At 40.6% G+C, this 240,382-nt stretch overlaps 10 protein-coding genes and 2 long non-coding RNA genes across 24 annotated transcripts; 4 read left to right on the plus strand and 8 right to left on the minus strand.

Moving 5' to 3' along the window:
* Positions 1 to 19,661: 19,661 nt before the first annotated feature.
* Positions 19,662 to 27,349, minus strand: LOC136692012 (membrane-spanning 4-domains subfamily A member 4D-like). Of its 4 annotated transcripts, XM_066665043.1 has the most exons (9): positions 26,611 to 27,233; positions 25,565 to 25,709; positions 25,228 to 25,408; positions 24,743 to 24,856; positions 24,592 to 24,648; positions 22,933 to 23,061; positions 22,588 to 22,701; positions 21,441 to 21,527; positions 19,662 to 20,389 (listed from the first exon to the last, which is right to left on the minus strand). In XM_066665043.1, the coding sequence occupies exons 3-9, from the start codon at positions 25,381 to 25,383 to the stop codon at positions 20,276 to 20,278; spliced, it is 771 nt and encodes a 256-aa protein (XP_066521140.1). In that variant the 5' UTR covers positions 25,384 to 25,408; positions 25,565 to 25,709; positions 26,611 to 27,233; the 3' UTR covers positions 19,662 to 20,275. The 4 variants fall into 4 exon arrangements, with proteins under 4 accessions (XP_066521140.1, XP_066521141.1, XP_066521139.1 ...); XM_066665044.1 differs by lacking the exons at positions 25,565 to 25,709; positions 26,611 to 27,233 and adding an exon at positions 27,261 to 27,349; XM_066665042.1 differs by lacking the exon at positions 25,565 to 25,709 and having other exon boundaries at positions 19,663 to 20,389; positions 26,611 to 27,232.
* A 14,324-nt stretch (positions 27,350 to 41,673) lies between these two features.
* LOC136692011 (membrane-spanning 4-domains subfamily A member 4A-like) lies at positions 41,674 to 48,580 on the minus strand. Its single transcript, XM_066665041.1, has 8 exons — positions 48,496 to 48,580; positions 47,350 to 47,533; positions 46,661 to 46,774; positions 46,512 to 46,568; positions 45,247 to 45,375; positions 44,897 to 45,010; positions 43,574 to 43,660; positions 41,674 to 42,279 (listed from the first exon to the last, which is right to left on the minus strand). The coding sequence occupies exons 2-8, from the start codon at positions 47,506 to 47,508 to the stop codon at positions 42,166 to 42,168; spliced, it is 774 nt and encodes a 257-aa protein (XP_066521138.1). The 5' UTR covers positions 47,509 to 47,533; positions 48,496 to 48,580; the 3' UTR covers positions 41,674 to 42,165.
* Positions 48,581 to 67,485: 18,905 nt separating this feature from the next.
* On the minus strand, positions 67,486 to 101,024 carry LOC136691517 (uncharacterized). The gene is made up of 23 exons (XM_066664077.1): positions 100,991 to 101,024; positions 100,719 to 100,841; positions 97,688 to 97,874; positions 95,647 to 95,757; positions 95,499 to 95,555; positions 94,815 to 94,952; positions 94,461 to 94,574; positions 92,791 to 92,859; positions 91,960 to 92,046; positions 90,809 to 90,895; positions 89,703 to 89,789; positions 88,820 to 88,906; positions 87,930 to 88,020; positions 78,744 to 78,925; positions 77,103 to 77,213; positions 76,955 to 77,011; positions 76,291 to 76,404; positions 75,950 to 76,063; positions 72,066 to 72,134; positions 71,194 to 71,280; positions 70,151 to 70,237; positions 69,324 to 69,410; positions 67,486 to 68,329 (listed from the first exon to the last, which is right to left on the minus strand). The coding sequence occupies exons 3-23, from the start codon at positions 97,847 to 97,849 to the stop codon at positions 68,222 to 68,224; spliced, it is 2,106 nt and encodes a 701-aa protein (XP_066520174.1). The 5' UTR covers positions 97,850 to 97,874; positions 100,719 to 100,841; positions 100,991 to 101,024; the 3' UTR covers positions 67,486 to 68,221.
* Positions 101,025 to 101,300: 276 nt separating this feature from the next.
* Positions 101,301 to 111,929, plus strand: LOC136691518 (membrane-spanning 4-domains subfamily A member 4A-like). The gene is made up of 6 exons (XM_066664078.1): positions 101,301 to 101,632; positions 102,442 to 102,579; positions 103,558 to 103,665; positions 110,073 to 110,129; positions 110,623 to 110,751; positions 111,924 to 111,929. The coding sequence occupies exons 2-6, from the start codon at positions 102,451 to 102,453 to the stop codon at positions 111,927 to 111,929; spliced, it is 429 nt and encodes a 142-aa protein (XP_066520175.1). The 5' UTR covers positions 101,301 to 101,632; positions 102,442 to 102,450.
* A 271-nt stretch (positions 111,930 to 112,200) lies between these two features.
* On the plus strand, positions 112,201 to 113,181 carry LOC136691169 (uncharacterized). Its single transcript, XR_010801848.1, has 3 exons — positions 112,201 to 112,314; positions 112,654 to 112,712; positions 112,988 to 113,181. It is a non-coding gene; the product is annotated as an uncharacterized lncRNA (long non-coding RNA).
* Positions 113,182 to 114,268: 1,087 nt separating this feature from the next.
* Positions 114,269 to 208,949, minus strand: LOC136691168 (membrane-spanning 4-domains subfamily A member 4A-like). Of its 6 annotated transcripts, none has more exons than XM_066663542.1 (8): positions 123,294 to 123,485; positions 120,874 to 121,066; positions 119,413 to 119,526; positions 119,270 to 119,326; positions 118,535 to 118,696; positions 117,397 to 117,510; positions 115,557 to 115,643; positions 114,269 to 114,992 (listed from the first exon to the last, which is right to left on the minus strand). In XM_066663542.1, exons 2-8 carry the CDS (start codon positions 121,030 to 121,032, stop codon positions 114,870 to 114,872), a joined length of 816 nt encoding a protein of 271 aa, XP_066519639.1. In that variant the 5' UTR covers positions 121,033 to 121,066; positions 123,294 to 123,485; the 3' UTR covers positions 114,269 to 114,869. The 6 variants fall into 6 exon arrangements, with proteins under 6 accessions (XP_066519639.1, XP_066519641.1, XP_066519644.1 ...); XM_066663544.1 differs by lacking the exon at positions 123,294 to 123,485 and adding an exon at positions 121,843 to 121,905; XM_066663545.1 differs by lacking the exons at positions 115,557 to 115,643; positions 117,397 to 117,510; positions 118,535 to 118,696; ... (2 more) ...; positions 120,874 to 121,066; positions 123,294 to 123,485 and adding exons at positions 198,297 to 198,383; positions 201,741 to 201,851; positions 203,396 to 203,545; ... (2 more) ...; positions 207,108 to 207,300; positions 208,788 to 208,949 and having other exon boundaries at positions 114,723 to 114,992.
* Positions 133,735 to 135,861, minus strand: LOC136691114 (uncharacterized). The gene is made up of 3 exons (XR_010801832.1): positions 135,661 to 135,861; positions 133,887 to 134,009; positions 133,735 to 133,793 (listed from the first exon to the last, which is right to left on the minus strand). It is a non-coding gene; the product is annotated as an uncharacterized lncRNA (long non-coding RNA).
* Positions 158,713 to 171,047, minus strand: LOC136692076 (membrane-spanning 4-domains subfamily A member 5-like). Of its 4 annotated transcripts, none has more exons than XM_066665161.1 (8): positions 170,897 to 171,047; positions 164,961 to 165,153; positions 163,451 to 163,564; positions 163,308 to 163,364; positions 162,573 to 162,734; positions 161,431 to 161,544; positions 159,572 to 159,658; positions 158,714 to 159,043 (listed from the first exon to the last, which is right to left on the minus strand). In XM_066665161.1, the coding sequence occupies exons 2-8, from the start codon at positions 165,117 to 165,119 to the stop codon at positions 158,921 to 158,923; spliced, it is 816 nt and encodes a 271-aa protein (XP_066521258.1). In that variant the 5' UTR covers positions 165,120 to 165,153; positions 170,897 to 171,047; the 3' UTR covers positions 158,714 to 158,920. The 4 variants fall into 4 exon arrangements, with proteins under 4 accessions (XP_066521260.1, XP_066521258.1, XP_066521257.1 ...); XM_066665160.1 differs by lacking the exon at positions 170,897 to 171,047 and adding an exon at positions 170,167 to 170,305; XM_066665159.1 differs by lacking the exon at positions 170,897 to 171,047 and adding an exon at positions 165,928 to 166,290 and having other exon boundaries at positions 158,717 to 159,043.
* LOC136690733 (uncharacterized) lies at positions 176,942 to 188,402 on the plus strand. 2 transcript variants are annotated; one of them, XM_066662692.1, is made up of 3 exons: positions 176,967 to 177,056; positions 181,412 to 186,713; positions 187,897 to 188,402. In XM_066662692.1, exon 2 carries the CDS (start codon positions 181,528 to 181,530, stop codon positions 182,464 to 182,466), a length of 939 nt encoding a protein of 312 aa, XP_066518789.1. In that variant the 5' UTR covers positions 176,967 to 177,056; positions 181,412 to 181,527; the 3' UTR covers positions 182,467 to 186,713; positions 187,897 to 188,402. The 2 variants fall into 2 exon arrangements, 1 of the variants encoding a protein (XP_066518789.1); XR_010801772.1 differs by lacking the exons at positions 181,412 to 186,713; positions 187,897 to 188,402 and adding an exon at positions 178,121 to 178,561 and having other exon boundaries at positions 176,942 to 177,056.
* Positions 208,950 to 211,406: 2,457 nt separating the features above from the next.
* Positions 211,407 to 215,699, minus strand: LOC136691519 (membrane-spanning 4-domains subfamily A member 4A-like). The gene is made up of 8 exons (XM_066664079.1): positions 215,600 to 215,699; positions 215,370 to 215,485; positions 213,961 to 214,071; positions 213,694 to 213,750; positions 213,282 to 213,440; positions 212,857 to 212,970; positions 212,504 to 212,584; positions 211,407 to 211,502 (listed from the first exon to the last, which is right to left on the minus strand). The coding sequence occupies exons 1-8, from the start codon at positions 215,697 to 215,699 to the stop codon at positions 211,407 to 211,409; spliced, it is 834 nt and encodes a 277-aa protein (XP_066520176.1).
* Positions 215,700 to 218,882: 3,183 nt separating this feature from the next.
* Positions 218,883 to 224,593, minus strand: LOC136691521 (membrane-spanning 4-domains subfamily A member 4A-like). Its single transcript, XM_066664080.1, has 7 exons — positions 224,336 to 224,593; positions 223,718 to 223,828; positions 223,450 to 223,506; positions 222,736 to 222,879; positions 222,060 to 222,173; positions 221,510 to 221,566; positions 218,883 to 219,018 (listed from the first exon to the last, which is right to left on the minus strand). Exons 1-7 carry the CDS (start codon positions 224,591 to 224,593, stop codon positions 218,926 to 218,928), a joined length of 834 nt encoding a protein of 277 aa, XP_066520177.1. The 3' UTR covers positions 218,883 to 218,925.
* A 7,603-nt stretch (positions 224,594 to 232,196) lies between these two features.
* On the plus strand, positions 232,197 to 233,589 carry LOC136690996 (membrane-spanning 4-domains subfamily A member 8-like). The gene is made up of 5 exons (XM_066663184.1): positions 232,197 to 232,303; positions 232,472 to 232,528; positions 232,651 to 232,758; positions 233,037 to 233,181; positions 233,352 to 233,589. The coding sequence occupies exons 1-4, from the start codon at positions 232,205 to 232,207 to the stop codon at positions 233,163 to 233,165; spliced, it is 393 nt and encodes a 130-aa protein (XP_066519281.1). The 5' UTR covers positions 232,197 to 232,204; the 3' UTR covers positions 233,166 to 233,181; positions 233,352 to 233,589.
* Positions 233,590 to 240,382: the final 6,793 nt, after the last annotated feature.

Genomic DNA, 240,382 nt, shown 5'->3' on the forward strand with positions numbered 1-240,382 from the left:
TTAGCTCCCTCTCCGAATTCATCCAAATTGCGATCAACGTAGACAACCTGAAACGCACGCATCAACCAAGCGGTAGGAACCAAGAACCTCGGCCACTGCCTCTAACTACAACCACCTCAGTTCAGGGTTTCTCGGAGGACACTACCGAACCCATGCAGCTGGGTTGATTCCCCCTGTCCGTGCAGGAATGTGCCAGACGCCTGTCAGAGGGACTATGCCTGTATTGTGGGGGAAAGGATCACTTTTGGGATCAATCTCCTCTACGTCCCAACCAATTAAGAAACCACCCTCATCGCGTTACTCAAGTAAGGTTATCCTTCCTATTAAATCTCATAAATCAACAGCTTAATTTACCTGTACTTTTTGCGTTGGCCAGTGTCTCAGCCAGGGTGTCTCTGTCTGCTCTTATAGATTCAGGAGTAGCAGATAATTTCTTAGACATCAATTTAGCCCATCAATTAGAGCTCCCTAACATTCCTGTTCGTATTGTACTGTTGGTTCCCTAGTCATTTCGTGTCTTTTGCTATGTACCGAGTCTTGTTGTTTTCCTCTGTCCAAGTTAAAGTCTAGTCGAGTCATGTCATTTTGTTCAGTTTCCCAGTCGTATTGTTTCACCTTTGTTTGTTCCTGTTCATGTCCTGTTGTTTCTCTCCAGTCCAAGTCCTGTCGTTTAGTTTAAATTTCTAGTATTGTTGTTTCCTCTGTTGTCTGTCTTGGTTTTGGTATATCGTTTGTTAAATTAAATGTCACCGTGTTTTAGCAAATGTGTCCGCCTCTGTCAGTCCGCCCCGTGATCCGTGACAGGTAGGTTTAGTTCATCAGGAAAAAATACAGTTCCTCTTACTACCTATCCCTCATGATCCTATCATATTAGGCTTCCCCTGGCTCTTGAAAAATAACCCCCACATCTGCTGGGCTACCCGGGAATTAACCTCATGGAGTTCTTTCTGTGTTCAACACTGCATCAAGTTACCCCTCTGGTCTACTTCCATTGAAAGTCCTGAGAATCAAGTTTTAGAAGCTATCCCACATCCCTACCAGGCATACAATGATGTGTTTAGCAAATCCAAGGCAACTCACCTACCACCCCATCGGTCATGGGATTGTGCTATTAAACTTCTACCAAGGGCGCCTTTACCCTGACATGCTAAAGCCTACCCCTTATCCCGTCCTGAAGACAGTGCTATGGAGAAATACGTGGAAGAAGCATTACACCATGGTTTCATACGGCCTTCTAATTCTCCTGTAGCAGCAGGTTGTTTTTTTTTTTTGTTGAAAAAAAGAATGGCGGTCTCTGACCATGTATTGACTACAGGGCCTTAAATGACATCACAGTGAATTTCGCCTACCCACTTCCTCTCATGTCTGTCTTTCATGAAGAGTTTAAAAGGAGCAACTATTTTTACTAAACTTGATTTAAGAAGTGCATACAATCTCATTCGGATTCGAGCTGGAGATGAATGGAAAACTGCCTTTATCACCTCCAGGGGGCACTATGAGTACTTGGTTATCCCCTATGGTTTAACTAATAGTCCTTCTGTTTTTCAGGCCTTCATGGATGAGATCTTTCGTGACATGATTGGGAGGAGCGTCCTGGCTTACATTGATGATATTTTAATCTATTCTCATTCCGTCCCAGAACATATCGAACATGTGAAAGCAGTTCTCTCCCAGTTACGCGAACACCACCTGTATGTTAAGGCAGAAAAATGTGCGTTTCACAAAAATATCATAACCTTCCTGGGATACACCATAACTCCAGGTTATATAGCTATGAACACTGACAAGGTATCCACTATTACCTCCTGGCCTATACCTACCACTAAGAAGGAGTGTGGACAAATCCGTCCTGCGCATTCTTTGATGCAAATAATTGGAACAGAAGAGATTGACACAGAGATTGAATGAACAATCAAAACAGTTTTATTAAACAGAATTCTGGAGAGCACAGTACATAAAATACAACCTAGCCTAATACCTCTTGTGCTCCGAAGATCTCGCTTTCTGACTCCTCTTCTTATACTATGTTCTGTCTGACTCTTAAGCAAGGTGTCTATTTGTGATTGGACCTCAATTTGTGCACAGCACCATGGCTAGGCGGTTGCTGTGCGTTTAACTGTTAATCTGTCTGGATATGTAAGTGTTATTGAACATTCTGTTTTGCTTCAGCTGATCCATCTGATAAGGAGTGCGTTAATGTTTGTTGCTGCTTTTCTTACTCATATTGCCTAAGCTTTGCAAGATTGCTCAAGATTAACTGTCTGCATATGCAGATCATATTGATTGCTATGAACCCCTGACCTTCCTGTTTTGACTACTGTCCTTGCAGGGTTATTTTAAGGTCAAGTCCATACCTTGCCAAGCATAGTAATTATTAATAATATTTTCCACAGGGGTTACAATGATTTTTGGGCTTCGCTAATTTCTTTAGGCGGTTTATTCATAACTTTGGGTCCTTAGCTGCTCCCCTCTCAGATCTACTCAAGCAACATTCCAAACAAACTTACCTGGACATCTAGCGCTGACATGGCATTTGAGCATCTGAAGAAGGCATTCTCCTCTGCCCCTGTTCTCCACCAACCCGATCCCGACCTACCATTCATGCTGGAAGTGGATGCTTCTGAGGTGGGCACAGGAGCCATCCGCTTACAACGGTCAGGTAACCCCCATAAGTTACATCCCTTTGCTTTCTTTTCTAAGAAACTACTGCCTGCAGAGATAAACTATGATGTTGGTGACCGAGAACTCCTAGCCATAAAATTGGCTTTGGAACAATGGAGACATTGGCTAGAGGGAGCCCAACATCCATTCGTTTTTTACACAGACCATAAGAATCTGGAGTATCTGAAAGCGGCAAAAAGGTTGAAACCCCGACAAGTCTCAGTATCTTTTCATCCAGGCTCTAAGAATCTGAAGGCTGACACCCTTTCCCGCATTTATGACAAGGGAGTTCCCAACCCTGAACCGGCTCCCATCTTACCAGCCAGGTGTTTCTTAGCCCCCATTAGATGGGGTTTTCAAGAGGAGATCGAGGAGGCTCTACAAGAAGACCCCAGCCCTCCAGACTGTCCTCAAGGTAAACAATATCTTCCTGCCATGCTACGGGGAAATGTGATACAATGGGCACATACAGCTTTGGGCACAGGTCACCCAGGGGTTACTCGGACCACACAACTTATCACTAGGAAGTTTTGGTGTAAGTTCATGAGAGATGATATTCGGGAATACGTTTTAGCCTGCCCTGTTTGCGCCCAATCTCACACCCCCCGATCGCTACCGGTAGGAGAGCTTTACCCGTTACCAATTCCTGGTTGACCCTGGACACATCTCGCTATGGACTTCATCACAGATCTTGCCGAGTCTGAAGGTAATACCACTATCATGGTAGTCACTGACCATTTCTCAAAAATGTGCTGTCTAATCCCTTTCCCTCATCTACCCACAGCTACAGAAACAGCTGAGGCCATATTTTCCTTAGTTTTCAGAATCTTTGGTCTGCCTTCTTTTGTCTTATTGGAATTTATGATTTTACTCTGGCTTTTAATGTAATTTCCTTTTCTGTAAAGCACTTTGAATTGCTTCTGTATGAAAGGTGCTCTATAAATAAACTTGCCTTGCCTTGCCTGAAGAAATAATATCTTGAGTGTGGCAACAGTTTTGTAAGGAATTAGGGATAACAATCTGTTGTCCTCAGGAAATCACCCACAATCTAATGGAGAAGTTGAGCACATGAACCAAGAAGTAAGCCGCTTTCTCCGCCAATATTGCACTTCCCAGAGTGACTGGAGTAAATACCTCCCATGGGCTGAATATGCTAGAAATTCACTCACTCACACAGCAACTAACCTTACTCCTTTCCAGTGTGTATATGGTTACCAACCAGCCTTGTCCCCATGGGATAATACACCCACGGACATCCCAGCACTGGATGCGTGGTTTCGCAATAGTGGCATGATGAGTGGATGAGTGGTTTCGCAATAGTGGCAATGAGTGGTTTCACCTTCTCCCATGTCCACCTAAGATGAGCATTCCAAACTCGGCAGGACTATGCCAACCATCGCCGTATTCCACCCTGGTCAGCGGGTCTGTTTATCCACACGCCACATGAATCTCAGACTACCTTGTAAGAAACTCTGTACATTGGCCCTTTCAAGGTACTTCGACGGGTCAACCCGGTGTCTTACTGGCTACAACTACCACCCCGATATAAAATGAATCCTACCTTCCATGTCTCCTTATTGAAACCTGTTTTCTACTGTCCTGTTTCTGCAGCTGGAACCTGTCTCCGCATACATAGTACGGACATTACTGGACTCCCTCAGACGAAGTGGACACCTCCAATACCTCATGGACTGGGAGGGTTATGGCCCAGAGGAGCAATGCTGGGTACCTGCTGGGGATATCCTGGACCCTGCACTCATCGACAACTTTCATGCAGATCACCCAGACCGTCCAGCTCCTAGAAGGCGAGGTAAACCAATTAGGGGAGGGCATTCCAGGGCGTTTGGAGCCGCCCATCAGGAGGAGGGTACTGTTATGAACCACTCGCGCTCCAACTCTCCTGAGTATTAATTAGTTACACCTGCACCTCATCAACCACACCCCGTTTGCAGCCTTTAAGTTTCCTCTCTCCTCTCTCTTCCTTGCGAAGTATTGCCCCTATCATGAGATTAACTAACCTGTCAATTTGTCTTCTCTGCCTTCTGGTGTTTCGACCTCTGTTTTTCCCCTCAGGACCCGTCTCTCGCCTAGCCCCTCGGATAATCTCTGGACTCTGCCTCCCCGGTGTGACCCATGCTTTTCCTGACTACGTTTACTGGAATAAACCCCGTCTGGACCATTCACATCTCTACGATTCACTTAGTTCTAAGCTTAAATAAAACTCCTGTAATTGGATTCTTGAGTTTCTCTGTGTTTTTTGGGACGTTACAGTGTTTTATGAATTAAGTAGATTTTATTATATTCTATTTGATATTTTAGTTTATATCAAGTTGTATTACTGACAATTATGATGTAAATTATGATAATTTTCATTTGATGAATGTTACCAAATAATAATTGTCCGTATCATATCACAAAACACAATCACAATGACGTGGGAAAGTCTGAAAACAAGTATTTAATGGTTCATTCAATAATGTTTCTGATCCAATTAACCATCTACATTCATTCATTGTCTGTCATCACTTATCTAGTTCACGGTGGCAGTGAGTCCAGAGCTTAACCGGAATCATTGGGTGCAAGGCGGGAACACGTCCTGGAGGGGGCGCCAGTCCTTCACAGAATGACACACATTCACTCAAAACTTTTCTGAGTCACAAATCCTCCTACCAATGTGTGTTTTTGGACTGTGGGAGGAAACCGGAGCACCCAGAAGAAACCCATGCAGACACAGGGAGAACACACCAACACAGACAGTCACCAATTCAACCATTTTAATCAAGGAATTTCCTGTTTCCTTCAAGGTTCAAGGGCAGAAGGTGGTGGGACGGGAGCCCAAAAAATAAATAAATAAAATTAATTTAAAATGATTCAGTTGACAAATTAATAGCAGCAAGACTGGCATTAACCAACAAAACATGCATACCCTCTCTAATATAGATCCTAATTCTTCTGTTATTTTTACTCTTAACAAAAGAAAACCATATGAGTGAAGGTCCTCAAGTGCTTGCAGCTCTGTAAAACAATGGCCACCATGAAGTTAAACTATTAATATCACTGCAGTATACAAGGCTAGCTATATTTTAGACTTTTAGCATCATTAACAATCAATGTCTCTTAAATAAATCATCAAATCTATGTCTGTATCTCACCCACCCACTTCCATCCCTATGCAATGTTCTTGTCCCAAAATACTATACTGTATCAAAGGTCAAATGTCTTTGTTAGTAAATAATTTTGTGTCAATATTATCTCACTCAAAGACAAATCTACAGCATCACATATGAAATGGTGCCTTTCAAATAGTCAGTTAAAACCTTACATTCCTCAGACAATATCCAAGAGTCTTTTGAAGAGGCAAAACTGAGGACAGCAAGTCTGTGTCTGCACAATGGCATCTGAAGGTTCATCCAAAGAGTGGAAGTTCATTAAAAGAGAATCCAACCAAACAATGTTTGCACAAGTGGTTGTGTAATTTTAAATAATTTTGACGTGTTTTTTAATGTATTTTTTGAGAAATCCTCTAAAATTAATCTCTATTTTCATATATATAAATATGAAAATATTGCTTATAGCTGCACTTTAATAACATTAACCCTAATGTACTCTTTGTTTGGGTTACTTTATGACAGACTACAAAATTCATATTCAGGCTGCCTTATAAATGTTAAGATGAATTAATTGTGTTTTATGGAGCTGTCATGACAGGATCTCCATTTGTATTAGAATTTTGAATTCATTACAATAGATATTTTGGGGAGTCGACTCCACTTCCCTAACGTCATTTACTTATTTCTCACGTTTCACTGTGTAGTGGCGCCGCTCGGTGGGCTCTTTTCTTTAAAATAGGTGATAAATTGCAAAATTAGCTCAGTTATTTTATTGAATTATATTTTTTACCGAATAAACCCGTAAACAATAGAAAATTATGTCGGCAAGCAGTTCTGTGTAGTGATTGGACAAACTCGTCATTACCTGGACTGAGTCACAGTCTGTTCAGCCAATGAATGCCCGAAAATCACTTGTTTGAATCTGAGCGCCAGCTCCACCTGGAAACATCACGTTCATTTACTCACAGTTCAGCCAATGAATACCCAAAAATCATTTGTTTGAATCTGAAACACAGGATACTGCACAGAAGTTTGCTCAGAGACGCTGCTCATGCCATGTTTTAATGCTCAGCATCAACTAAAAGTAATGTTCTACTTTTATTTCTTTCTAGATAACTGCTGTTTTGCTGGGAGTAAAACACTAGGGGTTGGACATAATTAAAGTTTATAAATTATTAAAAGAAAAAAAAAACTGGCCCACTCAGCCTCAGACAAAAGTAACTCTTAAATAACTTCACCAAAAAAGAAACAGATACTGAAGGCAATAATTTATTGTTTTTAGCATTCAATATTGCCTCATGACAGCTTTAAAAGCTTCTTAGAAAACAGGATAAAGCTTCAGGGGGACCACAGGCCAAAATAACAAACAATGACTAAAAATAAACCAATTCCACTAACTAAACTTACAGAAAAGAAAATACAAATAGCTGCCCTGTCTACTTTCACCAAAAACAAAGCATAAACAAAATGGCAGGTCTCCCTTACATATCCTGTTTAAAATACAACAACCACAGAATACAACATCAAAAGAACTTTGGTCTGACACTGTTGGGCAGCCAACTGAAGCAAAGGATTGGCTTGGACAGAAGAAAAGGAGCAGCTCCCCAACTCCAGAACAATGGTCCTTTTTAAATCTCCCGCCATCAGAGCCAGCCAATGAGAAGTGAAGCATGTGGGTGGAGCAACAGGCAGCAAATCAGCCCCAAGAGCATTCACCTAAAATGTCCAACAAAGAGAAAGAAAAACAAACACTCCAAAATAACACGGGACGTAACACCCCCACCACCAAATTTTAACATACCATGTTATTTTAAAATTTTAAACACGAGAAAGAGCATCAGCTAATACATTCTCTGACCCTTTTTTATAACAAATCTCCAGATTGAATTCCTGAACAATAAGTGCCCACCTCATAACTCGTTGATTTGAGTTTTTCATTCGAGAGAGAAAAATCAACGGATTATGATCAGTGTACACAACAAGTGGCCATGAATTAGATCCAACATAGACCTCAAAATTTTGTAACACCAACAACAATGCCAATGCCTCCTTTTCTATAGTGCTGTAGATAAGCTGATATTTTAAAAACCTTTTGGAATAATAGCACACTGGATGGTCGATACCACTTAAATCCTCTTGCAGAAGAACAGCACCAGCACAGGTTACACTAGCATCCACATCCAGCTTGAATGGTCGTGTAAAATCTGGAGCAGAGAGCACAGGAGCATTACATAGCAATGTTTTCACAGATTCAAAAGCATGTTGGCAGACATTAGACCAAACGAATTCACAAGAGAAAATTAGTTAGAGGTAAAACAACATCAGAAAAGTTCCTGCAGAAACCATTTCTTATAATCAGTGCAAAAACGCACCGTGCCTAAAATAATGCAGGATATGATTGGATGAATGCAACAATATCTCTCTGAAAATCTTCAGGTAGATGAGACAAAAATGAACCCATCTGACAAATATGACAAGATCTACAATATTGTGCCACATCAGATTTTAATCCTGGCCAAAAAAATGACGCAAAATACAGTTGTAAGTTTTTGTTATCCCTAAATGACCAGCACAATTGTGATCATGAGCCAGAGTTATAACATGCTTGCGGAATTTATGAGGAACAAGTAACTGGTAAACTGATCCCCATTCCGAATTACTCAAAACTGTTGGGATCCATTTACGCATTAACAACTCACAATCCCAAAAGTAGGCTTCTGATTTTTTTAGACAAACCTTCCTTTATTGCTGCAGTTCTGCAGCGAGCAAGGGAGGAATCATTTTGCTGTTCTATAAAAAACTGCTCTCTCATATTCCGGCGGCGGGCACACAGATGCAGCGGCTCACGGCTCTCCTTACTCGTGTACTATTTTGTGCATTTTTGTGTGTTGTTTCAGTATGTTGTACGTCGTCTACAAACTCTTACAAACATTACAACTGTGGGGACTTACTGAACATCAGTTTTCAATAGGAAATGACCATCTGTAGCGATTTTCATCACACTCACAACATCCCAGACGAGATAGCGAGACCAGCAGGGTCTCCGTGGATTGTTATCGGGTCTGGAAAGCGATGCAGACGGTGATGCAAGAGGAAACAAAAACGGGGCTGCAGGGCTGGACGGCTGTTTAAGCTAAGGAAACAGCCACTCAAACAACCGCTACCAAGCCTCTATCTCTCAAATGCCAGATCCATGATACACAAAATGGACGATTTAGAATTACAACTAGATGGAAATCGCCTTGTTCGAGACTGTTGCGTGATTATCATTACAGAGTCATGGCTACATGCTCAGATCCCCGATGCTTCAGTGCAGCTAGCAGGCCGCAAACTACACAGATGGGACAGGAACAGCAACGCTGGAAAGAACAGAGGCGGGGGGCTCTGCATCTATGTGCACGAAGGTTGGTGCAACAGTAGGACTGTACTGGTCAGACACTGTTCTCCTGACTTAGAGTTCATGTCGGTGAGATGCAGACCATTTTACCTGCCCAGGGAGCTAACTGTAGTTATCATTACTGCAGTCTACATTCCACTGGATGCTAACACAAAAATAGCTCTTAATCTGCTGCTAAATGCCATTAATAACCATTCGCGTGCCTATCCAAATGGCATTCACATCATTGCGGGGGACTTTAACAAGGCAAATCTCAAAACTGTGCTGGCAAAATTCTCCCAACATGTGAAATGCCCAACAAGAGGGGCAAAAACTCTGGACCATGTATATTCCAACATCAAGAGTGCTTACAGAGCCATACCCCTCCCCCACTTGGGCCAGTCAGACCACCTCTCTCTGTTTCTTATCCCCGCATACACCACCCACATCTGACAAACAAAGCCCAAATAGATCACCATTAACACCTGGCCTGACAATTCCCTAGCCACACTACAGGACTGCTTTGAGCAAATACAGTGGGAAGTCTTCCACCATGAAGACCTGGCGACATTCACAGACACTGTGCTGTCTTACATCAGACACTGCATGGATAAGGTCACTGTGGAAAATCAATCCAGGTACATCCAAACCAAAAACCATGGATGACTAACCAAGTCCGCATGCTCCTCCAAGCCCGTGACGCGGCCTTCAGATCGGGCGACAGAGCACTATATAGTACCACTCGTGCTAACCTGAGGAGAGGCATCAGAATCGCCAAAGCAGAGCACAAGAGGACAACAGAGGAGCAGCTAAACAACCCTCGTCAGGTTTGGCAGAGCATCCAGTCCATCACCAATTACAAAGGCTGTGCTACGGCATCCGGTGACTCAGATGTGGCACTGGCGGAGGAACTGAAGTGCTTCTATGCCCGCTTTGAGACCCAGGCACAGCTTTTAACTACAACACCACCCACCCTCCCACTACAACCCCTTCTCTCTCTGGCTCCCCCCACTCATTATTGCAGCTGAGGATGTGAGGCGGGCACTTCGTGCTGTGAAACCCAGGATGGCTACAGGCCCGGATGGTGTACCAGGGAAGGTGCTTAAGGCATGTGCTGACCAGCTAGCACAGGTCTTCACTAATATCTTCAACCTGTCACTGAAGCAAGCCGTCATCCCAGCCTGCTTGAAATCAGCCACCATTATCCCAGTCCCCAAAAAATCACCCACGACCAGTCTCAATGACTTTCGCTCGGTAGCACTCACCCCAGTCATCACCAAGTGCTTTGAGAAACTGGTTCTAAAACACATCAGAGCATGTCTCTCCCCTACTGTAGACCCATGTCAGTTTGCATACCAGACTAAAAGATCTACAGAAGACGCAAAAGCTTTTTGATCCTCAAGTTAGTCAATCTGGGGCTCCCACCATTAACCTGCTACTGGATCAAAGACTTTCTGACCAACCGACCCTAGCAGGTGAAACTGGGATGTCACTTCTCTTCCGTCCGTACCATCAGCACCGGCTCCCCCCAAGGATGTGTTTTAAGCCCACTTCTCTATTCACTCTACACATCCGACTGCAGTCCTGCCCACCCAGAGAACATGAAATTTGCTGATGACACAACGGTGGTGGGACTGATAATAGGGGGAGATGAGACAACCTACAGAGATGAGGCCCTGAAACTTGGTGAGAGGAGTGCAGCTAACAACCTGGCACTGAACATCACTAAGACTAAAGAACTCATCCTGGACTTCCGGTGGAACAGGACTGCTCCTGCCCCCTTACACATGAATGGTGAATGTGTGGAGCAAGTGGAATCTTTCAAATCCCTTGAAGTTCACATCTCCGCAGACCTGTCTTGGACAGTCAACACCTCTGCACTGGTTAAGAAGGCCCAGCAGCGGCTTCATTTCCTGAGGGTGCTCAGGAAGGAGCCACTACACACGTGCCTGCTGGTGACCTTCTACCGCTCCACCATAGAGAGCCTACTGACCTATGCTGTGTCAGTGTGGCACTCCAGCTGCACAGAGGCTGACAGAAAGAGGCTGCAGAGGGTGACCGATACTGCAGGAAAAATCATTGGCTGTTCTCTGCCTTCCATAAACTCCATCTACAATTCTCACTGTCTCAGTAGGGCCAGGAACATTCTGAAAGGTAACACCCATCCTGGCTTCCACCTCCTTAACCTGTTGCCTTCTGGTAGGTGCTACAGGTCCATATCGGCCAAAACAAACAGACTCAGGGACAGCTTCTTTCCCAAAGCCATCACGCTGCTAAATGGGAATCTGCACTAACTGACATTTACAGTGTGTCATCTGGTTTGTCTGTCCTGCTTGTCTATAGGGTACTTATATGTTTCTATAGTTTTTATTAGATAGTTCTAACATTTCTATTTAAATATTGCACTGTGGGCACTTTTTTTAAGGAGCGGCTTCCAGTTTCGTTGTACTATGTATACTGTGTATTCTGTGTATAATGACAATAAAAGCTTTCTATTTCTATTTCTATTTCAACTGATAGTGACAGATCAGATTCAGCACTACTAAAAGCAGAGCGCATTGGATCCATGTTAGTACTATGGGCAGTATGCAACTGAGGCTTAACCACAGACGCATGGAGTTCTCCTGAAGAAACACAAGCAGAGTTATTGTTTGCAAGTAATCTCTCATTAAAATTATCAACAGGGGAAATAAGAGGTCATCAGAGAGGTCAATCACATCCCCAAACTTACGAGATTGGGCCCGTGTTACGACACAAGCTGAAAAAACAGATGGAAATTCCGGAGCTAAATCAGAGTTTTGTTTTTCAGCCAAGGGCACCAATACAGGGTCATCAATAACCTCAGGAAAAGGCAACACTTTTTCACCAGCCAAATCATTACCAAGTATAAAGTCAACCCCCTTCACAGGCAGCTGAGAACGAACAGCGACTTTAACAAATCGCGTCATCAACTTTGATTGCACATGTATATTATGTAATGGAGCCCTCACAACACCTAGTTCAATACCTTGAACCAACACATCTGAGCCACAAGGAGTAACATTAGATGGGGGAAAAATATTCTCAAGAACAAAGGATTGAGCTGCACCTGTATGCCTTAAAATGCTTACTTGGTATTGGTCTTCCTCCTGACCAGTAAGTGAAACAGTTCCCTTCAAAACAAAAGGTTCATATACAGAGTCAATATCTGGTCTGTCCACAGCTGGAACACTAGTAACCTGAGCAAAACCTACTGACTTTGAATACTGTTCCTTAGAAACCCGACTTTTCTTTTTCAAAGCTGGACAAGTGGCAATGAGGTGCCCAAACTGATGACAATAAAAACATTCACCATTTTCATACCGAGGCAACGAGTTAGAACTTTTAACACTAGGTACATTTCGCTCTGGACTAAAACGAGATTTTTCTCCATGAAGAGACGAAACAAAAGTGCTCTTATGTGTTAAAACAAATTCATCACTACACACTGCAGCTTGAGCTACAGTTGAGACCTTCTGTTCATTTAAATGAACCATGACTTTATCTGGTAATGAATTCTTAAAATCCTCCAACAACACAAGTTCACGGAGCTGCTCATATTTTGTCACCTTGCTGGCTTGAAGCCATTTATCAAAAAGGTTAGCTTTCTCACGAGCAAACTCTAAAAATGTCTGATTGGCAGTTTTTAAGTGTGCACGAAATTTCTGACAATAAGCCTCAGGCACTAATTCATGTGCTCTCAAAACAGTTGCCTTTAACATATCATAATCAGGACTATCCTCAAGGGATAATGAAGAACAGACTTCTTGAGCTTTCCCAAGCAGTTTACACTGCAGCAAAAGCGGCCATACTTCCTTTGGCCAACGCAGGGCAGCAGCAATGCGCTCAAATGTGCCAAAATACGAGTTTACTTCTGTTTCTCTAAAAGTAGGAACCAAACGAATCTGCTTACTAATATCAAAGTCACTAGGGCTGGCTATGGAATGTACAGTGGGAGAAGAGACCGAATCTTGGGGCGAAGACACAGAGCTCTGCATCGGTGGTGATAATGAAACCTGTGACACAGGAGGAACTACTCTCGCACCACGAGCATCTTCACTCTCCCGTTCATACTGCCTAATGTGCAAGAGCTGTGTTTCATGCTCTTGGTGTTTAATTTGAAGATCCAGCTCTTTTAACCTAATAGCTAAATTCAGTTCTTCCTTACTTAAGCCAATGAGTGAGTGCAAGTCAGGAACCTCCTCAGATTCTAAACTAGGTTCCAAATTACTTCTTTCATCAGAGACAACCCCAGCTGAAATTAATCCCTTCTGCAAAACATCCCTTAATACCTGCATAGTAGCTGATTTAGGGACAGGAATATCATGAAAAATCTGCAATTATAAACAAATCAGACTTGTGGCAAGTAACAAAACCTGCATAGAAGAGTTTTGCCAAAATGCCTCACTACTAAAGTCCATGATACCAAACTAACGACAGCCAAACACTCCCCCACCACAAAAAAACTGCCAACCAGAATAAAACAGATAATTTACCAGCAAGGGACAGAACCAAAAACAAAAGCGCAAAAGCGGACAAGCCTCCAATTTATTACGTCCACTAGGGGTTGGACATAATAAAAGTTTATAAATTATTAAAAAAAAAAAATGTCCCACTCAGCCTCAGACCAAAGTAACTCTTAAATAACTTCACCAAAAAAGAAACAGATACTGAAGGCAATAATTTATTGTTTTTAGGGTTCAATATTGCCTCATGACAGCTTTCAAAGCTTCTTAGAAAACAGGTTAAAGCTTCAGGGGGACCACAGGCCAAAATAACAAACAATGACTAAAAATAAACCAATTCCACTAACTAAACTTACAGAAAAGAAAATACAAATAGCTGCCCTGTCTACTCTCACCAAAAACAGGGCCCAAAAGCATAAACAAAATGGCAGGTCTCCCTTACAAATCCTGTTTAAAATTCAACAACCACAGAATACAACATCAAAAGAACTTATGTCTGACACTGTTGGGCAGTCAGCTGAAGCAAAGGATCGGCTTGGACAGAAGAAAAGGAGCGGCTCCCCAACTCCAGAAAAATGGTCCTTTTTAAATCTCCCGCCATCAGAGCCAGCCAATGAGAAGTGAAGCATGTGGGTGGAGCAACAGGCAGCAAATCAGCCCCAAGAGCATTCACCTAAAATCTCCAACAAAGAGAAAGAAAAACAAACACTCCAAAATAACACGAGACGTAACAGTTGTATGCAGTTAGTAGCATTCTGACATCAAGCTAATGTATGAGACATTGCTTTACAATAGTTTTGGCCTAAATTTATTTTTATATTAATTGAAAAATGTATTTAATATCAGACCACTTCAGTGGCTTAACATTACTTTATACCACTACAATGTAACTATGCAAAATTAAAAATCAGTCGAAATTCCCTTTAATGTAATTCTGCATGTTTTATGTTTAGTGTTGGCAGACAATATCAAACCTTAAATAGTTTGAAGTTTTGAGATGATTTATTGTGTAACGTTAACAAAATGATTTAGCAGTAAACAGTAAAAGTGGAATATGGTAACAATGTAACAGGGATATCCTTGTGAAATGTGTATAGCTTTTTGACATCTTTTGGGGAACCATACTTAAATACATTTTTAACACCACCCCTCCCTCCTGTCATTTCTGTCCCTGGTTTGTAAGGAAAAACCCTGTTTAACCCAGTCATCAGGAATGAACTTCGCTTGGTTCCCACGCTTTCTAAATATTCTTACAAGCAAGGGGATGTCATCAAGATATGTTGGTTTTTGGTTGTGTTCACACACATAAGAATATGGATTATGGCTTAGGAATGTGATATAGCAGTGTTTTAAGCGTGATCTGCCAATGTAGTAGGATTCAGTCTAACCTGGTCTGAAATAATTGAAAAACAAAATTATCTACCTGATTTTCTTGATTTTTGGCTAACCTGCAGCTTAAGGTTTTACTAGATATTTGCAGAGCTGATTAGCATATGGGTCTACATGACTACCAGGTCACATAGCAAATAGAAATCAAGAAAAAGGGGTCAGAAAGAAAGGTTTAAACAGCTATTCAGATAAAGCTCAGTAAAAACAGTAAGACTTAGCTGTATTTCATACATGGCCCACACACTGTAAAGTGAGCATATATTTAAAAGTTAGGGAATTAATGTGGATAAATTAACATGTATAAATTTTTGTCAAGCAAATTTGTGTTACAAGACAACCAGAATAAAGCTGAAAGCAGGTGGTGCCATCAATACAAGGTAGAAGGAGAAAGATAAAGAGAGAGAGAGAGAGAGAGAGAAAAGCCAAACTGAGTAAAGGGAAGTGTGAATCTATTTTCACACATATACACATACACAGGATTAGTTTGATTACACTACGAACACATAGTTTAAGTTGAAGTAGTGAAGTTAAAAATGGGGAATAAGTTAATGAAAACCAAAAAAGATGAGATTAAACCATTTTTTCTGATGTTGTCTGAAGGGGTAGGAACGAAGGCAGAATTGTCAGAATGCATGAAGCAGTGGAATAAAAAAAAATAAAAATAGCTAAAAAAGAAAAGTAATGGCCGCTTAGAGGTTCATTTGATGTTGAATTATGTCGGGAGGTGTGAGTTTGATGTTGAATTATGTCGGGAGGTGTGAGAGATGGTGGAAAGAAAAATTACTAGAACTAATGCCCAGGTAGGGAGAAAAATTATTGAAGGTGCCCAGGAGACCTAAGGCGGGAGTATCTAAATTTGGTTGCCTCAACAGTGGCAAATGAAGAACCAGTAGTGCCAATTAGTATAAATGGTCAACACTTTGTGAAGAAAGTGATTCAGAAAATCTCACAAGCACTGAGAATCAAACACAGACTAGGGTGTGTTTATCATCCTCAGTCACAAGGCAGAGTAAAAAGGCAAAATGGAATAATTTGTGCAAAGATTGCAAAGATTATGGCAGATAGAAAACAGAGAAAAATCTTTAGCATTGATGAGCATGAGAATGCCAACCAACAGAGTCACTCACCTAACGCCTCATGAAATGTTAACTGGTCGACCAATGCCAGTAACATACTTGAAGGGACCCACCTGTGGCCCCAACCTTGAACAGTTGCAAAAAAAAAACTACAAGAATAAGTCAAATGTCTGATAGAGAGATTTTCACTCAGGTGAAAGGAGCCACCGGAGAGAGGACCTCGACTATTGCTGATGAAGGACTGAAGGAAGTGCTCCCCGTGGACTACGTCTACGTCAAAACGTTCAAGAGAGGCTGGACTGAGCTCAGATGGGAAGGACCATTTGAAGTGATTTTATCTACTCCAACAGCTGTAAAGGTAAAAGAACGAAAAGTCTGGATTCACCTTAATCATTGTTCCAGAGCTCCATATCTGTTACAACCACTCCCATCTGCTACACCCACTGCGCAACAACAAAGCACAGACACAGGAGCAGAAACAAGTGACCAGACAACGCCAGCACTAGACGTCATCAAGCCAGGTCCGAGTGGAGCACAAAGACCAGTAACTAGGAGCGTCACTAGAGCTACACCACCATCAGCTGACGACTCTGACTGATTGTTGTTTTGAGTCTAGGCAACAGCTAGCAAACAGTCATCCAGACTCATTTTTTATTTTTATTTATTAATTTTTTTAGCTCAGTTTGAGGAGTGAGCCAAGCGGTATTTTGTTGCTGCAGTAACAAAATAACAGGACACCTAATTAACTCTGACTGAATAAATTGACATTATGCCTGGTTGGCATCCATTTAGACATCCTGGACTTTGTGGACTGAGGGGGACCACTTGTGTATTGTTTATGTTGTCCAGTATCATTGTGATAATCATTCTGTCTGCAGGTAATTCTTACACAAGTTATGACCCACAAGGTAACTTGAATGATTAATGGTTGAATGATCACACAATTAAACACATCCACACAGGTTAGAATAAATGACACAGGTCTAGTTCTAATTTCACTCAAACATGAGAAGCAAGCAGTAGCCTTATCTATAGAATATTCTGCAGTACGGCAAACTTGGAATACATCAAAAGGATTAGTTTGTGAACGCTACTGTCCAATAAATAGTCAGCAGGTATGCATGGGGACATTAAGTCTTTCACCAGAAGAATACAATGTGCTTAATGAATGGACATTGGTGGGAGGAAATAAGAAGTACACGAGGTCAATGACATGCTTACATAAGCCAGGTATATCAAATTGTACTCAAATCTCAAATTGTGTTAATCCAGCTTCAACAAAACCAAGATAACAGTTTCATAAGATACGTTGTGCCTTGGCACTAATAATGATACATCTCCTAAATCAGTCCAAGAGATAGCAAGATTATTTTGTGAAATATCAGAATTTAGGAGCTAATGATACAATTACAGACATAAAGGGTAAGTTCCACTCAACTGGAACTCAAAAAAATTCACAATGTTCAAGCCGTGGGATTTTCACTGTTAGTGCACATTGTGACTAGCTGATGTGCTATGAAAGTATACACCTTAATTATTCACACAGAATAGTCATACACAAATGGGAAGCCCTAGAATGGTACGTGCTAATGGGAACTATTGATTCAGAGACTAAAAACGGCCAAGAGAATAAAGGTGAGGTAGTTACAATGTACGCCACTCAGAACATGTTGTATAAATATTTGCAATTCACAGCTCATACTAATATTGATAATGGCATAGCGTGTTACTCTAAAAAATGGGTCCCAACAATTGTTCCATTGCCCTGTGAAGGACTGGCGTCCCCTCCAGGGTGTATTCCCGCCTTGCGCCCGATGATTCCAGGTAGGCTCTGGACCCCTGCGACCCTAAGTTGGATAAGCGGTTACAGATAATGGATGGATGGAATTGTTCCATTGGGAGGTTTAGCTGAATGTGTAAATAAGTCTACAGTATGCCAATTAATCTGCTTATTGTGGAGCATGGATGTTAACTACAATCCTGAATGGGCTCACAGTTGTACAGACCATTCACTCATCCTCCACCTATGGTGCGGGATGATGGATGGCCATATCCATATTGTTTTTGTCAACATTCAGTCCCAATTGAGAGGGGAATAGTTCATAGATGCAGAAGAAAGCTAAATAGTACAGGTTGGGATTTGGACAGTAACACAAAGTTATTGAACATAGACTTGGCTGAGGGTACAGTACCAGTGGCTGATATATTTTGGGTTTGTGATTTTGGTAAACAAATAGCTCAATCTTTAGCTCCTACCTGGAAAGGATGTTGTGCTCCAGTTACTACATATCAGGTCAGGTTGCACTATTACCTGTGCACCTACCAACAGTTCGGAACAAGCGAGATGTATAATTTTGGCTTGCAGGCAAAGACACTATATTTTCGAAACCTACTTTAACGTATTCTGGAGTGCCAACGGGCGTACCAGCTGAACACATGGTAATGTCTCAATCTAGTATTGACAATTGGGTAGCCTTTTATCCATGGCATCAGACTTATAAGAACGCCCATTGGATTAATTACATTTGGTACAACCAGCAATGATTTATGAATATCACTATAGGTGCTCTGGTTTCTTTGGGCCAGCAGATACATGCAACTTCTAAAATGGTGGTACAAAATAGGTTTGCTATTGAGAGCTCCAGATGATGGTGTTTGTGTTCTGTTTGGAGAAGAGTGTTGTAGTTATATTACTATGAACACTGCTGAAGATGGTAACTTCACTAAATTTATGACATGAATTGAACCCTATATAAAAGTCTGTTGTTAGGGTGTTAACAGATCCAAAATAAATGAGAAAGCTAATTTATTTTTACTTTTTATTTAAAAATGTCTTCTGTTCAAGGCTCATTTCCATTACAAATAAACAAAGCCCTCAAATTTTTTTGAGGTTCATGAAATTATTTACTAACCGTCCTTGAACGAAGCTCATAAATTTAGCCATTAAAAATTACTTTCCCTATTAATTTCTAAATCTCTCATTCTTTATCACATTTCCCCACTTTCTCTAAACACTTTCTTCACTCTTTCTGACACTCGTTCTCTCTGACACTCTCTGGGCAGAGGTGTCCTTTCCCTATTTTCTCTAAACCCAACACCATTTTTTCTACAGAGTTCAGGCCTGAGTTCTCAAGTATCCCTTTAACCATTTTAATATTTTTGCCATAAAACTCATTTGTTTAAAATAATTCTCATGTCTCTATATTATTTGTTTATTACAGTCATATGTCTCTATATTCTTACCTCTGGGGAAATGTCCCATACATGATCTATGAATAAACGGATTCATATATTTTTCAAGGAACTTTTAGAGTGTGCTGGTGTGTTTGGGGAAGTTTAAACGAGTACTAGACCATATAGAAACATCGGTATATGTTCATTTTCTCTTTTGGAGAAGAACACTCACAGGTTTACCTCACTTTACCAGCTTTTTTTGTATATTATATATACTAATTTAATGCAATTATATGGACACAGTTGGTCATGCCGTTCAGTTTAAGAAATGCGGACAATCACAAGATAGAATTTGGGGTAAATTAGACCAATTCATTATCAGTGAACAAACAGTTTTTTTATTTATTTTATGACTTAAATACATTAAACTTTAATAGAGTACGCAGATTGTACAAATAACTGAAAATATGGAGGTGGGTAATAAAAACCTTAATATGATACATTTATTCATTTAGAAAAATATATTGCATCAGAAAAGTCAGCAAAATCACCACAGCCATTAAAGCTTTATATACATTTTGGAATTTAAAAAAGTAAGATCTTAAATTTAATGAAACATTGATGTCACACACATCATGATAAAACATCCGCTGCAAGATCAGAGAAAACAAAAACCACTGAAAAACAAAAGAAGAACAGAGTCTTAAATTAAATGTATACAGTGCTATGGTGTGATAGAGCTACATCACACCACATTAACCCAACAGACCCTGGGTCAGTTAGTGCTTTGGTGTTTGGGTATTGGGCAACATTTGTCTTATGATTACACAGTATTTACATCAGATGTGTAAATATCTATAAAATCTATAAAGAAATACATTTACGTTTCTCACTTGAACACTGAGTTGAATTAAAATTTTAAAAAGTGTCTGGAATTCCCTTCAAATTCTTAATCTAATGTAGCCTTATTAACAGTGATCTACAGTAAAGTGGTACTGATTTATTTTACTCGCTGTTTCCCTGTTGGCCTTTGACCTCACTGTACTCTGGAGGACTGTACATCGGAGGATTCTCCATTGGAGGACTGCTGGAGGAGACACCACTCGCTGTGTACATCCACTGCAAAACACACACACACACAAACATTAGGAAATCTGTGTAAGCTACTTGCAGCTCAGTTGGTGGAAATGTCTTTAAATATACTGTGAGACACTTTAATGTAATTTTACAGTTTTTAATCGGTAGTAACTCAGTATATATAAATTAATACTCTGAAATCAAAGTAGATTACTAGATAAAGTAGATAAAGCCGTGTCATTCTGTATCCGCAGTGGTTCACAAACTAATTATCTCATCAACCACCATGGAATATTGACACGGGAGATATTACACAAATATTTCATGCGTATTACAAATTACAACAAAGAGAGAGGCACCCGGTGTTCTGTCAGGTTGTGCTATTTCTGGATTTGCTCTTTGGGTTTGTTTTCTTTCTCTATTCTCCTGATTTGACCTTGTTGTATTTACTGACCCTGAATTGTTTTTACCATTTTTTCCCTTATAATAAACACTGATCCACGGCTTTTAATCTGTATCTGTATCTGTGTCTCATTTATTTCTCTTAGTTGGCAGCAGTGTCTTAAAATGATTTTGTATCCACAGTGACCCCTGTAGGGGACACTTGCTTTGACTTAATGGGTTTGTTATAAGACAAGAATGCACTAGTAGAGTTAGTACACGGGCTTCAACAGATGGTAATTGTCGTATTGTGTTGTGCAAAAAAAAAAAAAAAAAACCTTTGTTGGACAATCAGTTCAAAAGGAGAAACACTTTGGAACTGTTTACCAATTGAGATGAAAACACAGTCCAATTGAACTGTTTTTAGTAGAAGTATTAAATTATGGTTTAAAAAAAATTATTGCTCTCAAATATAATTGTTGTTTCTCCCTTTCTTCCCTTTCTTTCCCCTTCCTTCTCCATCCCTCCCTTTTTAATCAAACAAGGCCAAACAAACAAACAAACAAAACATTTATATGGACAAAGGTTGTAAATTAGATTAGATTTATCTGGTTTTCGTGAATAATTGTATGTTACAGTTCCAATGTTGCTGTACAGTCAATGTCAAATAAATAAATATATAAATAAATATATAAAAATAGGTTTCTCTGACCTGTTGGTTGTTGGGGGCAGGTTGTTGGAGTAAAGGATTGACCACTGAGTTGTATCCTCCAGGGTTTGCAACCACAGTCACATTCACCTACAAACAAACAGAGAATGTGATGAATACTGCAGCAGAAACCAAACACATGTGAAACGTCTTTATGAACAATACAGGGTTCTGCTCAAAGACATCATTATATCAGGTGTAAAACATGTAATACACACATCTGCCAACCTGGAGCAATATCTCATTTTTGCACCTCTAAAGTGGGAAATACACATACTGCTACTATCACCATGATGTAGTGATAAATGTAAATGTATTGTGTTAAATATGTAGTGTGAGAGTTACAGTACATGTCAAATGTTTGGACACGCCTCTCAGGGAGGGTTTCCTTTGTTTTGAGCCATTTCCCACATGTTGTGAATGTACAGTACCAATCAAAGGTTTGAACACATTCTCTTTCAGTGTTTTTTCTTTGGTTTTTATTATTATTTTCTATATTGTAAATGAATGTGGAAGACATTTAAACTATGAAGTAACACATATGGAATTATGTAGTAAACAACAAAGTGTTAAACACACCAGAACTGCTCACTTCTTAATGTGTTTGAGACAATAACTTGGGTTGTGCAGAGGTAGGGGCTGGTACATAGTTTTATACGGTGACTAGCTCTACTCCACCAATTACTAATGAGATGTGTCCAAACTTTTGACTGGTACTGTATATTGATGTAAAGATTAGAGTTGAAGGAAGTGTGATGCAAAGTGTAAAGTGTTCCTGGTCTGATTCTTAGTGTTGAATGAGGGCTGGGGTTTAGGCTTTGTGTTGTGGTTAGTTTTATTGTAGTGAAGAATATGTTCCACATTTCAGTGGCACAAAACATTAACACTGACATGGTGCTACACTGTCATGTGTATTACAGGCTTTGCCCTGACAATGAGATGCATGGACAAACGGAACCTGGTGTTGTGATGTCATACATTGTTGCCAAGCATTACAAGGCACCATGTACACAATATAATACAATGTAACTGCACAGTGAATCAAAGATGAATGTGATGTATTACAAGAAACCTGTGCAGCTAATGTCCATGGAGTGTTTGTATGGTACTGGATTTAATAACATCTGTGTGTGTGTGTGTGTGTTATTACCACTGGTTCGTTTCTACAGCTGGATTTACAGGCAAATGCAGAGATGCGGATGCACACGATGAACTGAACCATAGTGGAAACCAACAGAACTCCTTTGATCCCTTCAGCCAGTCCCTGAAAGACATCATTGTTTCATCATTCAACCTCTTACAGGAACAAGCACTCACATGCTACCAGCAAAAAACTGTCTTTATAAAAGTGATCATTTATTACTTCTACATTGTTACCATGAAGTGTAGCTCAGACAAGATTAAGAATCAAACTGCTTTGAAGTTCCTCACTGAACTAGTTTATTCACCATAAGGTGATGCTCATACAAATAGGACAACAATAAAAGAGAGTCACCTCACTCCTGCAGCTATAGTCGTATCTGCATACCTGACTCCGAAAAAGAGCTAAATCCAAAGACAGCAGGACGATGGCTATTCCTGCTGCGACAGTGCTAAGCACATTCATCACCAGAGAGCCCGTCACCTGGACAGAAAACAGGAAGAACCCTCAATAAACAGCCAGTATAAGCCACAGTCAGTCAGCATTGTTCTCAGTGAAGTTTTGTACTTTGCCAAATGTTTCATTAGTTCAGAAATGAGCAAAAACAAGCTCTGAAGCTCAGAAGGTCTAAATCCAGAGGCACAAATAAAGAGAATCAAAGTGAGAATTATGTACATGTGAAGACAAAATAGAAGAAAACAATCAGCTGAAAGAAAAACAGTGTGGTCAATCTTCTCATCATTAGAGTCCTAAAATACAGTATAAGTGTAGACACGTCGTGCCTCTTTGACCTACTGACACAAGCGCAGAGAGCTGCTGCCATGCTGTTTTCACCTTTAGACTATTAAAGCACTACACAGCCTTTAATATGGAAGAAAAAGAATCAAACGTAGCTGTATAATCTCCAGCTTGCAGCTTTGTGTCTCCTTAAATGTGGCAGTAGTTTTGTTCAGGCGTCTGTAACTGCTTCACTGCTTAAGGTGTTTAACTAAAACATCAAATATGCTGGTGATTGTGTGAATATCACGCATTTAACGTGAAACTGAAACGTCACACTTGGAAGAAAGTACGTCATGTTTAAGGTGGTGTGTGGTGACGTTTAAACGAGTACTAGACAGTATAAAAACATCGGTTTATGTTTATTTAATTCTTTCTGTGCAGTCCATGTCACCTCTAAATATATTCCCATGTCTATACCCGTAGATTATTATTTTATAATAATAAAACATGGAGAAGAACAGTCCCAGGTTTACTTCACTGCTGTTCTCGCAGCTCAGTCTTATTGAGACTTTTTTCCCTCCTTTCATTTCCTGAACAATATTTTCTCTTCATCTTCTGATGATACAATACCTCTCCTTAACTTGAGGTCAGGGGGAGACAAGGGGGCCATTATTAAGTTGTGGAGCCCTATGCAGTGTACGTAGTGAGTGTATAGGTTGGTCCAGCTCAGATTATGCATCAAATTTTAAGTAAAGCAAGCACGATTTCAACAAGACTTTATGCCCTCACCTTTCCCCCGGAACAGAGGAAGAACCAGTGGGGCATATATTCTGTGATTAGACACATTGGTGGTGTTTGGAGGTTGAGAACCACTGAGTGTAAGACAATGATAAAATAAAAAAGTGTTACACTTTAGTCTTGTAAGTCTTGTCCCCTATCATCAGCAGATCACTGACTGAGTACTTGGTGTTCGCCTCAGACATCCAAGACTGGGATGAGGATATTGTAAGACCAAGAGAGCAAGAGAGTGTTTTCTTGGCCTCTCCTGGCCATAGATTCCCCCACGTCTCCTCCTCACCTCTCAAGAACAGTGAGAACCAGTGCTGGTGTGTGTTGGCTGATGAAGTAGATCCTAACCTGCTGAGCTGTCCAGTTATATTTATATTTATAGAGGTGATCCCTGGCTTGTCTTGGAGTGTAGGTGGCGCTGTGTGTGATTGGGGGAGTTCTATCTAGTGTTCTGGGGGAATACCCAGAAAGAAAACAATAATAGCACTTGTGTGTATTACGTACCAGTCCCTTCTTAAAATTATTGCTTGCTGAAACAGATAGAGCACCGGCGGTGACATACTGAGGAAGAGAAGAAACATGAGTGGACTGTAATGAAAAAACTGTAAAATATGTATAGGTAGGTCTCTGTTTGGATGTAATGTAAAAGTCTCACCAGCAAAGAAGCCCATACGAACATCCCAGATATGACTGTTAAAGAGAACGAAGAGTGGATTGATAGCACGATTCCTAATAAGAGTATGATCAAACCAGTCACTATTTGGAAAGTCTGTGGAGAAAACAGGTAGAGATTAGATTTGATTCAGTACAGGTAAATATATGTTTTGCAGAAATTGCTTAATGTAAGCATGAATAGCTGAAAATATGAAAAGTCGCTGTGTTGTGAAACTGTATGGTTTTTCTCTGTGTTTCTACTTTTTAACAATGCACTCAAGGCCAATTAGATCAGTTGCTTTACCCCTCTGCTGTGTGATGGGGCAGCTGGGTTATTTATAGCTTAAAATATTTCCAAGATTGACATAATATGAGATATGAGGTTCTATTTACAGAGTCAAGACCAAAGACCAAACCACTGCTTTAAGCTTAATATTTATTTAAAAAGTATGGTCAATTACAAACAGGTGAAGTTGCCCCACTTACCCCTAAAGCTTTGGGTTCTCCTTTGAGGAACCACTGCAGGGGGCTGTTACTGGGGTTGTTCTGTCCGGGTTGAGTTGTTGTTTCTGGCGGAAATACATGGGTCACGATGGTGTAGCCAGGCCCAGTGTTGTTGAGGGGTAGAGCAGGGGCGGACATCTTTAACTCCAGTTGATTTACTCACCTGAGAAACCATGCAAATCACTGTCAGTACAAGGGAATGCACCTGGCAGCTAAAACATTACAGCATTTATTTTTAAAACTCCAGCAGTAGCACATAACCACCACATGAGTGTCACTTCAGCGCTGAGGATGATCCAACAATTAAATAACACTCCACCTGTTCTGAGGGCGCCCTCCATCCATCCATCCATTATCTGTAACTGCTTATCCAATTTAGGGTCGCGGGGGGTCCAGAGCCTACCTGGAATCATCGGGCGCAAGGCGGGAATACACCCTGGAGGGGACGCCAGTCCTGACTATTTCTATAATGAAATACTACAAACATGTATCTCTCCCTCTGGAGAAGAGAATGCAATGCACCTTTAAGGAACAAGACTTTTAAACACTTGTACCTTCAGTGACCAAAAATGCACCTTTTATTTGAGAGTATAAGTTAATAATAAAGCAGTAATTTCACCATGAACCTGATTCTAACCTTTTCTGAGTGAAGGGAGGGAATACTATAGTGGTGGGGGAGAGTTGTGTGTGTGTGGTGGGGGGTGCGGTGTATAGAAATAACTTATTAAACCGATAATGAGGGCCGAGTCTGGCACTAATGGCGTGCTTCTGGCTCAAACTCGGCCGTGGTCCGGTTATCATGATTTAGTTATGGTTTGCCGGACTAGGGCCAAGTCATGTGAGCCGCGCCTCAGCCACAACATTCCGATGAGTCTGGGCGAGAGTTTCCCAGACTCGGGCCAGAGCTATCGGCCCACAATGACGACTCCGCTTACCGATACAATTTTACTAGTCGGGACACTTATGTTCCTTACCTAAAGTTACTGAATATATACCCTTGAGGGCACCAGCAGAGAGATATTTTTTTTGACCATGAGGAAAAGAGAGATCATCATATAAATAAACAGACTGTTACCAGCACTGTGGTGATCACATAGGAATGTCTCTGGATTAAAACAACACTCAAAATCATCTCAAATAAAAAAGAGAAGGACTAAACCCTGTTAAAACTGAAGGGTAGTTAAAGACACAGGGTTCAGTTTTCAGGAAATTCTGAACGTTCCTATCGGTCCATTTCTGGTGAAAAACTGAGAGAGGGTAAAGAACAGCTGCTGCTCTGAAATGACGGGACAGTGGATATACATCTGTGTTCAAATAAGAACGATGTGTAAAAGAGAGGAAGAGAAAAGTAGGCTCTGGATTTACCTGAAATGAAGCGCTGTTGTTGTGTTGTTGTCTAAAGGACTCCTGTAAAACCTCTGCTGTCTGTTATGAAGAGTGGGTTTCAGAGGGAGGAGGGGTTACACTCGCTATTGTTCCCTCTGTGTTTCAATCCTCGATTAATGATGTCCTCCAAGACCTTAAGCAGGTTTTTCACAGCTTACATTGATCTACACCCAGTTTTCAAACTCATGTACAACTCATCCGTCAGGTTTTGGCACCTTTTCAGAAGGTGTACAGTTCATCCCGTTTTTCCAGTTATGAACTGCACTTCTAATGGCTGAGGCCCTATTCCAGCATGTGTATCATATTCTTCACTTGTATTAGAATTTTGAATTCATTACAATAGATATTTTGGGGAGTCGACTCCTCTTCCCTAACGCCATTTACTGTGGTTTTATTTCTCCCGTTTCACTGTGCAGTGACGCCGCTCGGTGGAAGAGATTTTTAATCACGCTCTGAAACTAACTTAGAATAATTCCCTATATCTGCCCCATGTTGCATGACTAAGTCATTGAACCCAAATTCCGCATTTTGGGGGGTAAGAAGCACAACTTATATAATTAGCTTTATAATTCTTGAATGTCTGAATGCATCTGTGAGCTCTGTATACCGTTTGTAAGCGCAGATCCTACCTTTTCTAAAAATAGCACTCTCATCCCAGTGCTGTGAAGCCTCTGGGAGTATTCCAATGTGAAAAATCACCTAAAAATCAAGGCGCTCCCTCAAAATCTATGTGTTATGTCCTTCTCATGAAGGATTCTGATCATATTCACTATAATCATAAATGCAAAGGGACAAGAATAACGGTGCTTACTTTCAGTTTCGTTTTGACTCATATGACGTCAACCCACGCTGTCTCTGGGCAGAAAAATATGAGTCATCAGCAAAAACATATTCCTATTATTGATTTATAGTTTTTCAAGGTTCTTGTAGGTTTCACATCAAATAACACTGCATTAGATCAACAAATTTAAACTAAAAAGCTTAAATGATTATTTATTGTGTATTCTAAATAAACAAGTATTATTGCATCATATTTTATAAGATAATAATAGTAATAATAATAATAATAATAATTGTTATTATTATCAGCATATGAGAAAACTGCCAAAGTACCAAAATGTTTTTTATTTGTTGGGAAATTGTCCATATTTGCCCTGAACTAAATTCCTGAAAGTCTTGGCCTGCTGTGACTGTCAGAACTTTATCAGTCATACATCCCAGAGCTTAGAATATCAAGAAAAATATGTCCGTCTGATGCTACACATTTATTTTGTCACAGTAATATGACATATAATAAATTAGCATCAAAAATGCTTATGTTTTCAAATAACAGACACCTCACACTAACAACCTGTGTCTGAGATAAAAGATATCTGATGTGGGAGTATGATTTAAAGGCTGTACATTGAGAAATATGAAAGAAAAAAAAAGCAGGCGTTAGGTAAAATTTTGGTCAAACCATGACAAATTTATAGAAAAATTGATTTATCAGTCAGCATGAAAACCTCAAGTAATTGCTATTTGAGTAGCAAAGGGTCGTTAGAAAATAAATCAACATATTGGATATGGCTATGTTATTTAATTACTGTTTAAATGCAACTGAAAGAGGCACTGACAAATAAACGGAATAGCAAAATAGCTATATATATAGGGTCCATCGAGTTAAAGTTTAATTAAGTAACTCACTGAAGCAAGCTGCTTGAGATTAGCGTTAATCATCGCCAGATAACTTAATGTAAACTGATATGGATGACTTTTCTCTTATGAAAATGGCTAACACTTTGAGCAATAACTCAAGCTACCAAAACGCACACAGACCAGTATATTTTCACAAATATAAAAAAAACGGGCAATAAGTTACATTATTCTGGTGACAGGTCGGCCAAGCTGCTCCTCCACAACAGCTCCAAAAGTCTCCTCGCTGCCTCATACTTTGCTAAAAATGTCTCCTCGCTGCCTCCTTCTTTGCTCCTAATGTGTCCGTTAAAAACGGTGGGTATCGTGTCTTGTATCATGCCAAAAGTGCATGCGCAAATTCGAACTCGCTATACTTCAGTAAAATCAGCTTTGTTTATTATTATTATTATGTTTATTATTATAAATGGGCTGTTTGGAAACAGGCGGCACGGTGGCGCAGCAGGTAGTGTCGCAGTCACAGCTCCAGGGGCCTGGAGGTTGTGGGTTCGATTCCCGCTCCGGGTGACTGTCTGTGAGGAGTTGGTGTGTTCTCCCCGTGTCCGCGTGGGTTTCCTACGGGTGCTCCGGTTTCCTCCCACAGTCCAAAAACACACGTTGCAGGTGGATTGGCGACTCGAAAGTGTCCGTGTGTGTGAGTGTGTGTGTTACCTTGTGAAGGACTGGCGTCCCCTCCAGGGTGTATTCCCGCCTTGCGCCCAATGATTCCAGGTAGGCTCTGGACCCCCCGCGACCCTAAATTGGATAAGCGGTTACAGATGATGGATGGATGATGTTTGGAAACAGCCAATGTTAAGTTCCATATCAAATATATGGCATTAATTTCCTCTCTCAAATACAATACAAATTAATACATCTCTTACCAAACCAGCTGTAAAATATGTTAAATAAAATACACAACTACTCACTCACTCATTAAAACAGAGCTTTGTTTCACTATAAATTCCCCCTAAACAAAGAGCTATATAAATTACACAAAGATTCACTGACATTTTTGTATATTTATATGTAGTAAGTATTTTGATAGTACACTTAATTAAAAATATAGTGAGAAAAAAAAAAACAACAAAAGTATAAATACAGAAGCAGAACAATTATATTTATTCTTCAGTGTGACTAAATTGTAACTTTTTATGGTCAGTTGATTAGGTTTAATGCCTTTTTTTTTGTCAACAAGTGCCCCTCAGAAATGTGTAAATCCCTTCAGTGTGAGGCATTTATGGGGCTAAATCCCCTATTTAGTAAATGAATTACTTTGGTCTTATAGGACAGTAGTGATAAAAAGTTCCTTTACCCAATAAGAGTATGCCCACGGTGACATCTGTCACAAACTGAAATAAAGCAAAATGGTTAACATGTCACATCAGGATTTGAACCTGAAAATAGCTTCAGAATATACTATGTGACCCCTTTGACACAATAAAAAAGGTCCTAATGAACAACTTATTCGTTCTGTTTTATACTCCTTTTTGTCCTTTAATGTAAACAGGGACAGGGCTGTCAACAAGTCAACAAGTCTAACAAGTCACCCACCATCTTTACTTCATCAGCTGCCCAAAGAAAGAATGCTCCACAACTTCAAGATGTTAATCTAACAATCCAAAAGGGACAGGATTTTAATATCTATGTTGAACATAACATTTTTATTTATTATTTATTTTATAGCAGTGCGCTGGATGTTTATATGCACACAAAGAAATACCCACTGGGAATACAATAATAACAAAATAACCCTAGCATATATTCATTCAAATGTCTAGGTTTAGAGAAATCATATAATTTAATAATGTCAAACTGTTGAGTAATTTGTTACTCTTTTCTTTAAAATAGGTGGTAAATTGCAAAATTAGCTCAGTTATTTTATTGAATTATATTTTTTTACTGAATAAACTCATAAACAATAGAAAATTATGTCGTCAAGCAGTTCTGTGTAGTGATTGGACAAACTCGTGGTTGCCTGGACTGAGTCACAGACAGTTCAGCCAATGAATGCCCGAGAATCACTTGAATTTGAGCGCCAGCTCCACCTGGAATGGTCACGTTCATTTACTCACAGTTCAGCCAATGAATGCCCGAGAATCATTTGTTTGAATTTGAGCGCCAACTCTACCTGGAAACCTCAGTTTCAGTTACTGAAACATAAGATACTGCACAGACGTTTGCTCAGAGATGCTGCTCATGCCATGTTTTAATGCTCAGCATCAACTAAAGGTAGTGTTCTACATTTATTTCTTTCCAGATAACTGCTGTTTTGCTGGGAGTAAACTGATATATCTTGTATGGAGTTAGTAGCATTCTGACATCAAGCTAATGTATGAGACATTGCTTTACAATAGTTTTGGCCTAAATTTATTTTTATATTAATTGAAAAAATGTATTTAATAGCAGACCACTTCAGTGGCTTAACATTACTTTATATCACTACAATGTAATTATGCAAAAATAAAAATCAGTGGAAATCCCTTTAATGTAATTCTGCATGTTTTATGTTTAGTGTTGGCAGACAATATCAAACCTTAATTAGTTTGTAGTTTTGAGATGATTTATTGTGTAACGTTAAAAAAATGAGTTAGCAGTAAACAGTAAAAGTGAAATATGGTAACAATGTAACAGTGATATCCTTGTGAAATTTGTATAGCTTTTTGACATCTTTTGGGGAACCATACTTAAATACATTTTTAACACCACCCCTCCCTCCTGTCATTTCTGTCCCTGGTTTGTAAGGAAAAACCTTTTTTAACCCAATCATCAGGAATGCACTTCGCCTTGTTCCCACACTTTCGAAATATTCTTACAAGCAAGGGGATGTCATCAAGGTATTTTGGTTTTTGGTTGTGTTCACACAAATAAGAATATGGATTATGGCTTAGGAATGTGATATAGCAGTGTTTTAAGGGTGATCTGCCAATGTAGTAGGATTCAGTCTAACCTGGTCTGAAATAATTGAAAAACAATATTATCTACCTGCTTTTCTTGATTTTTGGCTAACCTGCAGCTTAAGGTTTTACTAGATATATTTGCAGAGCTGATTAGCATATGGGTCTACATGACTACCAGGTCACATAGCAAATAGAAATCAAGAAAAAAAGGTCAGAAAGAAAGGTTTAAACAGCTATTCAGATAAAATCAGTTAAAATCAATTTATCTGTAAAATCAGTTGAATCAGTAAGACTTAGCTGTATTTCATAAATGGCCCACGCACTGTAAAGTGAGTTTATATTTAACATTTATGGTTCAGATCTAGCTCATACAGTTGTGGCCAAACTTATTGGCACATTTTAATAGTTTAGTATTTAAAAAAAACAACATTATATTCAGAAATACGCGAATATGTACCAAATTTGTCATGAGTGTTTTAGTAGCATGCCCACATACAATAAACAAAAAATGTTGACTTGTCATCATACATGCAGTCATCTCAAAAAAGAAATAAAGATGAAGCATAGTAGTTTATAGTATATGACGTGGATAGGATTAAAGACCTTCCCTAAAAGGTGCCCTGGACTTTCCCTAAAAAACACTGACAAGGTGGAAACAGGTGATGCATTTCAAATTACAGTGGTGAATGTGTACTTCTTTAACTGAACAAACATTCATGCCAGAATTGGCCCACATGTCTAAAGAACAATCAGCATTTGTAAGCCAGAATCTTCCTAAAACTGTATTTGGGGTTATCATGGTTTCAGATTTTTGGATTTAATATTATTATGATATGCATGCTAAACAGATTCAAATGAAGGAAATCCACTAAAGTGTGCAGGGCAGGGTGCCTCCAGGACCAAGGCTGAGAATCACTGTGTAAAAGAACTGTATGGAGGCCCTTTTTAAGAACAAGACAAAGAACGAGAACCAGAAACAACATGACTAGGAATACTAACAAATGGAGCACTTGAAACAACACGAGAATAACATGGGCTGAAAACGTACCAAACGATACAAAGAACACGAAGAACAATGAACGACACCAGGAAGTGAGGGAAGGGGACTTAAATACACCAACAAATGAGAAACACCTGAAACGGATAACGAGAGTGACGAACAAGAAGGCGGAACAAAGGCGGGGCGTGAACGACAACAAAACAAAGCCATGTGCTGAGAACAGGAAAACAGACGAGACGAGACAAGGACATGACACATTAACCAACATTTAACGGTTATGCTCTGTACATTTATAGGATAAGGACATTTATTGACCGGTAAAGTTCTGTTAATAAAATTTGTAATAAGATTTAAAAGACAGTAATGTTTGTTCTTTTATTTTAAAAAGCATGTCATTTTACAGATTCTTGCTGTAGATTGACTGAATGTTACGCTGCGCTGTGTATGTGTGTGTTTTCTCTCTCTCTCTCTCACTATCTCTGTAAATTTATAGGTTCTGCAATCTGTTCCAGTCCATGTTTGTTCACCCGTCTAGAGTTCATTCCAGTTTCCAGTTTGTGTATTTGTGCGTCGTCCTGAGTCCGGTCCACCATCCAGTCCATGTGTTGTCTGTCACTATTTCGTCTTCGTCATCTCGGCGGGAATCATAAATACGTCTCTGTGTACGCTGTTAGAAAGCTTTGTTTTGTGCTCTGTGATTTGTGTAGTGTATATTGAATTCTGTTTACCTGGTTTTGATTTTGTTATATTCCCACTTGGACTACGAGTTTGTTTTTGCCCTTTTTGATTACTGACGCTAGATCTATCTTTTGTAAAATATTGTAAACACTGTATATATATTTTTTTCACCAGAGAAGGGTTGGCTGCCGTTTGTTTTGGGAGTGGGTTTTGTGTGTGTGTTTGTGTATAGACAGGGAGTAAGGTAAGGTGTTGTCTTTTGTTTCCTTTTGTTTTCACTTAGGTAAGTTAGAGTTGTTTGTGGGTCAGTTAGGAGGGGTGTTTGTTTGTTGTTTTTGTCGACTTAAGGCCATCCTGAAGTTCACTGGTGTTTGGTTTCATTGTAAATTTCCCATCTACAATATATACATTCTATTCATTATCCATTCTGTGTTTCCATTTGTGTCCTTTTGTTTCACCATTTACATCTCTGTTACAGTTATTCCCTTCACATATATTAATTCCAACACACACCTCTGCTACGGCTCAACCCTAGACTGGGTCGTAACAGAATTTGGGGGCTCGTCCTGTCTTCATTTTCAGGTTGTTTTTTGTTGTTTTTCTGGCTGGTGGTTTTCTTTTTTGTGGGGGGGGTGAAGATGACTAGTTTTGATTTGTCCGCGTTTGCTCTTTGCCCCACTTTGGAGGTGTTTGATACATGTCGTGTTGTTGATCTGCTTTTGATAGCGGATTTCTTTTCTTTAAGCGTCCCTCACTCTGCTCCAAAACGGGAGATTAAGGAGGTCTTGGAGGCCCAGTTAGTTAGAAGGGGAATTTTGCCTGAGAGGAGGGGTTCTCCGGGTGTTGCTTTAAGTCCAGCTCGGAGTACGGACGCGGGGGAGGCCGTGAACGACTCTGAGTTTTCGCTGATCCCGGTGTTTCCCTGTCTCCTGGGTTAGATCCGCGCTTGGCCATTCGGCTTAAAGAGCTAGAGCTGGAAATAAAGATTCAGGAGCATGAGGCAGAAATACTCTGCTTTAAGGCAGTGCAAGTCAAAGCTGAGACGGAGCTTGCATTAAAAAGAATGAGTCTGGGGGATTATAAGCCTGTCCCTCTCCCTCGCAGTGTGGCCTCTCCCACGGCGCACTCTCCTGCTCCTGATAGCATTCAGGCACCAGCCACGCCACCAGTTCCCAAGCCCCGCTCTCCAGCTCGCTCATCGGCCGATAGTACAGCGCGGGATTTTGATGTGAGTCAGCAGATCGGTCTGGTTCCTGCTTTCAGGGAAAATGAGCTGGACGCTTATTTTCCAATTTTTGAGCGGATCGCTACCACTCTTAGTTGGCCTAAAGGCTTGTGGTCTCTGCTGCTTCAGTGTAAGTTAGTGGGCAAGGCTCAGGAGGTTTGTTCCTCTCTGTCGCTGGAGCAGAGCTTGGATTATGACGTCGTGAAAAGTACAATTCTGCGGGCGTATGAGTTAGTTCCAGAAGCCTACAGGCAGAATTTCAGACATCTTACAAAAACCCCCAGCCAGACATATGTAGAATTTGCCAGAGAAAAGTCTCTCTTGTTTGATAGATGGTGTGCGGCTAGTAATGTCACGACATTCGAGCAGCTTAAGGAGTTGGTGCTCCTGGAAGATTTTAAAAACAATCTTCCGGATAAAATTGTAGTATATATAAATGAACAAAAAGTCACTAATCTGTCTGTTGCAGCTACTTTATCTGATGAATTCGTTCTCACACATAAAACAAACTTTGTCCCGAGTTCTCAGCGTGACATGTCTCGCCGCACCCCCACTTCACAACCTGCCGTTAGCTCCTCTCAGTCTAATGTTTCTGAAAATAGAGAATGTTTCTATTGCCATCTGTTGGTCATTTAATTGCTGCTTGTCCCGTTTTAAAACGTAAAGAAGCCCGCACTGTAGCTCCAAAGAAAGTTAACGCTGTTGGTTCGTTACGTAAAACCCCTGATAGTGACGCCTCGATTGATCAGCCCTCGGTAGAAGCACTGTTTAAACCATTTACATTTTCTGGATTTGTTTCTCTGGGCGATACGGGAGATAAACAGTCTATTCGGATTTTAAGAGACACTGGTGCTGCACAGTCTCTTATTTTAGACAGCATTTTACCTTTTTCTGGCTCTAGTTATTGTAGTAGTGACGTTTTAATTCAAGGGATTGAGTTAGGAGTTGTCCGTGTGCCGCTCCATAGAGTTTATTTGGTAGTTTATTCGCCTGAGTTTTCAGGTGTCATTAAAGTTGCAGTTCGTTCACAACTTCCAGTAAACGGAGTATCGTTTATTTTAGGTAATGACCTGGCTGGTGATAAATTGTTTACTCTACCTGACGTGGTTTCTGAACCCCTCTCTGCTGTAGAGAAGTCAAATATTTTTCCATCCTGTGTTCTCACTCAGGCTCAAAAGAGAAAGTTTGAGGATGTAGTAGGGTTATCAGACTCCTTTTTAAGTAAAGATGACCCATTTTGTGATGCTTCTGTTCCTATTAATGGTGATAAAGGGACAGATATTTGTAACATTAATTACACAGATACGCGAATTACTCGTACAGAGTTTGCCGCTGCTCAGAAGTCAGATCCCACAATAAAACGCTGTTTTGATTCTGCACTTGATGTTTGTCCTGATAAACCCTTTAGTCCCTATTATGTTGACAATGATGTCTTAATGAGAAAATGGTCTCCCCCTTCTTCGTTGGATGGTTGTGCTGATGTGTATCAAATAGTTGTTCCCCAGCCCATTTGATCTCAAGTTTTGTCTCTAGCTCATGACCATCCCTGTTCTGGACATCTCTGTATTTGTAAAACGTATCAGCGTGTTCTTAGGTAATTCTTTTGGCCCACAGTAAAATCAGATGTTGCCCAGTTCTGTTGCACCTGCCATACATGTCAGCTTGTGGGGAAACCTAACCAGATTATTCAGCCTGCTCCACTTCACCCCATACAGATAACATGTGAACCATTTGAATGTCTGCTGATTGACTGTGTGGGCCCTTTGCCAAAATCTTGCTCAGGGAACAGTTATTTACTTACTTTAATGTGTGCTGCTACTAAATTACCAGAGGCTGTTCCCATCCGATCTTTACATTCAAAAGTTATTGTTAAGGCTTTGATTAAGTTTTGTACTACATTTGGTTTACCTAAGGTGATACAGTCTGACCAGGGTTCCAATTTTATGTCTCGGCTATTTTCTCAGGTAATGAAAGAGCTTAACATTAAACATAAGGTGTCTAGTGCATATCACCCAGAGTCACAGGGCACACTTGAACGTTTCCACCAAACTCTTAAAAACATGTTAAGGACTTTCTGTCTTGAGGTTGGTAAGGATTGGGATGAGGGGGTTCCACTCCTTTTATATGCAATTAGAGACGCTGTGCAGGAGTCAACTGGGTTTAGTCCTGCTGAGCTAGTGTTTGGCCATGTGATAAGAGGTCCATTAAAGGCCTTGCAAGAGCAGTGGTTGTTTCCCAGTTCGTATACACATGCCAAGCCTATCCTAGAGTATGTTCGTTCCCTTAGAAAGCGCATGAGGTTATCTCAAGATGTTGCCAGACGTGCTTTAGAGTCCTCCCAAAATAAAATGAAAGAGCGCTATGACAGAGATGCAGTGCACCATTCTTTTCAGGTGGGTGACCAGGTTTTAGTTTTGCTGCCTGTGGTAGGCTCCTCCCTTCACTCTACACTAGTCTCTGTGTACGCTGTTAGAAAGCTTTGTTTTGTGCTCTGTGATTTGTGTAGTGTATATTGAATTCTGTTTACCTGGTTTTGACTTTGTTACATTCCCACTTCGACTACGAGTTTGTTTTTGTCCTTTTTGAATACTGACGCTAGATCTATCTTTTGTAAAATATTGTAAAAACTGTATTTTTTTTTCACCAGAGTAGGGTTGGCTGCCGTTTGTTTTGGGAGAGGGTTTTGTGTGTTTTTGTGTATAGACAGGGAGTAAGGTAAGGTGTTGTCTTTTGTTTCCTTTTGTTTTCACTTAGGTAAGGTAGAGTTGTTTGTGGGTCAGTTAGGAGGGGTGTTTGTTTGTTGTTTTTGTCGGCTTAAGGCCATTCTGAAGTTCACTAGTGTTTGGTTTCATTGTAAATATCCCATCTACAATATATTCATTATATTCATTATCCATTCTGTGTTTCCATTTGTGTCTTTTTGTTTCATCATTTACATCTCTGTTACAGTTATTCCAGAGATTGTACATAGACAGAAAAAGAGAGAGAAAAACACACACATACACAGTGCAGCGTAATACTGAATGATTCTTTGAAATAACATAGCTAACCCTTTTATTTAAAGATGGCAACTTTCAAATTACAGACCATAAATGTATTTTTGCAGTATTTCTTTAATTTTATTACATTTTATTAATGTATTTTAAGGATGAAATCTCAATTTTACTACAATTTGGCTGTAAAATTACAAAGAATATATACAGCGAAAGAGTGTGATTTTACAGTAGTAATTGTTAAATTACATATAGTATTTCATTGTAATTTTACAGGAGTTGTTTGGCAACTTTTGCTGCCAGACATTTGACTGTTTTTTAATGTTGTTTTTTTTACAGTGTGGATAAGCGGTTTCAGATAATGAATTAATTAAATAATGTTCAGTTTAGGGCATGTTATTTGTATTCTCTCTATGATTTTTAGTAAAATATTTAGTATAATTATATGTGGAGCTGGTCCAGACTTTCCTGGTGCCCTAAGCTCAATTTTGATAAGAGGACTGTCACGCCTTCGTCCTGTCAGTCTGTTGTCCCCGCCATGTGCTTTATTTGCACATGGCTCTGTTTTGTTTATGTTCTAGTCTCCGCCTTTGTCCCGCCTCCTTGTCTGTCATCTGTTAACCCGTCCTTCTCGTTATCTGTCTCAGGTGCGTCTCGTCAGTGTCTTGTATTTAAGTCCCCTTCCTACACTTCCTGTTTGTTGGTCATTGTTCTATAGTTCTCATGTTCTCTCGTTCTTTGTCATGTCAGTCGTGTTATCCGGTCTGTCTCTGTAAGTTTCCACGTTGTCGTTTCATTTCCTGTCGTCTCGTTCTTTAGTCTGTCTGTCCCGTTTGCCCTGATTTGCTCCTCGTGTCCCGTTTAACCTGTTTGGCTCCCTGTTTGTTTTCGTTATGTTAAAGTCTCTTTGTTTTGTTATTATTCTTCTTTATTAAATATACTGTGCTTTAGCGAATGCGTCCGCCTCAGTCAGTCCGCTCCGTGATTCCTGACAGAATGACCAACCGCAAGGACGCAGCTAGCGCGGATTATTATCTCAAAGGGTGTGCCGTTCGCCGGACTCCATTCCGCACAGGCCCCAAAGATCCTGTGGGGGAGGCTTTGAAAGCGGCCTCGGAATGGAGTCGCCGGCTCCAGCTCCTGCCTGGCGCTGTTCCGGATCCTATAGCGGAGGAGTCGACTTGGGAATCGAGTAGTTGCGCCAGCGGGAGTCGAAAGAGTCGGCGGAAGAACCGTGCTGGAGTTCCCCCCTCGCTGGAGGATTACCCCCTCAGGTCCGGGGAAATTTTTGGGGGGGCGTTAAGGGTAGGGGCTGTTAGCCTCACCTCCGTACCTCTGAGGTCTGAGGCTAACAGGGGCGCACCTCGAGGTGATCTAATGGGTGCGCCTGTGAAACCCCCTAAACCCTTTACAGCTCCAGCGCGAGCCCGGCGAGCAGGACAAACCCCTGTCCTCGAGAGCGCGGCGCGCGGCTCTCCTGTCTCCTTGGACGACGTCGCAGGTTCCCCTGCCCCCGTGGAAGACGTCGCAGGTTCCCCTGCCCCCGTGGACGACGTCGCAGGTTCCCCTGCCCCCGTGGACGACGTCGCAGGTTCCCCTGCCCCCGTGGACATTGCTGCGGGGCTTCCTGTGTCAGTGATGGCGGCACCCGCCGCTCCAGTGTCGGTGATGGCGGCACCCGCCGCTCCAGTGTCGGTGATGGCGGCACCCGCCGCTCCAGTGTCGGTGATGGCGGCACCCGCCGCTCCTGTCCCCGTGACTATGGCGGCACCCGCCGCTCCTGTCCCCGTGACTATGGCGGCACCCGCCGCTCCTGTCCCCGTGACTATGGCGGCACCCGCCGCTCCTGTCCCCGTGACTATGGCGGCACCCGCCGCTCCTGTCCCCGTGACTATGGCGGCACCCGCCGCTCCTGTCCCCGTGACTGTGGCTACGGCCTCTCCTGTCCATGTCCGTAGGTCGGCCCGAAGGACTTCAGGGCCGATCCCCAGAACTGTGCCCAGGCTGGTTCCTCAGACTGCCCCACAGACATTAGCCAGTCCTGGGCACCCCCCTGTTATTTTGGTTCCCTTGTCTGTCCCTGTCCTGGTTCCCGTCTCTGTCCTTGTCCCAGTACCCGTGTCAGCTTTTGTCTCTGTCCCAGTCCCGGTCACTGTGTTTGTGTCAGTCCCCGTAAATGTTCTTGTACCTGTTCCCCTGCCAAGTCCAGTCCCCTGTCAGCCCTGTCCAGTCCCCGTTCCAACCCTCGGTCCTGTCTCAAGTCCCGTCTCCTGTCCAGTCCCCTGTCAGTCCTGTCCAGTCCCTGTTTCAACCCTCTGTCTTGTCTCACGTCCAGTTCCCGTATCCGTCCAATGTCCAGTCACCTGTCTTGTCTCCGGTCCAGTTTCCCTTTCAATCCCCTGTCCCGTCTCCGTTTCAGTCTAGTGTCATGTCACCTGTCCTGCCTTCGGTCCAGTCACATACCCCTGTCCAGTCTAACGTTCCTATCCTGTCCAGTGTCTTGTCACCAGTCTCTGCTCCCGTCCAGTCCCAGCACCAAGTCCTGTCACCTGTCCCGTCTTCTGTCCAGTCCCTGTTTCCATCCAGTGTCATGTCCAATGTCAAAAACCCTGTCAAGTCCCATGTGTCCACTCCTGTCCAGTCCGTTCTCGTCTCTTGTGGCTCCCCTTTGTCAGTCTCCTGTCATGTCCCATGTCCCGTCTCGTATATTCGGTCCTGTCGTGTCCCCAGCTCCTGTGTCTGTTCCCGTCCTGTCCTGAGTCCTGTCTCACTTGGTTCCTTGTCTTGTCTTAGTCTGTCTTGTTTTCCGTGCCCTCTCCTGTGCCAGCTCCTGGGGGGTTTAGGAGTACGCGCCCGGGAGTTGCGCGTTCTTGGGGGGGGCATCTGTCACGCCTTCGTCCTGTCAGTCTGTTGTCCCCGCCATGTGCTTTATTTGCACATGGCTCTGTTTTGTTTATGTTCTAGTCTCCGCCTTTGTCCCGCCTCCTCGTCTGTCATCTGTTAACCCGTCCTTCTCGTTATCTGTCTCAGGTGCGTCTCGTCAGTGTCTTGTATTTAAGTCCCCTTCCTACACTTCCTGTTTGTTGGTCATTGTTCTATAGTTCTCATGTTCTCTCGTTCTTTGTCATGTCAGTCGTGTTATCCGGTCTGTCTCTGTAAGTTTCCACGTTGTCGTTTCATTTCCTGTCGTCTCGTTCTTTAGTCTGTCTGTCCCGTTTGCCCTGATTTGCTCCTCGTGTCCCGTTTAACCTGTTTGGCTCCCTGTTTGTTTTCGTTATGTTAAAGTCTCTTTGTTTTGTTATTCTTCTTCTTTATTAAATATACTGTGCTTTAGCGAATGCGTCCGCCTCAGTCAGTCCGCTCCGTGATTCCTGACAAGGACCTCCTACTTGAGCTCTCTGAGAAAAATGTTACCATTTTTTGGCAGTTGCACTTGACCCTACACTAGAATTTTCTTCCTCCTATTTTGGCTTAATAATAATAATGCTAAACAATAGTACATTATTTGACCATAGACAAAACAAAATGAGGTGTAAACAAACAATATATATATATATATATATATATATATATATATATATATATATATATATATATATATTGAAGAAAATGAAGAAATATGCAAACATAGCTGTTTATGATTCTCCTTTCACCTTAAATGTTGCAGTAGTTTTGTTCAGGCGTCTGGTTCGCACTCTGCTGGTGATAGTGTGATTGTGTGAATATTGCAGCAGCAGTTAAGGTGGAATTGAAACTTTGAAGAAGTCACCTTCTCAATTGGAAACAGCTACGTCATGAATAGTAAGAAACTTTTAGAGCGTTGCTGGTGTGTTTGGGGAAGTTTAAACGAGTACTAGACCATATAAAAACATCGGTATATGTTAATTTTCACTTTTCTGCTTCAGTTTGGTTTAAGATACTGTGGCGCTGCAAGGTTTTTAAGGTTGTGGAGAGCAGCTTCACAGATCATGCCACCTCTAAATACATTCCCACTGGTATGTCTGTAGATTATTAATGTTTTAGTAATACAACCTGAAGAAGAACAGTCACAGGTTTCCCTCACTTTACCAGCTTTTTTTTATATTATATATACAAATTTAATGCAATTATAGGGACACAGTTGGTCATGCCGTTCGGTTTGAGAAATGCCCCTTCAGTGTTTCAAACACTGATTAATGATATCCTGATAATGAGATGTTAGGCAAGTTTTTCATAACTTACACTGATAATCTCTTGACTTACACACCCAACTTTCAAACTCACATTCATCACATTCGTCAAGTTTTGGTTCTATTGCTGAAGAATTAATTGCATGTAAAAATTGTAAATTTCACATTTCCTCCACTTTGTTTTGAGTTGCTTTCTTTGAGTTCTGAAGTGTTAGTCACGGACGATCAGAAGATCGAAGTTGGGGTAAATTAGCCCAATTCATCATCAGTGATCAAACAGTTTTTTTTTTTTTTCTTATTTTATGACTTAAATACATTAAACTTTAATAGAGTACGCAAATTGTACAAATGACTGAAAATATGGAAATGGGTAAAAACCTTAATATGATACATTTATTTATTTAGAAAAATATATTGCATGAGAAAAGTCAGCAAAATCACCACAGCCGTTAAAATTTTATATAAATTTTGGAATTTAAAAAAATAAGATCTTAAATTTAATGAAACAGTGATGTCACACACAGCACGATAAAACATCTGCTGGAAGATCAAAGAAAACGAAAACCACTGAAAAACAAAAGAAGAGCAGAGTCTTAAATAAAATGTTTACAGAGCTATGGTGTTATAGAGGTACATCACACCACATTAACCCAACAGACCCTGGGTCAGTTAGTGCTTTGGTGTTTGGGTATTAGGCAACATTTGTCTTATGATTACACAGTATTTACATCAGATGTGTAAATATCTATAAAATCTATAAAGAAATATGCTTAAGTTTCTCACTTGAACACTGAGTTGAACTAAAATTGTAAAAAGTGTCTGGAATTCCCTTCAGATTCTTAATCTAATGTAGCCTTATTAACAGTGATCTACAGTAAAATGGTGCTGATTTATTTTACTCGCAGTTTCCATGTTGGCCTTTGACCTCACTGTACTCTGGGGGACTGTACATCGGCGGATTCTCCATTGGAGGACTGCTGGAGGAGACACCACTCGCTGTGTACATCCACTGCAAAACACACACACACACAAAAAAACACACACACATACATTAGGAAATCTCTGTAAGCTACTTGCGGATCAGTTGGTGGAAATGTCACTTTAATGTAATTTTACAGCTTTTAATCGGTAGTAACTCAGTATATCTAAATTAATACTCTGAAATCAAAGTAGATTCATCAAAAGTTCAACATATCCAAGGATCAAGGGAGGGTTTTTTAAGAAGAGAAAAAGAGAGAGAGTGATGGATCCCACTTTAACTCATGCTGTTTGTGGGTATTATAAATGATGTGCACAGGTACAGTTGAACAAATTTGTCCACAATGACTGAATATTAAAGCACGCTGTAAAAATAAGGTAGATCTCCAAGACCATGCAAGTCGATCACAATAAATCATGGCTGCTTCAGTTATGGTGATTAAGTTACTAAAGCTGTGTCATTCTGTATCCGCAGTGGTTCACAAACTAATTAGCTCGTCAACCACCATGGAATATTGACACGGAATATATTACACAAATATTTCATGCGTATTACAAATTACAACAAAGAGAGAGGCACTATAACCCGGTGTTCTGTCAGGTTGTGCTATTTCTGGATTAGCTCTTTTGGTTTGTTTTCTCTCTCTATCTCCTAATTTGACCTTGTTGTATTTACCGACCCTGAATTGTTTTTAGCGTTTTTTCCCTTAAAATAAACACTGCTCCACTGCTATTAATCTGTATCTGTGTCATTTATTTCTCTTAGTTGGCAGCAGTGTCTTAAAATGATTTTATATCCACAGTGACCCCTGTAGGGGACACTTGCTTTTGCTTAATGAGTTTGTTATAGAACAAGAGTGCACTGGTAGAGTGAGTACATGGGCTTCAACAGATGGTAATTGTCGTATTGTGTTGTGCAAAACCTTTGTTGGACAAACAGTTCAAAAGGAGAAACTCTTTGGAACTGTTTACCCAATGAGATGAAAATGCAGTCCAATTTTACAGTTTTTTAGTAGAAGTATTAAATTATGGTTTAAAAAAATGATTGCTCTCATATATAATTGTTTTCTCTCCCTTTCTTCCTCTTCTTTGCCCTTTCTTCTCCATCCCTTCCTTTTTAATCAAAAAAGGCCAAACAAATAAACAAACAAACAAAACATTTATATGGACAAAGGTTTTAAATTAGATTTCTGCTACAAACACTGTATACAGAGCACCTGTTTTTCATGAATAACTTTATGTTACAGTTACAATGTTGCTGTACAGTCAATGTCAAATAAATAAATATATAAATAAATAAATAAATAAAAATAAGTTTCTCTGACCTGTTGGTTGCTGGGGGCAGGTTGTTGGGACAAAGGATTGACCACTGAGTTGTATCCTCCAGGGTTTGCAACCACAGTCACATTCACCTACAAACAAACAGAATGTGATGAATACTGCAGCAGAAAACAAACACATGTGAACCGTTTTCATGAACAATACAGGGCTCTGCTCAAAGACATCGTTATTTCAGGTGTAAAACATGTAATACACACATCTGCCAACCTGGAGCAATGTCTCATTTTTGCACCTCTAAAGTGGGGAATACACATACTGCTACTATCACCATTGTGTAGGGTTAAGTTTGTGTAAACGCATTGTGTTAAATATGTAGTGTGAGAGTTACAGTACCTGTCAAATGTTTGGACACGCCTCTCAGGGAGGGTTTCCTTTGTTTTGAGCCATTTCCCACATGTTGTGAATGTACAGTACCAATCAAAGGTTTGAACACATTCTCTTTCAGTGTTTATACTTTGTTTTTTACTATTTTTTTCTATATTGTAAATGAATGTGGAAGACATTTGAACTATGAAGTAACACGTATGGAATTATGTAGTAAACAACGAAGTGTTAAACACACCAGAATATGTTTTATACTTTAGATTCTTCACAGTAGCCCCCTGTTGCTTTGATTACAGCTTTGCACACTCTCGCTGTTCTCTCAGTCAGCTTCATGAGGTCGTCACCCGGAATGGTTTTCAGTGAACAGCCGTCGCCTCGTTGAGAGTTAATCTGTAGAACTGTTCCCTTCTTAATGTGTTTGAGACTGTAACTGGGGTTGTGCAGAGGTAGGGAGTGGTACAGAGTTATATACAGTGACTAGTCCAACTCCACCAATCACTAATGAGATGTGTCCAAACTTTTGACTGATACTGTATATTGATGTAAATGTTAGAGTTGAAGGAACTGTGATGCAAAGTGTAAAGTGTTCCTGGTCTGATTCTTAGTGTTGAATGAGGGCTGGGGTTTAGGCTTTGTGTTGTGGTTAGTTTTATTGTAGTGAAGAATATGTTCCACACTTTAGTGGCACAAAACATTAACACTGACACGGTGCTACAATGTCATGTGTATTACAGGCTTGGCCCTGACAATGAGCTGCATGGACAGATGGAACCTGTTGTTGTGATGTCATACACTGTTGCCAACCATTATAAGGCACTATGTACACAATATAACACATGGTAACTGCACATGTACTGCACAGTGAATCCAAGATGAATGGGATATATTAACAGAAACCCGTGCAGCTAATGTCCATGGAGTATTTGTATGGTACTGGATCTAATAACGTCTGTGTGTGTGTGTTTGTGTGTGTCTGTTATTACCACTGGTTCATTTCTACAGCTGGATTTACAGGCAAACACAGAGATGCGGATGGACACGATGAACTGAACGATAGTGAAAACAAACAGAACTCCTTTGATCCCCTCAGCCAGACCCTGAAAGACATCATTGTTTCATTATTTAACCTCTCTTACAGGAACAAGCACTCACATTCTACCAGCAAAAACAAACAGTCTTTATAAAAGTGATCATTTTTTACTTCTACATTGTTTCTATGGAGTGTAGCTCCAACAAGATTAAGAATCAAACTGCTTTGAAGTTCCTGACTGAACCAGTTTATTCACCATAAGGTGATGCTCATACAAATAGGACAGCAATAAAAGAGAGTCACCTCATTCCTGCAGCTATAGCTGTATCTGCACCTAGGACCCGAAAAAAGAGCTAAATCCAAACATAGCAGAATGATGGCTATTCCTGCTGCGATGGCGCTGAGCACATTCATCACCAGAGAGCCAGTCACCTTGACAGAAAACAGGAAAAAATCTCAAAAACAGCCTGTATATTCCACAGTCAGTCAGCATTGTTCTCAGTGAAGTTTTGTTCTTTGCCAAATGTTTCATTAGTTCTGAAATAAGGTAAATCAAGGTCTGGAGCTCAGAATGTCTAAACCCAGATGCAAAAATAAAGAGAACCAAAGTGAGAATTATGTACATGTGGAGACAAAATAGAAGAAAAAAAACAATGTGGTCAATCTTCTCATCATTAGAGTCCTACAACACAGCTTAAGTGTAGACACGTTGTGCCTCTTTGACCTACTGACACAAGCGATGAGAGCCGCTGCTGTGCTGTTTTCACCTTTAGACTATTAAAGCACTACACAGCCCTTGAGGTGGAAGAAAAAGAACCAAACGTAGCTGTATAATCTCCAGCTTGCAGCTTTGTGTCACCTTAAATGTTGCAGTAGTTCAGGCGTCTGTCATTGCTTCACTGTTTAAGGAGTAACCAATTCGTCAAATATGCTGATGGTTGTGTGATTTTGTGAATATCGTGACAGCATTTAATGTGGAACTTGGAAGTAACTACATAATGTTTAAGGTGGTGTGTGGTGAAGTTAAACGAGAACTTGACAGTATAAAAACATCAGTTTATGTTCATTTTCATTTTTCTGCGCAGTTCATGTCACCTCTAAATATATTCCCATGGCTACGCCCATAGATTATTATTTATTAATAATACAACATGGAGAAGATCAGTCCCAGGTTACCTCTGTTCTTGCAGCTTAGTCTCGTGGAGTCTTTTTTTCCCTCCTTTAATTTCCTGAAGGATATTTTCTCTTCATCTTCTGATGATACACTACCTCTCCTTAACTTGACATGAGGAGGAGACAAGGGGGCCTTTTTAAAGTTGTGAAGCCCTATGCAGTGCGCGTAGTGAGTGTATAGGGGGGTCAGGCTGATAAGTAAAGCATGCAAGATTTTCAACAAGACTTCTTGCCCTGCCCTTATATTGCTGGCTCAGCACTGGGTGTTTATAGAGGTGATCCCTGGCTTGTCTTGGAGGGTAAATGGCGCTGTGTGGGATTGGGGGAGTTCTATCTAGTGTTCTGGGGGAATACCCAGAAAGAAAACAATAATAGCACTTGTGTGTATTACGTACCAGTCCCTTCTTAAAATTCTTGCTTGCTGAAACAGACACAGCACCAGCGGTGATATACTGAGGAAGAGAAGAAACATGAGCAGACTGTAACTAACACTGGAAAATATGTATAAGTAGGTCTCTGTTTGGATGGAATGTAAAAGCCTCACCAGCAAAGAAGCCCAGACGAACATCCCAGTTATGACTGTAAAAGAGGTCCAAGCGTGGGTTGATAGTACGATTCCTAATAAGAATAAAATCAAACCATTCACTATTTGGAAGGTCTGTGGAGAAAACAGGTAAAGATTAGATTTGATTCAGTACGGGTGAATATATGTTTGGTAAAATTGCTTAATGTAAGCATGAATAGCTGAAAACATGAAAAGTTGCTGTGTTGTGAAACTGCATGGTTTTTCTCTGACGTTACTGCTGTACTTCCTTTAAAAACAGAGAGGACACGTTGAAGCTCGTTCCCTCAGCTCCTGCTCTGTGTTTCTGGCAGTGACTTCTCCCTGGAGGTCATTTCTGGGAATGTCCTGGCCCTCCTCCAGGCTTTTCAACCAATCCCATCTTTGCTTTTACTTTCTCACATTGTTTTTCCCACAGTGTTTCTACTTTTTAACAATGCACTCAAAGCCAATTAATTCAGCTGCTTTTCCCCTCTGGTGTGTGATGGCAGGGACAGCTGGGGCTTTTATAGTTCAAAATATTTCTAAGCATGACATAATATGAATAAGATATAAGGTTCTGTTTAAAGAGTCAAGACCAAAGACCAAACCACTGCAGTAAGCTTAATATTTATTTTAAAGTATGGCCTGTTAATCAGAAAATAACAAACAGTTTAAGTTGCCACTCTTACCCCTAAAGCTTTAGGTTCTCCTTTGAGGAACCGCTGCAGGGGGCTGTTACTGGGGTTGTTCTGTGCAGGATGAGTTGTTGTTGTTTCTGGTGGAAATACATGGGTCACGATGGTGTAGCCAGGCCCAGTGTTGGTGAGGGGTACAGCAGGGTTGGACATCTTTAACTCCAGCTGATTTACGCACCTGAAGAAAACATACATTTAAAACACTGTCAGTATAAGGGAAATGCACCTGTCAGCTAAAACATTAACTTGTAAAACTCCAGCAGTAGCACCACGTGAGTGTCACTTCAGTGCTGAGGATGATCCAACAAATAAATAACACTCCACCTGCTCTGAGAAGGCCCTGATAATTGTAGATCATGGATAAAAGGGACTAAAAATGTAAAGAGAGAAACAGATGGACTACAGTTTTTAATATTAGAACAGTAAAGTGATTCTGTGTGGTCAGTGGAGCTGAAAGAACGGATGGTGAATGCAGAAACAAAAAGATGTTCATCAAATAAATCAGATCTTATTTTCTCATTCAAGGTTCTCACACAATCTCAGAAAAAGGTATAATTGAGATACGTTATTGTGACTAAAGGTACAAACAATGTAAATGTATCTTTATAGGTACAGCAGTGGTGTTATGACCAGTTGGGTTCCCTAAATATTCATTACATTCTCTTCTCCAGAAGAAGAGGGGGGTATTTGTAAGATTTCACTACAAATTAAAATTATAATAGAATAAGGCACAGTTATGTTACCTACCTAAAGTAACAGAACATGTTCCTTTGAGGGCACCACTAGAGTGACAAATCTTTCTGACCGTGAGGAAATGAGAGATCATCATATAAATAAACACAGACTGTTATCAGCACTGTAGTGATCAAGTAGGAACATGTCTCTGCTTTGAAACAACACTCAAAATCATCTCAAAGAAAGCAGCTTCAGAAGAGAAGGAATAAACCCTGTTAAAACTGAAAGGTAGTTAAAGACACTGAGTAAATTCAGAGAGTTCCTTTCGGTCCATTTCTGGTGAAAGACTGAGAGAGTGTAAACAACAGCTGCTGCTCTGAAATGATGGGAAAGTGTTGATTTTTCTGTGTTCAAATAAAAACAAAGTGTAAAAGAGAGGAAGAGAAAAACAGGCTCTGGATTTACCTGAAATGAAGTGCTGTTGGTGTGTTGTTGTCTGAAGAACTAGTGTTCTGTAAAACCTTTGCTGTCTGGAGCTGTCTGTTATGAAGAATGGGTTTCAGAGGGAGGAGGGGTTACACTTGCAATTGTTTATGAAATGTAGAATCTGGGAAACAGGAAGTGTGTGTGCATGTGCATGAGGAGGGACTTCCAAAGAATAATGAATAGGCAGGTCCTGAAAAAGCCTCAGCTTGGACCTTTTTTTCCCAAATTAAGGTTAAAATCATGTTGTAAAAGTCACTTTCTTAATTTCTTAAATATTCTTAATATTTAGCTTTAATTTCTAAATATTATATTTTGAATATTTTCCAAACATCTGATGGTGAAATTTCAAACCTGTCATTACCATCATCAAATGTCTTTACCAGCTTTTCTTTTTGTTACATTATTTGTTGATGCAGTTATAGGGCTCTACAAGGAGTTGGTCATGCCATTTGGTTTAATGAATGTCCCTTCAGTGTTTCGATCCTCGATTAATGATGTCCTCCAAGACGTTAAGCAAGTTTTTCACAGCTTACATTGATCTACAACAAGTTTTCAAACTCATGTACAACTCATCCGTCAGGTTTTGGCACCTTTTCAGTAGGTGTACAGTTCATCCCATTTTTCCAGTTCTGAACTGCACTTCTAATGGCTGAGGCCCTATTCCAGCATGTGTATCGTATTTTTGGTTTCCCTGAATATATTGTATCTTTGTTAGTATGAACACCACACCCATGAAAATTAGAACGGGGAGGCAATCTTGTGAAAAGAGAAGAGTGTGTGTGTGTGGGGGGGGGGGGGGGGTGTCAGGAAACACGGAGCGGACTGACTGAGATGGACGCACATGCTAAAACAGTTACTTTTATTTAGAAAAAGGATAACAAACCAAACACAAACTAGGACTACAAAACAAAGGAAACGACGACATGAAACGAAACCAGGAATAGCAGAGACAAGGGAGAGCTAAACAGACAAACCTAGACAGGGAGAGCTAAACAGACAAACCTAGACATGGAAAGCTAAACAATACTAAACAGAGACCTAGATGAGGAGAGCTAAATAAATACCTGTGCAAGGAGAACTAAACAAACAAACCTAGACAGAAAGCTAAAACAGACAAACTTAATGGGAACACAAAGCACACAAGAGAAACAGATAGACCAGACAGATACACAGGGAGGTGAACCGAATCAAAGAACCGATAAGACAGACAGGCAAACATGGAATGCCCAGCAGAAGGAAGAGAAACAAGGGAACTTAAATACACCACACAAGGGACAAGGGACACCTGAAACAGATAAAGAGGGGGCAGGGTTACAAGTGAGACATGGACGACGACGAGGAACAAAGGCGGGACTAGGGTGGAGACATGAACAATAATAAACAGAGCCATGTGCTAAGTGAGCACATGGCAGGGACAACAGACAAGACAGAACAAGGGCGTGACAGGGAGGGGCTGAGTTGGGAGCGACTTGTATGTCATGGATATAGGTATAAAGGCCTGGGGGGGAGGAGTTTTGGGCATGATCCAAATCCTAAAATTCAGTTATTATATTGATTGAATGTCTTTAGTGTCATTGTACCAGTACAACAAAACTGATAAAAAGTGCAATGCTTTCTTCAAGTGGAAATATTAACATAGACACTGGACATTTAACACGAAACAATTATATAACACTAAACAAATAAAAAAAAAACATTTATAAATCAGTGCACTGCTCATCCTCATTCAGCAATTGTGCATTGTTAAGTGCAATAATGGCTCTAGCATAAAAACTGTTATTTAGTCTGCTTGTTCTGGCCCTTAATGCCCTGTAACGTATGCTGGAGGGTAGCAGCTCAAAAAGGCAGTGTCCAGGATGGGATGGGTCCCTGAGTATATTTTGTGCCTTCCTGATGCAACAAGTAATTTAGTAATAAGTCCTCCAGAGAAGGGAGGGGGCAGTCAATGATCTTCTGAACTATGATGATGAACCTCTAGAGCATTTTCCTCTCTGCTGTTGTTGGACAGTAAGGAAAGCTGGAAAATCACACACACACATACAGTAGGTCAGAATGCTCTCAATAGAGCAGTGGTCGAAGGATACCAGGGGTTTCTGTGTTAATTGGTTGTTATTGAGCACTTTCAGAAAATACAGTCTCTGCTGTGCCTTCTTTACAGCTGCTGTTGTATTAATGCTCCATGTCAGATCATCCTTGATGTTAATGCACAGGAAGCGAAAGTTGGACACCCTCCATGACTCCAACAATTCAGGTTTACAGTTGACATCATATTTCTGGGTATCTTTTATAGAACTTATCTGTATTTCTGTAAATTAACATCCAGTTATCATCCTCAGTCAAGTGAACAATGTGAAAGAGCAAAACAAAGACCTTCACATATTTTACAGACTTTATTTCCAGAACAAACAACATGACTGATTTTACTCTGTATTTACTCTGTGCAGAGGTAGCACTGAACTCTCTCATCAGTTCCACCACTCAACTCACATCAGTACAATGTATTTTCAGCTATCAACCCTACTATTGCGGATGTGTAAGTTAAACTATCCATAGGTAGAGTGTGTGAATGACTGGGTGAGTGACTCTGGCTTGGATTCTGACTAGGTGAGTGACTCTGGCTTGGATTCTGACCCTTTGTGAAGCTGAACAGCATGAAGCAATTATGGAAGACGAATGAATGAATGAATAAACAAACCCACGAAGAAGGTTCAGCACTGTACAAATGACCTCATGTGAAATCAAGGATCAAGGAATTATTTACTGTTAATTGACTATATGTCCAGGACACAGAAGAATTGAGAGAATATAAACAGAAAAAAATTAAAAAGAAAATTATGAATATAGTCTTGTGGCCAATGATTCCGGGTAGGCTCCGGACCCACCATGACTCTGTATTGGAAAAGTGGTTTCAGATAATGAATGAATGATCATTGTCTGTAACCCTTATCCAGTTCAGGGTTGCGGTGGGTCCAGAGCCTACCTGGAATCATTGGGCGCAAGGCAGGAATACACCCTGGAGGGGCGCCAGTCCTTCACAGGGCAACACAGACACACACACATATTCACTCACACACCCACCCTTTCGGACAATTTTGAGTCGCCAATTCGCCTACCAACATGTGTTTTTGGACTGTGGGAGGAAACCTGTGGGAGGAAACCAGAGCACCCAGAGGAAACCCACCAACTCCTCACAGACTGTCACCCAAGGGAATTGAACCCACAACCTCCAGCTGTGTGACTGTGACACTACCTGCTGCGCCACCGTGCAGTCAGCTTCTTTATTGGAAGTAACTATATCATGAAAAGTAAAGACATTTTAGAGTATGCTGGTGTGTTTGGGGAAGTTTAAACAAGTACTAGACCATATAGAAACATATATTTAATTTTAACTTTTCTGCTTTGGTTTGGTACATGGTACTGTGGAGCTGCGAGGCTTTTAAGGTTGTGGAGAGCAGCTGCAGAGTTCATGCCAACCCTAAATAAATTCCCATGGCTATGCATGTAGATTATTATTTTTTAATAATACAACCTGGAGAAGAACAGTCACAGGTGTGTTTTTGGACTGTGGGAGGAAACCCACAGGGAGAACACACCACACTCCTCACAGACAGTCACCCGGAGGAAACCCACGCAGACACAGGGAGAACACACCACACTCCTCACAGACAGTCAGCCAGAGCGGGAATCAAACCCACAACCTCCAGGCCCCTGAAGCTGTGTGACTACGACACTACCTTCTGTGCCACCATGTCACCTTGATACATTTATTTATTTAGAAAATTATATTGCATCAGAAAAGTCAGCAAAATCACCACAGCCATTAAAGCGTTTTTATTAAACTTTGGAATAAAAAAAAAATAAGATCTTAAATTTAATAAAACAGTGATGACACACACATCACGATAAACCATCTGCTGGAAGATCAGAGGAAACAAAAACCACTGAAAAAAAAAAGAAGAACAGAGTCTTAAATTAAATGTATACAGTGCTATAGTGTGATAGAGCTACATCACACCACCTTAACCCAACAGACCCTGGGTCACTTAGTGCTTTGGTGTAAGTGCTTTTGGGCAACATTTGTGTTATGATTTAAGGAGTATTTACATCAGATGTGTAAATATCTATAAAATCTATAAATAAATGTTTGTATGTTTCTCACTAGAACACTGAGTTGAAATCCTTAATATTTAAATGTAGCCTTATAAACAGTGATCTACATTAAAGTGGTGCTGATTTATTTTACTCGCAGTTCCCTTGTTGGCCTTTGACCTCACTGTACTCTGGAGGACTGTACATCAGAAGATTTTCCATTGGAGGACTGCTCAAAGAGACACCACTCGCTCAAAGAGACATCCACTTCAAAACACACACACACACACATATAAGGAAATCTGTAAGCTACTTGCAGCTCAGTTGGTGGAAATGTCTTTAAATATACTGTGAGACACTGTAATGTAATTTTATAGCTTTTAATCGGTAGTAACTCAGTATATTTAAATTAATACTCTGAAATCAAAGTAGACTCATCAAAGGATCAATATATGCAGGGTTCAAGGGAGGGTTGTTTAAGAAGAGAAAGAGAGAGAGAGATGGATCCCACTTTAATTCATGCTTTTTGTGGGGATTATAAACTATGTACACATGCACAGTTGAACAACTTTGTCCATAATGACTGAATCTTAAAGTAGTGCACTGTAAAAATAATTGATGTAACTTTACAGGAAAGTTTTCCAGTAAAGTAGAATTTCATTTAAGTACATTGCTAATTTATTTTTGCTCAAAATATGGTCATCACTTGTTCACAAAGAGGTCATTAGCTTATTAGAGAAATGATAGATGCTCTGATGTTCTTTTTCTTATATTATTATTTTTTATTTGTGCTGTGTGGTGAAGGGTGGAAACCAACCCCAATTAAAGCATTTGTAAAAGACCACTTCTAGTTTCTATTAAACACTATATTTAATTTGAGACATTGTCATAACCTATGTAACCTATGTAACACAAATAACCTATGTAAGAATATATTATGTAATTATTACAAGTTTGCAAGGCAGGAACACACCTTGGAGGGGGCTCCAGTCCTTCACAGTGAAACACACACACACCTTCACTCACACACACATACGGACACTTTTGAGTCACCCATCCACCTACCAACGTGTGTTTTTGGAGCGTGAGAGGAACCCACGCAGACACATGGAGAACACACCACACTCCTCACAGACAATCACCTGGAGGAAACCCACGCAGACACAGAGAGAACACACCACACTCCTCACAGACAGTCACCCGGAGGAAACCCACACAGACACAGGGAGAACACACCACACTCCTCACAGACAGTCACCCGGAGCAGGACTCGAACCCACAACCTCCAGGTCCCTAGAGCTGTGTGACTGCAATACTAAATCAAATCAAATCAAATTTATTTATATAGCGCTTTTCACAACTGATGTTGTCACAAAGCAGTTTCACAGCACTACCTGCTGCACCACCGTGCCGCCATAAACAATATTCTGTTGTTAAATTAATAGTTAACTGCATTCATTCATTCATTCATGATATCTAACCCTTAACCTTTAGAGGGGGCGACACACACTCACACGTACTGGTCAAAATGCTGCTAGCTAATAACTAATTTTACAGTTTTGTTTTCCTTCTTTCTTTTTAACAGTGGGATTCAAGGAGTTATCATGCCGTCCACTGAAGCAACAGATTCGGTCTTCTCTGAATCAAACCCCAACTCCCAAAATTCTTTGGGCAAAAGTATGACACTAACAGACAAATCCACATCCAGTTAGAGAGAGTTTAAACACAGGCTGTTAGTGACATTTGTTAGTGACATTTGTTAGTGACATTTGACTGATGTTTACATCTGTGTTTGGAACTATTCATGTCTCTCACTGCCTTGTATTGCCTTGTGATGTTCGTGCATGTCACGCCCTCATCCTGTCATGTCTGTTTTCTCGGCCATGTGCTCGCTCTCAGCATATGGCTCTGTTTGTTGTTGCCCTAGTCCAGCCTTTGTTCCGCATCCTCGTCTGTGTCTCATTTGTTACCCTGCCCTCTCGTTATCTGTCCAGGTGTATCTTGTCTGTGTCTTGTATTTAAGTTCCCTTGTGTCTCTCCTGTTTGTCGGACATTTCACCTTTGTTTGTTCCTAAGTCATGCCGTGTTGTTTCTTTCCATTCCAAGTCATGTCGTTTTGTTTAAATTCCTAGTCTTGTTGTTTCCACTGTTGCCTGTCTTTGTTTTGTTATATATTTTGTTAATTTAAACTCACTGTGTTTTAGCAAGTGCGTCCGCCTCCGTCAGTCCGCCCCGTGCTTTGTGACAGTGCGCATACATTATAATAGCCACTGCTCCACTGCTATCAATTTGTATCTGGCTCATGTATTTCTCTTAGTCGACAGCAGTGTCTTAAAATGACTTTGTGTCCACATTGACCCTTTAGGTTTCTCTGACCTGTTGGTTGCTGGGGGCAGGTTGATGGGGGAAAGGATTGACCACTGAGTTGTATTCTTCAGGGTTTGCAACCACAGTCACATTCACCTACAAACAAACAGAGAATGGGATGAATACTGCCGCTGAAACCAAACACATGTGAATTGTCTTCATGATTAATACAGGGCTGTATTCAAAGACAACATTATATCAAATGTAAAACGTGTAATACACACATCTGCCAACATGGAGCAAAGAGGCAGGGTCATGCTTTTGCACCACTGAAGTGGGAAATACACATATTGCTACTATCACTAACTCTATGATATGATGTGTATTGTAGAGACAAATACATTTCAAACTTTAGTGGCACAAAAACTTAATTGTGCAGCACTGTTTCGAGTTATGTTTTTGTGCCTCTAAAGTGGGAAACGTATTTGTCTCAACAATAAAACTAACCACAAAACAAAGCCTAGACCCCAACCCTCACTTCAACACTAAGAATCAGACCAGGAAACAATATAAAATAAGGTTCCGTCTGTCTATGCACAGCGAATCCAAGATGAATGGGATGTGTAAACAGAAACCCGTGCATGTTCTTTGGGTGTGTGTATGGTACTGGATCTAAAGATGCAGCAGAAACTGACTGTGTGTGTGTGTTATTACCACTGGTTTGTTGCAACAGCTGGATTTACAGGCAAATACAGAGATTCAGATGGACACAATGAACTGAACGATAGTGAAAACCAACAGAACCCCTTCAATCCCTCTGATCAGGTCCTCAAAAACAACATTGTTTCATTATCCAACCTTTTACAGGAGTAAGCACTCACATTCTACCAGCAAAAACAAACAGTATTTTGTGAAGTGTGGGCCACGCCTGATGTAAGCAAGGAAGAGGAACTTGGGCTGGAGTTCTGGGCAGCTTCTGCTATTGCAGATTGAAGCTGGACCCCCACTTGCAAGGCAAAGTCATTGAAATAAAAAGCAGGAGTAGAGGTGGTGGAGGGATGCAAATTTCGAGAAGGTCAGGGGATTGGTTGAGACTGGGCATCGTCCTTCTCCCAAACTCCATTCATTAAAGTGATCATTATTCTACATTGTTACCATGAAGTGTAGCTCAGCCAAGATTAAGAATCAAGCTGCTTTGAAGTTCCTGACTGAACCAGTTTATTCACCATAAGGTGATGCTCATACAAACAGGACAACAATAAAAGAGAGTCACTTCATTTCTGCCGTCATAGCCGGTGCCGCACCTAGAATGCCAAAAAACAACTACAGTAAAAGACAGCAGAATGATGGCTATTCCTGCTGCAACGGTGCTGAGCACATTCATCACCAGAGAGCCTATCACCTGGACAGAAAACAGGAAACAACTTCAATAAACAGCCAGTATAAGCCAGAGTCTGTCAACATTGTTCTCAGTACTGTTTCGTGCTTTAATACATGCTTCATTAGTGCTGCGCAGTAAATTTGCCCTAACTCAGAATTGAGGAATGGACTAGTGATGAGTAATTATGTGTAATGTGTAATTGCAATGTAAAATAATGTAAGACAGTGCCACCGGTAGTACGTGAATCAGGAAGAGGTGGTACCCCAGATTACCTTGACATATGTACTACTTAATGATTTTATTAATAACTGATAATCTAAAGTTTTCATTTGTAAATTATGTAATGCTTCACAGTTTTCATAATTATGATTTAATGAGATTCAGTTGTTTTCAAAAGATGACAAAATAGGCCAAAGGAGAGGGGTAGTGCAGCAGTCCCCACAGACCCCACTTTCCAGGGAGGAATAATAATCCCACAGTATTTTGCTATGTTCATGTAAAGAAAGCCCAGTTTAGGTTGCTTACTGGACGTAAGCCAAGGCTAGAGATAGTTTGGACTTTATTGCCACAAGGGAAATGTGGAAACGAGAAAAACAATCTGAGACCAAGCCTGAGAAATCCTCACACATGCACACATGAAGACAGAATAGAAGAAATTACTCATCTGAAAGAAAAACATAACTAATCTTCTCATCATTAGAGTAGAGGTGTCATGCTTCTTTGACCTACTGACACAAGTGCAGAAGGCCACTGTGAGCATCTGATACAACCGCTGTGCTGTTTTCACCTTTAGACTATTAAAGCACTACACTGATATTAAACTGACCTTGTGTTTGTTTCTTTCAAAACACTTCTTTTACATAATTTCTCATAAATGTATAATCATGATTATAATATTGACTTTAGGCCGAGTTAGTTAATTGCATTCTCTCTATAATTTTAGCAAATGTTTATGCAGAGTCGGTCCAAACTTTCCTAGGGCCTTAGGCAACATTTTGATAAGGGGTCCTCTCACCTGAACTGTGTGAGCCAAATTGTAATCATACGTGTCAAGCATGAAAATTGTAAGTAAAGCAAGCAAGATTTTCAGCAAGACCTTATACCCTCCACTTTCCCCCAGAACAGAGGAAGAACCAGTGGGACACATGTTCTGTGATAAGACTAACTGATAGGGCTTGGAGGTTTGGTTTGATAATATGTGGTACTTGGTCTAAAAAGTTCAAGTACCCCTGATGTAAGACAATGATCAAATTAAAAAGTGTTAGAGTTTAGTCTTATAAGTCTTATCCCCTATCATCAGCAGATCACTGGCTCAGCACTGGGTGTTTATAGAGGTGATCCCTGGCTTGTCTTGGAGGGTAGGTGGTGCTGTGTGTGATTGAGGGAGTCCTATCTAGTGTTCTGGGGGAATACTCAGAAAGAAAACAATAATAGCACTTGTGTGTATTACGTACCATTCTCTTTCTAAAATTCTTGCTTGCTGAAATAGACACAGCACCAGTGGTGACATACTGAGGAAGAGAAGAAACATGAGTGGGCAATAACTGGCACTGGTAAAAATGTATGAGTATGTCTCTGTTTGGATGGAATGTAAAAGACTCACTAGCACAGAAGCCCAGACGAACATCCCAGTTATGACTGTTGGAGGGGTCCAAGGGTGGGTTGATAGTACGATTCCTAATAAGAATATGATCAAACCAGTCACTATTTGGAAAGTCTGTGGAGAAAACAGGTAGAGATTCGATTTGCTTCAGTACGGGTTTTGCAAAAATAGCTTAAAAGCATGAATAGCTGAAAACATGAAATGTCACTGTGTTGTGAAACTGTGGTTTCTCTCTGACGTTACTGCTGTACTTCCTTTATAAACAGAGAGAACATCTTGAAGCTCATACCCTCAGCTCCTTCTCTGTGTTTCTGGCAGTGACTTCTTTCTGGAAGTAATTTCTGGGAAGGTCCTGGCCCTCCTCCAGAGTTTTCAGTCAATCCCAACTTTGCTTTAACTTTCTCACATTGTTTTTGTGTTTCTACTTTTTAACAGCCCTGCGAAGGACTGGCGCCCCCTCCAGGGTGTATTCCCGCCTTGTGCCCAATGATTCCAGGTAGGCTCTGGACCCACCACGACCCTGAACTGGATAAGCGGTTACAGATAATGAATGAATGAACGAATACTTTTTAACAATGTACTCAAAGCCAATTAATTCAGCTGCTTTTCCCCTCTGGTGTGTGATGGCAGGGACAGCTGGGGTTTTGATAGCTCAAAATATTTCCAAGCATGACATAATATGAATGAGAAACAAGGTTTCATTTAGAGAGTCAAGACCAAAGACCAAACCACTGCAGTAAGCTTAATATTTATTTAAAAAGTATGGTCTGTTAATCAGAAAATAACATACAGGTGAAGTTGCCCCTCTTACCCCTAAAGCTTTGGGTTCTCCTTTGAGGAACCACTGCAGGGGGCTGTTACTGGGGGTGTTCTGGCCGGTTTGAGCTGTTGTTGTTGTTTCCGATGGAAATGCATGGGTCACGATGGTGTAGCCAGACCCGGTGTTGGTGAGAGGTACAGCAGGGGCGGACATCTTTACCTCCAGCTGAACACTGTCAGTACAAGGGAATGCACCTGTCAGCTAAGACATTAAAGCATTTATTTTTAAAACTCCAGCAGTAGCACATAACCACCACGTGAATGACACTTCAGCGCTGAGGATGATCCAACAATTAAATAACACTCCATCTGCTCTGAGGGGGCCCTGAAAATTGCAGATCAGGGAGAAAGGGGGCTAAATATGTAAACAGGACTACAGTCTATAATATTAGAACAGCAAGTGCTTCCATGTGAAAGGATGGATAGTAAATGTAGAAGCAACAAGCTGTTCATCAAGTAAATCAGACCTTCTAAAACATGAAGTAAAAGCCTTATTTTTGTGACTAAAGTTACAAACAATGTAAATCAATGTAAATCAATAAAGGTACAGCAGTGGTGTTAAAGTCCAGTTGTGTTCCCTAAAGGTTCACTGCATTCTGTACTCCAGAAGGAGAGGGGGGTATTTATAAGATTTCATTATAGAACTGTAATAAAAACAAATAAAAAATTAAATCAACACAACTATAAAATCAGGGCAGCACGGTGGAGCAGCAGGTAGTGTCTCTGTCACAACTCCAGGGTCCTGGAGGTTGTGGATTCGAGACCCACTCCGGGTGACTGTGAGGAGTGTGGTGTGTTCTCCCTGTGTCTGTTTGGGTTTCCTCTAGGTGACTGTCTATGAGGAGTGTGGTGTGTTCTCCCTGTGTCTGTGTGGGTTTCCTCTAGGTGACTGTCTATGAGGAGTGTGGTGTGTTCTCGCTGTGTCTGTGTGGGTTTCCTCTGGGTGACTGTCTGTGAGGAGTGTGGTGTGTTCTCCCTGTGTCTGTGTGGGTTTCCTCTAGGTGACTGTCTATGAGGAGTGTGGTGTGTTCTCCCTGTGTCTGTGTGGGTTTCCTCTGGGTGACTGTCTGTGAGGAGTGTGGTATGTTCTCCCTGTGTCTGTGTGGGTTTCCTCCAGGTGACTGTCTGTGAGGAGTGTGGTGTGTTCTCCCTGTGTCTGCGCAGGTTTCCTCCGGGTGCTCCGGTTTCCTCCCACGCTCCAAAAATACATGTTGGTAGGTGGACTGGAGACTCAAAAGAGTCCGTAGGTGTGAATTTGTTATTGAATGTGTGAGCGTGTGTGGCCCTGTGAAGTACTGGTGCCCCCTCCAGGGTGTGTTCCCACCTTGCACCCAATGATTCCAGGTAGGCTCTGGACCCACCATGACCCTGAACTGGATAAGGGTTACAGACAATGAATTAAATAATTAACTATAAAATCACAGTTATAATGGAATAAGGCACATTTATGAACATGTTCCCTTGAGGACACCAGCAGAGTAACGATTTTTCTGAATAGGCAGGTCCTGGAAAAGCCTCAGCTTGGACCATTTTTTTCCAAATTAAGGTAAAAATCATGTTGTAAAAATCACTTTCTTAAATTCTTAAATATTCATAACATTTAGCTTTAATTTCTAAATTTCATAATTTGAATATGTTCCAAAAATCTGATGGTGAAATTTCAAACCTGTCATTACCATCATCAAATGTCTTTACCAGCTTTTCTTTTTGTTGCATTATTTATTGAAGTCGTTCGGTTTAATGAATGTCCCCTCTGTGTTTCAACCCTTGATTAATGATCTCCTTCAAGACGTTAAGCAGGTTTTTCACAGCTTACATTAATCTACACCCAGTTTTCAAACTCATGTACAACTCATCGTCAGGTTTTGGCACCTTTTCAAAAGGTGTACAGTTCATTTCATTTTTCCAGTTATGAACTGCACTTCCAATGGCTGAGGCCATATTCCAGCATGTGTATCATATTTTTGGTTTCCCTGAATATAGTGTATATTTATTAGTATGAACGCCACACCCATGAAAGTTGGAATGGGGAGGCAAACTCAGAAGAAATTTGGGCTGGAGTTCTGGGCTGTTTGAGCATAGATGGAACAGAGCCCCCGTTAGATATGTGAAAATCAAAGAGGGTTTAAGGTGGGAGTGACTTGTATGTTATGGAGATGACGTGAGGTTGAAGGCTATATAAAGGCCTGGGGGGAGGAGTTTTAAGTATGATCCAAATCACAAATGTCAGTTATTATATCACTCCAATAATAAAGGTTTACAGTTTAAAGCACATTTCTGGACAGCCTTTATAGAACTTCTCTGTATTTTTGTCAGTTAAAATTAATTTATCATCCTCAGTCACGTGCAAAATGTGAAAGAGCAAAACAAAGACATTCGCATATTTCATAGACTTTATTTCCAATAAAAACTGGCTGATCACAGTATTTACTCTGTGCAGAGGTAGCACCGAACTCTCTCATCAGTTCCACCACTCAACTCATATCAATACAATGTATAATCAGTTATCAACTGTACCATTGTGAATGTGTGAGTGACTGGGTGAGTGTTTGAAACTGTCCATAGATAGAGTGTGTGAATGACTGGGTGAGTTCATGCTGCTCTGTGATACAAATTACCTGATGTGAAATCAGGGATTGAGGATTTATTTACTATGTCCAGGACAATGTATATAAACATATATGTACACAACATATGTATACAAAGTCATGCTAATTAAAAATGAATACAAATACACTTCAATAAAAAGAAGTTCAGCTATTCAGAGCATCTCAACGTTATGACTGGCATTTAATTTACAGTCAGTAAGTTAACGCCCATCCATTGGTGGCACTGTTTTGTTAAATCCACTCCAATTCTATGTTTCTCCAGGACCAAGGTGTCGAATAAAACAACTCACACAGAACTAAAGTGCAGAACTAAAATGGGACAAGTAACAACAATGCAGGGTGAATAAGGAACAGTCATTCATACATATAGAGCATTTAATGAACACTGAGGTAAACATACATATTACTCTATAAAGGTCCCTCACTGTTAAAGCTGAGTATACAGATGTGTTTACAGATGTGTTATAGTCGTAGTCATGTCAGTGATCATACGGGTATGTAGGAATAATGTACTCTTACAAACAAACACTCAGAGTAAAGTGGTACTGATTCATTTCATTTCATTTTCAGTCTGCATTTCGCCTCTGTGTACTCTGGAGGGTGTTCAATCAGAGGACTGCTTGCTGTGTACATTGGCTGTAAAACACAACACATACACAAATAAAGAAACTACAGACTGGAAAGCATACATTCACTTTATAATTAGTATGTAGTATAATTAGAGTATGACACTGGACTGATATCTTTTGTCCGAATGGACTAAGTAAGGTCATTTTACTTCATGTGCAGTGACTGCAGTCATTATTACCAGGTGTCACGCCTTCGTCCTGTCAAGTCTGTTGTCCCCGGTCATGTGCTCTTTTTAGCACATGGCTATGTTTTGTTTATGTCCTTGTCTCCGCCCTCGTCCCACCTTTGTTCCGCCTCCTCGTCCGTGTCATGTGTTAACCCGTCCTCGTTATCTGTCCAGGTGTGTCTCGTTTGTGTCAGTATTTAAGCCTTCTTGTCTCACGTCCTGTTTGTCGTACATTTCACATTTCTCCTTTGTCTAGTTGGTCGTGTTATATAGTCTGTCCGTTTGTCTCCACAGTTTCCCCGTCTCTTTTCCTTTGTCGTTGTTTTCGCTTTTTGTCCGTCTGTCACACTTACCCTGTCTAGTTACCCGTGTTTAATTTAGCCTGCTTGGCTCCCTGTTTGTTTTCATTCTGTTAAAGTCTCTTTGTCTCTTTGTTTTATTCCGTTATTAAATATCCTGTGTTTTAGCGAGTGCGTCCACCTCCGTCAGTCCGCCCCTCGTTCCTGACAGAATGTACGACCATTACATGGACGCAGCTAGCACGGACTATTACCTCAAGGGGTGTGCCGTTCGCCGGACTCCATTCCGCACAGGCCCCAAAGATCCTGTGGGGGAGGCTTTGAAAGCGGCCTCGGAATGGAGTCGCCGGCTCCAGCTCCTGCCTGGCGCTGTTCCGATTCCTATACCGGAGGAGTCGACTCATGAATCGAGTAGTTGCGCCAGCGGGAGTCGAAAGAGTCGGCGGAAGAAGCGTGATGGAGTCCCCCCCTCGCTGGAGGATTATCCCCTCAGGTCCGGGGAAATTTTTGGGGGTGTTTAAGGGTAGGGGCTGTTAGCCTCCATCCTCAGGACGACGGAGGTGGGGCTAACAGGGGCGCACCTCTGAGGGTTCTAATGGGTGCGCCTGTGAAACCCCCTAAACCCTCTACAGCTCCAGCGCGAGCCCGGCGAGTAGCACAAACCCCTGTCTTCATGAACGCGGCGTCTCCAGCCGCGCCTGTCCTCGAGAGCGCGGCTTTGTGAACGCAGCGCCTCCAGCCGCGCCTATCTTTGTGAACGCAGCGCCTCCAGCCGCGCCTATCTTTGTGAACGCGGCACCTCCTGCCGCGCCTGTCTTCGTGAGCGCGGTGCGCGCCTCTCCTGTCTTCGTGAGCGCGGTGCGCGCCTCTCCTGTCTTCGTGAGCGCGGTGCGCGCCTCTCCTGTCTTCGTGAGCGCGGTGCGCGCCTCTCCTGTCTTCGTGAGCGTGGCGTGCGCCTGTCCTGTCTTCGCGAGCGCGACGCGCGCCTCTCCTGCCTCCGTGGAAGTCGTCGCAGTTTCTCCTGCCTCCGTGGACGTCGTCGCAGTTTCTCCTGTCTCCGTGGACGTCGTCGCAGTTTCTCCTGTCTCCGTGGACGACGTCGCAGATTCCTCTGTCTCCGTGGACGACGTCGCAGGTTCCCCTGCTTCCGTGGACGTCGTCGCAGGTTCCCCTGCCTCAGTGGACGTCGTCGCAGGTTCCCCTGCCTCCGTGGACGTCGTCGCAGGTTCCCCTGCCTCCGTGGATGTAGTCGCAGGGCTCCCTGTCTCCGTGGACGTCGCTGCAGGGCCTCCTGTCTCCGTAATGGCGGCACCCGCCGCTTCTGTCTTCGTGAAGGCGGCTCCCTCAGCTGCTCCTGTCTCTGTGATGGCGGCACCCGCCGCACCTGTCTCCGTGATGGCGGCACCCGCCACTCCTGTCCCCGTGACTGTGGCTACGGCCGCTCCTGTCCCCGTGACTGTGGCTACGGCCGCTCCTGTCCCCGTGACTGTGGCTACGGCCGCTCCTGTCCCTGTGACTGTGGCTATGGCCGCTTCTGCCCCTGTGATTGTGGCTACGGCCGTTCCGGCACCCGTGACGGTGGCTCCGGCAGCTCCTGGTCGTGTCCGTGGGACGGCCCCAAGGACTTCGGGGCCGATCCCCAGAACTGTGCCCAGGCTGGTTCCTCAGACTGCCCCACAGACATTAGCCAGTCCTGGGCACCCCCCTGTTATATTGGTTCCTCTATCTGTCCCTGTCTTGGTTCCTGTCTCCGTCCTTGTCCCTGTGCCCGTGTCTGCCTTTGTCTCTGTCCCAGTCCCAGTCACTGTGTTTGTGTCAGTCCCTGTGAATGTCTTGGTCCCTGTTCCCCTGTCAAGTCCAGCCCAGTCTCCTGTGAGTCCTGTCCAGTTCCCGTTTCAACCCTCTGTCTTGTCTCATGTCCAGTCCCCTGTTAGTCCTGTCTAGTCCCCGTTTCAACCCTCTGTCTTGTCTCATGTCCAGTCCCCTGTTAGTCCTGTCCAGTCCCCGTTTCAACCCTCTGTCTTGTCTCATGTCCAGTCCCCGTATCCGTCCAATGTTCAGTCACATGTCTTGTCCCCACTCCAGTCCCATGTCCTGTCACATGTCCATGTCCAGTCTTCTGTCCCCAAACCTGTTCAGTCCCCTGTCTTGTCACAGTTTCTGTCCAATGTGCAACCCCAGTGTCCTGTCAAGTCTTATTTGTCCACTCCCGTCCTGTCCAGTCCGTTCCAGTCTCTTGTTGCCCCCCTTTGTCAGTCACCTGTCATGTCCCATGTCCCGTCTCGTATATTCGGTCCTGTTGTGTCCCCAGCTCCAGTGTCTGTTCCCGTATTGTCCTGAGTCCTGTCACCCGTTGGTTTGTTGTCCTGTCTTGTTTTCCTTGCCCTCTCCTGTGCCAGCTCCTGGGGGGTTTAGGAGTACGCGCCCTGGGAGTTGCGCGTTCATGGGGGGGGCATCTGTCACGCCTTCGTCCTGTCAAGTCTGTTGTCCCCGGTCATGTGCTCTTTTTAGCACATGGCTATGTTTTGTTTATGTCCTTGTCTCCGCCCTCGTCCCGCCTTTGTTCCGCCTCCTCGTCCGTGTCATGTGTTTACCCGTCCTCGTTATCTGTCCAGGTGTGTCTCGTTTGTGTCAGTATTTAAGCCCTCTTGTCTCACGTCCTGTTTGTCGTACATTTCACATTTCTCCTTTGTCTAGTTGGTCGTGTTATATAGTCTGTCCGTCTGTCTCCACAGTTTCCCCGTCTCTTTTCCTTTGTCGTTGTTTTCGCTTTTTGTCCGTTTGTCATGCTTACCCTGTCTAGTTACCCGTGTTTAATTTAGCCTGCTTTGTTTGCTTGTGTTTTAGCGAGTGCGTCCACCTCCGTCAGTCCGCCCCTCGTTCCTGACACCAGGGCATACACACTATAAGAGTTTTGGCAAACAGCAGCTGGCTGCTATGGAGCCCCCAGTGAATTAATTAATTACACGTGCACACAAAATAGAGAAATCATGAGCATGAAATAGCAGTTTGTTCAGTCAAATTAACAAAAATGAGAGCATGAATTGTAAATCTTTCACTCTTTTTCACTCAAATTTTTTTTTAACCCACGGCCCCTCCCGGGCTTCGTACAAATAAAAACATGATTACATTCTTAATAAATGAATCCCTTATTTTCATTCATTTTAGACAAATGTAGCAAATACTGCTGTTAAAAATGTTTTAATGGAAATCATAATGATTTATATTTCTTTTAACACCTGACATATTTATAATAAAATATTTCTAATATGAATTTTAGTATGCAATAACATCAAATATATTTACACCAAAACATTTATAATATTATTAGTTTTACGTGTATACATGTATCTATATTATTTTCCTATGGCTCACAGCAGAAACAAGAAGCTGATAATTATACTCTGATATAACTGTGTAGATCAGACCTTGTAAAGATAAGTTAACCCGATTTTTCTGAGTCATCATTGTTACAGAAATAACAGACAATCTCATTATATGTAAACAACCACAGATCATTATCAGCACTGTGGTTGTGTGGTAGGAACATGTCTCTGCTGTGGGAACAACACTCGAAAACATCTGCAAGAAATCAGCTTCAGAAGAGAAGGACTAAACCCGGTTAAAACTGAAGGGTAGTTAAAGACACAGGGCTTAGTTTTCAGTAAATTCTGAGCGTTCCTATCGGTCCATTTCTGGTGAAAGACTGAGAGAGTGAAAACAACAGCTGCTGCTCTGAAATGACGAGACAGTGGAGATACATCTGTGTTCAAATAAGAACAAAGTGTAAAAGAGAAGAAGAGACAAGCAGGCTCAGGATATACCTGAAATGAAGCGCTGTTGCTGTAATGTTGTCTGAAGGACTTCTATAAAACCTCTGCTGTCTGGCGCTGTCTTTAAAGAAGGGTGGGTTTAAGAGGGGGGCTACACTCACTCTCTCTCATCTGGGAATGCAGGAGGTGTGTGTGTGTGTGTGTGTGTTAATGTATGAAACGAGAGCAGTGTTCTGTTCTGCTTGCGTATCTCCTCATGAGGAGGAGCTACAATAGAAAAAGGGGGAGGGCAGGACTTCTTTCCTTTGCATGTAATGTACAAATTAACCCATCACAAGGTTGTTGCTTCATGTGAAATCACGTGGGTTATGATGTTGTACCAGGCCCAGTGTTGGTGAGGGGTACAACAGAGTGGGACATTATTAACTACAGCTGATTTACTCACCTAAGAAAACCATACATTTAAAACACTGTCTGTACAAGGGAAACTGGGCTGTAACCGGAATGTTGTTGGTTCGATCCCCAGAGCCAGCAGGTCATGACCGTAGTGTCCTTGACCAAAGCACCTAAACCCCAACTGCTCTCCATGTGCCATAGCTAGCACTGCTTATTGCCCCCTTGTGTTCACTACGGTGTGTGTAGATGTGTGTTTCACTGCACGGATTGGGTTAAATGCAGAGAACAAATTCCTCTGTGTGTGAGTGTTTACATTGATGACATATAGCAGATGCTATTTTCCAGAACGACTTACTAAATTGCTTTGTGTTCGGTTGGAGGTGGTATAAAGTAGAAATACGTTAGAGTATACAACTCCCTTGACCTCAGACACTGTCAGAACAGGAGCCAGTGCTGATTGACACAGTTAATGTGTAGTAACACACAATACCTATGTGGCTGCTGGAGTTTTCAAACCCCTCAGTCTCACTGCGGGACTGAGAATAAGACCACTGACAGCGTCCTGTGTCCCTGATGAAGGACTAGAGGATGACCCACACACACTGTGCAGCAACAAATGAGCTACTGTCTCTGACTCTACATCTACAAGGTGGACCAACGAGGGAGGAGTGTCTCACAGAGTGGACAGAGAGTGGACACAGGGTTTAAAAACTCCAGCAGCATTGCTGTGTCTGATTCACTTGTACCAGCTTTATATCCTTTTGGTCAACAATTGGCGACTGGCATGGTGACTTTAGGTGTGCGTAAGAGAATAATGATATGATGGTACAAAGTTTTGTATTGTGTACTTGTTTAATGTACTTATTTAAAAACATACAGTTCACATATTTCACACATATATTATACATTTGTATAAACTGAAAAACATAGCATTTTAAAATTAAGAAAAGAGTTTGATGTGACACAACGTGGTGAAGCAGCTGCTGGAAGATCAGTGAAAAAAGAAACAGCTGAACAAAACATATACAGTGCTAATATTGCAAATACAACCTTTTTCTGTTGTTACACACTTTACCATCAGGCTACATCACACTCCTGTAGCCCAACAGACCCTGGGCTCTGCTACTGATGTGTTGTTTGGGTATTGGGTGCCAATTATTTACTATTACAAATTTATTTACATCAGATCCTCACATACTTCATGAGCTTTTACTCCCAGAGACTCTCGACTACTCTGATAAACTCTGGTTTATGTTTTAAATGCATACAGTTTTAAGATGTATGAAGAACATTTTTTGTAAAATGTCTACACATTAAACCACTTGATGAGTTACACTGACATTCTGAAAAGTGGGTGGATTTTCCCTTTAATTTTGAATATTCTTCAACAGTGAGTCGTCGGATGTTTAATAACAATTGACCTGAATGTACATGACACTCTATAAAGGCTTGTTCCAACTAGGGTCCCTCACTGTTAAAGCTGGCTGCACTAAGCCTTTACAGATGTAACAAGTAACCTATACAGATTTCCTAAAGTGTGTGTGTGTGTGTGTATCAGTGATCATACGGTTATGTAGGGATAATGTAGCCTTATAAAAAAAACACGGTAAAATGGTACTGATTAATTTCAGCCTTAGTTTTCCAGTTGGCCTTTGACCTCAGTGTGCTCTGGAGGACTGTACACCAGAGGATTTTCCATTGGAGGACTGCTCAAGGAGAAACCGCTCGCTGTGTACATCCCCTGCAAAATACATACACACACACACACACACATTAGGAAATCTGTATAGGTTACTTGGTGCTCAGTTGCTGGAAAACAGACATAAACACAGTGAAAAGACACAAAAGACTCTCCATCATCAACAGCTAAAAACACAGTGGTCTGCTCTGCTCCTGGAAATCCCACACTCCACCTGTATTCAGCCTCTGCACTCCACCCGTATTCAGCCTCTGCACTCCACCCGTATTCAGCCTCTGCACTCCACCCGTATTCAGCCTCTGCACTCCACCCGTATTCAGCCTCTGCACTCCACCCGTATTCAACTTCTGCACTCCACCCATATTCAGCCTCTGCACTCCACCTGTATTCAGCCTCTGCACTCCACCCGAATTGAGCCGGTCCAGTTCTAATAGCTCAAAACACAGCCCTCTGCTTTCCTTCCAGAACACCCCACACTCCATCCATATTCAATCCACCATGTTATTAATGAAATGCAGAACATTTATGTGACAATGGAGTTCAGTGCAGTATATTTAATGGCTGTTTATACCTCGAAATATATTACTACCATGCGCTTTCGCACAATATCACAGAAACTACAAATATGAAGATACATGTTATTGCTCTCTTTACACTTCCGATATTTTCTTTAGCTGATTGTCTTTAAATTATTTTCTAGTTTAGTAATGACTAGTAATGCAAAAAATTATATCGTACACTGTAACTGCAACCGCGACCCTGAAATGGAGAAGCGGAGAAGAAGATGATGATGATGATGATGATGACTGTAACTGCATGTTTGCTGTGCACATGACAATAATAATCTTGATTCTTGACTCTAGACTGCCGTATTCCTGCTCTCTACCACTAAGAGCTAAAAACACAGCTCACTGCTCTGCTCCAGGAACCCCCACTCCACCCGTAAGCAGACACTTCAACATAAAAGTCTTTGTATGAATTAACCTAAAATAGATATAATTTTGGATTGCCAGTGACCTCTGTAGGTTTCTCTGACCTGTTGGTTGCTGGGGGCAGGTTCTTGTGGGTAAGGATTGACCACTGAGTTGAAATTTCCAGGGTTTGGAACCATAGCCATATTCACCTACAGACACACAGATAATTACATTATACAATATACATTATGGTATGGTACAATATAGTCTAGTACAATATAGTATGGTATAGAAATTATAGAGTGTTATAGTGTATTACAGCGTAATTCAGTATAGTTCAGTCTAGTGTAGTACAGTACAGTATGCTATAGTACCATATAGTACAGTATACGATAGCATAGTATAGTTTGGTGAAGCAGAGTACATTATATTATAGTATGGTACAGTATATTATAGTGTAGTGTAGTAAAGTATAGTACAGTAAATTGTTTTCTAGTTTAATAATGTCTATAGTCTTTTATGTTGTTGCCATTTACCATGTTCATGTCTTAATAAATTGAGTGTTAGAGTGGGACTAGTAATGTAAAAAAAATGTATTGTACAGTCTAACTGCATGTTTCCTGTGCACATGGCAATAATAATCTTGATTCTTGACTCTAGAATTCCATATTCCTGCTCTCTAGCACTAAGAGGTAAAATCATAGCTCACTGCTCCGCTCCAGGAACCCCCACTCCACAAAGCTAAAGTAGCCTAACCAACATTTCTTCTCGAGTGCTGCAGCGCACTTTGTGGAATGCGGTCTAGAGAGTTTAATACATGGGAATTGAACTTTGTCAGAGCAGCTTCACTCCCTCTAATCTTGGCGAGGCTGAATCTTCCAGTATCAGGATTCAAGAGGTATCTAGATATAATTTTGGATTCCCAGTGACCCCTGTAGGTTTCTCTGACCTGTTGGTTGCTTGGGGCTGGTTGTTGTGGGTAAGGATTGACCAATGGGTTGACATTTCCAGGGTTTGCAACCACAGCCATATTCACCTACAGACACACAGAGATTGTGATGAATACAAACCAAACATGTGCACATGTAATACACACATCTGCCAACCTGAAGCAAGGGGAGTTAAAGTGGGAAATGCACAAATTGCTACTAACACTAAAATGTGTGATGTAGGGTTATGGTTAAACACATGCAACATGTTAAGTTTAGGGGTAGGATTGGGATGATGCACAGTGTTAAATACATTGTTAGTATTATATTGAACTGCAGTGGTGAGGTTAGGGCCTAAGTATAGCATAGCATAGCATAGTACGATGCAGTACAGTGCAGCACAGTATAGTGTAGTGTAGTGTAGTGTAGTGTTGTGTAGTGTAGTGTGGTATGGTGTGGTATAGTATAGTGTGATGCGTGCAGTATCGTGTGGTATGGTACATTACAGTATAGTATGGTATAGACGCGTATACTATTGTACGGTATATTACAGTATGATATAGTACAGTACAGTATAGCATTGTACTCTACACTATATTATGGTATATTATGGTATAGTGCAAAAAAGTGTAGTATAGTACATTGCAGTACTGTAAATTATTTTCTAGTTTAATAATATGTATTGTACTTTATGTTGTTGCAGTTTTTCATGTTTATGCCTTAATAGTTTGTGTGTTAGCAGAGCACTAGTAATGTAAAAGTTTTATGGTACAGTGTACCTGCATGTTTGCTGAGCACATGACAATAAAACTATTGATTTTTCAGTCTAGACTCCTGTATTCAGGCTCTACAGCGCTAAGAGCTAAAACACATCTCAATGCTCTGCTCCAGGAATCCCCACTGCAACCAAAATTTCTACGTGAGTGCCACAGTGCACTATGTGGAACACAGTCTGAAGACTGGGATTTTGATACATGGGCATCTGACTCAGATTTTCTGAACAACTTTCTCAGAGCATTTTCCAGTAGCAGGATTCAAGAAGGGGTATCTATGTTTCTCTGACCTGTTGGTTGCTGGGGGCAGGTTGTTGTGGGAAAGGATTAACCATTGAGTTAAAATTTCCAGGGTTTGGGACCATAGTCATGTTCACCTACAAACACACAGAGAATGTGATGAATACTGCAGCACAAACCAAACCGAAAATCCATGTGAAAATCTTAATTGTATAATATAAAGCTTCTGTTCAAATCAACATTATATCAGGCTTAAAGTGTGCAATACACACATTTGCCAACCTGAAGCAAGGGGAGCTAAAGTGGGAAATGCACATATTGCTACTAACACTAAAATGTGTGATGTAGGGTTATGGTTAAACAGATGCAACATGTTAAGTTTAGGGGTAGGATTGGGATGATGCATAGTGTAAAATACATTGCTGGTATTATATTGAACTGCTGTGTTGAGGTTAGGTTTGATGTATAGTATTGCATAGTATAGTTTAGTAAAGTGCAGTACAGTACAGTACAGTGTAGTATAATATATTGCAGTACAGTATAATATAGTGCAGTGTAGTGCAGTACAGTAGAGTATTGTGTAGTACATTTGCAGTACTGTACAATATAGTCTAGTACACTATAATATGGTATAGAAACATATAGAATGGTATAGTACAGTACAGTATAGTTCAGTGTAATTCAGTATAGCATAGTACAGTGCACTGTAACATTTCTTCTTGAGTGCTGCAGCGCACTATGTGGAATGTGGTCTGGAGACTGGGGTTTTGATACATGGGAAACAAACTTTCTCAGAGCAGCTTCGCTCCCACTAATCTTGGCGTGGCTCAATCTTCCAGTAGCAGGATTCAAGGGGTGTCTAGATATAAATTTGGATACCCAGTGATTTGGATACCCAGTGATCTCTGTAGGTTTCTCTGACCTGTTGGTTGCTGGGGGCAGGTTGTTGTGGGAAAGGATTTCCAGGGTTTGCAACCACAGTCACATTCACCTACAAACACACAGAGCATGTGATAAATACTGCAGCACAAACCAAGCACATGAAATTCCTTAATGAATAATATAAATCTTATATTTAAAGGAACATTATATCAAGATTAAAGTGTGTAATACACACATCTGCCAACCTGAAGCAAGGGGAGCTAAAGTGGGAAATGCACACATTGCTACTAACACTAAAATGTGTGATTTAGGGTTATGGTTAGACAGATGCAACACGTGAAGGTTAGGGTTAGGATTAGGATGATTCATAGTGTTAAATACATTGTTAGTATTATATTGGTCGTATATAGTGTTGAGAATAGGGTTGAAGTATAGTATAGTATAGTGCAGTACAGTATAGTAAAGCATAGCACAGCACAGTGCAGTATAGTATATTATAGCATTGTATAGTGTAGTGTAATATAGTATAGCATAGCATAGCACATTACAGTGCAGTATGGTGCGATAAGCACAGTGTAGTATAGCACAGTGTGGTGTAGTACAGTATAGTTCGGCATTGTTTAGTACAGTATAGTATAGTTTAGCACAATAGAGTATGGAACAGAACTTTATGGAAGAGTACAGTATTGTATAGTATATTGGTACAGTATTGTTCAGTACATTATATGATACTGCAGCAGTATATAGTTGTACAGTTTAGTGTAGCATAGTATAGAACAGTAAAGTAAACTATAGTATGGTACAGAATAGTATAGTATTATATATATAAGTTCAGTATTGTACACCAGAGTATAGTACGGTATAGCATAGCAAGGTATAGTGCAGTGTATTGGCGATTTCCAAAACACACACCCGGATGGACTGTTTATTGTTGCTGGAGATTTTAATCATGCGAATCTCAAGAAAGTGTTCCCTAAATTCCACCAGTATGTGAACTTTGCTACGAGAGGAGCGAGCACGCTGGATCTTGTTTACACAAACGTTCCAGACGTGTACAGGGCAGAGCCCCACCCCCACCTCGGATACTCAGATCACATGTCTGTTATGCTAATTCCTGCATACAGACCCATTGCCAGGCGATCGAAACCTGTTCTGAAAGAGGTGAAAATCTGGCCATCAGAAGCAATCTCTACTCTTCAGGACTTTTTCGAGTGCACTGACTGGGACATGTTCAGAGAGACTGCAACTTACAACAACACAATCAACCTGGAGGAGTATGCATCATCAGAGACCAGCTACGTAGAGAAGTGCATCGATTATGTGACCATCTCCAAGACCATCACCATCCGCTACAACCAGAAGCCGTAGATGAATGCAGAGTTGCGTGCACTACTGAAGGCTAGAGATGTCGCTTTCAAATCAGGCGAAAAGGCGGCCCTGAGAACAGCGAGGGCCAAACTCTCCCGAGCAATCAGAGAGGCACAGCCAGATCATCCATAGCCACTTCCAGAGCAGTAGAGACACTCGGCGCATGTGGCAGGGAATCCAGAGCATCACCAACTACAAGACTACACCACCTACTTGTGACGGAGATGCTTCCCTACCAGACGTGCTGAACCATTTCTACGCACAGTTTGAGGCACAGAACAACGTAACGGTGAGAAAGTCCACCCCTTCTTTCAGCGACCAGGTACTGTCTTTTACTGCAGCCGACGTGAGGAAAACTCTATGCAGAGTCGACCCGCGGAAAGCTGCTGGACCAGACAACATTCCTGGCAGAGTGCTCAGAGAATGTGCAGACTAGCTTGCTGATGTCTTCACTGATATCTTCAACATCTCTCTGAGCAGCGCCGTTGTTCCAACATGCTTCAAGAACACCACCATCATCCCTGTGCCTAAGAATTCTTCTGTGTCCTGCCTCAATGACTGTCGTCCCGTTGCACTCACACCTGTCATCACAAAGTGCTTCGAGAGGCTTGTCATGAGGCACATCAAAACCCTACTTCCCCCCACACTGGACCCTCTACAGTTCGCGTATCGTCCTAACCGTTCAACGGACGATACCATATCCACCACGCTCCACCTGACACTCACCCACCTGGACACATATGCCCGAATGCTGTTCATAGACTTCATCTCAGCATTCAACACCATCATTCCTCAGCACCTGATGGGGAAGCTGAATATACTGGGCCTTAACACCTCTCTCTGCAACTGGATCCTGGACTTCCTAACTGGGAGACCTCAGTCAGTCCGGATTGGTAGGAACACCTCCAGCACCATCACACTGAACACTGGAGCAGGGCTCCGGGCTGCGTGCTCAGTCCACTGCTGTTCACACTGCTGACCGATCACTGTGCAGCAATGCACAGCTCAAATCATATCATCAAGTTCGCTGATGACACGAATGTGGTGGGTCTCATCAGTAAGAACGACGAGTCAGCATACAGATAGGAGATGTAGCGGCTAACTGACTGGTGTGAAGTCAACAACCTGCTTCTAAACGTGGACAAAACCAAAGAGATGGTTGTAGACTTCAGAAAAACAAGGGGTGAGCACTCGCCGCTGAACATCGACAACTCTGCTGTGGAGATTATCAAGAATACCAAATTCCTTGGTGTTCACCTAGTGGATGATCTCACCTGGTCCACTAACACCAGTAACATCAGAAAGAAAGCCCAGCAATGCCTCTACTTCCTGCGAAGCCTGAAGAAGGTTCATCTCCCACCTCCTATCCTCACCACTTTTTACAGAGGAGTCATCGAGAGCATCATGACCAGCTGCATCACTGTCTGGTTTGGAAACTGCACTGTGGCAGATCGCAAGTCCCTCCAGCGGATCATGAGGATAGCTGAGAAGATTATCGGTGTGTCTCTTCCCTCCATCACAGACATTTACACCACTCGCTGCACCCGCAAAGCACTCAGCATTGTGGGAGATCGCACACACCCTTCACACCCACTCTTCAACCTACTGCCGTCTGGAAAAAGGTATCGAAGCATTCGAGCCCTCACATCCAGACTCCGTAACAGCTTCTTCCCACATGTTATCAGACTCCTAAACACCTAGAGACTGAGACTGGACTGAAGAAGCGCACCCACACACCTTCACAAAACACTGGTTTGTTGGACTGAAAACGATATACGGAAAACAAGTGTACTGTTTACACATCATGTTTACATCATGGTTACATCCAGTTACCGTTTACAGCACAAATACACTTTAAATTGCAGTGTCTTCTTGAACTTGAAGTATAGTATAGTTTAGTATAGTATAATATAGCATATTGTTGTGCAGTATAGTGATGTGCAGTATAGCATGGTATGCAATAGTGTGGTATAGCAAAATGCAGTATAGTCAAGCACAGCATAGTATGGCATAGTGTGGTATGGTATAGTATAGTACAGTATAGTATAGTATAGTATAGTATAGTATAGTATAGTATAGTATAGTATGGTATAGTATGGTATAGTATAGTGCAGTAAATTACATTACATTACATTACATTACATTACAGTATAGTATGGTATAGTATAGTATAGTATAGTATAGCTGAGTTTAAGTGTGATTCTTGGAGTTGGATTGGGCTTTTATAAGGCTTTTAGTTCTGGGTAGTGGTTAGTGGTAAGTTAAGGACATGGTAGTGCACTAATCTGTGTATTACACTTGGCTGTGACACTGGAGTGTACCGACAGTAGTTATAATGCAACATGGAACCTGACTTTATGGTGTCATACACAGTTACACCATTTTGAGACACTATATATACTGTGTAACACACTGTTAATAGCTTATGTACAGCACAGTCCAATGCATAATCCAAGATTAAGGAAAGTGTTACCAGAAATTGTCTTATGTCATTTGAGTGTTTGTATGGTACTGGATCAAAAATGCATCAGAAACTGACTGTGTGTGTGTTATTACCACTGGTTCGTTGGTACAGCCGGATTTACAGCCGAACACAGAGATGCGGATAGACACAAAGAACTGAACAATAGTGAACACCAACAGAACTCCTCCAATCCCATCAGCCAGGCCCTGAAAGACATTATTGTTTCATAATTTAAAGTTTTAAAGGAGCAAGCACTCACATTCTACCAGCAAAATCAAAAGTAATCATTTATTATTTCCACATTGACTCTATGAGCTGTAGATGAAGCATCAAACAACTTTATAGTTCCTGACTGAACCAGTTTATGCTCCATAGTGGGGTCTCTCCATAGAGCAATACTCATATAAATAGGATAGAAATAAAGAAGTCTCACCCCATCTGAGCAGCGATAGCACCTAAAACCTGAAGCTAAATCCAAAGACAGCTGAATGATGGATATTCCTGCTGTGATGGCACTAAACACATTCATCACCAGAGAGGCCGTCACCTGGATGGACAACAGGAAACAACATCAGTATTCAGACATTATCAGCAGCAGACAGTCATTGGCTGTGTTTTAATAAATTTACTTATTCCTGCTGTTTTGTAGCAAATACCTCATGATTAGTGATGGGTAATTAATGGATTAGTACAATATTACACAATGTAAAACCTTAATCATCGTTTTAATAATGATACAGTGCTGTAAGTGGTGGCCACTATCATCAGGGGATGGCAGGCTCAGTAACTGGTGATGCCTCAGACATCTGGAACTGGGATGGGGAACTATTTTAACACCAAGAGAGCGAGGCCAGTTGTGTTGTCTTGCTCTCTCTTGGTTTTAGAATCCCCATCAGCACAGTGCTGACCAGGGCAGGCGTCTATTGGCTGACAAAGCAAGCTGAGCTGCCCATAGGAACTACATTGGCTGCAGGCGGTGCTGTGGGTGATTGGGCGAGTCCTAGCTAGATGCCATTGGAAATGATTGGGAATAAGACAATGATAATGTGTGTATGAGTGTGTGTGTGTGTGTGTGTGTGTGTGTGTGTATTACCTACCTTGCATTTATTAAGACTGTTGCTTGCTGAAACAGCCAGCGAGCCAGCGGCAATGTACTGAGGAAGAGGAGAAACATGAGTGGAATGGAACTGGCATTGGAGAATATTTTTTTATGCCTCTCTTTTGTATGGAATGAAAAAATCTAACCAGCAAAGAGCCCCAGAACCAAATCATGAAGAATGAGAATCTGGACACAGTGTGGGTTCGTAGTCCAATTCCTAATAAGAGTGTGTGCAAACCAGTCACTATTTGGAAGGTCTGTGAAGAAAAGATGAACAGATTATTTCAGTACTGACATAAACATTTCACAGAAATTGCTTCATATATCTTTAAAAATCTGCACACAAACTTCTCACAGATCCAGCCAAAAAACATCCCATTTCCCAGCAGTTTCCACACGGATTGAGGCCACTTGATCAGACCACTCCTTTTTGCCACAAGACGTAAACTTGAACTTTTTGCCACAAGACGTAAGACACCGAAACTGTTTGGACCTCGTTGGGTGTATTTTTAATACTGTGCCACTATCTATCCAGGAATATATTTATTACACATTTTACAAATCCTGAGAATAGTCTTTTAATCAAATATGAACAAAAACATAGTGAGAACAGGGAGCGTCTCCTAAATCACAAACATTTTATGACGTTTATGCAGATTTCAAGAGAGAGTCAACATCTCTGAGGTTGGCTTCTCAGGAAATGATGAGAAGATTCCGCCTGAAAGTTTCTATGATGTGAAACTGTGTGGTTGTGCACTGAAGTAAATGCTATGCTTCCTTTATGAAAAGAGAGAACATGCTGAAGCTCCTACCCTCAGCTACTTTTCTGTGTTTCTGGCAGTGACTTCATGGCCCTCCAGACTTTTCAACCAATCTCAGCTTTGCTTTTATTTTCTCATGCTTTTCTCCAATTTTTCTACTTTTAAATAATGCACTCGCAGCCGTTCAACTCTGTTTATCTTCTGTTTATCTGTTTATTTGCACTTTGTCACTTACTCCAATGACGCTGAAGTGCACATCTGTCCTGAATTGATCCTCAACTCAAAAGCAGCAAATAACTGCTTAGCAAAGCTACGCTACTGCAGGCACTCATCCATCAGTGTTGTGTTTCTCTGTTCGAAACACTTTGTTTGTTTTCCTTTTGCAGAGCCAGGGTCGAGAATGAACACAGACCTTCTTCAAGCAAGCAGACTGAAGATCTACAGAGCAGAGAGACAATTCCAAACAGTGTTTTGGGCAAGCACGGTGGTGCAGCAGGTAAAGTCTCTGTCACAGCTCCAGGGTCCTCCGGGTGACTGTCTGTGAGGAGTGTAGTGTGTACTGTTTGTGTCTGCATGGGTTTCCTCCAGGTGACTGTCTGTGAGGAGTGTGGTGTGTTCTCTCTGTGTCTGCGTGGGTTTCCTCCGGGTGACTGTCTGTGAGGAGTATGGTGTGTTCTCCCTGTGTCTTTGTGGGTTTCCTCTGGGTGACTGTCTGTGAGGAGTGTGGTGTGTTCTACTTGTGTCTGGGTGGGTTTCCTCTGGGTGACTGTCTGTGAGGAGTGTGGTGTGTTCTCTCTGTGGTGTGTGTCTATATGTGGGAGTTTATGAGTGTGTGTCACCCTTACAATGTGCGTTATTGACTTGCGCCCAGTGATTTCGGGTAGGCTCCCACAGTGACCCTGAACCGGATAAGAGCTTATAGACAAAGAATGAATGAATGTATTGTTTTGAAACTGTATACAACAACTTTGTCTTAGTTTTTCTGTGTTGGTTCGTCATGAACTCTGGACAGTGTCAAGGACTTACCCCCAAAGCTTTGGGTTCTCCTTTGAGGAACCGCTGCAGGGGGCTGTTACTGGGGGTGTCCTGTCCAGGTTGAGCTGTTGTTGGTGTTTCTGGTGGAAGCACGTGGGTCACGATGGTGTAGCCACACCCAGAGTTGGTGACTGGTACAGCAGAGTGGGACATCTTTACCTCCAGCTGATTTACTCACCTAAGAAAACCATACATGTAAAACACGTTTATGGTCAGAATAATTTGGTTTTTGAAAAAGTTTAAAATGTCTGTTTCTACAATAAATGCATTGTTAATTTATCATATTATAATATGCCCTGTGAAGAACTGGCGCCCCCTCCAATGATTCCAGGTAGGCTCTGGACCCCCGCGACCCTGAATATATATTGGATAAGCAGTTACAGATAATGAATTAAAGAATGAATGAATGAATGAATGAATGAATGAATATTATAATATGGACATTACTTCAATTATTTTAGCTGACTTCAATATTTTCAAATTGTTTTTACTGGCATGTTTGTTTAAATAAAAGTGAACATCACCTCTGTTTGCTTTGTTCTGAAGCCTTTATGTCACTTTTTTAATTTTTTATTTTATGTATAGTTAATTTGTTTATTTATAAATTATTCTAAGTAACTTTGTTTTGAAATTCATTACTCATTAAAGGGGTGGGTCTAAATGTAATATTATTATGTTTTCATATTATCATTAGATTAGTGGCATAAAATGGCCTTAAAATGACAATAATATAATTGATCCTGATTGTTTCTGGAGCAACATATTGAAATATCCATCACAAGAAAAGGCTATCGTGACAGGTCTAGTTCTCTTGCAGACTGAATTAATTTTACCCACAACATTCACAAGCCTTCAACACACTGCTCCTGAGGATCATCCCCACTCCACCCCACAATGCTGCCACCACCATGCTTTACAGTGGGGAAGTTTAGTTTGTGGTGATGGCCAGTGTTGTAACATTTAACCTTCCTCATTTGTTAGCTTTCTGTTACCATCTCTTATCTTAATGGGTTGGTTTTAAATCAGCCATAAGATCCCCTAAAACAATTACTTATCAACCAATTTGTTTCTTTCCTCTTGTTGACCTTGTTAGTCTTCCTCATCCATGAAAGGATTGGTTTTAATTGTTCATTGTTGCAGACTGTAAACTGGAGATGTACACTCTACAAAAAACACAAACTCTAAACTGACTGGGCCTTACATGTCTGGACATGTCTGTCTTTCCTTGTTTTGTAAAACAGACAAAGATAGAAGCCCCTAACTGAAGCTCGAGTGGTTGTAGAAGGAGCGAGCTGTAGGCTGTTGGTGTATAGTGTGTTTATGAGTCCAGATGTGGCACTTTTTTTGTTTATAAAATATACCTGGGTAAAAACTGACCCTAATAACAAAAAAGCCATGATTTTAACAAGAGCATTTTATAATTTAGTAAAAATATATATATATTATTATTTTGTTTAAATAGAAGTTCCTGACATAGACAAAAAGTCTTGATGCAATAATGCTCTCATGACACTGTGCTGAACTGTGGTTGAGATTTAATAAGAGTTGCTTTCTCTTTGTCACACACTTGTAAAGCTTTGACTGGTGAAGAACGCAGGCCACAGTTTTTATAAGCAGAGTATCTCCCATGTCGGCTGCTTTAGAGAAGTCGTATGTGACCTGGCGGCATCCCTCACTCGTCTCCTTCTTGCACTATCCCTCAGACTGTGAGGACGGCCAGCTTTAGGCAGTTTACATGTTCCTTATTCCTTCTGTTAAAAAACAACTACTTTTCTCACAGCAAAATATCCCCCTCCCATTTGTGTTCATTCAGATGTACCACATCTTTTAAGCTGGAGTTATATGTCTAAGTCAGAAAATGGCTTCAGTTTGTTGGTGGTTGAAGAACCACAGGGACTCATGTGAAGCTCGAACTCTTTAGTTCTATTGTACTTTCTGTGTGTGTTTACTTTCATGTGGAAGCCATTTGAAATCTATTCCCTCTTTCAGTTCAAACACAATTATAAGTCAATGTTACCCACTTGTGGAGCAGGAACAGAGCCACTGCCTGAAAGCTACCATATGCTGTTTTTAAGTGTGCAATGGAAGCAGAGAGCCCCTGAGTCAGTTTGGAAGAGATGATTAGTTTGTCCAGGGCTGTGTAAGGAAACACGGTGAAGAAACATTCTCTGAAATGTTTTTAAGTGTATTGGATTAATATTGGATTAATGTCTTTAGATTTAATTCAAAGGGATGTTCAGTGACTTGGAATCTATTTTGGATCCATGTCTTGACTTTTAATTTACTTTTCAATAACTTTCCAATGTGTGTACTCACGAATACGGATTAACAGCGAGTGTTTACAGTCATTTCAGACACATTCACGGCACTCAGGAGAACTCCAGTTTCACAAACTATGAGCTCACCACCCGCAACAGCCTGGAGGCATGGTGAATTAGGTCAGGGGCGTTAAAATGTATGCAGTTCCTTACATTGTATACCTTTAATAAATTAACTTAAATCATTTTGTAGAAAAATGAATTCCATTTTGAAAATAAGGTGTTTCGTGTAATATTTTGGTGGGGGAAACTATATGGTGGGGGTGAATTAAATTGACTATGATACAACTTATAAATGCAATAAAGATAAAATTTCTTTGTGAAAACCTGAGTAGTTTTCACAGGCACAGACCTGTTATCACATATTATCACAGAAATGAGGATCACAGACCGCTATCAGCACTGGGGTTGTGTGGTAGGCACGTGTCTCTACTGTCAGAACAATACTCAAAAACATCTCCAAAAAATCAGCTTCTAAGAGAAGGACTAAACCCTGTTAAAACTGAAGGGTAGTTAAAGACACAGGGTTTAGTTTTCAGTAAATTCTGAGCGTTCCTATCGGTCCAATTCTGGTGAAAGACTGAGAGAGTGTAAAGAACACCTGCTGCTCTGAAATGACGGGACAGTGGAGATACATCTGTGTTCAAATAAGAAAGAAAAAGAGAGGAAGAGAAAAGCAGGCTCTGGATTTACCTGAAATGAAGCGCTGTTTTTGTGTTGTTGTCTGAAGGACTTCTGTAAAACCTCTGCAGTCTGGTGCTGTCTGTAATGAAGACTAGGTTTTGGAAGGTGTGGGGGTACACTTCCTCTCTAATGTAAAATGGAAAAAGGGAATTGTGTATATGTTTGTCACTGAGAGGGCACCAGGGTTCTGTTTTAAATTTACATTTACTTTTAAGGCAAAACATAAAAGAAAACTATAGGATTATCATAGAACAAGTGCAGTCTAGATGTGTTCTCACCTACTTTTGGTTGGGTTTCTCCTCACAAGCAAAAAGTGGGAGGGGATTTCAGTGTTAAAGGACTTCCTTCCTTTGTGGTGGTATGTTATTGTATGCTGTGCTGGTGTAGAGTGGATCAGACACAGCAGTGCTGCTGGAGTTTTTAAACCCCTCACTGTCTGGACTGAGAACAGTCCACTGACCAAAAACATCCAGTCGACAGCCTCCTGTGTCACTGATGAAGGACTAGAGGACGACCGACACACACTGTGCAGCGACAGATCAGCTCTATATGGATGTCTATATGGTGGATCATGGAGGTAGAAGAGTGGTTGCAGTTAGTGAAGTGGACATATTTGTTTGCATAATTTTACACAAAGTGATAAGGGTGTGTTTATACAGTGGAAATATGAGGTGAAGATCTACTGACACATATTCATAGTAATCGATCTACATAAACTTTTACGACAGAAAAACATATCTCTGAACTTTGGAGTCTGTATCAGATACACTTTAGGTTTCAGGTTTCACAATGACTCCAAAGATCACCAGGAATCACTCTGAAATGTCTTAAACATATGCCTTTAAGTGGTATTAACTACATGAGGAGAAAAAGGAGAAGATTTAAAGAAAAACAGAAGAAGAAAGAAGCATCTGAGCTCAGGTAACTCCATTCCTTCAGTCATTAGAAGGCTCTTTATCACCGTTTATAAATGGACTGCTTTGTTATGCCATAAGTTTCAAATTACTTCAACCCCTGAGATCCTACTGTATATTGCTGCTATAATATCCACACATAATCAAACAGTTTTTAATAACCTTACTGTGTAATTATACCTTAGTAACAAATTAGTTTAACTTCAAGTCATGTTTGTTGTTACAGCACATGTTAATACACGGGTATAAGCTCAGATTTCTCCTAACACATTTAGCGTACTGTAATAACACATCTGCTCTTGTGTAATTACACATGTAATAAGAGAAAGTGTTTTTTTTCTAACTTGACTTTTCTGAGTATAACATTGGGTGGGGGGTGTTGGGGGGTGGGGGGCGCGGCTGGGTATATAATGGATATATATAATTGATCATTTTTTATTTTGAAAAAGACTTGTGTTCAATGGACTTTTTTCTATTGAAGAATGATTCAATGGATGACTGTCTTAATTATTGATTGTTTGATGAAATTATTGATATATTGCTTGATTGAGTAACTGGTTGATGTATTAATCGATTGATAACATGATGATTTGATTGATTCATTGACTGATACACTGATTGATTGATTAATTTGGTGGTTAATGGACTTTTTGATTATTTGCTTGCTTGATGTATTGTTTGGTTGATTAATAGTTTCACTAATTGAGTGATTGATCATTTGATTCATTCCCTGATTCATTGATTGACTGGTTAACAGTTAAAATTGGTAACTCAGTGTATATTGTTCATCTATAAATAAAAAAAAGGTAAATAAATAAAGTAATATATTATATATTTACTTTTTATTCCTAGGTGTAAAAGATGGAAAACAACAACATCACGTTGACCGCTCAAGTGATCAGTCCACAGAGTGAGGAGTACAGCTGCTTAGACTTCTTCTTCAAATACACCAGAATCAAGATCCTGAGGAGAGAGAGGAAAACTCTGGCTGTGAGTCACTCATCCTAAACCCCGCCCCCAGCAAGAGGGCGGAGTCGAATATAAGTGTCAGAGTGAAAAAACAGGACCTGTACAGGTGCAATGGTCATTGAAAAAGCTGAGATTGGGCGAGTGTACCTGCAAAGATAGAGCAGTACCTTCAAACCCAGAACTGTCACTGTTCTAGGACCTCTGTCCATTCCCCATCAGGTAACACTACAACAGGGACGGATGCGGAGCTTCAGGTTCTGCTCCACTTTCTCCTCAGCATCTGGGTTACAGGAAGGGACAGAACGACTGTTTAGCGGAACCACAGAACCACATTCCTCACTGAGAACTGACTCTGACCATTCTTTCTTACAGTGGACAGATCTGGACCTGCTTCATTAACCATAGACAGATAAGGAGTGTGTCCCTCAACAGCTGACCAATCAGAGCTGTGTGTTGGTGTCCACAGTTAGTGACTCAAGTCTGTGTGCAGTTCAACAGCAGCTGTGGTCAATGGGGTTTAAAAGGTGGCTGTGATTCTTTGACTCAGCTGGGTTTAACTAATTGGTGATCAGCACTGCCTCTGGCACCGCCCATATGGTCCAGCTCAGCACCCTTAGTGTCGTTAAACAAAGTGGACAATATTCAGAGCGCAAAGACAAGGTTTAATGCAACAAAACAGACACAACGAATAAAACGAAGACAACAAGGATGAAGAAGGAAGAGAGCTGAGAGAAAACGGCTAAAAACCAGAGCTTCTGCTCCTCGCTCCTCACTGCTGTGCGTTCGGGGTCGGGGTGAACAGCGAGCGGCTCATTATCATTTAAAGGAACAGGTGCTGATAGCGGGCGTTCTAAACAGGGCTGTTTACACAGGGGGAGAACACTGCTGTGGGGCTCATGGGGTTTGGGCCAAAGCAGATCACAAATGTTTCATTAAAAACAGAACTGTGTTCCACTGTGGAGAAGAGAGAGAATATGTCAATTTTAGAGTTAAGTGTACTAGAGTATTTATGTGTTTTGTGTGTGTGTGTTCTCCTCCACAGATTGTCCAGATAATAACTGCTTTGATAATGTTTGCGGTTGGGATTGTGATGCATGACAATGCATTACTCATCAGCTCCATCTGCCTGCTCTACTGGATGCCTCTGATTGTAAGTGTTTTTAAATAACACTCAGATCTCTCCTACATTAACGGTAATGTAAGTTTTTAAATATACATTTTAATACAAACTGGATTCCAAAGAAGTTGGGACACTAAACAAATTGTGAATAAAAACTGAATGCAATGATGTGGAGGTGCCAACATCTAATATTTTATTCAGAATACAACACAAATCACAGATCAATAGTTTAAACTGAGAGAATGTATCATTTTAAGTGAAAAATATGTTGTTTCAAAATTTTATGGCATCAACAAATCCCAAAAAAGTTGGGACAAGGCCATTTTTTACCACTGTGTGGCATCCCCCCTTCTTCTTATAACACTCAACAGACGTCTGGGGACAGAGGAGACCAGTTTCTCAAGTTTAGAAATAGGAATGCTGAACGGAGTGTTGATAACAACTTGGGTTATCCTTGTCCTCTCTGGTCCGGATGACATGGCGTCCCATTGTTCCATAAAGAACTTCAAATCGTGACTCATCTGACCACAGAACAGTCTTCCATTTTGCCACACTCCATTTTAAAAGACCCCTGGCCCAGTGCAAACGTCTGAGCTTGTGGAGCTTGCTTAGAAATGGCTTCCTCTTTGCACTGTAGAGTTTCAGCTGGCAATGGTGGATGGCACGGTGGATTGTGTTCACTGACAATGCTTTCTGGAAGTATTCCTCAGCCCATTCTGTAATTTCCTTGACAGTGGCATTACTGTTTGAGGTGCAGTGATGTTTAAGGGCCCAGAGATCACGAGCATCCAGTAGAGTTTTACGGCCTTGACACTTACGCACAGCAATTGTTCCAGATTCACTGAATCTTTTGATGATGTTATGCAGGGGTGATTATGATAACTTAAAATTCTTTGCTATTTTATGCTGGGTAACACCATTCTGGTATCGCTGCACTATCTTTCTGCGCAACAATGGTGGAATTGGTGATCCTCTTACCATCTTGGCTTCAGAGAGACACTGACATTCTGAGAAGCTCTTTTTATACCCAATCATGTTGTCAGTTGACCTAATTAGTGTTAATTGGTCTTCCAGCTGTTCGTTATATGCTCAATGTCCTTTTCCAGCCACTTATTGCTACTTGTGCCAACTTTTTTGGTATTTGTTGACACTGAAATTTTGAATCAACATATTTTTCCTTTAAAATGTTACATTTACTCAGATTAAACTTTTGATCTGTCATCTATTTTCTATTACGAATAAAATATTGACATTTGCCATCTCCACATCATTGCATTCAGTTTTTATTCACAATTTGTTTAGTGTGCCAACTTTTTTGGAATCTGGTTTGTATGAAACAAGAGCAGTGTTCTGTTCTGCTTGCGTATCTCCTCATGAGGAGGAGCTACAATAGAAAAAGGGGGAGGACAGGACTTCTTTCCTTTGCATGTAATGTACAAATTAACCCATCACAAGGTTGTTGCTTCACGTGAAATCACGTGGGTTATGATGTTGTAGCCAGGCCCAGTGTTGGTGAGGGGTACAACAGAGTGGGAAATTATTAACTACAGCTGATTTACTCACCTGAGAAAACCATACATTTAAAACACTGTCTGTACAAGGGAAACTGGGCTGTAACCGGAATGTTGTTGGTTCAATCCTCAGAGCCAGCAGGTCATGACTGTAGTGTCCTTGACCAAAGCACCTAAACCCCAACTGCTCTCCATATGCCATAGCTAGCACTGCTTACTGCCCCTTTGTGTTCACTACGGTGTGTGTAAATGTGTGTTTCACTGCACGGATTGGGTTAAATGCAGAGAACAAATTCCTCTGTGTGTGAGTGTTTACATTGATGACATATAGCAGATGCTATTTTCCAGAACGACTTACTAAATTGCTTTGTGTTCGGTTGGAGTTGGTATAAAGTAGAAATACGTTAGAGTATAAAACTCCCTTGACCTCAGACACTGTCAGAACAGGAGCCAGTGCTGATTGACACAGTTTATGTGCAGTAACACACAATACCTATGTGGCTGCTGGAGTTTTCAAACCCCTCAGTCTAACTGCGGGACAGAGAATAAGACCACCGACATCGTCCTGTGTCACTGATGAAGGACTAGAGGATGACCCACACAAACTGTGCAGCAAAAAATGAGCTACTGTCTCTGACTTTACATCTACAAGGTGGACCAACGAGGGAGGAGTGTCTCACAGAGTGGACAGAGAGTGAACACAGGGTTTAAAAACTCCAGCAGCATTGCTGTGTCTGATCCACTTGTACCAGCTTTATATCCTTTTGGTCAACACTTGGCGATTGGCATGGTGACTTTAGGTGTGCGTAAGAGTACAATGATATGATGGTACAAAGTTTTGTATTGTGTACTTGTTTAATGTATTTATTTAAAAACATACAGTCCACAAATTTCGCACATATATTATACATTTGTATAAACGGAAAAACATAGCACTTTAAAATTAAGAAAAGAGTTTGATGTGACACAACGTGGCGAAGCAGCTGCTGGAAGATCAGTGAAAAAAGCAACAGCTGAACAAAACATATACAGTGCTAATATTGCAAATACAATCTTTTTCTGTTGTTAGACACTTTACCATCAGGCTACATCACACTGCCGTAGCCCAACAGACCCTGGGCTCTGCTACTGATGTGTTGTTTGGGTATTGGGGGCCAATTATTTACTATTACAAATGTATTTACATCAGATCCTCACATACTTCATGAGCCTTTACTCCCAGAGACTCTCGACAACTCTGATAAACTCTGGTTTATGTTTTAAATGCATACAGTTTTAAGATGTATGAAGAACATTTTTTGTAAAATGTCTACACATTAAACCACTTGATCAATGAGTTACACTGAAATTCTGAAAAGTGGGTGGATTTTCCCTTTAATTTTGAATATTCTTCAACAGTGAGTCGTAGGATGTTTAATAACAATTGACCTGAATGTACATGACACTCTATAAAGGCTTGTTCCAACTAGGGTCCCTCACTGTTAAAGCTGGCTGCACTAAGCCTTTACAGATGTAACAAGTAACCTATACAGATTTCCTAAAGTGTGTGTGTGTGTGTGTGTGTATCAGTGATCATACGGTTATGTAGGAATAATATAGCCTTATAAAAAAAACATGGTAAAATTGTACTGATTTATTTCAGCCTTAGTTTTCCAGTTGGCCTTTGACCTCAGTGTGCTCTGGAGGACTATACACCGGAGGATTTTCCATTGGAGGACTGCTCAAGGAGACACCGCTCGCTGTGTACATCCACTGCAAAATACACACACACACACACACATTAGGAAATCTGTATAGGTTACTTCGCACTCAGTTGCTGGAAAACAGACATAAACACAGTGAAAAGACACAAAAGACTCTCCATCATCAACAGCTAAAAACACAGTGGTCTGCTCTGCTCCTGGAAATCCCACACTCCACCCGTATTCAGCCTCTGCACTCCACCCGTATTCAGCCTCTGCACTCCACCCGTATTGAGCCAGTCCAGTTCTAATAGCTCAAAACACAGCCCTCTGCTTTGCTTCCAGAAAACCCCGCACTCCATCCATATTCAATCCACCATGTTATTAATAAAATGCAGACCATTTATCTGACAAGGGAGTTCAGTGCAGTATATTTAATGGCTGTTTATACCTCGAAATTTGCACAACACCTACATGTATATATTACTACCATGCGCTTTCGCACAATACCACAGAAACTACAAATATGAAGGTACATGTTATTGCTCTCTTTACACTTCCAATTTTTTCTTAAGCTGCTTGTCTTTAAATTATTTTCTAGTTTAGTAATGACTAGTAATGCAAAATATTATATTGTACACTGTAACTGCATGTTTGCTGAGCACATGACAATAAAACTATTGATTTTTCAGTCTAGACTCCTGTATTCAGGCTCTACAGCGCTAAGAGCTAAAACACATCTCACTGCTCTGCTCCAGGAACCCCCACTCCACCCGTAAGCAGACACTTCAACATAAAAGTCTTTGTATGAATTAACCTAAAATAGATATAATTTTGGATTGCCAGTGACCTCTGTAGGTTTCTCTGACCTGTTGGTTGCTGGGGGCAGGTTGTTGTGGGTAAGGATTGACCACTGAGTTGAAATTTCCAGGGTTTGGAACCATAGCCATATTCACCTACAGACACACAGAGTTTGTGATGAATACAAACCAAACATGTGAACATCTTTAATGAATAATATGAAACTTCTGTTCAAATCAACATTATATCAGGCTTAAAGTGTGTAATACACACATCTGCCAACATGAAGCATATTACATTATACAATATACATTATATTATGGTACAATATAGTCTAGTACAATATAGTATGGTATAGAAATTATAGAATGTTATAGTGTATTACAGTGTAATTCAGTATAGTTTAGTATATTATAGTGCAGTGTAGTACAGTATAGTATAGTAAATTATTTTCTAGTTTAATAATGTCTATGGTCTTTTATGTTGTTGGCATTTACCATGTTCATGTCTTAATAAATTGTGTGTTAGAGTGGGACTAGTAATGTAAAAAACATGATTGTACAGTCTAACTGCATGTTTCCTGTGCACATGACAATAATAATCTTGATTCTTGACTCTAGAATTTCATATTCCTGCTCTCTAGCACTAAGAGGTAAAATCATAGCTCACTGCTCTGCTCCAGGAACCCCACTCCACCCGTAGGCAGACACATAAACACAACAGTCTTTGTACGAATTACAAAGCTAAAATAGCCTAACCAGCAATTATTCTCGAGTGCTGCAGCGCACTTTGTGGAATGCGATCTGGAGACTTTGATACATGGGAATTGAACTTTGTCAGAGCAGCTTCACTCCCTCTAATCTTGGCAAGGCTGAATCTTCCATTATCAGGATTCAAGATGTATCTAGATATAATTTTGGATTCCCAGTGACCCCTGTAGGTTTCTCTGACCTGTTGGTTGCTGGGGGCTGGATGTTGTGGGTAAGGATTGCCCGATGAGTTGAAATTTCCAGGGTTTGCAACCACAGCCATATTCACCTACAGACACACAGAGTTTGTGATGAATACAAACCAAACATGTGAACATCTTTAATGAATAATATGAAACTTCTGTTCAAATCAACATTATATCAGGCTTAAAGTGTGTAATACACACATCTGCCAACCTGAAGCAAGGGGAGCTAAAGTGGGAAATTAACTTATTGCTACTAACACTAAAATGTGTGATGTAGGGTTATGGTTAAACAGATGCAACACGTTAAGGTTAGGGTTAAGATTGGGAAGATGCATAATGTTAAATACATTGTTAGTATTATATTGAACTGTAGTGGTGAGTTTAGGGTGAAGCACAGTACAGTACAGTACAACACAGTATAGTGTAGTATAGCACACCATACAATAGTATAGTATAGTATAGTATAGTATAGTATAGTATAGTATATTATAGTATAGTATAGTATAGTGTAGTATAGTATAGTATAGTATAGTATGGTATAGTATAGTATAGAATAGAACGGCATAGTATATTATGGTATGGGAGAGTATATTGTATGGTATAGTACAGTACAGTATAGCATTGTACTCTACACTATATTATGGTACATTAGGGTATAGTGCAATAAGGTGTAGTATAGTACATTGCAGTACTGTACATTATTTTCTAGTTTAATAATATGTATTGTATTTTATGTTGTTGCAGTTTACCATGTTTATGTCTTAATAGTGTGTGTGTTAGCAGAGGACTAGTAATGTAAAAGTTTGATGGTACAGTGTACCTGCATGTTTGCTGAGCACATGACAATAAAACTATTGATTTTTCAGTCTAGACTCCTGTATTCAGGCTCTATAGTGCTAAGAGCTAAAAACACAGCTCAATGCTCTGCTCCAGGAATCCCCACTGGAACCAAAATTTCTAATTGAGTGCCACAGTGCACTATGTGGAACGCACTCTGGAGACTGGGATTTTGATACATGGGCATCTGACCCAGATTTTCTGAACAAATTTCTCAGAGCAATTTCCCGTAGCTGGATTCAAGGGGTGTCTATGTTTCTCTGACCTGTTTGTTGTTGGGGGCAGGTTGTTGTGGGAAAGGATTAACCATTGAGTTGAAATAACCAGGGTTTGGGACCATAGTCATGTTCACCTACAAACACACAGAGAATGTGATGAATACTGCAGCACAAACCAAACACGTGAAAATATTAAATTAATACTATAAAGCTTCTGTTCAAATCAACATTATATCAGGCTTAAAGTGTGTAATACTCACATCTGCCAACCCGAAACAAGGAGAGCTAAGGTGGGAAATGAACACATTGCTACTAACCCTAAAATGTGTGATGTAGGGTTATGGTTAAACAGATGCAACACATTAAGGTTAGGGTTAAGATTGGGATGATACATAGTGTTAAATACATTGTTAGTATTATATTGAGCTGTAGTGGTGAGGGTAGGGTTGGAGTACAGTACAGCGCAGTATAGTATAGCATAGCATAGTTTGAGTATAGTATAGTATAGTATAGTATAAGCATAGCATAGCATAGTATAGTATATTATAGTATGGTATGGTATGGCGCGGCACGTCATAGCATATCATGACATTGCGTGGTGCGGTATACTCTGGCACAGTACAATATAGTGTAGTATAGTATGATATAGTGCAGTATACTATGGTGTGGTACAGTATATTATGGTGTAGAAGAGTATACAATTGTACGGTATAGTACAGTACAGTATAGCATCATACTCTACACTACATTATGGTATATTAGGGTATAGTACAATAAGGTGTAGTATAGTACATTGCAGTACTGTAAATTCTTTTCTAGTTTAATAATATGCATATTGAATTTTATGTTGTTGCAGTTTACCATGTTTATGTCTTAATAGTTTGTGTGTTAGCAGAGGACTAGTAATGTAAAAGTTTGATGGTACAGTGTACCTGTATGTTTGCTGAGCACATGCCAATAAAACTAGACTCCTGTATTCAGGCTCTATAGCGCTAGGAGCTAAAAACACAGCTCAATGCTCTGCTCCAGGAATCCCCACTGGAACCAAAATTTCTAATTGAGTGCCACAGTGCACTAAGTGGAACACAGTCTGGAGACTGGGATTTTGATACATGGGCACCTGACTCAGATTTTCTGAACAACTTTCTCAGAGCAATTTCCAGTAGCAGGATTCAAGGGGTGTCTATGTTTCTCTGACCTGTTGGTTGCTGGGGACAGGTTGTTGTGGGAAAGGATTAACCATTGAGTTGAAATTTCCAGGGTTTGGGACCACAGTCATGTTCACCTACAAACACACAGAGAATGTGATGAATACTGCAGCACAAACTAAACACGTGAAAATATTAAATTAATAATATAAAACTTCTGTTCAAATCAACATTATATCAGGCTTAAAGTGTGTAATACACACACCTACCAACCTGAAGCAAGGGGAGCTAAAGTGGGAAATGCACACATTGCTACTAACACCAAAATGTGTGATGTAGGGTTATGGTTAATCAGATGTAACATGTTAAGTTTAGGGGTAGGATTGGGATGATACATAGTGTAAAATATATTGTAGTATTATATTGAACTGCAGTGTTGAGGTTAGGTTTGATGTATAAGATCACATAGTATAGTTCAGTACAGTACAATACAGTACAGTGTAGTATAATATATTGCAGTATTGTGTAATATAGTACAGTGTAATAGCGTGCCATAGAGTATTGTGTAGTATATTTGCAGTACTGTACATTATAGTCTAGTACAATATAGCATGGTATAGAAACATATAGAATGGTATAGTATAATACAGTATAGTTCAGTATAGCATAGTACAATGCAGTGTAACATTTCTTCATGAGTGCTGCAGCGCACTATGTGGAATGAGGTCTGGAGACTGGGGTTTTGATACATGGGAAACAAACTTTCTCAGAGCAGCTTCGCTCTCACTAATCTTGGCATGGCTCAATCTTCCAGTAGCAGGTTTCAAGGGGTGTCTAGATATAAATTTGGATACCCAGTGATCTCTCTAGGTTTCTCTGACCTGTTGATTGCTGGAGGCAGGTTGTTGTGGGAAAGGATTTCCAGGGTTTGCAACCACAGTCACATTCACCTACAAACATGCAGAGAATGTGATAAATACTGCAGCAGAAACCAAACACGTGAAAATATTTAATAATATAAATCTTCTATTTACAGCAACATTATATCAAGATTAAAGTGTGTAATACACACATCTGCCAACCTGAAGCAAGGGAAGCTAAAATGGGAAATGCACACATTGCTACTAACACTAAAATGTGTGATGTAGGGTTATGGTTAAATAGATGCAACATGTTAAGCTTAGGGTTAGGATTGGGATTATGTATAGTGCAAAATACATTGTTAGTATTATATTGGTGGTATATAGTGTTGAGGATAGGGTTGAAGTGTAGTATAGTGTAGTATAGCATGGTATAGCATGTTATAGTATAGTATAGCATATTATGGTACAGTATAGCACAGCATAGTATAGTATAGTATAGTATAGTATAGTATAGTATAGCATAGTATAGTATAGTATAGTATAGTATAGTATAAATGTATCATAGTATATTGCAATATAGCTTAGTACAAGTATAGCGCAGAACAGTACGGCATAATATAGTATAGTATAGTATAGTGTAGCATAGCATAGCATAGTATAGTATAGTATAGTATGGTATGGTATAGAATACCATGGCATAGTATTGTATGGTGTGCTACGGCGCAGCATAGTATAGTATAGCATAGCATGGCATATTATTGTATGGTATGCTATGGTGCAGTATAGTATAGCGTAGTATTGTACGGTGTAGCATAGCATTGCATAGTGTGGTATGATATAGTATAGTGTTGTGTAGTACAATATAGTTCAGCATTTTATAGTATCATACAGTATTGTGTATTATAGTAGTAGTACAGTATAGCATAGTTTTGCATAATATAATATGGCATAGAACCTTAGGGAAGAGTAAAGCATAGTATATTACATTAGTACAGCATTGTTCAGTACATTATAGTATACCACACCATAGCATAGTTCAGTATAGAGTTGTACGGTATATTACAGTTTAGTGTAGCACAGTATAGAACAGTAAACTACAGTATGGCACAGTATAGTATACTAAAGCTCGGTGTTGTATATTACACTATAATATGGTGTAGCATAGCAAAGTATAGTTCAGTATAGTATGGTATGGTTTAGTATAACATAATATAGTACAGTCTTGTACAGTATAGTAAGATACAGTATAGTACGGCATGCTATAGTGTGGTATAGATAAGTGCAGTATAGTTAAGTACAGTACAGTATAGTAGAGTTTAGCTGAGTTTAAGTGTGATTCTTGGAGTTGTATTGGGTTTAGGCTTTTACCTCTGGGTAGTAGTTAGTGGTAAATTAAGGACACTGTAGTGCACTAATCTGTGTATTACACTTGGCTGTGACACTGGAGTGTACTGACAGTAGTTATAATGCAACATGGAAACTGACTTTATGGTGTCCTACACAGTTACACCATTTTCAGACACTATATGTACTGTGTAACATACTTTTAATAGCTTATGTACAGCACACTCCAATGCATAATTCAAGATTAAGGAAAGTGTTACCAGAAATTTTCTTAATGTCCTTTGAGTGTTTGTATGGTACTGGATCAAAAATGCATCGGAAACCGACTGTGTGTGTGTTATTACCACTGGTTCGTTGCTACAAACGGATGTACAGCCGAACACAGAGATGCGGATGGACACAAAGAACTGAACAATAGTGAACACCAACAGAACTCCTTCAATCGCGCTGGTCAAGCCCTGAAAAAAATCAATGTTTCATTATTCAACTTTTTATAGGAGCAAGCACTCACATTCTACCAGCAAAAACAAACGGTCTTTATAAAAGTGATGATTTATTATTTCCACATTGACTCTATGAGCTGTAGATGAAGCATCAAACAACTTTATAGTTCCTGACTGAACCAGTTTATGTTCCATAGTGGGGTCTCTCCATAGAGCAAAGCTCATATAAATAGGATAGAAATAAAGAAGTCTCACCTCATCTGAGCAGCTATAGCTATAGCTATAGCGATAGCTGTAGCACTGAGAATTTAAAGACAAATCCAAAGACAGCAGAATGATGGCTAATCCTGCTGCGATGACACTAAACACATTCATCACCAGAGAGGCCGTCACCTGGATGGACAACAGGAAACAACATCAATATTCAGACATTATCAGCAGCAGACAGTCATTGACTGTGTTTTTAATAAAATTGCTTATTATTGCTGTTTTGTAGCAAATACCTGATGATTAGTGATGGGTAATTACATGGATTAGTACAATATTACACAATGTAAAACCATAATAGTGGTTTTAATAATGATACAGTGCTATAAGTGGTGGCCACTATCACCAGGGGATGGCAGGCTCAGTACCTGGTGATGCCTCAGACATCTGAAACTGAGATGGGGAACTATTTTAACACCAAGAGAGCGAGGCCAATTATGTTTTCTTGCTCTCTCTTGGTTTTAGAATCCCCATCCCCACAGTGCTGACCAGGGCAGGCGTCTATTGGCTGACAAAGCATGTCCTTCCCAGCTGAGCTGCCCATGGGAACTACATTAGCTGCAGGTAGGTGGTGCTGTGTGTGATTGGGTGAGTCCTAGCTAGCTGCCATTGGAAATGATTGGGAATAGGACAATGATACCATGTGTGTGTGTGTGTGTGTGTATTACTGACCTTGCATTTATTAAGACTGTTGCTTGCTGAAACAGCCAGCGAGCCAGCGGCAATGTACTGAGGAAGAGGAGAAACATGAGTGGAATGGAACTGGCATTGGAGAATATTTCTTTATGCCTCTCTTTTGTATTGAATGAAAATGTCTAACCAGCAAAGAGACCCAGAACCAAATCATTAAGAATGAGAATGTTGGCTTAGTGTGGGTTCGCAGTCCAATTCCTAATAAGAGTGTGTGCAAACCAGTCACTATTTGGAAGGTCTGTGAAGAAAAGATGAACAGATTATTTCAGTACTGACATAAACATTTCACACAAATTGCTTCATATATCTTTAAAAATCTGCACACAAACTTCTCACAGATCCTGCCAAAAAAACACCCAATTTCCCAGCAGTTTCCACATGGATTGAGGTCCACTTGATTAGACCACTCTTTTTGCCACAAGACGTAAGACACCGAAACAGTTTGGACCTCGTTGGGTGTATTTTTAATACTGTGCCGCTATCTATCCAGGAATATATTTATTACACATTTTACAAATCCTGCGAATAGTCTTTTAATCAAATATGAACAAAAACATAGTGAGAACAGGGAGCGTCTCCTAAATCACAAACATTTTATAACGTTTATGCAGATTTCAAGAGAGAGTCAACATCTCTGAGGTTGGCTTCTCAGGAAATGATGAGAAGATTCCGCCTGAAAGTTTCTATGATGTGAAACTGTGTGGTTGTGCACTGAAGTAAATGCTATGCTTCCTTTATGAAAAGAGAGAACATGCTGAAGCTCTCCAGACTTTTCAAACAAACTCAGCTTTGCTTTTATTTTCTCATGCTTTTCTCCAAATTTTCTACTTTTAAATAATGCACTCACAGCCGTTCAACTCTGTTTATCTTCTGTTTATCTGTTTATTTGCACTTTGTCACTTACTCCAATAACGCCGAAGTGCACATCTGTCCTGAATTGATCCTCAACTCAAAAGCAGCAAATAACTGCTTAGCAAAGCTACGCTACTGCAGGCTGATGGATGAGTGCCTGCAGTAGTGTTGTGTTTCTCTGTTCGAAACACTTTGTTTGTTTTCCTTTTGCAGAGCCAGGGTCAAGAATGAACAATGACTTTCTTCAAGCAAGCAGACTGAAGATCTGCAGAGCAGAGAGACATTTCCAGACAGTGATTTGGGGAAGCACGGTGGTGCAGCAGGTAAAGTCTCTGTCACAGCTCCAGGGTCCTCTGGGTGACTGTCTGTGAGGAGTGTAGTGTGTTCTCCCTGTGTCTGCGTGGGTTTCCTCCGGGTGACTGTCTGTGAGGAGTGTGGTGTGTTCTCCCTGTGTCTGCGTGGGTTTCCTCCGGGTGACTGTCTGTGAGGAGTGTAGTGTGTTCTCCCTGTGTCTGCGTGGGTTTCCTCCGGGTGACTGTCTGTGAGGAGTGTGGTGTGTTCTCCCTGTGTCTGCGTGGGTTTCCTCCAGGTGACTGTCTGTGAGGAGTGTGGTGTGTTCTCCCTGTGTCTGCGTGGGTTTCCTCCAGGTGACTGTTTGTGAGGAGTGTGGTGTGTTCTCCCTGTGTCTGCGTGGGTTTCCTCCGGGTGACTGTCTGTGAGGAGTGTGGTGTGTTCTCTCTGTGTCTGCGTGGGTTTCCTCCAGGTGACTGTCTGTGAGGAGTGTGGTGTGTTCTCTCTGTGTCTGCGTGGGTTTCCTCCGGGTGACTGTCTGTGAGGAGTGTGGTGTGTTCTCCCTGTGTCTGCGTGGGTTTCCTCTGAGTGACTGTCTGTGAGGAGTGTGGTGTGTTCTCCCTGTGTCTGCGTGGGTTTCCTCCGGGTGACTGTCTGTGAGGAGTGTGGTGTGTTCTACCTGTGTCTGCGTGGGTTTCCTCCGGGTGACTGTCTGTGTCGAGTGTGGTGTGTTCTCTCTCTGTCTTTGTGCGTTTCCTCCAGGTGACTCAAAAGTGTCTATAGGTGGGAGTGTGTGAGTGTGTGTCGCCTCTACAATGTGTGTTATTGACTTGCGCCCAGTGATTCCGGTTAGGCTCCCACAGTGACCCTGAACTGGATACAAGCTTATAGACAAAGAATGAATGAATGTACAATGAATGGTTGTTTCAATTAATGATTGTTTTGAAACTGTATACAACAAATTTGACTTAGTTTTTCTGAGTTGGTTCATTCGTCATGAACTCTGGACAGTGTCAAGGACTTACCCCCAAAGCTTTGGGTTCTCCTTTGAGAAACCGCTGCAGGGGGCTGTTACTGGGGGGGTCCTGTCCAGGTTGAGCTGTTGTTGTTGTTTCTGGTGGAAGCACGTGGGTCACGATGGTGTAGCCACACCCAGAGTTGGTGACTGGTACAGCAGAGTGGGACATCTTTACCTCCAGCTGATTTACTCACCTGAGAAAACCATACATGTAAAACACGTTTATGGTCAGAATAATTTGGTTTTTGAAAAAGTTTAAAATGTCTGTTTCTACAATAAATGCATTGTTAATTTATCATATTATAATATGGATATTACTTCAATAATTTTAGCTGACTTCAATATTTTCAAATTGTTTTTACTGGCATGTTTGTTTAAATAAAAGTGAACATCACCTCTGTTTGCTTTGTTCTGAAGCCTTTATGTCACTTTTTTTTAAAATCAGTGGTTTTATTTTATGTATAGTTAATTTGTTTATTTATAAATTATTCTAAGTAACTTTGTTTTGAAATTCATTGCTCATTAAAGGGGTTGGGTGTAAATGTAATATTATTAAGTTTTCATATTATCATTAGATTAGTGGCACAGAATGGCCTTAAAATGACAATAATATAATTTATCATGATTATTTCTGGAGCAATATATTGAAATATATATAACAAGAAAAGGCTATCATGACAGGTCTAGTTCTCTTGCAGACAGAATTAAACTGTCCTCCATCTTTTGCTGAATTCATTTTACCCTCAACATTCACAAGCCTTCAAAACACTGCTCCTGAGGATCATCCCCACTCCACCCCACAATGCTGCCACCACCATGCTTTACAGTGGGGAAGTTTAGTTTGTGGTGATGGCCAGTGTTGTAACATTTAACCTACCTCATTTGTTAGCTTTCTGTTACCATCTCTTATGTTAATGGGTTGGTTTTAAATCAACCATAAGATCCCCTAAAACAATTACTTATCAACCAATTTGTTTCTTTCCTCTTGTTGACCTTGTTAGTCTTCCTCATCCATGAAAGGATTGGTTTTAATTGTTCATTGTTGCAGACTGTACACTGGAGATGTACACTCTACAAAACACAAACTCTAAACTGACTGGGCCTTACATGTCTGGACATGTCTGTCTTTCCTTGTTTTGTAAAACAAACAAAGATAGAAGCCCCTAACTGAAGCTCAAGTGGTTGTAGGAGGAGCTGGCTGTAGGCTGTTGGTGTATAGTGTGTTTATGATTCCAGATATGGCACTTTTTTTGTTTATAAAATATACCTGGGTCAAAATTGACCCTAATAACAGAAAAGCCATGATTTTAACAAGAGCATTTTATAATTTAGTAAAAGTATATATATTATTATTTTGTTTAAATAGAAGTTCCTGACATAGTCAAAAAGTCTTGATGCAATAAATAAATTTATGGAGCACTTGTGTGCATTTAAAACCTAAAAACGGGTCGCTCAAGACCCTCACACAAGACAAAGGTTAATCTGATCTCCAAAATCTCCACTACTGTGTCACATCAGACCACATCAGTGTCACTCTCATGACACTGTGCTGAACTGTGGTTGAGATTTAATAAGATTTGCTTTCTCTTTGTCACAGTTTTGACTGGTGAAGTACGCAGGCCACAGTTTTTATAAGCAGAGTATCTCCCATGTCGGCTGCTTTAGAGAAGTCGTATGTGACCTGGCGGCATCCCTCACTCGTCTCCTTCTTGCACTATCCCTCAGACTGTGAGGACGGCCAGCTTTAGGCAGTTTACATGTTCCTTATTCCTTCTGTTAAAAAACAACTACTTTTCTCACAGCAAAATATCCCCCTCCCATTTGTGTTCATTCAGATGTACCACATCTTTTAAGCTGGAGTTATATGTTATAAGTCAGAAAATGGCTGCAGTTTGTTGGTGGTTGAAGAACCACAGGAACTCATGTGAAGCTTGAACTCTTTAGTTCTATTGTACTTTCTGTGTGTGTTTACTTTCATGTGGAAGCCATTTGAAATCTATTCCCTCTTTCAGTTCAAACACAATTATAAACCAATGTTACCCACTTGTGGAGCAGGAACAGAGCCACTGCCTGAAAGCTACCATATGCTGTTTTTAAGTGTGCAATGGAAGCAGAGAGCCCCTGAGTCAGTTTGGAAGAGATGACTAGTTTGTCCAGGGCTGTGTAAGGAAACACGGTGAAGATAAATTCTCTGAAATGTTTTTAAGTGTATTGGATTAATATCAGATTAATGTCTTTAGATTTAATTCAAAGGGATGTTCAGTGACTTGGAATCTATTTTGGATCCATGTCTTGAATTTTAATTTACTTTTCAATAACTTTCCAAAGTCTGTACTCAAGAATACGGATTAACAGTGAGTGTTTACAGTCATTTCAGACACATTCACGGCACTCAGGAGAACTCCAGTTTCACAAACAACGAGTTCACCACCCACAACAGCCTGGAGGCATGGTGAATTAGGTCAGGGGCATTAAAATGTATGCAGTTCCTTACATTGTATACCTTTAATAAATTAACTTAAATCATTTTGTAGAAAAAATTAATTCCATTTTGAAAATAAGGTGTATTGTTTTGTAATATTTTGGTGGGGGAAACTATATGGTGGGGGTGAATTAAATTGACTATGATACAACTTATAAATGCAATAAAAATAAAATTTCTTTGTGAAAACATGAGTAGTTTTCACAGGTACAGACCTGTTATCACGTATTATCACAGAAATGAGGATCACAGACCGCTATCAGCACTGGGGCTGTGTGGTAGGAACGTGTCTCTGCTGTGAGAACAACACTCAAAAACATCTCAAAAAAAGCAGCTTCAAAGAGAAGGACTAAACCCTGTTAAAACTGAAGGGTAGTTAAAGACACAGGGTTTAGTTTTCAGTAAATTCTGAGCGTTTCTATTGGTCCATTTCTGGTGAAAGACTGAGAGAGTGTAAAGAACACCTGCTGCTCTGAAATGACGGGACAGTGGAGATACATCTGTGTTCAAATACGAAAGAAAAAGAGAGGAAGAGAAAAGCAGGTTCTGGATTTACCTGAAATGAAGCGCTGTTGTTATGTTGTTATCTGAAGGACTTCTGTAAAACCCCAGCTGTCTGGTGCTGTCTGTAATGAAGACTAGGTTTCGGAAGGAGGGGTGAAGGTATACTTCCTCTCTACTGTAAAACGGAAAGAGGGAAATGTGTATATGTTTGTCACTAAGAGGGCACCAGGGTTCTGTTTTGTATTTACATTTACTTTTAAGGCAAAATTTAAAAGAAAACTATAGGATTATCATAGAACAAGTGCAGTCTAGATGTGTTCTCACCTACTTTTGGTTGGGTTTCTCCTCACAAGCAAAAAGCAGGAGGGGTTTTCAGTGTTAAAGGACTTCCTTCCTTTGTGGTGGTATGTTATTGTGTGCGGTGCTGGTGCGAGTGGATCAGACACAGCAGTGCTGCTGGAGTTTTTAAACCCCTCAGTGTCTGGACTGAGAACAGTCCACTGACCAAAAACATCCAGTCGACAGCCTCCTGTGTCACTGATGAAGGACTAGAGGACAACCGACACACACTGTGCAGCGACAGATCAGCTCTATATGGATGTCTATATGGTGGATCATGGAGGTAGAAGAGTGGTTGCAGTTAGTGAAGTGGACATATTTGTTTGCATAATTTTACACAAAGAGATAAGGGTGTGTTTATACAGTGGAGATATGAGGTGAAGATCTACTGACACATATTCACAGTAATCGATCTACATAAACTTTTACGACAGAAAAAGAAATCTCTGAACTTTGGAGTCTTTATCAGATACACTTTAGGTTTCAGGTTTTACAATGACTCCAAAGATCACCAGGAATCACTCTGAAACGTCTTAAACATATGCCTTTAAGTGGTATTAACTACATGAGGAGAAAAAGGAGAAGATTTAAAGAAAAACAGAAGAAGAAAGAATCGTCTGAGCTCAGGTAACTCCATTCCTTCAGTCATTAGAAGGCTCTTTATCACCGTTTATAAATGGACTGCTTTGTTATGCCATAAGTTTCAAATTACTTCAACCCCTGAGATCCTACTGTATATTACTGCTATAATATCCACACATAATCAAACAGTTTTTAATAACCTTACTGTGTAATTATACTTTAGTAACAAATTAGTTTAACTTCAAGTCATGTTTGTTGTTACAGCACCTCATGTTAATACACGAGTGTAAGCTCAGATTTTTCCTAACACATTTAGAGCACTGTAATAACGCAGTTATTACTTAATAAGCGTTTTTTTTCCAACTTGACTTTTCTGAGTGTAACATTGGGAGGGGGGTTTTGCGCAGCTGGGTATATAATGGATATATATAATGGATCATTTTTTATTTTGAAAAAGACTTGTGTTCAATGGACTTTTTTTCTATTGAAGAATGATGGATCAATGGATGACTGTCTTAATTATTGATTGTTTGATAAAATTATTGATATATTGGTTGATTGAGTAACTGGCTGATGTATTAATCGATTGATAACCTGATGATTTGATTGATCCATTGACTGATACACTGATTGTTTGGTGGTTGATTGACTGATTGATTATTTGCTTGCTTGATGTATTGTTTGGTTGATTAATAGTTTCACTAATTGAGTGATTGATCATTTGATTCATTCCCTGATTCATTGATTGACTGGTTAACAGTTAAAATTGGTAACTCAGGGTATATTGTTCATCTATAAATAATAAAAGGTAAATAAATAAAGTAATATATTATATATTTACTTTTTATTCCTAGGTGTAAAAGATGGAAAACAACAACATCACGTTGACCGCTCAAGTGATCAGTCCACAGAGTGAGGAGTACAGCTGCTTAGACTTCTTCTTCAAATACACCAGAATCAAGATCCTGAGGAGAGAGAGGAAAACTCTGGCTGTGAGTCACTCATCCTAAACCCCACCCCCAGCAAGAGGGCGGAGTCGAATATAAGTGTCAGAGTGAAAAAAACAGGACCTGTACAGGTGCAATGGTCATTGAAAAAGCAGAGTTAGGGTGAGTGTACCTGAAAAGATAGAGCAGTACCTTCAAACCCAGAACTGTCACTGTTCTAGGACCTCTGTCCATTCCCCATCAGGTAACACTACAACAGGGATGGAGGCGGAGCTTCAGGTTATGCTCCATTTTCTCCTCAGCATCTGGGTTACAGGAAGGGACAGAAAGAGTGTTTAGTGGAACCACAGAGCCACATTCCACACCGAGAACTCACTCTGACCATCCTTTCTTACACTGGACAGATCTGGACCTGCTCCTTTAACCATAGACAGATAAGGAGTGTGTCCCTCAACAGCTGACCAATCAGAGCTGTGTGTTGGTGTCCACTATTAGTGACTCAAGTCTGTGTGCAGTTCAACAGCAGCTGTGGTCAATGAGGTTTAAAAGGTGGCTGTGATTCTTTGACTCAGCTGGTTTTAACTAATTGGTCCAATCACAGCACTTGACCTATGTTAATGTGAGAGCGCAAAGACAAGGTTTAATGCAACAAAACAGACACAACTAATAAAACGAAGACAACAAGAATGAAGAAGGAAGAGAGCTGAGAGAAAACGGCTAAAAACCAGAGCTTCTGCTCCTCGCTCCTCACTGCTGTGCCCTCGGGGTCGGGGGGAATAGCGAGCGGCTCATTATCTTTTAAAGGAACAGGTGCTGAAAGCGGGCGTTCTGAACAGGGCTGTTTACACAGGGGGAGAACACTGCTGTGGGGCTCGTGGAGTTTGGACCAAAGCAGATCACAAATGTTTAATTAAGAAACAGAACTGTGTTCCACTGTGGAGAAGAGAGAGAATATGTCACTGTTAGAGTTAAGTGTACTAGAGTATTTATGTGTTTTGTGTGTGTGTGTGTTCTCCTCCACAGATTGTCCAGATAATAACTGCTTTGATAATGTTTGCGGTTGGGATTGTGATGCATGACAGTGCATTACTCATCAGCTCCATCGGCCTGCTCTACTGGATGCCTCTGATTGTAAGTGTTTTTAAAGAAAACACCTCTCCTACATTAACGGTAATGTAAATATTTAAATATACATTTTAATACAAACTGGATTCCAAAAAAGTTGGGACACTAAACAAATTGTGATTAAAAACTGATTGCAATGATGTGGAGGTGCCAACATCTAATATTTTATTCAGAATAGAACACAAATCACAGATCAAAAGTTTAATCTGAGAGAATGCCAATCAATCAATCAATCAATCAAATTTTATTTATATAGCGCTTTTCACAACAAAAAGTCATCACAAAGCAGCTTTACAGAGATCCGGGTCCAAGCCTCCTATGAGCAAGCCAGGGGCAACAGTGGCAAGGAAAAACTCCCTCAGCACACGAGGAAGAAGCCTTGGAAGGAACCAAGACTCATACGGGGAACCCATCTTCCTCGGGTCGACACCAGAGACACAACAGAGAACAGAAGTAAAAGTGAAATGATGACAGATGAAGGGGTTATATTAATATGAATGTAGTATATTAGTGATGGAGAAGCGGAAAAGAAAATGATGAGGATGATGATATTAGTGATGTATGAGTCTGATGAAGGAGGATGTGATCAGGAATTCTGTATGAGTTAAAATTAGGTGCAGAGTTAAACTGAGATAAAACAGCATGGCCAAGCATGATAGTGTAGATGAGACAAGGCCAGGATCTTGTACAGGATGTGTACAAGATACAGGGGGCTGGATCAGGGCAACACCTGGAGAGCAGCAGGACATCTCAAAGCATGAGAGAGACAGGAGAAAGAAAACCAAACAAAGGGAACAAATAAAAATAGAGGTTGGTACGGTTATGGTAAAGAACGGGCAAATTTGTCCTGCGAAAAAAGCTTCCACGGGTCAGGCAAGAGAACCCAGCGACAGCGTGTTGGCGGTTACAAGAAAGCTAACTAAAAGTGCTGTAGCTATGGTGATATGACAGGGTTAATACAGAACAGTGATAATATGAAAACCAGCCCAAACACCAATAGAGAAGGAGTAACCTGAAAGTGAATGATTAACCAAAAGCTTGTTTGAAAAGGTAGGTTTGTAATCTAGATTTAAAGATTGAGAGTGTGTCTAAGCCCCAAACAGTAACCGGAAGGCTATTCCGGAGTTGAGGAGCTTTGTGAGAAAAGGCTCTTCCTCCTGCAGTGTTTTTCTTAAAGCGAGGAACAAAGAGTAGATGGGCATCCTGTGAACGAAGTGTATGTGACGGGCGATAAGGTATGAGAAGTTCAGTAAGATACTGCGGGCCTAAACCATTTAGAGATTTTATAGTCAATATATTTTAGAGATATAGTCAGAGATATTTTATAGTCAATGCGAATTTTTACAGGTAGCCAGTGTAGGGATGAGAGAACTGGTGTGATATGTTCGAATTTTCTAGCTCTAGTGAGCACCCTGGCTGCTGCATTTTGAACTAACTGAAGCTTGTGTAACGCTTTGCACGAGCTCCCTGCCAGGAGCGCATTGCAGTAGTCTAGACGTGAAGTTATAAAAGCATGCACTAGTTTCTCTGCATCTTTTAATGATAAAATATGCCGAATTTTGGCAATATTGCGTAGGTGGAAGAAGGCGGTTTTGACTATATTGGATATGTGGGTATCAAATGTGAGAGTTAAATCAAAGGGTACCCCTAAGTTTTTAATGATGGCATTGTGTTTTACTGTTGAATTATCAAGATTAATAGCAGCATTTCTGAGTGAATGTATCTGAGTATCTGTACCTAGTAACAAGACTTCAGTTTTATCAGAATTTAACATGAGAATATTTTGCATCATCCAGTCTTTAATCTCAGTTAGACATTCTGTTATTTTACGTAGACAATCATTAGGTTTGGCTGATATATACAGTTGTGTGTCATCAGCATAACAGTGGAATTGAATCCCATGCTTACGGATTAGTCTACCCAGTGGCAGCATGTAGAGTGTGAACAATACAGGGCCAAGCACTGATCCTTGTGGAACACCATATTTAACTAAAGTATGATTAGAGGATTTATTATTCAGATAAACAAATTGATAACGATCGGATAAATAGGATCTGAACCAAGAGAGGGCAGATCCTTTTATTCCAACCAGATTTTCCAGTCTATCAAGAAGCATCACATGATCTATGGTATCAAACGCTGCATTAAGGTCAAGCAGCACCAGAATAGAGATATAGCCCTTATCATGTGAAAGGAGTAAGTCATTAGTTACTCTTGTTAGAGCCGTTTCTGTGCTGTGATTTGGTCTAAATCCAGACTGAAAAATGTCATGAATGTCATTGTTTTGTAGATAAGAGCACAACTGCTGTGACACAACTTTTTCTAGAATCTTAGCAATAAATGGGAGGTTTGATATTGGCCTGTAGTTTGCGAGTACAAGAGGGTCAAGATTGGGTTTTTTAATAATTGGTTTGATTACCGCTAGTTTCAGAGGTTTTGGTACATATCCAATGTTGAGGGATGAGTTTATTATTGTGAGCAATGGTCTAATGACTTTAGGTAAAATTTGTTTAAATAATTGTGTTGGTACAGGATCCAGTAAGCATGAAGTTGATTTATATGAGCTAATTAAACTAAGCAAGTCATTTTCATTGACAGAATTCAAGTAGTCTAAGTGCACCTCAAAGCTGGCGGGGGGTTCATCAACAAAAGCCGATGTGACTTTTGACTGATATTGGATTTTGAGGCGAATGCAATCAATTTTATCATTAAAAAACCTCATAAAGTCATTGCTACAGAAATCAGAGGGGACAATGGGGTTGATTTCCTTTTTGTTGCCAATTAGATTTGATACAGTGCTAAAAAGGAATCTAGGGTTGTCTTTGTTGTTTTCTATAAGGGAAGAGATGTACTGTGATTTGACTTTAGATAAGGCATGTTTGTAGTCGGTGAGGCTGTGCTGCCATGCAATTCGGAAACATTCTAGTTTTGTGTGTCTCCATATACGTTCATGGTTACGAGCAGCCAGTTTTAATGCACACGTGCTGTCACTGTACCATGGAGCAAGCCTATTCTCTCTAAATTGTTTGGTCTTGACTGATGCAACACTATCTAGGTTTGTACACAATAAGTGTTGTAGGTTGTTTGTAATGAGCTCAAGGTCATTTGGGTGAGTTGGAAAAGAAATGGTGGTAAGGTCTGGAAGGATGTTAAAATCACTAACTGTTGAGGATGTTATAGTGCGCTTTCTAATATAGCGCGGTTGTGGACAAATATCAAAGTTTAACGCAATTTCATATGTGATTAGATGGTGATCAGAGATGGTCTCATGTAGCGAGAGATTGGATAGATTATTTATCTCAATGCCCCATGTTAACACTAGGTCCAATGTGTGTTTGCATTGATGAGTGGGCCCAGTAACATTCTGAGTGAACCCTAGCGCATCCAAAATAGATTCAAATGCAATTTTAAGTGGATCATGGTCCTTCTCAAAGTGAATATTGAAATCACCAACAATTAAGGCCTTTTCTGATACGATAACTACACTTGAGAGAAAATCAGCAAATTCACAAATAAATTCTGTATAAGGGCCAGGAGGACGATAGATTGTGATGAGCATAAACGAGTGCTGCCTTTTTGATGCAGTGACTTTAAGAGTAAGTACTTCAAAGGATTTAGTATCATAACTAGATTTTTGTGTTGTGTCAATGGTATGGTCATAAATTGTGGCTACACCACCACCACGACCAGATGTTCGTGGGCAACTGTAATAGCTGAAGCCAGGGGGAGTGGACTCATTTAGGGCAATGTATTCATTGGGTTTAGCCCATGTTTCACAGAGACATAATGCATAGAGTTTGTTATCAGTATTAATATCACAGACAGTGAGTGCTTTGGATGTTAGAGATTGTTTATTTAAAAGCCCTAATTTAATGCTGGAAGTGCTGAAATATTGCATTCGCTGCAGTGCCTTGGTGTTAATTCTAATTAGGTTGTTAAAACTGATTTTTGGGCGTTTGTGATAACAAGCTTTGCGGGAAACAGACACAGTCTCAATGCTGAAAAAATTATTAGCATTAATCAGAGAGGGTGATATGGACATGTTACTCATCATACTAGCAGTAGAGAGATGGTCAGGAGGAACATTAGGAATTTTAATATTACTTACCTGCTCACTATCCATTCCACCTACCTGACTGATGTGACTGGCAATGACCAGTCAGTTCCGGCGCAGAACCACCTCAATGTTCTCAGAGAGAACTACGGCTCGGATGAAGCCCATCCCAACGATACAGGGCCGGACGCTCACGAAAGCACTCCCAGTTGTCGACGTAGTCTACGCCGACAGTGCCGCACCAATCCAGGAGCAAGGAGTGGAGCCCGAAGAGCCTGCTAAACGCCTCGCATCCTCGACGGTAGGTGGGCAGGGGGCCAGAGACGATCATCCTAGCATCCGTCTTTCTCCGAGCGGTATCCAGAAGTGAACGGTAGTGCTCCTTCAGGACCTCACTGCGGCGGGCGGAGATGTCGTTTGTTCCCATGTGGAAAACGACGGTGCCGAAGTCCTTGCGCTGCCGAAGCGCCGATGGAAGCCGCCTGGCAACGTCCAGGACACGTGCGCCTGGGAGACAAGAAACGGTTGCATAACTCTTTATCCCCAGCACTTTTAAATGTCTAACTATTGAATCACCAATAATAAGAACACCGTACTGTTTAGTCTTCAGTGCTGAAGCAGGTGCAGGTGAAGGCCAGGAGCTGAGCACCTCAAACCGGTTGGCAGAAGTGAAGACTGGCTGCGGTGGAGGTGGGGACGGCCTCGGCTTCCCACGCCCATGCTGGTGTTCCCGTCCCGGTGCAGGTGTGTAGATGGGTACCCCCGCGAACCGCCACGGCAGAGTGGACTAAAACAGCGATAAACAGCAAACAATTTCAAATCAAGCACGCGAGTAGTCAGCCGGAAGTGACGTACCTGTGACGTACCTGAGGAGTAATACCTCTTCGAGGCACTACATTCATGGCGCCAACAAATCCCCAAAAAGTTGGGACAAGGCCATTTTTTACCACTGTGTGGCATCCCCCCTTCTTCTTACAACACTCAACAGACATCTGGGGACAGAGGAGACCAGTTTCTCAAGTTTAGAAATAGGAATGCTCTCCCATTTATGTCTAATACAGGCCTCTAACTGTTCAATCGCCTTGGGCCTTCTTTGTCGCGCCTTCCTCTTTATGATGCGCCAAATGTTCTCTATAGGTGAAAGATCTGGACTGCAGGCTGGCCATTTCACTACCCGGATCCTTCTCCTATGTAGCCATGATGTTGTGATTGCTGCAGAATGTGGTCTGGCATTATCTTGTTGAAAAATGCAGGGTCTTCCCTGAAAGAGATGACGTCTAGATGGGTGCATATGTTGTTCTAAAACCTGAACATAGTTCTCTGCATTAATGGTGCCTTTCCAGACACACAAGCTGCCCATGCCACAAGCACTCATACAACCCCATACCATCAGTGATGCAGGATTCTGAACGGAGTGTTGATAACAACTTGGGTTATTCTTGTCCTCTCTGGTCCGGATGACATGACGTCCCAGTGTTCCATAAAGAACTTCAAATCGTGACTCATCTGACCACAGAACAGTCTTCCATTTTGCCACACTCCATTTTAAAAGACCCCTGGCCCAGTGCAAACGTCTGAGCTTGTGGAGCTTGCTTAGAAATGGGTTCCTCTTTGCACTGTAGAGTTTCAGTGGGAAATGACGGATGGCACGGTGGATTGTGTTCACTGACAAAGCTTTCTGGAAGTATTCCTGAGCCCATTCTGTTATTTCCTTGATATTCCTGTTTGAGGTGCAGTGACGTTTAAGGGCCGTGCAGTGACGTTTAAGGAGTTTTACGGCCTTGACCCTTACGCACAGCAATTGTTCCAGATTCTCTGAATCTTTTGATGATGTTATGCATGGTTGATGATGATAATTTAAAAGTCTTTGCTATTTTACAATGGGTAACACCATTCTGGTATTGCTGCACTATCTTTCTGCGCAACAATGGTGTATATGGTGATCCTCTTACCATCTTGGCTTCAGAGAGACACTGACACTCTGAGAAGCTCTTTTTATACCCAATCATCTTGTCAATTGACCTAATTAGTGTTAATTGGTCTTCCAGCTGTTTGTTATATGCTCAATTTCCTTTTTCCAGCCACTTATTGCTACTTGTCCCAATTTGTTGACACTGTGAAATTTTGAATCAACATAATTTTCCTTTAAAATGTTACATTTACTCAGATTAAACTTTTGATCTGTCATCTATGTTCTATTACAAATAAAATATTGAAATATTAACATTTGCCATCTCCACATCATTGCATTCAGTTTTAATTCACAATTTGTTTAGTGTCCCAACTTTTTTGGAATCCGGTTTGTATAAAAAAATAAATATGAAGACTCTCACTGTGGGTCTAATCTGCTTCTGTGCAGTTTCTGGTGTCCGCTTCTCTTTTGATCGTCCTGGTGGACAGACCCAATAAAAACCTGGTTCGTAAATCCTTCCCATCTCCACTCACTGCTCACACAGGGGACAAAATAATGGAAACACCACAGTAGAGAGGCTGACTCAGACCGAAGAGATAACAAACCATAAATCAGACAGAGGGAAATTATACACCTAAATTGTCCTGTTTTATTTGTTTCTTTTTACCCTTGAATCCTTAGGTTATTTTTGAGTGTTTGAGTGTTTTGTTTTCTTCTTTTTTCTTTGTCTTCTTTTGTTTTTTTCTTTTTCTATTTTTTGCTAAACACTTTTTTTTGTTGTTGTGGCCTGGGATGCACTGGTGCTGTATCCGGGTTTACTCCAGTTTCACAGAGACCCAGAACTGGATAAAGTGCTTACAGAAAATGAGTGAATAATGAATGATTGAATGTTTGCTCATTCTGTTTTGTCGTTTATTTTCCTTTCCTTTTTTTTCTAACAGTTCAGTTTTTTCTTTTGTTTCTGTTAACATTAGTTTTATTTATCTGGTTCCCACAGGCGAGGGCGTGTGGGGGTCTATATATTGTTACTGCACTAATTAGTTTTGTCTCAGTTATTTTACTGGCGACTGGGCGGGACAACAACTGGTCATACTGCAGTCCGCCTGAATCCTCTATGTGTCGATTGGTAAAGATCAAAGAAATGTATCGTGTAAGTATCATTTAAACCACATATTTTTGCCTTCTGCTTGAAAGGCTGCCCCTGGGATGGGGGACTTGGTCTGCTGTATTTTGCATTTTACTTGCATTTGTTTTATTTATGTCTACTTTCTTGGACAAATAAAAACAGAACCAGTAGAAATCTTAGGTTTGCCAAATTTTGCCAAATTTTATTTCCAGAAAGAAAATAAATTAACTTTAAATGAACATGCTCAGGTGAAGTGCAGCTGGGTGGTGTTACCCGCCCTTACCATTATTTTTTTTTTTTTTATGGACAGGAAATGTCAGAGTGTTTGCTTTAGTGCTGTAATATGTATTTTTGTTTGTTTATATGGCTTTGAGCATCTAAAACACAGCTGTGAGCTCTCATTACCTTCTCTGTTGCATGGCTGAACTTCTTTTAAATATTTATGTATTGGCCATTACTGTCCATTGTGCATTAATAGAAGTTAACTAGCTCTGACTGAAAGGGTTAACTGCAAGGTATTAGAAAGAAGCAGGGGCATTTTCAAAAATGTACGGCATGTAGTGAATTTGCAAGGTGTTCCCAGTAGTCCTAGCAATCCATGATGAAGTAAACTTTTACCACACTGTCACTGTTGGCCCCTCCTTCTCTGTCCATGTCTCCCATGTATTTCTGCTTATGTTTTGTCTCCGTGCTTGTCTACGCCTTGGTTCCAGCCATGCCTCCTTCCTCATGTGACTGCTCCAAGTGTTGTTCATTAGTATGTGTTTTTAAGTCATTTGTGGTGTTTCTCTCATTGTACTTTTTTGTGCTGGTTTTCCTGATTCTCTTATTCTGCCCCCTCAGAATATCTCAGGTTTTTCTCTGTATTAGTCTTTGCCTTTGATTCATCCTGTTGCCTGCGCTGTCTCATGTTCATCCCCTAGTGTTCCTCTTTCGTATATATTTGTCTTGCTTTCTGTTGGGTGTCTATCTTGACTAGTTCTAGTGTCTGCCTTTCTGTAATCTCTGTGGTATTTGTTTTATATTATAGTCTACACTCCTCTTTGTTGCTGTTTAGTGAAATATTTTGTTTTCTAGATTTGGTTCTAGTCTTCTTTATAATGTTTTCTCTCTGTATAACTGTCTCTCACTCTCTCTGAACCTATTCTCAGGTGTTTCTCTGTATCTGCTAGGTGTAAGTTTGTCTATTGCCCATGTCTTTGTTTAGTTTAAGTTTCTTAGGTTCTCTGTCAGCAGTTCTGTGTGATTTGACACAGCAACATTTTAGTGGGGCACACACCACAGTAAGTGGGCTCTGATAGTGCCACTGCTGAACTCTCATGGTTTCCAGCCTGGAACTCCTCACTTCGCTGACTTATTAATGACACTCTCAAGCTGCTTTATTCTCTTTTCATTTCCTCAATAATAATTAGCTTCATGTGACCAACCAAAGGCTGTGTTTTGTTTCAGGACCAAACCAATTGGTTCATTGGTGTTCTGTGGGTGCTGATGACACTACAGTCCATCATGAACGCCTTCATCCTACAAAGCTTCCAGAAGCTGGCTCAGCCGATCCGTCTCAGGGTAAGGACCACTGCACTAAGAGCCCTCAGTCCACTTTAAAAAAGGAAAAGCTCTAGCATTTACACTGACCTGTACCAACACACAGCTGAGGGGTATCCAGTAAAGTGACCATTGAAAGGAAGTAGTAGTGTTTCCAGTTAAGTGTCCAGTGAGCAGAAGCACCAGGTGGAGGTGGGGTGGGGATGAGAGGGTCCTATAAAGATGTCAGTGAATGAAGGTAGAAGCAGACATTTTTGATAGCATGGCCCCATGAGTGTGCCACATTTCACCAAGTATGTGTAACCCTCAGGAGTGTGTGATGTTTTATGCTAAACTATTTTCTTTTATTTCTTAATGCAGTTACAGACACAATTTTGAATAACTCCTGACTGACCACTGCCACAAGCCACCAGCCAGATGTAAGAAAAACAATTAGAAATGTTTTTTTAAAGAATAAATCACAATCATTTTACTCTGTATTTTATTATTGAGCAACTTTAAAAGACTCAGTCAGTCTCAGATACATTTTTGATCTTTTCACAGGTAAAATTACTGTGCAATTATTTTGCTGATATGATTTATTACAAATGTTTAAAATAATATTACCATGTTATCATCCACTTATGAATGCTCTATAAACTAAAGTGTTACTGTATAATTGACACTGATGAGACATGGTTATTTTTCTCCACAGGAGGTAAACAGCAACAAACTCTCAGGATGTTCCTCCTGTAACTGTCCCTTAGAACCCACAGTGTTTAATTGATGATAACGGTTTTGGATAATGCCCTATGCCGCCAACAAGTGACTTGTTATCCAGCGAAATCCTCTCAATGAGACATTTTTCACCTTTCCTTCTCCTGCAGGATTGTTTCCTCTCTGACATTCCCTCACAACTGTTTACAGCACTGTTTGTGATTAATAACATAATAAAATGCTCTGACCAATAACCACTACTCATTTTAGTCATAAACGTCCTAATTAATTGAAGCTCTTACTAAAACACACCACACTTCTCACAGACAGTGACCTGAGGTGGGATTTGAACCCAGGACCTTAAAGACCCTGCAGCTGTGTGGTAGTGTAACACTGTCATTATTAGTCTGGCACAGTCTGGGTCCTGGAGACTTTGTGTACAGAGCGCTTCTTCTATCTTTGCCCCAAGATTGTGGTCTGGCCATGGTTCTGGTTTCAAGTGGCTCTTTTCTACAAGCATTTATGGTGTTATTATGAACTGCAAAGAAAACATCAAAATACCAGAACCGCAGAAACAACCAAATATGGAAAATTAATAAAGTGTTGCTCCAGTGCAGTATGAGTCTTCAACACACTCTTAAAAAGTTAATATACTGACACCTAGTGACCTGGATGGACCTGGATGAACAGAGAAATATATCACCCACTGTTTTAGTTGGTTTTAGTTGTTTTTTTTTTATTATCAAGCGAGGAAAGAGAAAACACATGAAATAAACAGACAGACCACAAAGACTGTATTGTAAATGCAAAACTGAGAAACTCAAGGAAAACCAATTATTGTCTTTGTCAAGAGGAAAGCACATATAGCAGCATGGACTCAGGTGTGTGTTCTATGTAAATAGGACAGCATTCAGATGACATATATCAGCCCTAATCAGCAAACTTCCTCCCTGTCTCCCTCTGATGGCCAGCGGAAGCCTAGTAGGAGCCCAGATGTTACACCTTTGTCCTATTTCAAATACAGCCACCCCCATTTTGGGGGCTTGCTCTATGGAACATAACATGGTTCAGATTCAGTCACACTTTGAGCTTAGTTTTCAATAAGAACCTATGATGAATATGATAAAATGGCTAACAATGGATAATGGATTTTCTTCCTCTTTAAACAACACAGTGGGATCCTTTTGACACGAACAGATGACTGGCTTCTGTGCTTGTAAACGATGTGTCAATACCTGTGTTATGACCTTAGTTATGTTATTATATATCTACAAATAAAAATAAATAAAAGACTGTCAATAAGATTTACAGTAGCACCCCTGCATTCTGTACTTCATTAACATGATACAAGTCTCTGAGTATAACAGAGATATACTGCAGGCAGAGATGCTACACTTTAATTTGGTGCTAAATTCTTCCAGCACAGAGGGATGGGCATTCAGCCATAACATTAAAACCACCTCTTAGATGAGCTACTGTCTCTGACTCTACATCTACAAGGTGGACCAACAAGGGAGGAGTGTCTCACAGAGTGGACAGAGAGTGGACACAGGGTTTAAAAACTCCAGCAGCAACACAGCAAAGGATAAATAACTGAAAATACAACAATATATGTGGTACCAATATTTATAATCTATGTTTATTTATTTATTCTGAAAATACATCATATCCGAACAATCCATAAATTTGATGCAGTCAGTTAAACTTTTTCATAAATAAAGCATACCACCTGAAATGTAATGAAATACTGTGATGTTTCAAAATGTGTGTGTGTGTGTGTCTGGGGGTGGGGGGTGGGGTTATATCAGTACTAGTAATGGTGTAGGAATATTTTTGCTTTATAAACAAACACAATAAAGTGGTACTGATTCATATTACTCTCAGTTGTACAGTTGGCTTTGGACCTCACTGATGTCTTGAGGACTGTACATTGGAGGATTTCCCATTGGAGGATTTCCCATTGGAGGACAGCTCGGAGAGACACCGCTCGCTGTGTACATCCACTGTAAGACAAACACACACACACACACACACACACACACACACACACACACACACACACACACATTAGGAAATCTGTTACTTGAAGCTCATTTGGCCCCAACTCTCAAACTTGATGCTCTTGGTCTGACAAACTCAAACCCCTGCCAACCCCACCCCACAACTACCCCCCCCCCCCGACCACCCTTCAATAGATAGAAGCTTATATTCATTGTTGATTACTAACACTACTTCGGAACCCTACAAATGGTACCTGGGACAGTTCTAGGATTTATTTAAGGAAGCTGTAGCCTAAAGATGAGGTGAGATGCTGAAATACTGTTGTAAATATGTTATGTCATTCTGCTTTGAGAGTATCTGGCACTGCCTTTGGTGACCTTCAGCAGCTGCGACAGTGTGTCCCCCTATTGTATGTGTGATAGGGAATATAAAACCATGTGTGTGTGTGCATGTGTGTACATTTAAACATATAAGTCCACAATGGCTGAATCTTAAAGTAGCAGGATTCAAGGAGTGTCTAAATATTATTTTGTGTCCATAGTGTGACCCCTATAGGTTTCTCTGACCTGTTGGTTGCTGTGGGCAGGTTGTTGGGGGAAAGGATTAACCACTGAGTTGTATCCTCCAGGGTTTGCAACCAAAGTCACATTCATCTACATACAACAGAAACCAAACATGTGAACTGTCTTCATGATTAATACAAGGCTCTATTCAAAGACAACATTATATCAGGTGTAAAGCGTGTAATACTCACATCTGCCAACAGAGCGAAATACAAACATGGATACTAACAATACCTGTATGATGTAGTGATACGGTAAAGTTGATGCATACATTAAATGTACAGTATTGATTTGGGGCTAGTAGTGTTAGGGTGATTCCTAGGGTTAGATTTAGGGTTTGATTCAGAGTGAGGTTAGTGTTTGCGTTAGTGTGTTGAGTTTAGTGTTAATGTGAATCCTCTTGCTATTTTTCAATCCTCCCCTTTTATTTTCGAGTGTCTCCTTGCTCCTTGGAGTCGAGTTACAGCATAAAATTTCCCTTTACAAAAAGGGATGACCCTTCAGGGTCCTGATAAATCATCTGATGCCATAAATTATAATCATACACAGGATAAGATGTAAAATATCCTATGCCAATCCATTATTATATATATAATTTCTGTTGTTTGAATCCTACCTCCCAACACTAAGGTTTGTGTGGCAGTGTATGATCCCATCAGCATCCAGCTGCCCATAGCATGTAGTTACTCATTGAGCCCACCCTGAGTGAGTACCCAAACCACTCACTGCCGCTCTTCACAGGGGTCATTAAGTAGACACCCTCCTTGTCTGTGTTTTCGTCAATTAAGCCCATGACACTTCCAGAAGGCTCAACAGTGAAGTCTAGTCTCCCAAACCCACCCCCTTCGAAGCCAGTTTTACAGTCCTACCTTACCCTTACCCATCAACAATCATAAATCCACACTGGCCTCCCTGGTGACTAGGGCTGTACCTCACCCCACTGGCACTATTAATGCATGACCAGTTACATGTGAACTTTATGTGCTACATCACCAACCATCACAATAGAATCTCTACAGTGCATTTCCCCCACGTAATCTGTATTCTCCTTATCCACAATCAGTGACTACTAGACCTATCAGCTGTTTCTGATAACTCCTTCACAGCTGTCATTAATTGCTGGCCCCTAAAACAGAACTGCACGAGCAGGGATGTGGCAGACTTGGCTAAAAATCCCCTAACACCTATTTTCACCGGTCTTACATGTGCCTGCCACCTGCATTCCTTCACCTCAGCTGCCAAGGCTGCGTACTTCAGCTTATTCCTTTTGAAAGCTTCATCTACTGCATCCTCCAATGGAATCATTAACTCTATGAAATAAACAATCCATTTACTTTTAGAGTAGAGCACCATCCCTCAGTGTAGTTACCACAATGCACTCTGGGACCTGTAGATTTTTTTTACCCACCAGCAATTTCCAATCATGAATCACCCCATCTCTCAATATTTTGAAAATATATTGAATATAGGAAAGTCACGCACAAACCTAACTATTTTATTACTACAGCCACTCGTCAATGCATTAAGCTCTAGACATTTGCTGTCCAACAAACATGCTAAAACATTTAGTACCTGATTGTACTCCAGTACAAGAAGCTGAGATCAGCTTTTTGTTGGAATCCTTCAGTTCCACATTAAATGTTGCAGCCACCAATTAACGTGGAACTGGATATTACAAAACATCAGCAGGCCAGGTTTATAAAGTGTCTGTCCAGTGTGACACTATATAAGCAACTACAACTGTATGGTGTAATACAGACTGGCCACTTTATAAACCCTCTCATGGAACCTGGAACCAATGTTCAGATTTTAAGATGTATTGCATTTGTATATCTGTAATTACCATTTGTTTGTTGCAACAGCAGGATTTACATGCAAACGCAGAGATGCAGATGGAGACGATCAACTGAACAGCAGTGAAAACCAGCAGAACTCCCAGAATCCCACTGCCCAAGACCTAAAAACCATCAACGTTTCATCATTCAACATTTTCCAGGAGCAACCACTCACTCTCTACCAGCAAAAAAATGAAATGGCCTTTATAAAAGTGATCATTTATAATTTCTAAGTTTCTATGAAGTGCAGCTTACACAAGATGAAGAATCAAACTTGACTGAACAAGTTTATGGGTCCCCTACATGGGGACAGTCATGGGTTTAGAATAGGATTTAGTTCACAGTGTCTGCAATCAAGACCACTCGTTTTCTGCATAACACTTTTTTATTGTAATGTGAAGAGTCACTGGAAACATCTAACATTTGGAGATATCTACATTTTTCCATTAACCTACAGCGCTTATGAAAAAAATTAGTTTTAGTTCTGGCTCATATGGACCCACGAGCAAGCAGGCACTAAATAGAACCTTGTTCCAAGTACCAGAGACCAGACTGTGTAGGGATTAAACATAAGGTGTAAACATTGTAGGGTGCTGACTTGCCATCTTGCATAAAGCAGGTGTTTGTAAAATCTACAGCTTCAGTAGCATTTGTTTTTATCCAACTAAAAACATCAGCGAGTAAAATTCTGTTGCATTATTTAAAGAGGGTCAAAACTGCTGCAAGTGTAGCAGACAACAAGGAACAAAAGAACTACACTCATCTGGGGCATGAAGCTGTGTTCAGTCCGAAATAACAACAACAACAACACGAACACCCAATACCATGTTTAATGTTAGCGCCACCATTATTGTGGTTTCCAAAGCCCACTATTCTTATTAGACACTGGGATTTGAAATGTCACCAGGTACATTTCCCAACTTTCTGAGGGTACCTCAAGGGTCAAACTTTTGCTTTTGTATTTACTAATTTTAGTCAAGTCATTCAGTTTGGAAATAATTTCTTTGTGCTTGTGTCAGTTAAATAAAGCTGCAAGGGATTTAACAAATAAGAAATTCTTATTTTTGTTGCATTTTACAAAAAATTCCAACATTTCTGGAAATGGGTTTTGTAAAAATAGGGAAAAATAACTTATTGCAGTCTCACCATAGATAAACAGTCGCGCTTATATGGATTATATGTATCATACTGGCCATACTGGAATCCACAGGAATGAAGGTGCCAATGAATTATATCCAAAGACAGGAAAATAATGGCTATTCCTGCTGCGATGGCGCTCAACACATTCATCACCAGACAGCCTATCACCTGGACGGAAGATAGGAAAGGACGCCAATAAACAGTCAGTATAAGCGACAGTCAGATGCTGATGTTCTCTGTAATGTCTTTGTGCTTTAATAAATGCTTAATAATTGTTACTACGTAAGACAAGTAAAAACCTAACAAAGTGTTGAAGAAATGACTAGTAAATGGTAATTAATGGATTATTACAAATCAATATGATAAAAGAAAATTATGAAACAGTGTTACAGCAGAGTAAGTGCTGCCCCCCATCATCAGGAGAATCAGTACCCGGTCATGCCCCCAGGACCAGGATGGGGGAGTATTCAAAGACCAACAGAGTGAGAGGGTGTGTTTCCTTGAACTCTCTTTGTCTTAGATTCCCCACCATCTCCTCTTCATCACACAAACACTGTGTGAACCAGTGCTGGAGTCTGATGAAGCAGATCCTACCCTGCTGAGATGTCCAGTGGTGTAACAGAGGTGGCCCCTGGTGTAGGTGGCATTGTGTGTGACTGGGGGAGTCCTAGCTAGTTATCAGCAGGGGTGACTGAGGTATTATTATTATTATTATGTATAATGAATGTGTGTATTACATACATGGCATGTAGTTGACTTGTTGTTTACTGAAACAGCCAGAGCGCCAGCGGTGATGTACTGAGGAAGAGGAGAAATATGAGTGGACCGGAAGTGGCATTTGAAAATAGTTCTTCTAGTCTCTCTTTTTAATAAAAAAGACTCACCAACGAAGAGCCCCATAAGAAAATCCCACTGAAGATAATGATAAGAGGACCAATGTGGGTTATTAGTACAATTCCCAATAAGACTGTGATGAGACCAGTCATTATTTGGAAGGTCTGTGGAGGATAGAGGGAGGGATTAGTTTCAGGAAACACATATAGATATCTCTACAAATATACAAATAGTTACATGAAGTATAAATGTTTTTAATGTTTCCAGACTTTTTAATGTTTCCAGACAGACTGCTCACAGACCCTGCCATAAATCACTGTCTTACCCCCAGTTCCCAAATGGATTTGGAGTAAATTACAAGGACACTGTATTAGCACCACCAACTGAGGGCACTGTTTGGGCCACATTTTCACATAAACCTCCAGAATATGTGTAATAAACACAGGCACATGTGGGAACTCTAATGACAAGGTGGGGCGAAGTCGGGTCCCAAGGCGGGGAGACAAGAAAGAAAACAAATAATGTGTATGTAAGGAGCACATGACAAACAAGGAAATGGAAACGACGTGATGATGTCATCAATAACGTTAATAAACTAGTTTGAAATAGCATCCGACAGTGAATAATTAGAGTGAGGTCCTTGTCTTTCGAAAACTTATCATAATTATTTTTGCATTTTTTGCAATGTTACTCCTCCTAGGATGCAAGAGCGGGAATACAGTGCTGTACACTGATCCATGGTGAATAAAGTGTGGATAACTGCTGTCTTCATCAACAGTGAACTGATCTGACTGCAGCTTTAGCCCATAAGCTAATTTAGAGAACAGTATACAGTGCTATTCACTAAAGAATAATCTCATTAAAATGCTAAGTAGCCAGTTAGCTCAAGCTAACAACAAACACTGACAATACGGTGATTACAGTCACCCAACAGAGGGCTTTAACCTGATATCTCTTTATTCACAGCTAGTGAACGGAAAACGTTGATGACATATCTCTGCACCAAAATGATGATGATGATGAATAAAGGCATTGAAACTTACAATATATTGTATTCATACGTTAGAATTGTATAATTCTTTATTCTATAATTCTATAGTTCTTTAGAATTATATTCTTTGAAATCTGTGACCACACTACAAAGGTTTATCTCGTGGAGATCAGCTGTATCAGTTGATCATGAAGTAATAATTGGCCAATTCACACAGGCCTAAACCAGGAGAGTAAACGTCTCCGTACCCCTCCCCCAACTGTGTTTCTCAACAAATGATTTTCAGATTCTACTGAAAGCTGCTGTATTGTGAAACTGTGATTTTTGTCTGACTGGAAACATTAAATTTCCCCTCTCAGCTCCCTCTCTGTGTTTGTGGCAGACACGGAGGTCAGTTCTGGGAAAGTCTTGGCCCTCCTCCAGAAGTTTCAGCCAATCCCAGCTTTGCTTTCATTTTCTCACTTTTCCCCCCAGTGTTTCTAGCAGAGTAGAGAGTTGGGCTCAAGTGTAAAGCACTTACCCCTAAAGCTTTGGGTTCCCTACTGAGGAAGCGCTGCAGGGGGTTGTTACTGGGTGGGTTTTGTCTGGTTTGAGCTGTTGCTGAGTCTAGGGAGACCATGTGGTTCACGGCGGTGTAGCCAGGCCCAGTGTGGGTGAGGGGTACAGCAGGGGCGGACATTTTTAACTCCAGCTGATTTACTCACCTGAGAAAACTATACATTTAAATCACTGTCAGTACAAGGGCAATGACCTGCTTTTAATAGTGGAATAATAGTCAAAATAATGTTTTTTTGTTTTTTGTTGTTTTGTTTTTTTTGCTGGGAATTAACAAAAATGGATGTCTTTAATGTCAAAGTGAAAGCAGGTCTTTACAAAATAAAGTTACTGAAATAAAAACACTTTTTATGAATGAGAATTTAACAAATCTCTCTGTTCAGAGTTCAGTAGAGGCACCTTTGATTCATACATCTGACTTAGTCTCACACATCTGCTCAATCTGCCATTTTACTCAGTTCCTTTTTGCAGTACTGCTCCACTCTAAAACTGGCAGCTGATCTTGGATTAGTTTTAATCTTTTGATTAAAACATGCATTAGATTTAGTCTCATTTAAGTCTGTAATTATAGTTTTAATCTAGTTTTAAGGTTTAGTGAATTATATTTAAAATAGCATAGTTTGAGTCAGGTAAAAGCTCTTGAAAGCTCTTACTATTTTAAAGGCATTATTTATTACTACATTTAATAATAAAATAGCTTACATTATTTTCATTACATTCAAAATCGCATTAACATCCAGCATTCTGGAAGGAATATGGCCACTTTGCACTTATTTAACACTAACATTTTATGTCGCCACAGAAGGCGTCGCAAACGGAGATTGAGTTGATTCCAAGAGATTCAAATCTATGAATCAATGTATAACAGTTGATAAGAGCCACGTTTAAAGGATAATTTCTTTAGAAATCGACTCCTTTAAATAGAATTGTTTACCGTGACTGTGTTCTGCTGCACTCGCTGTGAACAGAGAGGCTGCAGAGGAATGATGGCTTTAGAACTTGACTCTGAAAATAAGTATATGAATAGTTCAGCAAAATATCAGCCCCACTTCACAAGAGTGTATCAGTGTTTAAATACAGTGTTTTAATCTCTGGAGCAGAACCTGCACTGAACTGTGGAGATATTTTTTCATTTGTTCTAAGAATGTCTTCACAGTTCACATTATTTTTATGATAAAATAATTATTTTACATTCATTTTATTTGTTATTGTGTCTGTTTTTTATTGTCAGGGCAGGATAATGAAAAAGCAAATTTACACATGTCTTGGGATATTTTTAAATGATGTGCATACTTTTAATGTATATTATATTCTAGTAAATATTTGGATATTTGATAATGATAATAAACCCATTAACATGTAGAAATATATTGTATTCATATATCTTAAACTGATCTTCCTTTTAATCTGTGATGTTATAAATGTTTATATTGTGATAATTATCTGTATTGATCAATTTATCCTGATATCATTTTTGAAATTGCCCAGGCCTAGTCCAGGAGGCTAAACATTTCCGTACCCCTCCCCCAACTTTCTCAGGAAATGTTTTTCATATTCTGCTAAAATTTGCTGTGCTGCAAAACTGTCTGCCAACTTTGCTGCTCCCCCCAACCGCCCACACTCCCACCACCCTTCCTCTCAGACTAGAGAGCTGGGCTCAAGTGTAAAGCACTTACCCCTAAAGCCTTGGTTTCTCCTTTGTGGATGCGCTGCAGGGGTCTGTTATTGGGGGGGTTCTGTCCGGATTGAGTTATTGAGGAGTGTGAGTAAAAATTTCTTTAACAGCTGCTTTCTCTTTGCTCCTCTCCTGGAAGTCTCTGACTACAGAATAATACTGGCAAAAGTTGCCATAGTCAATGCCACCAATTGCATTAATGAAATCTGCTTTCATTTTGACAATTTATTAATTTTTTTAATTCTATATTTTATTTTTAATTGTATTCTATATTTTATTATTAAGTTAAAATGACCATGTTTTCATTTAAAAAAACATCTCTGCGGGTGAGTAATTTTCACAGGTGAAAAAGATATGACATTAAACCGTTCCATGTGATCTTGGAAAATTAGAGAAATGAGAGACCCTCACAGAAACAACCACAGTCCGTCATCAGCACTGTGGTGGTCCAGTCGGAACATGTCTTTGTTGTGAGAATTACACTCAAAAATATCTTCAAGAAAGCAGCATCAGAAAAGGACTAAACCCTGTTAAAATTGAAGGGTAGTTAAAGACACAGGGTTTAGTTTTCAGGAAATTCTGAGCGTTCCTATCAGTCCTTTTCTGCTGAAACAATAAGAGATGTAATGAATAGCTGCTGCTCTGAAATGATGGGACAAATAAGAACATAGTGGAAAAGAGAGGAAGAGAAAAGCAGGCTCTGGATTTACCTGAAATGAAGCGCTGTTGGTGTGTAGTTGTCTGAAGGACTTTTGTAAAACCTCTGCTGTCTAGTGCTGTCTTTAATTGAAGGGTGGGTTTCAGAGGGAGGAGGGGTTATATTCACATTCTAGCGTAAAACGTAGAATCCAGGAAAGAAGGAAGGATGTATACATTTTTTTTCTACTGAAAGGAGAGCAGGGTTCTGTTTTGCACTGAAATTTAATTTAGCAGACACCTTTAACTTTGGAACAGCCAGAAGAGTAGAGGATCTACATGAGCATGAAGGAGTATAGGGCTGTAAGAGAGCACGAAGTTAGGATGACACAAATCCGTGCAAGGCCTTTCAAGTCAGCAGAAAGATTTTGTAGTGGGTGTGTTAAGAAACCGATAACCAGTGCAGCTGATGTTTGATAGGAGCATTGTTAATATTGGACTAAGATTCTTTCGGCAGATTTCTGAATATACTGCAGAGGGTGAAGGGCTTTGGCAGGTAAGCTGTGAAAAAGAGTTACAGTAATCCAGTCATGAGGTAAAAAAGCTTGCATGAGGATCTCAAAGTCTTTTGAAGAGAGCTACTGATGTTGCAAAGGTGAACAAATGCAGACTTGGTCAGAGATTTATGAAATTTGTCTTTGAAGAAGTTTGTTAACTCCTAAACATAGGACAGCTGTGAAAATGGAAGGAAAGACTCAATGAGTTTGAGGCTAAAATAAATCTATATATCATCAGCATTGCAGTGGAAATCGAGGCTTTGAATGCATAATGCAACCAGTGGGCAATATGGAAATGATTAATAGCAGGGGACCAAGGACTGAGCCCTGGAAACTCCCTGAGTGACTGGAACAGTATTTGGTTTGCTCTTTTCAATAGACCCAAACTGAGATTTTTCTGTCAAACAGGATGTGAACAAAGAGAGCGCAACACCAGAGAGGCCAAGAAAGGAGAGGAGAAAAATAAGCACCTTATGACTGACTGTCTCAAGCGCAACAGGAAGAATCTAAGAAGAAATGTATAGGATTAACACAGCATGAGTACAATATTCAAAAATACTTGTGTGTTCTTATTTAAAGTTGTGTGATAAAGTGTTTGCCCCCTTAATCTTTTCTTACTTTTTTGCATGTTTGTCATTTTTAAATATTTCAGATCATCAAACAAATTTAAATATTAGTCAAAAACAACACAAGTGAACACAAAATGCAGTTTTTTTTTTTAAATGATGCAGGCCTCTCTTGTCTAAGTTAAGGTCAGCGTTCATGACTCCGCCATGAGAAAGAGACTGGGCAAACATGGCCTACAGGGCAGAGAGCCACGACAAAAACCACTGCTGAGCAAAAAGAACATTGAGGTTCCTCTCAATTTCACCAGAAAACGTCTTGGTGATCCCCAAGACTTTTGGGAAAATACTCTGTGGACTGACAAGACATTGTGTCTGGTGTAAAAGTAACACAGCATTTCAGAAATAGAACATCATACCTGGGGCTGTTTTGCTGCTTCAGGACTTGGAAGACTTGCAGTGATAAATGGATTTCACTGTCCACAAAATATCCCGAAGGAGAATGTCCGGCCATCTGTTCATGACCTCAAGCTGAAACAAATTTGGGTTCTGCAGCAGGACAATGATCCTAAACACACCAGCAAATCCACCTCATTTGAAGAGGCTTAGTCAAAGTCCTGACCTAAGTCCTATTGAGATGCTGTGGCATGACTGGTTCATGCTTGAAAACCCTCCAACGTGGCTCAATTACAACAATTCTGCCAAGATGAGTGGGCCACAATTCCTCCACAGCTCTGTGAAAGACTCATCGCAAGCTTGATTGCAGTTGTTGCTGCTAAGTGTGACCCAACCAGTTATTAGGTTTAGGGGCTAACACTTTTTCACACAGGGCCATGTAGGTTTGGATTTGATTTCTCCCTTAATAATAAAAACGTTCATTTAGAAATCACGTAGGGGCCAAGCACTTTCATACCTGGTTGCATTTCCTGTCACAAAGAGAAAGTGGGAGGGGACTTACAATGGAAAAACTGGGAGGATGCGACCTCTTCCTGTGCCTGTCATATAACCACACACACACACACACACACACAAACACATACACACTGCATATCATAACGGCCTGGTAAATGGAAAATTAATCTCAGTCACACCTTTATTGTACACTCAAAAAGGGCACAAGTGCAGAGAGGACAAGCAGTAATTAAGTGAACAAGCATCTATTGGGCCAAAAGGAAACTTTTCCACCCTTCTACACCTCAAAAGGAGCATGACTCAAACATGCATTTAACCCCAAAATAGACCAAGAGGAGACTCAAAGCATGCTGGAAGTCCAGGCCTCTTTTTACATCATCTTTACTCTCCTCATCAGCCTCGCACACCCAAACTCCCCACAGTAACCAGCCTGTGTTGCACTAGTACTAGTGAATGCATGGTGAGATAGTGAGTTTGGTCTTAAGGGGATGAGTGAAAGGGTATAGTGAGTCCACAGATTAACTGCCTTTAATAAACTGGTGTATGGCTGAGTGCCGTATGAGATGGTAGGAGAATTCTAGAGTGGTTCTAGACTGGTCATTTGAGTCGGTTGCATCATGCGATAGGGTCAGAGTTGGTCTTAAGATGGCTAACATAATCAGACCAGTGGAATGTGGATTTGTAGTGATGTATATTTTACAAATGATATAATTTTATATCCACCCATGTATAAGTTATTAAGTAAAATGTATTGTACATAGAGATTTTCCACATGTGAAGTGTGTCTAAAATACCACATGATCTCTTTAATGGATTGTTATAATTAGATCAGGGGTCCCTAGTCTAAAGATCAGAGACGATTGCTCTAAGACTGCAAGGGAAGCTCAGCTTCCCCTAAAATGCCAAAAAATAAGTGATCAAATATATACTGTTGTGTGTACATGTCATTGAATAAATATGCATTACAACGCGCTCAACTTTTGTTCAGAATCAGCTTCTTATCACTGGCAAATATGCAGCTTTCCTCTCAGTCAGCTTCACAGTGCATTAAACAGTGTTCAATAACGAAGCAGCAAAGTGCAACGAAACGAGTCATTGGATAAATGCTGGGCTTTGTCCCACCCATCGGACGCTCAGCATCTCTGGGGGTCTATGGGGCAGTGGGCTGGCCTCGGCTGGCCCGGACGCTCAGTGTCTGCATGATTGGATGATCTGTCTGAGGCTGAATCCCTTTTTGATTGGCAGCGAAATGATCGAATCAGCGATCCTTTGGTGTAAAGATCTGTGGGAATATTACATTTTCATTCTGTTCTGAGTTGAACCAGAGACTTAAATCTCTTAGCGGCATTTTCTTTGTTAAAAACGACTGGCGACAAATAAAGCTTCTATTTCTGGTGTTTTTCTGGTTCATTTTTTGTTTGTTTTTTTGCTGTTCTTTTCATTGTAATAAACCTGATTATTTGCAACAAAAGAATGGTGTCAGTGTAGAGCATCTTCAGCATCTTCTTCACAATACTGAAAATAAACTACAGTAGCGGCCCTGAAAGCCAAATATTACAGAGGCTCAGCATTAATGAGCTGGGATGTCCTTAGTTGGCAGGTATGCAATGATGGTGCCTTTCCAGTTGCATAGAGGGAACTGAGGAGTGGAAGGGTGATCTAGAGAGATGACAGGTGAGGCAAATAAGAAGCCCCAAAAGGGGAGCTTATGGTCAGCACCGCAGGAAGAGCGAGACAGAGAGAAGGCAGCTTGTTGCATGTGAGCAAACCCTGGGGTGCAGAGGAGCTCAAGCATGGTGACAAGGCAGATTGAGTTAAGGATTGCAGAGATGCCTAGATGGCAAAAGGCAGGTGACAGAGGAGAGGCAGCATTTGAGAGGGTTAATTTGAGGAATATATCCATGAAAGGGGTGGTGTCAACTGCCTGGAGTGCTGGGCAGGGGGCTGGGTCCAAGGCATTGCCTGAGGAATTAGGGGCTTGGTGTATTGTGGCTGCAAAGGGGAGAGGTCAGGGCCACAGCAGCTGGAGGAGACGGTGCAAACTGTATTGTAGGAGGCAGGCTGCAGTGAGGTCACTAGAGAAGAGATATGTATAAAGGTCCTCAGTGGCACAAGCTCAGTGGTTAGAAGCTGGGAGCAGCGTGAGTACCAAGAGGAGAGAATGGGACAAAGGCCCATAGCAGTAATTGAGGACAGAGGGAGGGCTGAAAAGTAGAGTTTGTGAGTGTTGATGCCAGAAGAGTGAGAGATAAGGCAGAAGCTTTGTGGTAGGAGAAAGCACGAGCTTCAAGGGTAGAACTGGGAGCAGCATAGCTGTGGGCAGGATGCAGCGAAACCACAAGGGGGAGGGGATAAACATGAAGATCTACATCAGGAGAGAGGGTGGGTTGTAAAGAAAGATGAGGTTTGTCAGACAGCCGCTAAGGGAAGTTGATTAGGACGAAAGTCCACAAGAGCACCTGCAAAGAGATCATGAGTTGAAGAGTGTGGCATGATCTCTGTGGTGGAAGACCTATGGGTAAGTCACTAAATCTGCACAAGAGAGGAGGACCCAAACACACAGCAGTTCTTGTTGGTTTGTTTGTTTGTTTATTTGTTTGTTTTTTTTAACTCAAGAGAAAACACAAGAAATAAAGAGACAGACCACAAAGACTTGATTGTAAATGCAAAATTGACAAAATCAAGGAATACCAATTACCGTCTTTGTCAAGAGGAAAGCACACATAGCAGCATGGACTCAGGTGTGTGCTCGTATGGCTGGCGGCGCGCGCGTCAAGAGGCGTGCAGCAGCTGCTCTGGAACCAAGCTGGCTTTTGTTTGTTTAAAAAATGTTTTTTTCATTTTATTTATAATATATGGACACAGGAACACCTGCAGTACGTATATATCACCGCCAGACACTGCTTCAATATCGCAAACAGGAAATATACAGTATCAGCGATGACCTCCAGGAGATGCTGTGGAACCTCCGCTTGCTTCGGAGGCCTGGCCCTGAAGCCTCGACGTTTCCTGATGCCGGCGGCCGGGGAAGGAGACGATGCAAGCCGTGTGAGAGGAGACAGAAGCGCGGCAAGCGAAGGGGGATCCATGCTAGGCTAAGAGCTAACCCGAGCCGGCAGGCTATCCCTTCTCTCTTTCTCTCCAATGTTTGCTCGCTGGATAATAATAACTATATCAAACTTCAGCGAACTACACGGCAAGAATACAGAGACTGCTGTTTTTTTGTTGAGACATGGCTCAGCGACAGTATTCCCGACGCCGCCATTCAGCTAGATGGGCTAGCCGCATTTTGAGCCGACAGAGACCCAGCACTATGCAGTATCATCAGTGACCAGCTACATTGAGAAGTGCATTGATGATGATGACCATCTCCAAGACCATCACCATCCGCTCCAACCAGAAGCCGTGGATGAATGCAGAGGTGCATGCGCTGCTGAAAGTTAGAGACGCTGCTTTCAAATCAGGCGATAAGGCGACTCTGAGAACAGCGAGGGCCAACCTCTCCAGAGCTATCAGAGAGGCAAAGTGCACACACGGCCAGATCATTCACAGCCACATCCAGAGCAGTAGAGACACTCTGCGCATGTGGTAGGGCATCCAGAGCATCACCAGCTACAAGACTACACCACCTGCTTGTGACGGAGATGCTTCCCTACCAGATGTGCTGAACCATTTCTACGCACGGTTTGAGGCACAGAACAACATAACGGCGAGAAAGTCCACCCCTTCTCCCAGCGACCAGGTGCTGTCTTTTACTGCAGCCGACGTGAGGAAAACTCTAAGCTGCTGGACCAGACAACATTCCTGGCAGAGTGCTCAGAGAATGTGCAGACCAGCTTGCTGATGTCTTCACTGAAATCTTCAACATCTCTCTGAGGAGCGCCGTTGTTCCAACATGCTTCAAGAACACCACCATCATCCCGGTGCCTAAGAATTCTTCTGTGTCCTGCCTCAATGACAATCGTCCCGTTGCACTCACACCTGTCATCACAAAGTGCTTGGAGAGGCTTGTCATGAGGCACATCAAAACCCTACATCCCCCACACTGGATCCTTTACAGTTCGTGTATCGTCCTAATCGTTCAACGGACGATGCCATATCCACCACGTTCCACCTGGCACTCACCCACCTGGACAAGAAAGACACATATGCCCGAATGCTGTTCATAGACTTCAGCTCAGCATTCAACACAATCATTCCTCAGCATCTGATCGGGAAGCTGAATATTCTGGGCCTTAACACCTCTCTCTGCAACTAGATCCTGGATTTACTGGGAGACCTCAGTCAGTTCGGATCGGTAGGAACACCTCCAGCACCATCACACTGAACACTGGAGCCTCCCAGGGCTGCGTGCTCAGTCCACTGCTGTTCACACTGCTGACCCATGACTGTGCAGCGATGCACAGCTCAAATCATATCATCAAGTTCGCTGATGACACGACTGTGGTGGGTCGCATCAGTAAGAATGACAAGTCAGCATACAGAGAGGAGGTGCAGCGGCTAACTGACTGGTGTGAAGTCAACAACCTGTCTCTGAACGTGGACAAAACCAAAGAGATGGTTGTAGACTTCAGAAAAACAAGGGGTGAGCACTCGCTGATGAACATCGACAACTCTGCTGTGGAGATTGTCAGGAATACCAAATTCCTTGGTGTTCACCTAGCGGATGATCTCACCTGGTCCACTAACACCAGTAACATCAAAGAGAAAGCCCAGCAACGCCTCTACTTTCTGCGAAGGCTGAAGAAGGCTCAGCCCCCCCCCCCCCCCTCCAATTCTCACCACTTTCTACAGAGGAGTCATCGAGAGCATCATGACCAGCTGCATCACTGTCTGGTTTGGAAACTGCACTGTGGCAGATTGCAAGTCCTTCCAGTGGATCGTGAGGACAGCTGAGAAGATTATCGGTGTGTCTCTTCCCTCCATTACAGACATCTACACCACTCACTGCACCCGCAAAGCACTCAGCATTGTGGGAGATCACACACACCCTTCACACACACTCCTCAACCTACTGCCATCTGGAAAAAGGTATCGAAGCACACACACATACACACACACACACACACACACACTTCTTCACGCAAACACTGGTCTGTTGGACTGAAAATGAGTGTACTGTTTACACATACCCTGTTTACATCATGGTTACATCCAGTTACCGTTTACAGCACAAATACACTTTAAATTGCAGTGTTTCTCTCCCTCACCCCCTCCGTACTTATGGTTTTGCATTGTCTTGTATTGCATTGTATTGTACTGTATGGACATTGTTTGGTATTTTCTTAGCCATGTCTTTTGCACTTTAATGTGTGTGCACTCTTTTGCGTTGCACTAGCTTTGTACTAGTTGCACTTTAATGTTGTGTATTGTTTTATGTTCTATGTCTTTTGCATTTTACTGTGTGTGCACTGCTTATGTTTGCACTAGTCGCACTTTAATGTTGTGTATTATCTTATGTAGCACCTTGGTCCTGGAGGAACGCTATTTCATTTCACTGTGTACTGTAAACACTGTATACTGCTGAAATGACAATAAACTTCTTGAACTTGAACTTGAACTTGTTCTCTGTATATAGGGCAGCCCTAATCAACCAGCTTCCTCCCTGTCTCCCTCTGGTGGCCGAAGGAGTAGGAGCCCAGATGTTACACCTTTGTCCTATTTCAAATACAGCCACCCCCATTTTGGGGGCCTGCTCTATGGAGCATAACATGGTTCCTATTCAGTCACACTTAGAGCCTAAAGAGCGTAGTTTACAATTAGATCCTATGAGAAATATGCTAAAATGGCTAACAGTGGATAATGGATTTTCATTCTCTTTAAACAACACTGTGGGATCCTTTTGACATGAAGAGATGATTGGCTTCTGTGCTTTTAAACACTGTGTGACTCTTTAGAGCGCAGGGAGAGGAACTGTGTAGGAGATAAATATATCTATCTATCACATCTGTTTACATTAGGAATGCACTGTGAATCCAGACACTCCGCCCCCAACCTGGCAAGGGGTGTCTAAATATGATTTAGTTCCACAGTGACCCCTGTAGGTTTCTCTGACTTGTTGGTTGCTGGGGGCAGGTTGTTGGGGTAAAGAATTAACCACTGAGTTGTATCCTCCAGGGGTTTGCAACCACAGTCACATTCACCTACAAACAAACAGAGAATGTGATGAATACTGCAGCAGAAACCAAACACATGTGAACCGTCTTCATGATTTATACATCACTCTGTTCAAAGACAACATTATTTCAGGTATAAATAATACACATGTAAGTAATACACACATCTTCCAACCTGGAGCAAAGGTGCAGGGCCTGTATGTGCCCCACTGAAATACACCCACTGCTACAATCACTAACTGTATGATATAAGGTTAGGGTAAATTAATGCATAGTATTACATCTACCCTGCAAGTGTATCGATGTACAGTGTTGGGTTTAGGGTTGACGTAAGAGTGATGCGTAGTGTTCGGGTGATTCCTAGGGTTGAGGTTAGGGTGGTAGATTTAGGATTTATGAGGGCAGATTTAGGATAAGGGTTAGTGTTAGGGTCAGATGGTAGATGTTAATGCTGATTATTGGTTGGATAATAGTCTAGAACAGTTTGGGTTCCAGTCCAAGTTTTTAAAGTGGCTAGCCTGTGTGGCACTATAGCAGCAACCAATAACGAATGGTGTAATACCAGTCACTCACTTCAAAACACCCACATGGAACCTGGATCCAGAGTCCAGATTTAAGAACCTCTGATGCAGAGAATGTATTGTATTGAATCTGTGTGTGTTATTACCACTGGTTCATTGCCACAGCTGGCTTTACATGAATATGCTGAGATGCAGATGGAGACAATTAAATGACCAATAGTGCAAACCAGCAGAACTCCTCTGATTCCTTTACTCAGGCCCTGAAAAACATCAGTTTTATCATTCAACTTTATACAGGAGCAACCACTCACTCTCCACCAGCTCAAATACACAAACAATCTTTACAAAAGTGATAACCAGTTTATGTTCCACACAGTGGCTCCCCCATACAGTCTTAGGGCTTAGTTCAGAATCTCTGATGTAATGTAGGTCCTAGGTCCTGGAGACTATATATAAAAATCGGAAAATGTCAAACACTGCCTTTTTAGCAGCTGAAGTATCAAGACAAAAGAGCTAACTCCACTTGCAAAACTTCAGCAGTTAGTCTCCTCAGTACCCAAAGCATCAAACACTGGAATTAAAAGGAAAGGTGATGTAACACAGTGGTAAACCTACCTTTATCCACACATTCAGAGTTTGTTTCAAGTGCCAAATGTTATATAAATAATAAATATAATATATATATACAGTAATGTGCATAAGTCTTAGGCACATAAGATAATGATATATATTTAAACTAATTATCCAGTAACCGCTTATCCAGTTCAGGGTCGCGGTGGGTCCAGAGCTTACCTGGCATCATAGGGCACAAGGCATATATGATAATGTTTTTCTATAAAGCAGTAGGTGAGAGTCAGTTTGAAGAACAATGTTTTGCTCAGATTCTCCTTGATTTGTATGAATTTGTTAAATCCACAGCACACATTATTTAAAATCATTATTTATTCACCACTAAAACTAGGTACTGGATGATCACCTCAAATAATACAGACTCCACAAGGAGAGACTTGAACAAAGTTAAACCCACACATTCACACACAGAGTATCATCCTGGAATAATGTGATTGGGTTTATTCTAATGTTGGGGGTTATTTGTTGTTTGTTTGTTTTTTAGCAAATAAACACTTACTCCTTAGTTAAACAAATTTTTAAATCTCGTAATATCAAGCCTAAAACTTTTGCACAGTACTGTATTTATTTATAGAATACAATCAAGCTGTTGAGTGACATTTTTTGTTTGTAAAAATAAGACAAAAATAAAAAAAATCTCACCAGATATGTACATCTGTAATTACTGTCATACTCATGATTGCCATAGTTTGGGCATTCAGGCCACCACAGAGTAAAATCCACAGACAGCAGAATGACAGCTAATCCTGCAGTGATGGCGCTGAGCACATTCATCACCAGAGAGCACGTCACCTGGACAGAACACAGGGAATGATATGAGCACCCAACAATGGGCACAGTCAGTATATTCAGATACAACGTAAAACCATAATACAATATAAAAAATGCAATGCTTTTGACATCTGAGACTAGGATACTGGGGCTATTCTAAGACCAAGAGGATGAGGCCAGTTTTGCTTCCTTGCTCTTGGTCTTAGATTCCCCGGCATTACCTCCCCATCACACAATCACAGTGCTGACCAGCGCAGGTGTCTATTGGCTGACAAAGCAGACCCTAGTATGCTAAGACTGAGCTGTCCAATTGCCTCGCTGGTAAAGAGGTGGTCCCTGAGTTGAAAGGTCTTGAACAGAGTGTAGGTGGTAGTGTGTGTGATTGGGGATTCCTAGCTAGCAATCAGTGAGGGTGTTTAAGGAGTAAACAATGTCTGTATTACGTACCTTGCATTTATTAAACTTGAATCTTGCTGAACCAGCAAGAGCACCAGCAGTGATGTACTGAGGAGGAAGAGAAACATGAGTGGACTGAAACTGGCACTGGAAATGATCTCTTTAGGCCTCTCTTTTTTGGATGGAATGAAAAAGGCTCACCAGAAAAGAGGCCCAGTAGAAACTCCCATTGTAGATAGTGACTATGGAGTGTAAGTAGAATGTCAATATGATTCCAAAGATGATTGTGATCAAACCTAATAGGAAGATCACTTGTTGGAAGGTCTGTAAAGAAAACAACTGTACTGTCATAAAAAGTGTCACAGAGGTGGTACATTCAAAGGATAGAATCTTAGAATCTTTAATTAGGGACACACAGCTCCATAATGAAATCTTACAAATGTTCACCTCTCTTTCTGAGGAAGATGAACCCTTTAGGGAACACATCTGGAATTTAACACCACTGCTGTACTATTTAAAGCACATTTACGCTGCTTGTACTTTTAGCAACAACAAAAATGTACCTGCACCCTACCTTTTTTTCTGAGAGTGTAGAGGTTTGTTTCAGTAAAAACACAAACAGTCACATAAAGTATAAATGTTTTTAATGTTTTCAAATGTGGTGTTTTCGCAGCTAAAATTAAAATCAAACATAATGGTTACATTCGTGAACTTGACCATGGACTTTAATGCAAAGTGCATAATCCCGCTCATCAATGGAAATACTACACTGTGTACACAAGCTCAGAGCCCCACATACAAACTGTTCAGAGCCTCACCCATGAATGAAAACAGCCCTGCCCATAAACTGCTAACAGACCCTGCCACAAAATCCCCATCTTCCCCTGAATCAACAAAGGGCAATGTATTAGGACTACCAGACCCTCAGACATCAGCAAAGAAAAAGGTTTTGGGGCAACATCTGATAGATTTTTAAAGCATGGTTGCCAGAAATTCACATAACCATCCAGGAATATATTTAATACACATTGTATAGGTGGCAATAATAACCCTGGGAATGGCATTTTAGTCAAATATGCATGAAATCAAAGTGAGACCAGGCTGGATGTACTTAATTACAATGGTTTAAAATTTTACTTCAGAGTAGGATTGCATGAAATAAAACTACAGCAATATGTAGCACGATAGTCACATCACCAGTAACATTAATAAAAAAATATTTGATAATATAGAACGTGATATTTTCTTTTAAAAACACTAAATATGAACCGCCAATAAACACACAACGAATACACAAATCCTAGGTCAAACCCACCAATAGGATCCATTCATTGTTTATCAGCAGTGGACTGATCTGACTGAAGCTGTAGCCTACTAGATAATTTAGATAACAGTATACAATGCTATATCCTAAAGAATAATATCATTGAAGTGTTTGAAACTGGTTAAGTTGAGTAGAGTGGAGTGATTCTGTGTTCAGTTTGATTAGCCAAAGCACTAACTTGCCAATTAGCACAAGATAACAGCAAACACGGACATACACTCTAAAAAGAACCAACTTAATTGAACTGCTTCAATTGGTAACAAGTAATTCAATTAAGTTTATCCAACTTAATTTTTTAAGTTTTTTAAGGTTAAACTTAAAAAAATAAGTTGGATAAACTTAAGTGAATTACTTGTTACCAATTGAAGCAATTCAATTAAGTTGGATCAACTGTTCTCTTTTTAGAGTGTAAAGAGGATTACAGCCTCCCAACAGAGGGCTGATGAAATAGCTCTGATTATGTTTAGACACAAGAAAGAAAGAAAGAAAGAAAGAAAGAAAGAAAGAAAAAAAAAAACAAAGGACATGTTGAATTTCCCCCCTCAGCTCCTTCTTTGTGTTCTGGCTCTCCTCCAGACATTTCAGCCAATCCCCCCACCCACAGTGTTTTGTAGCAGAGTAGAGAGCTGGGCTCAAGTGTAAAGCACTTACCCCTAAAGCTTTGGGTTCTCCTTTGAGGAAATTCTGCAGGGGGCTGTTATTGGGGGGGGTTCTGTCCAGTTTGAGATGTTGCTGATTCTGGGTTCTGTCCAGTTTGAGATGTTGCTGATTCTGGGGAGATAACGTGGGTCACGATGTTATAGCCAGGCCCAGTGTTGGTGAGAGGTACAGCAGGGGCGGACATCTTTAACTCCAGCTTAACTCCCCTGACAAAATTAAACATTTAAAACACTGTCAGTTCAGGGGCAATGATCTGCTTTTAATAGTGGAATTATAGTCAAAATAATGTGGGTTTTTGGGGGGAATTTACAAAAATGAATGTTTTTAATGTCAAAGTGAAAACATTCATTCATTCATTATCTGTAACCATAATCCAGTTCAGGGTTGCGGTGAGCCGGTGCCTACCCGGAATCACTGGGCGCAAGGCGTAAACCAGTCCTTCACAGGGCATCACACGCTCACACACTCACACCTATGCACGCTTACCAAGTCTCCAATCCACCTACCAACATGTGTTTCTCTCCTTGTGACTGTCTGTGAGGAGTGTGGTGTGTTCGCTGTGTGTCTGCGTGGGTTTCCTCCGGGTGACTGTCTATGAGGAGTGTGGTGTGTTCTCCCTGTGTCTGTGTGGGTTTTCTCCGGGTGACAGTCTGTGAGGAGTGTGGTGTGTTCTCCCTGTGTCTGCATGGGTTTCCTCCGCGTTACTGTCTGTGAGGAGGGTGGTGTGTTTTCCCTGTGTCTGCGTGGGTTTTCTCCACATGACTGTCTGTGAGGAGTGTGGTGCGTTCTCCCTTTGTCTGTGTGGGTTTCCTTCAGGTGACTGCCTGTGAGGAGTGTGGTGTGTTTTCCCTGTGTCTACGTGGGTTTTCTCTGGGTGACTGTCTGTGAGGAGGGTGGTGTGTTCTCCCTGTGTCTGTGTGGGTTTCCTCCGGGTGACTGTCTGTGGTTGAGCTGGCGGCGCGCGCGTCAAAACTACTCTCCAGAGCTATCAGAGAGGCAAAGCGTGCACACAGCCAAATCATTCACAGCCACATCCAGAGCAGTAGAGACACTCGGAGCATGTGGCAGGGCATCCAGAGCATCACCAGCTACAAGACTACACCACCTGCTTGTGACGGAGATGCTTCCCTACCAGACGTGCTGAACCATTTCTTCGCACGGTTTGAGGCACAGAACAACGTAACGGCGAGAAAGCCCACCCCTTCTTTCAGCGACCATGTGCTGTCTTTTACTGCAGCCGACGTGAGGAAAACTCTATGCAGAGTCGACCTGCGGAAAGCTTCTGGACCAGACAACATTCCTGGCAGACTGCTCAGAGAATGTGCAGACCAGCTTGCTGATGTCTTCACTGATATCTTCAACATCTCTCTTAGCAGCACCATTGTTCCAACATGCTTCAAGAACACCACCATCATCCCAGTGCCTAAGAATTCTTCTGTGTCCTGCCTCAATGACTATCGTCCCGTTGCACTCACACCGGTAATCACAAAGTGCTTCGAGAGGCTCATCATGAGGCACATCAAAACCCTACTTCCCCCCACACTGGACCCTCTACAGTTCACATATCGTCCTAACTGTTCAACGGACGATGCCATATCCACCACGCTGCACCTGGCACTCACCCACCTGGACAAGAAAGACACATATGCCCGAATGCTGTTCATAGACTTCAGCTCAGCATTCAACACAATCATTCCTCAGCACCTGATCGGGAAGCTGAATATACTGGGCCTTAACACTTCTCTCTGCAACTGGATCCTGGACTTCCTGACTGGGAGACCTCAGTCAGTCCGGATCGGTAGGAACACCTCCAGCACCATCACACTGAACACTGGAGCCCCCCAGGGCTGCGTGCTCAGTCCAATGCTGTTCACATTGCTGACCCATGACTGTGTAGCGATGCACAGCTCAAATCATATCATCAAGTTCGCTGATGACACGGCTGTGGTGGGTCGCATCAGTAAGAATGACGAGTCAGCATACAGAGAGGAGGTGCAGCGGCTAACTGACCGGTGTGAAGTCAACAACCTGTCTTTGAACGTGGACAAAACCAAAGAGATGGTTGTAAACTTCAGAAAAAGAAGGGGTGAGCACTCGCTGATGAACATCGACAACTCTGCTGTGGAGATTGTCAGAAATACCAAATTCCTTGGTGTTCACCTAGCGGATGATATCACCTGGTCCACTAACACCATCCATCCATCCATCCATTATCTGTAACCGCTTATCCAATTTAGGGTCGCGGGGGGTCCAGAGCCTACCTGGAATCATCGGGCGCAAGGCGGGAATCCACTAACACCAGTAACATCAAAAAGAAAGCCCAGCAACGCCTCTACTTTCTGCGAAGGCTGAAGAAGGCTCATCTCTCCCCTCCAATTCTCACCACTTTCTACAGAGGAGTCATCAAGAGCATCATGACCAGCTGCATCACTGTCTGATTTGGAAACTGCACTGTGGCAGATCGCAAGTCCCTCCAGCGGAACGTGAGGACAGCTGAGAAGATTATCGGTGTGTCTCTTCCCTCCATTACAGACATCTACACCACTCGCTGCACCCGCAAAGCACTCAGCATTGTGGGAGATCACACACACCCTTCACACACTCTCCTCAACCTACTGCCGTTTGGAAAAAGGTATCGAAGCATTCGAGCCCTCACATCCAGACTCCGCAACAGCTTCTTCCCACATGCTATCAGACTCCTGAACACCTAGAGACTGAGACTGGACTGAAGAAGCACACACACAAACACACACACACATACATTTCTTCACGCAAACACTGGTCTGTTGGACTGAAAATGAGTGTACTGTTTACACATACCCAGTTTACATGTTTACATCCAGTTACCGTTTACAGCACAATACACTTTAATTGCAGTGTCCCTCTCCCTCACCCCCTCCGTACTTATGGTTTTGCCTTGTCTTGTATTGCATTGTATTGTACTGTAGTGACATTGTTTTGTATTTTCTTAGCCATATCTTTTGCACTTTAACGTGTATGCACTCTTTTATGTTGCACTAGATTTGTACTAGTTGCACTTTAATGTTGTGTATTGTTCTGTGTTCTATGTCCCTTGCACTTTAATGTGTGTGAACTGTTTTATGTTTGCACTAGCTTTGCACTAGTTGCACTTTAATGTTGTGTATTGTCTTATGTAGCACCTTGGTCCTGGAGGAACGCTATTTCGTTTCACTGTGTACTGTAAACACTGTATACTGCTGAAATGACAATAAACTTCTTGAACTTGTGAGGAGTGTGGTGTGTTTTCCCTGTTTCTGTGTGGGTTTCCTCTGGGTGACTGTCTGTGAGGAGGGTGGTGTGTTCTCCCTGTGTCTGCATGGGTTTCTTCTGGGTGACTGTCTGTGAGGAGTGTGGTGTGTTCTCCCTGTGTCTGAGTGGGTTTCCTCCGGGTGACTGTCTGTGAGGAGTGTGGTGTGTTCTCTCTGTGTCTGCATGGGTTTCCTCCGGGTGCTCCGTCTTCCTCCCAGTCTAAAAACACATATTGGTAGGTGGACTGACGACTCCAAAAATTGTCCATAGGTGTGAGTGTTTGTACAATGCATTGCATTGTAGTGCTGGTCCCAATGCCCGAAGGGGTGCATCAGGAAGGGCATCTACCATAAAAACAGTGCCATGCGGCTTGTGGCTGTGACCACTCCTGACAGGAGCAGCAGAAAGAAGAAGAAGAGTCTCTGGAGCAGAGCCTGCACTGAACTGTGGAGATGTTTTTGTTTTAAGAATGTATTCAGGACACATTTCACTTTTTTTATAATAAAATAATAATTTTACAGTTTTTTGGTGTCCATTTTTTATTATTGGAAAAGGATAATGAAAATGTAAATTTACACGTCTAGTGAAATCTTTAAATTATGTGAATAATTTTTGGATGTATATTTCTAGTAAATATTTGTATATTTTAAATAATGATAATAAAGTCGTTAACATTTTAAAAAGCAGTGTATTCATATATTTTGAGAATGATATTCTTTTTTTAATCTGTGACCGTTACAAACTTATCTCATCTGTATCAGTTGATCATGATGTAATTTTTAGCCAAATTGCTCAGGTCTAGACCAGGTGAGTAAACGTCTCCATACCTTTCCCCCAACTGAGTTCCTCATGAAATGATTTTCAGATGAATGTTTCTGTGTTGTGAAAGTGTATGTTTTTCCCTCTGACAACAAAGGAAACATTTTGAATCTCCTCACGTCAGCTCTTTCTCTGTGTCCTGTTCCTTTTCTCACTCCCCTCCAACTGTGTTTTGTAGCAGACTAGAGAGCTTTGGGTTCTGCTTTGAAGAACCACTGCAGGTTAAACAAAAACCTAATCACACTCTGAAGGTAAAACAATCTTTCTTCCGCAGAATCCTGAGACACAGAGCTGATGTGGTGGAAGTGTATTTTTGCTGTGTGTAATATGATTTCAGAGTGTGGTTCAGAGTCAGAGTCAAAGTCAGAGCAGCAGCTGTGTACCGAGAGGGAGTTGTGGGAAACGTGAAAGCGGGTTTGTGGTCATGCACAGTGTTATAGCATGTAGTCAGAAGGCCATAAAGCTCTGTTTTGGTTTCATGAGACAAAACACCCTTTCTCCAGTTTAGCTTTGAGTCTCCCACCTGATTTATGTGGTTAACCGCAGAGGAGATTTAATATGAGAACGGCTTTAACCGCTACTTTCTCTTTGTCTGTGTCCTGTAAAGCTCTGACTTATATTCAACAACGGCGTGGATGTGGTCAGTGGGTGAATATTTATGCAGTCCCTCATTTTACCTCACACACTTTACTTTATAGAAATCTGTTTTCGTTTTGTCATTTTGTTTACTTTTATTTTATTCTTGTCATGCTCATTGAGTGAAAGAGACATGAGAGACGGATGCATAGGCTGAAGTGGACATTTAATGACACAGAGAGACACGAACACAACACTCCAACAAGCAACAATGAACGACAAACACCAAGGCTACAAAGGGAGCTTATAAATAAGAACATATTAAAAACACATGTGAACCCAATCACATGACACGCTCAGGGCTCACAGGTGCATGGCTACAGGACAAAAAGGTATAACACTTAACAGGTTAAACCCCTGACAATTCTTTTTCTTTAATTATATTGAATATGATTCCATTTATTAACCTGTGAAAGACTGGTGCCCCCTCCAGGGTGTGTTCCCGCCTTGCGCCCAGTGATTCCGAGTAGGCTCCAGACCCACCATGACCCTGAATTGGATAAAGGTTGCAGACAATGAATGAATGATTCCATTTATCAAAGCAACAAATAACAACTAAGACATCTAAGGGGTGGGTGATTTTCACAGGTGCTGGTATAAATCACATCACAGAAAGGATATGAAGCTAATTCTGTTGTTCGGAGTCATCTCTCTCACAGACAGCAAAGACGGTCATGTAAACAACCACAAACGGTTATCAGCACTGTGGTTGTGGGGAACACTGAAAAAAAAAACAATGTTAAAAAATGGTCAAATGTCTGGCAGTTGCCAAACAAGTCCCGTAAAATTACAGTAAACTACTACATGTAATTTTACAATTTATTACTGTAAAATCACAATCTTTCGCTGTATATATTCTTTGTAATTTTACAGCCAAATTGTAGTAAAATTATGGGATTTCATCCTTAAAATACATTATTAAAATGTAATAAAATTAAGGCAATACTGCAAAAATACATTTAAGTTCTGTAATTTGAAATTGGCATCTTTAAATAAAAGGGTAAGCTATGCTATTAAAAATATTTATTCAGTCAATCTACAGCAATCTGTCAAATTACAGGCTTTTTACAATCTTATTACAACGTTTATAAACAGAACCTTACCGGTCAATAAATGTCCTTATCCTATAAATGTACAGAGTATAACCGTTAAATGTTGGTTAATGTGCATACTAAATATTATGATGTACTGTTTATCCATGAGGTCTCACTATTATAGTACTGGAGGTTTCTGGTTAAAAACAGAAAAATTATGTAAATTTACACAAACTTAACCCTATATAAAAGTCTGTTGTTAGAGTGTTTACAGATCCAAGGTTTCTTATTTTCAATATATATTCATTCATTCATTCATCTGTAAATGCTTATCCAGTTCAGGGTCATGGTGGGTCCAGAGCCTACCTGGAATCATTGGGCGCAAGGCAGGAATACACCCTGGAGGGGGCACCAGTCCTTCACAGGGTGACACACATTCACTCACACACTCATGGACACTTTTGAGTCGCCAATCCACCTACCAACGTGTGCTTTTGGACTGTATGAGGAAACCGGAGCACCCGGAGGAAACCCACGCAGACACAGGGAGAACACACCACACAGACAGTCACCCGGACGAAAACCACACGGACACAGGGAGAACACACCAACTCCTCACAGACAGTCACCCAGAGCAGGAATCGAACCCACAACCTCCAGGTCCCTGGAGCTATGTGACTGCGACACTAACTGCTGCGCCACCGTGCTGCCAGTAAAAATAACAATAATCTTAAAATAGATTCCTTGTCAGGTTATATTGTTCTATAAATTCCAGTTTTTAAATACAGAAATCAATACACTTAGTTATTTGAACATTTTGCAGAATCACTCTTTTAACTTCAGCATAGAATGATATATTTAATTTTACATAAATACACAGGAAATAATACACTAGTGCTTTCTTATTTTTTTTTTGTGAAGCCGTTAACCAATACAAATGCTCAATATAGTCATTTATTTTGACATTTGAATTTCAACCATTATGACAACTGAGGAATTTTATATGAGTTAATACAAAGCACAAGGGCCAGTCACATCAGCTTATACTGAAACAGTCCTTAAAAAGGGCCTCCATACAGTTCTTTTACACAATGGTTCTCAACCTTGGTCCTGGAGGCACCCTGCCCTGCATATTTTAGTGGATTTCTTTCATTAGGGAAGGGTGTCTTTAATCCTGTCCATGTCATATACTACTATGCTTCATCTTTATTTCTTTTTTTGAGATGACAGCATGTATGATGACAAGTCAACATTTTTTGTTTATTGTATTTGGACATGCTACTAAAATACTCATGACAAAGTTGGTAAATATTCACGTATTTCTGAATATAATGTTTTTTTAAATACTAAACTATTAAAATGTGCCAATAAGTTTGACCACAACTGTATGAGCTAGATCTGGACCATACATTTTAAATATATGCTCACTTTACAGTACGTGGGCCATGTATGAAATACAGCTAAGTCTTACTGATTTTACTGAGCTTTATCTGAATAGCTGTTTAAACCTTTCTTTCTCACCCCTTTTTCTTGATTTCTATTTGATGTGAGACCTGGTAGTCATGTAGACCCATATGCTAATCAGCTCTGCAAACATATCTAGTAAAACCTTAAGCTGCAGATTAGCCAAAGATCAAGAAAAGCAGGTAAATAATTTTGTTTTTAAATTGATTCAGACCAGGTTAGACTGAATCCTACTACATTGGCAGATCACCCTTAAAACACTGCTATATCACATTCATAAGCCATAATCCATATTCTTATTTGTGTGAACACAACCAAAAGCCAACATACCTTGATGACACCCTTTGCTTGTAAGAATATTTCCCACGAAAGCGTGGGAACAAGGCGAAGTGCATTCCTGATGACTGGGTTAAACAGGGTTTTTCCTTACAAACCAGGGACAGAAATAAGAGGAGGGAAGGATGGTGTTAAAAAAATATATTTAAGTATGGTTCCCCAAAAGATGTCAAAAAGCTATACAAATTTCACCAGGATATCACTATTACATTGTTACCATATTTCACTTTTATTGTTTACTGCTAAATCATTTTGTTAATGTTACACAATAAATAATCTCAAAACTACAAATTAATTAAGGTTTGATATTGTCTGCCAACACTAAAGATAAAACATGCAGAATTACATTAAAGGGAATTTCCACTGATTTTTATTTTTGCATATTTACATTGTTGTGATATAAAGTAATGTTAAGCCACTGAAGTGGTCTGATGTTAAATATTTTTTTTTCAATTAATATAAAAATAAATTTAGGCCAAAACTATTGTAAAGCAATGTCTCATACGATATCAGAATGCTACTAACTCCATACAAGATATATCGTTTTACTCCCAGCAAAACAGCAGTTATCTAGAAAGAAATAAAAGTAGAACACTACCTTTAGTTGATACTGAGCATTAAAACATGGCATGAGCAGCATCTCTGAGCAAAGTTCTGTGCAGTATCCTGTGTTTCAGTAACTGAAAGTGAGGTTTCCAGGTGGAGCTGGCGCTCAAATTCAAACAAATGATTCTCGGGCATTCATTGGCTGAACTTTGAGTAAATGAACGTGATGTTTCCAGCTGGAGCTGGTGCTCAAATTCAAACAAGTGATTCTTGGGCATTCATTGACTGAACTGTGAGTAAATGAACGTGACGTTTCTAGATGGAGCTGGCGCTCAAATTCAAACAAGTGATTCTTAGGCATTCATTGACTGAACTGTCTATGACTCAGTCCAGGCAAGCATGAGTTTGTCCAATCACTACACAAAACTACTTGTCAATATAATTTTCTATTGTTTACTGAGTTTATTCTGTAAAAAAATATTATTCAATAAAATAACTGAGCTAATTTTGCAACTTACCACATATTCTAAAGAAAAGAGTAACAAATTACTGAACAGTTTTTACAGATTTTTATTGATATGATTTTCCTAAACCTAGACATTTGAATGAATATATGCTAGGGTTTTTTTTATTATTATTGTAATTCTTAATTCTTATTATAATTGTATTTCTTTGTGTGCATATAAAGATCCAGCACACTGCTATAAAATAAATAAATAAAAATGTTATGTTCAACATATATATTAAAATCCCTTTTGGATTGTTAGATTAACATCTTGAAGTTGTGGAGCATTCTGTCTTTAGGCAGAATCAAGTAAAGATGGTGGGTGACTTGTTAACCCATCAAAGCCCAGACCCTGTTTACATTAAATGACAAAAAGAAGTATAAAACAGACACCTTTTGTGTCAAAGGGGTGACATAGTATATTCTGAAGCTATTTTCAGGTTCAAATCCTGATGTGACATGTTAACCATTTTGCTTCATTTCAGTTTGTGACAAATGTCACCATGGACATACCCTTATTGGGTAAAGGAACTTTTTGTCACTACTGTCCTGTAAGACCAAAGTACAAACCGGATTTCCAAAAAGGTTAGGACACTAAACAAATTGTGAATAAAAATGGAATGCAATGATGTGAAGGTGCCAACATCTAATATTTTATTCAGAATAGAACACAAATCGCAGATCAAAAGTTTAAACTGAGAGAATGTATCATTTTAAGGGAAAAATATGTTGTTTCAAAATTACATGGAGTCAACAAATCCCAAAAAAGTTGGGACAAGGGCATTTTTTACCACAGTGTGGCATCCCCCCTTCTTCTTACAACACTCAACAGACGTCTGGGGACAGAGGACACCAGTTTCTCAAGTTTAGAAATAGGAATGCTCTCCCATTCATGTCTAATACAGGCCTCTAACTGTTCAACCATCTTGGGCCTTCTTTGTCGCGCATTCCTCTTTATGATGCGCCAAATGTTCTCTATAGGTGAAAGATCTGGACTGCAGGCTGGCCAATTCAGTACCTGGATCCTTCTCCTAAATAGCCATGATGTTGTGATTGCTGCAGAATGTGGTCTGGCATTATCTTGTTGAAAAATGCAGGGTCTTCCCTGAAAGAGATGACGTCTAGATGGGAGCATATGTTGTTCTAGAACCTGAACATAGTTCTCTGCATTAATGGTGCCTTTCCAGACATGTAAGCTGCCCATGCCACAAGCACTTATGCAACCGCATACCATCAGTGGTGCAGGCTTCTGAACGGAGTGTTGATAACAACTTGGGTTTTCCTTGTCCTCTCTGGTCCGGATGACATTGCGTCCTAGTGTTCCATAAAAAACTTCAAATCATGACCCATTTTAAAAAAAACTCTGGCCCAGTGCAAATGTCTGAGCTTGTGGAGCTTGCTTAGAAATGGCTTCCTCTTTGCACTGTAGAGTTTCAGCTGGCAACGGCGGATGGCACGGTGGATTGTGTTCACTGACAATGCTTTCTGGAAGTATTCCTGAGCCCATTCTGTTATTTCCTTGACAGTGGCATTCCTGTTTGAGGTGCAGTGACGTTTAAGGGCCCGGAGATCACGAGCATCCAATAGAGTTTTACAGCCTTGGCCATTACGCACAGCAATTGTTCCAGATTCTCTGAATCTTTCGATGATGTTATGCACGGTTGACGATGATAACTTAAAAGTCTTTGCTATTTTACACTGGGTAACACCATTCTGGTATTGCTGCACTTTCTGCGCAACAGTGGTGGAATTGGTGATCCTCTTACCATCTTGGCTTCAGAGAGACACTGACACTCTAAAAAGCTCTTTTTATACCCAATCATGTTGTCAATTGGCCTAATTAGTGTTAATTGGTCTTCCAGCTGTTTGTTATATGCTCAATTTCCTTTTTCCAGCCACTTATTGCTACTTGTCCCAACGTTTTTGGGATTTGTTGACACTGTGAAATTTTGAATCAACATATTTTTCCTTTAAAATGTTGCATTTACTCAGATTAAACTTTTGATCTGTCATCTATGTTCTATTACGCATAATATATTGACATTTGCCATCTCCACATCATTGCATTCAGTTATTATTTGCAATTTGTTGAGTGTCAACTTTTTTGGAATCCGGTTTGTAATTCAATCAATCAATCAAATTTTATTTATATAGCGCTGTTCACAACAAAAAGTCATCACAAAGCAACTTTACAGAGATCCGGGTCCAAGCCTCCTATGAGCAAGCCAGGGGCAACAGTGGCAAGGAAAAACTCCCTCAGCACACGAGGAAGAAACCTTGGAAGGAACCAAGACTCATACGGGGAACCCATCCTCCTCGGGTCGACACCGGAGAAACAACAGAGAACAGAAGTAAAAGTGAAATGATGACCGATGAAGGGGTTATAGTAATATAAATGTAGTATATTAGTGATGATGGAGAAGCAGAAATGAAAATGGTGAGGATGATGATATTAGTGATGTATGAGTCTGATGAAGGAGGAGGTGATCAGGGATTCTGTGTGAGTTAAAATTAGGTGCAGAGTTAATCTGAGATAAAACAGCATGGCCAAGCATGATAGTGTAGATGAGACAAGGACAGGATATTGTACAGGACACGGGCTGGATCAGGGCAATTCATTTACTAAATAGGGTATTTAGCCCCATTAATGCTTCACACTAAAGGGATTTAAACATTTTTGAGGGGCACTTGTTGAGAAAAAAAAAAGGCATTAAACCTAATCAACTGACTTTAAAGAAATTACAGTTTAGTCACACTAAAGAATAAATATAATTGTTCTGCTTCTGTTTTTATACATTTATTGTTTTTATTTTCTCATTATATTTTTCATTAAGTGTACTTAATTTGCACATCATCAAATACTTACTACATATAAATACACATAAATGTAGCTCTCTGTTAAGGGGGAATTTTGCTAGTACGGACCATGCCTGGAGAGGCTGAAACAGTGGGCTTGATAAAGGCCGAACACGGCTCCGAACATAGGGATCAGCAGGAATGACCCAGCACGGAGGAGTGAGCTGACGTCGTGAAGCAGTTGAGTCAAGATCCATCTCCTGAACTAAATGAGGTGAGTTTATATATAGGGCTGAGAGGAGGAGTCCGGGAGTGGTCCTACTCCCAAAATTATGTTATTACATAACTTCACTTTGCTAGTATGGACCACGCCCATAGAGGCTGAAATGGGGAGGCGAACTCAGAAGTCTTTTGGGGAAGAGTTCAGGGTGGCTTATGAATGCGTATGAAGCCAGACCCCCAAAAATTTACAGGAATGCTGGTCATTAAGTGCTACAGAATGGATAGGTTCAGGTACTCTGGTCAAGGGTTTGATTGGTGTCCTGATTGTGTTTAGGGGAATGAAGGGGTTAGTGAGTCTTTGAATGAACTACCGTTAATAAACTGGTGCATGACTGAGTGTCATGTGAGACGGTAGAGAATTAGCACGAGTAAGTTGAATGTCCTTTATTGATTATGATAATGGAAATTCTAGCGTGACTGGTAATTTTAGTATTCAGATGCCGCAGCGGTAAAGGGGTGATTATTGCAAAATGTGATAGAGTCAGAGTTGGTCTTAAGATGGACAAGATCATCGTGTGGGCAGAAATTTAATTGATCAACTAATAATAGAATTTTAAAGTATCACCAGCTAAATGTCATTAAGCTACGGTGTAACAATAATAGTGACATTTATCTTGGGCCACCATGATAGTGCATCAGGCTGGATGCACTGGACAGAGTGTTGCTACTTCAGTGTAATTGATGGTGATTGGGTAATACTGAGGGGTCTGAGGCTGGCAGCAATAGGTGGAAAGTGGATTAGTAGCAGCCTTGAAGTCAAGTACTACAGAGGGGCAGCGTTAATAAAGCGAGATGTACTTCGTTGGCAGGTGTGCCCTGGTGGTGCCTTTCCAATGGCATAGAGGGAATTGAGAATGAAATGGTGATCTAGAGAGATGACAGATGAGGCCAGTTAAGAAGCCCAAAAATGTCAGCACCACATGAAAGGCACGATAGAGAGAAGGCAGTTTGTCACATGGGAGAAAACTCTGAAACAGAAAAATCCAAAAGGTGCTGAGGAGCTCAAGCAAGGAGGCAAGGTAGAAAGTTGACTACAAGATAATGAAGATAACTAGAGGGTGATGAAAAACGGGTGCCAGATGTGTCATAATGTGCCTGAGTGCTGGTCCAAGGTAACCTGGGGAGAGAGCATAAGCTGGAACTTAGGGGCTAGATAGCAGCATGGTTGTGAAGATAGGAGGACAAGTTGAAAGTCCACAGCGCCTGGAGTGCAAACAGTACCATAGGAGGCAGGGTGAGGTGCTGATGCTAGCCGAGAGATGAAAGTTTAAGGTCCTTGCTGGCACAAGCTGGAAAGTTAGAAGCAGGGAGCGACAAGGCTGCATGTGAGAGGGTGAATTGAATTTGAGGTGGCGTCAAGGGCCTGAGTGCTGCGTAGGGGGCTGGGCTAAGACCACGCCTGAGAAGAGAGCATAAGCTGGAAATTAGGGGCTCGGAGCAGCATTGATCGTGAAGAGGAGAGGTCAGGTTGAAAGCCCGCAGCTGCTGGAAGAATTAGTACAAACAGTACCATAAGAGGCCGTGCGAATTGCAGTCGCTAGGAGAAGCTTAGCTGCAAGCAAAAGCAGAAGGTAAGATCCAGCAGGAGAGAGTGCAAGCCATACAGTGGACGCAGGGCACCGTTTGTTTGTGAGGGGAAGGCATAGGGATGAGCATCCACAGCAGTTTCTGAGGAGAGAGTGCAAGCTGAGAAGTTGGAGGTGGGCGGTGTGGCCACAAAGCTATGGGCTTGGGACGAAGTTCTGTGGCATGAGAAAGGAGGGCTGTAAAGGAAAAGGCAGGATGCAGCAAAACCACAAGGGGAAGGGGATTAGGATGAAGGTCCACATCAGGAGAGAGGGTGTGCTGTAAAGGAAGAGGCGGGGTGCGGGACAGCTGCAAAGGAGAGGAATAGGACATGGCCCGTAACAGCACCCGGGAAGATGATGAGCTGGAAAGTCAGAGACTCTGAGTAGTGCAGCAGCAAGAAGTGGTGGATGAAGGTCCACCAAAGCACCTGAAAACAGAGCAGGACTTAGAAGCTGTAGAGTATGAGCAGCAAAGCAGCACAGAAGAGGATCCGGTATGATAGTCCACAGCAGCATCTGAAAAGAGAGTATAAACTGGAAGCGGGAGGGTGGGAGAAGCACATCAGCAGAGGAGTCAGGATGAGGGTCTGCAGCAGCACCTAAATAAAAAAATGAGAATTGTAATGTTAGAGGCAGGGTATGGCGCGGCCGCAAATTGAAGAGGTTGGGATGAGCATCCATGAAGTATGCAAGCTGCTGATGTAGAGGCTGGGAGAATGAGACGATCAGATAAGAGCAAATCTAGGGTGCAGCAAGGAGACTGCATAGAATGCCCAGAGCACCAGGCAGAAGGCAGGCCCGCAACAGCAACCTGTAGAGATGCTGCGAGCTGGAAAGTATGAGGCATAGAGCAGCAGCAGGGGTAGAGGGTGGAAAGAAAATGAATCAGCAATGAGGAAGCTATACAGTGAGAAGACCGCATCGAGTTCCCAGAGCATTGGACAGGAGACAGGCCCACCGCAGCACCTATAGAGGGGTGCGGGCTGGAAGGTCTGAGGCATGCAGCTACGGCTGAAACGGGGGAAGAGGTGGGATGATGAAGAGAGTGGGTGGGATGATGCGTAGAGTAGATCGTAGAATAGACCGCATCGAGTGCCCAGAGTGCAGGACAGGTCGCCGTGGCACCTATAGAAGGGTGTGGGCTAGAAGGTCTGATGAAGGGAGGGGTAAGACGATGCGTAGAGTAGACCTACATAGAGTAGACCACGTTGAGTGCTCAGAGTGCTGGACAGGAGACAGGCCCACCGCAGCACCTATAGAGGGGTGCGAGCTAGAAGGTCTGAGGCATGCCGCTGCGGCTACAATGAGGGAAGAGGTGAGATGATGAATGGAGGGGTGGGATGAAAAGGGGAGGTGTGGGATGATACCTAGAGACAGATGTAGAGAAAGAGAGAGGGAGGGGTGGGATGATGCGTAGAGACAGATGTATAGGAAGAGAAAGGGAGGGGTGGGATGATGCGTAGAGACAGATGTAGAGGAAGAGAAAGGGAGGGGTGGGATGATGCGTAGAGACATGTAGAGGAAGAGAAAGGGAGGGGTGGGATAATAAAGTGAGGGGTGGGGTGATGCGTAGAGACAGATATAGAGGAAGAGAACGGGAGGGGTGGGATGATAAAGGGAGGGGTGGGATGATGCGTGGAGACAGATGTAGAGGAAGAGAAGGGAGGGGTGGGAGGATAACGGGAGGGGTGGGATGATGCGTAGAGAGGATAAGAGAGAACGAAACGAACTTGGAGGGCTGTGTCTAAATGGGTGCAATGCTGTCAATCTAGGCAGTGTTCAGATGGAAAGAGGAGCCAATTTGGAATGGAGGCTTAACCATGCTGCCTGCTTTCTTTTCCAACATTTCAGATAGGACCATCTTTGTAAGCAGTGTAAATAAACTACTGCCCTGGAGATGTGCATAAATATTGCAGATTCTAAGCCATTACCCAATTCAGCTCAGATAATTATATTATTATTCAAACAGCCCTCTAAGGCACCGACCTGTGAGACAGCAAAGACTATAAGACATTGAGGCTAATGTCTCCAGCTTAGACACAACCAGAAAGGGTAACGGGAAGACGAAGAATGCTCCAGCAGGGGGCGTTGAGTCAGAGATAGAAGGTTGTGACATAATCGCATTGCTGCGCAGGGGGTCCTTACAACGGCAGACAGGTTTCTCTCTTTAACTGAGTGAGCGAAGGGGACGCCATTTTTTCGGAGCACGTTGCTCCTGCTGTTCTGCTGGAGAGAAGGAAATGGGAGTCTCAAGGCACTGTAGAGCTCGTAGCTGTGGAGCAGCAGCCATGACAACGGCCGGAGCAAGTTTAAAACAGGAGGCTCAGTGGGCTTGATAAAAGCCGAAAATGGCTCCCAATATGGGGATCAGCAGGAATGATCCAGCACGGAGGAGCGAGCTGACGTCGTGAAGCAGTCGAGTCGAGATCCATCTCCTGAACTAAATGAGGCAAGTTTGTCCGACGCGGAAATGATGTGAATTTGCAGGGTATATATAGGGCTGAGAGGAGGAGTTTGGGCGTGGTCCTACTCCCAAAATTATGTTATTACATAACTTCACTTATAGTGAAACGACTACTTACATGCAGACTGACCAATTAAATGTTTATAGAGAAGGTTATTGACCAATATTGGTAGCTCGATAGTCAGACCGTGCAATCCGAAGATTTTAGGCTACTTCACCACTCCCCCTTCTCACTCAAGTGAACCAGAGTAGGGGATGGCAGGACTAGTTTGTGAACAAAACGCTTCTCGAAATTCTATGTAAACTATAGAAAACCAAACTCCCGGACGTTTGTGAAATTCCGCTCTGACATTTTTTTAAGTCTAAAAAAGAGGACATGTCTGGGTAAAAGAGGACATCTGGTCATCCTAAATAAACGTAATAATAATAATAATACTAAGCTGATTTTACTGAGGTATAGCATGTTTGAATTTGCGCATGCAATTTTGGCATGATACAAGACACGATACCCGCCATTTTTAATGGAGACGTTAGGAGCAAAGAAGGAGGCAGTGAGGAGACATTTGGAACAAACAAGGAGGCAGCGAGGAGATGTTTGGAGCAAATAAGGAGGCAGTGAGGAGACTTTTGGAGCTATTGTGGAGGCACAGCTTGGCCGAGATGTCACCAGAGTAATGCAAGTTATTGCCCGTTTCTTATATTTGTGAAAATATACTGGTCTGTGTGCTTTTTGGTAGCTTGAGTTATTGCTCAAAGTGTTAGCCATTTTCATAAGGAAAACGTCGTCCATGTTAGTTTACATTAAACTAGCTGGTGGTGATTAACGTTACTCTCAAGCAGCTTGCTTCAATGAGTTACTTAATTAAACTTTAAACACTGTCGCCAGGCCGGTTTGTATGCTGATTGTGATAAACGGTAAGACCATTTTATAAGTTGTTTATTGACTTTAGCCCAAGTAACTTTGTCGAAGCATGTCTGAAAGTATATCCCGCTTCTTCCCGGTGCTCCGTCTCTCATTTTCTGGGGCTGTTGTAGGAACTTAAATCTAGTCCTTTTTTAACGTTACTCTTTTCCACTGCTCTCACCATTTACTGAGCAGCTACTACACAGGACAACCCTGGGACCACGGGTGAAACGAGTGAAATAAAACCACAGTTAATGGCTTTAGGGAAGAGGAGTCGACTCAAAATTCAAAATGCTAATACAAATGAAGATCCCCTTCACGACAGCTCCATAAAACACAATCAATTCATCTTTATATTTTAAAGGGACCCTAAATACGAATTTTGTACAAACCGGATTCCAAAAAAGTTGAGACACAAAACAGATTGTGAATAAAAACTGAATGCAATGATGTGGAGATGGCAAATGTCAAAACATTATTCGTAATAGAACATAGATGACAGATCAAAAGTTTAATCTGAGTAAATGTAACATTATAAAGGAAAAATATGTTGATTCAAAATTTCACAGTGTCAACAAATCCAAAAAAAGTTGGGACAAGTAGCCATAAGTGGCTGGAAAAAGAAATTGAACATATAACGAACAGCTGGAAGACCAATTAACACTAATTAGGTCAATTGACAACATGATTGGGTATAAAAAGAGCTTCTCATGGTGTCAGTGTCTCTCTGAAGCCAAGATGGTAAGAGGATCACCAATTCCACCACTGTTGCGCAGAAAGTGCAGCAATACCAGAATGGTGTTACCCAGTGTAAAATAGCAAAGACTTTTAAGTTATCATCGTCAACCGTGCATAACATCATCAACAAATTCAGAGAATCTGGAACAATTGCTGTGCGTAAGGGTCAAGGCCTTAAAACTCTACTGGATGCTTGTGATCTCTGGGCCCTTAAACGTCACTGCACCTCAAACAGGAATGCCACTGTCAAGGAAATAACAGAATGGGCTCAGGAATACTTCCAGAAAGCTTTGTCAGTGAACACAATCCACCGTGCCATCTGCCGTTGCCAGCTGAAACTCTACAGTGCAAAGAGGAAGCTAAACAAGCTCAGACATTTGCACTGGGCCAGGGGTCTTTTAAAATGGAGTGTGGCAAAATTGAAGACTGTTCTGTGATCAGATGAGTCACGATTTGAAGTTCTTTATGGAACATTGGGATGCCATGTCATCCGGACCAGAGAGGACAAGGATAACCCAAGTTGTTATCAACACTCCGTTCAGAAGCCTGCATCACTGATGGTATGGGGTTGCATGAGTGCTTGTGGCATGGGCAGCTTGGATGTCTGGAAAGGCACCATTAATGCAGAGAACTATGTTCAGGTTCTAGAACAACATATGCTCCCATCTAGACGTCATCTCTTTCAGGGAAGACCCTGCATTTTTCAACAAGATAATGCCAGACCACATTCTGCAGCAATCACAACATCATGGCTATGTAGGAGAAGGATCCGGGGACTGAAATGGCAGCCTGCAGTCCAGATCTTTCACCTATAGAAAACATTTGGCGCATCATAAAGAGGAAGGTGTGACAAAGAAGGCCCAAGATGATTGAACAGTTAGAGGCCTGTATTAGACATGAATAGGAGAGCATTCCTATTTCTAAACTTGAGAAACTGGTCTCCTCTGTCCCCAGACGTCTGTTGAGTGTTGTAAGAAGAAGGGGGGATGCCACACAGTGGTAAAAAATGGCCTTGTCCCAACTTTTTTGGGATTTGTTGACGCCATGAAATTTTGAATCAACATATTTTTCCTTTAAAGGTTGCATTCTCTCAGTTTAAACTTTTGATCTGATTTGTGTTCTATTCTGAATAAAATATAAGATGTTGGCACCTCCTCATCATTGCATTCAGTTTTTATTCACAATTTGTTTAGTGTCCCAACTTTTTTGGAAACCCGGTTTGTAATCTGCCATAAAGTAACCCAAAAAACAGTACATTAGGGTTAATGTTATTAAAGTGCAGCTATAAGGGGAAGGCAACAGGATAAAAATTAAGAATAATCTTAAATGATTACTCAAAAAATACATTAAAAAACACGTCAAAATTATGTAAAATTACACATGCTTTGCCATTACAAAACTATAGTGGCAAAATAAAGCTGCATGGGCACACAATTTATGGCTAAGAGCATGGTCCTTAAATGTAATACTAATGCCAGCTCTCCATAAAATAGGCTTAAAAAAGAGAAAAGTGTAATTTGAGCTATGTTTATGTTGATTTTATTTTGTCCTAATAATGATGTCATTTAAAATCCAAGCAGTTTGATAGTTTCTTTCAATATAATTAACTTGAGTTTTCTTTCTGATTGCATGCAGCAGGACAGACGCAGTGACGTAACTCGACACATCAGGATCCTGGTTTTCTGTGGTGCTGATGTAGAGGATCCAGAGGATGTATCCATGCTTCTTGAAAGAAAGATGTTGCCAGGATGTGGTAGGCGATGTGGTGTGCTAAAGCTTGCTCACTGCTTATTGGGCTATTTTTTTTCTCTTACCCCCAACACTGCGCTACACACTATTACTATTCTTTTTAATTTTGCAAATAATTACCAACCACTTGCGAAAACATTGTTTGGTTGGATTCTTCGCTCACATACTGCTGTTGTCTTTTAATGAACTTCCACTCTTTGGATGAACCTTCAGATGCCATTGTGCAGACACAGATTTGCTGTCCTCAGTTTTGCCTCTTCAAAAGACAGTTGGATATTGTCTGAGGAATGTAAGGTTTTAACTGACTATTTGAAAGGCACCATTTCATATGTGATGCTGTAGATTTGTCTTTGAGTGAGATAATATTGACACAAAAATATTTACTAACAAAGACATTTGACCTTTGGTACAGTATAGTATTTTGGGACAAGAACATCGCATAGGGATGGAAGTGGGTGGGTGAGATACAGACATAGATTTGATGATTTATTTAAGAGACATTGACTGTTAATGTTGCTAAAACTCTAAAATATAGCTAGCCTTGTATACTTCAGTGATATTAACAATTTAAGTTCATGGTTGCCATTGTTTTACAGAGCTACAAGCACTTGAGGACCTTCACTCATCCTGTTTTCTTTTGTTAAGAGTAAAAATAACAGAAGAATTAGGTTCTATATTAGAGAGGGTATGCATGTTTTGTTGTTTAATGCCAGTCTTGCTGCTATTCATATGTCAGCTGAATTTTTTTTTTCATTTATTTTTTTATGTGTTATATAGGCTCCACCTTCTGCCCTTGAAGGAAATTCCTTGATTAAAATGGTTGAATTGGTGACTGTCTGTGTTGGTGTGTTCTCCCTGTGTCTGCATGGGTTTCTTCCAGGTGCTGTGGTTTCCTCCCACAGTCCAAAAACACACATTGGTAGGAGGATTAGTGACTAAAAAAGTGTTGGTTTGAGTGAATGTGTGTCATCCTGTGAAGGACTGGTGCCCCCTCCAGGGCATGTTCCCACTTTGCACCCAATGATTCCGGTTAAGCTCTGGACTCACTGCCACCCTGAACTAGATAAGGGGTTACAGACAATGAATGAATGTAGATGGTTAATTGGATCAGAAATATTATTGAATGAACCATTAAATACTTGTTTCCAGACTTTCCCAAGTCATTGTGATTGTGTTTTGTGTGATTTGTGATATGATACGGACAATTATTATTTGGTAACATTCATCAGATGAAAATTATAATAATTTACATCATAATTGTCAGTAATATAATTTGATTTAAACTAAAATATCAAACAGAATATAATAAAATCTACTTAATTCATAAAACACTGACAAGCTTTACTTAATATTTACATGAGTCTGAAACATTTATTTTATTAATAAGTTAAATAGAATAAAGTAAGATTTACTTAATATTTTCAAATGTTACATTTGATGTCAAGTAGATTTTACTTAACATTTGCAAGTAAATTTGATATTACAACAAAAATATTTAAAGTGTTACAAGTTTTCAGTATGTATTGAAAGTAATTTCATAGGACAGTTCTGTTAAATTGATTTTCTTTTGGTTTTATGATGTGTTTATTATTAATGACAGCAAACAAAAAATATATATATTCTGTATCTTTAAATAAACACACAGAGTATGTAATAATACATTATTGGTCTGTGTTTTTCCACCAATTACTGTTTTTATACACGGATAACTTAACACTGTACAGTTCTGTTATAAAACAGAGGATTCTAGTAATTTTAAAATACAGACTTTCACTGTGCTTTTACAGTAGATTTGTTTCAAAAGGTGATTTTCCTGTATTTCAACGGTATATTTTTTTTTACAGAAAAAATGAAACAAAACCTCTGTAATTTTTAACGGTTAATGTCTGTAAAAAATTTATTTTTTTACAGTGTAGGAACGTGTCTCTGGTGTGGGAACAACACTCAAAAACATCTACAAGAAATCAGCTTAAGAAGAGAAGGACTAAACCCTGTTAAAACTGAAGGGTAGTTAAAGACACTGGGCTTAGTTTTCAGGAAATTCTGAACATTCCTATCGGTCCATTTTGGGTGAAAGACTGAGAGAGTGTAAAGAACAGCTGCTGGAGAGTGGAGATACATCTGTATTCAAATAAGAACGAAGCGTAAAAGAGAGGAAGAGAAAAGCAGGCTCTGGATTTACCTGAAATGAAGCGCTGTTTTTGTGTTGTTGTCTGAAGGACTTCTGTAAATCCTCTGCAGTCTGGGGCTGCCTTTAAAAAAGGGTGGGTTTCAGACTCCCTCTCTAATGTAAAACATTGAATCCAGGAAAGTGGGAATTGTGCATACATTTGTTACTGAAAGGAGAGCAGGGTCCTGTTTTGTATATATATTTACATTTAAAGCAAACCTATGAATAAAACTACAGGATTAACACATCATAAGAGAAACACTCAATAACACCTATGTGTTCTCATCTAGATTTGGTTGCATTTCTCCTCATGAGGAAAAAGTGGGAAGGGACTTATACTGGAAAAACTGGCAGGACACGACTTCCTTCCTGTGCCTGTTTGAGCAAGTCCATCAGCTCGCCAGCTGTGACGTCATATAACCTCAGTCTTACACACACGCAGTACATATCAACATTCTGGTAGATAGAAAATTGAACACAGCCACACTGCACAACAAGCAACTTTTATTGTAAACTCAAAAGGGCATAAGTGCAGAGACGATGTAAGTTAACAGTTTTTGAGCCAAAGGGAACCTTATCCAACCACCTATACCTCACAAAGATTATGATTCAAACATGCATTTAACCCCAAAATAGAACCTGATCAGTCCAAGGGGAAGACTCAAACCATAATGGGAGCTGCCAGAGTTTTGAAACTCCTCAGTGTCACTGCTGGACAGGGAACAGTGTTGAGTTTATGATTGAGGTTAGAGTTAGTGTTAGAGTATTAAGCTCTGGGTTGTGATGTGTTGATGCGTACATTTCACTCTTTAGTCACACAATGACTTGACATTGACATGGTGATGTATGGTCGTGTGTTTTACAGTGGGGCACATGTTGCTAGAGGAGCACAGCTTAGAGCTCTATAAACATCCTTGACTGAAGTGCCCTTGAGTGAGGTACCTCAAAAGTTCTTCTACTAAGTGGAAGCGTAAAGGGTTTATTTTTGAAAAAGTGGTCTAGGAGTGTCAGTGAAGGTGTGTGTGGGACAGAGTGGGGGATGAGATAAAGTCCTCAGTGAATAGAAGTAGAACATTTTCGATAACGTGGCCCTTGAGTGTGTCACATTTCACAAAGCATGTGTAACCCTCAGGAGTTTGTGAGGTTTTTTTAAGGAACTATTTTCATTTATTTCTTAATGCATTTAATTCTTAAGCATTTTTTAAAATAATATTACCATGTTATCATCCACTTATGACTGATCTATAAACTAAAGTGTTACTGTATAACTGACACTGACGAGACATGTTTATTTTTCCCTCAGAACCCACAGGTCATTAGTTGATGATAATGGTTTTGGATAATGCTCTGCATCGCAAACAAGTGACTTGTTATCAAGTGAAATTCCCTCAATGAGATATTTTTCACCTTTCACTCTAATCTCCTGCAGACATTCCCTCACAGCAGTTTACAGCACTGTTTTTGATTAATAACATAATAAAAAGCTCTAAATAAAATAAATATATCACCCACTGTTTTTGTTAGTTACTACATTTACAGAGAACAGGCCACCAACCAAAAACATCCAGCCGACAGCGTCCTGTGTCACTGATGAAGGACTAGAAGACGAACGACACACACTGTGCAGCGACAGATGAGCTACTGTCTCTGACTCTACATCTACAAGGTGGACCAACGAGGGAGGAGTGTCTCACAGAGTGGACAGAGAGTGGACACAGGGTTTAAAATAACTGAAAATACAACAATATATTTGGTACCAATATTTATAATCTATGTTTATTTATTTATTCTGAAAAATACATCATATCAGAACAATCCAAAAATTAAATGCAGTCAATTAAATTTTTCATTAATACAATCTAAAGCATACCACCTGAAATGTAATGAAAAAATGTGATGTTTCAAAATGTGTGTGTGTGTGTGGGGGGGGGGGCGGTATTGTGGTGAAGTGGTACTGATTTATATTACTCTCAGTTGTACAGTTGGCTTTTGACCTCACTGAAGTCTTGAGGACTGTACATTGGAGGATTTCCCATTGGAAGATTTCCCATTGGAGGACAGCTCGTAGAGGCACCGCTTGCTGTGTACACCCACTGCAAACCACACACACACACACACACACACACCTATTAGGAAACCTGTTACTTGCAGCTCATTTGGCCCCCAACTCTCAAACTTGATGCTCTTGGTCTGACAAACTCATACCCCTGCCAACCCCACCCCACAAATTCCCACCCACCCACCCTTCAATGGATAGAAGCTTCTTATATTCATTGTTGATTACTAACAATAATTTGGAACCCTACAAAAGGTACCTGGGACAGTCCTAGGATTTATTTAAGGAAGCTGTAAGATGAGGTGAGATGCTGAAATACTGTTGTAAAGATCTTATGTCATTTAATTTTGAGAGTATCTGACACTGCCCTAGGTGACCTTCAGCAGCTGCTACAGTGTGTCTCACTATTATATGTGTGATATGGAATATAAACCCGTGTGTTTGTGTGTGTATGTGTGTGTGTGTGTGTGTAGTCCACAATGGCTGAATCCTAAAGTAGCAGGATTCAAAGAGTGTCTAAATATTATTTTGTGTCCACAGTGTGACCCCTGTAGATTTCTCTGACCTGTTGGTTGCTGGGGGCAGGTTGTTGAGGGAAAGGATTAACCACTGAGTTGTATCCTCCAGGGTTTGCAACCACAGTCACATTCACCTACAAACAAACAGAGAATGTGATGAATACTGCAGCAGCAACCAAACAAAACACTTGTGAACTGTCTTTATGATTAATACAAGGCTCTATTCAAAGACAACATTATATCAGGTGTAAAGCGTGTAATACACACATCTGCCAACAGAGCGAAATACACACATGTATACTAAATTTAAATGCATAAATTTGTTAAATTTGATGCTTAAATTAAACGTACAGTATTGATTTACAATGTAGAGGTTAGGTCTAGTAGTGTTAGGGTGATTCCTAGGGTTAGATTTAGGGTTTGATTTAGGGTGAGGTTAGTGTTTGCATTAGTCTGTTGAGTTTAGTGTTAGGGTGAATCCTCTTGCTGATTTTAAATCATCCCCACTTTTTTTCTTGTCTTCTTGCTCCTTGGAGCCAAGTTAAAGCACAAAATTTCACCTTACAAAAAGTGACGACCCTTCAAGGGCCTGATACATCATCAGATCCCATCAGATATAATCATACACAGGATAAGATGTAAAATATTCTATGCCAATCTATTATTATATATAAAATGTCTATTGTTTGAATCCTACCACCCAACACTAAGGTTTGTGTGGCAGTTTATGATCCCATCAGCATCCAGCTGCCCTTAGCATCTACAGTTACTCATTGAGCCCACCCTGAGTACTCAAACCACTCACTGCAGCTCTTCACAGTGGTCAATAGGTAGACACCTCCCCTTGTCTGTGTTTTCATAAATTAATCCCATGACACTTCCAGAAGGCTCAACATTGAAGTCTGGCGTCCCAGACCCACCCCCCCTCCAAGCCAGTTTTACAGTCCTACCTTACCCTTACCCATCAACAATCATAAATCCACACGGGCCTAGCTGGTGACAAAGGTTGTACCTCACCCCACTGGCACTGTTAATGCATGATCAGTGCCACCAGTTACATGTGAACTTTATGTGCTACATCACCAACTATCACAATATAATCTCTACAGTGCATTTCCCCCAAGTAATCTGTATTATCCTTATCCACAATCAGTGACTACTAGACCTATCAGCTGTTTCTGATAACTCCTTCACAGCTGTCATTAATTTCTGGTCCCTAAAACAGAACTGCACGAGCCTTGATGTGGCAGACTTGGCTAAAAATCCCCTAACACATATTTTCACTTGTCTTACATGTGCCTGCTACCTGCATTCCTTCACCTCATCTGCCAAGGCTGCATACTTCAGCTTATTCCTTTTGAAAGCTTTATCTACTGCATCCTCCAATGGAATCATGAACTCTATTTACTTTTAGAGTAGAGCACCATCCCTCAGTGTAGTTAACACAATGCACTCTGGGACCTGTAGATTTTTTTTACTATGTCCACCAGCAATTTCCAATCATGAATCACCCCATCTCTCAATATTTTGAAAATATATTGAATATAGGAAAGTCACGCACAAACCTAACTATTTTATTACTACAGCCACTCGTCAATGCATTAAGCTCTAGACATTTGCTGTCCAACAAACATGCTAAAACACTTAGTACCTGATTGTACTCCAGTACAAGAAGCTGAGATCAGCTTTTTGTTGGAATCCTTCAGTTCCACATTAAATGTTGCAGCCACCAATTAACGTGGAACTGCATATTACAAAATATCAGCAGGCCAGGTTTATAAAGTGTCTGTCCAGTATGACACTATAGCAGCAACTACTACTGTATGGTGTAATACAGACTGGCCACTTTATAAACCCTCTCATGTTCAGATTTTAAGATGTATTGCATCTGTATGTCTGTAATTACCATTTGTTTGTTGCAACAGCAGACTTTACATGCAAACGCAGAGATGCAGATGGAGACGATCAACTGAACAGCAGTGAAAACCAGCAGAACTCCCAGAATCCCATCGCCCAAGACCTGAAAACCATTAACGTTTCATCATTCAACATTTTCCAGGAGCAACCACTCACTCTCTACCAGTAAAAAAATGAAATGGCCTTTATAAAACTGATCATTTAATTTCTAAGTTTCTATGAAGTGCAGCTTACACAAGATGAAGAATCAAACTTGACTGAACAAGTTTATGGGTCCCCTACATGGGGACAGTCTTGGGTTTACAATAGGAGTTAGTTCACAGTGTCTGCAATCAAGACCACTCGTTTTCTGCATAACACTTTTTTATTGTAATGTGAAGAGTCACTGGAAACATCTAACATTTGGAGATATCTACATTTTTCCATTAACCTACAGAGCATATGAAAAAATTTAGTTTTAGTTCTGGCTCATATGGACCCACGAGCAAGCAGGCACTAAATAGAACCTTGTTCCAAATACCAGAGACCAGACTGTGTAGGGATTAAACATAAGGTGTAAACATTGTAGGGTGCTGACTTGCCATCTTGCATAAAGCAGGTGTTTGTAAAATCTACAGCTTCAGTAGCATTTGTTTTTATCCAACTAAAAACATCAGCGGGTAAAATTCTGTTGCATTATTTAAAGAGGGTCAAAACTGCTGCAAGTGTAGCATATGGCAACAAGGAACAAAAGAACTACACTCATCTGTGGCATGGAGCTGTGTTCAGTCCGAAATAACAACAACAACAACAACACAAACACCCAATACCATGTTTAATGTTAGCGCCACCATTATTGTGGTTTCCAAAGCCCACTATTCTTATTAGACACTGGGATTTCAAATGTCACCAGGTACATTTCCCAACTTTCTGAGGGTACCTCAAGGGTCAAACTTTTGCTTTTGAATTTACTAATTTTAGTCAAGTCATTCAGTTTGGAAATAATTTCTTTGTGCTTGTGTCAGTTAAATAAAGCTGCAAGTGATTTAATAAATAAGAAATTCTTATTTTTGTTGCATTTTACAAAAAATTCCAGCATTTCTGGAAATGGGTTTTGTAAAAATAGGGAAAAATAACTTATTGCAGTCTCACCATAGATAAACAGTCGCGCTGAAATGGATTATATGTATCATACTGGCCATGCTGGAATCCACAGGAACGACGGTGCCAATAAACTATATCCAAAGACAGGAAAATAATGGCTATTCCTGCTGCGATGGCGCTCAACACATTCATCACCAGACAGCCTATCACCTGGACGGAAGATAGGAAAGGACGCCAATAAACAGTCAGTATAAGCGACAGTCAGATGCTGATGTTCTCTGTAATGTCTTTGTGCTTTAATAAATGCTTAATAATTGTTACTACATAAGTCAAGTAAAAACCTAACAAAGTGTTGAAGAAGTGACTAGTAAATGGTAATTAATGGATTATTACAAATCAATATGATAAAAGAAAATTATGAAACAGTGTTACAGCAGAGTAAGTGCTGCCCCCCATCATCAGGAGAATCAGTACCCGGTCATGCCCCCAGGACCAGGATGGGGGAGTATTCAAAGACCAACAGAGTGAGAGGGTGTGTTTCCTTGAACTCTCTTTGTCTTAGATTCCCCACCATCTCCTCTTCATCACACAAACACTGTGTGAACCAGTGCTGGAGTCTGATGAAGCAGATCCTACCCTGCTGAGATGTCCAGTGGTGTAACAGAGGTGGCCCCTGGTGTAGGTGGCATTGTGTGTGACTGGGGGAGTCCTAGCTAGTTATCAGCAGGGGTGACTGAGGTATTATTATTATTATTATGTATAATGAATGTGTGTATTACATACATGGCATGTAGTTGACTTGTTGTTTACTGAAACAGCCAGAGCACCAGCGGTGATGTACTGAGGAAGAGGAGAAATATGAGTGGACCGGAAGTGGCATTTGAAAATAGTTCTTCTAGTCTCTCTTTTTAATAAAAAAGACTCACCAACGAAGAGCCCCATAAGAAAATCCCACTGAAGATAATGATAAGAGGATTATTGTGGGTTATTAGTACAATTCCCAATAAGACTGTGATGAGACCAGTCATTATTTGGAAGGTCTGTGGAGGATAGAGGGAGGGATTAGTTTCAGGAAACACATATAGATATCTCTACAAATATACAAATATTTACATGAAGTATAAATGTTTTTAATGTTTCCAGACTTTTTAATGTTTGCAGACAGACTGCTCACAGACCCTGCCATAAATCACCGTCTTACCCCCAGTTCCCAAATGGATTTGGAGTAAATTACAAGGACACTGTATTAGCACCACCAACTGAGGACACTGTTTGGGCCACATTTGGCTGCTTTCCTTGCTGGTTTGCCAGAAATTCACATAAACCTCCAGAATATGTGTAATAAACACAGGCACAGGTGGAAACTCTAATGACAAGGTGGGGCAAAGTCGGGTCCCAAGGCGGAGACAAGAAAGAAAACAAATCGTGTACGTAAGGAGCACATGACAAACAAGGAAATGGAAACGACGTGATGATGTCATCAATAACGTTAATAAACTAGTTTGAAATAGCATCCGACAGTGAATAATTAGAGTGAGGTCCTTGTCTTTCGAAAACGTATCATAATTATTTTTGCATTTTTTGCAATGTTACTCCTCCTAGGATGCAAGAGCGGGAATACAGTGCTGTACACTGATCCGTGGTGAATAAAGTGTGGATAACTGCTGTGTTCATCAGCAGTGAACTGATCTGACTGAAGCTTTAGCCCATAAGCTAATTTAGAGAACAGTATACAGTGCTATTCACTAAAGAATAATCTCATTAAAATGCTAAGTAGCCAGTTAGCTCAAGCTAACAACAAACACTGACAATAAGGTGATTACAGTCACCCAACAGAGGGCTTTAACCTGATATCTCTTTATTCACAGCTAGTGAACGGGAAACGTTGATGACATATCTCTGCACCAAAATGATGATGATGATGATGATGATGATGATGATGATGAATAAAGGCATTGAAACTTAAAATATATTGTATTCATATGTTAGAATTGTATAATTCTTTATTCTATAATTATATAGTTCTTTAGAATTATATTCTTAGAAATCTGTGACCACACTACAAAGGTTTATCTCGTGGAGATCAGCTGTATCAGTTGATCATTATGTAATAATTGGCCAATTCACACAGGCCTAAACCAGGAGAGTAAACGTCTCCGTACCCCTCCCCCAACTGTGTTTCTCAACAAATGATTTTCAGATTCTACTGAAAGCTGCTGTATTGTGAAACTGTGATCTTTGTCTTACAGGAAACATGTTAAATTTCCCCTCTCAGCTCCCTCTCTGTGTTTGTGGCAGACACCGTGGTCAGTTCTGGGAAAGTCTTGGCCCTCCTCCAGAAGTTTCAGCCAATCCCAGCTTTGCTTTCATTTTCTCACTTTCCCCCCCAGTGTTTCTAGTGCAGTAGAGAGTTGGGCTCAAGTGTAAAGCACTTACCCCTAAAGCTTTGGGTTCCCTTCTGAGGAAGCGCTGCAGGGGGTTGTAACTGGGTGGGTTTTGTCTGGTTTGAGCTGTTGCTGAGTCTAGGGAGACCATGTGGTTCACGGCGGTGTAGCCAGGCCCAGTGTGGGTGAGGGGTACAGCAGGGGCGGACATTTTTAACTCCAGCTGATTTACTCACCTGAGAAAACTATACATTTAAATCACTGTCAGTACAAGGGCAATGACCTGCTTTTAATAGTGGAATAATAGTCAAAATAATGTTTTTTTGTTTTTTGTTGTTTTGGTTTTTTTTGCTGGGAATTAACAAAAATGGATGTCTTTAATGTCAAAGTGAAAGCAGGTCTTTACAAAATAAAGTTACTGAAATAAAAACACTTTTTATGAATGAGAATTTAACAAATCTCTCTGTTCAGAGTTCAGTAGAGGCACCTTTGATTCATACATCTGACTTAGACTCACACATCTGCTCAATCTGCCATTTTACTCAGTTCCTTTTTGCAGTACTGCTCCACTCTAAAACTGGCAGCTGATCTTGGATTAGTTTTAATCTTTTGATTAAAACATGCATTAGATTTAGTCTCATTTAAGTCTGTAATTATAGTTTTAATCTAGTTTTAAGGTTTAGTGAATTATATTTAAAATAGCATAGTTTGAGTCAGGTAAAAGCTCTTGAAAGCTCTTACTATTTTAAAGCCATTATTTATTACTAAATTTAATAATAAAATAGCTTATATTATTTTCATTACATTCAAAATCGCATTAACATCCAGCATTCTGGAAGAAATATGGCCACTTTGCACTTTAACACTAACATTTTATGTCGCCACAGAAGGCGTCGCACACTGAGATTGAGTTGATTCCAAGAGATTCAAATCTATGAATCAATGTATAACAGTTGATAAGAGCCACGTTTAAAGGATAATTTCTTTAGAAGTCGACTCCTTTAAATAGAATTGTTTACCGTGACTGTGTTCTGCTGCACTCGCTGTCAGCCAGCCCTCAGGTGCAAAGAAGAACCACCCCAGCTTCTACTCCACCATCATCTACTGCCACTTCTCCACTGCAGTCCCCCAGACTGTCCCCTAAGAATAATCACACTCCATCACCACCTAGAGCACCTCAACGGAAAAGACAAGCTCCTCAACCCCCGGAAAGGCAGCTTCGCTCACGGCCCCATCGCCAGCAGGAGCTTCACACAGCTTCGTCAGCTGATAAGGGCAAAGAAAAGTGATGTTTTTCGGGTCCTGGCTGCTGCAGTGATGATGTCAGCAGTACATGTTTTCAAAACAAGCTTGGACCTTTGATGCCTGTAATCTCTCCCATTCCAGTACTTATCAGAGAGAGAAAGAACAGAGAGTTCAGGTCAGATTCTGTGAATGTAGCCAATCTACAGCAAATAAAATGTGAAACAGAGATTCTGTGGCAAAGTGCACAAGTTACTAAGTTAGCTCTTCTAAATATCAGATCTCTCACAAACAAATCACACTTAATTAATGATTTTATTACAGCACATGGGCTTGATTTTATACTTTTAACTGAGACTTGGCTAAATGAATGTAGTGCTGCAACTGTTTTATTGGAGTCGGCTCCTCCAGATTTTCATTTTTTAAATGCATCTCGTGCCAGCAGAAAAGGTGGAGGTCTAGCTGCTTTGTTCCATGGTTCTTTTCAGTGCAAGCAGTTATCATTTGGAGACTTCACAACATTTGAGAATCTCTGTGTAGTTTTGAAAGGGACACCACAGATATTACTAGTAACTGTCTACAGGCCTCCGAAGTACAGCGCTAATTTTATTGATGAATTTACAGAGATGCTGTCCTTTATTTCTACAGACTTTGACCATTTTGTTATTGCTGGTGACTTTAACATACATATCGACAATCCCAAGGACTGTTTTGCCAAGGAACTACTTGCCATATTGGACTCTTTTGGTCTTTCACAGCATGTTACAGGGAGTACTCATTGTCATGGTCACACGCTGGATATTGTTATCTCAAAGAGTCTCAACATATCAGAGACTGTGAAGGACGTCGCACTGTCAGATCACTACTGTGTGTTCTTTGATATGTGGGCCTCACCAGTCATCAGAGATAGAAGAGTTTTTGTCAAGAAAAGGATTATAAAGGACTGCACAGCTACACTTTTCATGAGTAAATTGTGCACTACACCATGTGAACGATCCAACTCTGTTGATGATTTGCTGAATAGTTTTAATACAAAAATTGTCAGTGTAATGGATGAGATTGCGCCAGTTAAAATGAAGGCCTTGTCTTGCAAACAGAAAGCACCATGGAGAAATGCTTCTGTTGTTCAAATCCAAAAGAGGGAGTGTCGCAAGGCAGAACGCAGATGGCGTAAAACAAGTCTTCATATTCACAAAGAAATCTACAAAGATAGGCTACGTCAATACAACGCGACAATATGCAAAACACGACAATCCTATTTCTCTAGCATCATCAACAATAACACTAACAACAGCAAAATCCTCTTCACCGTGGTCGACAGACTTACTAACTCACCCACACCAATGGCCCCTGAATTAGTATCAACTGAGAGATGTAATGAGTTTGCATTCTTTTTTAACACTAAAATCCAGAATATCAGACAAGCGATTAGTACATCTATATCCAACAATGAGTCTGTACCCTCTCCATCACCTCATAAAAACTCCTTAGTTAAAATGTCAGAGTTCAGTACTGTTGATAGTAATATTTTAACTGACACAGTTAATCATCTCAAATCATCCACTTGCAGTCTTGACACACTACCAACCAATTTTTTAAAGAGTGTGTTTCACACTATAGCACCAGACATACTCCACATTGTAAACACCTCACTCATGTCGGGGGTTTTTCCGAGCTCACTAAAAACTGCAGTTGTAAAGCCTCTTCTAAAAAAGAAAAATTTAGAATCTTCTCTGATAAGTAACTACAGGCCAATTTCTAATCTACCGTTCATGGGCAAAATCATTGAGAAAATAGTTTTCAGGCAAATCACTAGTTTCTTGTCCATAAACAGTAGCCTAGACAAATTCCAGTCCGGGTTCCGGTCTAATCACAGCACTGAGACTGCTCTAATCAAGGTAATTAATGACATCCGCTTAAATACAGAGGCTGGAAAGGTATCTCTTCTATTACTTCTTGACCTTAGTGCTGCCTTTGATACCATTGACCATAAGATTCTTATAGATAGACTCGCAAACTGGGTTGGACTCTCAGGAACAGTCCTGAAGTGGTTCATTTCTTACCTGGAAGGCAGGAACTACTTTGTAGAAATAGAAAATAATATTTCAGAGAACATGCCAGTAACCTGTGGTGTCCCCCAGGGCTCTATTCTTGGTCCACTTTTATTTAATTTATATATGCTTCCTCTTGGCCAGATTCTACAGAACTATGGGCTGTCCTATCACAGCTATGCAGATGATACTCAGATTTACATGGCCCTGTCCCCAAACGACTCTGGCCCAGTTGACTTATTAAGCAAGTGCCTTGAACACATCACAAACTGGATGGGACACAATTTTCTGCAGCTGAATAAAGATAAAACTGAGATTATACTATTTGGGAATAGCACTGAGAGACAAAGATTGGCTACGTATCTGGACTCGAGAGCCCTCAAATCTAAAGAACTGGCTCGCAACCTTGGTGTATCAATGGACTCAGATCTCAGTTTTAGTAGTCATATTAAAGCGGTTACTAGATCAGCATTTTACCATCTTAAGAACATCAGTAAGATTAGAGATTTTCTGACTAAACCAGACCTAGAGAAACTTATCCATGCTTTTATTTCTAGCAGGATTGATTACTGTAATGGTCTCTTAGCTGGACTTCCAAAAAAGACCATTAAACAGCTTCAGCTGATTCAAAATGCAGCTGCCAGAGTTCTCACTCGGAGCAAAAGAAGAGATCATATCACCCCCATCCTCAAATCCTTACACTGGATACCAGTCTGTTATAGAATAGACTTTAAGGTGTTATTACTGGTTTATAAATGTCTCAATGGGGTAGGACCAGCGTATTTATCAGATCTGCTACAGAGATATGAGCCGAGCAGAGATCTCAGATCTTTAGGAACTAGTCAGTTAGTCCTGCCTCGGGTCAAAACTAAACATGGAGAGGCAGCATTTAGCTACTATGCCACTTTTAAATGGAACCAGCTGTCTGAGAATATTAGAAGTGCCCCAACGTTAGACACATTTAAATCAAGACTTAAAACTCTCTTGTTTGAGCAGGCTTACAGCTCAGTTTAAAATATTCTGCACTTTTCTGTAACGGCATTTTATTTCTTTTATTTCTTTTCATTTATTGTCATTTTAAATTGTTTTAATCATTTTAATCATTTTACTCTTTTTATGTAATTGTCTTATTGGAATTTATGATTTTACTCTGGCTTTTAATGTAATTTCTTTTTCTGTAAAGCACTTTGAATTGCTTCTGTATGAAAGGTGCTCTATAAATAAACTTGCCTTGCCTTGCCTTGCCTTGCCTCGCTGTGAACACAGAGGCTGCAGAGGAACGATGGCTTTAGAACTTGACTCTGAAAATAAATATATGAATAGTTCAGCAAAATATCAGCCCCACTTCACAGGAGTGTATCAGTGTTTAAATACAGTGTTTTAATCTCTGGAGCAGAACCTGCACTGAACTGTGGAGATATTTTTTCATTTGTTCTAAGAATGTCTTCACAGTTCACATTATTTTTATGATAAAATAATTATTTTACATTCATTTTATTTGTTATTGTGTCTGTTTTTTATTGTCAGGGCAGGATAATGAAAAAGTAAATTTACACATGTCTTGGGATGTTTTTTAATGATGTGCATACTTTTAATGTATATTATATTCTAGTAAATATTTGGATATTTGATAATGATAATAAAGCCATTAAAATGTAGAAATATATTGTATTCATATATCTTAAACTGATCTTCCTTTTAATCTGTGATGTTATAAATGTTTATATTGTGATAATTATCTGTATTGATCAATTTATCCTGATATCATTTTTGAAATTGCCCAGGCCTAGTCCAGGAGACTAAACATTTCCGTACCCCTCCCCAAACTTTCTCAGGAAATGTTTTTCATATTCTGCTAAAATTTGCTGTGTTGCAAAACTGTCTGCCAACTGTCTCCCAACCGCCCACACTCCCACCACCCTTCCTCTCAGACTAGAGAGCTGGGCTCAAGTGTAAAGCACTTACCCCTAAAGCCTTGGTTTCTCCTTTGAGGATGCGCTGCAGGGGTCTGTTATTGGGGGGGTTCTGTCCGGATTGAGTTGTAGAGGAGTGTGCATATAAATTTCTTTAACAGCTGCTTTCTCTTTGCTCCTCTCCTGGAAGTCTCTGACTGCAGAATAATGCTGGCAAAAGTTGCCATAGTCAATGTCACCAATTGCATTTATGAAATCTGCTTTCATTTTGACAATGTATTAATTTATTTAATTCTATAATTTATTTTTAATTTTATTCTATATTTTATTATTAAGTTAAAATGACCATGTTTTCATTTAAAAAAACATCTCTGCGGGTGAGTAATTTTCACAGGTGAAAAAGATATGACATTAACCCATTCCGTGTGATCTCGGAAAATTAGAGAAATGAGAGACCCTCACAGAAACAACCACAGTCCGTCATCAGCACTGTGGTGGTCCAGTCGGAACATGTCTTTGTTGTGAGAATTACACTCAAAAATATCTTCAAGAAAGCAGCATCAGAAAAGGACTAAACCCTGTTAAAATTGAAGGGTAGTTAAAGACACGGGGCTTAGTTTTCAGGAAATTCTGAGCGTTCCTATCAGTCCTTTTCTGCTGAAACAATAAGAGATGTAATGAACAGCTGCTGCTCTGAAATGATGGGACAGTGGATATACATCTGTGTTCAAATAAGAACATAGTGGAAAAGAGAGGAAGATAAAAGCAGGCTCTGGATTTACCTGAAATGAAGCGCTGTTGGTGTGTAGTTGTCTGAAGGACTTTTGTAAAACCTCTGCTGTCTAGTGCTGTCTTTAATTGAAGGGTGGGTTTCAGAGGGAGGAGGGGTTATATTCACATTCTAGCGTAAAACGTAGAATCCAGGAAAGAAGGAAGGATGTATACATTTTTTTTCTACTGAAAGGAGAGCAGGGTTCTGTTTTGCACTGAAATTTAATTTAAGGCAAATCTTCAACAACAACAACAACAATAATAATAATAAAAATAATAAGGTATATAATGTTTTTCATTAACCCAAGGATACTTTACAATAATTTGATAAAATGACACTTTACAGAGAGTGAAAAAAGTAGAAAAAAATGTAAGATTTTAGTTGAGATTTAAACATAGAAAGAGAAGGAGATCATCTAAGAGAAAGAGGCAAGGCATTCTAAAGGCTAGGGGCAAAAACACTGAAAGACCCGCCATAGCAGACACCTTTAACTTTGGAACAGCCAGAAGAGTAGAGGATCTACATGAGCATGAAGGAGTATAGTGCTGTAAGAGAGCACAAAGTTAGGATGACACAAATCCGTGCAAGGCCTTTCAAGTCAACAGAAAGATTTTGTAGTGGGTGTGTTTAGAAACCGATAACCAGTGCAGCTGATGTTTGACAGGAGCATTGTTAAGTTTGGACTAAGATTCTTTCGGCAGATTTCTGAATATACTGCAGAGGGTGAAGGGCTTTGGCAGGTAAGCTGTGAAAAAGAGTTACAGTGATCCAGTCATGAGGTAAAAACGCTTGCACGAGGATCTCAAAGTCTTTTGAAGAGAGGTACTGATGCTGCAAAGGTGAACAAATGCAGACTTGGTCAGAGATTTATGAAATTTGTCTTTGAAGAAGTTTGTTAACTCCTAAACATAGGACAGCTGTGAAAATGGAAGGAAAGACTCAGTGAGTTTGAGGCTAAAATAAATCTATATATCATCAGCATTGCAGTGGAAATCGAGGCTTTGAATGCATAATGCAACCAGTGGGCAATATGGAAATGATTAATAGCAGGGGACCAAGGACTGAGCCCTGGAAACTCCCTGAGTGACTGGAACAATATTTGGTTTGCTCTTTTCAATAGACCCAAACTGAGATTTTTCTGTCAAACAGGATGTGAACAAAGAGAGCGCAACACCAGAGAGGCCAAGAAAGGAGAGGCGAGAAATAAGCACCTTATGACTGACTGTCTCAAACGCAACAGGAAGAATCTAAGAAGAAATGTATAGGATTAACACAGCATGAGTACAACACTCAAAAATACTTGTGTGTTCTCATTTAAAGTGGTGTGATAAATTGTTTTCCCCCTTAATCTTTTCTTACTTTTTTGCATTAAATATTTCAGATCATCAAACAAATTTAAATATTAGTCAAAAACAACACAAGTGAACACAAAATGCAGTTTTTTTGTTTGTTTTTTTTTTTAAATGGTGCAGGCCTCTCTTGTCTAAGTTAAGGTCAGCGTTCATGACTCCGCCATAAGAAAGAGACTGGGCAAACATGGCCTACAGGGCAGAGAGCCACGACAAAAACCACTGCTGAGAAAAAAGAACATTGAGGTTCCTCTCAATTTCACCAGAAAACGTCTTGGTGATCCCCAAGACTTTTGGGAAAATACTCTGTGGACTGACAAGACATTGCGTCTGGTGTAAAAGTAACACAGCATTTCAGAAATAGAACATCATACCTGGGGCTGTTTTGCTGCTTCAGGACTTGGAAGACTTGCAGTGATAAATGGATTTCATAAATGGAAATCCTGAAGGAGAATGTCCGGCCATCTGTTCATGACCTCAAGCTGAAACAAATTTGGGTTCTGCAGCAGGACAATGATCCTAAACACACCAGCAAATCCACCTCTGAATGACTGAAGAAAAACTATATGAAGACTTTGAAGAGGCTTAGTCAAAGTCCTGACCTAAATCCTTTTGAGATGCTGTGGCATGACTGGTTCATGCTTGAAAACCCTCCAATGTGGCTCAATTACAACAATTCTGCAAAGATGAGTGGGCCACAATTCCTCCACAGCCCTGTCAAAGACTCATTGCAAGCTTGATTGCAGTTGTTGCTGCTAAGTGTGACCCAACCAGTTATTAGGTTTAGAGGCTACCACTTTTTCACACAGGGCCATGTAGGTTTGGATTTGATATAATAACCTTCATTATAAACTGTATTTTGTGTACACTTGTGTTGTCTTTGACTAATATTTACATTTGTTTGATGATCTGAAACATTTAAGAGTAACAAATAAAAAATCATCAATGGGCTGAACAATTTAACACCACTGTAGTTTCGGTTTCATTTCCTATCACAAAGAAAAAGTGGGAGGGTACGTAGAAAACTGGGAGGATGCGACCGCTTCTTGTGTCTGTTCGAGTAAGTCCATCAGCACATCATTATGTACACACACGTACAACCACACACACACACACACACACACACACACACACACATTGCATATAATAACGGCCTGGTAAATGGAAAATTAATCATAGTCACACATTTATTGTACACTCAAAAAGGGCACAAGTGCAGGGAGGAAGTAAGTGAACAAGCAGCTTTTGGCCCAAAAGAACTTTATCCACCCTCCTACACCTCACAAGGAGCATGACTCAAACATGCATTTCACCACAAAATAGACCAAGAGGAGACTCAAAGCATGATGGGAGCTGCCTTCATCTCTCCCATGAGTCCAGGCCTCTTTTCTACATCATTGTCTCCTCATCAGTCACGCACACCCATGCACCCCACAATGACCAGCCTGTGTTGCACTAGTACTAGTGTATCAGACACAGCAGTGGCTGGTGGAGTTTTGACACCCCTCATTGCCACAGCAGGGATGATAACAGTGCTGAGTTTAGGGTTGAGGTTAGAGTTAGTGTTAGAGTTTTAAGCTCTGGGTTGTGATGTACATTTCACTCTTTAGTCACACAATGACTGTCAGTAGAGGTGTGTGTGGGATGGTTCTGGTGATAAAGTTGTCAGTGAATGGAATTTCACAAAGCATGTGTAATCCTCAGGGCATGTGCAATATATATCATTTTTCATATTAAACTATTCTCTTTGATTTCTTAATGTGGATACAGAAAAGATTTGCAAAAACTCCTGACTGACCAAAAGCCGCCATCCAAATGTTAGAAAAACAATTTATTTACAATAAAATTACAATGTTATCATCAATTTAAGACTGTTACTGTCCTGTGTTACTGTATATTTGACACTGATGAGACATGTTTAATTTTCTCCACAGGAGAAGTAGAGCAACAAACTTGCAAGATGTTCTCCCCTAACCATTCCTCAGAACCCACAGATCTAGTTCAAAGTACTAGGTTTTGCCATTACAGATAATGCCTGTAAAGCCTGAAACAGGGAGTTGAACTCAGACGTTTAGGGAAGAGTTCAGGATGACTTATAAATGCATATAAAGCTGTAACCCAGTAGTTACAGGCATGCTAAGAGGTACTCTGGTCAAGGGTTTGGTTGGTGTCCTGGATTTTGAGGTGAGTGAAAGGGTTTAGTAAGTCCACAGAGTGGTTCTAGACTGGTCATTTGAGTCCTCAAAGTTGCTGCAGTGATAAAGCGTAGTGGTTGCACAATGCGATAGGGTCAGAGTTGGTCTTAAGATGGCTAAGATGATAGCGACCCTGAAAGCCAAATATTACAGAGGGTCAGTATTAATGAGCTGGGATGTCCTTAGTTGGCAGGTATGCCATGATGGTGCCTTTCCAGTAACATAGAAGGAATTGAGAAGAAGTGGATGGGTGATCTAGAGGGATGACAGGTCAGGCAAATAAAAAGCCCCAAAAGAGGAGCTGATGGTCACACCCCAGGAACCGGGAGACAGAGAGAAGGCAGCTTGTTGCATGGGAGCCAACCCCGAAGTGCAGAGGAGCTCAAGACAAGGTAGAAAGTTGACTCAAGGACGGCAGAGATGCCTAGATGGGAAAAAGCAGGTGCCAGAGGAGAGGCAGCATTTCAGAGGGTTAATTTGAGGAATACATCCAGGAAAGGGGTGGCATCAATTTGCCTGGAATGCCAGGCAGGGGGCTGGGTCCAAGGCATTGCCTGAGGAATTTAGGGGCTAGGTGCAGTGAGGTCGCTAGAGAAGAGATATGTACAAATGTCCTCAGTGGCACAAGCTGGAAAGTTAGAGGCTGGAAGCACCATTGCTACCAAGAGAAGAGAATGAGACAAAGGCCCATATCAGTAACTGAGGACAGAGGGAGGGTTGAAAAGTAGAGGTTGGGAGTGGCATTGCCGGAATAGTGAGTGATTAGGCAGAAGCTTTGTGGTAGGAGAAAGCGCAAGCTTCAAGGCTAGAGCTGGGACCAGCATAGCTGTGGGCAGGAAGCAGCGAAACCACAAGGGGGAGGGGATAAACATGAAGATCTACATCAGGAGAGAGGGTGCGTTGTAAAGAAAGAAGTGGTTTGTCAGACAGCCGCTAAGGGAAGTTGATTAGGACGAAGGTCCACAAGAGCACCTGCAAAGAGAGCATGAGTTGGAGAGTGTGGCATGATCTCACTCTAGAATTCACTAAACCTGCACAAGAGATTTAACAATTAACTCTGACAACAAACAAGAAGCAAAAAGTAGTGTTTGTGTACGTTTGTAACTTAGGGGCAACATCTCAGATTGTGAGGAAATGCTGCACTCCTACTTGTTTGTTAGGAGCTTTTTCAAACAGTTAGTACTGTCCTGAATTTAGAATATGTTCCATCTACAGCAAAAATAAATATATCACCCACTGTTTTTGTTGGATTGTTTGTTTGTTTGTTTTAGTCTAGAGAAAACACAAGAAATAAAGACCACAAAGATTTGATTGTAAATGCAAAATTGAGAAAGTCAAGGAATACCAATTACCATCTTTGTCATGAGGAAAGCATACATAGCAGCATGGACTCAGATGTGTGCTCTGTGTAAATAGGGCAGCATTCAGCTGACATGTGTCAGCCCTAATCAACTTCCCCCCCTGTCTCCCCCTGGTGGCCAAAGAAGTAGGAGCCCAGATGTTACACCTTTGTCCTTTTTCAAATACAGCCACCCCCATTTTAGGGGCCTGCTCTATGGAGCATAACATGGTTCAGATTGAGTCACACTTAGAGCCTAAAGAGCTTAGTTTTCAATTAGATCCTATGATGAATATGCTAAAATGGCTAACAGTGGATAAAGGATTTTCCTCCTCTTTAAACAACACTGTGGGATCCTTTTGACACAAACAGATGGTTGGCTTCTGTGCTTGACGAAAGAAGAGAAATAAATCAACCATAACATTAAAACCACCTCTTGCTCTTCACTCATCAGCCCCTACGTTTACAGAGAACAGGCAACGGAGCAAAAACATCCAGCCGACAGCATCCTGTGTCACTGATGAAGGACTAGAATATGACCAACACACATTGTGCAGCGACCGATGAGCTACTGTCTCTGACTTTACATCTACAAAGTGGACCAACGAGGGAGGAGTGTCTCATAAAGTGGACAGTGAGTGGACACAGGGTTTAAAAAATCAAGCAGCAACACAGCAAATGATAAATTAGTGAAAATACAACAATATATTTGGTACCAGTATTTATAATCTATGTTTATTTATTTATTCAGAAAAATACATCATATCCAAACAATCCATACATTTAATGCAGTCAATTAAAGTTTTTCGTTAATACAATCTAAAGCATACCACCTGAAATGTAATGAAATACTGTGATGTTTCACAATGTGTGTGTGTGTGGGGGGGGGGGGGGTACTGTGGTAAAGTGATACTGATTTATATTACTCTCAGTTGTACAGTTGGCTTTTGACCTCACTGATGTCTTGAGGACTGTACATTGGAGGATTTCCCATTGGAGGATTTTCCATTGGAGGATATCGCATGGGAGGATTTCCCATTAGAGGATTTCCCATTAGAGGATTTCCCATTGGAGGATTTTCCATTGGAGGACAGCTCTGAGAGACACCGCTCACTGTGTGTGCCCACTGCAAAACACACACACACACACACTCTTCCTGCATTCCCAGATGAGAGAGAGTGAGTGTAGCCCCCCTGTGAAACCCACCCTTCTTTAAAGACAGCGCCAGAGAGCAGAAGTTTTACATAATCCTTCAGACAACTACACAACAACAGCGCTTCATCTCAGGTAAATCCCAAACCTGCTTTTCTCTTCTTCTCTTTTACACTTTGTTCTTATTTGAACACAGATGTATCTCCACGTTCCCGTCATTTCAGAGCAGCAGCTGCTGTTTACACTCTCTTAGTCTTTCACCAGAAATGGATCGATAGAAACGTTCAGAATTTACTGAAAACTAAACCCCGTGTCTTTAACTACCCTTCAGTTTTAACAGGGTTTAGTCCTTCTCTTCTGAAGCTGATTTCTTGCAGATGTTTTTGAGTGTTGTTCTCACAGCAGAGACATGTTCCTACCACACAACCACAGTGCTGATAACGATCTGTGGTTGTTTACATATAATGAGATTCTCTGTTATTTCTGTAACAATGATGACTCGGAAAAATCGGGTTAACTTATCTTTACAAGGTCTGATCTACACAGTTATATCAGAGTATAATTATCAGCTTCTTGTTCTGTGAGCCACAGGAAAATAATATAGATACATGTACACACGTAAAACTAATAATATTATAAATGTTTTGGTGTAAATATATTTGATGTTATTGTATACTAAAATTCATATTAGAAATATTTTATTATAAATATGTCAGGTGTTAAAAAAAATATAAATCATTATGATTTCCATTAAAACATTTTTAACAGCAGTATTTGCTACATTTGTCTAAAATGAATGAAAAGAAGGGATTCATTTATTATGAATGTAATAATGTTTTTATTTTTACGAAGCCCAGGAGGGGCCGTGGGTTAAAAATTTTTAGAGTGAAAGATTTACAATTCATGCACTCATTTTTGTTAATTTGACTGAACAAACTGCTAATTCATGTTCATGATTTCTCTATTTTGTGTGCACGTGTAATTAATTAATTCACTGGGGGCTCCATAGCAGCCAGCTGCTGTTTGCCAAAACTCTAATAGTGTGTATGCCCTGGTACTAATGACTGCAGTCACTGCACATGAAGTAAAATGACTTTAGATATCAGTCCAGTGTCATACTCTATACATACTAATTATAAAGTGAATGTATGCTTTCCAGTCTGTAGTTTCCTTATGTGTGTATGTGTTGTGTTTTACAGCCAATGTACACAGCAAGCAGTCCTCTGATTGAACACCCTCCAGAGTACACAGAGGCGGAATGCAGACTGAAAAACTGAGTCTGAAATGAATCAGTACCACTTTACTCTGGGTGTTTGTTTATAAGTATACATGATTCCTACATAACCATATGATCACTGACATGACTACAACTATAACACATCTGTAAACACATCTGTATAGTCAGCTTTAACAGTGAGGGACCTTTATAGAGCAATATGTATGTTTACCTCAGTGTTCATTAAATGCTCTATATGTATGAATGACTGTTGCTTATTCACCCTGCATTGTTGTTACATGTCCCATTTTAGTTCTGCACTTTAGTTCTGTGTGAGTTGTTTTATTTGACACCTTGGTCCTGGAGAAACATAGAATTGGAGTGGATTTAACAAAACAGTGCTACCAATGGATGGGCGTTAACTTACCGACTGTAAAATAAATGCCAGTCATAACGTTGAAATGCTCTGAATAGCTGAACTTATTTTTATTGAAGTATATTTCTATTATTTTTTAATTAGCATGACATTAATTATTGAAGCAAATTAATACAATTTAAAGTATACCACCTGAAATGTAATGAAATACTTTGATGTTTCACAATGTGTATGTGTGTTGGGGGGGGGGGGGGGGTACTGATTTATATGACTTTCAGTTGAACAGTAGGCTTTTTACCTCACTGATATCTTGAGGACTGTACATCGGAGGATTTCCCATTGGAGGATTTTCCATTGGAGGACAGCTCAGAGAGACACCGCTTGCTGTGTATGCCCACTGCAAAACACACACACACACACACACACATACACACACACACAGACACACACATTATGAAATCTACAACTTGGAGCTCAATTGCCCCCCAACTCTAAAACTTGATGCTCTTTGTCTGACAAACTCATACCCCTGCCAAGCTCACCCCACAACACCCCCCCCCCCCTTCAATATAGATAGAATATAGAAGCTTCTTATATTCATTTTTGATTACTAACAATACTTTGGAACCCTACAAAAGGTACCTGGGACAGTCCTAGGATTTATTTAAGGAAGCTGTAGCCTGAAGGTGAGGTGAGATGCTGAAGTACTGTTGTAAAGATCTTATGTCATTCAGCTTTTAGAGTATTTGCACTGTCCGAGGTGACCTTCAGCAGCTGCTACAGTGTGTCCCCCTATTGTATGTGTGATAGGGAATATAAAACTGTGTGTGTGTGTGTGTGTGTGTGTAGTCCACAATGGCTGAATCTTAAAGTAGCAGGATTAAAGGAGTGTCTAAATATTCTGTTGTGTCCACAGCGTGACCCCTCTGAGTTGTATCCTCCAGGGTTTGCAAACACAGTCACATTCACCTACAAACAAACAGAGAATGTGATTAATACTGCAGCAGAAACCAAACAAAACACTTGTGAAATGATGAATTTGATGCATAAATTAAACGTACAGTATTGATTTACAATGTAGAGGTTAGGTCTAGTAGTGTTAGGGTGATTCCTAGGGTTAGATTTAGGGGTTGATTTAGGGTGAGGTTAGTGTTTGCATTAGTCTGTTGAGTTTAGTGTTAGGGTGAATCCTCTTGCTGATTTTAAATCCTCACATTTTTTTTCTTGTCTTCTTGCTCCTTGGAGCCGAGATAAAGCACAAAATTTCACCTTACAAAAAGTTGCTTCATGGGCCTGATATATCATCAGATCCCATCAGATATAATCATACACAGGATAAGATGTAAAATGTCCTATGCCAAACAATTATTATATATAAAATTTCTGTTGTTTGAATCCTACCTCCCAACACTAAGGTTTGTGTGGCAGTTTATGAACCCATCAGCATCCAGCTGCCCTTAACATCTACAGTTACTTATTGAGCCCACACTGAGTGAGTACCCAAACCACTCACTGTAGCTCTTCACAGGGGTCATTAGGTAGACACCTCCCCTTGTCTGTGTTTTCATAAATTAATCACATGACACTTCCAAAAGGCTCAAGAGTGAATTCTGGTGTCCCAGACCCACCCCACTCCAAGCCAGTTTTACAATTCTACCTTAACCTTACCCATCAACAATCATAAATCCACACTGGCCTCCCTGGTGACTAAGGCTGTACCTCACCCCACTGGCACTGTTAATGCATGAGCAGTGCCACCAGTTACATGTGAACTTTGTGTGCTACATCACCAAGCATCACAATAGAACCTCTACAGTAAATTTCCCCAAGTAATCTGCATTCTCCTTATACACAATCAGTGACTACTAAACCAGCTGTTTCCTTAGTTTCTGGCCCCTAAAACAAAACTGCACAAGCAGGGATGTAGCAGACTTGGCTACAAATCCCCTAACACATATTTTCACTGGTCTTACATGTGCCTGCCACCCACTCATCAATGCATTAAGCTCTAGGCATTTGCTGTCCAACAAACATGCTGAAACACTTAGCACCTGATTATGTCTCCATGTATATCGACCCTGTGACAAATTAACTTTACAAGTTGATAGATTATGCTTCAGTGAGCCAACCCCTTTATACAATCCACAACTAGGGCCTTTACCTACCCACTGTCCAAGATTGTGCAGTGTTGGAAGGACATTGCAAGTTGCTTCAAGCAAAAACTTAATATGACTTGCCTTCTTTGCCCACAACCCTTACCATTAAATCTTCCACATTTATAGATTCTCCCATCGAAGCCACTGGCCTTGTTTTGCCTTTGACGCTACTGTTGCGCACAGTGCCTCCTCTTTCTGCTTGCTAATAAAACATTTGTCTTCTCCCTGGTGATGTGGACTTACTAAAATCTTTTCATGCAACTCCCAAACATGCCCAAGGCTTGCTTTTCCACATTGGACATGGCCAATCACATCTCTTAGCTCTAATGATCTTCTGGCTACCTGCACGGCCACTTTCGGCTTTCACTTCCTTCCTGCTATTGGACTGGCAATTGGACTGCTGCTTTTACCACAATTTCAACTCCCCTGGCAAGCATGATCTATGAATGTTATTAGCAGCCTTCACCATTTCAGTTTTTAGTCCCACAACTTGCTCTGTATCATTTAGCGCTGCACTATACCATTTACATAATGGTAAATGGTAAATGGGGTTAAGTTTATCTGGAGCACCAGAAAGACAGTGTGCTGTTGGTGGAGATCTGGCAACCCGTTTGGCTGTTTCTGTAACCGTTTGGAAGCTGTTTTGATCGCTCGGGTTTTCCTGTTTACTCGTTTCTATTGTTATTTCTATATTTATATCTGTTTTTATAACCTACTAACCATCCATAGATCTATTTTTTAGATTGTCTTCGCAGGAATATTCATTACAGAGGCACTAAAACTGCCACCGGACCCTGGAGTAACGTTCTTGGTGTAAGTTACTAAAATTCACTAAAAGCGGTAAGTACCTACAATTCCATGGCTACTACTGGCTGTTTTGCCTGCTCAGAGTGTGGCATGTTTAGTTTAACGCCCTTTTCCACCTCTAGCGATAAATATAGTGGTTGTATTTGTAGTAAGTGTCAGCTAGTTAGCTCTCTGGTGGATAAAGTGGACCAGCTAGAAGTGCGCATCCGGAGCTTATTATTGTTGAGGGATAAACAGCGAGATTCAGTGTTAGCAACTCCGGGTGCCTTAGGGAGAGTTAGCACCCCCACGACTCCGGCGTTAGAGCCCTCACAGCGGGGTGAATGGGTGACGTCTCGGCGTCATAGCCGGAAAGCTAAGGCTGATGCTAACGCTGAGGCCAAAGCTAGCCCACCGGGACACCACGCTCCTCCGATTCGCGTGTCAAACAGGTTTGCCCCGCTCAGCGAAGCACCCGCTGAGGAGCCTGTTAAGAGTGCTCTGGTTATAGGAGACTCTATTGTTCGGCACGTGAAATTAGCTACTCCTTTAGGGGCGCCGGCAGTAACAGTTAGCTGTTTATCGGGAGCCAGAGCGCCGGATATTAGTGGCAACCTTAGACTGTTAGCTAATAGGAGATATTCGAGGGTAGTCATTCATGTAGGGGCCAATGATATTCGTCTGCGGCAGTCTGAGGTAACTAAGGGTAATATTACAGAGGTGATTAAACTGGCCCAGACGATGTCCGATGCCGTAATCTGCTCTGGCCCCATACCAATGCGGCGTGGCGACGAAGCTTACAGCAGACTTTGGGCGTTAAACTGCTGGATGTCCAAGTGGTGTTCCGAAAATCAAGTGGGCTTTATAGACAATTGGCTATGTTTTGAGGGCAAGCCTGGTCTTATAGGTAGGGATGGTATCCACCCCACGCGGGAGGGTGCTGCCTTACTTTCTTGCAGTATAGCACATAGTCTTTTAGTTAGTCAGCAGAGTAGTGTAGATAGCTGCTGACAATCCAGAGCCGGGACCAGGCCGCAGACAGACAGGCTAAACCGACCGTCTGCGAACTGTCTTGAGACGTCACCCAGGTTCAACTGTATTGAGACTGTGTCTTTCCCCCGAACTAAATGTAAAAGTAGAAAAACAAAATCAGCCTGTTTTAGCAACCTAATCAATATTAAATCATACACAACACCTAGCAGCAACACCTCAGAACTAAAATTTGGGTTACTCAACATAAGATCACTAAACTCAAAAGCACTCATCGTAAATGATATTATAAGTGATCATAAATTCAATGTTTTCTGTCTCACGGAAACGTGGGTTAAACCAAATGAATATTTAGCACTAAATGAAGCCACCCCCCTAGGCTATAATTATGCACATAGCCCAAGAATATCAGGCAAAGGAGGTGGAGTATGTGTAATTTACCAAAATACCCTAGAAATTAGTCTTAAACAATGTGACACCTTCTCTTCTTTTGAGGTTCTCTCCACTATTATTACAAATCCGGTCACAAAAAAGGACGCATTTTTATTATGCAACATTTACAGACCACCAGGGCCTTACTTAGAATTTCTGAAAGAATTCAGCGATTTTGCTACAAACCTAGCGGTGTGCAATCATAAAGTTATAATTGTAGGAGATTTCAATATCCATTTTGAGAAGGAAAGTGACCCACTAAAAAAGGCATTTACCTCAATCTTAGACTCTATTGGTATTACTCAAAATGTAACAGGGCCTACACACTACTGCAGCCACACTTTAGACTTAGTTCTGACACTAGGTCTTAACATTGACAAAATTAATATCTTACCGCAATCCTCAGCAATCTCCGATCATTACTTAATTTCATATGAGCTACGTTTTATCCATAATATATGTAAGAACCCTCGCTATTCTACAAGGCGTATAATAAAACCATCTACCGCCCTACAATTTATAGAAAACCTACCAGAACTATCGACCCCAGTTCCAACTCCATCAGACCCAATAGACCTAGATGTACTAACTGATTACCTAGAAAATACCTGTCGATCTACTTTAGAAAAGGTAGCACCACTTAAACATAAAAGTATAAGACAGAAAAAGCTCGCACCATGGTATAATGATAAGACCCATACTTTAAAACAAACATTACGAAAACTAGAGCGGAAATGGCGATCAACCAAGCTTGAAGTGTTCCATTCTGCCTGGAAGGACAGCCTTATAGAGTATAGAAATGCCCTCACTAAAGCTCGCTCAGCATATCTGGCCTCGCTGATCTCCCATAATAAAAATAATCCGAGAGCACTGTTTAGTGTGTTTTCTAGAATTACAAAAAATCAAGCAGGTTCTGAACAACTAATTCCAGCAACTCTCACCAGTAAAGATTTTATGGACTTTTTTAATAATAAAATTGAGAATATTAGACAACAAACTCTAGCCACAGGATCAAATCCATCCTGGCTGCCACCTGATGTGAATGAAATAAAACATAATATAACTGTAAAAGAAAGACTTGAAACCTTTTACCCACTCCCACAATTAGAACTAGAGAAGATTATCACCTCCGCAAACTGTACAACTTGCACACGATGCAATTCCCACAAAGTTGCTCAAAGAAGTACTACCAGCTATTATTGATCCTCTTTTAACTATAGTAAACTCATCGCTTAGTCTGGGCCATGTACCCAAAGCTTTTAAACTAGCAGTTATTAAACCTATGATCAAGAAACCAAATCTTGATGCTAGTACACTGTCTAATTACAGGCCTATTTCTAATTTGCCATTTCTGTCTAAGATCTTAGAAAAAGCTGTGGCCCAACAACTTAGTTCATATCTACATAAGAATCATATATATGAAAAATTCCAATCTGGATTCAGGCAACATCATAGTACAGAGACAGCTCTAGTCAAGATAACAAATGATCTTCTTCTTGCCTCTGATCAAGGCCACGTATCCCTGTTGGTGCTTCTTGACCTAAGCGCAGCCTTCGATACAATAGACCACAATATTCTCATAGAAAGGTTAGAAAACATCGTTGGAATCACAGGGACAGCCCTATTATGGTTCAAATCTTACTTAACGGAACGTTATCAATTCGTAAAAGTAAACAATCTAAATTCAAATTATTCTAAAGTAAGATTTGGAATTCCACAAGGCTCTATTTTAGGACCATTATTATTTACATTATACATGTTACCGCTAGGCACAGTTATAAGAAACCATGACATTAACTTTCACTGTTACGCAGACGACACACAATTGTATATTTCAGCCAAGCCCGATGACAAACACCGATTAAAGAAAATAGAGGACTGTGTAAAAGACGTGAAAGGCTGGATGTTGCGTAACTTCCTCCTTCTAAACAGCAACAAAACAGAGGTCCTGCTTTTGGGTCCAAAAGTGACAAGAAATAAATTATCAGACTTAATTTTAAATCTAGCTAACTTTCCAGTTAAACCTGGTTCAGCAGCAAAAAATCTTGGTGTCATAATTGACCCGGATTTATCATTTGATCAACACATAGGTAGTATCACTAGGACAGCTTTTTTACATCTTCGCAATATTGCTAAGATTAGAAATGCCTTATCCCTCCAGGATGCAGAAACATTAATACATGCCTTTATTACTTCAAGGCTTGACTACTGTAACGCACTACTGTCAGGATGCACCAGCAGCAATTTAAGAAAACTTCAACTAGTTCAAAATGCTGCAGCTAGGGTCCTCACTAAAACTAGAAAATTTGAACATATCAGCCCAGTTTTATCATCACTACATTGGCTGCCTGTTAAATTCCGCATTGACTACAAAATTTTGTTATTAACATATAAAGCTCTACATGGGCTTGCTCCTGAATATCTTCAAGATACAATTTCCTATTATGAGCCTCCACGTTTACTCAGATCACAGAATACTGGATTTTTAAATGTTCCCAGAATTCAGAAGGCCTCAGCTGGGGGAAGAGCCTTTTCTTATAAAGCCCCCCAACTCTGGAATGATCTTCCAGAAAATGTTCGGGACTCAGACACAGTCATAATCTTCAAATGTAGGCTAAAAACTCATTTGTTTAGTTTATCATTTGGTAGCTAATGCTCCCCCATAGATAAAGGCGGCAGATCCGGGGGGTCCATGGACACAGGGAATTATAGTAAACTGAGACGCTGGTGCTGTCGTCCCGCCGCTTCTCGCGATCACTCAGGTTTGTTGACGGTGGAGCGGAGGGATGCCAGTGTTTCAGGATGCTCCCGTGTCTGTGTGTCCTCCTGGTTCTCTCCTTTTAGTTAATGCTGTCATAGTCAGATCTGCCGGAGTCATTAGCCACACTCTGGAAATTTTCATATTTTCTACTTTACAAACACAAAACAGTTCAAAACTAATTCCATCCCTTTACATCTTTCCGAGTAAACGACTGCCCACCTGTCTGTCTGGACACTGATGGATGACTGTCGAGATCCTCCTCCACGCTTCAGACCAGCTGCCCACGCTCCAGCAACCACCAAGTGCCTTGAAACTGTCCCTACACTGAAGTTCTCATGGACTACTAACTATCATCACCAGTAGATTGACCAGAGGAGGATGGGTCACCCCTTGTGAGCCTTGGTTCCTCCCAAGGTTTCTTCCTCAGCTGGGGGAGTTTTTCCTTGCCACTGTCGCCCCTGGCTTGCTCACTTGAGGGTTTTACATTTGTTTTTACATTTCATGTCAAATCTTTGTCTTACTGGAATTCTGTGAAGCTGCTTTGTGACAACATCAGTTGTGAAAAGCGCTATATAAATAAATTTGATTTGATTTGATTTGATTTACATAGACTCTTCACTGTTCTCTCCAGTACAAGAAGCTGAGATCCGCTTTTCATTGGAAACCTCCAGTTCCACATTAAATGTTGCAGACACCAATTAAGGTGGAACTGCATATTACAAAGCATTGGCAGGCCAGGTATATAAAGTGTCTGTCCAGTGTGACACTATAACAGCAACTACTACTGTATGGTGTAATTCAGACTGGCCACTTTAAAACCCTGTCATGGAACCTGGATCCAATGTTCAGATTTGAAGATGTATTACATCTGTGTGTCTGCAATTACCATTTGTTTGTTGCAACTGCAGGCTTTACTGGCAAACACAGAGATGCAGATGGAGATGATAAACTGAACACCAGTGAACACCAGCAGAACTCCCAGGATCCCAATGTTCAAGACCTGAAAAACATCAACGTTTTATTATTCAACATTTTCCAGGAGCAACCACTCACTCCCTACTAGCAAAAACAAAATGTAATGGCCTTTATAAAAGTGATCATTTATAATTCCTAAGTTGTTTGTATGAAGTGCAGCTTACACAATATGAAGAATCAAACTTGACTGAACCAGTTTATGGGTCCCCTACATGGGGACAGTCAAGGGTTTAGAACAGGGTTTAGTTCAGAGTCTCTGCAATCAAGACCACTCTTTTTTTTTCTGCATAACGCTCTTTTATTGTAATTTGAAGAGTCACTGGAAAAATCAAACATTTGAAGATATCTACATTTTTCTATTAACCTACAGAGCTTATGAAAAAAAATTATGTTTTAGCTCTGGCTGACTAAATAGAACCCTGTTCCAAGTACCAGGGACCAGACCGTGTAGGGATTAAACATAAGGTGTAAACATTGTAGGGTGCTGACCTGCCATCTTGCATAAAACAGGTTTTTATAATAGCAAATGGTAATTAATGGATTATTACAAAGCAATATGATAAAAGAAAATTATACAACAGTGTTACAGTAGAGAAAGTGTTGCCCCCCCCCCCCCCCCCCCATCATCAAGAGACTCACAGTGATGCTCCCAAGACCAGGACGGGGAAGTGTTCAAAGACCAAGAGGGTGAAGGAGTGCATTTCCTTGAATTCTCTTGGTGTTAGAGCCTCCACTATCTCCTCTTTTTGCAATGTTACTCCTCCTAGGATGCAACAGAGGGTATATAATGCTGTACACTGAGCCGTGGTGAATAAAGTGTGGATAAACATAGCAGTGGGCTCTTCATGAAGTTCTTTGCACAAAATCACTCTCACATAAAGAGCTCTCACCAGTTCTATTCTTACCAGTTTCAATTTCAATTGGGAGAAAGCCAGAGTACCCGGAGGAAATCCACATGGACAAGGGGAGTACACACCAAACTCCTCACAGTCACCCGGAACAGGACTCTAACACCCAAACCCAGATCACTGGAGCTGTTTGGCAGTGACACTACCAGTGTACCAGTCACATTTAGTGATTAAACCTTTGCATGTGTCTGGTTATTCAAATGTTGTTAGGCCAAAAGGGGACAGCACATCATTGTTGAAAAAACACTACCATGAGTATATTAGGCACAGCATTATTTTTGCAGTATTGTGTAATCACTGGCCACTTCATTATAAATCCCTTGTGTCCCCACTGTAAAATCTTAGTAACATTGTGGTATTATTTTTTTTATGCAGGAGGAAATAAATGAAGTTGTGAGAACATGGAACTCTCATCAAATTAGACAAGAGCCAGGTCAAGGAATGCCCACAGGACGCCCAATTCTAATGTTCTGCATGCCGCATATGTTTGGTGCAGGGGAGGCCAACTCAAAGTTGTTCCTCCAGAAGAGGTAGATGTTTGCAGAGAGGAGTGTACTCCAAAGAGCCAGTAGCCATGTGATGAAACTGTCTTTGAGCTCTGTGCTGTTCTCATGGATGACAATGGCTGGGATACTCCTGTAGATGCATACCAAGCAGCAGAACTTTACACACTCCTTAGAAATTAAATACAACAGAATATGTAATGCTTCTCAACACCAGTCCTGGCTGTGCATATTCTCAACTATACCCTGCCCCAAAACACCTGACCCACACCATGAAGAATCTCATAACTTTCTAATGAACAGGGTCAAGATTGTGTGAAATGTGCAGGCCAGTGGGCCAAAAAGACAGTTTTTATTATTAAAAACTACTATAACAGTTAAAGTAAACTATTTTTGTGCTGACAATTTACGCATTTTTTGAAACCAATAAAAATACACATTTTACAACCATTAATTTATTGCTGTTTGTTTTTATGTAAGACATTGGTCACTGTAAAATTTTATGAAAAATGTTTAATACAAAATTCTTGAATTAAAATAGGGCGGCACGGTGGCGCAGCAGGTAGTGTCGCAGTCACACAGCTCCAGGAACCTGGAGTTTGTGGGTTCGATTCCCGCTCCGGGTGACTGTCTGTGAGGAGTTGGTGTGTTCTCCCCGTGTCCGCGTGGGTTTCCTCCGGGTGCTCCGGTTTCCTCCCACAGTCCAAAAACACACGTTGCAGGTGGATTGGCGACTCGAAAGTGTCCGTAGGTGTGAATGTGTGTGTGTCTGTGTTGCCCTGTGAAGGACTGGCGTCCCCTCCAGGGTGTATTCCCGCCTTGCGCCCGATGATTCCAGGTAGGTTTTGGACCCCCCGCGACCCTAAATTGGATAAGCGGCTACAGATAATGGATGGATGGATGAATTAAAATAAAATAAATTAAATTACAAAGCTTATACAAGGAATGCAAATAGTCTGGAAAAAATCCATCTTCAAAAATGTTCTCAATTTTTCTTATTGGGTTTTAACACTGCATTAAGACAAAACATACACCCGCAGTAAAACAGGATTTTGTGTGTAACAATACTGAAGTGCTATAAATTTAACTAACAGAAAAGAACAATTTGACCATTCAAAGAAGTGTATGTGAATTTTTTGTATTCAAGTATAAACTTTTGTGAAGAACACTACTAAACAGTAGAACAAATGTGCCTTTGTAATAATTATTTAAGTTTTCACTTTTACTGCAAATACATGTATATATGTCCATGAAAAATGTGCAGTAAGGATAGAATCAGGCTTCCTTTGAAGTTTTGACATAATATTTCATTTTTATACAATGTCCATTACAACTCAGTGTGGAAGTCAGGAAAATGATCACAGTTTTCAGAGAGCTGTATGAGCATCCCACATGTACGCCCAATAGGCCTCCTTGTGAAACTGGTCTGAACAATGAACTCCACACCAATGACATCTGACACAACTAAATCAGAACCTGTGCAGAACCGCAAAAATCTTCCAAGCTTTTCTTCATCAAGCTCTCTGATGTACCTTCTCAAGTGCGTGGCAACCTCTTCTTGCTTTGATGTCATCTCTTTTGGAAATTTTAACATTCCTGACACTTTTTTGCCTTTGGTTTTAGGTCACGGTGAATTTTGGTCAGATTACTGTGACTAAGAGGCATCTGTAGCTGTATTGCTTCCCTCCAGCAATCAATGACAAACATTGTTTTTTGCACAAGCTAGATTAACAGCAGTGACACTCATCCTGCATTCAAAACTGTTAAGAATTTCCAAAAGTACATCAACTTCCACAGAAGTGAAGTCATTTAAAGCTTGACGCAGGACATCACGCTCTTGGCAGCTGACAAAATGTAGGAGGTGTTCCTTCAGATCACTGCACACAGCCCCAAAGAAAACCTCCTCCAGAAAAGGAGGGGCTAGCTTGATTGGTAAGTAACTGCAATCTTGAAATGCTTTAAGTAGGATTCGGCCAACTGCCTTCCATTTCTCAGTAGTGAAATCATGCCTGAGAAAAGGCACTTTCAAGGTTGTTCCAAGAGTACAACATTCATAGAATTCTACCCAGAAGCTGCTGTAGACATCCCTGAGAACACCTGACCTAATTCCAGCTTCCTCTGAGTTGTCAGGAAGTAGACGTCTCACTGTCAATGATGTGCTCAAGATGTGAGGGTCAGAAAATGCCTCTATGATTTTGTTTAAACTGTTTTTAGACAAAAAATCTTTTTAGACAAACCAGGAGAAGGGTTTTGAGGTGACATATCAGGCTGATAAATTAGTATGTCACTGAGTGAGACATTGCTAGCCATTTCTTGTCTACCAAAAGTTATTTCTGGGTCAGAGAGATCTTGAAAATGGCATGTGAAACTGTTTCCTCAAAAGCGTATTCTAGTTTTCCAGACAAAGTAACGGGTTCACTGCTTGCAACATGATCAGTGTTGGCAGTGAAGGTCTGGGTATTCTGCATATTCACTGAGGAGAGTGTGTCTCTGATTGGTTCAGAAACAATTAACACCTCTGGAAGTGAATTATGAGACTCACCTCTTGAAACTTGCTGAACATCATTCTCAGCTGTGCTTTCAGATCCTGGCCAGTTGCTATTCATCAATGAATCAGGCTGTATGAAATCTGTAGCCTGGTCAGGATCATCAGACACTTCATTCATCACAGTTTTAGGCAGAGTTGCTATGTAGAAATGCAATGTAGAGAGTTTGACAGTGTTATATATTGTTTCAACAGAGAAATCATTCAGAAGAGGATTTTGTTTGAAGTCCCAAACATCAAAGTCGAAGTGTGATTCATGGCCTTTGCTAGATTCTTCTTCTGGAAAAGAAGTATCTCATTAAAGCCTGCGTGAATATTAATTGCACTTAATTTTCTTGTCCCCCCACCTTGCTTTGCTCGTACCTGTTTTGAGATTTTATTTTCACAGTGAATCCATCCTATTTCAATAATGCGTTTTTGCAGTCTTGATTTGTGTCTTGTTTCTTTTGAAGTTTCTGGCTCCTCATCATCCTTGTGTTTTTCCTTTCTAAGTTTAAGTTTCTCCCTCAGTTTTTTCAAAAAAGACCTTGCTTTCGTTTAGAAGGGGGTGTTTGTCTCCTGCAAAAATTAAACAGAGCAAGCCTGTCTCCATATGAGGGAAGGTACTTGGCCAGGTCTGCATCCTTCATTAGCATTATTACATCTCTGTCTATCTGTTAGAGAGTTAAGAAACAAAATGTTAACTGTGTGTACATCAAAATCACAGAAAAATATCATTTAATTGTAGTGATGTCTATAGTATAAAACATATATGTATATATTTTTATGCTTAATACAATGCTATATTGACATCATATATGTTGTCATTTAAACCAAAGGGATCATTTTCACTTAATGTTACTATCGCATTGCCCTAATCCTAAGATAATTTATATGTAAATAACTGCAAATTGCACTTAAGTATGCTGACTTTAACAATATATATCAATGTCCATGTTTAATAATGACCATCATTACATGTTTTAAGACAAATGGTCTCAAAATATTAATGTGTTGATAGACTGCTTTCTGATCAGGCTTAACATCTTCTACATTTAAGTCAGGCTACTTTTACATGTCAGGAAGATCCTTTTATCCAAATCAGAATATGAGCCAGCAATAAGCACTATAATAACTTTTTATATATAGACAGTAAAGGAGTTCTGTAATATAAATGAATATTAATTTATCTACTACTATTGCATTGGAAAAAATGCTGCCTATATGTTCTCTTACATATGTATAAAGTGCTTCCTAAATAGGAACACTAGGTGCATTGTTTTTTTGTTTTTTTTGCTCCTGGGGCTCCCCCTCGTGTAATTCATATTTACAGCAGTCTACTGAAATCAATAAGAATTGGGTGGGATAAGGAATGCTGTTCGACAGTCCTTCAAATGTTACATAGTGCAGTTTCTTCTGTGTTGAGCCCAGAGTAGCAACAGAGCCTCTATTCTCCTTGTTACAGCTCAATGGAGCATCACAATGATTTTGAAGTTAATTTTAAGGTAAAAAATATTATATAGTGTTTCTTTAAATGTTGAATATGCATTGTGACATATCTGCAAGAGTGTTTATTGTATGGGCCATTGGATCAGATACATCTGACATATTTTGTAGGTTTATAATTACATACTCTAGCCCATCGGTTCTGACTACATTTACCAGGCACCATGGTGCAACATCAGTCACTGCTGAGCTGAGAGGCCCCAAATATCAATCCATCAGTTTTCATATAGTCATAAACCAAATACTAATACGTTTCAACACTTTGTTGATTGATGTGATGTCCACCCAAATTAAATATATTAGGGCCACACAACTGACAGTTAACCATGTTGGTGCGCTTTTTGTGCTGAGAATGGCTCACGAACCATCTTATATGGACATAAATTGTCCTGTGATGGTCATGGATGGGGTAGAGTGGGGCAAGAAAACTGCGCAGGAGCAAATGGGCTACAGTCAGTAACAGTATTTGTATACAGTTTATCTAAAAATCTAATAAATTATCAAACATAATAGAACAATACTACGGTTACCTTTTGTTCTTGCATGAAAAGAAGAGCTTCTTCTGAGACTCCTCTATCTCTCAGGAAGGTTATGACATCGGACAGATTCTCTGCCATCACGTATCTAAAATAAAGCACATACGTTTTAGCTAATGCTACAGAAACTCGGGTGTGAAGTGGTTTACGCCCATAGTCCACCATGTTGAGCAACGTTAGTGTGGCAATGTTATAGTCATTTATATAATTAAGTTCACGACCGAAACCATAAAATATTTGCCAGAGGTAATAGTCCAACATATCACACAGCACGCCCGAAGCCTCTTTCTGGGGCACAATTTGACGAACACCGGCAGCATACTTACAAAATATACAAATAACCAAAAACCTAGGATAGAATTTCGCCAAACATTGTACGTGAAAACAAAATACTTTATTATCATAATCAACATTTTTGTTTAGAAATAATGGAAGAGTAACAAAATTAAGTTTGCTTTAACATTACGAAAATAAATCTTTTTTGAGGTAGAAATGAAGAAACCAAAGCAAATATATAAAATAAAAATTCTCCCCTCACTAGACATTGACTTTTCTAGTTTTTTCTTTATTTTGTTTTTGAAACGATTTTAGGAAAAAAATAAGAAATAAATACATTTTCTTCCTTTCAGTGCAATTCTGTATTTTCTTAAATAAACAGAGTGTAAAAAACTATCACTCAACACAACTTAAAACAAAATCTCCTGAGGTAGAGGGCTGACACTGGTATTATCTTGTTGAAAAATGCAGGTTCTTCCCTGAAAGAGATGACGTCTAGATGGGAGCATATGTCGTTCTAGAACCTGAACATAGTTCTCTGCATTAATGGTGCCTTTCCAGACATGCAAGCTGCCCATGCCACAAGCACTCATGCAACCCCATACCATCAGTGATGCAGGCTTCTGAACGGAGCGTTGATAAAAACTTGGGTTATCCTTATCCTCTCTGGTCCGGATGACATGGCGTCCCAGTGTTCCATAAAGAACTTAAAATCGTGACTCTGATCACAGAACAGTCCTCCATTTTGCTACACTCCATTTTAAAATACCCCTGGCCCAGTGCAAATGTCTGAGCTTGTGGAGCTTGCTTAGAAATGGCTTCCTCTTTGCACTGTAGAGTTTCAGCTGGCAACGACAGATGGCACAGTGGATTGTGTTCACTGACAATGCTTTCTGGAAGTATTCCTGAGCCCATTCTGTTATTTCCTTGACAGTGGCGTTCCTGTTTGAAGCGCAGTGACGTTTAAGGGCCCGGAGATCACGAGCATCCAGTAGAGTTTTACGGCGTTGACCATTACGCACAGCAATTGTTCCAGTTTCTCTGAATCTTTTGATGATGTTATGCAAGGTCGATGATGATAACTTAAAAGTCTTTGCTATTTTACGCTGGGTAACACCATTCTGGTATCGCTGCACTATCTTTCTGCCCAACAATGGTGGAATTGGTGATCCTCTTACCATCTTGGCTTCAGAGAGACACTGACACTCTGAGAAGCTCTTTTTATACCCAATCATGTTCCCAATCAATTGACCTAATTAGTGTTAACTGGTCTTCCAGCTGTTCGTTATATGTTCAATTTCCTATTTCCAGCCACTTATTGCTACTTGTGCCAACATTTTCGGGATTTGTTGACACTGTGAAATTTTGAATCAACATCTTTTTCCTTTAAAATGTTACATTTACTCAGATTAAACTTTTGATCTGTCATCTATGTTCTATTACAACTATTGACATTTGCCATCTCCACATCATTGCATTCAGTTTTTAGTCACAATTTGTTTAGTGTCCCAACTTTTTTGGAATCCGGTTTGTACATAATAAAAGGAAATTATAAAATGAAGAATTGCAGGTATGACAACAAGCAACCATAACATTAAAATCACCTCTTGCTCTTTACTCGTTAGCCCCACTACAGTTACATGGAGAAGGCCACCGACCAAAAGCATCCAGTCGACAGCGTCCTGTGTCATTGATGAAGGTGTAGTGGAGTATGGATCAAATCAAATGAAGAAATGAAGAAATGAAAGATCATGAGTGGGGAACTCTCCACTCTAATAAGGATTTTGTTTGGAACAGAACCCCACATTCCACAGAACTGTGTGCAAATATGCTGCACTTTCCAGTGACCCCCTCTGTTGTCTTCAGAAATGGAAAGATAACAAACCCAGTTTATGATGCTCTCAGGCAAAGAGAAGAACAAACAAAGTGGTGAAAACCGGAATTAAAAGGACTCTTTATGGCTGTGCCGCCTAAATGGCAAAACGTTATCTCTTCTGAAAATCAGCAGATGGCAACACTGACTAAACTTGGGTTGACATCCTGGTAACCCAGCCACACAGGACGAACAGCATGGACCAACAGCGACCCCAAGTGGACGTTTGCGAAATCATGTTTCACCCTACTGACTCCTAAATGTATACCGAGCGCAACGAGTGCTTATGAACATGTTTTATGCAATTCTGTATTAATGTCAACCCCTTTTATTGTCCTCAGATGAACGTCTACCAACCAATGAAGTGATGTGTATTACTGTTTCAATCATGAAAGAAAGTTTCTGTCTCTGATTAAGAAAACAAATTAGTATCTTCTAGCATAATATTGTAGTGGGATGTAATCATAAAATACCCAAGATATATATACGTAGATGTTTGATACTAATAATCCAGGACACTCATTGTGCTATGTCACAAACATGTATAAGTAATTTTGTGTATACATGAATCTCTCTCTCTCTCTCTCTTTCTCTCTCTGAAACGTGAAACAAGTCACGTGAGCCTCAGACCCAGGATCCAATCAAAGGAAGGACACCTCCCAATTGGGCGTGACTGCGCCACCTTTGAAAAGAGAGTGCGCTCTGATTTTCGCTCTCTCTTGACTTCCGACATGCTCTTGATTTCCGCTCTCTCACGCTTCCGCCTTGCTCTCTCTAGCTTCCTCTCTTTTAGCTTCTGCCGCTCTCCGGCGACCTTCTCACGTCGCGCTCACTTTCTTCAAGTGACGCTCTTCTTCTTCCTTACGTCGACGAAACAAAGACTCTAAAGGACCTCACTCAGCTTCCAAGAGACGTCTTGCGCCAGCTAACAGTGTGAAGAGAAAACTACAAGTAACGTTGAGTAACTTCAAATAATCTTTTTTTTCTTTTTTTGTGTTCATGTTTTATCGCCCAATCTAAGTTTAATCTCACGACTGATCAAAGCAGGTGAAACTTATTTGTGGCCAGAGTAAGAAACACCGCCGAGATAGAAGAAAGTCGTAAAATAAGTATAAGCCTATTGACTCAATTTTCAGTTCTGGATCTGCAGGAACCAGCGAAACTTTTCATCCAAAAGCGTCCATAGGGTTGTGACCTCCTACTCAGGACAGTGAGCCAAAGAGGGAAACCTGTCGTCTGTGTCACCACGCTCTGAGTACGCCCGAGGCGACTCGACCTGCGAGTGACTAACTCCACGCTGACCCAGCCTGAAAACTTCCGCGGAAGAACTGCGGGAACTAAGTGGGACTCCATCACTTCCAGGACCTCAAAGAGCCTCTGTACCCGTCGAGTAGTGGAGAATCGATGAAAAAGTAAGCTAAACCTACGCATTTCCAGAGCTGAAAATTGAATTAAGTCTCTTGATAAATTTCTAGGTTAATTAAATCTCAGTTAGCAACACATTAGTCACAAGTCATATCGCCTAGCTTATCTTTAAATTCGACTCGGCTTCACCTGCGTTGATGCTGAGATATTTTGAGCTGATGCTATGTTAAGTAAATACTCTTTCTTTTAAATAAATATTTCCATTATTTGAAATCACAGTGTGTAGAGTCTGTTCATTAAAAGTCTGAAGATCCTGAAGAACTCACGTAGCTAGGACATTATTCATTCTCTAACTACTTGTTAATGTTTTAATTATTTAAGTCAATCATAAATTTTTAATTATTATCATTAGTCAAACATCAGTAATCATAAGAGTTTGAATAAGGTCAAACGCTACAAACACAATATATAAATATATAATATATATATTTATATATATCACGGTGTATACCCAACATACACTACAAAGGACTAGAGGACGACCGACACACACTGTGCAGCGACAGATGAGCTACTGTCTCTGACTTTACATCTACAAGGTGGACCAACGAGGGAGGAGTGTCTCACAGAGTGGACAGTGAATAAACACTTTTTTCAAATCTCCAACAGCAACTGCTGTGTCTGTTCCACTTGCACCAGCTTCATGCTTTACTGACCTAATGTTCGTGTGTAGTTTCTCGAATTTTTTTTTTATATAGAACTGAAAAAGGATAAATAACAGACAATACAACAATTTATTTGGTACCAATATTTATAATCTATGTTTATTTATTAATTTAGAAAAATACACTGCATTAGAACAATGCACAACCTTTGTATGATTTGTAACAATATGCAAATCAGCATCTGAAAAAAGAATGAACTAAAGAAATCAGCCGTAAAACAAAGCATAATCATAATAAATGAAGTGTATACAGTGTGACAGTGCAAATAAGACATGGTGCTATTGTATTGTTGCACACCATCAGGGTACATCACATCACGTTAACCCAACAGACCCTGGGCTCAGTTACTGCCACGGGGTGTGGGTACCAGTTGCTTTACAAAGCGTTAGCATCAGATACTCACATACCTTATGTGTCTTTACTGTCAGAGACCCTCACTACTCTGATAATCGCTGGTGTATAAATGTATACAAAGCTTTAAGATATATAAAGATAGCAGTTTGTAGTTTTTCTACACATTAACCACTTGATCATTGATATTCATCAGCAGTGAGTCGTATATATTAAGTGTATAATAAAAACATTGTTCCAACTAGGGTCCCTTACTGTTAAAGCTGACTGGACAAAGCCTTTACAGACATGCACATGTGTGTGTGTGTGTGTGTGTGTGTAGGTGTGTGTGGTTATATCAGTGATCATAGCCTTTATGTAGGCATAATGTAGCCTTATAAACAAACACATACAGTAAAGTGGTACTGATTTATCAGTTTTCCAGTTTGCCTTTGACCTCAGTGTACTCTGGAGGACTGTACATTGGAGGATTTCCCATTGGAGGATTTCCCATTGGAGGATTTCCCATTGGAGGACAGCTCGGAGTGAGGCCACTCGCTGTGTACATCCACTGTAAAACACACACACGCACACACACACACACACACACACACAAACACACACACACACATTAGAATATCTGTGTAAGTTACTTGCAGCTCATTTGGCCCCCAACTCTCAAACTTGATGCTCTTGGTCTGACAAACTCATACCCCTGCCAACCCCACCCCACAATTACGCCCCCCTCTCTCCCCTCAATGGATAGAAGCTTCTTATATTCATTGTTGATTACTAACAATACTTCAGAGCCCTACACAACGTATCTGGGACAGTCCTAGGATTTATTTAAGGAAGCTGTAGCCTAAAGATGAGGTGAGATGCTGAAATACTGTTGTAAAGATGTTATGTCATTCAGCTTTGAGAGTATCTGGCACTGCCTTTGGTGACCTTCAGCAGCTGCTACAGTGTGTCCCCCTATTGTATGTGTGATAGGGAATATAAAACCGTGTGTGTGTGTGTGTGTGTGTGTACAGTTGAACATATAAATCCACAATGGCTGAATCTTAAAGTAGGAGGATTCAAGGAGTGTCTAAGTATTATTTTGTGTCCACAGTGACCCCTGTAGGTTTCTCTGACCTGTTGGTTGCTGGGGGCAGGTTGCTGGGGGAAAGGATTAACCACTGAGTTGAATCCTCCAGGGTTTGAAACCACTGTCACATTCACCTACAAACAAACAGAGAATGTAATGAATAGTGCAGCAGAAACCAAACACGTGAACCGTCTTCATGATTAATACATGGCTCTATTCAAAGACAACATTATATCAGGTGTAAAGCGTGTAATCTGCCAACAAAGGGGAATAAACACATAGATACTAACAATACTTGTATGATGTAGGAATAGGGTGAAGTTGATTCATATATTAACCACACACTGCGAGTATTGTACTGAGTTATAGTGTTGGGCTGAAGTAAGTGTGATGCATACGGTTAAAGATATAGTGTTAGGGCGGTTCCTAGTCTTGAGTTTAGGGTGTTAAGAGTTGTTTCAGAGTGTCCTCTTGCTTCTTGGAGCTGAGTTACAGTGTGTAGTGGTCAAAACCTCCCCCTACGAAACGGGATGACCCTTTAAGAGCCTGAAACATCATGAGAACACAAAATAGAGCAGCGATTCTGATGCGCCAGCGATTCAGCAGGCCCGGACTTTCAGGAATTTAGTTCAGGGCAAATATGGACAATATCCCAACAAATAAAAAACATTTTGGTACTTTGGCAGTTTTCTCAGATGCTGATAATATTTACAATTATTATTATTATTATTATCTTTTAAAAATATGATGAAATAATACTTGTTTATTTAGAATACACACAATAAAGGATTATTTAAGATTTTAGTTTATATTTGTTGATCTAATGCAGTGTTATTTGATGTGAAACCTACAAAAACCTTGAAAAACTATAAATAAATAATAGGAATATGTTTCTGCTGATGACTCATATTTTTCTGCCCGGAGACAGCGAGAAGGGTATCTCTGCAGGCCGGAGGCAGCTCCAAGTGGGAAGTACAGCTCCAAGTGGGCCATACAGCTCCAAGTGGGTGGTACAACTCCAATTGGGCCGTACAGCTTCAAGTGGGTGGTACAGCTCCAAGTGGGCCGTACAGCTTCAAGTGAGCGCGGAAGAATATTTTAAGCACGACTCAAGAACGTCGCTGGCTTCGAGATATGTAGTTGTCGTAAAGGCTCTGGAGATGACCCAGAGGCTAAAGAACCCTTTTTATTTGTTTTTGAAAACAGGGCTGATATGGAGCTGTTTCTAAAAGCTTGTGTTGATGAGCAGGGGCTCAGGGTCAGTGCAATGTTTGTGGTTACGCCATGCCCCTCACCCCAGAATTTTTAAGGCAAGTAAACTGGACTGTAGGGCCTTCACCTCAATTCTTAAGGCACAGATACTAGACTGCTTATAAACCACAGTTCAGACAGTGTGTATAGTCTGATACTTAGAAACCTAGGCTGTCTGTTCACTGTGACGTCCTGCTTTGCTTAAAATGCCCTGAACAAAATAGGTATCCTAGTTATTTTCCTTCTTCTAACAAATTTCTAAAACTAATGCAGCTCAGATCGCTCTGTTTGAGCATTGTTTGGAAGTGTAAGAGAATGTCAGTGAGTTCTTTGGGATATTGTGTTAGATTATTGTGTATTTTGTAGTACAGCTGTGTGCCTGGTGACCATGTAATAACTGTTCTGTTTTCAGTGTTAATATTGTACCTTGCAAACTTTGAGTACATTATATGGAGTACATTTTCAGCGTTATGTGATTCACAGACATGTTTGTGGTTGGCTTAATATGTGAAATTCTTGCAATTAAAATTTTGTCCTCAAATATTTGTACATATGGTGTGTTTCTGAAATAAATGAAACTGAATAAATGAACTGTATTAAAATAAACTGATAGCCCTTCGGACGGCGCTGTGGTGCGGCAGGTAGTGATGCAGTCACACAGCTCCAGGTTGTGGGTTTGAGCCACACTCCATGTGACGGTCTGTGAGGAGTTGAATTAGAAAAGCAGTTTCAGACAATGAATGAATGATAGTCCTTCTACAAATTCACTACACACTCCAGGTAATAATAAAGGGAGGCTTTCTGACAGTCTAAGACAGTGTTATCCAATTCTGATCCTATTCTACCTGTTCAAACAAACGTGATTCAACAAATTTTCTGAGTAGGATGTTCCAGGACCTGGTTCTGATGCCAAATCAAAGCATATGTGATCATCTGAACACAAAGAGTAATACACAATACTCTACAACAAGGACATACTTCTATAAAGAATCATTTAAAACCACGCAAAGGAACTAGATGAAGTACAGTGAACTTCTCTGAATGTCTGTTTATATTCTTAATTGAGCCAAATTTCCTGAAAGGTTGCACCACTGTCTTGGAATTCATTAAACCATAACTACATTACAGTGAATTTCTATTTTGTTAAGTTCACCTCACTTGTAGCTACATGCACTGACTCTAGTGTCATACACACCCACTATGACTGAGTGCTCATGGGAGGTTTGCTGAATATTATGATTATTTGCAAATTATTAGCACCATTCCTCCTATGTCCATTAATGGAAAGGAGCTGCTTTAAATATTTATTTGAACAGTGGGCCATACGTGTTACTTAAGGGTTTACACATTTAAACTGATTATAATCCAATACTGTGCTGAGTACAAAACAAATAACACAGTCCTATAGTTCTGTAATCAAATTAAAATAATGACTGTAAACATGAGAGACCTGATGGATTTCATAAGTCTGCAGTTCACCCCGTAATCAGATTACCAAAAATATATCATTAAAATATCAGGAGTGCTATGTATTTCGTTTTCACTGAAACGTAATATTTTTAAACTACAACTAGTGGAGGGTACCTAGTTTTGTTGGAGATAAACTATGCCCTTTTTTCAAATCACAAAGGCTGCTTTTCCTACATTCGCCTTCCCACAAAACATCTAGATCCCCCACTTTCTGGGTCCTACCCACTTGCTGCGTACGCCCCTCCCACTTGCTGGTTTCCGCCCACTTGGGGGCCTCCGGCCTGCAGAGATTTCTACTTGGAGACAGCGTGGGTTGTCGTTATGTGAATCAAAACGAAACTGAAAGTAAACACCGTCTTTCTTGTCCCTTTGCAGTGTCTTTATTTATGATTATAGTGAATATCATTAGAATCTTTCATGACAAGGACATATGACAAAAATTTTGAAGGAGCGCCTTGATTTTTAGGTGGTTTTTCACACTGGATTACTCCCAGAGGCTTCACAGCACCGCGATGAGAGCGTTATTTTTAGAAACGGTAGGATCTGCGCTTTCTAACGGTATACGGAGCCACGGTTCACCATTTAAGTTGGAAATGGAAAGTCCAAGACATCGGCAGGGCAGGTTTATAAAATGGCTGTCCAGTGTGACACTATAGCAGCAACTACTACTGTATGGTGTAATACAGACTGGCCACTTTAAAACCCTGGCATGGAACCTGGATCCAAGGCTCAGATTTGAAGATGTACTGCATCTGTGTGTCTGTAATTACCATTGGTTTGCTGCAACAGCAGGATTTACAGGCAAACGCAGAGAGGCAGATGGAGACGATGAACTGAACGATAGTGAAAACCAGCAGAACTCCCAGGATCCCATCAGTCAGCTGAAAAACATCATCATCAACATTTTACAGGAGCAACCACTCACTCTCTACCAGCAAAAACAAAACAAATGGCCTTTATAAAAGTTATTTATTATTGTTGTTTAAACCAGTCATGGGATTAGAATAGGGCTTAGTTCAGAATCTCTGCAATCAGAGTTTCTGCATAATGTTTTATTATAATGTGAAGTGTAACTGGAGACATTTGGAGATTTCTAAATTTTTCCATTAGCCTACAGAGCTCACAGGTCATTTTAAATACTTTAAAATATTCCTGTCCCTATGGCCATATGCCACACATCATTTTTGTATCCAGAGATTCTGCTGAGCTCCCCAGGCCCATTGGTTAGAAAGACAGAAAATGTCATTATCAACAATGTTTTCATTCTTTTTGAAGTCAGGTTTTATTACACAACACTCGCAGGCCTCAGGCCTCAGCCAGGCCTTGCCCTGAACTGGTCGTGTCTGGTTTCTGCTTTGGTTCCAGCAGGTGCACTGATAATAAGACTTTGTGTAAGAGCCTTTGTTCACATAAAAAGAGTACGTGTGATGTTACAGTGTATCAGAATTCTTCTAGGCTACAGTGGGCTTCTTCAGCGACACTAATAAACCTTCTCAGACCTCACAGAGCACACAGAATAACGCCAAAGAAACAGCTTCGCAATTTTACCATCATTAATTATATTATTTTCATTAAACACACTTAGTTTTTCCCAGTTTTCCCAGAGTTGTTCTTTTAATTACTTTATTTCCAAATTGAATATTTAGGCCAATGTTTTAGCCAGTTACCTCAGACATTATTACAGCTGTTTTGCTTTTCAATCAGAAATATCCAGTCCCTGGCATTTGGAACTGATTTCTTTTTGTGAGTGCTGACTAGCCATCCTGCATAAACCATTCATTCACTGTCTGTGACCATTATCCAGTTCAGGGCGGCTGCCAGGAGGTTCCGGAGCCTACCCGGAATCACTGGGCACAAGGCGGGAACACACCCTGGAGGGGGCGGCAGACCTTCACAGGGCGACACACACTCACACATTCACTCACACCTACAGACACTTTTGAGTCTCCAATACACCTACCAACATGTATTTTTGGAGCGTGGGAGGAAACCGGAGCCACCCGGAGGACCCGGGACTCAAACTCACAACCTCCAGGACCCTGGAGCTGTGACAGAGACACTACCTTCTGCACCACCGTGCCGCCCACCAGCATAAACCAGGCATTTGTAAAATCTGATTTAAAGGGACAAAAACTACACTCATCTGGGACGTGGAGCTGTGTTCAGTCCCAAACAGCGACACAAAAACCCACTGTTCCTATTAGAGACTGGGTTGTGAAACATCACCAGGTACATTTCCCAACTTTCTGAGTGTATTTCAAGCACCAAACTATAGATGCTTCTATATTTACAAATTTCAATCAAGTCATTAAGTGTACATTGGAGATCTTTTCTTTGTGCTTTTGTCAGTAAAGCTGCAAATTAAGAAAACATAGATTCTTTTTGATTGCATTTTACACAAAAAATTAACAAATATATGTCTCACCTCAGATGAACAGTTATAGTAATGCTCATAATAGCTGCTTCCGTATCTACACCCACGATACCCCCATATAACTAAATCCAAAGACAGCAGAATGATGGATATTCCTGCTGCGATAGCGCTGAACACATTCATCACCAGAGAGCCGACCACCTGGACGTAAAACAGGAAACAACTTCAGTAAACAGCCCGTAGAAGCCACAGTCAGATGCTGATGTTCTCTGTGAAGATTTACGCTGAGATCCTGCTGAGATGTCCAGTGCTGTAGGTGGCACTGTGTGTGATTGGGGGAGTCCTAGCTAGTTATCAGCAGGGGTGACTGAGGTATTATTATTATTATTATGTATAATGAATGTGTGTATTACATACCTGGCATTTAGTTAACTTGTTGCTTGCTGAAACAGCCAGAGCGCCAGCGGTGATGTACTGAGGAAGAGGAGAAATATGAGTGGACCGGAAATGGCATTGGAAAATAGTTTTTCTAGTCTCTCGTTTTAATAAAAAAATCTCACCAACAAAGAGCCCCAGAAGGCAATCCCACTGAAGATAATGATAAGAGGATTAGAGTCGGCTGCTAGTACAATTCCCATTAAGATTGTGATGAGACCAGTCATTATTTGGAAGGTCTGTGGAGGATAGAGGGAGGGATTAGTATCAGGAAACACACACACACACAGATATTTCACACAAATGTATCTTTACAAATACACAAATAGCTACAAATAGACCCACCCACAAAACCGCCACCTTCCGCCAGTTCCCACGTTGATTGAAAGTAATTAAACAGAAGACAACAAGGACACTGTATTTGCACCACCTGACCACCAGATGTCACAGTTTGGGCCACATTTGGCTGCTTTTTCACGCTTGTTTGCCAGAAATTAATATAAACTTCCAGGAATATATTTAATACATGTTTTTCAGAATAGACCTCGGAGATAAGACGACAGCAGTATGCATCGTGATAGTCAGGTCTGTTGCGGTCAGCCAAAGGGATGAGGAGGACGCGTGTGCAAGTACATTTATTTATAACAAATAACAAAACCAGGAAAAGCACATTATAATAAAAATTTTAAAAAAGAGCAGGGCACAGAAATAGACAAACTATCAGAAACTCACACACATAAAACACCAGACCAAGGGACACTGAAACTAAGGGGGTGTGTGAAATGACTGGAGTGCTGTCTACTGAGGCATTATTCTGAGGGAGGGAGGGAGCGAGGTGAATCAGGTTCCTCAGTTTGTCCGATTTTGGAAGGAAACATAGAAGCATCCTTCGCTGCCTTAGAATTCCCATAATCCTTTGCATCAACAGCTTTCATTAGAATATATACAAGTTTGTCATTCATTCATTCATTCATTGTCTGTAACCCTTATCCAGTTCAGGGGGCGATGGGTCAAGAGCCTACCCAGAATCACTGGGTGCAAGGCAGGAACACACCCAGGAGGGGGCGCCAGTCCTTCACAGGGCAACACACACTAACACATTCACTCACACACTCACACCTACGGACACTTTTGAGTCTCCAATTCACCTACCAACGTTTGTTTTTGGAGCGTGGGAGGAAACCGGAGTACCTGGAGGAAACCCACATAGACACAGGGAGAACACAACACACACCTCACAGACAGTCACCCGGAGGAAACCCATGCAGACACAGGGAGAGCACACCACACTCCTCACAGACACTCAATCGGAGGACACCCACACAGACACAGGGAGAACACACCACACTTCTCACAGACAGTCACCCGGAGGAAGCCCACGCAGACACAGAGAACACACCACACTCCTCACAGGCAGCCACCCAGAGGACACCCACGCAGACGCAGGGAGAACACACCACACTCCTCACAGACAGCCACCCGGAGGAAACCCACGCAAACACAGGGAGAACACACCACACTCCTCACAGACAGTCACCCAGAGGAAACCCACGCAGACACAGGGAGAACACACCACACTCCTCACAGACAGTCACCCAGAGCAGGACTCGAACCCACAACCTCCAGGTCCCTGGAGCTGTGACAGAGACACTACCTGCTGTGCCCTTAAGTTTGTCAGATATACTTATATTTAACTTGAAAAAGACCTCATGGAGAATAACAAATGATGGGATTAAATTATATTTATCCTGTATTTTTAAACATAATGTATTTAGAGAAATTGTTATTGTTATTATTATTAATGTTATTATCACATGGAGTGATTCTGAGTTCAGGTTCATTAGCCAAAGTGCTAAATAGCCACTTAGCACAAGCTAAAAATGAACACTGACAAAGATTATTACAGGCTCCCAACAGAGGGCTATTACCTGATATCTCTTTATTCACAGCTAGTGAACGAGAAATGTTGATGAAATCGCTCTGATTGTGTTTAGACTCTCTTTAATATATAATTTAGTCTCTGGAGCAGCGCCTGCACTGAACTGTGGAGATGTTTTTATTTTGAATTTATTCAGGACACATTTCACATTATTTTTTATGGTTTTACAATTTTTTTTTTTTTTTTGGTGTGTCCGTTTTTTATCCTCGAGTCACGATAATGAAAATGTAAATTTACACATGTCTGTAATGTGCTTAGTTTTGTTTTGTTCTGTTTTTGTTCTTTGTTTGTGCTCCCCTTGTCATGTGACTGTTTCCCCTTGTCTTGTGTCTGCTTTCTGCTTGTTCCCTGGTCATGTGATACCCTTCCCTTGTGTATCTAGTGTCACGTGTCTTAGTGTCCAGGTGTCTCTTGTTGGTGTGGTCTTTATATAGTCCTGTTCAGTGTTTCTTGTTGTGGGTCATTTAATGTATCAATGTTGTTTGAATGCATGCTGGCTCCTCTTCATGTCTCTTTCTTGTCACGTTATATCTAGTTATATGTTTAAAGCCTTGTTGTGTGTTTAGCCTAACTCTGTGTTCAACCCCTTTGTTCAGTAAAGCTTTGTTTAGTATTTAGTGTTTAACTTCTTGTTTAGTATTTAGTGTTTAACTTCTTGTTTAGTGTTTAGTCTTTGTTTAGCCCTTGTGTTTAGTGTCCTAGCCCTTGTGTTTAGTCCCTCTCTCTCGTTCCCTAGCCTCTCTGTTTAGTTCTGTTGTTGTTATTAAAAGTCTCCTGTACTTTCTTCCATTCCTGTTAATATCCTTGACCACTCCTACACACCCCCATTCTTACAATGTCTGGTGAAATCTTTCAATCATTTGCATACTTTTAATGTATATTATTTTCTAGTAAATATTTGGATATTTTAAATAGTGTTAACAAAGTCTTTAATGTTTTTTTTTATTATTATTATTATTCACCCTACATCTTTAGAATTATATTATTTTAAATCTGTGACCACACTACAAAGGTGTATCTCGTGAAGATCGTCTGTATCAGTTGATCATGATGTAATTTTTGGCCAAATCGCACAGGCCTAGACCAGGAGAGGAAACGTCTCCGTACCCCTCCCCCAACTGTGTTACTTAACAAATGAAATTCTGATTCTGCGTCAAAGCTGCGGTGTTGTGAAATTGTGTTTTTTTCTCTGACTGAGGAAGAAAACAGAGGGAACATGTTGAATCTCCTCCCTCAGCTCCTTCTCCGTGTTTGTGGCAGAGGCTGAGCTCAGTTCTGGGAAAGTCCTGGCCATCCTCCAGAAGTTTCAGCCAATCCCAGCCTTGCTTTCCTTTTCCCCCCAGTGTTTCTAGCAGAGTAGAGAGCTGGGCTCAAGTGTAAAGCACTTACCCCTAAAGCTTTGGGTTCTCCTTTGAGGAAGCGCTGCAGGGGGTTGTTACTGGGGGGGTTCTGTCCAGTTTGAGCTGTTGCTGATTCTGGGGAGATCACGTGGGTCACGATGGTGTAGCCAGGCCCAGTGTTGGTGAGGGGTACAGCAGGGTTGGACATCTTTAACTCCAGCTGATTTACTCACCTGAGAAAACTATACATTTAAAACACTGTCAGTACAAGGGCAATGACCTGCTTTTAATAGTGGAATAATAGTCAAAATAATGTGGACACTGCCATTTTACTCAGTTCCTCTTTGCAGTACTGCTTTTTTTAATCTTTTGACTAAACCATGCATTATATTTAGTCTCATTTAAGTCTTTAATAATTGTTTTTGTCTAGTTTTAAGTTTTAGTGCATTATATTTAAAATAGCATAGTTAGCATAGCATAGCGTCTCCAACGGAAACGGAGTCGACTCCTAGTGATTCGACTCTGTGAATCAATGTACAACAGTTGATACGAGCCAATCCCAGACGCAGAAAGAATCAAATCTTTAGGAGTCGACTCCTTTTTTTATTTTAAAATTGTTTACCGTGACTGTGTTCCGCTGCACTCGCTGTGAAACGGCCACTTTAAAACGTGACTCTGAAAATAACTGCATATTTTAGAGCAATATCAGCTCCGTATCAAAGGAGTGTTAGTTAAAAATCAGGGGATTTATATAAAGATAGAAATAGAGTAGGCTTATACAATTTTAAACCAAAATCTCAAATTTAAACGTCACTCTGAAGGTAAAACAATCTTTCTTCCCCGGAATCCTGAGACACAGAGCTGATCCCATGGAAGTGCTCTTTTGCTGTGTGTAATATGATTTCAGAGTGTGGTTCAGAGTCAGAGTCAAAGTCAGAGCAGCAGCTATGAACCGTTTGTGGTCATGCGCAGTGTTAAAGCGTCTAGTCAGAAGGCCAAAAAGCTCCGTTTTCGTTTCCTGAGATAAAACACCCTTTTTCCAGTGTATCTTTGAGTCTCCCGCCTGATTTACGTGGTGAACCGCGGTTGAGGTTTAATCTGAGAACGGCTTTAACCGCTACTTTCTCTTTGTCTGTGTCCTGTAAAGCTCTGACTGGGGAATAACGCAGGCAACAGTTGCCATAGTTATATTCAACAATATTCAACTCAGCGCGAGAATACTTACGCAGTCCCTTATTTTACCAAACACACTTTAAACTGACTGACATTAGCTACTTTATAGAAATCTGTTTTCGTTTTATACACCATTTATAAAAGCAATAATTAACAACTAAGACATCTAAGGGGGTGGGTGATATTCACGGGTACTGATACAAATCACATCACAGACAGCAGAGACCGTCATGTAAACAACCACAGACCGTTATCCGCACTGCGGTGGTGGGGTAGGAACGTGTCTCTGCTGTGGGAACAACACTCGAAAACATCTGCAAGAAATCAGCTTCAGGAGAGAAGGACCAAACCCTGTTAAAACTGAAGGGTAGTTAAAGACACGGGGTTTAGTTCTCAGTAAATTCTGAGCGTTTCTATCGGTCCATTTCTGGTGAAAGACCGAGAGAGGGTAAAGAACAGCTGCTGCTCTGAAATGACGGGAACGTGGAGATACATCTGTGTTCAAGTAAGAACGAAGTGTAAAAGAGAGGAAGAGAAAAGCTGGCTGGGGATTTACCTGAAATGAAGTGCTGTTGTTGTGTTGTTGTCTGAAGGAGTTCAGTAAAACCCCTGCAGTCTGGCGCTGCCTTTAACAAAGGGTGGGTTGTAGAAGAAGGGGGAAATACACTTGTGAAGCGTAGAATCCAGGAAAGTGGGTGTGTGAGTGTGTGTGTGTTAATGAAATGGGAGCAGGGCGCTGTTTTGGATACTTATCTCCTCACGAGGAGGGGCTACAATGACGAGGGAGGGCAGTACTTCCTTCTTCTCTTCTGAGAAAGAACATACCTCATATTTACACACACACACACACACACACACACACACACACACACACACACACATACATATATATACCGTACATATAGTAACAGCCCGGGGGATGGGAGAGTGCAGAGAGAAGCTACTGAACAGGGAGCATTTGCATTCAAAAAAATAAATGTGCTGCAAAAGGTTATTTAAGCAGTGCCACTGAGAAGCACACTGGTTCCTTAAAGAGCCATTTTTAATTATAATATCTTTAAGATTGTTAATGAACCTTTACTTAAAGTGAATTTTATTTTAAACAAATAAAACATGTAATGAAATAAACTGAAGAATGCAGAAAACCAGGAGAATACCACTGGTCCCATTGGAGTGACTCTGAAATGCAGGGATATGGTTTTATTAATAACAAATACACGCAGTGGTCAGCTTTATTTCACTGAGATCTGGGGCACACAGCACTTATATCGAAGGGAAAAGGTATAAACTCATTTTAAACCAGTTTCACACACTCACCCAGTCACTCACACACTCACACCTGTGGACAGTTTCACACACTCACCCGGTCATTCACACACTCACCCAGTCACTCACACACTCACACCTGTGGACAGTTTCACACACTCACCCGGTCATTCACACACTCACCCAGTCACTCACACACTCACACCTGTGGACAGTTTCACACACTCACCCAGACACTCACCCAGTCACTCACACACTCACACCTGTGGACAGTTTCACACACTCACCCAGTCACTCACACACTCACACCTGTGGACAGTTTCACACACTCACCCAGTCATTCACACACTCACCCAGTCACTCACACACTCACACCTGTGGACAGTTTCACACACTCACCCAGACACTCACCCAGTCACTCACACACTCACACCTGTGGACAGTTTCACACACTCACCCAGTCACTCACACACTCACACCTGTGGACAGTTTCACACACTCACCCAGTCATTCACACACTCACCCAGTCACTCACACACTCACCCAGTCATTCACACACTCACCCAGTCACTCACACACTCACACCTGTGGACAGTTTCACACACTCACTCAGTCACTCACACACTCACACCTGTGGACAGTTTCACACACTCACCCAGTCACTCACACACTCACACCTGTGGACAGTTTCACACACTCACCCAGTCACTCACACACACACACCTGTGGACAGTTTCACACACTCACCCAGTCATTCACACACTCACACCTGTGGACAGTTTCACACACTCACCCAGTCACTCACACACACACACACCTGTGGACAGTTTCACACACTCACTCAGTCATTCACACACTCACACCTGTGGACAGTTTCACACACTCACCCAGTCACTCACACACTCACCCAGTCACTCACACACTCACACCTGTGGACCAGCATATGAACTTGGACTTTGGGAGGAAACCCACACAGACACAAGGAGAATGCATGATTTATACAAACAGAAAGAATCCAGTACCCACCAGAAACATCTGATAAACCTGACACCCTTTAAACCCTTTAAAGTTTCTTCATATGCAAGCTTCCCTTTAAAAAGCATGGTTCTTTAAGGAAGCGAAACTAGTTCTTCACGCATATAAATGATCCTTCATTGAAGGAAGTCGTCCTTCTGCATGACGAACGGGTTCTTTTACACTGTGAAAAGGTTCTTCAGATTGATGAAGTAAGTGCTATAGATGTTTCTATACAGCACCTTTTAGAAAACGGTTCTTCTGTTGTAACAAGCTTGACACTGTAGCCCTTTTTGGTGCTGTATAGATGCCTTGGGTCAACAGGAACATTTCTCCTCACAGTGCACCCTGGGATCATCTTCTACCCAGAGCAGGGCTGGACACGGGGGTCATGGGCATTCTGACCACAGCCTGCGCTGACATGTGTTCTGACCCCTTTCTATCAGCGCAGCATTAACTCTTTCAGCAGTGTGAGCTCTTCTGTGGGACCAGACCAAACAGGCTCACTTTTCTCCACAACAAACCAAAAACTCTTTTAACAGATCATCAGGACTCTTATTTTGTATTTCTGAAGCATTTTTATTGATGCATTCGTCATTAATGGGTCACACAGTGTTCACAAATTACGCAGATTCAAAACAGACTGAAAATTTAGGACTTTTATTTTGTAATTCAGAGCATTCCTATTAGTTAATTTCCCCTGAAATATTCCCCAATGTTTTCACATGCTGTAAAAAAAAAAATATATATATATATAAAATATGCTTTGAGAAAGTGAAAATCACAATTCATAATTTAAACATTTACACTTATTGTAAATATTTTCAGATCAAAATAAAGCCCCCTGATGCAGAGCGTCAGGATTCTTCTCCAGCTCTTTATTCTCAGATGATCCTCACTGCTCTGTCTTCTCTGAGTTGGGGCTGTAGGCCGGGGGGTTGGCTGGAGATGGGCTCACATTCACAGCGGGGTTTGTGATGTAAAAGGCATCCTGGAAAAAGAAGGCAGTTTGATTATTATTAACACTAACACTTAATTAACACTAATTAGGTCAATTGACAACATGATTGGGTAAAAAAAGAGCTTCTCAGAATGTCAGTGTCTCTCTGAAGCCAAGATGGTAAGAGGATCACCAATTCCACCATTGTTGCGCAGAAAGATAGTGCAGCAATACCAGAATGGTGTTACCCAGCGTAAAATAGCAAAGATGTTTAAGTTATCATCATCAACAGTGCAGAACATCATCAAAAGATTCAGAGAATCTGGAACAATTGCTGTGCGTAAGTGTCAGGGCCGTAAAACTCTACTGGATGCAACATCATAAAATAATAGATGTTGGCACCTCCACATCATTGCATTCAGTTTTTATTCACAATTTGTTTGGAATTTGTTTTTTGGAATCCGGTTTGTAAAAAACTGAAAAACCAATACATACCTGAATTCATGCATAAATTATGGAACACACTAATGTTTTTACCCTCAAACAATGCATTTGTGTATAGCTATTTATATCACCTGCTTTATATTTGTGTGTGTGTGTGTGTGTTTGTGTGTGTGGTAACATGAACAGGAACTATCAAATAGAGGGACCGGATGAGTAAAGTACTCATTAATGTACTCATTAATTACTCTCTTTGGATATGCTGCACTTTTTAAACTGATGGAAGTTAGAGAACTGAATTGCTGTGAGGATGTGGTGTCCTACAGCCAAATGAACATGAGTAAGGTCAGGCGCTGTGGCTGGAAGATTGCAACACTACTCTAACTACTAACTTGGTCCAATGGTATTAGACAGAGCTAGGTCCCAAACAAAGCTCTGCTGTGTTTGTGGTGTTTTGACCAAAGCAGATCACATGGGTTTCATTAAGACCCCAGAACTGTGTTCCCTTTGGAGTAGAGGGAGACTATGTCCACCATCAATCTGATTTTAGTGTTAATATGTGTTAATAATCTAGCTATAAAATAAGGCTCTTATTCTGAAAGGGATCTTACCCGCTGCCCGCTTTGAGGGTAAAAAGGATTGATCACTGAACAACAGCCCGGCTGGTTCGAAGGCACCGCTACAACAGAAACCTATAAAATAGAGAGTGAGAGACACCACTTGTTTAAACAGTGATGCAGTGTCATTGAGGCAGAGCACTGCTCTGATGCTGAACTGCACTCACCCCCTTGTGAATGATGAAAGTACTGCTAAATAGGAGTGAGTGAGTTATAAGTCAACTCTTGTCTGAAAATTGTTTGTCAACTGAAAGAGGCAGGTTCTGGAATCAGGCAGTGGCTCTATGACAGCGCTGCTATTTGGTTGAACAAGAGCATGAAACATAAGAGTAGAGGTGAATATTCACCATCGGTTCAGTGCTGCATGTGGCCTTGCACCCAAACGATGACAGAATGATGGAGATGATGAACTGAAGAATGCAGAAAACCAGGAGAATACCACTGGTCCCATAGGAGCGACTCTGAAATGCAGGGATATTTTTTTATTAATAACAAATACACGCAGTGGTCAGCTTTATTTCACTAAGATCTGGGGCATACAGCACTTATAACGAAGGGAAAAGATATGTGTTCATGTTCAGCCATTTAAAATTCAAACTAAAGTCCATTCAGAGTCATTCATTCCTTTCTTTCATCTTCTGTAACTTGTTTGTCCTTGTTTGAAACCCACACAGACACTCCTCCTACCAGCATATGTAATTGGACTTTGGGAGGAAACCCACACAGACACAAGGAGAATGATTTATATAAACAGAAAGAATCCAGTACCCACCTGGAACAGATGATAAACCTGACACGCTTCGTATGAGCCATTATAGCAGAAGTAGTAATTGTAGTATGACACATCAACAACAAAGTCCAGTATAAAGAATATGATGCCAATTCCTGCAGATATAGTGCTCAACACATTCATTCCCAGAGAGCCTTTCACCTGTGGGGGGGGGGGGGGGGGTATGATGGACCAGAGCACAAACAACACAAAGCAACATTTAAATACAGTCAAAGTAATCAGTGAAATTATTATACTGCAGTCCTTCCCTTCCAGCTCATAAAAGAATGAAAAAATAAAAGTCAAGCGTTTTGTGTGTGTGTGTGTGTGTGTGTGTGTGTGTGTGTGTGTAAGCACTGTAGACAATTACACTGTTGGCTATAGAGGTGTTAATGTATAACATATGGTGACCTACCAGGCAGGAATTAATATGGTTCTCGGCAGCAACAGACAGGGAGCCGGTGACGATGAACTGAAATGATAAAACACAGACCCTGATTAGGGACATGAACACTTAGACATGAGCCAGTTCAGTGTGTCCCAATCCTGATCCTGGAATCCAGTTTTAGCTTCAGTTTTGTGTCAACAACCTCAAGAGAAGCTACAGGATTCTCAGGAACAGAGGTGAGAGACACTGGATCTATTCAATAATTATGGTTCAATAACATCAAAGGTCTCTTACAATGATGCCTCCCCAGAAAGACACTCCAGAATAAACAGAAAACGATAGCATTGTGGCAGCCATCATGATGCCGAACAATAAGTTTAGCACTCCGATCATTATCTGGATCGTCTGAAACAGAAGGGTAAAGCTATTGAGATTCCAGTTCAATATATCCAGGTTAAAAGAGGACATATTATGAAGAAAACCCTTGTTCAGTGCATGACCACATTCACAGGATAAACACAGGGTCGTTCTGATTTTGCTCCGCTTCTGACGTCAAGACTTTAGAATGGCCCCACCTCCTTGTCTGAGTCTGTCCAATCACAGCACTGGACCCGCGTTTATGTGAGAGCGCAAAGACGAGGTTAAACACAGCAAAACGGACACAATGAGCGCGGAGAAATAAGAGCACTGAGGTAAAACGCAGAAGAAAGAGAACCGAGCAAAAACGGCTAAAAACCAGAGCTTCTGCTCCTCGCTCCTCACTGCTGTGCGCTCGGGGTCGGGGTGAACAGCGAGCGGCTCATTATCATTTAAAGGAACAGGTGCTGAAAGTGGGCATTCTGAATAGGGCTGCTGTGGGACTTGTGGGGTTTTGACCAAAGCAGGTCACAGGTTGTGTTTCTCTGTGGAGAAGAGGGAGAGTTTAAACTCAGATCAAATGTGTTTCAGATTTTTATAAATATATGAAATATAGAAATGACATCATGTACCATCAAGTTAAATTACAGTACACTCTTAAAAAATAGTTATTCGAATCTCACAAAGGTCATATTTTTCTGACCTTTAGGTGGCAGTCTAAACGAGTCCAAAAAGAGCTTTGAGTCAATCATTTAAATGAATTAATTATTTAAAATGAATTTGCGTGCCAACAGTGTGATGCCTGTTCTTACTGGAAACAGTAAAATGGCTCAAGCACGGAGAAGGCAGACAGTGTTATCAGAACAGATTGAGGTTACCTCCATCCAGTTATCTCATTTCCTTATTACAGACAGTCACTGCCCTCACACGTTCATTCATGTAATAAAACAAGTGCACAAGTCCAGTTCAGCAAATCCTGGATGAATTGAAGTGGAGCTATCAGAGCACAAAAAAGCACTGTCGCTTTAATATCCATGAGGTCAGTTTACCGTAAGTAACAAGGACCATAATTAATGATGCTACAACTATGCTGCTAGTAATAGTAACATATTCACTGAATCATTTTGAACTTCAGCATTTAGAGATGTAATTACATGAGCGTGTCTGGATAAATACTATAAATTACATGAGTAAAACTGTACTAGGGACATATCTGCATTTACAGGAGCGGTGTGACTGTAAGTCGTCTGTAACACGGAGTAGTTCCATTGTTGTTGCATATTTTATTAATGTGTAATTATACATCTATTAGAAATATGTGATAACGTTAAACCAAAGGGTCTTACCCCCAGAGCTTTTGGCTGGACTCTGAGAAATTTCTGAAGCTGTCCTTGAGCTACATGTTGAATGTTGCTGACAGATGTCACTATGGGGACGCCATAATTAGGGACCCCAATATTAGTGGCACCAAAGGTAGGGACCCCAGTATTAGTGGCACCAAAGGTAGGGACCCCAACAGTAGGGATCCCAGCATTCTGCACCCCAACAATGGGGACCGCAGCGTTAGGGACCCGGGCTCCAGCTCCATTCTGTCCTGCTGCAGATGATGGGACCACTTGGGTCACCACCATGAACCCGTGTCTTTGGTCAGAGTCCGGTGCGGTTGCAGTGGCCATCTTTACTGGAGATTTCTTCGCCTGGGAATTCATCAAAGACACAAATGAATCACACTCAAACACAAAAACAAAAAAATATATTAACAACTCTGACCACAAACAATTCAAATCCAAGTGGAGCACAACACGCTTGGAGGAGAACACTACTTCCCCAACTACATGGTGGCTAATGGGTGTAAACTTTGGGTAGAGCTGGACTGAGAGAGGACTATCCTACTCTTGATAACATTTAGACAGGTTTACCACCTGAGAGTCAGACTAAGAGTGGTATGATCAACATTCATTCATTCATTCACTATCTGTAACCCTTATCCAGTTCAGGGTGGCGATGGGTCCGGAGCTAACCCGGAATCACTGGTCTCAAGGCGGGAACACACCCTGGAGGGGGCACCAGTCCTTCACAGGGTGACACACATTCACACCTATGGACACTTTTGAGTCTCCAATCCACCTACCAACGTGTGTTTTTGGAGCGTGGGAGGAAATGGGAGCACCCGGAGGAAACCCACGCAGACACAGGGAGAACACATCACACTCCTCACAGAGAGTTACGTGGAGGAAACCCATTTAGACACAGAGAGAACACACCACATTCCTCACAGACAGCCACCCGGAGCGGGACTCGAACCCACAACCTCCAGGACCCTGGAGCTGTGACAGAGACACTCCACCGTGCCACCCCAGCATGATCAACAAGACAATCAAAAATGAGGAACTAACCAAATGAAAAAAAAAAAAAAAACATCCCAGATTTTACTGATTCATATCTACATTACAACTGGATCTGTAAGGTGGCTATTTTACATCCACTAACTGAGCTCATGAAGTCCTGAGTTTGTCTGTTGTAGGTGTGTTCAGTTACACTCGTGATGTGAGTGAGTCAGTGTTTATTGGAACGGGTCATTTCATTTTTCATGTTTCATTGTCATAATTAATTTGCATAAAATAGAGGAAACCTCAACGTAGTTTGATGCTTCTTGTTTTTTTCTATGAACGATGCCAAATTACGGTTGTGAGCGATGTCAAATTACTGGGTTTAAGGTTAGGGTTCGGGGCCAAGTCAGGGTTAGAGTTAAGGTTAATTTTAGGTTTAAAACTTTAATTTGCGCTGGGTATATGTCAGAAATGAATGAGTACCTTTTATAGATGATACTAATGATATTTAGTGCATATTTGTCCAATTCCGGGATCGTTCTTTTAGTCAAATATGCATGAATTCACCTTGAGACTAAAGAAAAAAACCCAATGAGAATCTGTTCCTCTGAGAAAACCTCAGAAATTTTAACTTTAAAAGTATTTTATTTTGATTTGAATAAAAACATTTACTTCTTTGGCTCCAACAATTAAACGATGACAAAATTTGATGGAGTCAAATTTTTTATTCTTTATTTTATGTCAAGCTCAAAAGGGTCATCTCCTTCACAGAGTTAACATCTATTTTAATTTAATTCCATTCTTAAAAAAATAATCTCCTGTGTTCTGTCATTATTCAAGAAAGGAGAAGACAAACACATTGCATAAATCTTAAAATGTGTCCTTAAAGATGGCAGAAGGTTTAAACTGGATTGTGTTCATTAAAATCCAATTAAATCAATTAAAATCTCACCAAGAAATAAATGACACAAATCAGACTCAGTGACTGAGGTAAAAGCATGGATTTGTATTTTACCTGATGTGGAGGTCTGCTTTTTTTTTTCCTGAGGAGCGCTGTGTTCTTCTTGTCTGTTTGTCTTTTATTGTTTCACTCTTTTATAGCTTCCTCTGTTGGATGTAACCTTTGGAACTACAATAAAAACTGACGGTAAATGTAATCACATGATGCTGATGCACTGCAGGTCCATGAAAGTCTGAAGGGCTGATGTTTTATTATATTGTCACTGTCCAATCAAAAACATCAAATTGTTCAAAATAACAACTTTACAAGAGAAGGAATAACCTTCTTAAATTTCAGTGGAAGACAATGCAAAAAGATTTTATTCAGAGTGATTTTGGAGGGTTTCTATTGGTTGATTCATCATGAAATTTACACACAGTGTGAAGGGCAGCTACTGGGTTCAAATGATGCAGTAAACTAAAAATGGAGATACCTGTTTTTGATTGGAGAGGGACGATATTCAAAACTAAGTAAGTGGATAAATCTGAGTCTTCCGAGAAGGTTGAGAATAAAATGTAAAACATTTCTAGATGATTCATATTTATGTGGTCATTTAATGAAGGTCTTTGTCATAAAAGCTCAGATTGAGTCAGGTTTAGACTCTGATGTGTTCCTGTTTTGGCAGGAGACTTTTGTCAATAAAAGCACTTGGATTTAATTCAAAAATAATAAAAATTCTCCAGGAGCTCATTTTCACCAGTGAGTCTGACACCTAGTGGCATGGACATTTGTATCTAACCCTATGATAAACACTGCCATCCACAAACACAGTGACATGCTGACTGTAGTTAGTTCCTTACATTGGGGACTGACTACTGTAATGATGGCATTCCATAGGCTTTTTAGTGTAAAAGTGTTATGTATTTGCTTCAACAACGATGAAAAGGCATAAAACAGTTAAAACAACTTTTAAAAAGAACATTAAAACTCTTTTTTTGTAACTTGAGAGAATTTTTATTGGTCCATTTAATAAGGTTTTAAATATAAAATCATAAGTCAGATATTTACACATCTGCAGATATTATACACAAAAAAAACAACTAAATTAAATCATCTACAAACAACAGATTAGGACTTTTTAATGAACAAATTAACTTTTTTAATTAAAAAGTGATTAAAACCAGGAGTAACATTTACAGTAAAGGACACATCTTGTAATTAAGAGCATTTTTATTGGTTCGTGTTTAATTAAATTACCTCCAATTATTTAAAAAAAATACAAATATTACCAAAAATAGAAGTTTGGAATTTTATCTTGTAATTATGTACATTTTTATTTTATTTTTTCAAATGCTGTAAGAATATAAAAATCCAAGTGCATTGAATGGAAAAGTAAGTTTATACGTAAACTATTACAGCTGATATGATTACAGCTAAATATAAACAGCACTTTGAGATATTTATCTTGTAATTTGGAGAGTTTCTATTGGTTTATGGGTCCTGAAATGATCTGGGAGCATTAACAGAGCAGAGTTTCAACTGGAGGAACAGGGCTTCTGATATAAAGTGATCCAAAGTCAGGAGTTATACTTTACACATGTACAGTTATTCTACACCTTTTCAGACAGGTCCTCAGTACTCTGGCTTGTCTGAGCTGGGGCTGTAGGGCGGGGGGGCTTCTGGAGATGGTCTCTCATTCATATTTGTGTTTGTGTAAAATTCAGCCTGCAAAAAGGAGAACATAGATCAATAAATATTGTTTTTTGTGTAAATACAAGTTGTTGGTTTTTTGTTGTTGTTTTTTTAGTACGATAAGAAAAAAAGTAAGATAAGATAAAGCCAATTACATTTTCTGTGTCAAATATCCACTCTAAACCTTAACCTAATCTCCTGTAGGTATGGAGCTACATGACTGTCTCCTGTGTAATGTCCAGCCACAACAGTTTACAGCACAGTTTCTGTGATTATTCATCAGGTTCATAACAGAGAGTGTGTGTGAATTTAGTGAAACAGCACCACCAGTGGATGGGAGCACACTACACTCAGTGTATAGATACGTTATAACAGAGTTCCATCAAATCCTCACAAATAACACGTCAACATTTCGGTCAAACTCTCTCAGAAGAGAAGAGTAGAGGCAGTTACACGCTCGCTTAAAAGCCATTACCCTTGTATTAAATCCACAGATTACTTCTTTGCATGGATACGGTCACTGTGGAAATATCAATCCAGGTATATCCAAACCAAAAACCATGGATGACTAACCATGTCCGCATGCTCCTCAAAGCCCGTGACGCGGCCTTCAGATGGGGCGACAGAGCACTATATAGTAGCACTCGTGCTAACCTGAGGAGAGGCATCAGAATCGCCAAAGCAGAGCACAAGAGGACAATGGAGGAGCAGCTAAACAACCCTCGTCCGGTTTGGCAGACCATCCAGTCCATCACCAATTACAAAGGCTGTGCTACGACATCCGATGACTCAGATGTGGCCCTGGCAGAAGACCTGAACTGCTTCTATGTCCGCTTTGAGACCCAGGCACAGCTCTTAACTACAACACCACCCACCCTCCCACTACAACCCACTTCCATCTCTGGCTCCCCCCCACTCATTCTTGCAGCTGAGGATGTGAGACGGGCGCTTCATGCTGTGAACCCCAGAGAGGCTACAGGCCCAGATGGTGTACCAGGGACCAGCTAGCACAGGTCTTCACCAATATCTTCAACCTGTCACTGAAGCAAGCCATCATCCCAGCCTGCTTGAAATCAGCCACAATTATCCCAGTCCCCAAAAAATCACCCACGACCAGTCTCAATGACTTTCGCCCGGTAGCACTCACCCCAGTCATCACCAAGTGCTTTGAGAAACTGGTTCTAAAACACATTAGAGCCTGTCTCTCCCCTACTGTAGACCTGCATCAGTTTGCATACCGGACTAACAGATCTACAGAAGATGCAATAGCCATCGCTCTCCATTCAGCGCTTAGTCACCTGGACAAACGGGGGAGCTATGTCAGGATGCTCTTCATTGACTACAGCTCTGCCTTTAATACAATAATTCCTGACTTTTTGATCCCCAAGTTAGTCAATCTGGGGCTCCCACCATTAACCTGCTACTGGATCAAAGACTCTCTGACCAACCGACCCCAGCAGGTGAAAGTGAGATGTCACTTCTCTTCCGTCCGTACCATCAGCACCGGCTCCCCCAAGGATGTGTTTTGAGCCCACTTCTCTATTCACTCTACACATCTGACTGCAGTCCTGCCCACCCAGAGAACACCATAGTGAAATTTGCTGATGACACAACAGTGGTGGGACTGATAAAAAGGGGAGACAAGATGGCCTACAGAGATGAGGTCCTGAAACTTGGTGAGTGGAGTGCAGCTAACAACCTGGCACTGAACATCACTAAGACTAAAGAACTCATCCTGGACTTCCGGCGGAACAGGACTGCTCCTGCCCCCTTACACATGAACGGTGAACGTGTGGAGCAAGGGGAATCTTTCAAATTCCTTGGAGTTCACATCTCCGCCAACCTCTTTTGGACAGTCAACACCTCTGCACTGGTTAAGAAGGCCCAGCAGTGGCTTCATTTCCTGAGGGTGCTCAGGAAGGAGCCACTACACACGCACTTGCTGGTGACCTTCTACCACTCCACCGTAGAGAGCCTACTGACCTATGCTGTGTCAGTGTGGCACTCCAGCTGCACAGAGGCTGACAGAAAGAGACTGCAGAGGGTGACCAATACTGCAGGAAAAATCATTAGCTGCTCTCTGCCTTCCATAAACTCCATCTACAATTCTCACTGTCTCAGTAGGGCCAGGAACATTCTGAAGGATAACACCCATCCTGGCTTCCACCTCCTTAACTTGTTACCTTCTGGTAGGCGCTACAGGTCCATACCGGCCAAATCAAACAGACTCAGGGACAGCTTCTTTCCCAAAGCCATCACGTTGCTAAATAAGAATCTGCACTAACTGACATTTACAGTGTGTCATCTGGTTTGTCTGTCCTATTTGTCTATAGGGTACTTATATGTTTCTATAGTTTTTATTAGATAGTTCTAACTTTTCTATTTAAATATTGCACTGTGGGCACTTTTTTTAAGGAGCAGCTTCCAATTTCATTGTACTATGTATACTGTGTTTGCTGTGTATAATTACAATAAAGGCTTTCTATTCTATTCTATTCTATTCTATTCTATTCTATTCTCTTACCTGATCATTGCTGTGAATGGGGAAGGGAAGGTTTGGAGCCACAGCTACCACAGAGACCTATAAAACAGAGAAAAATATATAGAGATATATAAAAATAGAGAGTTTATATGCAAGTGAGAAGGTAAGTGAGTGGTAACATGGGCTCCATTCATGTTTTGTTTTTTAAATAGGTTTAACTGACAGGTCCAGGCCACTAGGTGTCAGTATATGATTTTAATACGGGGAAAAAAATCAGTGCAGAAAATGACTCAAAATCAACAATTTGAGCTTCTAAAGTTACGGAAAGTACTTAATAATAATAATAATAATAATAATAATAATAATAATAATAATAATAATAATCATTATAATAATGAGAATAAATGTAACATGAACTTATGGCCAGTTGGAGCTTCTTTAAAACCCTTCAAATGTAAGGTTTTCAACCTTAAGGAGCCAAAGTTGGTCATCTGTCATCAGTCTGTATCTGTGTGGACTGATGCTTTCCAATAAAACCTTGCAGGAGCATTCAATCTGAATCAGTCATTGTCCACTGTGTTATGATATTCACCACTGGCTGAATGCGGCGGATCACTTTGCATCCAAACACTGCGATGCAGATAGAGATGAAGAACTGAAGCACATTTAAAACCAGCAGCACTCCACTGATCCCAAAGGTTCGATGCTGAAACACAGTGTAACACTGAAATAAGACGTTGTTTGATTGGTGTTAATAAGGAGATTAATCGTTTACAGCCAGACCCTCAGGAGGGCAGCTCCATTTACAGACCTCGGGATTGTTCGGATCAGGACGGTTTATAACAAACATGAAATACGAAACAGTAAACATTTGGGAATAATTTTTTAAAACCAATTTTAATGAACACTGCTCATCACTGCATCCACAAATATGAATTATGATTGTACTATCCACATCAGAGGCCATACGCAGTCTCCAAAAGTGCTGACCACTTCTCAGGGCACTGTTGATCAGTGTTATTGTACAGTATGTTGTCTTAATGATAACGAAACCCTTTCGTATTGTTGATGGAAATAATGGGTGTTGTTCCCCACACCAAAAAAGTAAAAGATAATCCATAAAAAGTTGTTTTTTACCAGTGTAAAATTCAACAGCCAGTGTACACATACTTGAAGGCACTTAAAATAATTCTAAACATCCAGTCAAAGTTATTTAAATGTGTGACTTACATATTAAAGAAAAAAAAAAAAACAATTAAAACACATACCAAAAATAGGCAGTCGTACTGGTCCCAGGAAGAGTAGGTGCAATAGGGGTTTATGTCCTGGAAACTAAAATCTATTGACAGCAGGATAAAGGTCACTCCAGCAACTATAGAGTTAAACACATTCACTCCGGCAGAGGCACTCACCTGCAGAAGAAAAACAAGAAAATGTTTACAGAATTAAAACCTCAAAATTTATTGCTATATATTAGTGTCGTGTCAAAAACTCTGCCCTTTTCACAATATAGTGCACTGCTTTGGGGCTCTGCCATTTTGATTTAGTGAAATAATAGTCATAGTGGACAATTATCAGTGCACTCAAACTATCCCATAATGCACTGCTAAGAATAGTCCACAGCTTATGACCCTGAAATTAAAGTCTGTCTCTCTGACTGTTCGTGGAATCATAGGGTTTGTTTTTGTCATGTTCTGTGAGTCAGTATAAAGTACATGCTGTAAAGATGAGGTGAGGCACCAATACAATACATACTAGTATGTTGCTGCAATACCAAGCTGGTTATAATGCCCCCTAGTGGACTGTATATGTATATAACAGGGATCCTGCACTAAACCTTTTTTTAGACCTGGTCACACTTAGTGCAGTTTGGTTCTTCATCAGTTCTCAGCCACAACTTCTAGAAAAAATATGTAGAATTGCTTTGTGGTATATGTATGGTTTGAGAGTTTTAATGCTTTGATTGTGAGATGCTGACCTACCAGACATGGGTTAAGTTTGTTCTCAGCTGCAACAGTCACAGATCCTGAGATGATGCACTGAAAAGATATAAAAACAACACACAAATTCATGGTTCAAGTAAACAGTTAGGACATGGTCCAGTCCGGTGCGTCCAGACCATGTTCCAGTTCAAGTTCCAGACCCGAAGCTTCACAACGAGGAGCTGAAGGATCCTCAGGGAACAGAGCTGAGAGACACTAGATTATTTTAGCAATTCTGACTTAACATATGAATAATATCAACTCTTACGAATGTGGAGCCCATGAAGAGAATCCCACTCATCGCAGAGAGTGGGGGCTTACTGTCCATCTGCACGATGCCGAACATAAACGTCACAACCCCGATGATGATCTGGACGGCCTAGGACCGAAGAGACAGTAAGAAGTTAGGTTTTTGTATTTGAAACAAACCAAATGTTTGCTTCAGAAATGAAGGCTGTCAGGACTGTGTTCCCCTGTGCTGCAGTAACACACTCGACTCTTCTGCGAAGCTTTAGACCATTGCTGTGAGCAAATTTAACATTTAGCTATGGGAACGTAAGTGTGATCAGGTGGCGATGGTGGATTATGATTAGCGCTGGATCACACACACCATTCCAACTCAATCCAGAGATCCATCTCGCCTGGGAACACAGTTCCACTGTTCCATAGCACAGTGTTCTGAGCCCTGGCTGTGGTGACTTGTGTAAGTGCCAGTGCATAGAGTCTTATCACTGAACTAGATAAAAGAGCAGATCAGAGATAAGCAAGACTACAAACATCAATGAGGAAACACAAACAATTACAGGTAAGTGACCTCAGTTTGGACTTTTGAAGACATGTTTATGAGTATATCTAATAATATATGTTAGAAATAATCAAGTCCTACCCCCAGAGCTTTGGGCTGCACTTTGAGAAACTCCTGCAGCAGGTTTGGATCTGGGTTAAAGTTACTGACTGGTGTGAGCACAGTGCTCCCAAAATTATGGACCCCAACATAAGACATCCCAACAGTAGGGACCCCAGCGTCAGGGACCCCCAGCACAGCTCCAGCTCCATTCTCTCCTACTGAAGAGGGTGGGATCCCTTGGGTCATCACTATGATCCTGTTTCTTTGGTTTGAGCCTGGCACGGCTATGGTGGCCATCTTTAATGGAGACGTGTTCACCTGTGAGGAACCAGAATTGAAATTTATTAACTTAAAGGCAAGAGATGCTAAGCCTGGTGGTCTTTTTTTGTGAATAACTGCTGTAGAAGACTAATCTCTGTTGAAGAATCCAAATCCTCTGCAGCAATGATTCAAAAAGATCAGGGCTTATTATATAAGGCATTTCTTTTAAACAGAGACATGACTTGTTTGTCTGTGGTCCAGTGGAAAGTATTTCCATAAGAAGGAATGCCCTGAGGCAATGGACAAGAAAATATGGAGAATAGAACCTCTATTGTTGCTACTCCAGACTCTGCACTGCACTATGTAACTTTTGGAGGAGAATAAACCCCATACACACGCACAAACACACAACTTGATTTCTGGACAGTGCTGTAAAAGTGAGGTACACTCGGCAGGAAAGTGGTGGTAGAGTGAAAGAACGGCTCTTTCTCCTCTCTCAATATCCATGAATAAAGTGCTCTTGAGAAAGGCACCTAAACCCCAGCCAGTGGCTCTCACTGCCCTGGGTATGTGTGTGTGTGTGTGTGTGTCTGCACAGAACCATATCCAAAATCTCCTCCACTTCATCAAGCAAGAACCAGTTTACAGTAGAACTGCTGCCTTTTATAAAGAACCATTGGTGAACACTCTTTTCTAACAGTTCACATCTACACACTTCAGTCTCAGAGACTGCTCGCATTTCTCCTGCTCTGAGCACGTGTGGATTTCAGAGATAAACATATTTCTGATCAGTGCGTGTTCGGGAGGTTTCACTTCAGTCCTCAGCTACAGTGTCTACAACAATAACATTTAAAAACACAAATCACAAAAGGAGCAGTGTGTAGAGTTCAGTTTTACCTGAAGATGAGCTCAGCTGTCTTCTCCCAGAGGTGCTTGTCCCAGTCGTCAGCTTCGTCCCTTGCTTTTAACCTGAACTTTGGATTAATAAGAGTAAACACCACACCTCAGACTCATATAGTTTATCACCTATCGTCTCTTCCGTCCTGAAACTTTAATCCAGTAAAACAATAAACACGCTGCCGGTTGAAAAGCATGATTTGAGCAGAAAATAATTATAGTTGGCTAGTGCGGACCACACCCATAGAGGCTGGAACGGGGAGGTGCACTCAGAAGTCTTTGGGGAGGAGTAAAGAGCGGCTTATGAATGCGTATGAAGCCGGACCCCCCCATTGGATATCTATGAGAAAAGGATGAAGACGGGGTGGAGACGGGGTGGAGGTGGGAGCGAGTTTAAACCAGGAGGCTCGGTGGGTTTGATAATGGCCGAACACGGCTCTGAATATGGGGACCACCGCGGAGGAGCGAGCTGAAGTTCTGAAGCAGTCGAGTCAAGATCTGTCTCCTGAACTAAACGTGGTCCTACTCCCAAAATCACTTTGAACATCACGTTACAAATATAATTAGAAATATGTTTGTATGAATATATGATGATAATGATATAATACAGTGGTTCCCAAACGTTTCTGCAGTGCTGCACTATGTTAAATGAGTATATTTTCAAGCCACCCCCAGACTCTGCCCTGATCTTGTATTTCATACATAATTTATTATAATTCATACAAAACTGTAACTTCTTATTGAACAATAAATAAAGCAACAAATCACAGTGGAATTATGACAAGTGACATGCATTATTCATTTCATTTATTTGCCTTGTTGCACCCCTCTTGCAATAGTTTTGTACCCCCCCCCCCCCCTCCCAACCATTGGGAATAATTGGTTTAATACAACAATACACACGAGAAGAACCAGAGAGACAGTTTACAGACATATATTCTGTTAACAGTTGTTAAAGCAATGAATTAATTCATTAATTAATAAATAAATGCAACAACAGGCAAATGTAACTGTACCATAGACGTATTTACACTGGCGGGTGCTCCCCCTATTGTGGCTTGCTGATATTGTGGGGGCAGAGGGGGGCCCCACAAAAAAAAAAAAGCAGGAGTACATGATCTGTTGATGTGATCAGAGAAGACCAGAAACTCCTATCATCGTGTACTGCATTTATTATTTATGGGAATTACACACTGCAAATGTGTAAAAAGCTGGCAGTGGGGGGTCTCCAGAGGAAGAAGCTGAAACTCCTCTGCTGTGGAGCGATGGTGAAATTAATTATGATCTTTAAAATGAATTATAAATTATGCAGGCGAGTTGTTGCTTTATTCCATTCCCAGAGAGAAAGACTCTTTCAGTCCTCCTCAGACTGATCAGCAGCTCAAACAGGCTGTATACAAGCTATGATTGGTCCTGAGAACATCACCCTCATCACAAATTACTCTCAGATCTGAGCTTATTTTTAGAGAGGAAACCTGTTTCATATCCGTCTACATGTAAACTAGAACCACATATCCTGCCCTCCGCCTGTCTAAGATAAAATCTTCTTCATATTAATGTAGGGCCAGACAGGAAGTCAGTAGGACCTCAGTAACATAAAACACCTGAAGTGAATTAAGATGTATCTCAGGTTATTGCTGGACGATAATGCATGTTTATATCGAAATCACAATTTGAAAGAGTGCAGTTTTAAAATTGCAAGCACTGTAATTTAGATTTTAGCCTGCGTTAGAGCAACAAAGCCATCTTTAACAATATGAAACACTGACCTTTAGCTTTTATAACAGAGTTAGACTAATGAGAGGCAGCTGTGCACTGCACTGTGGTCACAACCACAACCAGAACTCAGAGACACTCCACTGCTTTATATTCAGCGCTCAGAACTCAGAACAGTTTAAATCACAATTCCAATATCGATCAGAATGTTGTCAATGGGATACTATGGGAGCAATAAGAATCTATAATCACATCAGCAATAGAACCACAATCATCCATAAAGGGTTCATTTATTCATTCATTGTCTGTAACCCTTATCCAGTTCAGGGCGGTGGTGGGTCTGGAGCATACCAGAAATCACTTGGCACAAGGCAGGAACACACCCAAGAGGGGGCACCAGTCCTTCACAGTGCGACACACCCTCACACTTTCACTCACACCTACAGACACTTTTGAGTCTCCAATCCACCTTCTAACGTGTGTTTTTGGAGCGTGGGAGGAAACCAGAGCACCCAGAGGAAACCCACACAGACACAGGGAGAACACACCACACTCCTCACAGACAGTCACCCGGAGGAAACCCATGCAGACACAGGGAGAACACACCACACTCCTCACAGACAGTCACCCGGAGCAGGACTCGAACCCACAACCTCCAGGTGCCTGGAGCTGTGACTGAGACACTACCTGCTTCTCCACCGTGCTGCCCCTCCATAAATGGTTGTGGAATATGAAAGTAAACAGAATTTACCAAATATGTTCCTCTTAGTTAAAAGTTTAAAAAATAAACTTTACAATATCCACTGTGTAGATAATAATAACTTTTCAGGACAACACAATAATATCACTCTCAAATACCAAAAGTCCAAGTGACAACACTGCAGCATAAAATAATCCTAATAAATAATCAGACAGAAAATGTACATGAGGTGATTAGAAGAATTCTGCTGTCACTGTATAAAAAATAATAATTATGCAATTTTTAAGTGTCTTTTCTCTTCCACTTTCTCTCATAAATATCACACTACACTTTTATCTCCCTCCCAAAGATACAAGAAAACAATAGCATTTTAGCTTTATGTTGCTGTGATTTTATTTTTTTGATTAATGGGCATTACTAATATAAATATATCTCCATTGTGCTTTAATTTACATTTAAATGTCCGTTATTAAAAGCTTGAGTCTTAAGAAGGGAATGTGATTAGTGATTAGCAATTAACCTTGAAAAATGTACTATTCATCTGTAGTTAGACTCCCTCATGTCGCAGTACTGTGTCCACTGAGGGGAAAATACTGAACAGCACTAAACCCCCAGCAGTTTCAGAAGCTCAGACTGCTTCCTGCAAAGAAGCCAACAGCACAAAGACTTTCAGCCTCTAGAGCTCAGGTACAGACTTCTTTCCTTTTTACCTCTTACAGGATTCATTCTTATATTTTGTATTTTGCCTGCTGCCAGTTGTGACATATTTCTATATTTAAAAATTATAATTGTGTGGCTCTGTGTTAACACTAACTCAACTCACGTGTTAATAGAAAAAGTTAAAAAATATATTCAATATATATGTATCTCTCTCTCTCTCTCTCTCTCTCTCTCTCTCTCTCTCTCTCTCTCTCTCTCTCTCTCTCTCTCTCACACACACACACACACACACACATGTCCATAGTTCTACATTTTATGGTTTTGTATTTTATGTCAACTGTGTTTTACATATTGAGGCAAAAAAATAATACAACAATAATCAAAAACAAGCTGTTTTTGTACAAGCCACATCCTGGCTATTTTACACCAAAATGTGCAGCATTCACTAAATATAGTAATTTTATTGTAATACGTGCAGAAATGTAATTTTCAGTGTGAAATTCTGCTAAATAAAAATGTGAATTGAGTAAGAAATAATAATCATAATATGATAGCAATTGTTAAGTAACTGGGTGAGTGTGTGAGTGACTGGGTGAGTGTGAGAGTGATTGGGTGAGTGACTGGGTGAGTGTGAGAGTGACTGGGTGAGTGTGTGAAACTGTCCACAGGTGTGAGTGTGTGAGTGACTGGGTGAGTGTGTGAGTGACTGGGTGAGTGTGAGAGTGACTGGGTGAGTGTGAGAGTGATTGGGTGAGTGACTGGGTGAGTGTGAGAGTGACTGGGTGAGTGTGAGAGTGACTGGGTGAGTGTGAGAGTGATTGGGTGAGTGACTGGGTGAGTGTGTGAGTGACTGGGTGAGTGTGAGAGTGATTGGGTGAGTGTGTGAGTGACTGGGTGAGTGTGTGAAACTGTCCACAGGTGTGAGTGTGTGAGTGACTTGGTGAGTGTGTGAAACTGTCCACAGCTGTCAGTGTGTAAGTGACTGGGTGAGTGTGTGAGTGACCGGGTGAGTGTGAGAGTGACTGGGTGAGTGAGTGAGTGACTGGGTGAGTGTGAGAGTGACTGGGTGAGGGCCTGGCACCCAATGACTCCAGGTGGGTTCTAAACATGAACGTATTATTCCACTGTGTCTATTACAGGCTCACATTTATTATTGTTGCTGTTTTAATAGTATTTTTATTTTCATTATTAGTGTTGATTTTGTTATTGCTAATGTTAATGTTATTATTACTAGTTTTGTTTCTACTACTGTTGTTGCTGATGATGTTGCTGTTTTTATTTATAACTCATCTGTAAAGTCTTATACACATTAGCAAGTTGAAATATACAAATGATAAGTTATTATTTTTATATTTCTTATCAATGTAGGGCACTTTTAAAAGCCCTGTGTGACCCCGGTCAAAAACTGACTGAAACAGTAATTTGGGAGAACATTACTGTGTTGTTCTCTGTGTCCTCAGTCTTCTGAAACTCAGCGGTTTGAGTTAAAGATGGCCACCAGTGAGGCATATGCCGAGGTCTCAGAAGATGGCTTCACCATCCTGACCCATGTGATCCCACCACTCTCTCCTCCATCTGGAGAAAGTCCTAAGGAATCTGAGACTGGAGCTAGGTGCCATATTCAGGGAGAGTCAAAAGCTTTGGGGGTAAGAGGGTGGGGTTTAAACGCGGTTTTATCTTGGTACACTGTGGTAACTAAAATGATCCAAACCCAAAATGGCAAAATAGTTATCTTTTTGTGAACAAGCAGCAATGATGAATTAATGAAGAAAGAGATTTGTCCTTGAGAAATGTGGAGGAATACCAGCTCAGTTCATAACATTTCAAAAATCCAAGATTTAGTGGTTGTGCACAGTGTTGGCCAGACATGAACATTGTGTGGATGTGGATTAAAATGTTTTGCTTTAGTAATATTTTCTGCTTATGTGAAAAGGATTTGTGAAAAATATAAATAAATAAATAAATAAAATAATATAATAAATAAATAAATAAATAATCAAATAAATACATATATATATATTGACTCTGTGTAGGCAGGTCACTAGAAAGCACACAAATGAATGCACACAATCAGAGCAACAGGCAGCCATCCTCTGTGCTGGGGAGTATTTTGAGGTTAGACGCCTTGCTCAGGGGCGTTTCACTCATGGACATTTCTGCCTGTTGTGGGGATCAAGTCAGCAGCCTACTTTCCTGACTGTCCCTTATTAAGGCCTGGTCACATTGTGTTTTTGCATTTCACATCGCCTCACGAAATGGGCGTGGCTAAGCTAGAGGACGGAAATCAGCAGTGTAAGCAGTCCTCCATTTTGGTTTGGCAGTTTCACAGAGGAACAGCGCTAGCACAGCAGCAAGCTGAAGAATAAAGAGCTCTGTAAAGAGTTTTGTTAGCTCTGCTTTTTAATTGACTGCGTACTGAGGTGGCTCTTGTTTGTGTTGTAATTTGTAATCTGCACAATATGGGTTTTATAATATCTCCTGTATAATATTGAAATTGCAAAACTCAGTGCTTGCTCCATGTTCACTCAGACAGATGTGTCATTGGTCACACAACCAAACCAGCAGCGCTATTGGTCTGGAAATGTGAATTTGTGGGTCAAAGTTCACCAGAGTTGAACGTGTAATTTGTAGGTGAATTTTATTTTCCTGAAAGCTGCCTACGCAAATTCGCCTATCGTGGTGAATCTCATAGAAATTATTGGAATTTCACTCATGAATATTCACAGACAAAAACACAGTGTGACTGGGCCCTCTTCCACCAAATGAACTCTGATTATTGACCCGGTTCCATTCAGAACGAGTGAACTGACCTGCATTTCCTTGGTTTCTATGGGAACCAAGTATACATCATCAGCAGGGGGAGCTGTGGGGTCCTGTGGCTGAATTCAGCCCAAGAGTCACATCAGAGTGTGATATGATACACAAGTGTCAATAATGCCAAGTTCTGAGCTCATGAACACAGAGCACACAAAAATGTAGCATATTCATTTACAATTACATTTAAATTTGCATTTGGCAGACGCTTTTATCCAAAGCGACTTACAAAAGAGGGTCTAACATTCAAACTACAGCACAATTTATACAAAATACCTTACATTAAGTGCAATATGCCAGGAAGTAATAAGTGTATTAAAGAAAGACTTTCAGTGCCAAAGATACTCTCGGAAGAGTTGGGTTTTCGCGGAGAGAGGGTTTCTGTTGCTCTGATAGTGCTTGGAAACTTGTTCCACCAGCGTGGTACCAGAGATGAGAATAGCCTCCTGTTTATATTATATACAGAATATTCCTGTTTATATTACCTTTTATTTATTTCTATAACGCACTGTAAACGACCAGTGCAGCTCCACTGCACCACCATGCTTAATCTGAGGCTCTGGACTCTTTCTGGAGCTTCTTTATCTTAATTCACCCATCACAGTTCCTGCTGAAGAACGGGCTCTTCTTTGTTTTCAGCTGGGAAATAAATTTTCTGGTTCATGAACTGATTTATTTTGGTGGAAACGTTTATGAACATTTGTGAACGGGAACCAAAATGGTTCCTTGTTGGTGGAAGAGGGCTATATGACACCAAGCACAGCTCCTGAGGTATGGACCTTTGCTGAATACCTTTAAAGTGCTGTAGCGGGGAGCACTGACACTCTTCACTCTCTTATTTTCAACAGGCAGTGCAGATCATGGTGGGGATACTGATCTATTTGTTTGGCATTGTGTCAACAATTTACTTTGAAAGCATCTCTGTCTACAGTCAAGTGCACCGCTGGGGGTCTCTGATCGTAAGTTCACTTTATTTTTAATTCTTAAACATATGATAATGCGTCATCACTGCTGGGTGTTACACTGCTCTTATGATGCATTTAGGAAGCTTTATTTGGCCAGATCATTACAGTGATCACTCTGTGAGACAAACAAACAAATGTCCAAGCCTTCTGTGTTTCTGACAGTTCATCGGCTCTGGGGCTCTTTCTGTTACAGCGGCACACCAACCTCATCCATATGTGGTATGTAAAGTATACACTGTATATAGCAACCTGCACTAACATAGACTTACACAAATTACCACGATACTGTTCAGGGAAATGTGCTGCTGCATATTCTTCAGCTGTTTTCTGTTTTTCTGCAGATTGTATATTCCGTGTTCATGAATGTAGTCAGTGCTGTGGCTTCAGGAGCAGCCATCCTCCTGCTATACTTTGACATGATGTGGGAATTAAATTACAGCATCTATCAGGTACATTTAGGATATTAAAACGACCATTTTGTAATTCAGTAACTGCTTTCCCAGTTGACACAGCCATGTAGGCTCCAAACGGGCAGCCCATCTGTGTACCAGTATGTTTTGTTCAGGAGGTAAATATTGTATTTGGATGCCCTCCCGGGTCAGTGTGGGCACTAGGATGGGTAAAACCTAAGGTCGCCATGAGCAGAATCTGTGAAACCTGTCAATTGGTTCTGATTCATATAGGAAGTGAAAGAATATCATGTTTATTTAATTTCTGGTTTCCACAGTCTGAGTTTTGGGGTCTATCTTGTGGTATCAGTGGAGTTCTGCTGGTGTTCTCGCTGCTGGAGTTTATCATCTCTATCTGCTTATCTGTGGTTTTCTGCGGAGCGTCCTGCTGCATGGTTAGACACTGATTCTATTTTCGCCCAAGTAAGTAAATATTTATTCTTATTTTCTCATTGTACATTATTCAGCAGGAACATTTTCTACATTATATACTTGGTATATGTGAAGGACACCTACATAATCACACAAGTACTGACCAGAGGTTTATTGGTGGGAGTTAAAAGCAGAGTGAGAACTATGTCTTTGTGTTGCAGGGTTTTCCCAGCCACAATACTCAAATCGAGACCATGGACGAAGATTTTGTCTGAATTTATCTGTTTGTTTTATACAGACATCGTGGAAGTTTACATTGTGACCAGTTTGATTTAGTTGAGGGGGGTGGGTCAAAGTCTCTAAAAATGTTTGGGAGTTCTGGAGGGAGAAGCTTGAACTTCTCTGCTGTGGATTGATAAGGAAATTAATTCAGTGTGATAAAATAAATAAAAAATAATAATTGTGCAGTTAAGTTTTTCCTTTATTCCTTTATATATATATATATATATATTTTTTTTTTTTTTTTTTTTTTTTGGTGCTTATTCTATTTCAGAGTCATTGTTATTATTATTATTATTATTATTATTATTATTGATTTTTAAATTTGTTATGTTATTTTAAAATTGTAAATTTGTGATTTACTGTCACTGTACAATCGTACAATTAAATGTGTCCTCTATATTCAACCCCTCTGTGGCGGTGAAATCACACACATACATTACTATACTATTAATAATGTTTTGTTTTTGTTTTGTTGTTGTTTAAACTCATAAAATCTGTAACTTATAAGATCTGTCTTACTTAAAATTTTCTTTAATTTTTTCTCCTATCCCACAAGTGTGTATTTTTGTAAGATCTGTAAGACATTGAATAAAAAATTAAGAAACATTTACAAAAATGCTTCACAATTCTCAATTCACAATTCTCATCCATGTGATCATGTGTCTGCGTGGGTTTCCTCCGGGTGACTGTCTGTGAGGAGTGTGGTGTGTTCTCTCTGTGTCTGTGTGGGTTTCCTCTGGGTGACTGTCTGTGAGGAGTGTGGTGTGTTCTCCCTGTGTCTGCGTGGGTTTCCTCCGGGTGACTGTCTGTGAGGAGTGTGGTGTGTTCTTTCAGTGTCTGTGTGGGTTTCCTCCGGGTGCTCCGGTTTCCTCCCACGGTCCAAAAACACACGTTGGTAGGTGGATTGGAGACTCAAAAGTGTCCGTAGGTATGAGTGTGTGAGTGAATGTGTGAGTGTGTGTCACGCTGTGAATGATTGGCGCCCTCTCCAGGGTGTGTTCCTGCCTCGCGCCCAGTGATTCCAGGTAGGCTCTGGACCCACTACGACCTTGAACTGGATAAGGGTTACAGATAATGAATGAATGAATGAATGAAGTCTGTGTTTGAGGCATGTGTCTCTGTGAAACCTTTACTGCTACAGTAAAGAACACGCAGATTAATTCCAGGTTTAAAGAGTCAATGCAAAACCAGCAACATATATTTAGCAAACAGAATGGAATACACACTTTAAATATATGTATTTGAAGAGATGAATGTTAGTGTTTATTTCACACTTCTGACCTGAGTGTGTATTTAGAGTATTATAAGTAGTTAAGTAATCTACTCTGTAAAGTGATGCTGTTGTTTCTCTGTGTGTCCTTTACTGTAGGTGAGAGCATCTCTGGCCATGAATGTGATCAGTTCTGTGATTGCTGGAGTAGCCATCATCATCCTGTCGTTTAGTTTACATACATTTTGTTCTTATTTCTCATGTTCCCCATATAAAGAAAGGCATAATGTTCAGGTGTATATTTCTCCAATTAAATCTACACTATAAAAAGTGATTCCACTTGATTAATGTGCTAATCAAAGCCACAAAGTTCAGTATAAAATATTGGACATAGATATGTAGTGGAAATAAAAACAGAAAACATTGGTTTGTAAATCATGATATCATAGTTTATCATAACTAATAATAATCAATAACAATTTATAAAAATTAAATAATTAAAAAAACAGCTGAACAGCTATGATTTTCCATCCCTCAAACATCACTACGTTAGAAATCAACTGTCTTCTGTGATGGATATAATCACGTGGGCTCAAGAATAATTTAATACACTGTTTTCAATAAACACACTGTATAAATAAACAGTAAATTCAAGTGTTAATCAACAATATTACAGTTAAATTAACACTGAAAGTATTAAATAATGTTTAATTCAAACACTCACAGCATTAAATGAACATCAATAGTGTTGATTTAATTCTGGTGAATTTGCTGCGTACCTTGCAAAGGCCATATATCAGCAATGTCGAAGATCATCCTCAGCTTATCTGAACTGATGTTGCACAGGAGAAATGTCTGCCATAATCTGACAAATCACTTTCAGATGTGTTATCTTTACTATGAAAGAGGAAGACCCTCATGGTTTTAGGGAACACACTGCAAAAAATTAAATCTAAGCAAGTAATATTTACTTAAATCTAGTCTAAATATCTAGTATATCTAAATATCTAGTAATACCAATTCCAAAAAGTTGGTACGCTGAGTAAAATGTAAATAAAAACAAAATGCAATGATCTGCAAAAAATTTACACCCTATAAATAATAGAATATATTACATTATAAATGTTGAAACTGAGGAATGTTTTTAATTTGCTTATTTTGAATTAGATGCCAGGAATGTATTCCAGAATGTTGGGGGGGGGGCATGTTTACCACTGTGTTGCATCACCTCTCCTGTTATCAACATTTTGTAAACATTTGGGAACTGAGGAGACCAGATGTTGTAGTTCTGAAAGAGAAAAAGAGAAATGGTTTCCCATTCGTGTTTGTTAGAGGCCTTCTGCTGCTCAACAGTTCACCATCTGTTAAAAATATGTTGAAGGTTGTGAACTGATGTTCAAAAAAATATTTTCACAGCCTGCTGTTGTATTTCTTTTTTGGTGTGCATCTGTGAAGAAATAGCATGTATATATTTGAATGTGTGAATTTAAAAAAAGTAAAAAAAAAGTGTTTTTCCGGTCCCTAAACCACAGCCCCAATACAGAGAAGACATGAGTTTCAGATCCTGCAGCAGCTTCATTAGATAAACACAAACCTAGAGCTGGTACAGGTAAAGATTTCATTTCTTTTTCCAATGTTTGATTTGATATTTTAAGACATTACATTTCTTTCAGTACTTAATTTTTTTTTATTAGGTATGCATATAAGTTTTATAGCATTTGTGTGTAATGTATAATTATAATTCAGTCTTCAAACATTATCCGGCTCTTTTGTCATTTTGTTGTGTCATATTAAAAAGGACAATTCTCATTTTATTCAATAAGACTAGCCTTAAAATGAAGCAGTGTGAAAACGACGAGTGAAGAATTTATTGGGCGCTGCATTCGTTATGAGCTCCATCAGGAAAAAGACGCAGTAGACTGTGATGGATTTTTTCTTGGGGATAAAATTGTATCCAAAATATGTATATATACACCCTTCATAATTATTGGCACCCCTGGTTAAGAAGTGTTCTTTGGCTTCTAATAAATTCTTTTTTAAAAATAATATAGGACAACAATGCAGAAAAAGGGAAAAATCTAAGCTTTGATTCAAGCGCCTTTATTTGTTGGGAAAAAAAATAACACATTAAGAAATAAATCTTCTGAATTAAATCATGTATGCCCCAATTATTGGCGCCCCTGGTGTTAGTACTTTGTACAACCTCCTTTTGCCAACAAGGCAGCACTTCATCTTCTCTTATAACTCTTCACGAGATGGAAGAATACAGAAAGAGGGATCTTCGATCATTCCTCTTTACACAACATCTCTGAATCATCCAGAGCCCTGGGTCTTCTCCTATACACTCTCCTCTTCAGCTCACCACAGGCTTTCTATTGGGTTGAGGTCTGGGGACTGAGATGGCCATGAGAGAAGCTTGATTTTGGGCCGTGTGGACCATTTTTGAGTAGATTTGGCCACATGTTTAGGGTCATTATCTTGCTGAAAGACCCAGTGACGACCCATCTTTAGCTGTTAGGCAGAGGCCACCAGATTTTGATTCAAAATGTCCTGATATTTCAAAGAGTTCATTATTCCATGTGTCCTTACAAGGTTCCCATCACCGATCCTCCCCCCTACTTAACAGTGGGCATGAGGTATTTTTCTGCGTACTCATCCTTTGTGTTACACCAGACCCACTTAGAGAGTTTGTTGCCAAAAGCTCTATCTTGGTCTCATCTGACCAAAGCACATGGTCCCAGTTAAAAATCCCAGTACTGCTGGCAAACTCCACCCATTTACACTTATGAGTATAACTCAGAAAAGGCTTTCTCCGTGCATGCCTCCCAAACAATTTGTTGGCATGTAAACAGCGCCTGGTGGTTGTTTGGGAGAGACATTTGATTCAATTCCCTTACAGTGAGCTTGGGAGAACTTTTTACTTCTCTTACCGTCTGCACTGTTCTCACTGTGTGTGGGGGCGAGATACACTTGAGTCCTCTTCCAGGCTTTGTCAAAGTTTGTCACAGTTCCAAATGTTTCGAACTTTTTGATGATTGCTCTGACTGTAGATAAGGGCATCTGCAGGTGAGGGGCTATTTTCTTTTTTGTCTGATTTATGAAGGTCGACACACATCTGCTTTACTTGAATTGTGTGTTCTCTTGTCTTTCCCATGTTTACGAGTGAGTAAGAGAAATAGGTAACGCCATATTTATACCCCAGGGAAACAGGAAGTGATGAATTACTAATTAAAGGTTCCTACATACTTTGACCCACTTTATACACTACAGTAGAAATTACATTTTAAAGGCTTAGGAGAACTTTGCAGGTGTCTTGTGATGATATTTTAATTTTCAGAGAAAATGACTTTTGAGTTTTCATTGGCTGTAAGCCATAATCATCAACATTTTAAAAGAAATAAATGCTTAAAATAGATAACTCTATTTGTAATATAAGTATCTACTTGTAATCTATATAATATATGAGTTTCACTTTTTGAATTGAATTACTGAAATACATTAACTTTTTGATGATATTCTAATTTAATTAGATGCACCTGTATATATATATATATATATATATATATATATATATATATATATATATATATATATATATATATATACATACATATATATATTTATCGTATCACAGTCCAGCAAAAAATGTGTCTCCATGTTTGTGGGTGTTTAGTTTACTACATCATTTGAACACAGCAGCTGTCCAGAAAATGTCATGAAGAATGAACCAATAAAACAAATAAAAATACTCCAAAATTACTCTGAATAAAATCTTTTTACATTGAAATCCATTGAAAGTTAAGAAGGATTTTTCCTGCTCCTGTAAATTTACTATTTCGGGGATACATCTTTTTAATTACCGCGACATTGAAAAGGAAAAGTGGAAAAGAAGAAGATGATGATGATGTTGATGATGATCTTTTTAATTGGACAGCAACTATATTTATTTAAGGTCTAAATAAATGTAAAACTGGATTACTTTTTCTACCTGCAGCCTTTGTTCAGGATGGCTACCAGCTTCGTACCAGTTTCTAACACAAAAAATGGCTTCACTATCGTGACCCAGGTGGTCCAAGGTCCACCAGAGAAGACTGGGAGCAACATATCAACCCCAGGCCCTGTCCAGAGACTTCTGAAAGGAGAACCCAAAGCCCTGGGGGTAAGAAAGCTCTGGTCTCATTTCCTTTCAGATTCACACTGTGCAGTTTAACACTTAGCTCTGTTTGGATCCTGTTCTCCACAGACCGTCCAGATCATGATCGGGATCCTGACTTTATCATTTGGCATTGTGTCGACTGTGAACGTGTTAACAGTTTCTGTCATCACTGGTGTGACTTTGTGGGGACCGATATTTGTAAGTTTATATTGTGTAGCCTCCATTTCTTTACATAAGACCTGAAGGGTACAGTGAAAAAAGTTTTAATGTTTTAAGTATGTTCCTTAGTTCCATATTTTTTTCTGCCTGTTATACACACCAACAATTGTTAAAAAAAATATTTCTTGCAAAAAACTTCAGCCATCAAAAGCATAATAATTTGATAATTAATAATTTGAAGGATGCTATGCTACAATTATTTTTTTTATTGTTTTTGGTGTATATATAACAGGCAGAAAAAAAATGTGGAACCTAATTTCAGGAACATCTAGTGCAGCTCAATAAAATCAGAAAATCAACAAAAAGTTTATTTATTTCAGTAATTCGATTCAAAATGAAACTCATAGGTTCATTACAAACACAGTGATCTATTTCAAGCGTTTATTTATTTTAATGTTGATGATTATGGGTTACTCATATATAATATTTGAGTTTGACTTTTTGAAATTCATTCATACATTCATTATCTGTAACCCTTATCCAGTTCAGGGTCGCAGTGGGTCCAGAGCCTACCTGGAATCATTGGGTGCAAGGCAGGAATACACCCTGGAGGGGGCGCCAGTCCTTCACAGGGTAACACAGACACACACACACACTCACACACTCACACATTCACTCACACCTACGGACACTTTTGAGTCTCCAATCCACCTACCAACGTGTGTTTTTGGAGCGTGGGAGGAAACCGGAGCATCCGGAGGAAACCCACACAGACACAGAGAGAACACACCACACTCCTCACAGACAGTCACCCGGAGGAAACCCACGCAGACACAGGGAGAACACACCATACTCCTCACAGACAGTCACCCAGAACGGGAATCGAACCCACAACCTCCAGGTCCCTGGAGCTGTGTGACTGTGACACTACCTGCTGCACCACTGTGCCACCCACTTTTTGAAATTAATTACTGAAATAAATTATTTCAAAAAATATTTTGGATGATTTGATTTTCATTCTTCTGGTCTTCCGTATTTCTTTAAAAAAAATAAAAACATACACTTTAACTTCTTCTTCTTAATTTTCTCATTCTCTATTTAACCAGTATATCATCTCTGGTGCTTTCTCCGTTGCTGTTGGAAACAAAGCCCGTCCCTGTGTGGTAAGTAAATCCAGATTATTTTAATTTAATTTTAATTTTATTTATACTCTATGACCACTTTATTAAGAAGAACCACAGTTAGTTAGATTAGTATAGCTAGAGTCTGTAGATCCTCCTCGTACACTTTAATACCTCACTCAAGTTCAGTTCATGACCACACTGCTCCAGATATAGGTGTTGGTGAATTATTACTAGAAATATCTGGACACACAGAGCATTGTTGTATCTGATAAAATAAAGAATTGTATCCTGTGTTTGAGGCTTATGCCTCTGTGTAGTTGC

This window comes from Hoplias malabaricus, chromosome 3, assembly GCF_029633855.1.
Source record: "Hoplias malabaricus isolate fHopMal1 chromosome 3, fHopMal1.hap1, whole genome shotgun sequence".
NCBI lineage: Eukaryota > Metazoa > Chordata > Actinopteri > Characiformes > Erythrinidae > Hoplias > Hoplias malabaricus.

Excerpts from the sequence above, each read along its gene's own strand:
- LOC136690733 (XM_066662692.1), top strand. The coding sequence starts at position 181,528 with ATGGCTACTACTGGCTGTTTTGCCTGCTCAGAGTGTGGCATGTTTAGT.
- LOC136691517 (XM_066664077.1), bottom strand. The coding sequence starts at position 97,849 with ATGTCCCACTCTGCTGTACCAGTCACCAACTCTGGGTGTGGCTACACC. Across the intron at positions 95,758-97,687 it reads GAGAACCCAAAGCTTTGGGG|ACCTTCCAAATAGTGACTGG; the intron begins GTAAGTCCTTGA and ends TTTTCTTCACAG. Across the intron at positions 92,860-94,460 it reads TTTGTAGCAACGAACCAGTG|GTGAATGTGACTGTGGTTGC; the intron begins GTAATAACACAC and ends GCATGTTTGTAG.
- LOC136691168 (XM_066663542.1), bottom strand. The coding sequence starts at position 121,032 with ATGTCCGCCCCTGCTGTACCCCTCACCCACACTGGGCCTGGCTACACC. Across the intron at positions 117,511-118,534 it reads AGCGCGACTGTTTATCTATG|GTCTTGGGCAGTGGGATTCT; the intron begins GTGAGACTGCAA and ends GATGGTTTTTAG. Across the intron at positions 115,644-117,396 it reads GCTGTTGCAACAAACAAATG|ATGAATGTGACTTTGGTTGC; the intron begins GTAATTACAGAT and ends TGTTGTATGTAG.
- LOC136692011 (XM_066665041.1), bottom strand. The coding sequence starts at position 47,508 with ATGTCCAACCCTGCTGTACCCCTCACCAACACTGGGCCTGGCTACACC. Across the intron at positions 46,569-46,660 it reads TCGTCTGGGCTTCTTTGCTG|TATATCACCGCTGGTGCTGT; the intron begins GTGAGGCTTTTA and ends TCTCTTCCTCAG. Across the intron at positions 43,661-44,896 it reads GCTGTAGAAATGAACCAGTG|GTGAATGTGACTGTGGTTGC; the intron begins GTAATAACAGAC and ends GTTTGTTTGTAG.
- LOC136690996 (XM_066663184.1), top strand. The coding sequence starts at position 232,205 with ATGGTGGGGATACTGATCTATTTGTTTGGCATTGTGTCAACAATTTAC. Across the intron at positions 232,304-232,471 it reads ACCGCTGGGGGTCTCTGATC|TTCATCGGCTCTGGGGCTCT; the intron begins GTAAGTTCACTT and ends TGTTTCTGACAG. Across the intron at positions 232,529-232,650 it reads ACCAACCTCATCCATATGTG|ATTGTATATTCCGTGTTCAT; the intron begins GTATGTAAAGTA and ends GTTTTTCTGCAG.
- LOC136692012 (XM_066665044.1), bottom strand. The coding sequence starts at position 25,383 with ATGTCCGCCCCTGCTCTACCCCTCAACAACACTGGGCCTGGCTACACC. Across the intron at positions 22,702-22,932 it reads ACTATAGCTGCAGGAGTGAG|GGACTGGCTGAAGGGATCAA; the intron begins GTGACTCTCTTT and ends GATGTCTTTCAG. Across the intron at positions 21,528-22,587 it reads GCTGTAGAAACGAACCAGTG|GTGAATGTGACTGTGGTTGC; the intron begins GTAATAACACAC and ends GTTTGTTTGTAG.
- LOC136691518 (XM_066664078.1), top strand. The coding sequence starts at position 102,451 with ATGGAAAACAACAACATCACGTTGACCGCTCAAGTGATCAGTCCACAG. Across the intron at positions 103,666-110,072 it reads TCTACTGGATGCCTCTGATT|TTTCTGGTGTCCGCTTCTCT; the intron begins GTAAGTGTTTTT and ends GCTTCTGTGCAG. Across the intron at positions 110,130-110,622 it reads ACAGACCCAATAAAAACCTG|GCGAGGGCGTGTGGGGGTCT; the intron begins GTTCGTAAATCC and ends TGGTTCCCACAG.
- LOC136691521 (XM_066664080.1), bottom strand. The coding sequence starts at position 224,593 with ATGGCCACCATAGCCGTGCCAGGCTCAAACCAAAGAAACAGGATCATA. Across the intron at positions 223,829-224,335 it reads TGCAGCCCAAAGCTCTGGGG|GCCGTCCAGATCATCATCGG; the intron begins GTAGGACTTGAT and ends CTTCGGTCCTAG. Across the intron at positions 219,019-221,509 it reads CCATTCACAGCAATGATCAG|GCTGAATTTTACACAAACAC; the intron begins GTAAGAGAATAG and ends TCCTTTTTGCAG.
- LOC136692076 (XM_066665161.1), bottom strand. The coding sequence starts at position 165,119 with ATGTCCGCCCCTGCTGTACCCCTCACCCACACTGGGCCTGGCTACACC. Across the intron at positions 159,659-161,430 it reads GCTGTTGCAACAAACAAATG|GTGAATGTGACTGTGGTTGC; the intron begins GTAATTACAGAC and ends GTTTGTTTGTAG. Across the intron at positions 159,044-159,571 it reads CTGCCCCCAGCAACCAACAG|TGGGTGTACACAGCAAGCGG; the intron begins GTCAGAGAAATC and ends TGTGGTTTGCAG.
- LOC136691519 (XM_066664079.1), bottom strand. The coding sequence starts at position 215,699 with ATGGCCACTGCAACCGCACCGGACTCTGACCAAAGACACGGGTTCATG. Across the intron at positions 213,441-213,693 it reads ACCATATTAATTCCTGCCTG|GTGAAAGGCTCTCTGGGAAT; the intron begins GTAGGTCACCAT and ends CCCCCCCCACAG. Across the intron at positions 212,585-212,856 it reads CATGCAGCACTGAACCGATG|GTTTCTGTTGTAGCGGTGCC; the intron begins GTGAATATTCAC and ends TCTATTTTATAG.